The sequence below is a fragment of the Symphalangus syndactylus genome, chromosome 13 (genome assembly GCF_028878055.3).
Source record: "Symphalangus syndactylus isolate Jambi chromosome 13, NHGRI_mSymSyn1-v2.1_pri, whole genome shotgun sequence".
Taxonomy (NCBI): Eukaryota; Metazoa; Chordata; class Mammalia; order Primates; family Hylobatidae; genus Symphalangus; species Symphalangus syndactylus.
Window position 1 is genome coordinate 44,808,404 of NC_072435.2, and position 274,997 is coordinate 45,083,400.

Genomic DNA, 274,997 nt, shown 5'->3' on the forward strand with positions numbered 1-274,997 from the left:
CAGTCTTGAGCCACCGTAACTGGCCTGATTTTGTTTTAGTAAATCAGCTTTAATAAGACATAATTTACATCCAATGGCACATCCATGTTAAATGCCCAGTTCAATGAGTTTTGGCAAATGTAATCCTCGTAAGATACCCCTATAATCAAGATATATACTAGGTATGGTGGCTCACACCTGTAATCCCAGCACTTTGGGAGCCTGAGGTGGGAGAATCACTTGTGGCCTGGAGTTCAAGACCAGCCTGAACAATATAGTGAGACTCTGCCTCTACCAAATTTTTTTTGTTTTTGAGACGGAGTCTCGCTCTGTCACCCAGGCTGGAGTGCAGTGGCGCAATCTCGGCTCACTGCAAGCTCCGCCTCCTGGGTTCATGCCATTCTCCTGCCTCAGCCTCCTGAGTAGCTGGGACTACAGGCGCCCGCCACCACACCCGGCTAATTTTTTGTATTTTTTAGTAGAGACGGGGTTTCACCATGTTAGCCAGGATGGTCTCGATCTCCTGACTTCGTGATCCGCCCGCCTCGGCCTCCCAAAGTGCTGGGATTACAGGCGTGAGCCACCGCGCCCGGCCTCTACCACATTTTTTTTACAAAATTAGCCAGGTGTACTGGCACACACCTGTGGTCCCAGCTACTCTGGAGGCTGAGGTACGAGGCTCATTTGACCCAGGAGGTCGAGGCTGCAGTGAGCTACGATTGTGCCACTGCATTCCAGCCTGGGCGACAGAGCGAGACCTTATCTCTAAAAATATAAATAAATAAATAAAAGGGCCTGGCGTGGTGGCTCATGCTTGTAATCCCAGCACTTTAGGAGGCTGAGGTGGACAGATTGCTTGAGCTCAGAAGCTCAAGACCAGCCTGGGCAACATGGTGAAACCCCAACTCTACAAAAAAAAATACAAAAATTAGCTGGGCATGGTGGTGCATGCCTGTGGTATCAGCTACTCGGGAGACTGAGGTGGGAGGATCACTTGAGCCCAGGAAGTCAAGGCTGCAGTGAACTGAGATTGCACCACTGCACTCTGGGTGACAGAGTGAGACTCTGTCTCAAAAAATATAAATAAATAAAAATAAAATAATAAAATTAGAAAGGCATGGTGGCATGTGCCTTATAGTTCTAGCTACTCAGGAAGCTGAGGAGGGAGCATGGCTTGAGCCCAGGAATTGGAGGTTACAGTCAGCTATGATCGTGCCACTGCACTCCAACCTAGGTGACAGAGCGAGACAAAGACCCTGTCTTTCTTTCTTTTTTTTTTTTTTGAGCCAGAGTTTTGCTTTTGTTGCCCAAGCTGGAGTGCAATGGCATGATCTCGGCTCACCGAAACCTCCGCCTCCTGGGTTCAAGCGATTCTTCTGCCTCAGCCTCCTGAGTAGCTGGGATTACAGGCATGGGCCACCACGCCCAGCTAATTTTGTTTATTTATTTATTTATTTATTTATTTTTTTTTTTGAGACAGAGTCTCACTCTGTCACCCAGGCTGGAGTGCAGTAGCATGATCTCAGCTCACTGCAAGCTCTGCCTCCCAGGTTGACACCATTCTTCTGCCTCAGCCTCCCAAGTAGCTGGGACTACAGGCACCCACCAACACGCCCAGCTAATTTTTTTGTTTTTTGTTTGTTTGTTGTTTTTTTTTTTTTTGAGATGGAGTCTTGCTCTGTTGCCCAGGCTGGGGTGCAGTGGCGCGATCTCAGCTCACTGCAAGCTCCACCTCCCAGGTTCATGCCATTCTCCTGCCTCAGCCTCCCGAGCAGCTGGGACTACAGGCGCCCGCCATCACGCCCAGCTAATTTTTTGTATTTTTAGTAGAGACGGGGTTTCACCATGTTAGCCATGATGGTCTCGATCTCCTGCCCTCGTGATCCGCCCACCTCAGCCTCCCAAAGTGCTGGGATTACAGGCGTGAGCCACCGCACCCAGCCAAGACCCTGTCTTTTAAGAAAATGGATAAATAAAACATAAAAAAAGAAGGTAGCCAGTCGAGGTGGCTCACGCCTGTAATCCCAGCACTTTGGCAGGCCAAAGTGGGCGGATCACCTGAGGTTGGGAGTTTGAGACCAGCCTGGCCAACATGATGAAATGCTGTCTCTACTAAAAATACAAAAATCAGCCAGGCCTGGTGGTGGGCAACTGTAATTCCAGCGACTTGGGAGGGTGAGGCAGGAGAATCGCTTGAACCTGGGAGGTGCAGGTTGCAGTGATATAAGATTGCACCACCGCACTCCAGCCTGGGCGACACAGTGAGACTCTGTCTCAAAACAAAAACAAAAACAAAAACAAAAACAAAAATTTAAATAAATAAATAAAACAAAAAAGAAGGTGGGGCCAGTGCAGACATGACTTTGAGGAGGTGCGGGAGGCTGCTGGCTGGGGTAACAGAGAGAGATCATGGTGTTTGTCAGCAAGCCCCACTCATGATCCTGAAAGGATGTGCCGCCTCCATTAAAAAAAAATTTAGGGCCAGGCACAGTGGCTCACGCCTGTAATCCCAACACTTTGGGAGGCTGAGGCGGGTGAATCGTCTGAGTCAGGAATCCAAGACCAGCCTGGCCAACATGGTGAAACCCCGTCTCTACTAAAAATACAAAAATTAGCCAGGCGTGGTAGTGCATGCCTGTAATCCCGGCTACTTGGGAGGCTGAGGCAGGAGAATTGCTTGAACCTGGGAGGCGGAGGTTGCAGTGAGCCGAGATTGTGCCACTGCACTCCAGCCTGGCGACACAGCGAGACTCCGTCTCAAAAAAAAAAAAAAAAAAGTAAAACACAGAGTTTGTTAGATAGGAGAAAAATCAAACAGAACTGAGGACAGGGAGTTGGCGTCAGGGGACCTTGAGCTTGCCCCAGGACCACTCCGTGGTGACCGCCTGATGGGGTAGACACTGTCCCCAGCCTAAAACCACAGGAACTTGAAGCCTTCCCCCAAGGCTTCACTTTCCTCCTCCATAACACCTGGGGATCGTAAGGGAGGCCTCCAAGCTCTGACCTGGGGGTGTGAGACCTGCAGCTGGTCTGGAGTGGGAGAGCAGGTGGTGCGGCCCCTGCATCTAGGAGAGCCGTGCCAGCTGTGGGCCAGATGGTGGCCAGGCCTGTGGACGCTGCCTGCTGTGTCCCTGCCTGCCGGCTCTGCCAGACCACAGGTCATCATTATCGGATGAGGCGTGTGCAGTCACCGGCGTGGGCCCTCCAGGTCCTCCACTTGTCTCTGCTCCACCCCAGTGATAGTGGCCACTAGAGCTCAGGCCAACAGCTCTGGCAGAGGTCACTGGCCTCACTCTGCCTCACTCGACATCTCATCTGTTCCATCTCTTTTTGGTCCCACCTGCAAAGTGCATCTCAGCTAGGACTACCTCCCACCCCTCCATGTCTACCACCCTGGGATGAGCCCTACCCATTTTTCCCTGGATTATATGCCTCCTAACTCATGTCTCAAATTCAAGATATTGTCCCCCAATTGTCAGACACTGTCGAACAGTCAGACACTGTAACACTGTTAGATTGACACTGTTAAAACCAGTGTCAGCTGGGTGCAGTGGTTCATGCTATAATCCTGGCACTTTGGGAGGCCAAGGCGGGCAGATCACTTGAGGCCAGGAGTACGAGACCAGCTTGGCCAACATGGTGAAACCCCGTCTCTACTAAAAATACAAAAATTAGGCTGGGCGCAGTGGCTCACTCCTGTAATCCCAGCACTTTGGGAGGCCAAGGCAGGTGGATTAGTTGAGGTCAGGAATTCGAGACCAGCCTGTCCAACATGGTGAAACCGTCTCAACTAAAAATACAAAAATTGGCCAGGCGTGGTGGCACATGCCTGTAGTCCCAGCTACTCGGGAGGCTGAGGCAGGAGAATCACTTGAACCTGGGAGGCGAAGGTTGCAGCCAGCTGAGATTGTGCTACAGCACTCCAGCCTGGGCAACAGAGTGAGACTCCATCTCAAAAAAAAAAAAAAAAAAAATTAGCCAGGCGTGGTGGTGCATGCCTATAGTCCCAGCTACTCGGGAGGCTGAGGCAGGAGAATGGCTTGAACCCAGGAGGCGGAGGTTGCAGTGAGCCGAGATCGCACCACTGCACTCCAGGGTGGGCCACAGAGCGAGACTCCGTCTCAAAAACAAAACAAAACAAAACAAAACAAAAACCCAGTGTCAATTACATTGCCACTGCTTACAAGCCCCTTCTCCCTTCTCATTTCATGCAGAGGACCCCAAAAATGATCCCCAAAGCCCTCTGTGACCTGAAGCACCTCCTGTTGCCTCCCACCCATTCTCCTCCCCTCTCCTCTCCCTCTTCCTAATTTTTCTCTGCCAGGCCACTCTCTAGGCACGCTCCTGACCCAGGGACGTTGCACTGGCTGCCCTGTGCTATGTGATCTTGGAGGACAGATCACACAGTGTGTCCAAAGTGCAGTGAGTCTACAGCACACTATGTGTGTGCGCACAGCCAGGAGCCCAGAGAACCTCTTCTTTCTTATCTTCAGCTGTGTGTCTTGTGCGCCTGACATATGGGTCAAATCTGGATGTTTATGAAGTGTGCGTGCATATGGACACCATTGACTTCAGATGTTATTTGTGGCGGGTGTGTCAGCTGTAGGTCGCTGCTGAGTGAGGTTTGATGCCTGCATGTGGTTTGTCTGGAACAAAGACTCCTGCGGCGGTGCTGACTTAGGGCAGGCAAGGGTGTGTGCGTGTGTGTGCAGAGCTTGCCGGAACGTGAGCTGTTCATGCACGTGTGCATTCAACATTTGTGGAGTGCTTACTGTGTATTGGAGATGCCAGCAGTTCCCTTCAGCACTTGGTATCTGTCAACTTGCACAGGGTCATCTGAGAGCATTTTGTGTAACGATTGAGCACCTATTGTTGTATCAGGCCCTCTGTTGGAGATGCTGGTTGAGTGTGGTCCAACTTGCAGGAGTCCACCCAAGCAGGCCCCTTCCTTCCTCCTATGGGTTCTCCAGCCCCATAGCCACCTCCTTCTTCCAGCACTGACGGGAGAGAAGGCTTTGAGCTCCTTCTGGGTCACTGCTCTCTGCCCAAGACTGCACAAGTCAGAGTTTTCTGACTTGGAGGTTAAAAGAATAAATGAGCTCCAGGCTACAGAGGGGATCCTGGGAGCTTGGACCCTACCAGAGGTGGGGGGTGAGGGGTGCCCCCAAAAGGTCTAGATGCTTTATAGACACCTATAGGTGCAGGACTTTGAGCCCTGGCTGAGGGTCAGTGTGTTGGGAGGGCTGGTGCTTGGGGATCTGAGAGTGTTGGGTCCGGTGGAATGGACTTTAGGAGTGTAAGGTTTGAAGGATCTGTGGGCAGGGATCTGGGGGAGTGGGAGATGAGATTTGAGTAGAGGATGGGAGATAATTGGATGTGGGGGGTTTTAGAGTATAAGAAACCAGAATTGGTGTATGAAGCAGATGGCGGGAACCTAAGGGCAGATGATTGGGGTCTCAGGGTGGAGGCTCTGAAGAGGGTATGTCAGGTGAGGTTGGGGAACCATGAGGGGCTGGAAGTCTGAGGCCTGGGCGTGGGTGAGTTTCGCCCCTGAGAGAGGCGTGGGAAGGAGGTAAGACTGGAGTCGGGGTGTGCAGCGTGGGGAGATGGAGGGTGTGGTTCTCAGAGCTCAGAGACCCATTTCTCCATGCTCCATCTCACCCTCCCGCCCACCCTACCTATAGCTCACTTCCCTGTGGCTCCAACGCCTCAAAGTATAACCACGCCCAGCCAACGCCCGGGGCACGCCTGCCAGCGCCCCAGGTCACTCACAGACACTCCTTAACACCTGCATGTGCCCCGCCCCTCCTCAGATCCGCCGCTCACTTAGCCGGGCCCCACCCCCATCAGATGAGGCTCCGCCCCCTCAGGCCCCGCCAATCCCTCGCCCCCTCCACGTACACACCCCTGATCTTCCCCGCCCTCCTTCCAACCAGACTCCACCCCTCGCCCAGGCCCCGCCCTTCCACAGACCAGGCCCTCTCTTCGCTTGACCACACCCATCCCCAGATTCCTCCCCTCTCCTGCACAGAGCCGTCCCATCCTCAGACCCATCCTCTCCTTTGTACCTCCCCGACCACTCCCCCACCGCATTCCTAACCTCCACCTTGTCCCTTCTTACACCTGGTCCCGCCCTTCATCCTGCGCCCCGCCGCCTCCGCTGGCCGGACCCTTGTCCCTCCTCCTCTTGCCCTGGGCCTGCCCCTTCTTCAGACCCCGCCCCACTCCTCAGCCCAGGGACCAACCCCATCCTGCACCTACTTGTCCTGCTCCGCCCCGGCCCCACCTATCCACAGACAGCATGCCCTCTCAGCCCAGAACCGCGTCCATTTCAGACTTGGTTCCGCCCCTCACGCCACGGTCCCGCCCCAATCCCGCACCCCTAGACCAGGCCCCGCCCTGGACCCACCCCTCTGCATAGCAGGCCCCTCCCTTTATCCCAGGCCTGCCCCGGCCCTCCGTAGACCACGCCCCTCCGGTTCCGGGCCCGCCCCAATCCTTGGTTTCTGGTCCCGGCCCCGCCCCCCCGCAGACCTGGCCCCGCCCCGCCCCCCGCGTCTCGGTTTCCCGGGCCTGCGCGCGCGCCTCCCGTCACTCGAACGCGCGACGGCGGGGGGAAGATGGCGGAGTCCGGCGGTAGCAGCAGCGGTGCTGGTGGCGGCGGCGCTTTCGGCGCGGGCCCGGGCCCCGAGCGCCCGAACAGGTGAGACCCGGCCCGCAGGATAGACCTGCACCTGTCTTGGAGACCAGGGCACCTGTGGGCAGTCTTGGGCGTCCTGAGGGGTTGAGGGGAGGCCTGGCACGGCTCGAGGGTCTTTCGCTGAGAATTTGGACTTTACGGGGCCGTGAGGTACTGGAGGAGCCGAGGGCTACTGAGGGGGTAGCTGGAGGGGGGCTGGGTGCCCCAGGACCTCGAGGCGTCTGCAGGCGGCCCTAGGGACCTGAGAATCCTGGGGGTCTGAAGGGAAGCCGAGGGGCTCCTGACTGGTGGGCCGTGGGGCAACTGGGGATGCCAAAGGGCCTGGGCAGCAGAGAGGGCCTGAGCAGGGGCCATGGCCAGTCTGAGGGTGGTGAGGTGTCTTGGGGGCTTTGAGGAAGGGGCTAAGGCCCAAGGCATCCTGGGAGGTGTTGAAGGGCCCCAAGTTGGCTAAAGGTGGTCCTGAGAGCGTGCTGAGGGGCTCTGGGAGGAGTGGAGACTGTGGGAGGCTCTGGGTGGGGGACTCAGGTGAATCTGGGAGCCTGAGATGGGGAGGCTGAGGGGTCCTGGGGTGGGTCTAGGGAACCTGAGGTGGGTGAGAGAACTCCAGGGGGGTTTATAAAGAACATAGAGAGGGTTCTTCTTTGGGGCTCCTCCCTTCCATCCCCATGGGGTCCAAATCCACATCCCCAACAGGCTAAAGGATTTACAGAAAGGTCTTGCCCTCAGACAAGGGGACAGAATTCACCCCTTTGGTCAGAGGGAGGCCCCCTTTCCCCATGGCCCAGTCCTGACATGGATTACTTGAACCTCCAGGTTTGCATGACAATTAGTTATCATCAATAACTAATGATATGTGTGTGCATGCATTGTATTGGATTGTCAGAGGGAAAGAACACCTGCCTTAGGGAGTGTGATCTCCTGTTCTTTTCCTATTGGGCAAAGCCAGACCCTCCCACCCCAGCTCCTCCTCTAGCCTGCCACCCAGGTCAGGCCAAGGAGGAAATTCAGGCTTTTTCTTGCTGGTGAGCTTCCAGGAGCCAATAATTTCAGTCAACATGATAAATGATGAAGTTGTCTGACACTTATGTGCTGTGGAGTTTTGGACCTGTGGGCTAGCGTTGGAGGGAATGGCCTGATGGCCTGGCTGTGTGATTTGGTACTGAATGGAACACGCATGGGATGGGTGGGGAAGGGAGGAGGGATGGCTGGGCCAGGGCACAGAGGAGGCAAAGGCCCTGCCTGTTCCTGAGGATGCTGAGTGGCACCTTGAGACTTAGGTCTGTGGGCATTGAATCTGGTCTGCCAGAGGGGCCGTGGGGAACCCAGGAGGTGTGTGTCCAGAGGGGTGACCAGCCTCCTGGGGTAAGTGTGGGGCAAGATTGTCCCGCAGTAGGGAGCCAGGAGATGTCAGAGGATTTTCAGAGGTATTCAGGGAGTGGCCAGGGCTTGAATATTGGGCATGAGTTGGCAAGTAAGGGACAGGGAAGGGGGACTGTGAACCCCAGGTCCCTGCCTTGGGCACTGGAGTGGGATAACCTGGGGCTAGGGCTTTTTTTATTTTTATTTTTTTGAAACCCCGTCTCACTGTGTCACCCAGGTATCTAGGCTGGATTGCAGTGACACCATCAAGGCTCACTGCAGCCTCAAACTCCTGGACTCAAGTGATCCCCGCACCTCAGCCTCCTGAGTAGCTGGGACTACAGGTGTGCACCACCACACTTGGCTAATTTTTAAATTTTTTGTAAAGACCAGGTCTTGCTCTGTTGCCAGCCTGGTCTCAAACTCCTGGGCTCAAGCAATCTTCTTGCCTCACCCCTCATTAAGTGCTGAGATTACAGATGTGAGCCACCATGCTGGGCATGGCTCTTTTTTATAAACAGCTTTATCGAGATATAATTAATTGCATGGCATACAATTCACTCATTTTGTTTTTATTTATTTATTTATTTTTTGAGACAGAATCTCGCTCTGTCACCTAGGCTGGAGTGCAGTGGCGCGATCTCAGCTCACTGCAACCTCTGCCTTCCAGGTTCAAGGGATTCTCCTGCCTCAGCCTCCTGAGTAGCTGGGACTACAGGTGCCCGCCACCATGCCCGGCTAATTTTTGTATTTTTTAAGTAGAGACAGGGTTTCACTGTTGGCCAGGCTGGTCTGGCACTCCTGACCTCAGGTGATCCGCCCTCCTTGGCCTCCCAAACTGCTGGGATTACAGGCGTGAACTACTGCGCCCAGCCAATTCACTCATTTTAATTTATCATTAAGGTTTTTTTTTTTTTTTTTTTTTGAGACAGAGTGTTACTCTGTTGCCCAGGCTGGAGTGCAGTAGCATGATCTCGGCTCACTGCACCCTCTGCCTCCTGGGTTCAAGCAATTCTCCTGCCTCAGCCTCCCGAGTAGCTGAGACCACAGGTACATGCTACCATGCCTGGCTAATTTTTGTATTTTTAGTAGAGACGTGGTTTTGCCATGTTGGCCAGGCTGATCTTGAACTGCTGACCTCAAGTGATCTGCCCGCTTCAGCCTCCCAAAGTGCTGGGATTACAGGTGTGAACCACTGTGCTCAACCCAGATCATTAAGTTTCAGTACATTTACTGAGTTGTGCATCCTTCACCACAATCCAGTTTTTTGGAATGCTTCCATCACCCCAAAGAGTTCCCCCAAGCTCGTTTGCAATTAACCCTGCTCCCCCAACATCCAGCCCTGGGGACATCCTGATCTGCTTTCACTCTCTGTAGCTTTGTCTTTTCTAGAAATTTCGTAAGAATGGAATCAGACATGTGGCCTTTGCGTCTGGTTTCTTTCCTTAACATAATGTTTTTGAAGTTCATCTGTGTTGTTGTATCAGAAATTTGTTCTTTTTCACTGTGGAGTGAAAATAAACAAACTGTGTCCATCCATACAATCTCGTATGAATGGACACAGTTTGTTTATCCATTAACTGGTTGATGGACTGTTGGGTTGTTTCCATTTTGACAACTGCAAATAAAGTTGCTGTGAACATCTGGGTATGTGTCTCTGTGTGGACGTATACTTTCATCCTCTTGGGTAAATACTTAAGAGTGGAATGACTAGCTCATATGGTAGATGTGTTTAAATTTTTTTTTTTCGAGACAGGGTGTCACTCTGTTGCCCAGGCTGAAGTGCAGTGGTGTAATCACGGCTTACTGCAGCCTCGACCTCCTTGGGCTCAGGTGATCCTCCCACCTCAGCCTTCCAAGTAGCTGGTAGGTACTACAAGGGCGTATGCCACCACACCTAGCTATTTTTTCTGTGCTTTTGTTGAGACAAAGTCTTGCCATGTTGCCTAGACTGGTCTTGAATTCCTGGGCTCAAGCGATCTTCCCATCTCGGCCTCCCAAAGTGCTGGGATTACAGGTGTGAGCCACTACGCCTGGCTATATTTCAATTTTTTTTTTTTTTTTTCTGAGATGGAGTCTCTCTCTGTTGCCCAGAGGTTGCTCACTGCAACCTCTGCCTCCTGGGTTCAAGCGATTCTCCTGCTTCAGCCTCCTGAGTAGCTGGGATTGTAGGGATGCACCACCACACCCAGCTAATTTTTGTATTTTTAGTAGAGACGGGGTTTTGCCATGTTGGCCAGACTGGTCTCGAACTCCTGACCTCAGGGGATCCGCCCACTTCGGCCTCCCAAAGTGCTGGGATTACAGGTGTGAGCCACCGAGCCTGGCCATGTTTTAATTTTTAGGAAACTGCCAAGCTCGTTCCCAAAGTGGCTGTACCATTTTGCATCCCCACCAGCAATGTTCAAGAGTTCCAGCTCCTCCTCATCCTCACTAACACCTGGTATGGCCAGTCCTTAGTTTTAGCCATTCTTACAGGTGTGTGCTGGTGTTTTCATTTGGTGTTTTTGTTTATTTCTTTATTTGTGAGATGAGGTCTCACTCTGTCACCCAGGCTGGAGTGCGATGGTGCGATCCTAGCTCACTGCACCCTGGAACTCCTGGGTTCAAGCAATCTTCTGGCCTCAGCCTCTGGAATAAGTGGGATTACAGGTGTGCACACCACTGTTCCCAGTCTTATTTTGGTTTTAATTTGCGTTTCTGTAATAACTAATGATGTTGGACAGTTTTTCATGAGCTTCTTAGCTATTCACATCTTTGGTAAAGTGTCTTTTCAAATCTTTGGCCCATTTTTAAGTTGGGTTGCCTTTTTTTTTTTTTTTTTTTTTTTTTTTAAAGACTGAGTCTCGCTTTGTTGCCCAGGCTGGAGTGCAGTGGTGCGATCCTAGCTCATTGTAACCTCCACCTCTTGGGTTCAAGCGATTCCCATGTCTCAGCCTCCCGAGTAGCTGGGATTACGGGTGCATGCTACCACACCCGGCTAATTTTTGTATTTTTAGTAGAGACGGGGTTTCACCATGTTGGCTAGACTGGTCTCAAACTCCTGACTTCAGGTGATCTGCCTGCCTCAGCCTCCCAAAGTGCTGGGATTACAGGCATGAGCCACCACACCCGGCCCTTTTTCTTTTTTCGTTTGAGATGGAGGCTTGCCCTGTTGCCCAGGCTGGAGTGCAATGGCATGATCTTGGCTCACTGCAACCTCTGCCTCCCAGGTTCAAGCAATTGTCCTGCCCCAGCCTCCCGAGTAGCTGGGATTACAGGTGTGCGCCACCACACCCGGCTAAATTTTGTACTTTTAGCAGAGATGGGGTTTCTCCGTGTTGGTCAGGCTGGTCTCGATCTCTTGACCTCATGATCTGCCCACCTCAGCCTCCCAAAGTGCTGGGATTACGGCGTGAGCCACCACGCCCGGCCCTCTTTCTTAAAAGACATCGTCATTCTCCCCTATCCTCCATCCTGGTGAAAAATCACTGTTTGGAGCAACTGATAGGGGTGTCTCATGCCTCAGGTGCTAGTGTGGGGAGAACCCCTAATGTGGCAAGATGGAGCATGCAGAAAATGGATCATGTTTTGAGGGAGATTGGTACAAGACATTCTCCCAAAAGTCATTTTGAGACATTGAGTCTTTGTAGCATTGTTCCTCTGTTCTTTCATTTATTGCAAATGAGACAGCCAGGCCTGTTGCACGACCCACCTCCTCGCCTCAACCTGCCCACGCCTCCTTCCTCTTCATCCTTCCACTCTCCAAAGTTCTGGCCCCTCAGAGCCACCTGCCTGACCGTGCAAGCTCAAGTGGTCCCCAGGACACTTTTTCTAGTCACCTAGTTTTGTGTGTGTGTGTGTGTGTGTGTGTGTGTGTGTGTTTGAGATGGAGTTTCGCTTTTGTTGCCCAGGCCGGAGTGCAGTGGCATGATCACTGCAACCTCTACCTCCTGGGGCTCAAGCAACTGATTCTCCTACCTCAGCCTCCCGAGTAGCTGGGATTATGGGCACCTGCCACCAAGCCCGGCTTATTTTGTATTTTTAGTAGAGATGGGGTTTCTCCATGTTGGCCAGGCTGGTCTGGAACTCCTGACCTCAGGCAATCTGCCCGCCTGGGCCTCCCAAAGTGCTGGGATTACAGGCGTGAGCCACTGCGCCCGGCTTGTGGTCTTTTGTTTGTTTGTTTGGTTTAGTTTGAGGCAGAGTCTCACTTTGCCGCCCATGCTGGCATGCAGCGTCATAGCTCCCTGCAGCCTTCTTGACCTCCTGGGCTCAAGCAATCCTGCTTCAGTCTCCTGAGTAGCTGGGACTACAGGCATCTACTACCACACCTAATTTTTTTTTTTTTTTTTTTGAGACATCGTCTCACTCTGTCGCCCAGGCTAGAGTGCAGTGGCACAATCTGGACTCACTGCAACATCCACCTCCTGGGTTTAAGTGATTCTCCTGCCTCAGCCTCCTGAGTAGCTGGGACTACCAGTGCACGCCACCACGCCCGGCTAATTTTTAGTAGAGACGGGGTTTCACTATGTTGGCCAGGATGGTCTTGATCTCCTGACCTCGTGATCCACCTGCCTCGGCCTCCCAAAGTGCTGGGATTACAGGCATGAGCCACCGCGCCCGGCCCACACTGGATTAATTTTTAAAAATTGTTTTGGGCCGGGTGCGGTGGCTCATGCCTGTAATCCCAGGACTTTGGGAGGCCGAGGTGGGCGGATCACTTGAGGTCAGGAGTTTGAGACCAGCCTGGCCAACATGGTGAAACCCCTTCTCTACTAAAAATACAAAAATTAACCAGGATTGGTGGCATGTGCCTGTAATCCCAGCTACTCGGGAGGCTGAGGCAAGAGAATCGCTTGAACCCTGGAGGTGGAGGTTGCAGTGAGCTGAGATCGCTCCACTGCACTCCCATCTGGGTGAGAGAACCAAACTGTCTCAAAAAATATATATATTATTTTATAGAGACGGGCTCTCATTTTTTTTTTTTTTTTGAGACAGTTTTGCTCTTGTTTTCTAGGCTATAGTGCAATGGCATGATCTCAGTTCACCGAAACCTCCGCCTCCCAGGTTCAAGTGATTCTCCTGCCTCAGCCTCCCGAGTAGCTGGGATTACAGGCATGTGCCACCATGCCTGGCTAATTTTGTATTTTTAGTAGAGACGTGGTTTCTCCATGTTGGTCAGGCTGGTCTCGAACTCCTGACCTCAGGTTATCTGCCCACCTTGGCCTCCCAAAGTGCTGGGATTACAGGCGTGAGCCACTGTGTCTGGCCAAGATGGGGTCTCATTATGTTGCCCAGGCTGGTCTTGAACTCCTGGGCTCAAGTGATCTTCCTGCCATAGCCTCCCAAAGTGCTGGGATTACAGGCATGAACCACTGTGCCCAATCTGTATTTTTGTTTTTTGTTTTTGAGGTAAGATATATGTAACACAAAATTCACCCACTTTAAGTGAACAATTCAGTGGCATTTAGTACATTCACAGAATTGTGCAACCATTACTGCTGTCCAGTTCCAAAACATCTTTGTCCCCACAAAAGGTGACCCCATCTTCATTAGCACTAACCCCCTAGTCTCCGTTGCCCAGCCCCTGGCAATCACCAATCTGCAGTCTGTCTCTATCCGTTTTCAAGTTTTATAAGTAGAATCATGCACTATGTGGCCTTTCGAGTCTGGCTTCTTTCGCTCAGCATGATGCTTTGGGGGTCATGCATGTTGTAGCCTAAATCAGCACTTCATTCGTTTTTATGGCTGAGTAATATTCTACTGCGTGGATCCACCACATCATCCATTCATCTGTTGATGGACACTTAGATTGGTTCCACCTTTTGGCTATTATGAATCATGCTGCTATGAACATGATGTACACATTTTTGTCTAAACACTCATATTCAGTCCTTTGGGGTACACATCTAGGAGCGGAATTGCTGGGGTGCATGCTTGTTGTATATTCTTGATCATGCTGGTCACCACCTAACATTATTTGTTGTGTTTATCTGGTACCTTGAGGTTGGAAAGGCTGTCTCTCTTGTGCCCTCTTGTGTGCCTGGAACATGAATGACACAGAAGGAGGAAGTGTCCCAGAGACGTGGCCGAGAGGGAGGAAGGGAGGGATGGGGGTGTGCAAAAGCTTATTGCTCTCTGAGGCTTGCAGTCTGGCAGGTAGGAATTCCCTTCTATGGGATCAGGTTGATCTTTTGCCTTTCCGGGGAGGCTTGTGGGCTGCTGGGGGGCAGTGGGGGCTGGCCTTAGTCTCTGGCTGCCTTTCTAGCCTACCAGGCAATGGCAGCATCTGCCTTTTCATCCCACGAAGGTTTTGTCTTTTGGCCAGGGGCGGGGGCAGTTCCTGTCTTCCCCCTGGCCCTTCCAGAGGTACCACAACTCAAGAAACTGTTCCCAGGAGGGACTGTGCTCCCCCACCCCCGACCGCCCCCAACGTTATATAACTTGTTTGTTCCAACTTCTGTCTTCTGCAACCAAGGGGGAGAAAAGAAAGAGAAAAGCTTATTCTCCTTCCTTCCTATCTCAAGGGATCAACAAAAAACCCGTTGCCTAGTAGAGATGGTCGTTAATGACTGAGCTGAACCTCAGGGATGGACAGAGTGGGGCTGCCCTGGCTGGGGTGTGCGGAGAGGAGGTGGGGTCCTTGCTGCAAGCACAAAGGACACTTGTTCACCAGCTGGCCTCCTCCCAGCTCGGGCCGTGGGGTCTAGACTCCTTGGAGGGAAAGGAGGCTTGGGCCACTTGGGGTGTTGCAAGGGGAGGCAAACCCTCTGGGGAGTCACACCTCCCCAGCTAAAATTCTATCACTGTGAGGTACCTGGCTGGCAGAGTTTTGGAGGAACCTTCTGGCCTTGCAGCCTCTCCGACATGGACCTTTGGCATCCACGATTTTTGGCCCACACTCCCTGGAGACGCTTGGGTAGGGCCCAGGCTCACTGAGTCATGCTGTTCCTGGGGGTGAGGTGGGGGGATCTGGGTGAGGGATGTGCTGGCTTCAGGCATTTGCATAAAAAGTGGTGGCTAGGCTGGATGCTTTGGCTCACTCCTGTAATCCCAGCACTTTGGGAGCGGATTACAAGGTCAGGCGGATTACAAGGTCAGAAGTTTGAGACCAGCCTGGCCAACATAGTGAAACCCCATCTCTACTAAAAATACAAAAATTAGTCAGGTATGGTGGTGGGCGTCTTTAATCTCAGCTACTCGGGAGGCTGAGGCAGGAGAATCGCTTGAACCCGGGAGAAGGAGGTTACAATGAGCCGAGATCGTGCTACTGCACTCCAGCCTGAGCGACAAAGTGAGACTCTGTATCAAAAAAAAAAAAAAAAAAAAAGAAGTGATGGCTGGGACGTTGTGCCCAGGGGCTTTGCTGCCTGCTGAAAGTGTTTGCATGGAAAGTTGTGGCCGAGACGCTGTGCCCGGTGGGTTTGTCACAGTCAGTCTGGCTCGGTGGCCTTTGCCTGTTGAAGCTTTCTCCACAATCTACATCATCTCCACCAAGCCCAGAAGCCTTGGAAGGGTCCAGCCCCCCAGCTCCTGCTAGGAAGACTTGGGGGAAGAGGTGGCTTTCCAAGGAGGTTCTTGCTACTTTGGGGAAGTTCTCATTCCTTTGGCCTCTTGCCCCTTTCTTATTATTATTATTTTTGACGTCACTCTGAGCTCAGACTGGAGTGCAGTGGCACGATTTTGGCTCACTGCAACCTCCGCCTCCCCAGTTCAAGTGATTCTCCTGCCTCAGCCTCCCAAGTAGCTGGGACTACAGGCGCCCACTACCATGCCTGGCTAGTTTTTGTATTTTTAGGAGAGATGGGGTTTCATCATGTTGGCCAGGCTGATCTCGAACTCCTGACCTCAGGTGATCCACCTGCCTTGGCCTCCCAAAGTGCTGGGATTACAGGCATGAGCCAGCGAGCCCGGCCTCATGCCTCTTTCAGAAGGGAGATTTTGACCCTTCCAAGACGTGGACTCAAGTCCTTCTCCTGGAAAATGTGGTCAGATATCGCGGCATGAGGTGTCTCATCATACCCATGGGTGACTGTGGGTCCCTCTTTATGGGGTGTGGCTGTGACAGATTCCTCATCTGGGAAATGGGGCTCCAGGCCCACCAGGTGGGGGGTGTCTGGGAGGAAACGAGCGGGGAGATGTCACACGTGCCTCATCAGTGTTACTGTGGCAGTGCTGACTTCACCCATGATGGGGACACTGCCATCCTTTTGCCCGCCATGCCCACATGGGCCTTGAGGGGATCGTCGATGCCAGCAAGCCTTGATGTGGAGTGCGTGTGTCAGGCAGGGAAAGGAGAGGGTGAGCTTGAGCCATTGGGAAGACGGTAGTGCCATGACTTGGTGGCCATGAGAGGGACAGCAGCAGGGGCAGCGGGAGAGTAGAGCACATCCAGCGTGAGCTAGAGAGGGCAGGTCCAGCCAGGAGCAGGCCTGGGAGCAGGAGCTCGGCGGGGCGGGGGTTGGGGGGTGGCGCGTCTCAGCAGGGATAGGGGCAGGTGGGACTGGGCCAGCCCAAGAAGGGCACTGGCCCACAGGCTGAGCCACATCCAGGCCACTCGATCTGCCCCTCACAGCTGAGCCCCTTCTCTGGGAGGGAGGCCACCCTCTCCTCCCCTCCTTGTCGGCAGGTCCCGAGAGCTCTGGGAGTGGAATTGCTCTGAAAGCATTCACTTCACCCTGAATCATGCAGTGCGATCGTCACAGTTGGACTGTTTCCACCTGGTAGCTGTGACCCCGGGGACGGCCTCCTTGTCATTGTCCATAGTTCCCGGGAAAGAAAGGTTTTATTACCCTCCACCGTAATTGCACCATCTCCAGGGAGCCCCTGCGAATGTCATCCCACCTCCCCAACGGGGATTACTTTTTATCTCACCCATCTCTCCTCAGACACTGTAAAAGTGAGGCTTTCTCCTCGCTCCAGCCCTTTGGTTTTTTCCTTTTTCTGATATTTGTGTGTGTGTGTGTGTGTGTGTGTGTGTGTGTGTCCTACCCTTTGGTTTTAGGGAATGTTTTAGATTTGGTGTTGAGAAGCCCTGGAGGAGGAAGAGAGGAGGAGGAGGAAGAGTGGAGGAAGAGGAAGAGGAGATGAGAGGGAGGAGGAGGAAGAGGAGGAGGAGAAAAAGAGGAGGAGAGAGAGAGGAGAAAGATAGAGAACAGGAGAATGGGGAGGGAGAGAGGAGGATGAGGGGAAGGACACAGATAGAAATAATTCAGCGACTTGGGGCCTTGGATCCTGGAAGAAGGGGGTGGGATCTACTGAAGGCAAGGGGTGACTGGGCAGTATGTGTCCCGGCATCCCCACCTCTGCTCTGTGGACAGGATTTGTTAGACACCTTTCTCTGCCTTTGTGCAGGTGCCACAGTCTCCTGTGTCTACCCCGTGCCTGGTGCTGGATATGCAGGGTCCATGGGACAGATGGACCCTGCCCATGGGGTGCATACATGCCAGCAGGAGCTAGAGAACGTTGTGCGGTCATTTCTGGGCTGGCTGGGCCAGGGGGCCAGGGCAGGGTTTGGGTGAGAGGCATATCAGTCAGCCTCCTGTTTTGAAAGGATCTCTCTGTAGGCCGAGTGTGGTGGCTCACACCTGTATTCCCAGCACATTGAGAGGCCAAGGCAGGTAGATCACTTGAGGTCGGGAGTTCGAGACCAGCCTGGGCAACATAGTGAGATCCAGTCTCTACTAAAAATACACAAAACTAGCTGGGCGCATTGGTGGGTGCTTGTAGTCCCAGCTGCTCTGGAGGCTGAGGCATGAGAGTCGATTGAACCCAGGAGCCGAGATTGCACCACTGCACTCCAGCCTGGGCGACAGAGTGAGACTCTGTCTCAAAAGGATCCCTGTGGCAAGAGATAAGGGAGCCTCAGCCAAGATGGGCCCTGGAGGGATGGAGAGGCACACGCAAGCTTGGGGATGTCTGGAGGTTGAACTTGAGCTGACCGATAGTGTTGGCCAGTTTCTGCCCTCCCCACCGGGCAGGCTGAAGGTCAGTGTTGTCCTTGGTCCCGCGCGGCTGCACTGCCTGCAACAAGCAGCAGACTTGGAGGCGCCACCTGGCCTAGGGGATTCGCAGCCCTGCCTGTGTTCCAGAAAAGCCCTTCATGCCTCTCCTTACTCAGGGTTCGTGCCACTTGGAGTTCCCACAGTCCTTGAGGGCTTCAGGTCTTCCCACCAGCAGGTCCCAGTCCTGGGAATGTCCCCCGTCCTGAGAGAAGGCCTCAGTCTGGCTGCAGCTGCCCGGGAGGTCCCCAGGTAGCATCTCTTGTGGGTTCCACCTTCGAGCCACAGCCTGGCGCCAGCTCCTCCTGCTGCCTCCTCCCCATCCCAGCTCAGAGCCACTACTGGCTCTTCCCCTCCTGGGCATCAACCCCAACTCCAGCCAGCGGGACCCTCCTAAGGCAGGCATCAGACCACCTCACTCCCCTGCCGGACACCTGCCAGTGGCTCCCTCACTCTCAGAACAAAATCTACTTCTTGATGTGACTCGCCAGGCCCCTGAGCTTCCGCAGCTCTGACGGCTCTGCTGGGCCCTGAAGCACGCTCACTGGAATGTCCTGTCCCAGCGATTTGCACGGCTCAAGTGTTGTCTCCTCAGGGCCTGGCCACTGTGTCCACCGTGGCGCCACTGCTCGCCCTGTCGTCATGGTACATTCTCTGCTTGAGGACCCATGTCCCTGTAGAATGTACGTTCCCCAAGGGCAGTGCTTTATCGGTTCTCTTTACAGTGGTGGTCCTGGCGCTGGCACAGCTGCTGGCATGGGATGGATGCTCTTGAGTATAGATCCAGTGAGTACCCCACCCCGCACAGTCTTCGACGCATACCAGAGGGGAAGCCTCCTGGCATAGCTCTGCATGCCCAGGCTGGCCGAGGGTCATCCGCCTCTTCCTCTTCACTTCATTGAACCAGCAGGGTGTGGGCGGAGAAGCAGAAATTCACAGGCATGTTGTCAGTAAACCGGCCCTGTTACAGAGCCCAGGGCACTGTACCGTTTTGCGTGTGCTGTCTTTAGTGAGTGAGCAAAACCTCAGCCCTGCATGTTAAAGCAGAGGCGGCAAACGACAGCCACTCTCTCCCTGTCCAGCTGTCTTAAGTGGAAGTGGGGGCCAAGCCCGCTGGGTTCCCGCTGCCGGCAGCCCCGCCCTCCTCCTCTGGTAGCCGCTTTGCAGCTGTGCGGACCAGCTCTCTTAACACTTGTTAACCCCAGCCTCCAGTCCCTTCCTGCCCCCCACCCCGCCCCTTCCACATGTCTCTCCGGAGAGGGCCGCACAGAATTCACAGGACTCGTCTCCAACGGCCGCGCCAGCAATTCCCTAGCATTCCTCCTCTGCAGAGCGGATTTTGGTGCGTGTCCAGCATGATTTCAGACCCCTCACCGCGCTGCGGAGCGCCTGATCACTTTGTGTGCACCACCACGGTGCACACTGAAAATATTGTGATCCGGGAGGAAGTAACCAGCACCTTGGGGGAATCAAAGACCTTTCCTGCGAGGGCAAGGGCTTCCGGAATTGAACAGGCTGGGCCTGGAGGAGATCTTGAGGGGTGGACCTTCAGGCTTGTAAAGGCCTGGAGGGGGGTCACCCGAGGATCGAGGCCGAAGATGTTTACTGACGCCACAACTGTGAAATTCCACAGGGGTCAAAGACGGACTTGGGCGGGAGCGGTCTGGGCTGGATATCCGGAGAGTTCTGCTCTCCACGGGATGGTAGAATTTGAGGCAGTCTGCCTAAGGAGACAGAGTAGAGTGGCATATGATCACCCAGATCATCTGAGAGCGGGACATTTTCCCGGAGCAGGGTGGAAGGAGTGTCAAGGTGACTGTGAGATGACAGACACGTAGGGGAGCCCCACAGAAGACCCCCAAGACACCCTCTCTGTTGCCATCAGCCTGAGTCATCCTCTCTCTGAAAAACTTCCAGGACTGAAGTTCGAGTTGGAAGCACGCATTCTCCTTGGTGAAGTCCATCCTGTCCCAGGAGGGCTTCTCTAGGTCTCTCCTCTGGCTCCCCCTCCTCGGGTCCTCGTGGCTCTCTGTCATGTGAAGTGGGGGGTCAGGAGCGCACAAATGTTTATACTCCACGTGAGTCACTTGCACAGATGACGGGTGATGTTTTCCTCGCCAAGGCTGATGGCACCGGGCCCCTCTGCCGTTCCAGCCTCAGTCACGCCTCCAGTCTGTTAGCATTTAGAGCCGCTGAACTTTCGCATTGGTCAGGGGCGCGGGCAGCTTGCTGACCTTTTCTGGGAGTCGTGGCGGACGGAGTGGAGCCGTCTGTCTCGTCACAGACAGGCGGGGCTGCGGCTGGGGATGGCCGCCGCCCACTCTCCCTCAGAATGGCCCTCAGTGGGGCTTCCTGACCCCTCAGCCCCGGTAAGAAGCTTGTGTGCACTGCAGGGAGAGGCGGCAGCTGGAAAAGTGTTAAGGCCACAGCGGTTTTTCCAGAGGCTCGTCTGGAATGCTGTGGATGGATCTGAGGCTCCTGACATCCGAGGCCCCTCCTGGTGGGGAGAGCCAGAAACCCAAGACACTGCCGTCAGTTAAAGACTCGAAGTTCACATTTTAAAAAGTGCAAGGAGACACCCGGTTTTAGGTACGTTGGGGTGCAAGGTCTGAAGGCTGGAATCTGTGGCTCCCTTCTTTTAGCTCTGCCATCCCTCTTGTCTGGGTGCTGCCCACCTGGTAGAAAGGGGACCTCACCTTGCCACTCCACTAGCCTGCCAACACCACCGGGAAGGGGACCCTTCATCCTGGTGGCTCCAGTAAAAATCCCAGGGAAGGCTCTGATTGGATCAGAAGGGCCAAGTCCCCATCCCAGGATGAATCCCTATGGCCAGGGGCCCCGGAGCCTCTGTCCAGTCTGTGTCACATCCATATTTTCAGCCCAGCAATGGGGTCTGCCTGATCTCCACCACTGGGGCTGAGAATAGAGAACAGGAGTTTCCCGAGGAAAGCAGGGGGCCCTTATGAGAAGAGGGGAGGAATGGTAAACACCCCAAAAATGAAGATATTCATGACAGACCCCCTCTGATACTGAAATTTGTGTTGTCTTTGGAAGGCGCTGGGCTAAGCTGTGGAGTGCCTGCATCTGGCCTGGCTCTGCTGGGGATGAGCAGTGCCATGTGGCAGCCCCATCCCTTCTGGGGCTTCAACACTTGTCCTGCCAGTGGAGGCAGAGGGGTGGGCTGCGTCGCAGCACGTTGCCGCCCCGAGATGCTAGAATTCAGCAGTGCTGGAATTTCACTGGGTTTCCAAGTGGTGCTCTGGAGCTGTGCAGTCATGTACCTATTTGCCTGAACTGTAGAGTGAATGGATTTGCTCATTCAAGTGGTCCCCGCTGCCGGCCCAATGCAGTGGGACCAAGTCGGGGGATGGGCTGTGGCAGAAGCAGTCTCACCTCAGTGGGAGGGAATGGGAAAGGGAAGCCTCAGGCCGAGACCTGCCCACTCGTCAGCCCTGGATGGGCACCCAGCTGGACCATGAGGGTGAGGAAGGCCATAGCAGATAAGGCTCTGGGGTGGAGGCAGCAGAGGCGCTGAGCACAGAAATGCTGGTGGCTCAGGAGTGTGGTGGAGGGAGAAGGGTCTGAGGGCAAGAGGGCCGGCCACTTAGCACAGAGCACAGCATGAGCAAAGGTCCAGAGACAGGATGTTCAGGAGAGTCCTGCTGAGGGCTTTGCGGTGGATCTGGAAGGATCACATACGCTAGGACTCGGGCCAGGAGGTCTCGTGGAGAGGAACAAGCAGTGAGCTAAGATAAGAGTTGGGCTCCAGCAGGCCAGGTGCGGTGGCTCGCGCCAATAATCCCAGCACTTTGGGAGGCCGAGGCAGGCAGATCACCTGAGGCCGAGAGTTCGAGACCAGCCTGGTCAACGTGATGAAACCTCGTCTCTATTAAAAATACAAAAATTAGCTGGGCGTGGTGGCAGGCGCCTATAGTCCCAGCTACTCGGGAGGCTGAGGCAGGAGAATCACTTGAACCTGGAAGGTGGAGGTTGCAGTGACCTGAGATCGCACCACTGCACTCCAGCCTGAGTGACAGAGCCAGACTCCATCTCAAAAAAAAAAAAAAAGGGCCGGGCGCGGTGGCTCACGCTTGTAATCCCAGCACTTTGGGAGGCCGAGGCGGGCGGATCACGAGGTCAGGAGATCGAGACCACGGTGAAACCCGGTCTCTACTAAAAATACAAAAAATTAGCCGGGCGTGGTGGCGGGCGCCTGTAGTCCCAGCTACTCGGAGAGGCTCAGGCAGGAGAATGGCGTGAACCCGGGAGGCGGAGCTTGCAGTGAGCCGAGATCGCGCCACTGCACTCCAGCCTGGGTGACAGAGCGAGACTCCGTCTCAAAAAAAAAAAAAGAAAAAAAAGAAAAAAAAAAGAGTTGGGCTCCAGCCCAGTACTACCACCTGGGAGCCATCCACCTGCCACCTCACCCGTCCACTCACCCTCAAACCCCACCTCCCTGGCCAGCAGCAAGCTCTCTGCCTCCACAGCACCCCTCCCATCCTGGCTTGTACCTGGACCACAGTGTTGGGGTGTCCCCATCAGAACAGCCCCCACGAACCAAGGGAGCAACCACTTTGTGCAAGGCCATCAACTGGGGTGGTGCAGTTCTGGTTCCTGGCTCCGTTGTCGGCAGGCAGCCTAGAAAAGGGGCACGGCTATCATCCCATTTTACAGATGGGGAAGTTGAGGCACAGAGAGGTTCAGGGGCTTATCCAAGGCCACACAGTAAACAAGAGGCAGAGGGACACTAGGTATGGCCAGCAGAGACCTTTGGCCAGTGCACAGGTGCTTTTTGGCCTTCTCATGGTCCCAAGTGGGAGGGCCCTATGATCATCACCATGATGCAGATGGGGAGACTGAGGCTCAGAGGGCTGAGACTGCTCAGCAAGGCTCTGCCTGAGCCTGGAGAATGGATGTGGAGCTGAACAGCAGGAAGAGCAAGACGGGCTCTTCAGGGCTGGCCCAGCGCAAAGATGTGGATTTATCTGTCCATTTATCCACCCACCCTTCATCCACCATTCATCTATCTGCCACCCACTCACTCCTTCTTACCCACCTGTTCACTCCTATGTCCACCAGTTCACCCACCCACCTGACCATCCATACCTCCACCTGTCCATCCACCCAACCACCCACCCACCCATCCACCCACCTGCCCCCATCCACCCATCTTTTCATCAGTCCACCCTTCCATCCATCCACCCATCCACCTGCCCTTCCATCCGCCCACCTACCCACCCCACCCACCCTTCCATCTACCCACCCACCTGTCCATCCACCCATCCACCCGCCCTTCCATCAGTCTACCCTTCCATCCACCCACCCACCCACCCATCTACCCACCTACCCACCCACCCACCCACCCACCCTTCCATCTATCCACCCACCCATCCATCCGCCCGTCCACCCACCCTTCCATCTACCTACCTGCCCACCCACCCACCTGCTCTTTCATCTACCCACCCACCCATCCATCCACCCATCCACCCACCCTTCCATCAGTCCACCCTTCCATCTACCCACCTACCCACCCACCCACGCCCCCTTCCATCTACCCACTCACCCATCCATCCACCCATCCACCCGCCCTTCCATCAGTCCACCCTTCCATCCACCCACCTGCCCTTCCATCTACCCACCCACCCTTTCATCTACCCACCCACCTATCCATGCACCCATCCACCCACCCTTCCATCAGTCCACCCTTCTATCCACTCATCCATCCACCTGCCCTTCCATCCACCTACCTGTTCACCCACCTACCCATCCATCCACCCATCTACCGGTGCTTCCATCAGTCCACTCTTCCATCCACCCACCCTTGCATCCATCCATCCATCTACCTACCCACCTACCCATCCATCCAGCCATCCACCCGCCCTTTCATCAGGCCACTCTTCTATCCACCCACCCATCCACCTGCCCACTCTTCCATCTATCCACCCACCCATTCATCCATCCACCCACACACCCATCCATCTGCCCGTCTGTCACCCATCCACCTGCCCTTCCATCCACTCATCCGTTAACTCATCTACCTGCCCATCCAGGCACCCTTCCATCTACCCATCCACCTACCTACCACTATCCATCTACCAATCCACCCACCAATCCACTCATCCACCATCTGCCCACCCATCCATCTACCCACCTATCACTATCCATCCACCAACCCACTATCCACCAATCCACTCATCTACCATCTGCCTACCCATCCATCCACCCATCCACCAACCTACGCGCCTGTCTGTCCACCCATCCACCCACCCTTTCATCCATTTATTCACCCATCCATCCATCTACCCACCCATCCGTTCATCGGTCCATCCAGCCATCCATTAACTCACCTATCCATCCACGCGCCCTTTCATCCACCCATCCATCTATCCATCTACCCACCCATCCATCTACCCACCCATCTGTCCACCCATCCATCCACTCATCCATTCACCCCTCCCTCCATCCACTTACCCATCCATTCACCCGCCCATTTGCCCATCCACCCACCGATTCACCCATCTACCCACCCATTCATCTGTCTGTCTACCATTTGCCCATCCACCCAGTCATTTACCCATCCATCTAGCTGTCCATTCACTTGACTGCTCATCCACCCATCCAGTTGACAAGCAAGACTGAGCTCCAACCATATGCTAGGCATGGCGGTGAGCACCAGGACATTGCAGGAGACAGAACCCTGCCTGCCCGGCTTCCATGGGGTTCCCCTTTCAGCCATGGGAGACAATCTGGAAACAGATGATGTGGCAGATGGAGTGAGGAGTAGGGAAGACAAAAACGGCCCAGATGGGGATCAGGGAGGTGGGGTGGCTGATGAGCCATAGACTGAGGCTCTCCCAGCGGGACCTGGCAGGCACCACCCCCTCATCTGCAGAGTGGGATTCCCTCTCTTGCAGGGAGGCTGGAGGACTAGTGGGGTAAATCCACATTCTTGCCTGGGGCCGGCCTTGAAAAGCCCCTGTCTTGCTCTTCCTGCTGTTCAGCTCCATGTCCATCCTTCCAGCTCAGGCAGAGCCTTGGTGAGCTGTCTCAGCCCTCTGAGCCTCAGTCTCCCCATCTGTGTGATGGTCACAATCAGAGGCCCACCCATCTGGGGCTGGGGAGAGGTCGACCAGCACCCGTGTGTTGGCTGAGGAAGGCCTCCTTTGGCCAAGTCTGGTGTCCCCCTGCCTCTGTTTACTGTATAACTTTGGGCCAGTGGTGAACTGCTCTGTGCCTCGATTTCCCCATCTGTAAGATGGGATGGTAGCAGTGCCCCTTCAGAGACTGCCTGCCAAAAGGTGGGCCAGGAGCCAAGACTGCACAGACTGGGTGCTCCCTCGGTCGGTGAAGGCTGTTCTGATGGAGACGCCCCAGCATTGTCATCTGGACATGAGCCAGGATGGGAGGGGTGCTATGGAGGCAGAGAGCTTGCTGCTGGTCAGGGAGGTGGGGTCTGAATACCCCCTTGTCTTCATGCTGTGGAGGCAGAGAGCTTGCCGCTGGTCAGGGAGGTGGGGTCTGAACACTCCCTTGTCTTCTGGGCCTTTGTTTGGATGGCGGGGCTTCCTTCTTGTTGGCCTTGAGAAGTGGCTGGAGTTGGGCAAGTCCGGGATGGGGGCGCTGTGCATAGCGTCTTCCTGTCCATTGGGCACAGTCAGAGCCCTACACATCCTGGACTCCCGGTGGCATTGGTCAGAGGCTGGGATTAGGGCAGGAGATCACAGCCCGGCCTTGAGGGCACTGGGCTTATGGTGACCCCTGAGGAGCAGGTGAGGGGTGGCCACACGCATCCATCATTCACCCACCCATGCCTCCAGCCTCCTTCCTCATCTAGAACACCCCCATGCTCCTGAGATGACAGCTTGCAAACCATTGCACCTCTAACCCCCTGTCTTCTGGAAGGTTTAAGCAAGGCTCAGGAAAGGGGAGCCCACGCAGCTTGCCCTGGCTTCGTGGTGGGGTTGGCGGGGGACCTGCAGGATAGGGGTGGACGGGCCTCAGCTTTCTGCTCCCAGCTCTGTGGGCTTCACCTCTCAACCTGCTGAGCCTGAGAGCAGGGAGTGTCTCCTGCCACCTCACTGGGTCCTTGGGGTCATTGGTGGTGGTCCTTTCCAATTGATCCTCCATTCCGAAACCTGCCTGCCTGCCCTCCCTGAACTCCCGCTGTGACTTGGGCAGCCCACCACCCTCTCTGAGCCTTGGCGTCCCTGGCCGTCACTTGGGGGCTGTCTGGGGGTGCCAGCCCTGGGTACAGTGGCCTCCTGCTAGGCACTCCCAGATGCCCTGTCTCCTGTCATTCTGTCCCCACCCATCAGGCACAGACAGGCTGAAGCCAAGGACAGACAGGCAGGGAATGGCTCCGGATCAGGAGGGTGGGAGGAAGGGGAAGGCCAGGGCGTCCTTCGCAGGGGTCAGAGGGCATCCATGCAGGACGCTGTGTGAGTTGGGCCAACAGGTGCAGCTCATGGCGAGCCCTGTCTGCCTCAGTAGCACGGGGCTCTTGGAGGAGGCTTGAGGGTGGGTGGGTGGGGAGGCTGCGGGGTTAGGGTGGCTCTGACCCTGCCTGGCCTGCCCAGCATGCCTGCCCTCCCAGCACACGGCGGGAGTGGTGGGTTCTTGTTTGAAATGATTCGTGAAGATGTTGGAGAAAATCAGCATGTCAAGCAGGAGGGAGACACAGACAGCTGCACCCTGGTGGCCCCTGAGCTGCAGTCTCTGTCTCCCTGTCTCTGAGTCTCTGTCCCTGTCTCCCTGGGTCTCTGTCTCCCTGTCTCTGGGTCTCTGTCCTTCTGTCTTTGCATCTCTGTCTCTGAGTCTCTGTCCCTCTGTTTCTGCATCTCTGTCCCTCTGTCTCTGGATCTCTGTCTCCCTATCTCTGAGTCTCTGTCCCTTTGTCTCTGGGTCTCTGTCTCCCTGTCTCTGGGTCTCTGTCCCTCTGTCTCTGGATCTCTGTCTCCCTGTCCCTGGATCTCTGTCTCCCTGTCTCTGGGTCTGTGTCTCCCTGTCTCTGTCATGAGACAAGGGTCATGAGAGAAGGTATCAGTGTGGTTGGAGTCTCTGTCTCCCTGTCTCTGGGTCTGTGTCTCCCTATCTCTGAGTCTCTGTGTCTTCATCTCTGGGTCTCTGTCTCCATCTCTGGGTCTCTGTCTCCCTCTCCCTGGGTCTGTGTCTCCCTGTCTCTGAGTCTCTAGGTCTCTGTCTCCCTGTCTCTGAGTCTCTGTGTCTCTGAGTCTCTGTGTCTCCATATCTGGGTCTCTGTCTCCCTGTCTCTGTGTCTCTGTCTCTTTGTCTCTGTCGCCATCTTTGTGTCCCTGTCCCTCTGTTTCTGGGTCTCTGTCTCCCCATCTCTGTCCCTGTGTCCCAGTCTCTGGGTCTGTCAGTGGCTGAGTGTCCTGGCCTGCTGGGACACTGCGGTGGGGCCCTGCACCCGCTCCTGGGCTGTCCCGCTTGTCCATGCAGAAGCCATTATCTTTCCTCCCCTCCCACGGGAGCTGAGGGAGGCAGAGAACAGCAGGTGCCTTGGAAGAGGCGGCCCTTTATCAGGAGGGATAACCCCAGGAAGTAGCCTTGGGCAGTCTGGGGGAGAAGCAGGGTGGCCGGGCCTCAGGGGCCTCTGAGTTGTCCCACGGGAAAGCTTGCTGACGTGAGCATGGGGGCCGGAGCGTTTGAGGGCCAGCATGAGGTGCGGGAACCCAGCCACTCCATCCTGTGGGCTGGGAGCAGTCCCCAGTGCTGTGAAACATTGTGGTCACCATGGCAACAGTACTGGGGGAGCTGCCTTTGTGGAACGGGTGGGACCCTGCCTTTCTGCACCTTTTACCCTCGAGGCACGTGCCCAAGAGCCAGCGAGGACTGCAGCTGCTGGTGGCCAGGGGTGGGGGTGGTGGGGGAGCAGGGGCACCCTGGGCCTCGGTGTTCCCATCTTGGAGAGGGATACTGAGCCTGTGACCTCCCTGGCTGCTGGGGATTTGTGAGGCTGCGTGTGAAGACCTGTGCCTGCTTGGTGAGGTCAGAGTGGGTGGGAAGGGTCATGAGAGAAGGTGTCAGCGTGGTTGGAGAGTAGGGTGGTGGCTGTGAGGCTGAGAGGTTGGTGGTGGGATTCCAGGCCCCCCACAGCTCTGGCACTCGAGCCCCACACCACCTTCCACACCCACACTGCCTGGTCACTGTCACCCCCACCCCTCCCACCATCTCTGTTTCCCCTCCTTTCACTGGCTCTCTGTTCCTCTTTCCCTGTATCTCTCTCCCTGTCTCTCTGGGTCTCTGTCTCTCTCTCCCTGGGTCTCTGTCTCTCTCCCTGTCTCTCTGGGTCTCTGTCTCCCTCTCTCCCTGGGTCTCTGTCTTCCTCTCTCTCTGGGTCTCTTTCTCTCCCTCTTGCTGAAGTCTCTCTTTCCCTCTCCCTCTGGGTCTCTCTCTCCGTCTCCCTCTCTCTGGGTCTCTGTCTCCCTGTCTCTAGGTATCTGTCTTCCTCTCTCTCTGGGTTTTTTTCTCCTCCTCTTGCTGGGCCTCTGTCTCTCCCTCTCCCTTTCTCTGGGTCCCTGTCCCCCTCTCTCTACGTCTCTATCTCCTTTTCTCTGCGTCTCTGTCAACCTTTCTCTGGGTCCCTGTTCCCCTCTGGGTCTCTGTACCCTCTAAGTCTCTGTCCCTTTATCTCTGAATTTGTTTCTCTCTCTCTGGGTATCTGTCCCCTTCTCTCTGGGTCCTGTTTTTCTTTCTCTGGGTCCCGGTTCCCCTCTGGGTCTCTGTCCCCTCTCTCTAAGTCTCTGTCATTCTCTCTCCAAGTCTCTGTTTCCCTCTCTTGCTGGATCTCAGACAAAGCTCTCAGGATGGTCTTGGTCCAGTTGTCAGCCTGGGACTGGCTGGGAGAGACGCTAGGGAGTGGGCAGTGGCTTCTCAGCCGGCCCTGGCGTCCCCTGCTGTCCCCTGAAGTACAGCCTCTTCCCCACCCATGCACCGGGACCCTGGGGCGGCATCGCATCAGCCGGGGTGGGAGCCAACCAGCTGTGCTGCGCTGCTGTGCTCTTTCGAGCCACATGGACAATAAAACCAGAATTGGCTTGGAAAGTGGAAGTGCTCTCCTCTTTGAGGGGAAGTGAGGGACTGTGCGCGTCAGAACCGCCTATGAGGGGCAATGCCGGCAGGCTCCGTTCTGGCCCGAGCGCTGGGCTCCGCGTGGGGGTGGGAAAGGATTTTACAAAACCCCAAAGAAATGTTTCCATGAAATTCTTTCTTGTTCTTGCCCTTTTTTTTTCTTTTTGGACATTCCAATGAAAAGAACTGTTCTAGGGCTTTGGATCACTTCTCGTGGGTTGGGAAGCCGACCATGGAGATGAGGCCAGCCTGGGGCCGGAGGAGGGGTGCCTGCCCTGACAGGTGCGTGCCCCTCACTGTTCTCTCCCTAGGCAGCCCCCACCTCCCCCTGCTCCTGATCCTCCCACGAGGCTTCATCCCTAGGGTGCCTGGCCTCAGCCTCTGCAACTCTGAGCTTCCTGTGACCTCCCCCACGAGGCCATCATGCTTTGGGCTGGGTTCCCCCAGAGCAGACTCTCAGGCGAGGGTTCGAGGGCTGCACGAAGGAACAGCGTGGGGAGGGAAGGAGCCTCCACAGGGTGTTTCAGTAGCGAGCAGGTGGCCCTGGGGCAAGCCTTGGAGATCTCAGGAATCCCATAACAGGCGGTCCACCTGGGGGAGTTTACCCCACCCAGGCTCCCTTGATGTCAGCCCCAGCACATCCCTGCACTGGGACATCTGAGAGGAGCAGGGGTGGTGTCGCCAGGGCAGACCTGGGCATGTCCTCGGGTCCAGCACAGGCCTGGGCCTGGCCAGGGTGCCCGATGACATTGCTGGGGGGATACAGCTGCAAGCGGGTATCAGAATGGCCCCTAGCCCGGGCTAGGCCTGTAGCGGGGGCGTGTGGCCACTCAGAGGCCAGATTCGGGCAGAGGGTGCAGCCAGGGCGGGCAGCAATGGCCTCTTGAGACGGCCCTGGCTGGGGCTGCTGACGCATTGGCTCCGATGACTCACGTGCGGGTGACCGTGACTCGAGTGGCCGTCTGGAGACTCGGACCAGCTCAGGGCCACCGCCTTCCTGGGGGCCTGTGGCCCCGCCGTGCCGGCCGCCCCCTGTCTGGACCGGCCTGAGTAATGGGTCCTTCCCCTCCTCCCAGTGGCCGGCTGGAGAGGACCTTAGTCATCAGCGCTGGCCCCGGCCCTCCCTCCTCCTCCGCCTGCCCACCTCCGCCCAGGCTGTGTCTCGCTTCTCCATCCAGGCTGGGGGACTCCTGCCCCTACTGGCGTCCTCCCTCCCTGAGTTCCCCAAGAGGGGCTGCAGCGGGGTGGGTTTGGTTTCACAGGGGCGGCAGTGAGGATGACGTCAGGGGCCTCAGGGACAGTTGTCCCATCCCTAAGATGAGAGGAAGGAAATAGCCATGTGGAACATGTCAGGCATCACCGGGGCATGAGGAGGAGGCCTGGGGAGGACAAGCTGCTTCCTCCCCTCTTTGGTCCAGCATGGGCCCTGTGCCCTGTAACCAGCAGTGGATGGGCCTCACCCTGCTTTCTGGGCCTGGGGTGTCCTAAATTCCAGATGGGAGCATCCAAATTCTCTGAGTGTGTAGTCGTCACGTGCTAGTGGCAGCCTGGGTCCCAGGGCTCTGCGTTTGCTCATCTCATCCTCCAGCGGCCCCAGGGCTGGGGATCTGGACGATCATTTGCCCCTGCTTTGTAGCTGAGGCCTGGGTGGTTGAGTGACTGCTGAGTTCCCAGCTAAGCAGAGCTGGCTTGGCCCAGGCTGCTGGCCCCGATGTCTCCTCTGAGATGCCCTGCTAGCCAGCTGAACTGATCCTGCCTTCTGGGTTCCGGGCACCCTCTCTGCTTGCTGGGGAACCCAGAGATCCCATGCTTGGAACACTGGCCCACCTCCCTGGTTTCCTATTCCTCAGTCATCAGAATAGCAGGGGGCAGGGCAGCAGCCCCTCTCCTCCCCAGAGGGAGTTCCTCTCTGTCCAACTTCTTAGTTCTCCAGGTATGTTCTGTGCACTCATGGGCAGATGCATGTGTGTGGCACTTTGAGCCCAAATAGCATCCCACTGTGTGCACTCTGCCTCTTCCTTCCTCCTGCAGCCTTGACATCATCCCCTGCATGCAACATCTTCCCCAAGATGTGTCAGCCTCCTCACCAGTCTATAGGGCAGCCCTCACTCAGAAGGTGCTGTGATTCCACGGTTCTCCTCTAAGGGTGGTTAGCTTATTTCTCGTCTGTGGCCCCTAGAGATGGTATTTGGGTAAGTTTCAGAAATAGAGTTGTTGGGTAAAGGACGTGAGTGTTTAGAGTGTTGCTGGGTCTACCCAGCTGCCTTCCTGGGGGTCACCTTGCTTCATAAGCCCCCCCGAGAGTGTGCTTCCCTGACTGCGAGACTGACTCTTACGTCTTTCCAGCCAGCTCTGCTTGCTTTCCTGGGAACCATCAGCCCACATTCTTTGTGCATCTTTCGATCTCGCTCTGTCGCCCAGGCTGGAGTGCAGTGGCACAAACATGGCTCACTGCAGCCTCCACCTCCTGAGCTCAAGTGATCCTCCCACCTCAGCCTCCCAAGTAGCTGGGAACACAGGCTCATGCCAGCATGCCTGGCTAATTTGTATTGATTTCTTGATGCTCTTTATATATGGAAGAGCATGGTAAATATGCTCCTAAGGACTGAGTGGCCCCATGATGAACTTGCCCCAGTGCGACGTGTTTCTTCTGATGAAAATGTACACATGCACACCTGCCTCCAAGGGCTTTACAGGAGGCACAAGAAGTCCTCCCATCCCTCCCCCCAAATCTCCTTGAACTTCTAAGGAAAAGCCAGACCAAAATCAAAATGGCAAAGGCTGGCAAGGCTCATGCATACTTCTGGGAGACAAAGTGTCCACAGAAAGGCCAGCAGGGGTCACCCAGAGCCCAATGGCACAACCCTTGCCACAGCTGCAACACAAAGCTGATTCTGGGTGATCTGACCCCTTTTGGTCCCCATTGCCTGGACCGCGTGCCCATGAGGACAGGGCTTACTTTGTCTCATTTATGCTGCATCCCTGCACGCATGGGCAGGGAAGAGGAGTTTGCAAAGCCAGTGAGGCAAGCTGGGGACAAGGAGAGATGTGGTCACCTTGAGTGTCCTCAGAGGCACATGCAGGATGCAGCTTTGGCCCCAGACAGCCTGGACACCCGTCGCAGAGAGGGCATGGCATTCATGGAAGCAACGAGACCCTGCCCCTGGAGATGTCCAGGCAGGTGCTGGGCCCCTGTTGGGGGCTGGATAGGGGAGGGCGGCCCATGAGCCTGTGACATGCTCCTCACTAGCCTCAGAACTGTGGATCTGTCATGGGTCTAGGGAAAAGAGCCGAGGCTTGGCTCACGGCAGCAGCCTGGTCAAGTGCGATTGGGGCGGATGTGTGGGGAGGGGAGGAAGGGAGGAGTGGAGGTGAGCGTCCCCTCCACTTGGCAGGGGAAAGGCCACAGGGACAAGCCAGAGTCTCAGGGTGCACCTGGACCCCTTTCCTTCCCCACCCTCCTCAGCTTTCAGAAGGCTGCACCCCGACCCTCCCAGGCAAACACCAGGTCCGGGCTCCAGCACCCCCAGCACCACAGCATTGCTGGCCAGCCTAGATGACCGTGGCATTGGGCTCTGAGTAGCATATGTCCTGCCTCCCCAGGGACTCAAAGGCTTTCCACTGAGCACAGGCCCCACACTGGGTCCTTCGTGCTATGTCCCCACCCTCTAGGACATGGAGCGCCTTACAGGCAGGGCTGGGGCTTGGGCAACTTCTCTGCCAGGCAGGGCTGTGGTCAGCTCCTGGCCCTGCAGCCCCTCTCCCCAGCAGTTTGTCTTGATCACTCACCCTTTCCCAAGGGTCTCTGGAAGGGTGGCCGGAGGGGGAGGTCAGGGACCTCCGGTGGCAGCTGCTATGTTGACTGAGTGCCCACTGTGCGCCCTGTGTTTGATGTTGGCTCTTTAATGCCCACTGTGGTTTTGGGGCTGGCTGGCAGTGGAGCCAAGGAGCCTTCCGTCTCCTCCCGCTTTCTTGGAAAGATCAGTGCCCACATTCCTGGCCCTTGCTTACGGGCAGGCGTGGGTCCCAGGAATGGGAGAGCAAATTCCAGAGGGCAGAGGACATCAGGACAGAGCAGGGTGCCTCAGCCCAGTGGGGGTGGCGGTCTTGGAGGGGACTGATCCTGGAGGTGGCACCAGGGTCCACCCTCTGTTGTGTTCTGAGGAAGAAGTGGTGTGTTAATAGCTCCTAGGCTATTCATTCATTGATCCGTTCAACAGTTTCCCCAAATGAAATAGCAAAGGGGTGGTGGGGCTGGAGAAGAGGGGATGAGGGGGCAGTAGGGGCAGTGGGGGCTGGACCACAGAGGGCTCGTATACTCTGGGGTGCGAGGGGCTGTGGCAGGGCTTGCAGGGGACTCGAGAAGGCTCCCATGTGTCCTTTGGTTTTTTTATTGAAGTGAAATTCACGTGACATAAAACTGTCTGAAAGTGGACAATTCAGTGGCATTTAGTAGATTCACAGTGGTGTGCAAACACCACCTCTGTCTAGTTCCAGAACATTCTCATCCCTCCAAAAGGAGACCCCACCCCATCAGCAGTCACTCCCCCCTCCCCCCCCCAGCCCTTGGTGGCACCCATCTGCTTCCTGTCTCTGCGGATTTGCCTGTTCTGGGCATTTCACGTCAGCGGAGTCATACATAGCGCGGCCTTTTGTGTCTGGCTTCTTTTTTTTTTTTTTTTTTGAGACAGAGTCTCGCTCTGTCACCCAGGCTGGAGTGCAGTGGCGCAATCTCGGCTCACTGCAAGCTCCGCCTCCCGGGTTCACGCCATTCTCCTGCCTCAGCCTCTCCGAGCAGCTGGGACTACAGGTGCCCGCCACCACGCCCGGCTAATTTTTTTTTGTATTTTTAGTAGAGACGGGATTTCACTGTGGTCTTGATCTCCTGACCTCGTGATCCACCCGCCTCAGCCTCCCAAAGTTCTGGGATTACAAGCGTGAGCCACCGCACCTGGCCTATGCCTGGCTTCTTGCACTGAGTGTTCTGTTCAAGGTCATAGTGTGTGTGTGAACCTCTGGGCCATGTCCCCACCTCTGCTTTCCCCGCAGCATGGCCGACAAGAACGGGGCCCTCAAGTGCACCTTCTCGGCGCCCAGCCACAGCACCAGCCTCCTGCAGGGCCTGGCCACTCTCCGTGCTCAGGGCCAGCTCCTCGATGTTGTGCTGACTATTAACAGAGAGGCCTTTCCTGCACACAAGGTCGTCCTGGCTGCCTGCAGCGACTACTTCAGGTAAGCGCTGGCCCCGGGCAGCTGGGAGGGGCGGCTGCCTGTGGGGACAGGGACAGGGCAGATGGCACCCACTTTCTAAAGGGGGCTTGTCTCAGTGCTACCCAGGGATGGCTTCGAGGGAGAACAGCTGGTGCTGGCTGCTCTTCTTTTTTTTTTTTTTTTTTTTGAGATGGAGTCTCACGCTGTTGCCCAGGCTGGAGTACAGTGGCACAATCTCGGCTAACTGCAACCTCCGCCTCCTGGGTTCAAGCGATTCTCCTGCCTCAGCCTCCCGAGTAGCTGGGACTACAGGTGCATGCCACCACACCTGGCTAATTTTTTACATTTTTAGTAGAGACGGGGTTTCACCATGTTAGCCAGAATGGTCTTGATCTCCTGACCTCGTGATCCACCTGCTTCGGCCTCCCAAAGTGCTGGGATTATAGGCGTGAGCCACCGCGCCCAGCCCAATCTGTCTTTACTTGATGCCTGCTGTATGCCAGGCACTATTCTAGTCCTTGGGATGCAGCAGGGATGAGAGTGAAACAGTCACAAGCCCCTGCCCTCAGGGCATCCCCTCAGGACACCTGGAGCAGGACAGCTGGGGGACTGGAGGGGCATCGAGGGCCGCAGGGACCCTGTGTCTGCCAACACCATGTCCTGGGCTCAGATGAGCCCAGATGAGTTCTCCTCCCTGTCGCCCTGAGCTGTGGGCGCTTCCCCCATGTGACAGAAGCCATGGCGGGCACTGTCTGTCTGTCCCTGTGCCGTGGCCGGGCCAGAAGTGAGAGCACCACAGAGCAGGGCTGTGGGGTGGGGGGTGCATTCTCCTCGCCAGCTGGGGGCTGTTGCAGGGCTGAGTGGTCTCCCTCCCTGGGTGACCAGCAGGTGAGCCTCCTTCCTGCCAGGCAGTGACCCCGCCAGAGAGAGCTGGGCAGCCCTGGGGAGGTTCCCAGGCCCCAACCCAGGTGTGCCGTTCAGCCACACGTTCCCCGAGGCCCGGGCTGCCTGCCCCGTGGGCTCAATGAGGCTGTTGTGGGGGCCGCCGCAGCCGAGCCAACTGGGGCGCCGCTTCTATTTTTATTCTGGATTTGGGGACGGGTGGGCCAGCCCAGCCAGCAATGCCCTTTAAAGGCTCCCCTGTGCTGGCACTGCAGCCAGCGAGACCTTAAAAGGCAAAGCTCCCTCTTGTCGCCCGCGACCGCCTCTGCCTTCATCGCATCATGCCCGAGGGCCAGCGGGGACCCGTGGGGACAAGCGGGGCAGGGTCTGGGGAGCTGGCAGCGTACTTACTGCTCTTGGACCGCTCAGAGATGCTGAAGAGCGGCTCGTTGGGCAGATGTCAGTGGGCGGCCCCGAAATAGCGCCCTGGCAGCTGTCCTTGCCCCTGTAGCCCTGAGCCTGGCTCACATGAGGTGCAAGACTAGGGGACAGGCCTCTGTGGGTCAAATGCACAAGGGATGTTCCCTCCTCCTCGGACGGCCATCAGGGGAGGTGCACTGGCAGGAGTGCGAGTTACTATGCCATGCCATTGCGCCCCCTGGAAGGAACTACCCATTCCCCTGGAGCTGGGGTGCTCTCCCCTCTTCTGTTGGGGAACACCCTAAATGCTGTAGGGGAACTGTGACCTAGAACCCTGTGCCTCCCCACTGCCCTCCCTCATGGGGGCCTGTGTCCCCTCCCACTCTCATGTGCTGCCTCCCAGAGCACAGCAGTACAAGGGCGGAGCTCGGGTCTCAATGGAGGCTGGGGACATAGCTGTTGGGTGGGAGGCGCTTCCCCAACCACCTGAGCCTGTCTCTGGAGACAGCAGTCACCCCAGCACAGCCTCCTGGTGGGGGCTTCATTCCTGGGGACCCTCATTACCTTCCCCTCTTCACATGATGGTTGTTGAGACTCAGGCTGGGCACGTCAGAGCTGCCTGCTTAGGTCAGTGAACAAGGTGAGGGCTGAACTGTGGTGCACGGCACCTCCAGAGCACTGGCCTTGCAGTTCCTGGGCTCAGGTGTCAAGTGGGGCTGCAGATCTGTCCCCAGAGCCACAGGGTGTGTTCTCATCCTGCACTGCCATACCTGGCCCCTCTAACCGCACCCCCACCAGGCACATTGTGGGTGAGGCTGACCCGGGCCACCGCTCCTGCAGCTCCAACATGATCTAGTCATGAAGGGGCAGGGGCAGGGTCCTCTGCAGAGGGGCCAAGCAGGGAGTTGCTATTTATAGGAAGATGCATGGCTTGGGTGGATTCAAAATCTGTCTTTTTTTTTTGCATGTTTTTTTTGTTTTTTTGTTTGTTTGAGATGGAATCTCACTCTTGTTGTCCAGGCTGCAGTGCAGAGGCATGATCTCGGCTCACTGCAACCTCCAGGCTGGTCTTGAACTCCTGACATCAGGTGATGCACCCACCTCGGCCTCCCAAAGTGCTAGGATTACAGGCATGAGCCACTGCGCCCAGCCTTTGCATGTTTTTTGTGTGTGTGTGCGACCGAGTCTCACTCTGTCGCCCAGGCTGGAGTGCAGTGCTGTGGTCTCAATATCCTGACCTCGTGATCCACCCGCCTTGGCTTCCCAAAGTGCTGGGATTACAGGCATGAGCCACTGCGCCCGGCCCCTTTCCATGTTTTTAATGGGCATTCCGCCTACTTTCCTCTTGCTGGCTGTGCCCTGTGTTCTGTGTCCCCAGGCCACTGTTCCCCAGGCCAGATCATTCCTGGCTGGCCAAAACACCCCTCAGCCACTGCGAGCCACACGTTGTGTTTCTGCCTTTCAGGGCTATGTTCACTGGCGGCATGCGGGAGGCAAGCCAGGACATCATCGAGCTGAAGGGCGTGTCGGCCCGTGGCCTGCGGCACATCATCGACTTCGCCTACAGCGCTGAGGTGACACTGGACCTGGACTGTGTGCAGGACGTGCTGGGCGCGGCTGTGTTCTTGCAGATGCTGCCCGTGGTGGAGCTGTGCGAGGAGTTCCTGAAGGCGGCCATGAGCGTGGAGACCTGCCTCAACATCGGCCAGATGGCCACCACCTTCAGCCTGGCCTCGCTGCGGGAGTCGGTGGATGCCTTCACCTTCCGGCACTTCCTGCAGATCGCTGAGGAGGAGGACTTCCTGCGCCTGCCGCTGGAGCGCCTGGTCTTCTTCCTGCAGAGCAACCGGCTGCAGAGCTGCGCCGAGATCGACCTGTTCCGCGCAGCCGTCCGCTGGCTGCAGCATGACCCGGCCCGGCGGCCGCGCGCCAGCCACGTGCTCTGCCACATTCGCTTCCCGCTCATGCAGTCGTCCGAGCTGGTGGACAGCGTGCAGACGCTGGACATCATGGTGGAGGACGTGCTGTGCCGCCAGTACCTGCTGGAGGCCTTCAACTACCAGGTGCTGCCCTTCCGGCAGCACGAGATGCAGTCTCCGCGCACCGCCGTGCGCTCGGACGTGCCCTCGCTGGTCACCTTCGGCGGCACGCCCTACACCGACAGCGACCGCTTGGTCAGCAGCAAGGTCTACCAGCTGCCCGAGCCGGGCGCCCGCCACTTCCGCGAGCTCACGGAGATGGAGGTAGGCTGCAGCCACACGTGCGTGGCCGTGCTGGACAATTTTGTGTACGTGGCGGGGGGCCAGCACCTGCAGTACCGCAGCGGCGAGGGCGCAGTGGACGCCTGCTACCGCTACGACCCCCACCTGAATCGCTGGCTGCGCCTGCAGGCCATGCAGGAGAGCCGCATCCAGTTCCAGCTGAACGTGCTGTGCGGCATGGTGTATGCCACGGGCGGCCGCAACCGAGCCGGCAGCCTGGCCTCCGTGGAGCGGTACTGCCCCCGGCGCAATGAGTGGGGCTATGCCTGCTCGCTGAAGCGCCGTACCTGGGGCCACGCTGGGGCCGCCTCAGGGGGCCGCCTCTACATCTCGGGTGGCTACGGGATCTCAGTGGAGGACAAGAAGGCCCTGCACTGCTACGACCCCGTGGCCGACCAGTGGGAGTTCAAGGCACCCATGAGCGAACCCCGCGTGCTGCACGCCATGGTGGGCGCCGGCGGCCGCATCTATGCCCTCGGGGGCCGCATGGACCACGTGGACCGCTGCTTCGACGTGCTGGCTGTGGAGTACTATGTGCCCGAGACGGACCAGTGGACCAGCGTGAGCCCCATGCGGGCCGGCCAGTCAGAGGCCGGCTGCTGCCTGCTGGAGAGGAAGATCTACATTGTCGGGGGCTACAACTGGCGGCTCAACAACGTCACGGGCATCGTACAGGTGTACAACACGGACACCGACGAGTGGGAGCGGGACCTGCACTTCCCGGAGTCCTTCGCGGGCATAGCCTGCGCCCCCGTCCTGCTGCCCCGGGCCGGGACCAGGAGGTAGCCCTCAAGACCCCCAGGACCCTGGCCTGACCGAATGTTGTCTCCAAGTGGGGCTTGGCGAGTGCACGTCTGCCTGAGAACCCCAGTGCCCTCCTTCGCCCAGGCTGCCCTTGAGGGGCCTGCCGTGTTGATAAGCCCCCCTCCCAGGGGTCCCTCCCTCCCTCCTTCCCAAAGCAGATCCTGGCTCCGAGTCCATCCAAGGGAGCCTGCCTGCGAAGCGTCTGACGTGGTGGCGGCAAATTCGTCCCTGGGGTGGTTTCCTCGCCTGGCCCCCGAGTCCCCGCGGGCTGGCGGGTGGAATCCCAGGTCTCCAGGCGGTCCCCGTGCAGCTCCATCTCACTTCTTTACCGCCTCCCAGCCCCCACGGTTTCAGGCATTCAGATGTGAGCTCATCAGCATTGAACCCAAAGTCGGTGGTATATGACTCACCCTCCTTCCAAGTCTCCTGTGCGCGTGTTTTTAAAATAAACTCACCCGAAACGTCCATAACACACGGACCTCCAGGAGCAGTGAGAGGTGTCTTAGAAGCCCCTGGTTTGGGGTGGGTGGAGGACGAGGGCACGTGTCTGCCTCCCCTGGGGTGCCCTCCTTCCCCCATCCCAAGCTGCTGAGGGGAGGCCCTGGTCATGTCTCAGTTCCTGTTTTCATCTGCTTTCCGGAGGAAAAACCATATCAACTTCTAGAAACGGTCCTTAGGGGCTTTGGACCTTCCATTTGGCACTGAGCATCTTGTGGGGCCTTAACTGGCTGAGACATCCCGGCCCTCTGCATTTGCCCTGTTGGCCGGGCGGTCCCCTTCCCGCAATTGGAGGGCAACGCTAACTTCAGAATCCCATAGTGTCACTTGCCGCAGATCTGGTGGGGCGTCTTTTTTCTCCTCCCTGCTTTCCACCCCTTTGCACCCCGCCACTCCCTGGCCTGCCCTGTTTTTGGGTCAACATTGCTACGGAGCCAGCAGTGAGGCCTTTCCCTTCAAGGGCTCTGTGGCATCTCTGGCCACATTTGTTTTAATGTCTGAACCTCTAAACCTTTTCTTTTTGATTGGTTTTACTGTGTTTTTTGTTTGTTTGTTTTAAGAAGCCAGCACTGTTGTCTCATAGATGGGATTTGTACTCTTGGGGCAACTTAAAGTGTCTCTCTCGCTGCTAACAGACGATTGATGTCTTGTCTCTGTGACCCACTCACCATGTAAAGAATTAACCTCCTATCTTAGCAGACGTCGTCTCCTAATATTTCCCTTTATTTAATAAAAATGTTATGGTGAAGAGATGGAGCCGGCCCAGCACTGAGCTTGTGCGGCTCGGGTCTGATTGGTCACAGATTCCTCGTGTGTCCTCCGCATGTCTGGGGGCTCCTCTCCCCCGCCTCAGCCTTTTCCAGCCTTTCAGAGGAGTTGGCAGGGGGCTGGGCTTTGGCTCAGGGGTGCAGAGGCAGCAGAAAGTGTGGCCAGGACTTTCACCCTGGCATTTTTTGTTGTTGGTTTTTTTGTTTTTTTGAGACGGAGCCTCGCTCTGTCACCCAGGCTGGAGTGCAGTGGTGTGATCGCGGCTCACTGCAACCTCTGCCTCCTGGGTTCAAGCAATTCATCTGCTTCAGCCTCCCAAGTAGCCAGGATTACAGACACACACCACCACACCCGGCTAATTTTTGTATTTTTAGTAGAGACAGGGTTTCATCATGTTGGCCAGGCTGGCCTTGAACTCTTGACCTCAGGTGATCCACCTGCCTCTGCCTCCCAAAGTGCTGGGATTACAGGTGTGAGCCACCATGCCCGGCCCACCTTGGCACTTTGGAAGAGCCTTCAGCCCCCTACTCTCATCATGGCCGGCCAAACTATGAACTGGGCTGCCCAGAGCAGGCCACTTATCAGTTGCAGGTTAGTGGAGAAAGCCTGATGTTTCCGGATGGCCTTCCTAGAAGGGAGGCCCTGGGATATCACACACACATGGATCTGCGTAAGTTGCTGCGCCTGCATGCCTGGCGCTCCTGTGTGGCAGCCATCGGGGCTGGGGTAACACTAGAGGCTGAGGGGGTGGACAGTGCTAAAATAGGAACATGGTTGGGAACCTAAAAGAAGCTCACACTGTCAGGGGCATTGAAACGAAAGCTGAGTTCCTTGGGGACTTACCAGAACATTCCAGCCTCACCCCCCGACCTGAGATCCCCCAAAGAGAATCCTTCCCCACTGGAGGCATGGCCCCTTCAGAGGGGCAGTGAGAAGCTTTGCCAGCTGCAAGTCCCCCGGATCAGCTCACACCTCAGAACATCTTGTCCCCAACGAGCTGACAGGGGCGCCGGCCCAAGGCGGGGGGCGCTGCTGTATCTAACCGGATCGATTGTGCATAACCGTCTAGGCTGGCTCATGGAATGTTCGTGGGGCCCCCTGCCCCTCCCTCAGCCTCCCCCGCTGCATCCCCCCAAGAAAGGAAAATTATTTTTCGTATTGTAAACTTTAAACACAAAAAAGCTGTTTTTAATTTAGCAGAAACTGGCTTGAATCTTCACTTTGTGAACGTTTGTGTCCTTCAGAGGCAGAATATGCCTGCGCACACTCACTTATGCTCACGTACACACCTGCACATGCATGCCGCAACACGCACATTCACATGGCCGTGCTCATGCATGCCTGCACACGCATGTTTGCCCATACTCACACATTGCAACGCGCTCACATGCTCACCCGCACACGGTGAAACACAAGCTCACACATATGCACACACACACATATCTGTGCATGCACCCCAGGACCAGCATAGCCCACTCTGCCTGGCTGCCCAAAGGGGTCTGGAGCACGGCACCGCCCTGAGCCTGGGGGAAGCCTGTCTACTTCCAGATGCCCTGCCTACTCGCTGAGGCCTGGATGCCGGCTGCAGGAGCCTCCCTCGCACCTGGGCTCGGGCTGTGGGAAAACGCTGTCTCTTGGGACAGTCGGATGCAGGCCCGCAAGAGGGAGGCCAAGTGCGACTTCTGGGGCCTCTCAGCAAGTGAGGGCCAAGGGGGCCTCTGGGGAGCCGTGTGAGGTGGGAATCCGCCCCGGACCTGGCCAGCTTGGAAACCCGCCCCTGGCTCTGTCTCCGAGGAAGCAGCTCCAGCTCCTCCGTTCTCACGGGCCCTGGAGATTCACTTTGCACGGTGCAGCCTCGGGCCCTGCTCTTCCTCGGGGCGCCCAGCCGTGGATCTCAGCGGCCTGGCGCCTAACACAGAGCCTGGCACAGACGGAGCATAGCTCGAATGTTTGCTGCACGAAGGAGAGGTGCTGGGGCGGGAAGGTGAGGGCAGCTTTCTTCACACTAGCGGCCGTGGGCACCTTCTGTGTGCAAACCCCGGGGAAAGGAGGGCACTAAGCCGTGCTCCACCCCCAGCAAGGCCCCTGCTTCATTCTTGTCTTCCTGTTGCCCTCATTCTGGTGGCCAGCCGGGCAGCCATTCCTCCCTCCTCACCATCAGATCCCTGATTTGGTGCCAGCAGCAACATGCCCAGCCTCCGGAGTTAAAATTCAGCTGAACCGTTCTTGGCAATGCCTTTTGTCGTGGTTGTTTGCAATCTGGGCATGTTTCCCAGCTCTGGCCAGCAAGCTTGAAGGGGTCGGGTGTTTCTGGACAAGGGAGAGAGAGGCCTTGTTGCCCCCTTCCCTCCCTTACTGCTTCTTATGAGGACACAATGCCAGGGGCTTCTGCAGCCATCTTGTGGCCAGGAGGAGCAAGTTAAGAGAGCACACTCAGGCTGGGCACAGTGGCTCACGCCTGTAATCCTAGAGCTTTAGGAGGCCGAGGCAGGAGGATCGCTTGAGTCCAAGAGTTCAAGACCAGCCCTGAGTGACATAGTGAGAACTTACATCTACAAAAAAAAAAAAAAAAAAAAAAGCTGGTCAGTGTGGCGCACGCCTGTAGTCCCAGCTACTCGGGGAGGCTGAAGTGGGAGGATCACCTGAGCCCAGGAGTTCTAGGCTGCAAGGAGCTGTGAGTGCACCACTGCACTCCAGCCTGTTTTTCTGAGCCTGGTTTTCCAGCCTTCTCATCACTTCTGTGAGCTACCAAACAACTTTTTTTTTTTTTTTTTTGAGACGGAGTCTACTCTGTGGCCCAGACTGGAGTGTAATGGCGCCATCTCAGTTCACTGCAACCTCTGCCTCCTGGGTTCAAGGGATTCTCTTGCCTCAGCCTCCTGAGTAGCTGGGATTACAGGTGCAGGCCACTACTCCTGGCTAATTTTTGTATTTTTGGTACAGACGAGGTTTTGCCATGTTGGCCAGGCTGGTCTTGAACTCCTGACCTCAAGTGATCTGCCCATCTTGGTCTCTCAAAGTGCTGGGATTACAGGCATGAGCCACCATGCCTGGCTTTTTTTTTTTTTTTTTTTAATAAAGACAGAGTCTCACTATGTTGTCCAGGCTGGTTTTGAACTCCTGGGCTCAAGCAACACTCCTGCCTTGGCCTCCCTAAGTGCCGGGATTATAGGCATGAGCCATCGTACCTAGCCAACCAACCAGTTTTGCAATACACACATTGGCTATTTAAATTGTCCAGGCCAGATGCAGCGGCTCATGCCTGTAATCCCAGCACTTTGGGAGGCTGAGGCAGGCAGATCACTTGGGGTCAGGAGTTCAAGACCAGCCTGGCCAACATGATGAAACCCTGCCTCTACTAAAAATACAAAAATTAGCCAGGTGTGGTGATTCATCCCAGCTACTCGGGAGGCTGAGGCAGGAGAATTGCTTGAACCTGCGAGGTGGAGGTTGCAGTGAGCCAAGATTGTACCACTGCACTCAAGCCCGGGCAAGAGAGCAAGACTCCATCTAAAAAAAAAATTTAAGTAAATAAATTATCTAGAGTCAGTTTCTGTTGCTTACAAGTAAAAACCCTGACATGAGATGGGAATACTCCAGCATCTGCCACATTTACATTATAATTTTGGAACTGTTTGGTGACAATCATATCAGGCCATTAGTGTTTTCTGCAGTGCAGACATTATTTCTCATAACAAGGAGACTGGAGGTCAGAGGTGCCGGGATGTTAGGTGCCGGGATGTTATGACTGGTGGCCCATGATTTCTGGGAGGGGGCACGACTATGCCTCTCTCTTTTTTTCTTTCTTTCTTTCTTTTTTTTTTTTTTTTTTTTTTTTGGTTTAGAGACTGTATTCCTAGCACTTTGGGAGGCTGAGGCAGGCAGATCTCTTGAGCTCAGGAGTTGGAGACCAGCAACACAGCAAAACCCCTTCTCTACAGAAAATAGAACAATTAGCCTGGCATAGTGGCATGCACCTGTAGTCCCAGCTACACAGGAGGGTGAGGTGAGGATAGCTTGAGCCCCGGAGATCAAGGCTGCAGTGAGCTGTGATTGTGCCACTGCACTCCAGCCTGGGTAACAGAGTGAGACCTTGTCTCCAAAAAAAAAAAAAAAGAAAAGAAAAAAAAGAAACAGAAAAAAGTAAACAAGGGAACCAAAGGGGTGAGGCAGCTAGACCTTCAGCTGAAATTATGCCAGAGGACGATCCTGCCACCACTGCAGAATCCAGACGCCTCCGTTGGCACTGCCATCTGCCCTGGGCACTCAGCCACAGCTGCCCCTAGAAAACAGATGGCCCTGCCCTGATGCTGTTTCTCTGTAGCACTTGTGCCTGCATCGAAACATCCCGGAGGCCCAGCCAGTATCCCACGCCATTCCCCAGCTGTCCCAGGAGTGGTGAAAGTGAGTACATTCGTGTGTATTAGTCAGCCACTGCTGTGCAACAAACACCCCCAAGTCTCAATGGCATACAACAATAAGTGTTTGTTTTTCACATGTCTGTGAGTCAGCAGAGGTGGTGTCTGCTCTAGGCTGGCCTTGGCTGGGCAGCTCTGCTTCCAGGTGCAAGGATGCAGAGTGGCCCAGAGGCCCTGCTCCACGGGTTCTTGCCTCCTGCTGGAACAGCAGCTAGCCAGGGCACATTTTCCTCCTGCAGGTGTCTGAGGACAAGTGGAATCACGTGAGGCCTCATAGGGTCTCAATTCGGGACTCACACACTATCACATCTGCCCATGTCTTTTTTTTTTTTTTTTTTTTTGAGATGGAGTCTCGCTCTGTCTCCCAGGCTATAGTACAGTGGCACAATCATGGTTCACTGCAGCCTTGACCTCCTGGGCTCAAGTGATACTCCCACCTTAGCCTCCTGACTAGCTAGAACTATACGCTCATGCCACCAAGAGCAGCTTATTTATTTATTTATTTATTTGAGACTGAGTCTCGCTCTGTCACCCAGGCTGGAGTGCAGTGGCGCAATTTCGGCTCACAGCAACCTCCACCTCCCAGGATCAAGCGATTCTCTTGCCTCAGCCTCTCAAGTAGCTGGGATTATAGGTATGTGCCACCACACCTGGCTAATTTTTGTATTTTTAGTAGAGACGGGGTTTCGCTTTGTTGGCCAGGCTGGTCTCGAACTCCTGGCCTCAAGTGATCCACCTGCCTCGGCCTCCCAAAGTGCTGGGATTACAGGCGTGAGCCACTATGCCTGACCTGCCCATAAGTCTTTGGCCAAGCAAATGACATGGCTGAGCCCCACATCCGGAATGGGGAAGTGTCTTCCACCTGGAAGGAAGAACTGTAGAGGGCAGGGACGCAGGAATAGGTAGGAACCGGGGCTAATAGTTCGATGGGTCACCATTGGCTTGGGGGCCTCTCTTGTTAGCAGGGTGACCAACTTCCCTCTGTGGGGGGACTCCCCAAACTTGGATGGGGACCCTGATGCTGGCAACCAAAAAGAAAAGGCCGTTCTGCATCTCCTTAGCAGCCACTGCCCCCTGGAGGTTGAGGTATCCCTCTCTTTTTTTTGGTTTGTTTCAGGTGAGTGGGGGCTGTGAGTGCCCCAGGCTCTTGGACAGCAGAATGTGGGGAGGTCAGCGGGGCCTTGGCTAAGTTTCAGGGCATGGACACTGTAGGTGTCCCTGGGAGCATGCCCCAGTCTCTCTATGTTGCCCAGGCTGGTTTCAAACTCCTGAGCTCAAGCAGTCCTCCTGCCTCTGCCTCCCAAAGTGCTGAGAATATAGGCACAAGCCAATGCATCCAGCCAACCAACCAGTTTTCCAACACACACTTCAGCTATCTACCCCTCAGCGCAAGTGGCTGGGTCCCTAGACTTGAGCCCTGGGTCCCCCGCCTGCCCAGTTCCAGCCTCTCACTACCCTCCTTGGCGGCCCACCCCGTCCCACCCTCCACCCACCACTCAAGCCTGGGTGGGAGGACGAGGGGCCCGGGTCCTCCTGTAACCTTATCGTAAGGAGGGGCATCGCTGGCTTCTCTTGGGTCCTTTCCCTCTCTCTTCATGATCAGACCCGGCTTTTGTTTTGCCCTTTAAAAACTCTGTGCGATGAGAGCCTCTTTTGGAAGTCAAAGACAGACCAGGATTGTTTTCCTCTTTGCCTCTCAGCTCCAATGGCCCTAATTCACCTCCACACGACGTGGGTACCCCAAATCGACTAAGATCCCATATAAGGAAGAGCTGAGAAGCAAAGCATGAAAACTAACATCGCGAAGTAGCATTTTGCTTTCCTAACAGTTGCTGAGTGCTTGGATGAAGCAGGCACTGAGCTAAGTGCTTTCCATGTGTTATCTGTTTAATCTTTCCAAGAGCCTGCTATGAGGAGCACCACTGTCCACATTTAGCAGACAAGGGCAGTGAGGCTCAGAGAGGTGAAGACAGTTTTCCATTGTCACACAGCTTGACAACTGATAAGTGTTTGACCACACAGAAATGCTCAAGAGTTTCTTGATCTCCCGGGTCAAGCGATTCTCCTTCCTCAGCCTCCCAAGTAGCTGGGTTTACAGGCATGCGCCACCACGCCCAGTTAATGTTTTTTTGCATTTTTAGTAGAGACGGGGTTTCACCATGTTGGCCAGGCTGGTCTCAAACTCCTGACCTCAGGTGATCCGCCCGCCTCAGTCCCCCAAAGTGCTGACATTACAGGTGTGGAGGTGGAGGTTGCAGTGAGCCAAGTTCATGCCACTGCACTCCAGCCTGAGTGACAGAGCAAGACTCTGTCTTAAAAACACACAAACGAATGAACAAAAACACGTAAGAAATCATGTGTGTCTGTGCCCTTTCCACATTCCACAGGCACACAGGGAACTCTGGCCTGGCCCTGGCCTCTTTGGGAAAGATGAACATAATCTCAGCTCAATCTACAAGGGATCAGATGAGACCGCACAAACAGCTGCCTTCAGAGAATGGAATGATTCTGGGTCATGGGAAGAGACACTGGAGGTCCACTTCAGCTAGACCCTTCAGGAGGGTCTCTCAGAGCAGAGGCCTGCAAGTCGAGAAGGAGCCAGCCACGAAAGCATCTTGGAGGAGCGCAATCCAGGCAGAGGGAACAGCGAAGAGGCCCATGTGGCTGGAGCGAGAGCCAAGTTGAGCATAAGCATGTGGAGCCGCCGGGAGGAGGGTATTTTTTTTTTTTTTTTTTTTTGAGATGGAGTCTCAAATAAAGGCTGAAGTGCAATGGTGCGATCTTGGCTCACTGCAACCTCCACCTGCCGGGTTCAAGCGATTCTCCTGCCTCAGCCTCCCGAGTAGCTGGGATTACAGGCACCTGCCATCATGCCCAGCTAATTTTTGTTTTTTTTTTTAAGAGATGGGGTTTCACCATGTTGGCCAGGCTGGTCTTGAACTCCTGACCTCAGGTGACCCACCCACCTCTGCCTCCCAAAGTGCTGGGATTACAGGCATGAGCCACTGTGCCAAGCCTTTAGATTTTTTTTTTTTTTTTAAGTGCAATGGGAGTGTGGGATCTGCCCTGCTTTGCAAAGCCGGCAGGGCTGCTGTGAGGAGCAGTGTTGGACCACACTGGGTGGCAGCAACTTCCTTTGATGAAGGAAGAAAGTTAAAACCTCAGGGTTGGATTCTGCCCGGGTCACTGGACACTGAAGCCTTGCCCTTCTCAGGGCTGGGGGTCAGTGGAGCAAGAAGGGGGGCTTGGGCTGCTGTCTGGCCATTGCACAATGAGCGGGCTGGCTGCTTCCTCTGACTCATCACCAGGGTTTAGGATGGATCAAGTTTCATGCCAGGCGGGCCGCGGGGTGAATGGGGGTGAGTAGGAAGAGCAGCAGACTTACTTCTGCACATGCCCAGGATGGCTCCTTGCTGTAACCCCTGCTAGCCCCCAAAATCTTTTCCGTCTTCCTGTGTCTGGAAACTGGCTTAAGTGCAGATATATGTAAGTGATCAGGGTAAATGGCATTTATGGAGCACCTCTTAGGAGCGAGACACATATTAACATATGTTAACATACCAACATATTAACGTATGTTGACACATATTAATTTCATTTAAAGCCTACAGGGCCAGGTGCGGTGGCTCCTGCCTATAATCCCAGCACTTTGCGAAGCCGAGCCAGGAGGATCACTTGAGGTCAGGAGTTCGAAAGCAACCTGGCCAACATGGCAAAACCCCGTCTCTACTAAAAATACAAAAATTAGCCAGGTGTGGTGGCCTACACCTGTAGTCACAGCTACTCAGGGGGCTGAGGCAGGAAAATCGCTTGAGCCTAGGAGGTGAAGGCTGCAGTGAGCCGAGATCTTGCCACTGCACGCCAGCCTGGGCGACAGAGCGAAACTCCAACTCAAAAAAAAAGAAAAAATTAGTTAGGCGTCGTGGTACACACCTGCAATCTCAGCTACTCCAGAGGCTGAAGTAGGAGAAGAATTGCTTGAACCCGGGAGGCGGAGGTTGCAGTGAGTGGAGATCGCAACACTGCATTCCAGCTTGGGTAACAGAGTGAAACTATGTCTCAAAAAAGAAAAAAAAAAAGATACATGTACTTGATTAGGGTAAGTGGCATCAATTATGGAGCACTTCTTAGAAGTAAGGCAGTTGACACTTATTAACTTCATTTATTTTTATTTATTTATTTTTTTTTGAGATGGAGTTTCACTTTTGTTGCCCAGGCTGGAGTGCAATGGCGCGATCTTGGACATGCCCGGCTAATATTGTACTTTTAGTAGAGACGGGGTTTCTCCATGTTGGTCAGGCTGGTCTCAAACTCCTGACCTCAGGTGAGCTGCCCGCCTCGGCCTCCCAAAGTGCTGGGATTACAGGCGTGAGCCACCACACCCGGCTAACTTCATTTAAAGCCTACAAAACTCAGTGTGTGGAAGCAGCTGAGGTCGGCTGTGAGGCCTGAGTTTTGGTGCATGAGTTGCTAGGGCAGCTGCTGTCCCTGCTCTCTGTCTTTATTTCTTCTCTGACCTCACAGGATGCTGTCAAGAACTAGAAGCCGGTTGGGCGTGGTGGCTCACGCCTATAATCCCAGCACTTTGGGATGCCAAGGCGGGAGTATCATCTGAGGTCAGGAGTTTGAGACCAGCCTGGCCAACATGGTGAAACCCCGTCTCTACTAAAAATACAAAAATTAGCTGGGCATAGTGGCACACGCTTGTAGTCCCAGCTACTCTGGAGGCTGATGCAGGAGAATCACTTGAACCTGGGAGGTGGAAGTTGCAGTGAGCCAAGATCGTACCACTGCACTCTAGCCTGGGAGACCTAGCAAGACTGTTTAAAAAAAAAAAAAAAAAGAACTAGAAGCCACATATGTAGCGGGCCCAGTCTCGCATTGGACTCACAGAAGCTGCAGTCTCGGTCAGAACGAGGAACAGAAAAAGGACTTGAAATAGATTTAGGCAGGCCAGGCACGGTGGTGCACACCTGTAATCTCAGCACTTTGGGAGGCTGAGGGGGCCAGATCACTTGAGCCCAGGAGTTTGAGACCAGCCTGAGCAACAGGATGAATCCTGTCTCTACAAAAATCACAAAACATTAGCCAGGCATGATGGTGCACACCTGTAGTCCCAGCTACCTGGAAGGCTGAGGTGGGGGGATCACCTGAGCCTAAGGGTTGGGGCTTCAGTGAGCATGATCATGCCACTGCACTCCAGCCTGGGCAACGAAGTGAGACCCTGTCTGAAAAAACAAACAAACAAACAAACAAACAAGAAAACAAATAGACAAGCACAAAAGGGAATAAATTTTTGGCCTACATAACTGAAAAGGCAGGTGAGTCCAGCTTCAGGAATGGCTGGATCCAGAAGCTCAGGCTGGAGTACAGTAGTGTGATCTCGGCTCGCTGCAACCTCTGCCTCCTGGGTTCAAGCTGTTCTCCTGCCTCAGCCTCCCAAGTAGCTGGGATTAGAGGCATGTGCCAACATGCCTGGCTAATTTTGTATTTTTAGTAGAGATAGGGTTTCACTATGTTGGTCAGGCTGGTCTCAAGCTCCTGACCTCAAGTGATCCACCCACCTTGGCCTCCCAAAGTGCTGGGATTACAGTTGTGAGCCACCGTGCCAGGCCTGGCTCTGTTTTCCTCTGTGTGGGTCCACTCTTTTGGCCCAGCTGAACAAATCTTTAGTTTTTTTTGAGACAAAGTCTCCCTTTGTTGCCCAGGCTAGAGTGAAGTGGCGCTATGTTGGCTCACTGCAACCTCCACCTCCTGGGTTCAAGTGATTTTCCTGCCTCAGCCTCCGGAGTAGCTGGAATTACAGGCGTGTGCCACCACGTCTGGCTAACTTTTGTTGTATTTTTAGTCGAGACGGGGTTTCATCATGTTGACCAGGCTGGTCTCAAACTCCTGACCTCAGATGATCTGCCTGCCTCTGCCTCCAAAAGTGTAGGGATTACAGTCATGACCCAGTGCCCAGCCTGTTTGTTTTTTTTTGTTTGTTTTTGTTTTTTGTGTTTTTTTTGAGACAGGGTCTTGCTCTGTCACCCAGGCTGGAGTGCAGTGGCATTATCATAGCTCACTGCAGCCTCCATCTCCTAGGCTCAAGCAATCCTCCTGTCTCAGCCTCCTCAGTAGCTGGGATTATAAGCAGGCACCACCATGCCCAGGTAATTTTTTAATTTTTAGTAGAGATTAAATCTCGCTATGTTGCCCAGGCTGGTCTCGAGCTCCTGGGCTCAAATGATCCTCCTGCCTCGGCCTCCCAAGTGCTGGGATTACAGGCATGAGCCACAATACCCAGCCTGGCTTAAACCAATCTTGATGGCCAGCACAATGGGCTATGCTGATTGGCCAAGACTTCCACCTTAGGGAGGGGTGTTTGTGTGGTGGGAGAGTGGTGAGACCAGCCATTCACATCTCACAAACTGAAAGTCAGAACCAGTGTTCCCCAAATAAGGGTTGTTGACACTAAAAAGTTGAGGGAGTGGGGTTGGGGGACGGAATATGCTTGTTAGGCAAAAAGTATAGGAGTTTACCAAAGTGCGCAAAATCATATCAAGAAGGAAGATGGCTGGGCACGGTGGCTCATGTCTGTAATCCCAGCACTTTGGGAGGCCGAGGCAGGAGGATCACCTGAGGTCAGAAGTTCAAGACCAGCCTGGCCGACATGGTGAAACCCTGTCTCTACTAAAAATACAAAAATTAGCCGGGTGTGGTGGTGGGTGCCTGTAATTCCAGCTACTTGGGAGGCTGAGGCAGGAGAATCACTTGAACCCCAGAGGCAGAGGTTGCAGTGAGCTGAGTCTGTGCCACTGCACTCTAGCCTGGGCCACAGAGACTCCGTCTCAAAAAAAAAAATCCCATAAAAATTAGCTGGGCATCATGGTGCACGCCTGTAATCCCAGCTACTTGGGAGGCTGAGGTAGGAGAATCGCTTGAACCTGAGAGGCGGAGATTGCAGTCAGCCAAGGTCGCGCCACTGCACTCCAGCCTGGGCCACAGAGTGAGACTCTGTCTCAAAACAAAGATAAAGTAGGGCAGTGGCAATGTCCAAGGCATTCCAAATGAAAATTAATATATATATATTTAACATGGCCATTTTATTACCTGTTGTAAAGCATGAATCAAAGCATGTTTGGAAGATGTCAGCATCCCCTCCAGCCATCCTCAGTCCAGTAAAAGGTGTGCTTGTTGTGCCATTAGAGCCACCATGAATTCCCCCAGCTGACCTTCCTAGCTTCCACCCAGCCCATGCTCTGAAATCCCTGCAGCCTTCTGAATATAAACTTTCAATATTGGTGGTTGGGGGTCCCTCTCTTGAGGGAGGGAGGGTTAGAGTCCCTCCTGCTTCCCTGGCTTACCACCCTGTCATCAGGGAGTCTCTGCTCCTTCCTTCACTGCTGAGTCTTGATGGGATTTCTGGACCCTTCTGTTAGCACCTTGTTGCAAAATAGAGATCCTTGAACAAGACTGGACTGGACAAGTATGCAGAGGGAAGGCTGAAGCTCTGTAACTCCAGTTCTTTGGGCTCAGGTATCCAGAGAATAGCAATATGCCCATTGCAAGGGAATGGGAAAAAATAGTCGTTGGCTAGACATGGTGGCTCACGCCTGTAATCCCAGCACTTAGGGAGGGCAAGGCGGGTGGATCACCTGAGGTCAGGAGTTCAAGACCAGCCTGGCCAACATGGTCTTTAGTCTCTACTAAAAATACAAAAATTACCTGGACGTGGTGGCGCATGCCCGTAATCCTAGCTACTGGAGAGGCTGAGGCAGGAGAATGGCTTGAACCCGGGAGGAGGAGGTTGCAGTGAGCCGAGATCGCACCACTGCATTCCAGTCTGGGTGACAAGGGCAAAACTCGGTCTCAAGGAAAAAAAAAAAAAGAAAGTCGTTAAGGGCAACAGCTAGGTTTACGGACTGAGGGGTCCGATGGCAGGGTTCAGGTCTTAGCTAACTTTCTGCCTCCCTGTCTGTGGTAGCTGCAGGAGCCTCCCTCCCTAATGTCGTTCTGTGGCTGGCCACTGGTCTTATTTACCGCATCACATTTACCTCCATCTGAAAAGTTCTTGGTTATTTGTGTGCTATGTCTGCCCCTTCTCTGACTGTACACTCCATAAGGGCAGGGATCACCTCTGCTTGTTCACGCCTGTACCCCAGTTTGCCTGGCACATAGTAGGTGCTCAGTAAATATTCCTTGAATGAATGAATGCATGAGTGACCAACGCCCTAGTCTGTTTTCAGAGCTCTTAGTCCAAACCCAGGTTCAACCTTGGGGTGCTACCAATCCTTGGGGGGTGCCTGGCCCCACCCTTGTGAATTGGGAGGATGTGGGTCAGGCCGTCTCCCTCTTGGGGGCTCCAGTGCCCTAGCCGATCCGCGGTCCTTGTCCAACAGCCAGGCGGCCGCTGTCCAGCGTGCCAGAAGGCGGATCACTGCGCCGGCGCTGAAATTTCCACTCGCGCGCCACTGCCCTTCCCGCGGGCCCCGAGCGCGCGCCGGGGCGCGCGCATGCGCCTTCGCCCCCGCGCCGCGCGCCGCTCCCGTGCGCCTGCGCCGCGCTCACGACCGCCGGCGCGCCTGCGCACTGCTTACCGCCCGTGGGCCCAGCCGGCGCTTGCGCAGTGGCACGGGCGAGTGGGGGGGCGAGGAGGTGGAGGAGGAGGAGGAGGAGGAGGTGGCGGCGAGAAGATGGCGACTTCGAACAATCCGCGGAAATTCAGCGAGAAGATCGCGCTGCACAATCAGAAGCAGGCGGAGGAGACGGCGGCCTTCGAGGAGGTCATGAAGGACCTGAGCCTGACGCGGGCCGCGCGGGTAAGGGGGCTGCCCGCGCCGACCCTTCAGGGCCGGCGGAGGGAGGGAGGGGGCGCGTGTCCGGCGCGTGCACGGGGCGGGGTGGGGGGGGGCGCGGCGGGGGCGGGGCGCGCGCGGCGGGGGCGGGGCTTGGCACGGCCCGAGGGGGACAGGTGTCCCCACGCCCCGGCCGTCGTGGGCGGGACAGGTGACCCCACATCATCCATACCTGATGGGGTACAGGTGTCCCCACATCACTGCTCCCCGGAGGAGACAGGGGCCTCTACATCATTACTACTAGGAGGGAACAGGTGCCAGTACCTCGTCGTTACCTGACAGGGGACAGGTGTCCCTACATCATTGTTACCCGAGGGGGACAGGTGCCCCACATTATTACTACCTGGAAAGGATAGGTGCCCCCGCATCATTGCTACCTGGGGGGCAGGATGACACAGATGTATGAACTGGGTGCTGCTTGCAAGCACCATTGGTAGCTGGGGGTGAGGGTGCAAGTGCCCCTGCATCCTTGCCACCTGGGAGGGACAGATGCCCTCCCATTCTTGCTACCTGAGGGGGACCAGTGTCTCTACGTCATGGTTACCTGTGCCTTTACTCCCTGGGTGTTGGGGGAGGAACAGATGTCCCCACTTGCAGAGCTGAGGTGGGACAGGGATCTCTCCCTCTTGGACAGCTGAGGGAATGGTCAGATCCTGTCTCCCAGGGGGTCCAGAGGGGGGCCAAGAAGGCAGATTGTGCTCAGTCTTGGAACTTGGAGTGGAGACAGCTGCCCCTTCTCCATGTAGCCCATATGGTGGGGACCAGGTGATGTTCCTCCTAGTGGAACAGGGGACGCTGACCACAGCCCCTGCCCTCTCAGGACCAGGGCAGAGGGCCAGGTCTGCCTCAGGTGGCTGGGCGCATTTGGTGTGCAGGGGCAGGCCAGGTTCTGCCAGGCTCCTGGCTGGCAGAGCAGATACCCTGCAAATCTTACCTGGGAAGTTGCTGTGGGCTGGGAGCAGGGGCTTGATTGGGGCTGGTGTCTGAGCACGGCAAGGCACCCGAGTTCCTCAGGCCTCAGTTTCTTCCCTTGTCAGGCATTCTAGCAAGACATTCCTCTTGGGTCAGGGTGGTGAGCACACTTTGCAAAGGTGATGCTGAATCTCCACTTTGTTCTTGCAGTGTGATGAGACCTCTCTCCTGCATCCTGGGGCCTTGGGTAGGGTTTGGGTGGGCTTTGCAGATGCTCATATCCCTGGTTTCCGGATTCGGCCACTGATGTGACTGGCTCAGGTGGACTTAACCCTCAGTCTCTGATTCCTCAGGTAGCACTTTCAGGTTGTGTTACTTTGTAACTAGTTGTTTGTTTCTCTGAGAGATTGTGACCTTATAGACTAGGATTTGTGTCTTCATTTCTGTGTTGGTAATGATTGGGAGCTCGCTGTCAGCCAGGTACTGCTTTAGGCATGCTCGGTGAGTGTGCCACATCTGTCCTCCCAGCTCCAAGCAGCTACATTCTTGCTCAGGATGTAGAGAAAGAGATGGCTGGTGAATGAATGAATGAAAAAAAAAATAAGAAAATGGCCAGGCGCAGTGGCTCATGCCTGTAATCCCAGCACTTTGGAAGGCTGAGGCAGCGGATCACCTGAGGTCAGGAGTTCGAGACCAGCCTGGCCAACGTGGTGAAACCCCGTCTCTACTAAAAATATAAAAATTAGCCGGGCGTGATGGTAGGTACCTGTAATCCCAGCTACTGGGGAGGTTGAGACGGGAGAATCACTTGAACCTGGGAGGTGGAGGTTGCAGTGAGCCGAGATCACGCCACTGTACTTCAGCCTGGGTGACAAGAGTGAAACTCCATTTCAAAAAAAGAAAATAAGAAGAAAGTGTGCAACTTGAGCATCCTTCCACATGAGTGTCCCCGACATATCAGGGCTTCTGAGGCAGGAGTGGCCACTTCTTTTTGTCTCCAGCACATGGTGTGTGCTGGCGTGCAGTTGTTGTCAAATGTTTGCAGTGTGACCGGAAGAAAGGGGTCACAGTAGGTTCATGGGTGTCATTCTGATTAGAAGTCCAGTTTCTGCGTGGGATTGGAAATAGATTATTGTTGTTGAAAACATCTCTTTAAAATAATAGCTTTATTGAGATATGATTCACACATCATACAATTTACTTGTTTAAAGTGTACAGTTTGGTGGTTTTTAGTATATTCACAGAGTTGTGCAACCACCCCTACTTTGTAATTCCAGAACATTTTTTATCCACCCAGGAAGAAACCCCGTCCCCATTAACAGTCACTCCCCATTCCCCCTCCCCTACCCCCTGGCAAGCACTAAGCTGTCTTCTGTCTCTGTGGGTTTTCCTATTCTGGGCATTTTATATAAATGGAATCACACAACACGTGGCCTTTTGTGACTGGCATCTTTCACTCAGCATCATATTTTCGAGGTTCATCTCTGTAGTATCATGGATCAGTGCTTTGTTCCTTTTTACGGTCAAGTAATATTCCGTTGTATGGATATGTTGTATTTGTTTATCCATTCATCGATCAATGAATTTAGAAAAATTCTGAGGCCAGGTGCAGTGGCTCACATTGTAATCCCAGCACTTTGGGAGGCTGAGGTGAGTGAATGACCTGAGGTCAGGAGTTGGAGACCAGCCTGGCCAACATGGTGAAACCTGTCTCTACTAAAAATACAAAAATTAGTCGGGTGTGGTGGCTCGTGCCTGTAATCTCAGCTACTCGGGAGGCTTAGACAGAAGAATTGCTTGAATCTGGGAGGTGGAGGTTGCAGTGAGCTGAGATTGTGTCACTGTACTCCAGCCTGGGCAACAGAGTGAGACTCCATCTCAAAAACAAAAACAAAAACAAAAAAGATTCTGAAGATATGCAGGTAGCAGTTATTTCAGCCCTGGAAACCATTTCCCATCTTCTTCATCACCTGGGGTCAGGGGAGCATGGGCTCTGGGCAGAGGTGAGCTCACACTAGATTTTTAGACACAAAGCATTGTTCTCCTTCTGGGGCAGGGGGTGATTCTGCCCCCTAGGGGACACTTGGTGGTGTCTGGAGACATTTTGGGTCATCATGATTAGGGGGTGCTCCTAGCATCTGGTGGGTGGAGGCTGGGATGCTGCCCAACCCCTTACAGTACACAGGATGGCCCCATTGTGTGGAATAATCTGGCCCCAGATGTTGGCAGTGCCAAGACTGAGAAACTTTTTTTTTTTTTTTTTGGAGATAGACTCTTGCTCTGTTGCTCAGGCTGGAGTGCAGTGGCGCAATCTTGGCTCACTGCAACCTCTGCCTCCCGGGTTCAAGTGATTCTCCTGCCTCAGCCTCCTGAGTGGCTGGGATTACAGGCATCTGCCACCATGCCCGGCTAAGTTTTATATTTGTAGCAGAGATGGGGTTTGTAGTAGAGACAGTGTTGGCCAGGCTGGTCTCGAACTCCTGACCTCAGGTGATCCGGCCACCTCAGCCTCCCAAATTGCTGGGATTACAGGCGTGAGCCACTGCGCCCAGCCAAGGCTGAGAAACTTGATTAGAGGTGTAACAGTGAGGTGGGCCAGGGTGTGAGCTTTGCACCTGGTCAGGTAGAGTTCCATCCTTTGCACCCACCTGTATGGCTGTGCCATCTCTGGCAGGCTGCGACGAGGGTGAGCAAGCTTATTCCCAGCTTCACTGGCCACTGCACAGTCCAAGTGGCATGTCCGCCATGCCCAGAGCAGATGAATGAACCTATATGATGCGGGCTTCCCTCCTGCAGCCATGGCGCGCTGCCCCCCATACTGTAGACAGCAGGGGTTTGGCCACACCTGCACCCAGGTGAGGCATGGTCCGGTCGGCACCTGCTCTTCTCCTGTGAATTCCAAAGGACAGCATGTCACTCATGCGTATCTGTTCACAGTTGCCGGTGGTGATGGCACCTGAGGTGTCTTGCTGCTGTGGAAGGCCAGTCAGCAGTTGTTTGGCTAGAAGACAGGGACCTCACCAGGGCACAAGCACCGAAGGGTCGGGGGACAGGGCGTAAAGTCAGGAGGCTGTTTGCAGGTCTTGGGGCGGAAGGGTGGGTGTGTGGGCATTCCCTCCCATTCTTAGGCTTGGGTCAGCGTGACAGGCAGGGAAAACTGTGGCGCTCTGCTGTGTGACACTGGATGGGTTTCTCAACCCCTCTGGGCCGTAGAATCCTGACTTGTAAAGTTGGGGCAGCGCGTTCATTCCATCAAATGACAATTTTCATTGTCTGGCATGTCTCAAGAGACTGTGGGGTGCTGGGGCTCCTGCAGTGTACAGGGCATATGGGGCTGTGTTCTTGGGTAGCCAGCATGGTTTTAGGGGGGACAGGAGAGCATCGATGCGTCCGAATGAAGCAGATGCCCTCAGGAGGTGGCACACGCTGGGAGAGAAGTGGCACAGCCACGTGCTAGGAGTGGCTGGGACAGGGGTGACACAGCATCCCCAGAGAGCAGGGAAGAGCACTTCAGATCGGGGACAGGCACAGTCAGAGCCTTGTGGTGGGAAGGACTTGGTGAGTTTGAGAATGGGAGGAAAGCAGGGAGGAGGGCAGGTGAGGCTGCAGGAAGGAGCTTGGATCTCCCCTGAGGGAGGGGCCTGGGAAGCCTCCCTGCTTGTTTTGTTTGTTTGTTTGTTCGAGAAGGAGCCCCCCCCGGCCCCCCCGTCGCCCAGGCTGGAGTGCAGTGGCGCGATCTTGGCTCACTGCAACCTCTGCCTCCCAGGTTCAAGCGATTCTCCTGCCTCAGCCTCCCGAGTATCTGGGATTACATGCATGCACCACCACGCCCGAGTAATTTTATATTTTTTAGTGGAGATAGGGTTTCTCCATGTTGGTCAGGCTGGTCTCGAACTCCCGACCTCAGGTGATCTGCCCACCTCGGCCTCCCGGAATGCTGGGATTACAGGTATGAGCCACGGCGCCTGGCCCCGCTTGTTTTTGCAACAGCTTTATTGAGATGTCATTTCTATGGCATTCCACCACTCAGTGGCTTTTAGTATATTCACATTTGCACAGCCAACACCAGTCAACTTGAGAACATTTCATACCCCTAGAAGGAGACCCTGTCCCCAACAACAGTTATTTCCGATTCCCCCTTGCCCAGCCCCTGGCAGCCACAAATCTGCTTTGCTTTCTTTCTTTTTTTTTTTTGGAGACAGAGTCTCAACTCTGTCACCCAGTCTGGAGTGTAGTGGCACGATCTCAGCTCATTGCAGTCTCTGCCTCCCGGGTGCGAGTGATTCTCCTGCCTCAGCCTCCTGAGTAGCTGGGATTACAGGCAGGTGCCACCACACCTGGCTAATTTTTGTATTTTTTAGTAGAGACAGGATTTTGCCATGTCGGGCAGGCTGGTCTCGAACTCCTGACCTCAAGTGATTCACCCACCTCGGCCTCCAAAGTGCTGCGATTGCAGGCATGAGCCACCACACCTAGTCTACTAATCTGCTTTCTGTCTCTATGGATTTGCCTGTTCTGGACATTTCATATCAACAGAATCCTACACAATGAGGCGAATCCTACACCACGAAGCCTTTTGTGTCTGCCTTCTTCTACTTAGCATAGTGTCTTCAAGCCTCTAACTTGGATCAGTGCTTCATTTCTTTCTTTCTTTTCTTTTTCTTTCTTTCTTTCTTTTTTTTTTTTTTGAGACAGAGTCTTTCTGTCTCCCAGGCTGGAGTGTAGTAGCACAATCATAGCTCACTGCAACCTCTGCCTTCTGGGTTCAAGCGATTCTCCTGCCTCAGCCTCCTGAGTAGCTGGGATTACAGGTGCCCACGACCACACCCTGCTAAATTTTGTATTTTTAGTACAGACGGGGTTTCTCCTTGTTGGCCAGGCTGGTCTTGAACTCCTGACCTCAGGTGATCTGCCCGCCTTGGCCTCCCAAAATGCTGAGATTACAGGCGTGCTCGGCCTTCATTTATTTCTTAAAATTGGTGGCATGGACAGGCGTAGTGGCTCATGCCTGTAACCCCAGCACTTTGGGAGGCCAAGGAGGTGGGCAGATCACCTGAGGTCGGGAGTTCGAGACCAGCCTAGACAACATGGTGGTCCATCTCTACTAAAAATACAAAAATTAGCTGGGTGTGGTGGCACACACCTGTGATCCTAGCTACTTGGGAGGCTGAGGCGGAGAATTGCTTGATCCCGTTAGGCGGAGGTTGCAGCGAGCCGAGATTATGCCACTGCACTCCAGCCTGGGCGACAGAGTGAGACGCCATCTCAAAAAAAAAAATTGATGGCTACATATATATATATATATATGTAACATAACATTTACCATTTCGACCTTTTTTAAGTATAAAATTCAGTGGCATTAAGTATATTCCCAGAGTGGTGCGCTGTCACCGGCATGGCTCAGTAATAGTTCATGTCACATTCCATGGTGTGGGTCTACCCTGTTTTGTCCATTCATCTGGCCATGAACACGGGTTGTTTCCACCTTTGGCTGTCATGAATCACGCTGCTGTTGGCATCTTTGTCCACGTTTTTGGGTGGATGTATGTCTTCATTTCTCAGAGCGTGTGCTGAGGAGTGGAGTTGCTGGGTCCTCTGGTAACTCTCCATTTATCCATTTGAGGATGCCATGTGTTTTAGGAGGATAGCTGTGGCTGTGAGTGGGATGGGTGTGGTGTGAGCAGCTGCTGCAGGTGTCCAGATCGGGGGAATGATGGCTGGAGCAAGGGGGTGACAGAGCGGGTGGATTTGGTGGCATTTCTGCAGCAGAGCCACCCAGATGTGCTGGAGGATTGGATGTTGGGGGTGAGGAGAAGGGAAGGGGGCGTGTCGCCTGTTTGCCAGGGGTTCGGGACATTGGGGATTCCTCCTATGACTGATTATTGACGACCTGAGACAGCAACACCTGGGCCAGAAAAAGTACCCAGGCAAGACAGTCACGGTGGCACGGCCAGGGCTGAAGGAGGGCACTCTCCTGCTGTTACCTGCTGTGAAGCTGGAGTAAAACGGGCCCCTGGGCTGCAGGCACAGCGCAGTGGTGGCTCAGGTTAGCTGAGTGTGGAGCCCGCCCCCCAGTCCTGGCTTTGGCGCCGTTTGTTTCTGTGCTGGCTGCTTCAGCTGTCTACTGCCATCTGCAGCCTCCGTATACAGGCAGGACTCCCTGAGCTGCTCCCTGAACAGAAGGTGGGGCAAGCCGCCCTCATCCTCATCACTTCCCGGGCCCCTCCAAAAACCTAAGCTGTCTCAGTACTCCCCAGGTTGTGAGCTGCACGCCCTGCAGCAGGCTGAATGGTGGCCCTTAAAAAACATCTGCTCACCTTCTAGCCCTGTAACCTGTGAATTGGACCTTAGTTGGAAAAAGGTTTCTGTAGATGTCATTAAGGTAAAGATCTGGAGATGAGATCATCCTGGGGGGTGGCCCTAAATCTAGTGACTGGTATCCTTATGAAGAGTGGGCCACGGCTGGGCTCAGTGGCTCACCCCTATAATCCCAGCACTTTGGGAGGCTGGGGTGGGCGGATCACGAGGTCAGGAGATCGAGACCATCCTGACTAACATGGTGAAACCCCGTCTCTACTAAAAATACAAAAAAATTAGCTGGGCGTGGTGGCAGGCACCTGTAGTCCCTGCTACTCGGGAGGCTGAGGCAGGAGAATGGCATGAACCTGGGAGGCAGAGTTTGCAGTGAGCCAAGATCATGCCACTGTGCTCGAGCCTGGGTGACAGAGTGAGACTCCGTCTCAAAAAAAAAAAAAAAAAAAAAAGAAGAGTGGGCCAGGAGTGGCAATGCACGCCTTTAATCCCAGAGTTTTCGGAGGCCGAGGCAGGAGGATTGTTTGAGCCCAGGAGTTTGAGGTTACAGTGAATTATGATCACTCCAGCCTGGGTGACAGAGTGAGATCCTGTCTCAAAAAAAAAAAAAAAGATGGAGGGGGACCAGGCACAGTGGCTCATGAGAGGCTGAGATGGGACGATAACTTGAAGCCAGGAGTTTGAGACCAGCCTGGGCCACAAAGTGAGAACTCATCTCTACGAAAAAACATTTTTTTTTAATTAGCCGGGTGTGGTGGCATGCACCTGTAGTCCCAGCTTGGGAGGGTGAAGCGGGAGGATCACTTGAGCCCAAGAGTTAAGGCTGTGGTGAGCCGTGATTGTACCACTGCACTCCAGCTGGGGTGAAAGAGTGAGACCCTAGGCTGGGCACAGTGGCTCACGCCTGCAATCCCAGCACTTTGGGAGGCCGAGGCGGGTGGATCACGAGGTCAGGAGATCGAGACCATCCTGGCTAACATGGTGAAACCCCGTCTCTACTAAAAATACAAAAAAATTAGCCGGGCGTGGTGATGGGTGCCTGTAGTCCCAGCTACTCCGGAGGCTGAGGCAGGAGAATGGCGTGAACCCAGCAGTTGGAGCTTGCAGTGAGTCGAGATCATGCTACTGCACTCCAGCCTGGGCGACAGAGCGAGACTCTGTCTCAAAAAAAAAAAAAAAAAAGAGACCCTTTTGTCCAAAAAAAACAAAAAGAGAGACAAGAAGGGACACAGAGACACAGGGGAGAGGACCATGTGACAATGGAGGCAGAGATTGGAGCAATATGGTCACAAGCCAAGGAATGCCCAGAGCCCCCAGAAGCTGGAAGGGATAGGAAGGGTCTTCCCCTAGAGCCTCTAGAGGAAGCATGGGCCTGCCAGTGCCTTTTTTTTTTTTTTTTGAGATGGAGTCTCACTCTGTCGCCCATGTTGGAGTGCAGTGATGTGATCTCAGCTCACTGCAACCTCCTCCTCCCGTGTTCAAGCGATCCTCCTGCCTCAGCCTCCCGAGTAACTGGGATTACAGGCTCCTGCCACCACGCCTGGGTAATTTTTGTATTTTCAGTAGAGATGGGTTTCATTCTATTGGACAGGCTGATCTTGAACTCCTGGCCTCAAATGATCCACCTGCCTCGGCCTCCCAATGTGCTGGGATTACAGGTGTGAGCCACTGCGCTCATCTTCCCCACCCCACTCTTAGGACACAGTCCAAACCCGAACACTGAGCTCCTACACTCTGACCCCGACCCTGTGGTCCTGATCCTCCACCCCAGGCCCTGCTCCTGCTGTCTCCCTCTGTCTCATCCAGTATAGAGCAAGGGCCCCTGCTCTTAAAAAGGGCTGAATGAAGGGTCCACTTTGGGCCTCGGTGGTAACCCCACACAGAACCTGCAGAGCCAGCTAGAGCCGGCTGGACTTATGCATCTGCAAGTGGCCACAGCCCTGTCCTGATGTGAAGTCCACAAGGTTACCTGGTGCTACAGGCTCTGTCACGCCCGGGGGTCCTTGCCACTGGCTGAAGTCACAAATGACCACAAAGTGAGGGGCTTGAAAAACAGAAATTAATTCCGTCACCGTCATCAATATGATGAAACCCCGTCTCTACTAAAAATACAAAAATTAGCTAGGCATGGTGGCATGTGCCTGTAATCCCAGCTACTCAGGAGGCTGAGACAGGAGAATTGCTTGAACCTGGGAGGTGGAGGTTGCCGTGAGCAGAGATCGTGCCATTGCACTCCAGCCTGGGCAACAAGAGTGAAACTCGTATCAAAAAAAAAAAAAGGAAGAAGTGGTTAGGGTGTGCAGCGACCAGGTCCACCTGCTCTGGGGAATCTGGGAGGGCTTCCTGGACCCTCAGGGTGTGTGAAACCAGGGGCTGCAGGGCTGGGTGAGGAGCAGATGTCCCTGGCTCAGGAACAGGCATGGCACTTGTGGCTCTGCGGTTAGAAATCCATTTTTCTGGGCCGGGCGCAGTGGCTCACGCCTGTAATCCCAGCACTTTGGGAGGCCGAGGTGGGTGGATCACAAGGTCAGGAGATAGAGACCATCCTGGCTAACACGGTGAAACCCTGTCTCTACTAAAAATACAAAAAATTAACCGGGCTTGGTGGCAAGTGCCTGTAGTCCCAGCTACTCAGGAGGCTGAGACAGGAGAATCGCTTGAACCTGGGAGGTGGAGGTTGCAGTGAGCGAAGATGGTGCCACTGCACTCCAGCCTGGGCGGCAGAGCGAGACTCCGTCTCAAAAAAAAAAAGAAATTCATTTTTCGGCCGGGTATGGTAGCTCACGCCTGTAATCCTAGTATTTTGGGAGGCCGAGGTGGGCAGATCACGAGGTCAAGAGATCGAGACCACCGTGGGCAACATAGTGAAACCCTGTCTTTACTAAAAATACAAAAATTAGCCAGGCGTGGTGGTGTGCACCTGTAGTCCCAGCTACTTGGGAGGGTGAGGCAAGAGAATTACTTGAACCAGGGTGGTGGAGGTTGCAGTGAGCCGAGATTGCGCCACTGCATTCCAGCCTGGGTGACAGAGTGAGACTCCGTCTCAAAAAAAAAAAAAAAAAAATTCATTTTTCATGGCTGCCAGCACCTACCACCAAACGTGCAATCAAGACGGGTTTTACCAAGGAGCTTAACTCTTTTTTTTTTTTGAAACAGAGTTTTGCTCTGTCGCCCAGGCTAGAGTGCAGTGGTGCGATCTCGGCTCACTGTAGGCTCTGCTTCCTAGGTTCGTGCCATTCTCCTGCCTCAGCTTCCTGAGTAGCTGGGACTACAGGTGCCCGCCACCACGCCCGGCTACTTTTTTTTGTATTTTTAGTAGAGACGGGGTTTCACCATGTTCGCCAGGATAGTCTTGATCTGATCTTGTGATCTACCCGCCTCGGCCTCCCAAAGTGCTGGGATTACAGGTGTGAGCCACCACACCAGGCCCGCTTAACTCTTACTGTTTGCAGGCACACTGATGTACTCTGTTTTGTTCTAATAAGAAAATTAGCCTGGGCCGGGTGGGCACAGTGGCTCACACCTGTCATCCCAGCGCTTTGGGAGACCAAGGCAGGTGGACCACCTGAGGTCAGGAGTTCGAGCCAGCCTGGCCAACATGGTAAAACCCTGTCTCTACTAAAATACAAAAATTAGCTGGGCATGGTGGCGGGCACCTGTAACCCCAGCTATTCTGGAGGCTGAGGCAGGAGAATCGCTTGAACCTGAAAGGCAGAGGTTGCAGTGAGCTGAGATTGCACCACTGCACTCCCCAGCCTGGGTAACAGAGCAAGACTCCGTCTCAGAAAAAAAAAAAAAAAAAAATTAGACTGGCATGGTGGCTCATGCCTGTGGTCGTGGCTACTTGGGAGGCTGAGGAGAGAGGTTCTCTTGAGCCTAGGAGCTTGAGGCTGCAGTGAACTATGATTGCGCCACTTCACTCCAGCCTGGCCAACAGAGAGACTCCATCTCAAAAAACAAAAAAGAAGAAGAAACAAAGAAGAAAAAAATAAAAAGTACCAGTTGGGACCCACTGAATTGATGACTTACTAATCCAGAGCTCTGTAAGCTACGTCTCTTTATTTTATTAGAACATGGGCACAACCATTTATTCATTTTCTGTGGCTGCTTTTGTGGGACAACAGCATAGTCCCATGCAACAGAGATCAAGAGGTCCACTGTGGCTTTGACCTCCTGGGCTCTAGTGATCCTCCCACCCCAGCCGCCTGAGTAGCTGGGACCACATGTGTTAGCTACCATGCCCGGCTAATTTTTTTATTTTTTGTAGAGACAGGATCTTCTCCCTGTGTTGTCCAGGATGGTCTCAAACTCCTGTGCTCAAGCAATTGTCCCATCTTGGCCTCCCAGAGTGTTGGGATCACAGGTGTGAGTCACTGCGCCAGGCGCATCTGGCCCTTCACAGAAGGGATTGGCTGGCCTCTGGGACTCCCACACAGTTTGAAACCCACTGACCTCAAGTGTTAAGGAAGATCAGCTGCAGGGGCTGGGGGTGGTTAGCAAGGAGAGTGAGGTTGGCGGCAGTTCTCCCACTTTCAGCGACTTCTTTTTTTTTTTTTTTTTTTTTGAGAGAGGGAGTCTTGCTCCTGTAAGATCTTGGCTCACTGCAACCTCTGCCTCCTGGGTTCAAGTGATTCTCCCGCTTCAGCCTCCCAAGTAGCAGAGACTGTAGGCACGCGCCACCACGCCCAGCCAATTTTTGTATTTTTAGTAGAGATGAGGTTTCACCATGTTGGCCAGGCTGCTCTCCAACTCCTGACATCAAGTGATCTGCCCACCTCGGCCTCCTAAAGTGCTGGGATCACAGGCATGAGCCACCGCGCCCAGCTAATTTTTGTATTTTTGGTGGAGATGGGGGTTTCGCCATGTTTGCCAGGCTGGTCTCGAACTCCTGGCCTCGAGATCCGCCCGCCGTGGCCTCCCAAAGTGCTGGGATTACACATGTGAGCCACTGTGCCCGGCCTGGGGATTTCTTTTTTTAATGGGACTCCGTAAAATGCCATATGGACAGCACGAGTGGGGTCTGCCCTGGGGAGAGACTGGCCTGAACCCAGGGTCAGGGAAACATCAAAATCCACAGATTATTCCGTGCAGAGTAGGGGGCTCACTTGGGGCCGATTCTGCCCCCAGGGGCATTTGACAACTTTTGGGGACATTTATGGTTGTCACGACGGGGGATGGGGTGCTACTGGCATCCAGTGGGCAGAGACTGAGGATACTGGTCAACACTACAGTACACACGGCCGGGTGTGGTGGCTCACGCCTGTAATCCCAGCACTTTGGGAGGCTGAGACGGGCGGATCATGAGGTCAGGAGATCGAGCCCATCCTGGCTAACACAGTGAAACCCCATCTCTACTAAAAATACGGAAAATTGGCTGGGCATGGTGGCGGGCGCCTGTGGTCCCAGCTACTCGGGAGGGCGAGGCAGGAGAATGGCGTGAACCCGGGAGGCGGAGCTTGCAGTGAGCTGAGATTGTGTCACTGCACTCCAGCCTGGGCGACAGAGCAAGACTCCATCTCAAAAAAAAACACTACAGTACACAGCACGGCCCCCACCACGGGGAATTATCCAGCCGTAAGTGTCAGCAGTGTCACAGTCCAGAAGCCCTGGTGTCAGGCCCTGTGTGTGCCGGGAGCATGCAGGTGCAGAGGGGTGGGTGGAGGCTGCTGGCTACATGAGATGCAAACCTGGATCCTGCAGTACATGACTGCCCCAGGCAGCTGGTGGCATCCTCCTGGGTTTACAGAGTGGGAGACAGGCCCAGAGAGCGAATGTCATAGAGCGCTAGAGTGGAGAGGCTGCCATCTGACCCAGGTTGGACTAACCCCGCAGCTTGTGTGTTTTTGCCGTGTCACGGAGTTCTGGGAGTTAGCCGGCTGGTCAGGGTGGGGCAGGGCAGTTCAGGCTGCTGGAAGCCTGTGTGCCGAGGAAGTGGCCCTCAGAGCAGGTACAACAGTGGGTGGAGGGCCTGGAGCCAGGCCCTGCCATGTGGAGCCATGGAAGGTTCTAGTGGGATGGCAATGTGAGTGACAGTGGGGGTCCAGGGAGTGGCAGGAACTGGCCTTGCTAGAATCCATGTATTTGTGCACAGTGGATTGTTGCAGTAACTCATGAGAAAGGGCCTGTTGCCTGCTCCCTGGCACAGATGAGAAATTGAGGCACAGGAGATCACATGGCTGAAGGTGGGAGGAGGAGCTGGGACCTGAACCTGTGTCTGACTCCAAGGCCCATGTGGAGGACCTTGTTGTACGCCGAGCCTTAGTTCATGTTCATCTGTTCAGAAGCATAGAGGTCGTCCCTGGTTTTTCTCAACCTAAACATTCCTTGTGTTTGTCCCAGTGCATGTACTGGGAGAGTGGGGGCCTCTCCAAGGTGCCTGCCTGGGAATGGCCCCACCTGTGTGTCCCTGAGCCCCCTGCAGTAGGGAGGAGGGCGAGCAGCTGGAGGTGTGCCACTCACGGAGGAAGACTCGGGGCATTTAGGAGGTGATGGTGACAGGGATTATTGGGAGGGTGGGTGGAGGACTCCCAGGCTGCAGCGTGGGAACCAGAATCACAGGGGAGGGGTGGGGGGTAGGAGAGTCCTGCTTCACCTTGGAGCTCATGGGATAGAACAGACCCCCACTTTATTTCTGGTTGGGGTATGTCTCTGACCTCCAACAGGTCCTGCGTGGCCCCTGGGTGGAGGTGGGTGCCCTGTTCTTCTGGGTGTGGCTGTGGTGCCAGCAGCTGGATGGGGGTCCAGGTGTGTAAATAAGGAAGTGCCACGCGCCTCGAGGGCCAGGGATGCCCGAGAGCCAATGTTTATTATTTGCCAACTGGAAACGAAGCATGGCTGGGGCCTCCTCCTTGGGGTTCTTGCACTTGGTGGGATTCAGAAGCACTTGGCACTGGGGGGAGCAGCCCCATCGGTGCCCAGCCAGGGCCACACAGTCAGCCTCAGCCCCCACTTCACTTCTTTCTGGGCGAATTTAGACCTGGGAGGCCTCTTTTTTTTTTGGAGTGCTGTGGTGCAATCTCGGCTCAGCAACCTCTGCCTCTCGTGTTCAAGCGATTCTCCTGCCTCAGCCTCCTGAATAGCTGGGATTACAAGTGTACACCGCCATACCTGGCTAATTTTTGCATTTTTGGTAGAGATGGGGTTTCACCATGTTGGCCAGGCTGGTCTCCAACTCCTGACCTCAAGTAATTCTCCCTCCTTGGCCTCCCAAAATGCTAGGATTACAGGCATGAGCCAATGCGCTTGGCCCAACCTGGGAGGCCCTGCTGTCTTTGGTGAAGTAGGGGTCACAGTGGTCTCTGCCTCATTGGATCATGGTGAGACGTGAATGCGAAGGCATCTGGTGTATCTGGAATGGGGCCTGGCATAGATGCTCACTGTGTGCTCACTGCTGCCAAGATGCTGGAGGTGTGGCTGCTGTGGACACATGGTGTACCCAGTTGGCACTGGGCAGGCATTTGGCAGGCATCCAACAGGTGCTTGATGGGGACACAGCAGGCCTACAAGAGGCACTTCGTGCCCACACAAGGAAACATTTAGCAGATGTTCAGTAGGTGCTCAGTAGATGCTCAGCAGGCACACAGTGTGTACTCAGCTGGTGTTCAACAGGCTAATGGTATGTACTCAGCTGGTGCTCAGCAGGCTCACAGTGTGTGTTCTGCAGGTGCTTAGCAGGCACACGGTGTGTTCTGCAGTGTGTACTCAGCAGGTGCTCAGCAGGCACACGGTGTATACTCAGCAGGTACTCAGCAGGTGCTCAGCAGGTGCACAGTTTGTGTTCTGCAGGCGCTCAGCAGGCGCAGCATGTACTCAGCAGGCGCCCAGTGGGCACCCAGCAGGCACACAGTGTATACTCAGCAAGTGCTTAGCAGGTGCACAGTGTGTATTCAGCAAGTGCTTAGCAGGTGCACAGTGTATACCCAGCAGGCGCTCAGCAGGCACAGTGTGTACTCAGCAGGTGCTCAGCAGGTGCACAGTGTGTAACCAGCAGGCGCTTGGCAGGCACAGTGTGTACTCAGCAGGTGCTCAGCAGGCGCTCAGTGTGTACTCAGCAGGTGCTTAGCAGGCACATTGTTTGTACTCAGCAGGCACAGTGTGTACTCAGCAGACACTCAGCAGGCACACACACAGTGTATACTCAGCAAGTGCTTAGCAGATGCACAGTGTGTACTCAGCAGGCACTCAGCAGGCACAGTGTGTACTCAGCAGGCGCTCAGCAGGCACACAGTGCATACTCAGCAGGCGCTCAGCAGGCACAGTGTGTGCTCAGCAGGCGCTCAGCAGGTGCACAGTGTGTACTCACCGGGCGCTCAGCAGGCGCAGTGTGTGCTCAGCAGGCGCTCAGCAGGCACAGTGTGTGCTCAGCAGGTGCTCAGCAGGTGCACAGTGTGTACTCACCGGGCGCTCAGCAGGCGCAGTGTGTGCTCAGCAGGCACTCAGCAGGCGCACAGTGTGTACTTACCGGGCGCTCAGCAGGCACAGTGTGTGCTCAGCAGGCGCTCAGCAGGTGTAGTGTGTGCTCATCAGGTGCTCAGCAGATGCACAGTGTGTACTCATCAGGTTCTCAGCACATGCACAGTGTGTACTAAGCAGGTGCTCAGCAAGTGTAGTGTGTACTTAGGCACTTAGCAGGCGCACAGTGTGTATTCCACAGGTGCACAATGTGTATACAGGTGCTCAGCAGGCATACAGTGTTCAGCAGGCACACAGTGTGTATTCAGCAGGTGCACAGTGTGTATTCAGGTGCTGAGCGAGTGCACACTGTGTACTCAATAGGCGCAGTGTGTGCTCTGCAGGCACTCAGCAGGTGCACAGTGTGTATTTAGCAGGCGCTCAGCAGGTGCATAGTGTGTATTTAGCAGGTACTCAGCAGGCATACCGTGTGTGCTCTGCAGGCGCTCAGCAGGTGCACAGTATGTATTTAGCAGGTGCTCAGCTGGCACACAGTGTGTATTTAGCAGGCGCTCAGCAGGCACAGTGTGAACTCAGCAGGTGCTCAGCAGGCAGCAGCAGGCTCTGGAATCTGACCTCCCTGTGGGCAGGCCTGTCTCCAGTTCATTCTGGAATCTCCTAGAAGCAGGTGCTCTCTTGGCCGGGCGCGGTGGCTCACGCTTGTAATCCCAGCACTTTGGGAGGCCGAGGCGGGCGGATCACGAGGTCAGGAGATCGAGACCACGGTGAAACCCCGTCTCTACTGAAAATACAAAAAAATTAGCCGGGCGTGGTGGCGGGCGCCTGTAGTCCCAGCTACTCGGAGAGGCTGAGACAGGAGAATGGCGTGAACCCGGGAGGCGGAGCTTGCAGTGAGCCGAGATTGCGCCACTGCACTCCAGCCTGGGCGACAGAGCAAGACTCCGTCTCAAAAAAAAAAAAAAAGAAGCAGGTGCTCTCTAAGAGGGCCAGTACCACGTCACATGGTCCAATGTCCCCACTTCAGTCCTGGGAGGGGTGTGCGGGGTCTTCTTCTCAATACCTCCATCCAGGAACAGGTACCAGCTGTTGAGGGGCCCTGAAGTGAGAGAGTAGTTTGTGGTCTTCCTGGAGCTCACATTTTTCTAAGCAAATCCTGAGCCTGTATACCCGTATGGAACACAGTGTGTTCCAGAGTCAAATCCTCCGGGTAGGATGGCCCTGGGGCTGCATGGTGGTGCCCACCCAGCCCTCTGAGTGCCTGAACAAGAAGCACCAGGGTGGCCCGGTGAGTTCTCCCCACAGCAGTGAGGGTTTGGATAGGAAAGTCCATTCCTCGAGTCAGTTGGTATTTCCTGAGCATCTCCTGTGAGCTGGCCCTGGAGACGCCTTGGAGAGCAGGTCAGCTGGAGACCCTGCCCTAGGGAGTGACAGGAAGCCACACCTGTGCCAGCTGGCCCTGCCCCTGAGGTTGCGGCTCTGAGCCAAAACGAAGAGCCTGGCCTCACCTGGCTCTGGGGGTGATGCCTCGTGGGCTGGGGTGAGGGGTTGAGATTGGTCCTGGGGTGAGGAGGGTTTTGAGCAGGGCAGTGATGTGGGATTTATGATTTGCAAGGATCCCATTGGCTGCCATGTGGGGACAGGCCTGGGAGGAATGAGTAGGGAGCAGCAGGAGGCCTAGGATGGGCCAGGGCAGGTGTCCCCCCGAGATAGTGGGCGCTGGGGCTCTGTGATGACCTGGGGCTTGGCAAAGGCGGTCTTGTGACAGACTGAGCCTCATCTCGGCAGCTCTCACACCCATGGATCCTGAGCCTGATTCCCCAGGAGAGTTGGCGATGGGAGAGTTATGTTAAGTGACTGAGTCTTCCATCTCAGGGAGCTCCACACCGGGGAAAGTCACCACTATAGCGGCTGAGAGGCTTTGGGTCCTCATTTACTACATAAAATTCCCCCTTCTCTGTACTTGGGTCCTGACACCTCTGCTGGTCCCAGGAGTTTCACTCCGTGGGGTGGGGTTGAAGGGTGGGATGAGGCCCAGAGGGGCTGAGTCTGCTTGGAAGGGTGGGCCTTCTCCCACTGAGGGTGCTAATACCCTGTGCCCATATCCTAGCCACCCTGTCCCTTATCCACATACCCCACTCTGGTATTTGAACAGCCCAGAGACCACCACGGTGCTCGGGGGCTCTCAGCAAGGGGGCGAAGCCTCCCTGAGAACTTCTGCAGGCTGCCCTTCTCTTCCCTTTACTTCCGGGGCTCTTGCTGCAGAGAAGCTCTCTGCCAGAGAGCTTTTTTTTTTTAAATAAAAAAAATGAAAATAAAGAAATCATTTATGTTTCAAAACTTTGATTAAAATTGAAAACAGAAACACCACAGCACTTCCCGTTTCCTCTGCATCTGGCACCACTCACCTGGGTGCAGAGGGTGGGTGGGTGCATGCCAGCTGGTCATTCGCCCGGAAATCTCTGGGAGGAAGTATCAGCACAGCCTAGCAGGGCTCCTGGGACTGGCTCTGCGGGCTGGCCGTCCCTCTGGCTGGGGACACGGGGAGGCCGAACGTGTCCGCAAAGACACGCGAGCTGTCCGCCTTCCTGGGCTGCAGGGGTCTGCGGAACCTCGGAACCTTGGAGGAGCTCTCTGTCTGCTTCAGCGTCTCTTTCTCAAGTGACTGAAGGCAGAGGCTCCCTGCTGCCTTACACCATTGAGTCCTTTCGCATCTGTGCGCATCCCGCTTCCATCGCTGCGGGGATCCCATCGGTCCTCCCAGGCAGGCGGGATTGGTGGCTGTAATTAGGACAGGAGTGGCTCATTATATCATCACAGAATAAATGCACAGACCCCGGGGATGATTTATGGTCCCAACAGCCTATCTTTGCGCCCAGGCGGCCTTGGCCTCTGTTCGGCAAGGAGCCCGCTAATCCCTTCACTGCCGGCTCAGCCAGGGCAGAGGGAGGAGCCCGAAGGTCCACCGTGGGGTGGAGGCTGCCTGCTCGGGGGTCCGCCCCTGGAGCCTGGGGCTCATCACACTGCTCTGTGCACCTCTGTTGGCTCCTGCCAAACAGTCCCTCCCTTCTGTGCCTGTTTCCTGGCTGTAAAAAGGGGGTGCTTACAGAGCCCCCTTGAGGAGTCATCACATGGATTAGATGATGCATCCACGCAAAGTGTCTGGCCCCGTGCCCGGCCAGTGGTGGGTGCACACCTTGAAAGATGCCTGCTTGGTCGAGGCCAGCTGTTGAGCTGCTAGTTGGGGCAACAGTGAGAGCAGGATCGCACCTTGTTCACCTCTGTGCCTTGGCCCAGAATATGACAGCTGCCACTCTGTGGCTTATGGGTCATCTGTTTAGTTTCACCTGGGGGAGTATTCATTGCTGTTAACTGTTTCTTATGAGATAGGATTTTTGTTTTTTGAGACAGAATCTCACTCTGTCACCCAGGCTAGAGTGCAATGGCGCCATCTCAGCTCACTGCAACCTCCACCTCCTGGGTTCAAGCGATTCTCCTACCTCAGCCTCCTGAGTAGCTGGGATTACAGGCATGCGTCACCAGGCCCAGCTAATGTTTTTTTTTTTTTTTTTTTGTATTTTTAGTAGAGATGGGGTTTCACCATGTTGGTCGGGCAGGTCTCCAACTCCTGATCTCAAATGATCCACCCGCCTCGGCCTCCCAAAGTGCTGGGATTATAGGCATGAGCCACCGCGCCCACTGTTTTTTTTTTTTGAGACAGAGTTTCCCTCTTGTCCAGGCTGGAGTACAGTGGCGCAATCTCGGCTCACCACAACCTCCTCCTCCCGAGTTCAAGCCCTTCTCCTGCCTCAGCCTCCCGAGTAGCTGGGATTATAGGCGTGTACCACCACACCCGGCTAATTTTGTATTGTTAATAGAGACGGAGTTTCTCCATGTTGGTCAGGCTGGTCTTGAACTCCCGACCTCAGGTTATTTGCCCGCCTCAGCCTCCCAAAGTGCTGAGATTACAGGCTTGAGCCACCGTGCCCAGCCTTTTTTTTTTTTTTTTTTGAGACAAGGTCTGGCTCTGTCACCCAGGCTGGACTGCAGTGGTGCGATCTTGGCTCACTGTAGCCTCAATTTCCTGGGCTCAGGCAGTCCTCCTGCCTCAGCTGCCTGAGTAGCTGAGACCATAGGCATGTACCACCACACCTGGCTAATTTTTAATACATATTTTTTATATTTTTTGTAGAGACAGGAGTCTCCCTGTGTTGCCTACGCTGGTCTCAAACTCCTGGGCTCAAGTGATCCTTCTCCTGCCTGGGCCTCCCAGAGTGCTGGCTTGAGCCCCATACCTGGCTTCTTAGGGGATAGTCTTTTTTTTTTTTTTTTTGAGATGGATTTTCGCTCTCGTTGCTCAGCCTGGAGTGCAATGGCGCAATCTTGCCTTACCGCAACCTCCACCTCCCAGGTTCAAGCGATTCTCCTACCTCAGCCTCCCAAGTAGCTGGGATTACAGGCATGCGCCACCACACCCGGCTAATTTTGTATTTTTAGTAGAGACAGGGTTTCTCCATGTTGGTCAGGCTGGTCTTGAATTCCCAACCTCAGGTTATCCACCTGCCTTGGCCCCCCAAAGTGCTGGGATTACACAGGAGATAGTCTCTTAGACTTTGATGGCCAGGAGATAGTCTCTTAGACTTTGTGAAAAGTTTTGGAGATAGTGCAGGGAATACCCATAACCCCTCACCTGTTTCCCGCATTGTGAACATCACACATGACCTGGTTGCGACGGCACATGACCTGGTTGCAACCTCCAGTTGTCACAGTTCTTTTTTTTTTTGAGATGGAGTCTCGCTCTCGCTCTGTTGCCTCAATTTCCTGGGCTCAGGCAGTCCTCCTGCCTCAGCCTTCTGAGTAGCTGAGACTCGTCTCACTGTAAGCTCCACCTCCCGGGTTCACGCCATTCTCTTGCCTCAGCCTCCCGAGTAGCTGGGACTACAGGTGCCTGCCACCATGCCCGGCTAATTTTTTTGTGTGTATTTTTAGTAGAGATGGGGTTTCACCGTGTCAGCCAGGATGGTCTCGGTCAGGATAGAGGTGGGGTTTCACTGTGTTAGCCAGGATGGTCTCGATCTCCTGACCTCGTGATCCGCCCACCTTGGCCTCCCAAAGTGCTGGGATTACAAGCGTGAGCCACCACGCCTGGCCCAGTTGTCACAGTTCTATTAACTAGACTCCAGACTGTGTTTAGATTTCCCCGGATTGCTCCTTTAAGCACCTTCTCTGGACTAGGGTTGTGTGTTGCATTTATTTACTTGTGTATTTATTTATGCATTTATTTATTTATTTATGATAGAGTCTTGCTCTGTCTCCCAGGCTGGAGTGCAGTGGCGCGATCTCAGCTCACTGCAACCTCTGCCTCCCAGGTTCAAGCGATTCTGGTGTCTTAGCCTCCCAAGTAGCTGGGATTATAGGCATGCACCACCATGCCTGGCTAATTTTTGCATTTTTAGTAGAGATGGTGTTTCGCCGTGTTGACCAGGCTGGTCTTAAACTGCTGACCTCAGGTGATTCGCTTGCCTTGGCCTCCCAAAGTGCTAGGATTATAGGCTTGAGCCACCGTGCCTGGCTCAGTTTTGCATTTTTAGTAGAGATGGTGTTTCACCATGTTGGCCAGGCTGGTCTCTAACTCCTGAACCCAAGTAATCTGCCTGCCTCGGCCTCCCAAAATGCTGGGATTGCAGGCGTGAGCCACCGCGCCTGGCAACGTGTTGCATTTAGTCAAAGCATCTCCTTTGACTCCTCCAATCTATGACGGTTCCTCAATGTCTCCTCATCATCCATGACCTTCACCCTCTTGAGGAGAGCTGGTCAGGTGTTTTGTGGAATGTCCTTATTGTGGTCTTGTGGAAGTTTTCTGGCAATTGGACTGAGGTTGTGGGATTTTGGTGGGGATCCCACAGAAGTGAAGTGCTCGTTTTCTTTTTATATTTTTTCTTTTTTTATATTTAAAATAGGGATCTCCCTCTGTTGCCCAGGTTGGAGTGCAGTGTTCACTGTAGCCAGGAATTCCTGGGCTCAAGCAATCTTTCCACCTCAGCCTTTCAAGTAGCTGGGACTACACCATCACGCCTGGCTAAGTTTTAAAATCATTTTGTAGAGACGGGGGTCTTGCGATGTTGCCCAGGCTCAAGTGATCCACCCTCCTTGGTCTCCCAAAGTGCTAGGATTACAGGCATGAGTCACCATGCCCGGCCTTTTTCTTTTTTTAAAATTTAGTAAAATACATGTAACATGTGGCCAGATGTGGTAACTCATGCCTGTAAGCCCAGCACTTTGGGAGACTGAAGCAGGTGGATCACCTGAGGTGAGGAGTTTGAGACCAGTCTGGTCAACATGTTGAAACCCCGTCTCTACTAAAAATACAAAAATTAGCTGGGTATGGTGGCGGGCGCCTGTAATCCCAGCTACTCAGGATGCTGAGGCAGGAGAATCGCTTGAACCCTGGAGGCAGAGGTTGCAGTGAGCCATGATCGCACCACTGCACTGCAGCCTGGGTAACAGAACAAGACCCTGTCTCAAAAACAAACCAAAAACAAAACAAATACACATAACGTGTAAGTTACTGTCTTAACCTTAAGTGTGCAGTTCAGTGGCATTTAGTAAGTACCCTCACATTGTTTTGCAATCATCACCACCATCTGTATTCAGAGCTTTTGCATCTTCCCACACAGAAACTCTGACCCCATTAAACACCCACCCACCCCCCACCCCCTACCCCCCACCCCCACCCTCCTACTACCCTCCATCCCCTCCCAGCCCCTGGCAGCCACCATCCTACTTTCCACCTCTATGAGTTTGACGACTCTAGGGACCTCATGTAAGGAGAATCATCCAGGATCTATCATTCTGTGTCTGGCTTATTTCACTGAGCATAATGTCCTCAAGGTTCGTCCACATTGTAACATGTGTCAGAACGTCCTTCCCCTCTAAGGCTGTTATTCCACTGTATGGATGGGACACATTTTGTTTATCTGTTCATCTGTTGATGGACACTTGGTTGGTTTCCACCATTTGGCTATTGTGTATAGTGCTGCTGTGAACATTGGTGTACATCTCTTTGAGTCCCTACTCAGAATTTTTTTGGGTATATTCCCAGACGTGGGATTGCTGGATCACGTGTAATTGTATGTTTAATTTTTTTTGAGACAGAGTTTTGCTCTACCACCCGTGCTGGAGTGCAGTGGCGTGATCTTGGCTCACCACATCCTCTGCCTCCCGGGTTCAAGCGGTTCTGCTTCAGCCTCTCGAGTAGCTGGGATTACAGGCTTGTGCCACCACACCTGGCTAATGTTTGTGTTTTTAATGGAGACGGGGTTTCACCATGTTCGCCAGGCTGGTTTCGAGCTCCTGACCTCAGATGATCTGCCTGCCTTGGCCTCCCAAAGTGCTGGGATTACAGGCGTGAACCACCACGCCCAGCCAGCATGTTTAATTTTTTGAGGAACTGCCACACTGTTCTCTGTAGTGGCTATACCATTTTAGGTTCCTACCAACAGTGCATAAGGATTTCAATTTCTCCGTATCCTCAACAACACTTGTTATTTTCTGATTTTTTGATAGTAGCCATCCTAATGTCTACTAATATTTACTAATCCTAATATCATTTTTTTCTGCAAAAAATGATATTTTGATAGGGATTGTGGTTTTGGTTTGCATTTCCCTAATGATTAGTGCTGTTGAGCATCTTCATGTGCTTGTTGGCCATTTGTCTGTCTTTGGAGAAATGTTTATTCAAGTCCTGTGCCCTTTTCCTTTTCCTCTCTCTCAATCTCTCTTTTTTTTTTTTTTTTTTAGTGCTTTTTAGTGTATTCATACTTTATTTTAAATTGGGTTGTTTTTCTTTTTGCACTTGGAGATCCTGTTTTCCCAGAGCTATTTGTTGAAAAGACCATCCTTTCCCCATTGAGTAGTTTGGCACCCTTGCTGAAAATCACTTGACCATATATGTGACAGTTTATTTCTGGGCTTTCTATTCTGTTCCATTGGTCTTTTTTTTTTTTTTGAGACAGAGTCTTGCTCTGTCTCCCAGGCTGGAGTGCAGTGGTGTAATCTTGGCTTACTGCAACCTCCTCCTCCTGGGTTCAAAGCGATTCTCCTGCCTTAGCCTCCTGAGTAGCTGGGATTACAGGTGCCCATCAACACACCCAGCTAATTTTTGTATTTTTAGTAGAGATGGGGTTTCACCATGTTGGCCAGGCTAGTCTCGAACTCCTGACCTCAGATGATCCCCCCGCCTTGGCCTCCCAAAGTGCTGGGATTATAGGTGTGAGCCACCACATCTGGCCCCATTGGTCTTTATGTTTCTCTTTATGCCAGTATGACACTCTTTTGATTACTATAGCTTTGTAGTTAAGTTTTGAGATCAAGAAGTGTGAGTCTTCCAATTTCGTTCTTCTTTTTCAATACCGTCTTGGTTATTTGAGGTTTTTTGAGATTCTGTGTGGATTTTAGGGTGGATTTTTTTCTATTTCTGCAAAAAAGGATATTTTGATAGGGATTGTGGTTTTGGTTTGCATTTCCCTAATGATTAGTGCTGTTGAGCATCTTTTCATGGGCTTATTGGCCATTTGTCTTTGGAGAAATGTTTATTCAAGTCCTTTGCCCTTGTTTTTTGGCGCTTTTTAGTATATTCACATTTTGACTATTTTTAAATTGGGTTGTTTTTCTTTTTGTTGGTGGGTTGTAAGAGTTCTTTATATAGTCTACATATTGATCCCTTATCATCTATATGATTTGCAAATATTTTCTCTCATTCCGTGGGAATGGGGCCTTTTCACTCTGTTGATTACGTCTTTTGATGCACAAGTGTTTTTAATTTTGGCAGCATCCAATTTATGTATTTTTTCTTTTGTTGCCTGTGCTTTTGGTGTCAGATCCAAGAAATTATTGCCAAATCCAGTGTTATGAAGCTTTTCCTCTGTTTTCTTCCAAGAGTTTTATAGTTTTAGTATATATAGTTTTAGCTTTTATGGTTTTAGTTATAGAGTTACAGTTTTAGTTTTTTACTTTTATAGTTTTAGCTTTAGATCTTTGATCCGTCTTGAGTTAATTTTTGTATATGGTGTTAGATCAGGGCACAGCTTCATTCTTTTGCATATGGAGATCTTGTTTTTCCAGAGCCGTTTTGTTGAGAAGACTGTCCCTTCCCCGTTGAATGGTTTGGCACCCTTGTTGAAAATCACTTGACCATATATGTGAGGGTTTATTTCTGGGCTTTTATTCTATTCCATTGGTCTTGATGTCTGTCTTTATGTCAGTACCACACTGTTTTGATTACTGTAGCTTTGTAGTTAAGTTTTGAAATAACAAAGTGTGAGTCCTCCAATTTTGTTATTTTTCAAGATTGTCTTGTCTATTTCAGATTCCTCGAGATCCCATATGGATTTTAGGGTAGATTTTTTTCTGTTTCTTCAGGAAATGGTATTTTGGTAGGGATTGCATTGAATCTAGACTGCTTTGGGTAGTATTGCCACCTCTAAAATATTAACTTGTGGCCGGGCACAGTGGTTCACGTCTGTAATCCCACCACTTTGGGAGGCCAAGGCAGGAGGATCACTTGAGCCCAGGAGTTCAAGACCAGGGCAACGTAGTCAGATCCTGTCTCTGTTTAAAACAACAACAACAAAAAGAAGTCACGCTCTCCTCCTCCCAGCTATGTGACCCTGGGCAAGCCCATAATTGGCCTCTGCCTCAGTTTCCCCATCTGTAAGATGTACCATGAAGGGGGCTAACTCTGTCAATGCATGAACAGTCCTCAGGACTGTAGCTTGCACAGATAGTGCTCCATGAAGGGAGCCATGTCTCTTGGGAGGGCTGCCTGGAGGAGGAGAGCTCTGCAATGGGACATTAGGGGTGAGGTCCAAATTGCCAGTGCAAGAGATGGGCAGGGAAGGGAAGGGTCTTTCGGTGGAGGAGGAACAGCATATATGGAGGCCCAGAGGCCTAGAGGAGGCAGGGAGGGAGGAAGGAGAGAGGAGACCCAGATCTGGAAGGGCCCAAGAGCCAAGCTGAGGAGCTTGGACGTGATCCCACAGCCAGCTATGGGGTGGGGAGGGGTGACCCAGGATCAGCTTTGAGCTTTAAGAAAGGCTAGAGAGAAGGTGGTGGGGTTGGCGAGGAGAACAGGGGAGGGAGTTGTGGGTCCTGGAGGGGCTCAGGAACTGCAGAGGAGAGGTGACCCCAGGGTGCCTAGGAGAGGAACGGGTCCACCCTGGGTTTCTGGCTTCTATATCAGCATCAGGAAGATCATGGCACTGTCTACCAGGGCCAGGTGAATTGGGCACGTGGGGTGGGGGAATTGGGGCCATGACAAGCCTGGTGAGCGGCTGCTGGGCTGGAGGAGTCTCCTGGGGCATCACAGGGAATGTTCTGGAAGCAGGGCTGGGGCCGCACTTGGGAGTTAGCTGACAGTAAGGAGTGACGTGGGAGGCACAGAGGCCAAGTCCTTGGGGAGCCAAGTTTGAGAGGAAACGGAGCGTGGGGACCGAGGTCAGGGCTCCTGCGGGGCCGGCCCTTCCCTTCCCACCGCTGTTCGGGACCCTGTGGTATCTTCTGTGGGCACTGGCCCTGCCCCTGGCTGAGCGGTGCCCAGAAGCAGGAGGACCCTGGTTTCCTGCCCCTACTCGGCCACCCTGCCCTCATACCAGCATCCCACGCCGTGGGAAGCCCAGAGCTGTGCTCAGTTCAGGCAGCCGTGTGGCCACCCTGGTGACTCCTCCCTGCCACTCCCTGCTGTCCTGTCCTCCGTGGGGTGCTGTCTCTAGGCCCGGGAGGAAGGCTGAGGGGAAGGCCTCATGGGTGCAGAGGGTAAATGTCTGCCCAGTACCTCCTCTGCGCACGCATGGCGCTCGGAGGTGCAGGGTCCCAGGGCTGTTTCTGGAGCAGCAGGTGCCAGGCATGGCATGGGAGGAGCCCTGTGGAGCCCAGAGGCACAGGTGCACCTGGCAGTGGGCACAGCAGCTGCAGAGGCTTGGTGTTGGCAGGGTGTACATGAGGAGGTGGTAGCCAAGGGGACAGGGCCTCCCAGCCTGGTGCCCGCAGCCTCCCTCACACAGGGACCACCTTTCCCCTCACCTGGCCCCTCATCCTCTGTCCTGATGTCCCCTCATGGTGCCTTTTTACGCCCACCTTGTCCCCACACCTAACCCTCAGGCAGCAGGAGAAGGGCTGCAGCAGGGGGGTGTGGCTCCTGGTGTAGGGGACAGGCCAGGTGGTAGGAGCCAGGACAGCTTCAGAGGAAGAAGCCTCCAGGCCCAAATTGGGGCCTGGACAGGAAGGAGGGAGACAGCAGGGTAAGAAGGGCAGTATCTGCATGGGACTGAGAGGGAGCAGAGAGGGCATCTGAGGGTGGCTGGGGGCTGTGTCTGAGCAAGGCCATGGATGGGAGTTGGGATGAGCCGCTGTACCTGCGGACACCCCTCCTGAGGTCCTCTGGGAAGCCGGCAGTGCACCTAGGTCTCCACCTGGGGGAGATGGGTCCCGTCTGCCCTGGGCGGGCTTCCTCATGCTGGGACCCCAGCCTGGAATGTAGCCAGGATCAGGAGCCCTAAAGTTAGGACCTGAGGGCTCCAAGGGCCGAGGCTGGGGACAGCTGCCTGGCATCCCTTGCCGTGGACGGGCTGCTGCTCCCATGTTGCCTGCCCTGCCCTGGCCCCTTGGTCCTGCCTCCTCCAGCAGCGGTGACTCTGCCACAGGGAGGACAGCTCAGGGCACTCCTGGTTAAATCCTTCCAGCGGCTTCTCATCCCACCCAGGGTGGGGTCCCACAAGGCTCAGCTCTCTTGAGGCTCTGAGCCCAGCACCTGCCCCCCACACTTTGCCCACCCTGGCTTCCTTGGCGGGCCCCTGTCATGGTCACTCTGTGACCCCAGGGCCTTTGTGCTCACGGGGCCTCCTGCCTGAAGTGCTCTTCCCAGCTCCAGCGTCACCTCCTTAGCCACCTTCCCCCCACCCCATTTCCAACTTGTTTTTTGCACAGCCCCACTCACTCGAAAGTCCCCCACTTCCTTCCTCCATCTACCTGCCCAGCTGCCCAGCCCATGCCCATCTGAGCCAGCACAGCTTGTCCTGGGCCAACAAGGACTTGTGGCTTCCCCTGCTGTGGACTCCCCGTTCCTTGACGTCCCTCCCTGGCCTCCTGTCCTACTGCCTGGGGGCAGTGTCTGGCCAGCAGATCCTTCTTGAAAGGGACCATCCCTCCGGGTGAGCTGGACATGCAGGGTTTTCTGGGGCTGCTGGAGGAGGTGGGAGCCAGGAGCCAGTGTGAGTGGGCGGCCAGCCGGGCTCCTGGCCGTGTTGAGCTGTTCCCTCCCATGGGGGCTTTGGGTCAGAGGGTGACGAAGGTCACACCCTCAGGCACCCTTGACTGTTTATTTTTTACATTTATTTATTATTTATTATTTATTTATTTTTTGAGACAGAGTCTCAGTCTGTCGCCCAAGCTGGAGTGCAGTGGCTCGATCTCGGCTCACTGCAACCTCCGCCTCCTGGGTTCAAGTGATTCTCCTGCCTCAGCCTCCTCAGTAGCTGGGATTACAGGCACCCACCACTGTGCCCGGCTAATTTTTGTATTTTAGTAGAGATGGGGTTTGGGTTTTGCCATGTTGCCCAGGCTGGTCTCGAACTCCTGACCTCAAGCGATCCACAGCCTTGGCCTCCCAAAGTGCTGGGATTACAGGTGTGAGCCACCTCACCCGGCCTCACCCTTGACTGTTTAGAAAGCCCATGCCCAGGCTCGACCAGTCACCCCTCTTTCTTCACCCTGTCCCACCCCACAGTGCCCCCTCCCCAGGGCTTTATAGGCCTCCAGCTGATGGGGAGTCTACTGTGGCCAGGGCTGCTAACAGTTAACTGCTGGATGAGCTGCAGTAAATTTCCTTGGGGTTTTGGCTCAGGGTGAGACCCGCATTCCCAGCTTTGCTTGGCCACATGCGGCATCCTAGCACTGAACCTTCCCGTCCCAGGTGGCCTGCTTCTCAGGGAGGGGCCTGGGAGGACTTCTTGTTTGGGGGTCGGGGGGGCATCCTTCCCTCCAGGCCTTGGGTCAGCCCACACAGCTGCCGACCCAGAGTGAGGGGCAGTGGGACACGTTGGCCTTGGCTGCCCTGGGGCTGCCTTGGAGGGGAGCATGAGGGCACCGATCCTGTGCCTCCGTGCCTGGGCTGGGCGGGAGCTGGGGATGCATCCATCGCCTGCCAGGAATCGGGGCTCCGAGTTGTCGGCACTTCCAGCATTTCAGGAGAAGCCAAGCAATTCTGATGTTTAAGTTAACTTAAAAGAAAAAAAAAGTAAAAGTTGGCCACCAGTTTGCATTTTTAAAAAAATGCTTCTCAGACCTCAGGAAGGCCACAGCTGCAGCCGGCCACGCTCCTGCTCCTGCCTGCCGGGTTACAGGCTCTGACGTGGGCCCGAGGGCCTCTGGGCTGTAGTAGGTGGGGCGGCCGTGCTGGTCCTGGGGTGGGTGCCGGGCAGTTCCGCCCATTCCCGGCTGCCTTGGGAGGGGGTGTGTGATGGCTAAGAAGCTTGTGGCCAAGGGTCTCGGATCAGCAGCTGACGTCTTCTTCCTTATACACATGTGGGATCATGGTGGCTTCCTGGTTAGATGGCACTAGGGTGGTCTACTTTGGGCCCCTCCACCCACCCCCACACTGCCAGAACCTTGGGTATACTTTTTTTTTTTTGAGACAGAGTCTTGCTCTGTTGCCCAGGCTGGAATGCAGTGGCGTGATCTCAGCTCACTGCAAGCTCCGCCTCCTGGGTTCACGCCATTCTCCTGCCTCAGCCTCCTGAGTAGCTGGGACTACAGGCGCCTGCCACCACGCCCGGCTGATTTTTTTTGTATTTTTTAGTAGAGATGGGATTTCACCGTGTTAGCCAGGATGGTCTTGATCTCCTGAGCTCGTGATCCGCCTGCCTTGGCCTCCAAAAGTGCTGGGATTACAAGTGGGAGCCACCGCGCCCGGCCTATACTTTTTATTTCTCCTTTATACTTTTTTCACTGAGATAAAATACATATAACATTAATAATTAGCCTTTTTAATTTTTTGAGACAGGGTCTTGCTCTGTTGCCCAGGCTGGAGTGCAGTAGTTCCCAGAAGCCTCAACATCCAGGCTCAAGTGATCCTATCACATCAGCCTCCCAAGTAGCTGGGATTACAGGCGTGTGCCACCACGGCCAGCTAATTTGTAAAATTTTTTTGTGGAGATAGGTCTCACTATATTGCCCAGGCTGGTCTGAAACTCCTTCCTGGGCTCAAGCTGTCCTCCTGCCTCAGCCTCCCAAAGTGCTGGAATTACAAGCATGAGCCACTGTGCCTGACCCAATTAGACGTTTGTTTGTTTGTTTGTTTTTGAGACAGGAGCTCACTCTGTCGCCCAGGCTGGAGTTCAGTGGCGTGATGTTGGTTCACTGTAGCCTCCACCTCCCAGGTTTAAGTGATTCTCCCACCTCAGCCTTCCTGCTAGTGAGATTACAGGCGCCCACCACCACACCCAGCTAATTTTTTTGTATTTTTAGTAGAGATAGGGTTTCTCCATGTTGGCCAGGCTGGTCTAGAACTCCTGACCTCAGGTGATCTGCCTGCCGTGGCCTCCCAAAGTGCTGGGATTATAGGCATGAGCCACCATGCCCAGCCCTAATTAGCCATGTTAAAGTGTGCAATTTAGTGGCATTTAGTACCTTCTCAATATTGTGCAGTGATTACCTCTACCTGGCTCCAGAACATTTCATCCCCCCAAAAAGAGACCCCCCCCTTAGCCAGGCGCAGTTGCTCATTCCTATAATCCCAACACTTTGGGAGGCCAAGGCGGGCAGATCACTTGAGCTCAGGAGTTTGAGACCAGCCTGGCCGACATGGCAAAACTCTCTCTACTAAAAATACAAAAATTAGCTGGGCATGGTGGCATATGCCTGTAATCCCAGCTACCTGGGAGGCTGAGGCAGGAGAATGGCTTGAACCTGGGAGGTAGAGGCTGCAGTGAGCTGAGATCGTGACACTGCACTCCAGGCTGGGTGACGGAAAAAGACTCTGTCTCAAAAAAAAAAAAAAAAAGACCCCACCCCCTATCCCCATCAGCAGTTACTCCCCGTTCCCCTCCCCAGCCCCTGGCAGCCAGCAGTCTGCTTCCTGTCTCTATGGATTTGCCTGTTCTGGACATTTCAGATAATGGAATCTCACACTATGTGGCGTTTTGTGTCTGGCCTCTCTCACTCAGCACCATGTCTTCAGGCTTCTTCTACGTCGTAGCGTGGATGAGTGCTTCCTTCCTTTCCATGGCTGAATAGCATTCTGCTGTATGGATGGATCACATCTGGCTGAAGCACATTCTACTGCATGGATGGAACACATTCTGTTCAGCCACTTGTCTGTTGATGGGCATTTGGCCTGTTTCCACTTTTTGGCTGTTATGAACAGAGCTGCATGGCCATGTGTGTTGCAGGGTTTGTGTGGACACTGTCTTCATTTCTCTTGGATCTATACTGAGGACTGGAATTGCGGGATCATGCAGTGACTCTGGGTTTAACTGTTTGAGTAGTGGCCGGGCTGTCTTCCCGGAGTAGACCGGTTTTGTAAGCTCCTTTTCCTTGTTCTCTGCTGTGACCCTTCTGTGGGAGCTGAGGCCCTGCACTCTTAGGCATCCTCCTCATGCCCCTCCTCCCTCCAATGTTACTGGGCCTGTTGTTGGGGTTTGTGGTGTTTCTGTACGGCTCTGCAGAGGCCACGCTCACTGCCGGTTGGCCTTAGCTCAAGGTCCAGGTTCATGTTGGCTGGGATTCCTGCCCAGGTCCATTTGGAATATTCCACTTGCACGTAAAGCAAAGGCCCAAGGATATGAAGTGGCGTGCCCAGGCACAGAGCCCCTTTCTGCACACCCAGCTGCACATGCGGGGAGGAGCTGACATCCCAAAAGGCCATGCAGAGGTGGGAGCTCGAGGACACAGCCCTGCAGTGTCTGCTGGGGTGAGCCCTGCACCACTGGCAGCCCGCTCCCCAGCCTGGTGGGTAGGGCTGTGTTGGGAGGGCCTGCAAGTGTGGAAACCTACGCTAAAAATAGCAGCCACATGCCTCCTGTGGGCGGCCCACGCTCACCTCTCCTGGCACCCTAGTGTGCCCGGAAGCAGCAGGGTGGGAGGGCACACCAGGCCCCACGCAAGCCCGTACTGTCCTCTCACGTATGCGTGAGGCTGGGTGAGCCATGCACACCCAAGGCCACACTCCACAGCCCTGTATCCCAAGCTAGGGTTCGGGGTACCCTAGAAATCAGCAGGAATCAGAATAGCTCCATTTGCAGGAAGACATCACAGCGCACATGCAGCCATGACGCAATATCCCCAGTGGGTCCGGGCAGGCGCACTCCATCCACCTGCTATTCGCTTTGCAACAAAACTAACACTCTTTTTGAAACGGAGTCTTGCTCTGTCACCTAGGCTGGAGTACAGTGGCGCGATCTTGGCTCACTGCAACCTCTGCCTTCTGGGTTCAAGCAATTCTCCTGCCTCAGCCTCCTGAGTAGCTGGGATTACAGGCGTGCGCCACCACGCCTGGCTAATTTTTGTATTTTTAGTATGTTGGCCAGGCTGGTCTCGAACTCCTGACCTTGTGATCCGCCTGCCTTTGCCTCCCAAAGTGCTGGGATTACAGGTGTGAGCCACCACACTCGGCCTAAAACTATGCTCATTAAACAGACAAGGGCAGCTTCCCGTCCACCGGTCAGATGTGGCTACTGGCCCGCTTGTGCTCTGATCCCCAGAAAGGTCTCTCCAGAGCGTTCTCATTTCAGCATGGCAGGTTAGGGATTGAGGTGTTGTTCTCACTCCAAATGTTGATGACCCCCGGAGAACCTTGGGGAACCTCCAACCCTGTGGTCACATCCTGCTGTCTGCACCCTGAATATTGGGGCCTATATGCTCCCTTGCCCTCCCTCAGCCCTTTGGAGGACCTCTCCTGCCCCCACTGGGCTCTGGGGCCTGCAGTTCCCAGCCTGGGCTTCGGGAAGGATTTCCATGCCTATTTAGGGACCTTTCAAGCACAGTTTTTATTATTGTCCTGGGGCTGCCACTACAAATAACCACAAAATCTGGTGGTTTAAGAAACGGAAATGTATACTCTCCCAGTTCTGGAGGCCAGAAGTCCAAGATCAAGGTGTGGGCAAGGTTGACTATCTGTAGAAGGCTCTAGGGGCGGATCCCTCCTGCCTCTGGGGGCTCCTGGTGCTCCTTGGCTTGTGGCCGCATCACTCCAGTCTCTGCCTGTCTTCGCATGGCCTGTGTGTCTGCGTCTCTTTCCCCTTCTCCTCTCTTTTTTTTTTTGTTTGAGACAGAGACTCGCTTTGCCACCCAGGCTGGAGTGCGGTGGTGCGATCTCGGCTCACTGCAACCTCCACCTCCCAGGTTCAAGCAATTCTCCTGCCTTAGTCTCCTGAGTAGCTGGGATTACAGGTGCACACCACCACGCCTGGCTAATACCCCTTCTCTTCTCTTATAAAGGCCCTTGCCATTGGATTAGGGCCCACCCTACTCCAACATGACCTTAACTCAATTACAGCTGCAAATACCTTATTTCCAAGTAAGTTCCCATTCCAGGTGCCGGGGGTCAGGACTTGGACATACTTTTCTGGGAGTACGTCCCACAACAGAAAGTAAGTATTGTGGTGCAGGCCCCATGCCCAGCAGGGAGCTGCAGCCTCCCCTCAGCCACCTGTGGCCCTGGGGATGGGCCTGTCTTCCCCTCTTCCCCTGCTTCTCAGTGTGTGGACATCACGATGCTTTTGCTTTCGTCGTTTGTGTGATCGCATCTTGGAACCAAGTGCTGTTTGCGCGTGCAGGTGAGCTCCCAGGCCGGGGATCTCTCTGAGTTGGCCTGTTTGGAGGTTTGTCCCAGCCAAGGGGCCCGCCTGGCTGAACCCACCCTGCTCAGGGCTGCATCCTGTTTCCCTGTTGACTTTGCTGCAGTCCACGCTCCTTCCTGCCACTGCTTATGGTTGGCTGCTGTTTGGAGCTGTCCCCGGCATTCCTGCACCAAGAGCCTGGGACAGGTGTATGCTTATGTGCTGGCAGTGCGGCGGGCGGGGGGTGTCGCCAAAGAGTGGGGATGCTGAGAATGGGCCTCATGCTGGTCTGCAGGTGGGGAGGGATGCCTCCGAGATTCCCAGAGTTACTGGTGGCATGTGCCCCCCACTGCCCTGCCCAGTGCCCCGCTCTGGGGACCCCATAGTGAGTGCAGCAGCCACAGTCCATCCTTGTTGGGGGGTGTGGTCTTAGGATGGGGACATCAGCCTGAGGGTCATTATTGGAGGTGGGGCCAGAATGTGGCTCCCGCATGACTCTTTTTTTTTTTTTTTGAGATGCAGTCTTGCTCTGTCACCCAGGCTGGAGTGCAGTGGCACGATCTGGGCTCACTGCAGTCTCTACCTCCCAGGTTCAAGCAGTTCTCTGCTTCAGCTTCCCGAGTAGCTGGGATTACAGGCGTCTGCCACCACACCCAGCTAATTTTTGTATTTTTAGTAGAGATGGGGTTTCACCATGTTGGCCAGGCTGGTCTCAAACTCCTGACCTCAAGATTCATCCACCTTGGCCTCCCAAAGTGCTGGGATTACAGGTGTGAGCAACTGTGCCTGGCCGGCTCCTGCATGACTCTTAGCCCAAGCGCAGCCCAGCAAGCATTAGCGTGTGGAGAGCCCAGCGGGCATTAGTGTGTGGAGAGGGCACGGCCAGTATAGGGGCTAGTGAGTAGAGCATGCTGTGGGGTCTTTCCTGTAGAGCTAGAGTGACCTGCTCAGGTGGGAAGTTTGGAGAGACTCCAGCTGAGTGGTTTGGGCGCTGCATGGTTAACTTGAGGCCCCAGTAGGAGGCTTCTGTATTTGTCTAGGCAAGAGAAGATGTGGCTTGGGCCAGAATGAGGACAGAAGAGGCGAGAGGGCAGAAGAGGTGCTGGGACATGGGGGAGCCAGGTGGAGCATGGGGGGTTCCTAAGGAAGGGACAGGTTTGGGCAGTTGTGAATGTGCTCGTGTGCATGCAAGTGAGTGGGAGCTGGCGTGCAGGAGTGCAGGCAGGACAGGAGTGTGAGCATGTATGTGTGCGTATGAGCATATGTGCATGCACGTGCATGAATGTGTTTATGTGACTATGTGCATTGCTGTGAGTGTGCACACATGTGGCTGGGTGCAGGTGTGTGAACACGTGTGATGTCTGTACAGCCTCCCCAGATGGGTGCAGTAATGACCACTGGGTAGTGGCCCTTGGGGTCAAGGGCATTCCTGGAGCCCTTACCATAGATGGTGAGCTGGAGCAGGGCTGCCACCCCATACTGTGCAGGAGCCAGTCCCTCCCCTCTGGAGCTGATCACCCCAAACACTGTCCCTTCAGAAGGGTCGTAGTGCTCACTCACAGGAGCCTGTGTTTCTGCCTGTGTGTGGGGCACTGGGGCCCAGAGAGGCAGACACAGATGCCTGCGGCCACCAGCTTTGATGCAGGACCCCTGGGCTCAAACACTGCCTTCCAGTCTCAGCCTACAGTGAGTAGGGGCAGGGCTGGAGGATGCAGCTCAGAGAGGAGGGTGCAGGGTTCCGGGGTGGGTCGAGTGCTGGGTGGGAGCAGAGCAGGGCCGCAGGGACATGGGAGGGCCTTTCGCAGGACGGTTTTGCATGCCAGCCCTGGTCAAGGCAGCAGTGGTGTCCAGACACGGGGGGTGCGTGTGTGAGGCAGGAACAGTACAAGCAGAGGCCCCCTGGGGAGAGGGCCTAGGACAGCAGGAAGAGGACCTGGCAGTAGGGACAGGAGTGAGGGAGAAGAAAAAGACAGCAGGGCCTGGGCAGCCCCGTCATGGGGCCGGCTTTGAATCTTATTTATTGTTGAGGTGAACACCACATAACATAAGATTCACCATCTGAAAGTGAACAGTTCCATGGCATTTGGCGCATTCACAGTATTGTGCAGGCATCACAGCTATCTAGTTCCAGAACATTCTCTTCATCAAAAGGAGACCTTGTCCCCATTAGCAGTCCCTCCCCTTCTCTCCTCCCCAGCCCCTGGCAGTTACTAATCTGCTTCCTGTCTCTATGGATTTGCCTGTTCTGAGCATTTCAGATCGATGGAATCTCACACTCTGTGGCCTTCTGTACCTGGCTTCTCTCACTCAGCATCACATGTTCAGTTTCATCCACATTGTAGCATGGGTCAGTGCTTCCTTCCTTTTTTGTTGTTCCTCTTGAGACAGGGTCTCACTCTGTCACCCAGGCTGGAGTGCAGTGGTACGATCACGGCTCACTGCAGCCTCCACCTCCGGAGCTCTATCCAGCCTCCCACCTCTGCCTCCCAAATAGCTGAGATTATTGGTGTGCACCACCATGCATGCCTGGCTAATTTTTTTTTTTTTTTTTTTTTAGAAACGGGGTTTCACCATGTTGGCCAGGCTGCTCTCAAACTCCTGACCTCAAGGGATCTTCCCTCCTCCGCCTCCCAAAGTGCTGGGATTACAAGTGTGAGCCACCATGCCCAGCATTCGTTCTTTTTCATGGCTGAATCCTATTCCACTGTATGGACGGACCAGTCTTATTCATTCATCCCTTGGCACACACATGGGTTTTCCTACCTTTTGGCTGTTGTCCGTCGTGCTGGTACACACACTTATGTACGGCTGTCCTCATTTCGTGGGGGCATCCGCCCAGGAGCGAGATTGCTTGGTCATACAGTAGCTCAGCATGTCACTTGTTGAGGAACCGGCACACAGATTGGGGGTTTATTTTAAATAGGATGGAAGCCTACTGGTGTGTTTAAAACAGGAGCATGACACGATTTGAGCTGAATTAAAAAAGAGAAGAAAATGAAGGTGTCTCAGCGGCCACTTGCAGAGGGAGCAGGGAGGCCTGGGAGGAGGTCACGCGGGTGTCTGGGTGTGAGATGACACGGGCTAGTACCAGGGATGGGGCTGACGATGGGCCCTGGAGGTCGAGCTGGGGGGAAGCGATCATGGGAGTGATGAGGCAGGCAGAGGAAAGGGACACCTCCAGCCTCTGTCCCTGCTTCCTCTACCCTGGCGGGTGCAGCCTCCAACTAGTGACCCCTCCTCTGGGCTTGGTCCTTCCCTGCATCGTGTGTGTCTGCTGGGCACCCCAAGTGTGGTGCCCGGCCCCACTAGCCCAGAATGCGGCCTGAAGATGGTGAGACAGGCAAGGGCTGACCCCACCGGGTCCCCAGGGCCTGCAGCAGGTGCCACCTGGGGCCCGGCTAGGAGTTCGGGGGCCTGGGTGAAGCCTTTGGGACGGGGCTGTGAGAGCACTCAAGGGGTACCAGGTGGGCCCTGGCAGGCCCAGGATCTGGCCTCCCAAATCACAAAATGACTTTTGGTATTATGTAACTCCATAGTCAAGCTATGTCTAAAAAATGGAGCATAAAAGCTATTTTGGGCCCATGGTAATGAGGGCATCTCGCCTTTGTCTTAGCCGTCCTGGGGGGAGGCAGCATCGAAAGAGCTGCTCAGAGAGGCGGGTTCAGCCCAGACCCCAAGCAAGCCGTGTGTCAGCAGTCAGATGCCGTTTTCAAAAATCATTTGTTCCGCCTCGACCGGAGATGGCTTCTGGCAGATCGCCCCGTGGTGCTCAGAATCCCAGAGGCCCGCGGGCGGCTGACCCGGGGCGAGTGGGGCCGGGCCTCCTCCGCCGTGTCTGGGATCTGACTTCCCTGAGGTTAGGTCCGGCACCTGTCAGAAACCAGGCCTGACATTTTCAAGACGGGCACAGGCCCGCTCCGGGGAGGCCCCAGGCCCATCCATGTGGGCGGCGTCAGCGTTGGGCTTCTTGCCCGGGACCAAGGGGCCGCTCTTGGGGAGGGAGACCCTGTTTCAAGTGGCCAGCATCCCCCGCCCGTGGTTTGCATTATTCAGTTGGTGATAAGATTTAAAATTAGGCCGGGCGCGGTGGCTCACGCTTGTAATCCCAGCACTTTGGGAGGCCGAGGCGGGTGGATCACGAGGTCAGGAGATCGAGACCACAGTGAAACCCCGTCTCTACTAAAAATACAAAAAATTAGCCGGGCGTGGTGGCGGGCGCCTGTAGTCCCAGCTACTCGGAGAGGCTGAGGCAGGAGAATGGCGTGAACCCGGGAGGCGGAGCTTGCAGTGAGCCGAGATTGCGCCACTGCACTCCAGCCTGGGCGACAGAGCAAGACTCCGTCTCAAGAAAAAAAAAAAAAAAAAAAAAAAAAAAGATTTAAAATTAAACCACAAAGGATCTGTTCCCCCAGCTACAAATAGAGACGTGTGCTTGCACGTTCCAGAAGACAAGTGTGCACCGAGAGATGTGTTTTGAGTCAAGGTAGAAAAAAAGTGAGTTTTTTTGTTTTGTTTTGTTTTTGAGATGGAGCCTCACTGTCTTCCAGGCTGAAGTGTAGTGACACGATCTCGTGCTGGGATTACAGGCGTGAGCCACCACGCCCAGACTAACTTTGGTACTTTCAGTAGAGAAGGGGTTTCACCATGTTGGCCAGGCTGGTCTCGAACTCCTGACCTCAAGAAATCCACCCACCTTGGCCTCCCAAAGTGCTGGGATTACAGGCATGAGCCACCACGCCTGGTCTTTTTTTTTTTTTTTTTTTTAAGACAAGGTCTCGCTCTGTCGCCCAGGCTGGAGTGCAGAGGCACAATCATAGCTCACTGCAACCTCTGCCTCCTGGGGTCAAGGGATCCTCCCACCTCAGCCTCCTGAGTAGCTGGAACTACAGGCGTGATCCACCATGCCCAGCTAATTTTTGTATTTTTAGTAGAGATGGGGTCTTGCTATGTTGCCCAGGCTGGTTTCTAACTCCTGAGCTCAAGCAATCCACCTGCCTCGGTCTCCCAAAGTGTTGGGATTATAGGCGTGAGCCATGCACCTGGCCTCGACCTGCAGACTCTCCAAATATGGTCACATTCACAGATGGGGGGGTTAGGACATGGCTATGTGTTTCCAGGGGACACAGGCAACCCACAGCAGACATTCTGCCAAGTCCATCATCACTGGCCCTTACTGAGGTCCCCCAGCCTCCTCTGGGTCTGTCCAGGAGGTACCGTGACGTACTGCACCCCATGATTCAGCACATGGGAGTGCCTGGGTCACCGTGCAGCCAGGATCTCAGCAGAGGCCGGAGTCTGCCCTGATTCACCAGAGGCTGTGGGTTTTGGGGACATGCACTGGAGACCCCCACACCTATGCATCCACGACTAAGTCCTAGACAAGATTCATCCCAGCCCCGCTGCCATCCTGCCAGGGGGAGCTTGCAGCCCTGAATGGGAGACGAGAAAACATGCCAAGCAGTTATCAACTTGTCTGGGGCCCCTTGGCCGGGGAGAGGAGACCTGGGGTGTGGACGCAGGCTGCAGGTATGCCAGGTGCCTCCCAGCTGGCTTCAGAGATGCTGGGGGAGTGGATTGGAGAGTGTCCCCCAGACATATGCGCCCATGTCCTAAGTCCTGGAACCTGTGACTCTGGCCTTATGTGGAAAAAAGATCTTTGGGGGTGTGATGAAGTGAAAGACCTTGAGATGAGATCATCTTGGATTTAGGATTAGCTCCGAATCCCATGACTGGTGTCCTTATTTAAAGAGGAGAAGACACAGGCACACAGCGAGAAGGCCACGTGATGAAGGAGGCAGAGACCAGAGTGATGCGGCCACAAGCCAAGGAGGCCAAGGACTGCTGACGGCCACCAGTTTTTGAATGGACATGATGTTCACATAACAAAAAATTAAGCATTTTAGAGCATGCTGTGGTGGCATGTAGCACACTCCCAGTGCTGCGCAACCTTCACTTCTGTCTGCACCCAGAACATTTCCATCTCCCCAGAGGGAGACCTCGCCCTGTAGGTAGTCACTCCCCATTTCCGCCCCCAGCCCCTGGCAACCACTAATCTGTCTCTGTGGCATTGCCTGTTCTGGACATTTCATATCAATGGAAATCTCACACCATGTGGCCTTTTGTGTCTGGCTTCTGTCACTCAGCATCGTGTTTTCGAAGTTTGTCCATGCTGTAGCATGGATCAGTGCTACAATCTTTTTTTTTTTTTTTTTTTTTTGAGACGGGGTCTTGCTCTGTTGCCCAGGCTGGAGTGCAGAGGTACGATCTCGGCTCACTGCATCCTCTGCCTCCTGGGTTCAAGCGATTCTTCTGCCTCAGCCTCCCAAGTAGCTGGGATTATAGGCATGGGGCACCACTCCTGGCTAATTTTTGTATTTTTGGTAGAGATGGGGTTTCACCATGTTGGCCAGGCTGGTCTCAAACTCCTGACCTCAAGTGATCCACCTGCCACAGCCTCCCAAAGTGCTGAGATTACAGGCCTGAGCCACTGTAGTTGCCCGGCCTACAATCATATTTTTTTGTACAGATGGACCACATTTTGTTTATCCATTTATTTAGTGGGTTTTGTCTTTCGGGTATTGTTAACTGTCCACCTGCCGTTTGTAAGTTTGTTGACATCTCATCTCCAATCTCCCCATGGGGAGAGACGGAGACCTGTCTCTTCCCATCTGCCTTAGCATCCTTGCTTCTGAAGACAGCTCTCAGGAAGTAGCAGGGTGTGAGGAAGGGATGAAGGGTGGGTGTCTGTGTCACCACAGCCCAGAGGTGCAGAGCCACGTGGCATCTCCATGCTGTGGCTTAAAGTGTTGGAAGTTTGTGGCCAAGGCCAGTTCACCGGGAACCCCAGGTCCAGGATGGGTTTCCTAACGGTGGGCTTGCATCACATTAGATAAAGGACCTCAGAGAGAACTCTGGAGGGCAAGGGGGCATCTGGTTGGTCTTTCTGCCTGATTGCCATTTGTTTGGGGGCTGGAGAGGGAGCCTTAGCTGTGTGTTTCGATGTGGTCAGACGGCCTGTGGGGACACTGGTCCCAGATGGAGTGAGACAGCCTGTGAGTCGACCCACCTTGCTGCCTGTGCCAGCTCCACAGCAGCCTCATCAGTGTGGGGCACATTGCACACGCCACCGTCCTCTCAGTTGTCCCCGTGCGCCTGGAGCCCCCAGGAGGGAGGATGCACGTTGGCGTGTTAATGGCGATGGCATTCCACCGTCACCCCAGGCAGAAGCAGACACTGTGTGCTGCACTTATGAGACATGTGAAACCTCCCCGCACAGAACAGAGCATCCCACATACGTGGTCATGGGAGTTGAGAGAGCGACACCGTGAGCCCAGGGCTTGTCCCCTGGGCTCCAGGCGGGAACCAGAGGGGCGGACGGGCTCCTCAGCAGCATCAACACAGCTCCCTCGTCCCCTCTGCAGATGGCGAGGCCCCAGGAGGGAGCAGTGACAGCTGATCAGTCTGTGGGGTGGGGTGTGTGGGTGCGTGGGGTGTTGTTCTCTGCACTCGCTAGGAGTCAATTTCATTTTCATCTTAAAAGAGAGCGGTAACGGGTTGTTGCTGTGTGTGGGGGGATTCCATGATGAGCTGGCTCTAGGATCAAGGGACCTGGGGTGTTCGGGTTCTCAGCCCTGCCCTGGAAGGGGAGACAGCAGCACCTGTTGGGACTGGGGGGCCATGTGTGAGTTTCTGGTGGCTGCTGTAATATATTAAAGTACTACACCTGGGCTGCTTAGAAGAAGAATGTCTTCTCTCATGGTTCTAGAGCCCGGAAGTCTAAAATCCAGGTGTCAGCAGGGCCGAGCTTCCTCTGGAGGCTCTGGGGAGGAATCTTTCCTGCCTCTTCCAGCTTTCAGTGGCTCCAGCCGTTGCTTGGCTTGTGGCTGCATCGCCCCAATCCCGGCCGTCCCACTCGGCATCTGTGTCTCACCTTCTGTCTCTTAAAAGGGCAGCAGTCACTCGATGTAGGGTCCTCCCGGCTAATCTAGGATGATTTCTTTATCCCAAGATCCTTCCCTTAATTATGTCTGAAAAGACTCTTTTTTCAAATAAGGTCATACTCTCAGGTTCCAGGGATGAGGAGGTGGATATAACCTTTTGGGGACACTGTGAGTTCACTCCCCAGCACCTGAGCTAACCTGCATCGAGCGCTCGGGATCTGCCTCTCACCCTCTTGGTTGCCTTGGCGGTTCCCTAAGGCCTCTGACACTGTCACCCTCTGCCTAGCTTCCCTCAGCACACTGGCCCCACCCAGGAGCGCTCCTGTTGGTCCATCCCTTGGACCTGCCTGGAGCTGGGGGGTGTCCCCTTTGTCCTGAGTACACGTCCAGGAGACCCCTGTATGCTTCACCTTGGGGAGCTCAGTGTCTTTTCTTCATAGCACTCTAGGCCATCGTCCCTGTGTGAGACCCCCTTGCTCACTAGTGCCCCTGCCTGGCCCCTCATGGCAATGCTGAGGGGGAGGCCTCCTGTGACCTCTGACCTCTGCAGGCCTCTGCACCTCCAGCCCCTTCTCTCCCCCAGCTCGGGCCTGAGGCCAGCACCCCTTAGGTGGCTTGATCCATCTCAGTTGTCCCTCCCTGTGGCCTCCAGGGAGCCCCTGTCCAGCTCCCAGAATCCTTGCTCTCTGTCATCGCTTGGTTTCTGGGTTCCTGCCTGTCTCTATCCTGGAGAGGAGGAGCAGGAATCTTTAGTCCCCACCCAGAGCCTAGGAGGCCTCGGCCACCCTCCTGGAGCAGAGGTCGGGGCAGCCTGGCCAGCCGTCCCCACACACGGGCCCCTGGGTCAGCGTTGGAGAAGGCATCAGTGCCAGACCTGTGGCTGCGTGTGCTCACAGGGGCACCAGGCTGCCGGCTGGACCTGGCTTGGCCACTTGCATCCCTGGGGAGGCCTGGCCGTCCTTGGCGCCAGCCCCTCCTCCCTCTTCCTGAGCCTCCCACCTCTCTAGCCTGGGTCAGGGGCTTCTCTCTCCTCTTCTGAGTCTAATTCTCTCTTTCTCGCGTGGCTCAGCTATTCCGCCACCTTCCCCCAACACAGCCTGCGTGTTTCCCTTTCCTGGCTTACGGGGTCCGCCTCGGCCCTCCCGTGTTGTGGAGAATTCCTCTCTCCCCGTGTTTGGCGCTTCTGGGGCTGCCGGTCACCCTGGCTGCTCCTGCTGCCCAGATCTCCTTGGGGACATCCCAGGGACAGGGGCCACCCAGCCTCAGCCCAGGTCCGCCTGTGCCCACGCAGATCCGCAGTAAAGATGTTCTAGAAAGTGCTTCCTCCCGACTCGTGTACCACGCCCTCGATCTTCTCTGGAGTTGAGGCCGGGCCCTGGAACAGGCTCCAGCTCCTTGTTCTCCCAGCTGGTGATGCAGGAACATCTTTTCGCATAAATATGTGTTCTGGACGATTTCCCTCAGGAGAGCTTCCCAGAAGTGGGATTACCGGGTCAGAGGGCAGGAACGTTGCTCAGGCACTCGGTGGACGCTGCCAAATGGCTCAGCCAGCGCTCGCAGCCACCTGCCTCTCAGAGCCCCATGCATTTCCAGCACCACTGACGTGTGCCGGCCTCGCTTCACCCCTCGGTCCCTGGGGGACAGCAGAGGAGGCCCAGGCCCGGGAGGAGAGCTGGCTGCCCCAGAGGAGCCCTCAGGCGGCCAGCTACAGGGATGAGGTGAGAGCCATGGGCATCTCCTTCCTTGGGATGGTTCTTAGCGTGGGCTGGAGGTGACCTGGGGTTTGGTGAGTGTAGAAGGTTGAACAGTGTCCCCTGGAAAGTTCACGTTCATCCAGAACCTGTGAGTGAGCTCATTTGGAAGTAGGGATTTTACAGATGGAATTAAGTCATGATGAGGTCATTATGGAATAGGGTGGGCCCTAAATCTAGTGACTGGTGTCCTTATAAAGAAGACAAAAGCCGGGCGTGGTGGCCCACTCCTGTAATCCCTGTACTTTGGGAGACTGAGGCGGGCAGATCATGAGGTCAGGAGTTTAAGACCAGCCTGGCCAACATGGTGAAACCCTGTCTTTACTAAAAATACAAAAATTAGCCAGGTGTGGTGGTGGGTGCCTGTAATCCCAGCTACTTGGCAGGCCAAGGCAGGAGAATTGCTTGAACCCAGGAGGTGGAGGTTGCAGCGAGCCGAGATCATGCCACTGCATTCCAGCCTAACTGACAGAGAAAGACTCCATCTTGGGGAAAAAAAGAAAAAAAGGCGGCAAAACAGGCCAGGCACGGTGGCCTAGGCCTTTAATCCCAGCACTTTTGAAGGCCAGGGTGGGAGGATCACTTGAGGCCAGGAGTCCAGGTCTAGCCTGGGCAACACAGCCAGACCCTGTCTCTGCAAAAAATTAAAAAATAATTGGCCAGGCTTGGTGGTGTACGCCTGTAGTCCCAACTACTCAGGAGGCTGAGGCAGGAGAATCGCTTGAGCCCAGGAGTTCAAGGCTGCCATGAGCTATGATTGTGCCGCTGCACTCCAGCCTGGGTGACAGAGTGAGACCCTGTCTCAAACAAACAAGGCAAAACAGAGGCACAGGGACAAAAAGGGAAAAGGACAAGGTCAGGCACGGTGGTTCAGGCCTGTAATCCCAGCACTTTGGTAGGCCGAGGCAGGCGGGTCACGAGGTCAGGAGATCAAGACCATCCTGGCTAACACGGTGAAACCCTATCTCTACTAAAAATACAAAAAATTAGTTGGGTATGGTGGCACGCATCGGTAGTCCCAGCTATGTGGGAGGCTGAGGCAGGAGAATCACTTAAACCTGGGAGGTGGAGGTTGCAGTGAGCAGAGATCACGCCACTGCACTCCAGCCTAGGTGACAGAGCAAGACTCTGTCTCAAAAAAAGAAGAAGAAAGGGAAAAGGACACAAGCGGACAGAAGCAAAGAATGAGGCGATCCGTCTACAAGCCAAGAAGCGCTAAGGATGGCCAGCAGCCGCCGCAGCTGGGAGAGAGGCCACGTTGCTTTTATTTTAATTTTTTGAGATAGAGTCTCACTCTGTTGCCCAGGCTAAAGTGCAGTGGCACAGTCTCGGCTTACTGCCACCTCTGCCTCCCAGGTTCAGGAAATTCTCCTGCCTTAACCTCCCAAGTGGCTGGGATTACAGGCGCCCGTCACCATGCCCGGATAATTTTCTTTTGTATTTTTAGTAGAGATGGGGTTTCACCATGTTGGCCAGGCTGATCTCGAACTCATGACCTCAGGTGATCCACCCACCTCAGCCTCCCAAAGTGCTGGGATTACAGGCGTGAGCCACCGTGCCCGGCCTCCACCTTACTTTCAGAACCTCCAGAGCTGTGTGGGAAACATCTCTGTTGTGTCAGCCACCTGGTTTGTGCTCATTTATTACGGCAGCCTCAGGAGACTGATATCATGCCCAAGAGTTGGGGATGGACCAAGGGGGACTCTGGGGTCAGGACAAGTGACCCCTCCCCTGGTGTCTTGGCCCTCCCGGTGAGGTTGCACAGAGGTTGAGGAAGTGTCCCGTCCTAGCCCATCTCTGCCTCCTCTCCCCCCACTCTTTTGTTACTAGGTGAAGAACTGTACATTAGCCTCATTTGAAACTTTATTCCCAGGCCTCTTCAGCTTCAGTTGCTGCCCGGGATGCATTGTGGGTCAGCAAAACCAGGACAATGGGCTTGGGCTTAAAAGTATCAGAAATCCTGATTTCATTCATTCCTGACACCAAGTCACTTGAAAAAGCAGTCGTAACATCACAGAGCAGCTCCAGGGAAGTTCTCCGTGCCTTATCCTCTTTTTTTTTTTTTTTTGAGACGGAGTTTCTCTTTTGTGGCCCAGGCTGGAGTGCAATAGTGCAATCTTGGCTCACTGTAACCTCTGCCTCCTGGTTTCAAGTGATTTTCCTGCCTCAGCCTCCTGAGTAGCTGGGATTACAGGCATGTGCCACCACACCTGACTAATTTTGTATTTTTAATAGAGATGGAGTTTCATCATGTTGGCCAGGCTGGTCTAGAACTCCTGACCTCAAGTGATCTGCCCACCTTGACCTCCCAAAAACCTCCCAAAGTTCTGGGATTACAGGTGTGAGCCACCTCGCCTGGCCTTTTTTTTTTTTTTTTTTTTTTTTTTTTTGAGACAGAGTCTTGCTCTGTCGCCCAGGCTGGAGTGCAGTAGCGTGATCTCAGCTCACTGCAACCTCCACCTCCCGAGTTCAAGTGATTCTCCTGCCTCAGCCTCCCAAGTACCTGGCATTACAGGTGCCTGCCATCATGTCTGGCTAATTTTTTTTTTTTTTTTTTTTTTTTTGAGACGGAGCCTCGCTCTGTCGCCCAGGCTGGAGTGCAGTGGTACAATCTCGGCTCACTGCAACCTCTGCCTCCCGGGTTCAAGCGATTCTCCTGCCTCAGCTTCCCGAGTAGCTGGGATTTTAGGCGCCTGCCACCATGCCCAGCTAATTTTTGTATTTTTAGTAGAGACGGGGTTTCAGCACGCTGGCCAGGCTGGTCTCAAACTCCTGACCTCAGGCGATTCGCCCACCTCAGCCTCTCAAAGTGCTGGGATTACAGGCTTGAGCCACCGCGCCCAGCCAATTTTTGTATTTTTAGTAGAGATGGGGTTCCACCATGTTGGCCAGGCTGGTCTCGAACTCCTGACCTCAGGTGATCTGCCTCCCTTGGCCTCCCAAAGTGCTGGGATTACAGACATGAGCCACCGCACCTGCCCGCCTTATTTTGTTTAGAAGTTGGTTCAGGCTGGCCGGGTGTGGGGGCTCACGCCTGTAATCCCAGCACTTTGGGAGGCCGAGGTGGGCGGATCACGAGGTCAGGAGATCGAGACCATCCTGGCTAACATGGTGAAACCCCGTCTCTATTAAAAATACAAAAAAATTAGCCGGGTGTGGCGGCGGCCACCTGCAGTCCCATCTACTCAGGAGGCTGAGGTGGGAGAATGGCATGAACCTGAGAGACGGAGCTTGCAGTGACCTGAGATCGTGCCACTGCGCTCCAGCCTGGGCAACAGAGCAAGACTCCGTCTCAGAAAAAAAAAAAAAAAAAAAAAGAAGTTGCTTCAGGCTGGGTGTGGTGGCTCATGTCTGTAATCCTAGCACTGTGGGAGGCCGAGGCAGGAGGATCATTGGAGCTCAGGAGTTTGAGACCAGCCTGGGCAACATAGGGAGACCACGTCTCTACTAAAAATAAACAGGCTAAGCGTGTTGGCCTGCCGCTGTAGTTCCAGCTACTGGGGGAGGTTGAGGTGGCAGGATTGCTTGAGCCTGGAAGGTTGAGGCTGCAGTGAGCCATGATTACACCACTGCACTCCAGCCTGGGTGACACAGCAAGACCCCATCTTTAAAATAATAATAATAAGAAGAAGTTGGTTCAGTTTCATTTGCGTGGAAACCCCTTCAGTTCCCAGCCCCGCAGTCCTGTGGCCTTCCCCAGAGGTGGTGTCCACACTCCTTATCCTCGTTCTTGGCCCTGCTGGAGCCTGTGGCAGATTGCCGGGATTGCCAGTGAAGCCAGGAGCTGTGACTCCTACCTGGCCCTCAGTGATTATGGTGGGGTCATGCACTGGGTGCCAGGGTCTGCCACACCCCACCCAGGGGCCACTGCCCAGCAGCAAGTGCACTTAGCCATGCAGCTCCCCACACAGATCGAGGTGGGATGGTGCTGGGTGCCAGCCATCCTGTGCTTATGTCCTGTCCAAGGCCGGCCGCGGCCTCTGCCGGCTTACCCTGGGAAGGTGGCCTGCACCTTCAGCTGGCCTTGCTGGTGGCATTGGTGGGGATGGGCTTTCCTGAGGGCCTCAGCAGCCCTTACGACGTAAGGGCTTTTTGCCCTGTGTGGACCCCACGAAGCACATCACCAGCTCCTCACTCAGGGTCCCTCCTGCCTCCCCTGGATCTGCTGGGGCATGTCCCAGGCAGGGGGCTCCTAGTGAACCCCGAGCCCCTCTGCTTCACGTGCTACCTGGTGCAGCCCCTGGACTTTGGGGTGGAGTTGGGGTCACATCCACAGGGCCTTCCGGGTAGGCGTGTCTTCAGGATGGGCCCTTCTCCCAGTGTACTGGGGCCCCCCTACTCCCCACAGGCCTGCCGTGGAGTCACTGGCTGGGCTTTCGCCGCTCCTTGTGCTGTCCTGGTTTGGGCTTCATCTGCACCCTCCCCGTCCCTCTGCAGTGACTACCATGAGAGCTGGCCTGGCCTGGTCTCTGCTCCCTGTGTCCAGCCTTCACTCCCACCCCTGCAGTTCCTGCTGCCCTACCCACTGCCTACCTCATCTTCACCCTGGACGGTTCCTGTAACCACCCCTCCCAACTCCCCAGTCTCAGGATCCCTGCTCCCTCTGGGCCCTTATTGACCCTACTCTTCAGCCAGTGGTGCCCCCCCTTGGCCCCCCTACTCCTGGGGACCAGCCCAGAGGCCGCCAGTGGCCCCTGTGGCCATCTCCTCCTGGTGTGCCCCGAGTTGTGGCCTTAGTTGAGTCCCATGTCCAGAGGGAGCTTGGAGAGGGAAGGGCTTGTCCCAGGCCCTCCACAGTTCAGGGGCTGAGTATCCCTCCCTTCCTTCCTTCCTTCCTTCCTTCCTTCCTTCCTTCCTTCCTTCCTTCCTTCTTTCCCTCCCTCCCTCCTTCCCGCCTTCCCCCTTCCCCCTTTCTCCCTTCCTTCCTTCCTTCCTTCCTTCCTTCCTTCCTTCCTTCCTTCCTTGCTTCCTCCCTCCCTCCCTCCCTCCCTTCCCTCCTTCCTTCCTTTTTTTTAAGAGACAGTGTCTCGCTGTCACCCAGGTTGGAGTGCAGTAAGTGGTACAGTCTTGGCTCACGGCACCTTCCACCTCCTGGACTCAATCAGTCCTGCCTCTGCCTCCCGTGTTGCTGGGACTACAGGTGTGTGCCAACGTGCTCAGCCTGGGCTAATTTTCTTAGGCTGCCATAGCAAAGCACCACGAATCAGGTGGCTTAAGACAATAGAAATGTGTTGTCTCTCATCTCTGAAGGCCAGAAGTCTAAGATCAAGGAGTCAGCGTGGCTGGTTCCTCCTGAGGCCATGAGGGAGGAGGAAGAGCCAGTCTCAGGCCCCTTTCCAGCTCCTGGTGGCCCAGCGATCCTCGGCAGGCTCTTGACTTGTAGACGCAGCACCCCGATCTCTGCCTTTGTTGCCGCTTGACCCACTTTCCTCAGTGTCTCTGTCCTCCCCTCTCATGGGGGCACCAGTCATTGGATGCAGGGACCTCCTTAATTCCAGGATGATCTCATTTCAAGATCCTGCACTAATTACATCTGCAGAAACTCTCTTTTCAAATAAGATTACATTCCAAGGTTTTGGTGGACATGAGTTTCAGGGGAGCTGAGAGTCCATCTAGCACAGGACCCGATTCATCCTGGGCTGCCTGGCCTTGAACTCTGGGCCGCTCCTGCTACCTTGTGCTGCCTCCAGCTGGACGGCAGGCCCCCCGCTAGCCCGTGAACCCCACCGAGCAGGCACATTGCTTATCTTCGGGAGACTCATTCCAGAAACACCGCCCACAGCTTCCTGCTCGTCACACCTCGGCTGCCTGGCTGCCCCGGGGGGTGGGGGGCAGGCACTGCTGATCACCTTTGTACCACAGACACTTGGCCCTTCAGGGCTAGGGCACACTGGAGCCCAGCCCTGGAACCCCCTCTCCTCACCCACCCTGCACCCCGGGGGCTCCTGCAGGGAGAGTCCTGGGCTCTATGGGCTTCGCCTGGGTTTGGCTGCCTGTGGTTGCCCCCTGATGACTTGGGATGTGGGGCGATTCTGGGCTGCCCAGTTTCAGATACACCTGTCTATGGACAGCTCCTATAATTCCTGGGGGTGGTGCCGGGCCCCCAGGGTCAGGGCATGTTGGCCTGCAGAAAGACACAGGCAGGCGGCTTATTTGTGAGCAGGTGCCACAGACTGAATTGTCTCCCCCAAACTCACACATTGAAGCCTTCACCCCCAGCAAGGCTGTATTTGGAGGTGGGGCTGTTAGGAGGTAGTTAAGGTTAAACCAGGCCATAAGGGGGGGCTCTGATCTCTAGGACTGGAGGCTTCGTAAGAAGAGGAAGAGAGATCTCTAAGCACACACAGCTGGGAGAGGCCATGCGAGGACTCAGAAGGTGGCCCCCCAGGGCCAAGAAAGGCGCTGTACCTGGAACCTGGTCTGGGTACTGCTGGACCCTGATCTTGGACTTCCAGCCTCCAGAAGGAAGGCATTCTGTCCAGAGGAAGACATTTCTGTCATTTAAGCTGCTTGGTCTTTGGTATTTTATTATGGCAGCCTGGGCTGCTAAGACAGAGGATTATTTTGGATGCAGGGGTTGGGTGTCCGGCAGGGCTTCCTGGGGAGGTAGTGCTTGAACTGAGTCCCAGATGATGAATGGGAACCGTTGTGGAAGGTTCCAGACAAGGGCTTGGTGGGTGCAGGGCCCAGCGGCAAAAGGCAGGGGAGGGCCTTGAGTGCCGCCAGTGGGGAGTCGGGGTTTGCCTCTGGGGGAAGGAAAAGAGAGCTTTAAACCTGGGGATACTCCAGAAGCCTTTCAGAACAATGACAGGAGGCCGGGTGTGGTGGCTTATGCCTGTAATTCCAGCACTTTGGGAGGCCAGGCATGAGGATCACTTGAGGCCAGGAGTTCAAGACCAGCCTGGGCAACATAGGAAGACCCCCATCTCTGAAAATAAAAAACTTAGCTGAGCGTGGTGGTGGGCACCTATAGTCCCAACTACTCGGGAGGCTGAGGCAGGAGGATCATTTGAACCCAGAAGGTGGAGGCTGCAGTGAGCCGTGTTCACTCCACTCCACTCCAGCCTGGGCAATAGGGCAAGACCTGTCTCTTAAAAAAAAAAAAAAAAAAAAGATGATAAGAGACAGCCCTTCCAGCTGCGGAAAGAGCCTGGATTGTAACTGAGGCCCCTTCTGTCTTCCCTTAGTGCCTCAATTTACCAGCTTGCAAAATAAGGGTGCAGCTGTGTTTCCCCCACTTAGGACTGCTGCAAGGCCCCACCCAGGGTGGGCGCTTGGCCAGCTGGCAGGGCTGGAGTCTCCTTTGTGGGGAGGGAGGCCCCTGTGAGCCAGCTGTGTGCGCTCAGCCCCCGAGGGACCCTTCACACATCCCAGCCGCCACCTACAAGAGAAACAAAACATGCTCACGGCAGACCCTCTGTTCAGCTGGGTCTGGAAATTTGGCAGCAGCAACCATGCCTGATAAAAGGCATTCCGAGGCGGGCCTGGTGTTTGTGTATGTGGTTCTGTATTTACACGAGTGGAGGGAGCAAGGAGGCAGCAGGGGAGTGTCTCCAGGGCCCAGGAGACTCAGCCTGGAATCCACGTGCCCGTGATCATCATTCCTTATCGCTCCCCAAGCTTGGCAGGTGTTTACTGAGGAACTCTGGTGGACCAGCCAGGCAGCGAGGGTTCAGCTTGGCTCTTCTCACCAGGCCCTCAGTAAACGTGGGGACCCACAGCATGGAGGAACTGAGGCAAAAACAAAGTTGACAGCCAGAATGAACTCAGAATGGACCAAAGACCTAAAAGCAAGAGCTAGAAGTGTAAAACTCCTGTAAGAAAACAGAGGGGCTGGCCGGGCGCGGTGGCTCCTGCCTGTAATCCCAGCACTTTGGGAGGCCAAGGTGAGCGGAGCACTTGAGGTCAAGAGTTCAGGACCAGTCTGGCCAACATGGTGAAACCCCATCTCTACTAAAAATACAAAAATTCACCAGGCATGGTGGTGCGCGCCTGTAATCCCAGCTACTTGGGAGGCTGAAAATCGCTTGACCCCGGGAGGTGGAGGGTGCGGTGAGTCAAGATTATGCCACTCCACAGCAGCCTGGGTGACAAGAGTGAGACTGCGTCTCAAAAAAAAAAAAAAAGTCCAGAACAGATAAATCCACAGAGACAAGAAGCGGATTAGAGGCTGCCAGGGGCTGGGGAAGGGGAATGGGGAGTGACTGCTGATGGGGATGGGGTTTCTTTATGGAATGATTGAAATGTTCTAGAACCAGAGGTGATGGTTGACAGTGTACTAAATGCCTCTGAATCATTCATTTTCAAACAAGATCATGGTAAATTTTTTATGTGGATTTTATTGCAGCTTTTTTGAAAGCATATTTTTCACGTAAAAGATTCAAAAAAAATAAAAAGAAACAGGACACAGAGAGAAACCAACGGTGGGCCAGGCGCACTGGCTTACACCTGTCATCCCAGCACTTTGGGGGCCAAGGCGGGAGGATTGCTTGAGGCCAGCCTAGACAACATAGGGGGACCCTGTCTCTACAGAAAAAAATAAAAATAAAAAATAAAGGCCATGGTGGTGCACACCACTACTCCCAGCTACTTAGAAGGCTGAAGTGGGAGGATTGTTTGAGCACAAGAGGCTGCAGTGAGCCCTGATCGTGCCGCTGCACTCCAGCCTGGGCCACAGACAAAGACCCTGTCGCAAATAAGAGAGAGAGAAAGAAAACAGATGCGGGATGTCAGTCTCAGGCTGTGGCCTCGCTGCTCCGAGCTGTGTTCCCACACACACAGTCTCCAGAGGTGGGCAGTGGCAGCTCCCTGGAGAGGGTCCGTCAGGGCTGGCAGCTCCTGCTACACAGCAGGTGATCCCCTCAGTCACTAGCCTGTCCTGTTCCCCTGGGACCCAGCACCTGGAGGTGGGCAGCAGCTCCCACATTCCCTGTGTACCCTGCAGCCATTACCCAGCCCTGGCCTCCGGGAGAATGAATCGGTCAGGGGATGCCAGGCATGCATCCCTTACCCCTATGGCGAGGTGTCTGGGCAGAAAATCGTCCCCCACAACACGCACAGGTGATGGCAATGGGCATCTGAGCAAAATGTGTGAGATCTGGGGCTCTTTGCTGGGCCCTTGGAGGAGCACAGGAGGAGGCTTGAGGGTCAGACGTGGGAAGTTCTATGTCCACAAGTCAGGGACAGAAGGCTTTGCCGCAGCCTCCAACATCACTCGGAGCTTTGGGGGTGCCTGCCAGAGACTTGGACGCCCTAGGGCTGGGCAGAGGCCTGAGGGCTCTCGTCCCTGTCTCCCTTCTCACACTGGCATCAGCCCCTCCTGGCACTGGGGGTGCCGTCCCTGCTGGCGCGTCTGGTTAAAAGCCGGCCTGGAGGGTGTTCACCTCCTTTGTTCTGCTTGATCCAGGGCAGTGACAAGGGGAGCCCCCGGGGAGCAGGGGATCCTGAGCATGGCACTGGATCGAGGCGTACGCCAGCTCCTGCAGGCCTCGTTTTGAAGCTGAGGTCTCAACTGCAGGGAGCAGATGGCACGTCCCCCGGGAGTGCTGGGGCGGGGGCGGTGACAGGGCTGTGGGGCCGGCTCTGGGCAGCATGGGCAGGTGAGGCCTCACGATAGAGGCCTGGAGCCCTCAGGGGAAGAGTCCTGCTCTGGCTGTTGATGGTAAGTGGCTCCAGAAGCTTCCGTTCCCTCAATGACCATATTTCACCCCTGGTGGCCCATCTCAGACCCTATGAGCTCCCAGTCCTGGGCCTCTGCACCTGCTGTTCCTCCTCCCCTGCAAGGCTCCCCAATGCTGTGTCTCTGCCAGTCCACAGCCGCACAGTGGCTCAGGCTGAAGCTCCCACAGTCACCACTTGCCTGGAGAGCTAATGCTTGCTGCCCGCTCTGGGCTGTGGGCTCGTGTGAGCAGTGCCCATCTGGCTGGCTGGCTGCCACGTCCACCGAACCTAGAACCATGCCCACTACTGGGCAGACTCTTGCCTTGAGTCTGTCAGGGGAGGTGGGGACACTGCCGTGGTGGGGCGGGAGCCGGGCTGGCTGAGCGGGTGGGTGCCTGAGCCTTGGTTGGTTCTCAGCTATTGGCCCAGCTGGGCTTCATGCCAGCAGCAGGGGTTCCAGCCAGTGTGGACATGGGAGGATGAAGGCTCTTGCCCTGTGGGGGTGTCCTTCAAGTCGGCACACATCCCCGCCTGTGGCTGCTGGGACGCTTGGAGATCCCTCCAAGGCCCAGGCCTCCTTCCCCATTCCAGGGTCCCTCTGCCTTCATCAGCCTTCCCAGAACTTCATCTTGGGAAGCCCCGAGTTATGGGGCTACAGGGTCAAGGGGTGCAAATCCCTGGGGTCCTGGTCAGCTCCCAGGATCCAAGATCCAGGTGCATCCTGTGCATTCGCTGAGCTGGAGAGAGTGTTCGCTCCCCACCTTCCTCTTGTAGGGCCATGCCTCAGGCTGAGGTGCATGCTGCCTCTGTACTCAGGCAGTCTCTGTGCTTTCTTGAGCCTCAGTTTCCCCATCTGGACTGTCAGGGGAGGGGCCGTGCAGAGGGCAGCCCCTTGGGAGAGGCTCAGTGCTGGGCAGCGATGGGCCCAGGGGGAAGAGCCTTCTAGTACAGGCAGCACCTGTGCAAAGGCCCGGAGGTAGCGACTGGTGGCTCCGGGAGGAAGCATGTGAGCTGGAGCCTAGTGGTCATGGAGAGTGGGGACTAGACTTTGAAGCCTAGAGGTGGGGAGGGGGGAAACTGAGGCCTGACTGGCACAGACAGCGCCTCCCTCCCTGGCCCCCCACAGGGAGGCCCTGGGTCTGCCACGGCTTTGCAGGGCCGAGCTCAGCCATCAGCCCACCTGCTTCCCTCAATCTCATTAGAAGGTTGGCCAGTTGCCATGGCAATTGCTTCTGGGCCTGACCAAGGCTGGCCAGTCTGCAGAGCGAGCCCCAGGAAGGGCCGGCAGGTGGGGGTGTCGCTGTGCCCTGTGCAGGATTCCTGGGAGACTGAGTGCTGCCCCAACATCTCTCCACATCCTGGAGAAGTAGCCACAGGTTCATTACACTGGGGCCACCTGGCCTCCATTCCCCCACCTCGGGGCCCCTGCTCCATCCAGCCCTGTGGACGCTGCCTGGACAGGGCAGGGGGCATAGACTCAGCAGGAGCGTGGACGTGGGCACAGACAGAGGCAGAGGTGGGTGTTCTCCAGGGCGAGGGTCCTGTCAGCAAGGGGCGGGGGTCAGCGGAGGCCTGAGAAGCCACTTTTAGGTAGGGCTCTATAGAGGGGTCAGGTGGGGAGGTAGGACTTTGTGTGAGGGGGTCCGGCACAGGCTGTATCAGGAGCGGGCATCCCTGCAGTCAGCTTGGTAGTGTCAGAGCTTCTGGGTCCACATCTGCCTCCCACGTGCCTCCATTGATGCTGGCGAGCTCTCATCTGAGATCGGGTGGGTTCAGTAACACTTGTCCCGGGTGAGGCCATGTGACTTCAGTCATGCTGGTCATGCAGGGGCTAAGTTTCAGGCATGTGGGGCCTCAGTTTTCCCATCTGGAGAGTGGCATGTACTGGTACCCCCTCAAAAGCCCTGTAGAGGGGTGAATCGTGTCCCACAAAAAGATATGTCCACACTCTCATTCCTGGAACCTGGGAAGGTGACCTTACAGTTGACTCTTGAATCAATGGTTTTGAGCCACGCATGTCTACTCATATGTGGATTCTCTCCCGCCTCTGTCATGCCTGAGACAGCAAGACCAAGCCGCTGCCCTCCTCCTGCTGCTCCTCCTCCTCCTCCTCCTCCTCCTCTTCCTCCTCCTCCTCAGCCAGCTCTACGTGAAGGACGGTGAGGACAAAGACCTTTGGGATAATCCCCATCCACTTCACAAATAGCAAACATTTTCTCTTCCTTAATGATTTTCTTAGTATCATTTTCTTTTCTTTAGCTTTATTGTAAGAATACAGTATGTAATACGTAGAACATACCAAATCTGTGTTAATTGACTCATATTATCAGTGAGGCTTCCAGTCAACAGTAAGCTATTAGTTAAGTGTTGGAGGAGTCAGAAGTTATACTGGAGTGGGGCACGGTGGCTCATGCCTCTAATGCCAGCACTTTGGGAAGCTGAGGTGGGAGGACTGCTTGAAGCCAGGAGTTGGAGACCAGCTGGTCAACATAGTGAGACCCCATCTCTACAAAAAATTAAAAATTAGCCAGGCATGGTGGTTTGTGCCTGTGGCCCCAGATACTCAGAAGGCCAAAGCAGGAGGATCACCTGATCCTGGGAAGCCAAGGCTGCAGTGAGGTGTGATTGTGCCACTGCCCTCCAGCCTGGGCAACAGAGTGAGAGCCTGTCTCAAAATAAATAAATGAATAAATAAATAGAAGTAAAAAGTATAAAAAGAAAAAAAATTATACTTGGATTTTTGGCTGCATGAGGGTCGGCTCCCCAATCCCTGTGTTGTCTCAGGGTCAACTGTAGTTGGAAATAGGGTCTCCAGATGAGACCATCCTGGATTAGGGAGGGCCTTTCTCTTTAACTGTAAGAGAAAGGAGAACTGAGCCAGGCCCAGTGGCTCACTCCTGTAATCCCAGCACTTTGGGAGGCTGAGGCAGGTGGATCACCTGAGGTCAGGGGTCTGAGACCAGCCTGGCCAACATGGCGAAACCCCATCTCTACTAAAAATACAAAAATTGGCTGAGTGTGGTGGCACGCCTGTAATTCCAGCTACTCAGGAGGCTGAGGCAGGAGAATCACTTGAACCCAGGAGGCGGAGGTTGCAGTGAGCCGAGATCGTGCCACTTCACTCCAGCCTGGGCAACAAGAGGGAGACTCCATCTCAAAACAACAACAACGACAACAACAAAGCCAGAGGCTGGTGCGATTGTGACTTAGGGGGCTGCTTCTGGAGCAGGGGTGTTGGGGATGCCCCTCTAAGGAGGGGCCATCAGGCCTTGCATGGGGGGTCAGCAGGGAAAGGACAAGCTGGGGGCACTTTGGGGCTTGGGTGGCTGGAGGGAGTGAGGCTGGGGAGGCTGGAGGCAAAGCGTGGTTAATGGGACACCCACCCACCCTCAGCAGGGCCCTCCAAATCGCCAGTGGGGTCTACTCTCACGGCCGGGCAGCCAGTACCAGATGCCCATCTATCTGACCCACAGGCCATGAGTGAGGGGCACCCTGGGAGCTGCAGCTTTCCTGACTCCTACCAGACGCCTTCTCCAGGCCTCAGCTGTTTCACCTGTGGCCCCGCTTGTTGACAGCCATGAGGATGGTGTGGAGACGGGACACCTGAGTCCCAGGTCAGCCCCGAGCCTCTGTGTAGGGCAGGCTGGAGCTGCTGTGGCATCCCAGGAGCTCCCTCCAGAGCTAGCCGCTGGCTCCAAGTGAGGGTTACACCTTGAGGTGGCTTGTGTTGCCTGGGCCAGCTAAGGAAGGAGGTGGCCAAGCTGCCCTCTGAGGCCTCCTGGGTTTTAATCTTAAGGCTTGTACAGCCTCCAGACGGGCCTGTCACCTGGCTTGTGAAGTCAGCTGTGGAGGGGGTGCAGCAGCGTTCATTCATTCATTCATTCACCGCCTCACAGCTTTGTTCACTTGTGGATTCCGCCGGCAGGCGCTGCTGAGCAGCGGGCCCTGGGCTGGCTGCTGGGTTCACAGAGCTCGTCCTCAGGGTCTCAGTGGTTTGGGGAGCACAGCGTGGTGAGGGGCAGGGGACTGTGACGTGGCGATGAGAAAAGCTGTGATGTTGCCTGCAGTGCAGTGACATCTGGCAGTTCTTCCAGCTGAGGCCAGAGGTCCGCGGGGGCAGAGCCCAAGCTGGCGTCCCACCACCCTGAGACCCCAGAGAAAGGAGGACCCTGCTCCCAGGGTTTTCAGCCAGGCTGGGGAGGACAGTCAGCTCCTGCAGACTCAGGAGTCTCCGTGCCCACCCTCTGGCTAGAAAATTCACTGGAAGGACTCCCCAGAAGCCGTTTTGTTCATGCTTATGGTTTATTGCAGCGAAAGGACACATTAAAATTACCCAAGGGAGACTGGGTGTGGTGGCTCACACCTGTAATCCCAGCATTTTGGGAGCCTGAGGCAGGCGAATCTCTTGAGGTCAGGGGTTCGAGACCAGCCTGGCCAATGTGGTGAAACTCCGTCTCTACTAAAAATACAAAAATTAGCTGGGTGTGGTGTTGCATACCTATAATCCCAGCTACTCAGGAAGCTGAGGTGAGAGAATCGCTTGAACCCTGGAAGCGGAGGTTGCAGTGAGCCGAGATAGCATCACTGCACGCCAGCCTGGACAACAGAGCTAGACTCCGTCTTAAAAACAAAATCACCCAAGGGAAGAGGCAGATGGGCAGGGTCCAGGAGAAACCAGGCCGGAGCCTCCAGTCAGCCCCTCGTGTGAACAGTGCGTAATTCTCCCAGCATGGAGCACTGCCAGCCGCAGAAGCTCCCCTGGCCTGCATGTCCAGGGTCTGTACTGGGGGCTGGTCCTGTAGACATGGCTGACCACGCTCATGGCCAACCTGTCTCTAGTCTCTGCAGATGTCAAGCTGATGTGCCCAAACCCCCACCCTAAAACCACAGTGTGAGCAGACTCTGCCATAGCCCAAGGCCTCAGGCACACAATGACACTCTTATCAGGCAGGATATTCTCCTGCAGGTCACCTCCCAGGAGCTGGGGACAAAGGCCAGACCTCTCTTGGGGCCGGCTTAACCCTTTACTGTACAACTCCTCATGCAAAACCAAGAATGAGCATGGGGTTCCCCAAAAGAAGAGCAGAGGCCAGGCGCGGTGGCTCATTCCTATAATCCCAACACTTTGGGAGGCCGAGGCGGGTGGATCACTTGAAGTCAGGAATTTGAGACCAGCCTGAGCAACATGGTGAAAAACCCTGTCTCTACTAGAAATACAAAAAAAAAAAAAATTAGCCAGGCATGGTGCCTATAATCTCAGCTAGCTGGGAGGCTGAGGCAGGAGAATCACTTGAGCCTGGGAGGTGGAGGTTGTAGTGAGCCAAGATGGCGCTACTGCACTCCAGCCTGGGCAACAGAGCGAGACTTCATCTCAAAAAACAAACAAACAAACAACAACAACAAAGAAGAGCAGAGTCCCCACTCAGTGTCCACTCCTGGCCTGGGGGCTGTGCTCCGAAGCCTGAGTGCCTCCAGCAAAGTGGACAGGAGCTGGGTATTGTGGGCAAGGTTTGGACAGAGATGGGGCTTGGGAACCATGAGAGTTCTGTGCGTCCCCAGTCCTGTAGATTGTCCCCGCATCCCAGGTTTCCTGTGGCCCGGGGACATAGTGCAAACAAAGCTGCTTCAGGGAGTTCTTGCCCCTGATGTCTGGCCTCCTGGGAGCTGGCGGCTCAGCCCGTGAAGAAAGCACATGTGGCATGAGTACCTGCTGTGTCACACGTCATGTGTCCCTCTCACACCCGCCTGTAGCACTCACTCTAGGTGGGGGACACAGGTCCAGGAGGGGTCACAGCCTTTAGGGCCATACAGTCAGTGAGAGGTGAACGTAGCACAGGTTTCTGTCATGCTACTTGGACACAGAAGAGGGTGGATAAAGTCACAGGAGGCCACAGGCGACCTATGCCCAGGTAGGTGTGGAGTGGGAGCTGTAGGACCCCCACCCTGCACCCCCTCCCCTTGCTGCAGCCTGGAGCTGGCCTGTTTCATCTGGTGTGACTGCTGGGAGGGACACTGTGGATGTTCTGGCCAGCGGCCACCAAGGGCTCCCAGCACAGACCCTGGGCCGGACCCCCAGGCCCTCGAGAGCCACCCAGTAACACACAAGGTTAATCTTACCATCGGCTCCACTTCAGCTCACAGGAAACAGCTGTTTACCTGGGCGAGGTGTTCAGCCGGGCAGGCGGCCAGTTCCCGAGCTTTACTTCCGCCTTCGGTGTCCAGGGCCCCCCAGGAAGCTGGGGTGGTGGGGCAGCCAGCTCTCCACGCACTGCCAGGAGCTGTTTGTAAGGAACGAGTCGGCCTTGTTGTGTACACAGTATCCACCCTAGCAACCGCCCCTGCTGGGCCAGAGTGGACAACCACCCCTCCTTCCTGCCTGCCCAGTGCCGCCTCTCCTCACGGTGGCTGCCTCCCCCAGTTGCATGGCGGGCATCATGGACCAGCATCCCCAAGGGCCTCGGGTCGTGCCACCTGGGTCAGGGGCCTCTGATACTGGCAAATCAGCATCAGCCACGTGAAGGGGAGGAGGCCAGGTTCCAGCCCTGTTCAGAGTCAGCGTGACTGGTCAGGGAGCTCCTGGCCCCTGGTTCTGTGCCCCGATGCCATCAGGGAGTGGGAAGCAGGGATGGAGCCGAGATGAAGGCGCTCAGCTGGGCCCAGCCCCCAAGAGGCTGGGAGGGACCACGAGGAAGGAACATGGGGCTCAGGACCCTCTAGAACTCAAGCTGGGTCTGGGGGACTGACTTGGCTGCTCTGGCTCTGTGTGGGCTGCCATCGGGATCACAAGTCCCATGCTTTGAAGGCTGTCACCACGCTTCTGAGACAGCTTCCTCCGATTCAGGCCAGTGGAAAGCCGCCTGTCCTGCCAAGTCACAGCCTCTGGCCGTGATAAGAAATGGCTCCCCTGGGCTGGTGAGGGGCCTCCTTGGCAGGCTGCAGGCCCGCCAGTGCCTCTCTTGCTCATTCACTGACTGGCCGAGTCAGCAGCAAGGCAGCCAACTCCCCAGGTTCACAGTCATGGGTTTCTGCATGGTGCATTGCCCCGCCTGGGGAGCCGTCCTGGCACCTCGGGTTTCTGATTCTGCCATTTTTGGTGGAGGGACACCTGGTTTCCTTAAGCATCTGGGTCATGAGGTCCTGCAAACTTCTGCACTTAGGCTGTCAATCCCACCACTTGGGTCTTTTTGTGCCTTTGGGGCTGGCACTCTGAGGTGAGCCTGGGAGGTGACCCCTCCCGCAGCTGCTGGCTTCTCTCTCGCAGCTCCAGCTCCAGAAATCCCAGTACCTGCAACTGGGCCCCAGCCGCGGCCAGTACTATGGCGGGTCCCTGCCCAACGTGAACCAGATCGGGAGTGGCACCATGGACCTGCCCTTCCAGGTGAGTGCCCCACCCCCTGGCCCTGCCCCCATTGTGGGGAGCTTCCCCCAGCCTCCCACTGGGGGCCAGACATTGAGGACAGCTTGGGTCATCAGACAGTTGGCGGAGCCCACCCAACCCCTGCCTTCTCCTTGTCTGTCCTGGGAACCAGAGGAAGCAAAGTGGCCCCACCAGGGTGCACCAAGATCCCCTGCAGCCCATTCCCCATCAGCAGACCCCCGAGGCGAGCCCTCCATCTGGCCTCCAGCATTTCGGCAGCCGCTACACCTGTTGGCCGGCTGTGCAGCAGCGGGAACCGCTCGGGGCCACTGGGGCTTGGCTCTGTCCTGCCTCACTAATCCGCAAGCCCAGCAATTCTCAGAAGGAGGCCCGGCGGCCTGACCCCACTTGTCTGCAAACGTTTCTTGGCAGAGGCCCACACAGCGCGGCTCCCGCAGGCCGCACAGCCACCGTGCACAGCCTTATCGTAAACAGGAGATAAGGCCCACAGTGGCCCTCTTCCCTGTCCCTGGTCTGTGGGTGGAAATGGAGATGGGGTGGGGCCGAGGGAGCTGGCTTATGAATCAGGGCCACCCCCAGGACGGTGTCTGGGCTCTGCATGGACAGGTCCCCCTGGGGGGGGTCACACCTACTCTGTGGCTGAGAAAACCACCTCGGACACAGCCATGGCCACTGACAGGCCAGATGGAGCCGGGGCCCCTCCCGAGTCACCCACCAGCTCCACCGCCACCTGCACCGCCGCTGGACAGGGCAGGGATCCTTGGGCTGGCTACCACGGTGCGCCTCCCCGGCATACACTGAGTGCGGGCCGTCACTGATGCTGGGCGTGTTCTTTGTCACAGCCCTTCCCAGCCGGGTTTTCTCCCCTCCTGCCCTTCTCTACCTTTCCTGTTTCTCCTGTCCCCTCTTCCCTGGAGGAGAGTCTCTCTCTGGGCAAGCTCAGCCTGAGTGGGGCTGAGGGGCACAGGACCCTGTTGGGTGTCTGTCACCCGAGGCCCACAGCCTGGGGAGGGGGGTCCCACGCATCCCGCCTTTGGGGCCAGGCAAGGCAGCAGCGTCTCAAAGTCTCGGTTCTTTGCATTTTCAGCCCAGCGGATTTCTGGGGGAGGCCCTGGCAGCGGCTCCTGTCTCTCTGGTAAATGAGCCCCCAGGCTGAGGCCGCGGCGTCCCCGGCGCCAGCCTGCAAGACCCCGACCCGTGTGCGGGCGCTGGGGATCCCTGAGCTCCCCAAGCGGCCGCCCCTGCGGCTCCCAGGGAGGTGGAGGTGTCCCGTCCGCCAAATGGAAATGGATCCACTCCGCACCCCCATCTCGGGAAGTGCGTATGGTCGCGTCGAGAGGCCCTGGGGACTCTTGGGGTCCATCTGGGGCAGATGCCACAGCCGCGCATCCCCATCTGGGGTCCAGCAGAGCAGAATCCAAGCATGTGCCCCAAAGCTGCATGGTCCGTCCCTACACACACACACACACACACACACACACACGTTTACGCATCTCCCAAACACACACACACACACACACACACACACACACACACACACGTTTACGCATCTCCCAAACCAGGCCAGCAGGCAGGACGTGGCGAGCCCGGGTGTGGCCAGCCCCCGCTTCATTCTGCCTCTGACTCAGCTTTGGCTGCCTCAGTTTCCCTCTGGGCTTCAAGGCATCTCTGGAAGGAGATGAATGGCCCCTGCCCTGAGGAGCCTGTGTGCTGGACAGCACAATTCCCACCCTAATTGTCACAGGCCCACGTCTCCCATGCCCACAGCCTTTTGGGGGCAAGAGCCACAGAAAGACCCAAACCAGCAGAGTTCATGCTGGATCGAAGAAAGACTTGGGGGTCCCCAGGGCTGGGGACAGTAGTCAGCCTTGAACTCTGGCCGAGGCTGGGACAAAGCAGCGATCCTAGCCATGGACAGGCTTCTGGAGAAGAGACTCACTTTAGTATCAGAGTCTCATTTTGCCCGGCTGCCCAGAGAAGGCACAAGGGCTCAGGGTCCAGATGGCCAGACCGGGGGACTGGCTGCATCCAAAGCTGGCAGAGCCTGCTGATCTCACCCCGGTCAGATAGCAAGTGGGCAACACAGGGTCAGGGCGGGCTCCTGGCAGCCCCGGGGGCATGAGGCCAGGCATGTAGCAGGGCCTGGGGAGGGCCAGCCTGGTGCCAGCCCCAGGTGCTAGGAGGAAGCCCCGTCCAGCCAAGCAGTGGGCCATGGCTCCGGAAGGCGCCTGTACTTGGCTCCGGTGGTGCCTGGAGTGCCTGGAGGAGGCTGCGGGGGAGGGTGTGTGGGGGCCGCGTCTCAATCAAGAGCAGCCCTGGGCTCCACAAGGAAGCCTCCCAGGAACTCGCGCTTGGCCAGGTGGGCCCCAAAACAGTCCTGGGCTGGAAGCCCCTGGGCCGTCTCTTGGCAGGCCCCTCCAGGGATGACGTAGGTGGGGGTAGGAGGCCGTCCAGGCCCGGAGAGAGAGGGCGGAGGCCTGTCTGCACCTGGTGAGGCTGGGGAGGAGGGCTGCCCAGGCCGGCTACACCCCTGGCACCCGGCGGGCGCTGGCCCCGAGCTTGTGCCGCTCTGCCTGGCCTGTGCATGCCAGCTGCACTGCACGCCCCTGCCACCCTGGCTCCCGGGACCCCAGCTCACACCCCCTCCCTGCCCCCCAGTGCTTGGAGAGCCGGGGAGCTGGGGCTGAAGGAAGAAGCCCATCCCAGGCTGTGGAGCGATGGCCGAGGGTGCTCCGGAGTGGGGGGCCCTGCGATCAGACTCTGGGGCCAGCGCTGGGGCCACAGCTGGTAACCATTGTTTGGGTTTCTCTCTCTGTTTCCATCTCCTCCTCCCCCAGACCCCCTTCCAATCCTCGGGCCTGGACACCAGCCGGACCACCCGACACCATGGGCTGGTGGACAGGGTGTACCGGGAGCGTGGCCGGCTCGGCTCCCCACACCGCCGGCCCCTGTCAGTGGACAAACACGGACGGCAGATATCCTTTTCCCCAGAGGATGAGGGTGGGGGCCAGGCCCTGTCAGTGCCGGCAGGACCCCAAGTTTACCCAGCAGGTTCTGACACGCCTGCCTGCTTCCAGCTCTGGGAAGAATCAGGGCAGCACCATCTGGGAGGCTTGATCTCAGGGCAGCTTGGGGGACTTCCTGGAGGAGGCTGTTCCACAAGCCCTAGAGCCTTTGGCCAGACTTGGGGGCTCAAGGGGCACAGAGAACAGCTTCCAAGGCAGGAGTTGAGGAAGGTGATACCTGACCACAGAGGGCTTAGAGACCTGGCAGGGCAGTGGGGCCAGGAAGGCGGTGAGCAGGGAGCCCACACAGTCAGGGCTGTGAGCTGATGAGGCCTCTCCTATGCGCTGCACGGAGGGCAGCCCAGCCAAGGCAGTGGGGCTAAGGGGGTCTGTGTGAGATCCGGACGCATCCAAGGGAGGCTCCATCTCTGTAAGACAGGAGTAAAATTCGCCTCTCCGACTCGGTCAAGCAGAGATCAGCCAGAGTCCCCCACTCCCCTCCAACTCAGCCGCCCCTTGGTACTCAGCCAGCCGGGCCCCACAACACCAGAGTCTGAGCGGCCTCAGGTTGCTCCCGGGATCCCCCGGCTCTCCAGAACAGAGAAGCTTGTTCTCCGGTTCTCATTTCCGTGGGCTGGGGGAGCTCGACCAGCTGGGCCCCAGACCGAGCCCTTGGGCCCCAGGAGCCACCCCGTCAGCCCAGGATGGAGAGTCCAGACCAGGGTCAGCTGAACTCAGACTCCCCAGCGCCCCCACAGGCCCTACTTTCACAGCCCAGAACCCCCTCCCTTGGAAGAGGTGCAGCCCGCACGTGCGCTCACGGAGCAGAGTGCTGAGTGCTAGGTGGACAGGGCCGTACCCCTGGAGAGCCCCTGGAACGGGGGCTGCTTGTAGCCAGGCAGGAAAGGCCGGCAGGAAACGCCCCCCGTCCTACTGGTCCCAGCTGTTTGCAGGCCCCAGGCCGACCCCAGCCAGCCAGCCGCGGCTTCCTGCCCTGGGCTGAGAGTGTGTTGTTGGAGGCGGGGTCTCAGCCAGTGGCACTGCCCCCTTAACTCACGCTCACGCCGACAGCTGCCCCTATGGCACCGTGTACCTCTCACCACCCGCGGACACCAGCTGGAGAAGGTCAGTGGCTGGAGCCCCCCCGCCTCCTTCTTGTTGGAAACAAAACCAGACTCTCAACATGGTTACATGTGGAAAAGCAGGACACAGTCGCTTAAAAAATGACCGAACTAAGATGCATCCAGAAGTTTCTAGAAATTAGCCTTCACCCTGAAACAGGAGTTCCAGCTTTGGGGGGTCTTCTAACATTTCCCTTCCCTCCGTTTATGACAAAAAAAAAAGTGGGACCAGGAGTGGTGGCTCAGGCCTGTAATCCCAGCACTTCGGGAGGCCGAGGCAGGCGGATCACTTGAGGTCAGGAGTTCGAGACCAGCCTGGCCAACATGGTGAAACCCCGTCTCTACTAAAAATACAAAAATTCACCAGCATGGTGGCACATGCCTATAATCCCAGCTACTCAGGAGGCTGAGGTGGGATAATTGAACACGGGAGGCAGAGGTTGCAGTGAGCTGAGATCGAGCCACTGCACTCCAGCCTGGGTGACAGAGTGAGACTCCATCGGAAGAAAAAGAAAGTGGGAGGAAACCTCATATTCAGCACTGTAGCTTGCTCTTTCCTATTTAATGCTGTATTCAGAGCACGTACCCATGTTACTCAACAGCCATTAAAAATGTGATGATAAAATTATATTAATACATTTAGGATGGAAGATTAGGAAAAATACAGGCCAGGCACGGTGGCTCACGCCTGTAATCCCAGCACTTTTGGAGACCAACGCAGGCGATCACTTGAGCCCAGAAGTTGAAGACCAGCCTGAATAACATAGAAAGATCCCATCTTTACAAAAAATGAGAGAATTAGCCAGATGTAGTAGTGCGCGCCTGTACTCCCAGCTACTCGGGAGGCTGAGGTGGGAGAATTGCTTGAGCCCAGGAGGTCAAGGCTGCAGTGAGCTATGATCATGCCACTACAGTCCAGCCTGGGCCACAGAGTGAGACCCTGTCTCAGGGGCCTAAAATAACAATAATGTAGTTAATATAAAATCATACAATAATATAGATTATGGTTGCACAACAATGTGAATGTACTTAATGTCACAGAACTATACACTTAAAAACAGTTAAAACTATACATGTATACACACATATTTACATACATATGTATACAAACGTGTGTGTATATATATAATTTTTTTTGAGACATGGTCACACTCTGTTACTGAGGCTGGAGTGCAATGGTGCGATCACAGCTCACTGCAGCCTTGACTTCCCAGACTCAATCGTCCCACCTCTGCTTCCAGCTAATTTTTTTTTTTTTTTTTTTTTTGGAGAGACAAGATCTTGCCACGTTACCCAGGCTGGTCTCAAGCTCCTGGGCCTAAGTGAGCTACCCATCTCGGCCTCCCAAAGTGCTGGGATTACAGGACATGAGCCACTATGCCTGGCTGTTATATATATTTTACTACAATAGAAATATATGTAATAGGCACAGTGGCTCACACCTATAATCCCAGCACTTTGGGAGGCCGAGGCGGGTGGATCAGTAGAGCTCGGGAGGTTGAGGATGCAGTGAGCCATGATCGTGCCACTGTACTCCAGCCTGCGGGGCAGAGTGAGACCCTGTCTCAAAAAAAAAAAAAAGAAAAACCATATACATACATACATATGCGCGCACACCACACACATACACACACGTTAGTAAACAGAAGAAAAGTAAGCAAGCTGTTCAAAATATATATGTATACTACAATATTAAATTCTCACCAAGCCCATATCATAGGTCAGGCCCTGTTCCTACCATCACATTCATTAACTTACATAAAATGAATGGAGCTTTATGGAATGGGCAGTGTGTTCATCTCCATTGTAGTCCATTTTAGACATGAGGAAATTGAGCACAGAGAGGTCAGAACACTTGCTCAGAGACACATAGCTGGTGGTGGCTGTACCCATACTTTGCCTCGCAGCCAAGGAGGTTTTCTGGGGACCCACTCTTGAGGCACCTGGAGCCAGGAGCAGATTGGGTGGCCTTGTGCCTTCTCTCCATCAGTTCCCAGAGGGAAATGGGGTCCCTGGAGGCAGAGGGAAGAGCCTCTCCTGGGCTGGTTGAAGCAAGACCTCCTGCCTCAGGTTGGCTTCCCAACCATGGGGGCCTCTAAGTGGCTTCATTCCTTCCGGGGCCTTCTAGCCCCTTCCACCTGTCACACTGGGTTTGTGTGACACTGAGCATCCCAGAGGGCACAGTCACCTGATTGTGTTTGTCACTAAGAGGGGACCTGGTGACAGGCTGGAGGCTCATACCCCAAGGCTGGGCACCTGTGGGGCTCCTTCTTTGGGAGGTTTCAGCAGGAGGGCACCGTCCTTTCCCCAAAGCCAAGAAGCCTTGCTCTATTGCCGAGGTTGGTCTTGAATTCCTGGGCTCAAGTGACCCTCTCACCTCAGCCTCCTGCGTCGCTGGGACCACAGGCGTGCGCCACCTCGCCCGGCTGCTTTTTGTTCTTCACGGGCTTTGCAGATGAACACCACAGTCACTCTGGTGGCTCTTTGTAGAATGAGGTCCTGAGACTTTGCTCAGGTACAGCAGGTCACAAAAATGATCTACAGCTGCCACCCTGTCCATCCAGCATGTCCCAGCTGGGATCAGGACTGTCGCGTTGTCTGCCTTGGGCTCAGGCTCATTGTCTCTTCCTCCCTCCCCACCAGGACCAATTCCGACTCCGCCCTGCACCAGAGCACAATGACGCCCACACAGCCAGAATCCTTTACCAGTGGGTCCCAGGACGTGCACCAGAAAAGAGGTATGGACAGGGGACTCGGGTGTCTCTGCTGAGGTGAGGCAAGTCCAGCAGGTAACCCCTGTTCTCCAGGAGGTCACAAGCTTGTGGGCAGATGGCCCTTCAAAGGAAGATTCAGACCATGCTGAGGGATCGGGGGAGGGGATCGGAAACTTTCAGAGGTGGTGCTACTTAAGTTGGGTTTTGAAGAGTGCATAGGAGTTTTCTAGGCAGATAAAACAACCCTGCAGGCACACGTTGGCTCCCATTCCTGGATTGAGGGCGTGGCCATCAAGTCTGGGTGCTGCACAGATGCTTGTTTCAAATGTAGTGGCAGCAAGCCCATGCAAAGGAGCATTTGTCAGCTCACGACAGAGCAGGCCAGGGGTCGACCTCAAGCCACAGGTTTCAGCTCCTTCCACTGCTTCCCACTGGACTTCCCTGGCTCTGCTGCTGAGAACTCTCCTCGTCTGCAGCCCCTGGGCCCGTCCTAGCTATAGCGAGTGAGAAAGAGGCCATCTCTTCCCAACTCTTGGCCAGAGTGTCGCCTCCAGCTGAGCCATGCACACCCCTGCGGCGGGGGCAGATCTGTACCCAGGTCCTTGGCTCCAATTTGAAGCCAGGTGTGGAGGCGGCATTCTGGGAACCTTCAAGGAGGGCATCTGCTGTCTTAAAAACTGGGGTGGTGCCATCAGAGAAGGGAGCTTGGAGGCTGTGAGGCCAGCCCCAGGGAACCTGGTGTAGCCCAAGGCGCTGAAACCAGGGAGTTGCACGTGCTTAGGGCTCACATACCTATGTTTGTATTGCTGCTGTTCACTGAGTGGGTGATTAACACGCAAGGGAGATTCTGCTGATAGGAGGAGGAAGAGGAGGAGGAGGAGGACTGTTGGCCAGAACCTCACTCCAGGGTTCCGGCTCAGCGTGCAGCAGAGACGGGAGGGAGAATAGAATGTCTCCATAATGAAAATGAGGCTTCTGGAACACCCAGGGGTGCTGAGGACGGCACAGTGCCTGGGGCTCCCCTGCTATTCCTAATGAGCAGGCTGTTCTGAGGCTGCTGCCTGTCCTACTAGGTCCCCACAAACACAGGACGTCTGAGGGGTGGGCACCAGGATATCACCATCCCCTGGGACACTGTAACCCGGGAAAGGAACTGTGACGTGGGACCCCTGGTGGCCTTGGAGTGGGGGCTTGGTGGGGACACGTCATCTATCCCCGCTCTCCTAGGAGGGCCTGAGGTGGTGACAGGGCTGGGGTTGGCCTGGCTGCCTCCTCGCAGCCTGGCTTTCAACAAGGAAGGGTTGGCCTATCTGGCTGTGCTCATCATGGGTCTCCCAGTTACAAGTAAAAAAAATGAAATGTGCAACAGGCATAAAGAAAATGGGGAAATGGGCTGGGTGTGGTGGCTCACGCCTGCAATCCCAGCATTTTGGGAGGCCGAGGTGGGCGGATCACGAGGCCAGGAGTTTGAGACCAGCCTGGGCAACATAGTGAGACTCCGTCTCTACCAAAAATACAAAAAAATTAACTGTGTGTGTTTGCACATGCCTGTGGTTCTAGCTACTTGGGAGGCTGAGGCAGGAGGGGGAATTGTTTGAGCCTGGGAGGTGGAAGTTGCAGTGAGCCAAGATCATGCCACTGCACTCCAGCCTGGGTGACAAAGGGAAACCCTGTCTCAAAAGAAAAAAGAAAATGGGGAAATGTTTACTCTTACCTTGACTGAAAGATCCAAGGAAAGGCACCTTCAGGCCCGGCTGGTTCCAGAGCCTCGACTGATGCCCATCCATCCCGTCACTTGGACTCTCCCTCTCCACTTCTTGCTCTGGGGCTGGCTGACATTGTGGCTGACTCATGGGGCTGCTGCTGCCACGAGTGCACCGGTCCCACCTCCATCAGCATTGAGTGACAGGGTCTGAACCCCTGTGCTTGGTGCTGGGGGCTCAATAAAGGTTCAGCCACTGGGTGCCAGCAGCCCAGAGCAGGAAGCAAGATCAAGTGGTGGATACGGAACAGAACATGCAAGCTAGGGCCAGGCGCGGTGGCTCACACCTGGAATCCCAACACTTTGGGAGGGAGGCTGAGGTGGGCAGATTGCTTGAGGTCAGGAGTTTGAGACCAGCCTGGCCAACATGGAGAAACCTTGTCTCTACTAAAAGTATAAAAATTAGCTGGGCGTGGTGGCACATGCCTGTAATCTGAGGCTGAGGCAGGAGAATCTCTTGAACCCAGTAGGCGCAGGTTGCAGTGAACCAAGGTGCCACTGCACTCCAGCCTGGGTGGGAGAGCAAGACTGTCAAAAAAAAAAAAAAAAAAAAAAAAAAAAAAAAAAGAAAAGAAAGAAGGAAAGAAAAATATACACACAAGCTAGGCAGCTGCTCTTGGGAGAGATTCTTGGCTGTTCTCTGTAGCCTGACGCCTCTGAGGCCCACGCTGGTTCAGCCTCTTCTGTGGGAAGCAGAATTCACACATCCTTAGGCTCCAGAGCTGCTGTTTTATATTATTTTATTTTAGAGACAGGGTCTTGCTCTGTCACACAGGCTGGAGCGCCATGGCATGATCACAACTCACTGCAGCCTCTACCTCTCAGGCTCAAGCGAGCCCTCCACCTCAGCCTCTCGCGTAGCTGGGACTACAGGTGAGCACCACCACACCCGGCCAACTTGCTTATTTTTTGTGGAGGTGAGGTTTTGCCATGTTGCCCAGGGTGGTCTCAAACTCCTGAGCTCAAGTAATCTGCCTGCCTTGGCCTCCCAAAGTGCTATAATTTCAGGTGTGAGCCACTGTGCCCAGCCTTGTTTCTTCCCTCTTTCTTTCTTTCTTTCTTTCTTTCTTTCTTTCTTTCTTTCTTTCTTTCTTTCTTTCTTTCTTTCTTCTTTCTGTCTCTCTCTCTCTCTCTTTCTTTCTTTCTTTTCTTCTTTTTTTTTTTTGAAACAGAGTTTCACTCTGTCACCCAGGCTGGAGTGCAGTGGCGTGATCTCAGCTCACTGCAACCTCTGCCTGCCTGGTTCAAGCAATTCTCCTGCCTCAGCCTCCTGAGTAGCTGGGATTACGAGTCCCGACCACTGTGCCCGGCTAATTTTTGTATTTTTAGTAGAGACGGGGTTTCGCCACGTTGGCCAGGCTGGTCTCAAACTCCTAACCTCGGGGATCTGCCCACCTCAGCCTCCCAAAGTGCTGGGATTACAGGCGTGAGCCACCACGCCCGGCCTATTTTTCCTTAAGTCACAGATTCTCTGACTCATTTAAAGCTGATGGGCCAGGCACGGTGGCTCACGCCTGTAATCCCAGCACTTTGGGAGGCCAAGGCGGGTGGATCACAAGGTCAGGAGATCGAGACCATCCTGGCTAACACAGTGAAACCCCGTCTCTACTGAAAATATCAAAAAAAAAAAAATTAGCCGGGCGTCGTGGCGGGCACCTGTAGTCCCAGCTACTCGGGAGGCTGAGGCAGGAGAATGGCGTGAACCCGGGAGGTGGAGCTTGCAGTGAGCTGAGACTGTGCCACTGCACTCCAGCCTGGGTGACAGAGCGAGACTCCGTCTCAAAATAAATCAATAAATAAACAAACAAATAAATAAATAAAGTTGTTGTTGTTTGTCATGAAGCCCTTTTTTGTGGTTTTAGTACAGTCCACAGAAGTTCCCATTAGGACAGTTGCAGTCTTACCATGGCCGTGACTCCGTGTGTCAGGGACGTGTCCTCCTGGTGCCACCATGCGGCTGCAAAGAAATTTCTTCTCTGATTCTCCTTCTCCCCTTCCCACTTCCCCAGTCTTACTGTTAACAGTCCCAGGAATGGAAGAGACCACATCAGAGGCAGACAAAAACCTTTCCAAGCAAGCATGGGACACCAAGAAGGTAAGAGCCTATGAGCTTTCAAAAACTTTTTTTCTTCTTTCTCTTCTCGAGCATCACCTGGGCAAAGGTGACAAAATGGCAGGTTGGGGTGGCTTCACCTTCCCGAGACAGGGAACCTCACTCTGATTTTTCCGTCTTCAAATTCAGAGAATCTGTTAGGTCTGTTGATCACTAAGATCACTAACAGCAGGCCTTACCCAACAGGCCGGAACTGCACAAAGAATTACAACCCAGGCCAGGCGCGGTGGCTCACACCTGTAATCTCAGTACTTTGGGAGGCCGAGGCAGGCGGATTGCCAGAGGTCAGGAGTTCGAGACCAGCCTGGCCAACATGGTGAAACCCTGTCTCTACTAAAAATACAAAAAATTAGCTGGGTATGGTAGTGCACGCCTGTAATCTCAGCTACTTGGGAGACTGAGGTAGGAGAATCGCTTGAAACCTGGAGGCAGAGGTTGCACTGAGCCGAGATTGTGCCATTGCACTCCCGCCTGGGCAACAGAGCAAGACTCCATCTCAAAAAAAAAAAAAAAAAAAAGAATTAAAGCCTGTTGCTGGTCAAGTTGCAGCAAAAGGGACAGCAATGCAAATTACTCCTCCCCTATGGGAAAGTGAGGCACCAGCCTGTGCCAAAATCCTTTTAAAAGGGTTTGCTCCAGGCTGTGCATGGCTCACGCCTGTCATCCCAGCACTTTGGGAGGCTGAGGTGGGAGGATTACTTGAGCTCAGGAGTTTGGGAGCAGCCTGGTCAACAAAGTGAGACCCTGCCTCTACAAAAAATGAGCCAGGCATGGTGATGTGCACCTGTACTCTGAGCTACCCAGGAAGCTGAGGCGGGAGTATCGCTTGAGCCCAGGAGGTCAAGGCTGCAGTGAGCTATGACTATACCATTGCACTCCACCCTGGACAACAGAGCAAGACCCCTTCTGGTGGGGGGAAAAAAAAGTATTTGCTCCAATAATTTCTTCTTCAGGAATTCAATCATTGAGAGTTGAGGAACAAATAAGGAGGGATGTGTTTTTTAAAGGTATTTTCCAGAGCTTTTGCAATAAACTAGAAATAGCCTGCACATTTCAGGAGTAAGGGATTTGATGAGGAAATAGTCCTCAGTCCCTCGAGGAGATAGGATTTTGAAGAAATTTTAAACTCATGGGAGACACTCCTGATACTATTGTCATGTGGACAGAGTAGGATAAGAATATTGGAAAAGGCATAAAACATGCAGAGATGCAGCTGCACAGATACCAGCAGGCGGACCTGACTGAGGGGCGTCTCACAAGGGTTGTGCGTCTTCTGTCCTGGTGACTGTGAGTGGCGCTGTCAGCCCTTTATATCCATCTGTGTATTTCTTTTTCTTTCGTTTCTTTTATTTTTATTTTTAAATTTTATTGTATTTGTTTTAATTATTTTTATTTTTATTTATTTCTTTTTTTTTGAGAAAGAGTCTTGCTCTGTTGCCCAGGCTGGAGTGCAGTGGCGTGATCTCGGCTCACTGCAACCTCCACCTCCCGAGTTCAAGTGAAGTGATTCTCCTGCCTTAGCCTCCCGAGTAGTTGGGGTCACAGGCGTGTGCCACTGTGCCTGGCTAATTTTTGTATTTTTGGTAGAAACAGGGTTTCACCATGTTGGCCAGGCTGGTCTCAAACTCCTGACCTCAAGTGATCTGCCCTCCTCGGCCTCCCAAAGTGCTGGGATGACAGGCTCTTTTTCTTTTTTTAGAAATAGGGTCTCTCTTATGCCTAGGCAAGAGTGCAGTGGTGCCACCCTAGCTCACTGCAGCCTTGGAGTCCTGGACTCAAACAGTCCTCTGCCTCAGCTTCCAGAGTAGCTGGGACTACAGGTGCATGCCACCATGCCTGACAAATTTTTGTATTTTTTGTTTTTTTGAGGCAGGATCTTGCTCTGTTGCCCATGCTGGAGTGCAATGGCGGGAACACGGTTCACTGCAGCCTCAACCTCCTGGGCTCAGGCGATCCTCCTGCCTCAGCCTGCTGTGATGCTGGGACTATAGGAGCGTGCCACCAAACCTGGCTTTTTTTTTTTTCTTTTTCTGAGATGGAGTTTCACTCTTTCGCCCAGGCTGGAGTGCAGTGGCGCCATCTGTGCTCACTACAACCTCCGCCCCCCAGGTTCAAGGGATTCTTCTGTCTCAGCCTCCTGAGTAGCTAGGATTACAGACGTGAGCTACCGTGCCCAGCCAATTTTTAAATCATTTATAGACACAGGAGCTCACTTTGTTGCCCAGGCTGGTCTCGAACTCCTGGGCTCAAGCAGTCCTCTGCCTCAGCCTCCCAAAGTGCTGAGATCACAGGCATGAGCCACCTCGCCTGGCCTATTTTTTAATTTTTGTGAAAGACGGGGGTCTCACTGTGTTGCCCAAGTTAGTCTCAAACTCCTGGGCTCGGTCTCTGTGTTTCAGTTTGGCACAAGGAGTCACTGAGATTTCCACTCTTGCAGGGAAAAAAACTTTAAAAAAAGAACCCTAGGCCAGGTGCAGTGGCTCACGCCTGTAATCCCAGCACTTTGGGAGGCCGAGGCGGGTGGATCACCTGAGGTCAGGAGTTTGACACCAGCCTGGAGAACATGGTGAAATCCCGTCTGTACTAAATACAAAAAATTAGCCAGGTGTGGTGGCACTTGCCCGTAATCCCAGCTACTTGGGAGGTTGGGACAGGAGAATCGCTTGAACCCGGGAGGCGGAGGTTGCAGTGAGCTGAGACTGCGCCACTACACTCCAGCCTGGGCTGCAAGAGTGAAAACTCCATCTCAAAAAAAAAAAAAAAAAAAAGAACTCTAGGCTGGACGGACACTGTGGCTTATGCCTGTAATCCCAACACTTTGGGAGGCTAAGGTGGGAGGATTGCTTGAGCCCAAGAGTTTGAGACCAGCCTGGGCAACATACTGAGACCTGGTCTCTGCAAAACATTTTAAAACAGTTAGCTAGTGTGATATGTGTGTGTGCCTGCTACTTGGGAGGCAGGAGGATCACTTGAGCCCAGGAGCCCAGGAGTTCAAGTCCAGCCTGGGCAACAGCAAGACCCTGTCTCTAAAAAAAAAAAAAAAATTCTAACAACAACAAACAAAACTAGAAAACAAATGTCCAGCAGCAGGCCACGGTCCACCCACACAGCTGGATGCTCTGCCGTTACTCAAGAAAAGGAAGATGGCGACAGTCACCTTGCAGAGGGAGACACACCCCTGATAGTGGAGTGGGGTGGTGGGTGAATTTTTAATACTGCTCAGAAATCCATTAATGTCTCCATAATGTTGGTGGAATGCTTTTCAAAGTATTCTTGAGAACGTGATCGCCGGCGTGCTTTGCAGAAATCCGGTAATGAAGCGAATGTTTACTCTCAGAATGAAGGAGGCTCTGGCCAAGTAGAAACCCGTTCAGCCGGCATTCCCCGCAGAGGCTTAACGCCCGCCGGTCGCACGCCACCCCTTGGGCACCCCAGTGGCTGCGGGTTGGGCATTGCCCCCTCACGGTGTGTGCATTTTGAGGCCAGCCCCACCCTCTGCCAGTGCGTTCGCCTTTTTCATCTGATGATCCTGAAAGAACTCAGCCAGAAGTGTTTGCCCCGGGGCCCCAGGGGCGGAAACATGTCACACTGGGAGGCCTCATCCATGGCTGGGGTTCTGTCTGGTCATGCCTGCCAAGAGCAGAGGACGGTCCTGCCTTTGTCCTTGAACAGGAGTCTCAGGGGGCCCTACCTGGAGCCTGTAGTTCCCCAGGGCCTGCAGTGATCCCATGTCTTGGCTGGTGTTAGTGCCCCCAACTCACAGGGGAGGAAACATTGGTCCTCCAGGAAGGTTTTCCTGGACACCCCCTCCCCAGGGCCAACTCACCAGACTGTCTGTGAGTGGTGGGGGCTCGGAGGCTGCCCTGCTACCCTACTGTGTCCTCACAGCCAGAGCCAGACCCCACCCTGCCTCAGAAGCCCTCGGAGGTACCTGGCATGTCTTTCTGCTGGGATTATGATTTTCTTTCCCGTTGCTGTGAAAGTCCATACTTCAGTCCGGGTGCCATGGCTCACACCTGTAATCCCAACACTTTGGGAGGCCGAGGCAGCAGGATCGCTGGAGCCCAGGAGTTTGAGGCCAGCCTGGGCAACACGGTGAGCCTCATCTCTTAAAAAAAATTAAAAAACAAAAATTATGCTGGGCGTGGTGGCTCATGCCTGTAATCCCAGCACTTTGGGAGGCTGAGGTGGGCAGATCATGAGGTCAGGAGATCGAGACCATCCTGGCTAACACGGTGAAACCCCGTCTCTACTAAAAATACAAAAAAAATTAGCTGGGCATGGTGGCAGGTGCCTGTAGTCCCAGCTACTCGGGAGGCTGAGGCAGGAGAGAGGCGTGAACCTGGGAGGCGGAGCTTGCAGTGAGCTGAGATTATGCCACTGCACTCCAGCCTGGGCGACAGAGCCAGACTCTGTCTCAAAAAAAAAATAAAAATTAAAAATTAAAATTAAAATTAAACTTTTCTTTTAAAGGCGGAGGAGGCCGGGCATGGTGGCTCACGCCTGTAATCCCAGCACTTTGGGGGCCGAGGTGGGCGGATCACGAGGTCAGGAGATCAAGACCATCCTGGCTAACACGGTGAAACTCCGTCTCTACTAAAAATAGAAAAATTAGCCGGGCTTGGTGGCGGGTGCCTGTAGTCCCAGCTATGCGGGAGACTGAGGCAGGAGAATGGGGTGAACCCGGGAGGCGGAGCTTACAGTGAGCTGAGATCCTGCCACTGCACTCCAGCCTGGGAGACAGATTGAGACTCCGTCCCTAAAAAAAAAAAAAAAAAAAAAAAAAAAAGGCAGAGGAGCCCTTCCCGAGACCTTGAACTTCAAAGGCTCTGTGGGCCACTGTCCAAGAAGAGCCTATTGTGGGCCCTTTCCTTACACCATGTCCACGTCCCGAAAGTGTCCTGAGAGTGCTCCTCAGCCAAGCAGAAAAACCAGTGTCATGCTGAGGGCTACCCAAGCCCTAGTCAGTGGAGGATGAGTATGGCTGCCCACATAGCAGAGGGATGTCTCGGGACTCTCAGGAAGTAGCAGACCCTGAGGGTCCCCGGGGAAGTCACATGTCTAGGTCTCTGCTGCAAAGCTGGTCAGCCCCAAGACAGGGGCAGTGACCTCTGAACTGAATTTAGGGCATCAGGTCCAAGCCTCCTGGGTCTCCCCTGACTCAGTTCTTCCCTCCTTTGGGCCTTGGGCTTGATTCACTCCCTGGAGACTGGTGGCTGCTCACAAACTTGCCCGGTGGGCACTGGACAGAGGCAACTCCTGCCCCCCGAACCCCTACCACCATGATCTGGGAACGGCATGGATGGTTGGGGACAGCTCTAGGGACACTTAGCCTCGGGTACCAGGGCTTAGAGCGGCCGGCTTAGCAGAGGCCCCTCTGCTGTGCTGGCTGCTGACTGCTGTGGTACAGCCTTGGGAGTGTCAAGAGGAGCTTTACACAAAATTTAAAAAGCAGCCAGGCGTAGTGCAGTGACGCGTGCCTATGGTCCCAGCCACTCGGGAGGCTGAGGCGGGAAGATCACTTGAGCTCAGGAGGTTGAGGCTGCGGCGAGCTGTGATCACACCACTGCACTCTAGCCTGGGTGACAAAGTGAGATCCTGTCTCTATGAAATAGAATACAAATTTAAAAAGATCCACATACCACGTTCTCCCCAGACTCCTCTGAAAAGAGACTGCCCACTGAGGGCAGGAGCAGGGGGAGGGGACCCATAGGGAGACCCTCTCTGTGCAACTCTTGGCTTCGCCCTGGGCATGTCTGGGGCCCGCCCCTCCACCCTGGGGGGTGCCCCGTCCTCTATCTGTGGGGCTCTGTGGCCCCAACAAGCTTGGTTCTCATGGTGCATCTCTGGGCTTTGTGGGAAGATCAGCCGTTTCAAGGAGGCGCAGTGCCCAGGAGGAGGGCCCCACAGGGTGTGCCGCAGGGCTCAGGCTCTCCTGTCTTCTCTTTCAGACGGGGTCCAGGCCCAAGTCCTGTGAGGTCCCCGGAATCAAGTAAGTCTCCACGGGGCCAACCCCGCACACCGCAGCTGCTGCGCTGCTCCGTCCACCCCGGGGCATTCTGTCCACTCTCTTGAGGTTGCAAGTCCCTGCAAGAGGGACACCGTGTGACCAGAGGCCAGTGACAGAGCCCCCACATACCCCCCCTCAGGCACCTCGTTCCCAGGGATGATGCCCTCTCAACCTCTCCTGGGTTCAGGGAGGTTGCTGCCCCCGGGTCCCCACCGTCCTCACCGGGTGTTAGGCTGCTTTCCAAGGTCCCAGCCTGGTGCCAGCCGACAGTGGTTTCCCAAGCACACAGCACCTGATGGGGGGTGTCCTTTTGCACCCGCTGATTTTCTCCCGCCAGCCCCCTGTCCCCACCGCCAGCCCCCTATCCCCGCCGCCAGCCCCCTGTCCCCGCCGCCAGCCCCGCCCCGTGAGCTCACATCCTGCCTGCCTCTGGCCTTTTCCCAGCATCTTCCCGTCTGCCGACCAGGAAAACACTACAGCCCTGATCCCCGCCACCCATAACACAGGGGGCTCCCTGCCCGACCTGACCAACATCCACTTCCCCTCCCCGCTCCCGACCCCGCTGGACCCCGAGGAGCCCACCTTCCCCGCACTGAGCAGCTCCAGCAGCACCGGCAACCTCGCGGCCAACCTGACGCACCTGGGCATCGGTGGCGCCGGCCAGGGTAAGGCAGGGACAGTCCGCCCTCGGACAGAGCACTGGCTTGTGGAGGCAACCCGGCCATCTGCAGGATGACTTGGCAGAGTCCCATCCCAAATACCAGGGCATGGGGGACAGGACTAGGGGGCAGCCGAGAGGCTGACCCAGCGGGCACAGGCATCCCAGGCAGGGGTGGGGCCTGGGTGCAGGCCTGGTGGAAAGGAGCGTGTGGTGCCCCCAGACACCAGAGAGTGGGTTTGAGGGTGTGTGATGGTGCTTTGGGGAGTCCAGGAGGGAAGCCCTGGGGGTTTTAACCCAGCTGGGGTGGGCCAGGCCTTCCCTCCGCCCCTCCTCGCCCCCAGCCCCTCACTGGGGGGCAGGACCAGGCCTGACCTGCTTCCTCCACCTGACATCTGACAGCGACCACCTACTTGTCACATCCCAGCACCACCACCCCCCACCCCTGTCTCCAGCTCCACACTCCTTTCTTCCTCAACCACATCCACAGGGACATCGCACAGGCCCCTCGCCCATCCCAATAGCTCCTGGCGCTGCTGCCGCCCTGCTACCCCTGGACCCCCCTCCTGTGGCTGTACTGATTGCAGAGGCGTCCCCCAACTCCTCTGTCCTTTCCCGGACCTGGACCTGACCCATTGTCAGCGTTTCCTGTCAGTTCCGCCCTCAGGACCTGGCCTGACCTGGTCCCTCTCCCCAGGCCCCCAGCCCCCTCCCCACCGAGAACAGCCACCAGCCATGGCTTCCTCCACTTGGGACCTCGCACGGCCCCCAGCTCCCTCTCAGTGAAAGCCTGAGGCCTCCAGGGTCTGGGATGTCCACCCTGGCCCACCCTCCACCCTCTGACCTTAGCCCCAGTCCCATCTCAGGGCCTCTGCACATGTAGTCCTTCCTCTCCAGGAGGCTGCAGGCCTCCCTCCCTCCCCTGCCCTGCCCTGCTCAGAGCTAGTCCCCTTGGCAAGGCCGTCCCGGCCCTGGCCTCTCCTGCCACGTTGCTTTCCTGCATCCCTGCCCTGGCCCACGTTGCTGCTCCGTCCTTAGCTGTTGCCTGCGTCCCCATTGGCTGTGCAGTGTGTGACCTGCATCCCGGGGTGGCAGGCACCTGGCTTCCAAGGAGGAGAAATGGCGTGGCCCCAACTAGGCCTGGGGGGTAGGACAGGCTGGAGGGGCCGTGGGGGATGCATTGGGGGTGGGGGTGACAGACGCCACCTCACTGTGCTCTGTCCTGCCCCAGAGCTGGAGAATGAACCGGCCCCGGCCCAGTCCACCAGCCCATCCTGCCTCTGCCCCAGGCTGGGAAGGCAGCACCAGGCAGGGCTTTCTATGAGACAGTCACATGCTTACATTTGTAACTGGCGGAGTCCCCCTGGCTGCCCTGGAAGAAGGAGCTGTTGGGAGGGGCGGCCGCTGGAGCAGGACAGCACCCCAATCGGGGGGCTCTGCTGGGAGACTCCAGGGTGAAATTGGCCAGCCTGGGAGCGGGGTTGATGCAGGGAGTGAAGGAAAGGGAGGAGCCTGGAGGCGGTCCTGGCTTTGGTGCCAGCAGGGCCAGGGGTAGGCAAGGGGCGTGGAGGGTGGCGTGAATGCCCCTGGGTTTTTTGGAGGAGGGCATGGGGACCAGAACAGTGAAGAGGGGACAGGGCCCCAGCCTGAGTGCATCGAGGCTGCATTCTGACTCCCACACCTGGGCCCTGGGCCCGCAGGGCTCTGCCACTGGACAGAGGGCACCAGAGAAGGCCCAGAAAACACAGCGGATTCGGAGGAGCCCTCTTCATTCATTGTCTCCAGATAGGGCCAGGCAGGCAGCATCCACAGGCACCTGCGCAGAACCAGAAAGCCGAAGGCCAGCGCTGGGGCTGCAGGTACCCCTGCCCTGCATAGAAGCCGCCATCTCCCAGCCCTTGCTTTTCCCCTCACATCTCTTCACGGCCACCAGAGCACATAGCCCCCTTCCCGCTGGAGGGTCCTTGGCAAGTCCCCAGTGCCCGCCCGGGAGCTGCGCACCTCCAGCCGGCGCCTAGTCTAAACAAGCACAAGGAAACACACAACATATGTGGAAGCTGGAGCCGGCGCTGGCCGGAGCGGCCCGGTAATGCCTGACATGTGTTGGGTTGTTTGTGAACCTGCTGCCCAAGCAGCTCGCCTGGCGGGGGCTTTGCTTTCTGGACGCCTTTTAAATCAAGCCAGGCTTTCGGCCCCTGGCACACACAAAGGTGGTTCCCTCCCTCCCCGCAAGCCCACCCGCCAGTCAGAACGTGAGCTCCCTCAGAAGGAAGACAGAGGCCTTTGCAGCCGGGAGACAGTACTCCGCTTGGCTCCATCTACATTTCCCGTATCCCTGGCTGCTTCCCAGAGTGCAGGAGGAGGGCAGGTCCTGGCTCCTCCTTCCTGGCCCAGCTTTGAGGCCGGGCGGGCCCTGACACCTGGCCCGCCCTCCCCTGGCAGCTCTCCCTGCCCGCTCCAGACTTCCCCTCCAGCTGGCTCTGTGCCTGTTCCCGAAGGTGAGCCAGGTTGCCAAAAGGAATTCAACAGCAAGGCGCCCGTCCGCCCTCCTGGGCCAACTGGCCTCTTTAGGGGTGGCCGAGAGCTCACTTTGCAGCCGGTGGAAGATTAAAAACCCCCTTGTGTTCAGGGCAGACGTTAGAGACTGGCAGCCCAAGGGCCAAATCCAGCCCATGGTATGTTTCGTGTGGGCCCACAGTTGTGCATCTGTGATACAGCCACACGCCACATCTTGACATTTCTGACGACAGCAAACCACATATTCCTGCATGGCCCCATCAGAGTATAATGCCTTGTCTTACTGCTCCTTTTGTAGGCTTAGACACACAAGTCCTTGTGCTACAGTTGCCTACTGTTTTTTTGTTTGTTTGTTTTTATTTGTTTTTTTGAGACAAAGTCTCACTCTGTCACCCAGGCTGGAGTGCAGTGGTATGATCTTGGTTCACTGCAACCTTCACCTCCTGGGTCCAAGCGATTCTCCTGCCTCAACCTCCCAAGTAGCTGGGAGTACAGGTGCCCACCACCGCACCTGGCTAATTTTTGTATTTTTAGTAGATACAGGGTTTCACCACATTGGCCAGGCCAATCTCAAACTCCTGCCCTCAGGTGATCCGCCTGTCTCGGCCTCCCAAAGTGCTGGGATTACAGGCGTGAGCCACTGCGCCTGGCTGACGGTATTCAGGACAGTCACCCTGTACAGGTTTGTAGCCTGGGAACAAGAGCCCTACCATCTGGCGGAGGTGTGCAGAGGCTCTGCCATCCAGGTTTGTGTAAGTTGCCCTGTGATCCTCATGCACAGCCATGAAATCGCCGGACAACGCGTTTCTCAGAAGTCACCCCCATTGTTAAGTGATGCGTGACTGTACTTAGAATCAACGTTGAAAAACCAGGGGAATGCCAGTAGAACACCAGATTTCTGGCTTCTCTTGAAGAATCAGACAGCCCAGTGGCCATGGCTGATGTCTTGCACCTCGAGACGGGCCACAGTACTCTGGTTTGCCTCAGGCCCCACCCGCCCCTGTCCCACATCTGTACCCTCACACGCTCCTGACATTTGTCCCTACTTTGTACCAAGCCCGACCTCTGCTTCTGACCTGGCACCGAGCATCTCTTGGCCTGCTGGATGCACGAAGTGGCAGACTCTCAGGAGAAGATGAGGGAGTGGCCCAGGGTCGTGACTCTGAGTGTGCTCTGAGCAGGCTTCCCCCACATCCTCCCGCCCAGGCCTCTGTTGATGCCTCCCTGGATGCCAGGGTCTGCAAAGGGCGCTTGCTGCCTGGGGAGCAGTTGACAGCACCAGGCTTCCTCCCACAGTGTGCAGCCAAGCAGAGCTGCCAGGGCATCCGAGGGGAAGTGCAGGCGTGACCGAGCTCGCCCTGGTGAGCAGCTGCCCTGGGCACGGACAAGGCTGTCTGTCATCTCCCCTCGGCGCTTGTTGGGTGTGTTCCCATGGGCCCACACACCTGCCGTCTCATCTGCCGGAACAAGGTTAATCTGGTGCCCGGATCTCCTGGGGTGAGTCAGGCGGCTTCACCCCCACCTTGACTGCAGGCCAGATGCTCTTTAGAGCCTGCTCCTGACCTCACCAGGGCCTCACTTTGAACCGGAGAGAGCGGCTGTTATCGTCGCCATCTCACCAACCAGGGAACCGAGTCTCCAGAGTGGATGGGGGTCAGGCCAGGCCTGCAGGGCTCCTCCTGCCATCGAGGGGCCTGTTGCCTGCCTGGAATGGTGCCCAAAATAACCCAGCCAGCCCCAGCTACTACCACGTTGAACTTGACCTCACCCAGCTTCATCACTGCAGCAGAATCCAAGGATTTGGTTGCTCAGGGCAAGGGCCTTCGGGGCTGGGGTGAGGGAAGGGGTGATGAGGTGGCCCGTCAGGACCTTTAGCAGGAATGATGTGTCAGACCCCAGGGCAGAGAGGGGGAAGGATGTTGAGGAGTGACATTCTTTACTTCAGACAGCCTGATGGGTGGCACTGCAGCCCGGGGAATGCACCAGGTCTGGGCAGGAGGAAGTGGATGGAGGACAGCAGGTGCTCGGGTCTGGGGGCCAAGAGAAGCAGCTACAGGAATGGGCACATTCACTGAAGGAGGGCAAGATCCACGAGGTGGTGGGCAAAACCACAGCATTGGGCAGGGCCTGCTGGCTTGAAGCTAACCACAACCCAAGCCATTTTCAGCCAAAAAAACCCATTTATTGTCTCCTGAAAGTGGGAAGCAGGCTCAGATGCTGCCTCTCCCCCACAGCCCTTCAGCTGGCTCCTCGCCTTGCCACAGGATGCCCCACATACGGCGTCAGACAGCCCTTCCTGGAATCCCATCCAAAGTCCCTGGGAAGGCTCTCATTGGACCAGCCTGGTCACATGCCCATCTAGGGGCCAATATTATGCTCCAGAGATGGGGACGTGCTGGTTGGCTGGCTGTGAGACACCCCCTTCCTGGAAGGAAGGAGAACAGACTGTGCAGGACTGTGGGATCCTCAGGTCAGGGATCAGGGCCTTCGGGGGGTGCCCAGGTTTGGCAGTTGGGACATGTCCATGGGCTTCTGTCTGAGCAGTTGAGCTATTCCCATGCAGTGTGACTGTGGGTGTGTAAGCAGCCCTTTCTCAGTGATCAGTCTCACACCCACTCTCCCTCCCTCCTACTTCCTTTCCAGGAATGAGCACACCTGGCTCCTCTCCACAGCACCGCCCAGCTGGCGTCAGCCCCCTGTCCTTGAGCACAGAGGCAAGGCGTCAGCAGGCATCGCCCACCCTGTCCCCGCTGTCACCCATCACTCAGGTGCGAGGGCAAGGTGGGGGGCAAGTGGGAGGGGGAAAGGGAAAGGTGGAGGCCTGGCTCTACCTCTTGGAAGGCCTCCTGCTCCTTCCAGGAGGCCACAAAACCTTGAGAATGCTCCCAACATTTTTAGTTTTTATTATCAAATTTTCAAGCCAGGTGCCGTAGCTCATGCCTGTAATCCCAGCACTTTGGGAGGCTGAGGCGGGCGGATCACTTGAGTTCAGGAGTTTGAGACCAGCCTGGCCAACATGGTGAAACCCCATCTCTACAAAAAATACAAAAATTAGCTGGGCGTGGTGATGTGCGCCTGTGGTCCCAGCTACTGGGGAGGCTAAGATGAGAGGATCACTTGAGCCCAGGAGGTGGAGGCTGCAGTGAGCCATGATCACACCACTGCACTCTACCCTGGGAGACAGAGTGAGACTCTGTTTCAAAGAAAAAAGAACAAACTCAAGAGGTTAGCTTTTGATTTTTCAATTTGCTGTATTTGCTTATCTACTTTTTTGGGTAGTTTTTATGTGTCTAGGAATTTGTCCATTTCGTCTTTGCTATCCAACTTGATGGCAGAAAATTTTTCATAATACTCTTTTGTAATCCCCCCGCCTTTTTTTTTTAAGACGAAGTCTTGCTCTGTAGCCCAGGCTGGAGTGCAGTGGCGCGATCTCGGCTCATGGCAACCTTGCTTCCTGGGTTCAAGCCATTCACCTGCCTCAGCCTCCCAAGTAGCTGGGACTACAGGCATGCGTCACTATGCCTGGCTAATTTCTTTTGTTTTTTTTGTATTTTTAGTAGAGATGGGGTTTCACTATGCTGGCCAGGCTTGTCTCGAACTCCTGACTTCAAGTGATCTGCCTCCTTTGGCCTCCAAAAGTGCTAGGATTACAGACGTGAGCCACCGCGCCTGACCGTAATCCCTTTTTTTAAAAAATTTTTGAGACAGAGTCTCGCTCTGTCACCCAGGGTGGAGTGTAGTGGCATGATCTTGGTTCATTGCAACCTCCGCCTCACAATTTCAAGCAATTCTTGTGCCTCAGCCACCTGAGTAGCTGGGATACAGGTGCCTGCCACCACGCCTGGCTAATTAAAAAAAATAATAGAGATGAGGTTTTGCCATGTTGGCCAGGCTGGTCTTGAACTCCTGGCCTCAGGCAATCTGCCCACCTCAGTCTCCCAAAGTGCTGGGACTACAGGCACGAGCCACCGCACCCAGCTTTATAATCCTTTTTATTTACGTAAAGTTGGTAGCAAAGTTCCCATTTTCATTTTCTGATTTTAGTAATTTGAATCTTTCCTCTTTTTTACCTAATCAATGCAGCTTCATAGAATGAGTTAGGAATGTTCACTTCTCTTCTATTTTTTGGAAGTATTTTTAAGTCCTCTTTAAATGTTTGGTAAAATTAGGCAGGTGTAATGGTAAATTCCTGTAGTCCCAGGTACTTGGGAGGCTGAAGTGGGGATTGCTTGAGCCCAGGAGTTTGAGTCCAGCCTGGGGAACATAGTGAGACCCCATGTCTTAAAAAAAGAAAAAAAAAAAAAGAGTTTGGTAAAATTCACCAGTGCAGCCACCTGTGTCTTAGCTCAAATCTGTTGGGAAGTTTCCAATCTCATCTCCTTCTTATAAGGCTATTCAGGTTTTCTGTTTTTTCTTGAGTCAGTTTTGGTCATTTGTGCATTTCTAGAAATTTATCCATTTTGTCTTTTTAAAAACAAAACAAAAAAACCCTAACAGAGAACTTGGACATTTTTAAAAAAAAATTTATTTTAATTTAATTTTATTTTTTTGAGACAGAGTCTCACTCTATCGCCCAGGCTGGAGTGCAGTGGCATGCACTTGGCTCTCCTGCAGCCTCTGCCTCCCAGGTTCAAGCAGTTCTCGTGCCAGCCTCCCAAGTAGCTGGGATTACAGGCATGTGCCTACCACGTCCAGCTACTTTTTGTATTTTTAGTAGAGACAGAGTTTCTCCATGTTGACCAGGCTGGTCTCAAACTCCCGACCTCAAGTGATCATGCCGTCTCAGCTTTCTGAAGTGCTGGGATTGCAGGTGTGAGCCACCGCGCCTGTCACTTGTTTGTTTGTAATGTAACCACAGTGGCATTGTCCACCTACAACAAAGTTAATGGTAGTTCCTTGGTACCTGGCAATGCATTTCTGGTACTGGACTCCATTTCTCCCTGCCCCTCGGCCCCCATGTCTCCTGTCTGCTTACAAAGTTGTCTTATCAGATCAAGATCCAGACAGAACTGTGGGCGCTGGCTCCTGGCAGCTGTGTCTTCAGCCACTTTGTGAGCTAGGCTGTCTTAATCTGACACCTGCCCCTTCCCTCTACCTGGAAACTTCTTTCTCTTCACAAATGACCCACTGGTCCTCAAAGGCCGGGCATCCTGCTAAGTGGTTTTTGTTCCATAGCTCCTGGGCATGCTCAGCCTTTCTTAGAGGGCAGGGACCCCACCTTTCCCAAGGACTGTCAGCCTGGTAGCCCCTGGCTGTGAGTTTCCACACAGACAGCGAACATCACACACTTCCCTTGTATTGATTTTCCTCTTTCCAGCTCTGCGAAGGCCTGAGCCAGCCCTTGGTGAGGGGCCATGCTGGTTATCTCCAGCAACCCCAGCCTCTCCAGCATCCCCAGAGTGGGCAAGGCTTCGGGCAGGGGGGTTTGGGAAGCCGAGGCAAGTGGATCACTTGAGGTTTCCCCGCGGCACCCACAGGAGCTGGGAGCTGGCTGCTCACTGAGCCACCAGGGATGGCCATCCTGGGCTTGCCCTGCAGCTGGTAGACTGGCCTGAGCTGCGCGGCATGTAGTGCGGGTGCAGGCACAACAAGCTGAGGTCAGGTCCTGCCCAGCTCCAGCTGACCCCCTGGGGCCCTGGGTGAGGCCCACCCTCTCTAGCCTGGGCTCCCTCATTGTGAGGAGCACCCAGCCGAGGGGCTGCCTGTGATCACAGGGCCCTTCCACCTCGCCTGCTGAGCATGCCAGGCTGTGGGGGCCTGAGGGGACCAGGCGCTGACAACCAGGGCCCGCCCCGCCTGACACTCTCCTCTCCTGCAGGCCGTAGCCATGGACGCCCTGTCTCTGGAGCAGCAGCTGCCCTACGCCTTCTTCACCCAGGCGGGCTCCCAGCAGCCACCGCCGCAGCCCCAGCCCCCGCCGCCGCCTCCGCCCGCATCCCAGCAGCCACCACCCCCGCCACCCCCACAGGCACCCGTCCGCCTGCCCCCCGGCGGCCCCCTGTTGCCCAGCGCCAGCCTGACTCGTGGGCCACAGCCGCCCCCGCTTGCGGTCACGGTACCGTCCTCTCTCCCCCAGTCCCCCTCAGAGAACCCTGGCCAGCCATCGATGGGGATCGACATCGCCTCGGTAAGCCCAGGGTAGGGTCCCTTGGGGCCTGGCTGGGGGTCTTGTGGAGGACAGCCCGGGGGCTGCAGAACAGTCGGGTTACCTGCTGCATGGGCCAGGGGTCAGGACCCCAGCGAACACTGCCCAGGCCCAGCTCTCCACGGGGCTACCCCTTGGAATCAAACTGAGACTGTCACTCCCCGTAGAGATGGAGAAACTGAGGCATGAGCAGGTGGCTGGCCCCAGACTCCACCCAAGGTGGGCCACCCCATGTTTAACTGCCGAGCACCCCCTCTTGGCCTCTCTGGCCCCTCCCACCTGAAGCCAGGCTTCCTAGGAGGCAAGAAGTGTACAGCGTTCGCAGGGCCAGGGCGCAGGCGGGGGGCCGGGGGTGACATGAGCTTATCAGAGAAGGAAAGACGAGGCCAGCCCGAGAGGCGGCAGCCCGTTGGGCACAGCGCCTGGGGCCCAGGGCTGGGGGCTGCAGCTCAGACCATTGGACTTTCTGCCCAGGGCCAGCTCAGGCAGACAAAGGCTGGGCTTTGACCCCGTACCCACAAACCTTCCTGACTGTCCAGACCACCTGCTTGCTCCAGTGGTGTGGGCTGGGTGGGAAACAGCTGCATTGGGCTACATCCAGGGAAACAGGGACTTGTGTTCGGGGCACAATGAGTCCTCCCACTTGACCCCAGCTGCCAGCCCCAGGCTAAATGTCCTCCAAACATTGTGTGCTCTGCAAAGAACAGCCGCCTGAGCTGGGCGGGACAGGCAGGTGAGCCTGCGGGTAGAGACCCATGTTCCCAAGTTGCTCTGACCTCACGGAGGGGACCACCCACGGCCCCTGGGTGGAAGAGTGCCCAAGTCCTTCCTTTGGTGGAAACAGAGCAGGTCCTGGGGGAGGCTCTCAAGGTGGGGCCTTGCCTTGGAGCTGGGTGGTTCTTGGAGGCACAGAGTGTCTGGGCCAGGTGCAGGGACGGCCCCTCTAGAGCTCTTGGGTCAGGCTGTCCATGCCCAGCACCCCCCCTCCCACAAGAAAGACGGCTTCCTGCCCCCACTTCAAGGACTTCTAGCCTCCTGGGGTTGAGGAGGGACTCTGAGTTTCTGCACAGACTCACCCAAATGAGAATCTCCCTTTGATCCCTTTGTCCTTTCCAACTCCAGGAAGGCCCAAGTCAGTCATCCCTAAGTAACAGTGCTGGCACCTCCGTCACCCACGCAGGCGAGCTCACCGCCATCCCCCGCCCTACCCCACCCCGTCCCACCTGGACTCAAGCCCTACCCCAAACTGCCCAGAAGGCACCACCAAGGACATGGGGGAGACAGCAGTTATAGGCCCTGGACCGGTCAGGCTGGGCCTCATTCAGTGACCGGCTCAGACAGGTCAGGCAAGTTGTCTGCAGGCACACAGCATGGCTGGGCCGTGCTAGGACAAGAGTGTGGTCTGAATCCAGGGCCTGGCCTGGCCCGACCTGCCTCTGAAAGGTCTGGGTCATAGCAGTGAGATACCCCGGCCTTTCGTCCCTTGGTCAGGTGGAGGAAGTGACTGCCCCTTGCAGGTCTCAGATGGCATAACCCAGGCAGGTTTGTCCTGCAGCAGGGCAGGGATACTGACTGCGCCATGCTGGGAGCCTGGGTTACCAGCAAGATGGCCTTCACTCAGTCCCCACCCCCAGAGGCGGGCCAGACCTGCTGGGCTGCAGACTTAGGGGCTTAGAGAGCCAGGGGACCTGCCCAGGGCACACCGTGAGGGAGAGCAGGGAACAGGAGGCAGCCTTGGGTTTTCCCTGCCCATGTGGGGGTGTGTGTGGCTTGTGGGTGTGCACAAGTGGGTGGGTGCAGGTGTATGTGGTGTGCACCTGCATGGGCGTGCATGCATGTGGATGTGTGGACATTTGTGGAGGTGTGGACATTTGTGTGTGGATATGTGTGCGTGTGTGGGTGTGTGCACACGGTGTGTACATTTTGGTGTGTGAATATATGTGCATGTGTGCATGTGGGTGTGTACATGCGTGGGTGTGTGTGCATGTGGGTGTGGGTGTGCATGCGTGGGTGTGTACATTTGTGTGCCTGTGTATTTGTGGGTGTGTACGTTTGTGTGTGGATGTGTGCAGGTGTGTGTGCATTTGTGGGTGTGAGTATGCGTGTGTGTGCATGTGTGGGTGTGCATGCGTGGGTATGTACATTCATGTGTGGATATGTGCACGTGTGTGTGGGTGTCCGTGTGTCTGTGGGTGTGTGTGCATGTGTCTGGGTGTGCATGTGTGGGTATGTGTATTCTAGTGTGGATACATGTACGCGTGGGTGTGTCTCTGTGTGGGTGTGTCTGTGTGGGTGTGTCTCCGTGTGGGTGTGTCTCTGTGGGTGTGTCTCTGTGGGTGTGTCTCTGTGTGGGTGTGTCTCCGTGTGGGTGTGCGTGCATGAGAGTGCACACGTTGCTATCTGGCTCTGAGCTTGCTGAGTCAGGGCCAACCCTCTGATCACCCTCCTGTAGCTCCAAGAAAGAGGGCATTTCTTCACCCTCCCCGCTGTTCCTTCCTGGGTTTGGGGGCAGCTCCCCCGAGAGCTCAGGGACCCACCTTTCCTGCAGGTGTCCAGGCTCCTCTGCCTACCAGTGGGGTGGCGACCATCACCAAGGTGTGAGGGGTGGGGGGACCTGCCTGGGGGCTGATCAGGTTGCTCCCGGGAAGCAGGGACTGGAACCCGGGCTTGGGCGGGTGGGCTGCGGCGTGCTGACCTGTCTGTCATCGCAGGCGCCGGCTCTGCAGCAGTACCGCACTAGCGCCGGCTCCCCGGCCAACCAGTCTCCCACCTCGCCAGTCTCCAATCAAGGCTTCTCCCCGGGGAGCTCCCCGCAAGTAAGGGGCGCCGCCTCCCCCTTGGCCTGTGGGCTCCACACTCGTCTTGTTCATGCCCTGTGTGTTCCCTGCCCATTGTCTGTCCTCTTGCATCGCTCCTCATGCATGTCCTCATACATCCCATCCCGTCCACGCCATCGGACCTGAGCTGTGCACCCACCAGGCTGCACCAGGGCAGGAACCCCACAGGCCCCTTCCCAGGAGCCACCAGAGCCTGCCTCTGCTGAACACTAGGTGGGGGTGTGCGTTAGTGACGTTAGCGATGGCTGTGGCCCTGCGGTGGCCCTGCCTGGATGTCCGCATTGAGTGGCCCAGGGACAATGCCCTCCACACCCAGTGTGCCACCCAGAGCGTGAGCTGGAGCTTTAGGGCCCCCCCCGATTTGGGGGTGCAGCTGAGATGGCTGGCCCGTCCGCAGGGAAGGCGCTGACTCTGCAGCCCTGCTTTCCCCTTCACCCCATAGGCTGCTGTGTTTCTCCAGAACCACTGGCCCAGGAGGCTTCTCTGAGCCGCTCTGCAGTGTCTCAGGGCCCTTGCCCCCATTCCACAGACGGGAGACTGAGTCCAGCCTCAGACCTCACCCATCAGCCCTGGGTTTTCCTGCTGCACCCAGCACCGTAGGACCCTGGCTTGCTGATGCCCTAGCCCCTCCCAGGTTCAGGTTCCTCGGAATGCCCCTTCGTTCTGCCTGGCCGGTGGAAGCAGCCAGCCTGGTTCCCCACTCAGTCTCCTCGTGTTTTACTTGGATATCAGGTGTGGCCAGTAGACCCCACATTCCATCTAGAACATTTGTCCGGGAGAAGGGGTGCCCACAAGGCCAACATCCAGCCCCCAACTTTTTTTACCCTAGCAGCAGAGCCTCCCCAGAACCCCACTATCCTGGGACCATCTCAACCCCGAAATTTCACCAAGCTGAGAAGCCCCTAGCAGCCACTGCTGTGCCCAGGGCCCTGAAGCCATCCTTGTCCCTTGTAGAGAGGATGCTCTCGTCCTACTTCCCAGCTAGATAGAAGAGTCGCCCCTCCAGGGCTGAGGTCGGACTCTTGTCCCAGAGCAAACCGTGAGCGCCACAGACAAGGACAGTGAAGCCCCTCTGCCCCCATCTCCAGCTCTCACACATGTATAGGGACATCTGCCCCATCAGCCAAGGGCCATCTGGGACCACTGCCTGTAGCCCTGTGTTCTGGAGACGAGTTGGTGGGCAGCAGTGGTCTCGGGGAGGCATGGGGGTCAGCCTGGTGTCTGCGCATGCTTGGTCTGCCCACACCGGCTCTCTGAGCTCTCGGGCTCTGGCAGCGTGTCTGGTCTCGTCATGTGGTGCTGTTGGGGTTGGGGCTGGAGGGGCTGGAGAAGCGGCAGGTGAGGCCTGTCCCAGGTGGGCAGCCTAGGTGGGGCTGGTTCCTGAGTGAGGTCCCTCTTGCGTGTGTGACGGGACAGGACAGGAATTAGGGGTCGAGCCAGTTTCTCTCAGGAGAGAGTCGCTGGAATGGTTGGTGAATTTTTGGGCCCCAAGCCAAAGCGGGTTAGTCTGCTGGGCAGCGAGCAGATGGCAGTGTTGTCAAGCCCATGTCTGTGTGTCTGGTGTCCGTCGTGCGCTGATGCGGGAGGCAGGCGGCTCACGGAGGTGTAGGGACATCAGTATGGGGCTCTCGGGCAAATGGTTCTAGGTGGAGCCCAGACCTGCCTTCCCTCTGCACTGGGTCTCCGAGGACTCACCCATCGGTCCCACAGGCCCAGACCACCCCACACCCGCTGTGCCCTGCCTTGAGTAGGCACTGTGTGCACCCCAGCCAGGCCCTGGGCCGCAGGCAGCTACCATTTGGTCCAGTTTGTGACTCTCTCCCGACTTCAAGCTCACCTTTCTGGCAAGCCCTCATGGCAGGCTCACAGGGAAACCTCAGCCTGTGTTCCCCTGTGTATGCCGGGCCTTTTTGAGCCCAAGCCCACAGGGACAGGATCAGGCGCTGTCCTGGAAGCCTGGTCTCACCCCACACCCCGAGCCCCAGGACAGACCCAGCTTGGGACCAGCTCTACGGCAGCCAGGACATTACCTATTTCCTGCCTCCCTCACCTCGGGCAAACCAAGCCGCAAGCTTGCGGTCCTTGTTTCCAAAACCCGAAGCCGTTGATTTTTAGGGCCAAGATAGCATTTTTGCCACACGTGCTGGCCCTTCCTTGGCTCATCTTTTTACCTCTTCTCTGGTGTTTGAGTGGGATGTCCAACCTCACAAGCCCCCTCGCCCCAGGGTGAGCGTGTCTGTCTCTGTTGTCTGCCCACTGACCACCAGGAGCAGCCGGTGGGTTTGTGGCCGGCCCCTCTCTGGGATTGAGGCCGGAGACTCCGGCGTTGGGATCTTCCTGGAACAAAGGGGATCGCTCTAGAACAAAGCTCAGATGGGGAGCTCCAAGGGAGAGGGCCAGGGCCTTGGGTCTGTGGAGACATTCACCTGGATGCCTTACAGGGCACATGCCTTTAGCTATAGCTCTGAGAATGGCTGTGGGGCAGTGGCTTCCTGGGGACACCAGCCAGAGCTCCCAGCCCCCTGGATGCTGCCAGGCCTCCAGCAGCCGCAAGGTCACACTGCAGCTGGGGTTCCCGAGGCCTCGTCCACAGCCACCCTCTCCTCGCCTCCACACCCCAACCAGGCCTCATCCCACCATCTCTTGGGCACGGGCTCCAAGTGTCTCCTTTCTAGCGTCTCCACCACCCATAAGGTCCCCCAGCCCCCTGCTCCTGTCACAGGGACAGCCCCTGTCACCCTGCCTCTGAGAGCCCTGCTGGCCTCAGATAGCAGGAGTAGGGCCCCAGATCCCGCAGGCCGGCAGCCCTGGGCAGGAGCTCTCCCTGTGCTTGTCCTGTGCTCTCTCAGCTGGTGGCTGGCTCTGCGCGCCCATCTTGTCCATGTACGTGGCCTGCGTCGTGTCCTTTGTCTTCTGTCAGGAGTCACCAAGTGCACTTTCTGTCCTGAATGTAACGTCTGGGCACTTCCCGCCTTGGCCCCGGTGACAGGTTCTCCTCTGGGGCCTGTTGGGTGGGGGTTCCTCATCCCTGTGGCCCCCAACTTCCCTGTGATGGAAACGGAGGCTCCCTTACCCAGGCTTGAGGAGAGGAGATGGGGATGGGGCCTTGGGAAGGGGCTTTTGGGTTGCAGAGGCCTCCCAGGGGCAGGTGGTGGAAAAAAGTCATCCAGGATTGGGGGGCACTTCTGGAACCCCAAAATAAGCATCATCATCAGCCTCTTGCCGTCCCAGGCGCCGTCTGGGAGGTTCCAGGGACCTCTTGTCTTCCAGCCGGGCTTGGGAGGTGCCGACTTCCCGCCTGGCCTCGGGCCGTGACCACAGCAGGCCTCTCTTCTGTCTGCAGCACACTTCCACCCTGGGCAGCGTGTTTGGGGACGCGTACTATGAGCAGCAGATGGCAGCCAGGCAGGCCAATGCTCTGTCCCACCAGGTGAGCGGGCGCCCAGGCTGCCAGCCAGCCGGTGCCCAGGACAGATGCTTGCTGGGACCCTCGCTGGGACCCGGGCCTTGCGAGTCAGAGCTGCACGTGCTCGGGGGGCCCCTGCCTGCCCCTCGGCTTTGCCCCTTGGCCCCCGCCCCGTCCCATCTGCGGGCTACAGAGGCTGAGTCCCCGGCAGGGGTGGCCTAGCGCTGCCTCCCCTGGCATCTGTGCCTGCCCACAGAGCGGAGGCCGAGGGCAGAGGGTGAGGAGGGGCAGGCAGCAAACGCCGGGCCAGACAGGGATGGGATCGTGGCTGTGGATGCGGCGCCTCGGCATGGACCGTGCACGCGGGTTTGCCGGGAGGTCGTGCTGGCTTTGCGTGGAGGCCAGGATCGGGGGCATCCAGGGGGCTTGGTGGCAGCCTGGAGCTGCTCACTCATTTGCTCATCCATTCATCCATTCATCCAGCCAGTCTCCAGGGTGGCGGGGAGGCCCCAGGTGGCGGGCGGAGCGGGGTTCGTGCTTGGCAGCCTGGGTGCCGAGCATCCTGCAGGGACAGAGTCCCCAGCTGCCGGCAGGCCAGCCACAGCAGCCAGGGGCCTGGGGTGGCCAGCCGGGCAGGCCCGCGGTGGCCCTCACAGCCCGGTGTGCCTCCCTTCCCAGCTGGAGCAGTTCAACATGATGGAGAACGCCATCAGCTCCAGTAGCCTGTACAGCCCGGGCTCCACACTCAACTACTCGCAGGCGGCCATGATGGGCCTCACGGGCAGCCACGGGAGCCTGCCGGACTCGCAGCAGCTGGGATACGCCAGCCACAGTGGCATCCCCAACATCATCCTCACAGGTGAGGCCACGCCGGGGGGCGCGTGTGCGGTGCCCCAAGGGGCCTCAGCCCGTGTGGAGATAGCCAGTGACTGCTGTCTGCAGCAGGAGGGTTGACAGGGCTGGGGCTGTGACCCAAGCTTGGTGGGGGCCCGAGGAGGCCACACCCCATCTCCCCCGAATTTGACTCACTCCTGGGCTTCGGGCCAGGCCAGGCCAGGGAGATGCCCCTGGACCAGACATCCCGTTCATAGGATAGAGACGGTCACTCTCCCCTCTCGGCGGCCTCCTGTCTGGCTGAGCAGCCCGAGTAAAGGTCAAGTAGCCGGGTACACGGTGCCCACTGCCCAGGCCACTGACCTGTCAGCTGAATGTGCACCAGGCTTAGGGACGGCTGTGGGGTGGGCCCTGTCTGGTGAGCCCAGCCCGGGCAGCCAGCTAACAGGTCAGAGCCGTGATGCACCGTGACAACTGCACCCAAGCAGTCTGAGCATGGCGCCTGGGCTCCTGGGGACAAGCCAGCCCCGTCCTGCATGGCACGTATCAGGAAGACCTGGCTCCATCTAGCACAGAACCCAGACCCTCCCACGGCCACCCAGACCCTGTCTCCCTGATGAAGAAGGCAATTCCCTTATGAGTCAGGGCTGCCGGATTGAGGGTGATGCCCCCCCGGCAGTCCTCACTGGCCTCTTCCAGGCTGGAAGTGTCCGTATTTAGTGCCCCCCACTGTGGCCTGGGCTCTGAGTGCAGAATCCAGCACCTCCTTCCCACCCGACGGGTGTAGGCAGCAGTTGGCCAGAAATTCAAGGGTGGACGCGCCAGCCTCAGACTCAGGAGAAGAATCAGAATCTGACCCCCGCAATGGCCTCAAGAGCCCAGAAAGACAGGGCCTTTCAGACCCATTTCTCAGACCTGGAAACTGAGTGTAGGTGGAAGCCTAGGTTTGAACCCGGGTCTTTGCGGGGAAACTGAGGATTCCCTCCAGCCCTAGCAGCAGCTGGGTCGCCACGGTCACTCCAGCCTGCTTCTCAGTGACTCGTGCTGAGCAGACCTCATGGCAGAGCTGGGGAGGTCCCCGCTCCCGCCAGGTCACGCTGACATGCGTCAGTGACACAGCCCTTGGCCCAAGGCTTCTCCTTGGTGCTTCTGACATCTGGAGCTGACATCTGGGGCCAGACTGGTCTCTGGGGTCCAGGCACTGTAGGGTGCTGAGCAGCAAGATGCTGGCCCCTCCCCAAGTCATGACAGCTGGAATGTCCCCAGACATTGCCAGCAAACCCAGGGGACAGAGTCACCCGGTGGGCCTGCCTGGTCCGACGCATGGATGCGAGCGATGGAGCCAGGGCTAAGCAGTGCCTTTTGTCCCCACCCCATCCCCCAGTGACAGGAGAGTCCCCCCCCAGCCTCTCTAAAGAACTGACCAGCTCTCTGGCTGGGGTCGGCGACGTCAGCTTCGACTCCGACAGCCAGTTTCCCCTGGACGAACTCAAGATCGACCCCCTGACCCTCGACGGACTGCACATGCTCAACGACCCCGACATGGTTCTGGCCGACCCAGCCACCGAGGACACCTTCCGGATGGACCGCCTGTGAGCGGGCACGCCGGCACCCTGCCGCTCAGCCGTCCCGACGGCGCCTCCCCAGCCCGGGGACGGCTGCGCTCCGTCCCTCGCCAACGGCCGAGCTTGTGATTCTGAGCTTGCAATGCCGCCAAGCGCCCCCCGCCAGCCCGCCCCCGGTTGTCCACCTCCCGCGAAGCCCAATCGCGAGGCCGCGAGCAGGGCCGTCCACCCACCCGCCCGCCCAGGGCAGGGCTGGGATCGGAGGCCGTGAGCCCCCCGCCCCTGCAGACCCTCCCTGCACTGGCTCCCTCGCTCCCAGCCCCGGGGCCTGAGCCGTCCCCTGTAAGATGCGGGAAATGTCAGCTCCCGGTGTGGCGGGCAGGCTCAGGGGAGGGGCGCGCATGGTCCGCCAGGGCTGTGGGCCGTGGCGCATTTTCCGACTGTTTGTCCAGCTCTCACTGCCTTCCTTGGTTCCCAGTCCCCCAACCCATCCGCCATCCCCAGCCCGTGGTCAGGTAGAGAGTGAGCCCCACGCCGCCCCAGGGAGGAGGCGCCAGAGCGCGGGGCAGACGCAAAGTGAAATAAACACTATTTTGACGGCTGTCTTTTATATTTCTGAGCACACACAGAGCCCTGGCGTCCACCGGGGCAGGCGCAGAGTGGACAGAGCATGCAGGGCAGTGGACCCCCCACGACCCTTCTCGCCCTGTCTCCATCCCCTCGAAGCCCTGCCTTACCCCAGGCAGGCCCATTGGTGGCCACCTTTGCCGAGAAGTGACCGGAAGGCCCTGTGAGGGGTCGCACGCGGAGGCAGGGGTTACCTCTTGGGGCTTTACAATCCGTGGCCCCTCCTGGCCTGCACTGTGGTCACCGGTCCTGTCATAGATGCTGTTAATTTAAGGTACAGGCAGAGGTGGCCAGGGGAGTTTCATTGTGTTTTTTTTTTCCTTTTAGTTTCTATTTACATTTTGGTTGTAGATGAGTCGCTTAATCTTTTAAACCAACACTTGCCTGAGAGCATGTTTTTATTTCAGAAATCCAACTTCACCTATTTTTTAAGCTAACTGGAAATGGAGGCCATGCGCCCCAAAGCAGCCCGCCACCCACCTGAGTCTAAGCAGTGAGTCTGGCTTTTGGGTTTCACCCCAAGTTATCTCAAAACAAAAGGGCTGGTCAGGCCGGGCAGGGAATTGTCAGGAGCTCACGGTAGGCAGAGGTGCCTCTGCCAGGGCCACAGAACAGACTTCCGGGAAGGGGCCTTGGCTTTTATTGAGGGTCTCTCGAAGACCCAGCCCCGCTGGCCTCTCCCAGAGGTGCCTGCTAGTCCTTAGAGTGTGTGTGCGAAGATGCCATGACCAGTAGCAGCCTGAGACCCCTCTGCCCCAAGAGTGTGGGGGACTGGCAGGGAGCGAGGGTCCCTGAGACGAGGACCATGGTCCTCCCTGAGAACCTGGGTGGAGCTGGCATTTCATCCCCTCTCCACCTGACCCTCTGGCTCCTAGCCCACGCCCCCTCTTTTGGGCAGCGTGGTCTGCTGGCCGCCCCTTCTTGGCAGCTCTGGGTCGTGGCAGGTGGCCTTGGAGACACACAGCAGTGTGCGTTTTAGTGGCAGGTTTCAGGAGCACCTCCAAGACCAGGGTGACAGGGTACTTGGGAGCTGTCCTGGACCCTCCATACCACGGGCCTTGCGAGGGAGGCATCAGGGCTGGCTTTGTTTTCTGCTGTTCTTGGAATAGGAACCGCTGTTCTGATCTCCCCAAAACTGCATTGCGGCTCTCGCTCGCCCCTGCCTGCCTGGCCAGCGCCTTCTGCTGAGTCCGTTTATTTGTGGTGTCATGGCCGCTGCTTTCACTGGGGTCCTGGGCACCCTGGCTTCTGTCCTCAGAGCTGGGTTTGATCCTAGCAACCATCCCTCTTTCTCTTTGCCCGGCAATGCCTGTGGCATGTGTCTGAGCAGCCAAGTGGCCACTCACAGGAGAAGGCTCCCTGGTCACGTTGCTCCTGCTGCCGTCTTGTTCCAAGGTGCGGGGGGGACACTGTCGGTCTGTCCAGGTCAAGGTCCCTTTCTCTTAACCATGACGGAGGCTGGGGGCAGACAGTGGGGACTTTTTTTTTTTTTTTAAGAAAAACTACATGTACATAGGAGAGTTTGATTACCATTAGACTTGTATGTAGGACTTTAAAAAAAAATGGCCTTAATAAAATTACAAGCAACCCCCCTGGATGCGGTTTTCAAAAGAAGGCATTGAGGACCACGCTAGGAAACCTCATTCCCCATCTGTCCAGCCTCCGGCGGGCGCCACTGCTTGTCCCCTGGTCTTCGGTGTAGACAGATAGGAGAGGAGGGATGCCCACCTCGGAGCATCCCAGGCCCGTGGCCCATTTTCAGCATCCTGAATCCAGATTCACAGTGACATTGTGTTAACGTGACGACCTTGGTCCATTATGGAGTTCTTCTTCCAACGAGAACCTGGTGGACCAAGGTCCGAGCTTGCCAGGGAAAGTGGGGCCCACACGAGTCCCTGGGGCCCAGCCAGGAGCCAGCAGCCAGGCGTCCCTGTGTTCCAGAAGGATTCATGCCCCTCCTGGACCTGGGCGGGCCTCCCAGGGTCTGTATCACGGCCTTTTGTGTGTGCGTACGTGTGGTTTTTTTAAATATCACTACTACATATTCTTGAATTGCCAAGACTTTCTGAAACAAGACAGCTTAAGGGAATCAGCCTTTTGCTTTGTGATGTGAAAATACTGTGATTTGACGAGCCGCTTCCTGAGGGGCAGGCCCATGTGGGGAGGCTGCGGCGTGACATAGACCCGCCATCTGTGTCCTTGGTCAGGCCCGGATGCTTGGTCTACGCTGGGTTAGAGGCTGCTCTCCCCACGCACCCATGTGCTCATGGCTTCTGCAGACCCTCTGCTGGGCACACCGGTCCTCTACGGCAAAGTTCAGCCAGGGCTCTCCCTCCTGAGAGCGTGGCATCCCCACCTTCCTGTTTCGCCGACGTCACTCCCCAGGGTGGCAAGTCTTGCAGGCAGAGGGTGTAGCCCAAGTTCAGCCTCTCTCTGTGCCCTCCAGAGAAGAGGGTTCTTTGCCCCTGTCAGGGCCCTGCTTGTGGGTTTTTGGCTCTGGGGAGGAGAGTGTTGGCATCAGTGTGTTTGGCCTGATTTATTCAGGGGGCCAAGCTCCTGGGAGGACCCCTAGCCAGGAGTGCCCCCCATGTTCATCCATCCCTCCTGCTGGGGCTTGGATGTCAGGCTTGGGGGCTGTGAGCTGGGACCTCGCCTGAGCCCGGTCAGGTGGGACAGGAGCCTGCCAGAGGCCCATGGGGGGCCAGGCCGGGTGGCTTCTATTTAATTTTTTAGAGATGGGGTCTCGCTGTGTTGCCCAGGCTGGTCTCGGACTCCTGGGCTCAAGGAGTCCTCCCTCCTTGGCCTCCCAAACTTCTGGGGCTACAGGTGTGAGTCACTTCTGCCCAGCATCCCAGGCCTGACCAGCCTTGGCAGGACCCGTCCCTAGAGGGGGCTCTGGTGCCTCCCTTAGGTGGGCCTTGAGCTGGTTTTTAACCAAACATCCTTGCAAACTCGGGCTGCGACCTGCTTCCTGAGTTTTCTGTATTTCCAAGGAGCCCTCCAACCAGGGAGAGGCTGGTGGAGTAAGGTCCAGCGGTATTCGGGGGTCCTTTGTCACCTCGCCCTGAAAACAGCAGCTCCCATAACCTTCACTGGGTCCCAATGGAGCCGTCTCAGAGGCCGAGGGGCCTTCCGTGTGGGGGTGGGGCGCAGGGGCTCTCAGAGCAAGGGCCACAAAGCCAATGGCACAGATGTGCCCCTGGGCCTGGCCTGTCACCTGCATGTGGTGCTCTGGGCCAGGGTGTGCGGGCACCAGAGCCTTCCCTACACAGCCTAAGAGCAGGGGCAAGACTCGGCCCCTTACTCACCCTGGAAGGCCTGCCTGGGCTACATGGACACCTGGGTTTCTTTCTACCCCCATTCATCATGGGCCAGGGGCCTCCATTTCCTGGGGGGTCTTGCGGCATGTGATTTGGGAGTCCCTGGGACGTTCCCCAGCCAGCTCCACCTGAGCCAAGTGTCCTGTTCCCTGTGGCCCTTGGCCTTCCAGGGTCCTGGCCAGGCAGGGGTCAGGCACCCCATACCCTTCTGCGTGGCACATGTGTCTACCCACCCCCACTGGCCACAGACACCATTCTCCCCCTAGGAGCAGGAGGTGGAGTAAGTTGTACCCCCAGGTCTGGGTGCTGGGGAGTTCCTGAGGGCATGGGTGGGGCAAGAGTGAGTGCCTCGTGATCCCAACCTCAGTTTCTCTCCTGTCACTTCCTCAGACCTGCAGGTCTCAGGGCCCCCGGCTCCTCCTGGGCAGGATGGGGGGCAGGGGCTGGGCCTTGGGGTGGTGCTGGCTCTGACGATTCCAGAGGCTGTATCCACCCTCTGGGCTCCTGGCCAGCATCCCACCCCCAGGAGCCAGGGACAGGTGGCGTGTGTTGGGGTCCGGGGATGGCCCCCATCTCGAAGTGTTCTGGAATTTGGGGGCAACCCTTGCCCAGCCCAGCCATCAAGCACTTCTGACCTCCTGTCCCCCAGGAGGGGACTTAGCCATGGCCTTGGCCAGCAGGCCTGGGGAGGGAGGGCTTTGGTAGCCAAAGTCCACTGGCCCTGCCGTGCCCCGAGTAGGAAACTGTCCCCTAGGGGCTGGGTGGCCCCACTGATATATGCAAACCCGCCGGTCCGAGCCCTGTTCCTGCCTGTGCCCCTCTGTGCCCAGGCGGCTCTCCCCCAACCCCAGCATGTATACTCTGCCACGGACGTCCCGTGGGCCGTGATTGTGGGCGGCCACAGTGGGCGGGGGCAGGCGGCTCAGGGCACACTCGGCCGTCCCTGCCCCATCCTCTGGCGTGGCCGCTTTTGTCTTTGTACCTTTGCATCCTTTGTAATGAAACGTAATAAAAATCCAACGTTTTCGTCACTGGCTCTTCCTCTTTTTTCTGAGCCCCTCCCTCCTCCCTCAGGGATGACACATGGGCGTGGCAGGTGCACTGGCAGGTGCCTTAGCCCTTCCGAACACACACACACACCCACACACCCCAGACCAGGCAAGGGAAGGGATCCACAAAGCTGGGACAACTGCGAACCTGTCCCCCAGAATCCTGGGGCGGACACCGTATCAGGGGTCTCAGCTCTTCCATGGCTGGCATCCAGGCCTGTGACCATGAGGTGTTGGGTCGTGGAGGCGGACCCAGGGGCCTCCCCAAATCCCAAATCACAGTTGGACAGTCCCTGGCAGGCCACTGGCACTCAGCAGCAGCTGCAGCACTGAGGCTTTGGTTTGGTCCCTGGCCCGACCCTCCCTCAGAGGCCCATCCCTACTGTCTCCATGCAGCAACAACCACAGCCGCCACTCCCCGCACACACACTTTATTTTGTCCTCTCTGAGCCCTTCTTGCTTCCCCCTCAGGACGGCCACCCCTTGGGGCTGGGTGCAGAGCCCCCATCCAGCTGCGGTGAGGGTGGCTGTCATCTGGCGGGTCCTCACCCTGGTCCCTAGGCTCGCCGCAGCTGATGGGTCTCATAGTCCTCTGGGATGGTGTCTGCAGGGAGAGGGCGGGTGGGTGAGGGCTGAGAAGGCCGGCAGGGCCTGTATGCAGACTCCCCGCTCACAGCCCGCCGGCCCTCGGCTCACCATTGCAGCGGTAACGTAGGTTGGCCCAGATGATGTTCTCCTGGGAGAAGCAGAAGACCCCCAGGCGGCCACCCCGCATGGTTGTGTCCAAGACCACGTTGCTGTCGGCCACCAGCTCAGGGCCCTCATAGAATCGCACCCTGAGGGTGAGACATGGTGAGGGGTGGGAGACCTGGGCCAGACCCTTCCCTCTCAGTGCTTCAGTGGCCAGCCCTGGAAGATGGGTACCCCTGACTGGGCTGCACTGGGAGCAAGTGAGGCCTCTGCCCTGGGCCTCAGTTTCCTGGTGTGGTGGACATCAAGGGCCCTGGACATAGTTGGTGCTAAACAGAGCACCTGGGCTTGCTAGCAGCATGGAATGGAGACTGAGAAACGGACTGGGTGAGGCCCCATTTCTAGCTGGATACACACTGTGTGCTGTGTACTGGCCAGGGTCTCGCTCTGTCACCCAGGCTGGAGTGCAGTGGTGCAATTACTGCCGCCTTAACTCCCAGACTCAACTGACCTCAGCCTCCCTAGTAGCTGGGACCATGGGCACGTGCCACCATGCCTGGCATTTTTTTTTTTTTTTTTTTTTTTTTTTGAGACGGAGTCTTGCTCTGTTGCCCAGGCTGGAGTGCAGTGGCCCGACCTCAGCTCACTGCAAGCTCCGCCTCCCGGGTTCACGCCATTCTCCTGCCTCAGCCTCCCAAGTAGCTGGGACTACAGGCGCCTGCCACCGCGCCCGGCTAATTTTTTGTATTTTTAGTAGAGACGAGGTTTCACTGTGTTAGCCAGGAGGGTCTCGATCTCCTGACCTTGTGATCCGCCCGTCTCAGCCTCCCAAAGTGCTGGGATTACAGGCGTGAGCCACCGCGCCCGGCCTCATTTTTTTTTTTTTTTTGAGACAGTCTCACTCTTGTCATCCATGCTGGAGTGTAACGGCACAATCTCGGCTCACTGCAACATCTGCCTCCCAGGTTCAAGCAATTCTTCTGCCTCAGCCTCCTGAGTAGCCGGGATGACAGGCCCCCACCACCACACCTGGCTAATTTTTGTATTTTTAGTAGAGACGGAGTTTCAACATATTGGCCAGGCTGGTCTCAAACTCCGGACCTCAGGTGATCCACCCGCCTCGACCTCCCAAAGTACTGGGATTACAGGCATGAGCCACTGCGGCTGGCCTAATGTTTTTCTTTTTTGTAGAGACAGGGTCTTACTATGTTACCCAGGCTGGCCTCGAACTCCTGGGCTCAAGCGATCCTCCCATCTTGGCTTTCCAAAATGATGGGGTTATAGGTGTGAGCCACCACGCCTGGACCAGCATGGTTTCATTCTAACTGCCCTGTATCTTTCCTATTGTATAGATAAGGGGACCAGGGTCACACAGCCCCTGCCTGGCCAGGGCACTCCCACCTGGGCCTACGTGTCCCCAGCCCAGCCCACCGCAGAGGGTGGAGTCCCCACCTGATGTAGCCCACTTGGGGCCGGTGCTGCAGGAACCAACGATAGGACTTCTTGTCCTTCCAACCCACGTTTCGCGGGTCCTTCCACAGCAGCCGCACCTGGGACTCTGTGTCTCCTGTATGCCACAGAGCGTTCCGCAGCTGTTCCCCGGGGCCTGTGGAAGACTTCACAGCCTGCCAATACCCAGGAAAAGTGGTCAGAGACCTCGCGGGCCACCGGAGCCCCCCTAGACACCTTCCTGGAGAGACAGTTGGGAGCAGCAGGTGGTGGGCGCCTGGGGGGGGTCTGGATGAGAGACCCACAAGGAAGCCTTCTTCAGGGGCCAAATGGCAGCTTGTGGATAGGTCATAGGGGGCAGCAGTGGTCTGCAGGTTCATGAGAGGATTTCGGAGTCTGTGGACAGGTTCAGGGTCTGGGAGGATGGGGGACTCTGCAGAAGGACTTGGAAACTAAGGAAAAGTTTAGGGCTCTGCGAGAGGGTTTAGGGTCCATAGGAAGACTGGGGGGCCCTGAGAATGTTTGAGAGCTTGTGCAAGGGACTGGGAGGATTTGGGGACTGCAGGAGCCCAGAGGAGGGCTGGGACAGCTCTGAGGTCCATAGTATGAGGCTGCGGGGCTGGGGGGCTCTAAGGGCTGTAAAGGGTTGTAGGGAGGGGCATGGGAGGGCATGAGGACCACAGAGGTCAGGCACAGACGGCCCTGGCACCTTGAGTTGGATGCCGGGCTCGGCCACAGCACGGAAGGGGTTCGCCTGCCAGTATGTTTGCTCCATCTGCTTCCACATGACCACGTAGAAGCTGGAGCTGTCCTGGTAGCCAAAGATGAAGCCCGCATAGTCGTCATCCGTGACCGTGTTCACATGGAACGTGCCCTCGAAGTCCACGCCATTGAAGGCAGTGTAACCTAGGGATGGGGAGAGAGCAGTGGCCTTTCCGAACGCCAGCCCCAGCCCCGGGAACCTGGCACCCAGAATCCAAACCTGCCCCCTGGGTCCCGATCTCCCTGCAGACCTGCACCATCCCCACTCACGGAGCCCAGACTCAGCCACGCCCCCATCTACCATTGGCCACGCCCCTCCAGAGTCCAGCTCCACTCGGCCCCGCCCTTCCCGAGCCCGCCCCTCCTCTGGCCCCCCGCGCCTTCTCGGCCTGGGCCCGCCCATATAACCCCGCCCCTCTGACCCCGCCCTTCCTGAGCCCGGACCCGCCCCCTTCTGGCCCCCTCCATTCTAAGCCCGAGCCCGCCCCTTCTCTGGCCCCTCTCCCTGAGTCAGCTCCGGGCAGGATTGCGCTGCTCCCCGCTTCTCACCCACAGCCAGGCCTGGGTCGCTGTTCATTGTCTGCACGATCTCTCTTCCCTGATGGGGGTCAAAAAAAGGAGGGCCTCAGGCTGGCCGTGAAAGCCCTAGGCACCCCGTCCTCAGCATAGGCCTCACTGCGGGGGTTCTAGGGTCCCATCACCCCCCACGTGGACCCCACTCCCACCTGGTTGAGCACCACCCAGTTGGGGTCAATCTGCGCGTCACCCTCCGGGTCCAGCACGACGGTCTGGTAGGCCCGGAAGTCGGTGAGGGTGACTTCAGCGTTCTCCGGACACACGTCGATCTTGTCTACCACCTTGTCTGCATCAAAGTCGTCCTGGCACACGTCGCCCACGCCGTCCCCTGAGAGGTGGGAGACCTCCTTGGTGGGCTCAGTTCAGGGCCCGCCCACCGTAGACCCCACCCCAGGAGCCCCCACTGGCCTTGCCCCCACCACAGGCCCTGCCCCCGCCGTACTGTCCGCGTCCTCCTGGCCGGGGTTAGGCACCAGGCGGCAGTTGTCCCGACTGTCAGGGACTCCGTCATTGTCGTCGTCGTCGTCGCAGACATCACCCTGGCCGTCGTGGTCTGAGTCCTGCTGGGCGCTGTTAGGCACCGTGGGACAGTTGTCCCGAGAGTCCTGATGTCCGTCTCCATCCCTAGAGTGGATAGGTGGGATCCAGAGACAATGAGCTCTCCAGAGCGTTTTGTCAAAGGCTACCCGGACGCCCACCCTGGGTGGCCTCCTTACTGGTCTTGATCGCTGTCACAAGCATCTCCCACAAAGTCGTGGTCCACATCCGCCTGCGGGGGGCAGCATGCGGGGGTCCACAATCAGACAGAGGAAATCAGAAAGCCTCCCACCCAACCCAGCCGCACAGCCAAGGTCCTCCTGACCCCAAGGAAACCCCCACCCCAGGCTGCTCAGACTGGGAGGTCATTTCTCTGGCAGTGTGAAATGCTCTAAGCTGGGCTGTGGGCTGGGTAATCCAACTTGCAGTTCACCCAGAGGGCTTACCCAGCTGGAGTCTGGCCTGCCCTCACCTGATCCGGGTTGCTCTTCTGGGGACAGTTGTCACAGGCATCCCCTATACCATCGCCATCACTGTCCTTCTGGTCTGAGTTGGGTACCCTAGGGCAGTTGTCGGCCTGGTTGCGGATCCCTGCAGAAATCCACGGGACCAGAGCCCCAAGATTGGGACCAGGCCAGGATGACTTCATTAGGATGAGACCAGCCTGAGGCTGGCCTGGAACAGAGTCCCAAGTTCATAGAAGCTTTTTTTTTTTTTTTTTGAGACAGTCTCATTGTGTCACCCAGGCTGGAGTGCAGTGGCATGATCTCGGCTCACTGCAACCTCCACCTCCCGGGTTCAAATGATTCTCCTGCCTCAGCCTCCCGAGTAGCTGGGATTACAGGTGTGCGCCACCACGCCCAGCAAATTTTTGTATTTTTAGTAGAGACGGAGTTTCACCACGTTGATCAGGCTGGTCTCGAACTCCTGACCTCATGATCCACCTGCCTCAGCTTCCCAAAGTTCTGGAATTACCGGCATGAGCCACTGCGTCCGGCCCACAGGAACTTTAAGAATGGATGGTCCCATCCAAGGAAAGGCTAGTGAGGGGGACGGGCTCTCACTCCCAGGGTGGCTCAGCTGGGTGCCCGTGTATGCCACCCTGAGCCCCTATGTCCCCATCTGTAAAGTTGTCACCTCCCAGGTCCTAAACCCCAGGCTCGAATCTCTGTCCTCTTAATTCCTGCCTGTGGCATTTGACACAGGGACCACCTTCCCTTCCAAATATTCCTGCCTTTTTCCTGGCCTTGCAGCCTAGCTTGCATTTTTCTGGCGCGCCACCATGGTCTTTGGTCCAGGGCACCCTAGTCCAGCTTACCCTACCCAGCTTCCAAAAGCAGCCAAGCCCGGCCCCGGAGCCGAATCCCGCCCTTCGGTGCCCGCCGCCTCTCCTCGCCCCCCCAACCCCCATCGAGCTCACGGTCGCCGTCGATGTCGTCGTCGCACGCATCGCCCCGGCCGTCCTGGTCTGTGTCCTTTTGGTCGTCGTTCTTCTGGGACCGGCAGTTGTCGCACGCATCGCCCCACTTGTCCTCGTCCGTGTTGCGCTGGTCTGGGTTCCGCACCAGCGGGCAGTTGTCCTGGATGACAGGGTGGGTTAAGGGTGAGATCAGGTCGGGACGGCAAAGGTCACACTCCTCAAATTCCCAAATCTCCGAGGTCCCGTCTCCTCCGCAAGGAACCTTTCGCCCCTCCTAGACCACGGAGGCCACGCCCCTCATCCAAGCCACGCCCCATCCCACTTCCCTAGGCCCCGCTCACAGCTCTGCCTTTTCTTTTTTTTTCTTTTCTTTTTTTTGAGACGGAGTCTTGCTCTGTCTCTAGGCTGGAGTGCAGTGGCGCGATCTCGGCTCACTGCAACCTCCGCCTCCCGCGTTCAAGCGATTCTCCTGCCTCAGCCTCCCGAGTAGCTGGGATTACAGGCGTGCACCACCACGCCCGGCTAATTTTTGTATTTTTAGTAGAGGAGGGGTTTCGCCATGTTGGCCAGGATGGTCTCCATCTCTCGACCTCGTGATCCGTCCGCCTCGGCCTCCCAAAGTGCTGAGCCGTAGATCTACCTTTTCATTGGGGACCCCGTCCCCGTCGGCATCCGGATCGCAGGCGTCTCCGATGCCATCGCGGTCCACATCCTCCTGCCCTGAGTTGGGCACAGTCACGCAGTTGTCCTGGGGGCGGGCACAGAAGGTGTGAGGGGCGTGGTCATGAAGTCCCGCCCTCCCTCCTGCCCGGGCCCGCCCCGCTCCGCCCCCACCCACTTTACGGCATTGGCGCTCCGGGCAGCGCAGCTTCTCGTCCGGGAAGCCGTCCAGGTCAGTGTCGCGACCACAGAGGATCCCGTTGCCGGCCCAGCCGACGGCACACTGCGGGAGAGTGTAAGTGGGTGCCCTGGAGTGGCAGCCCCCCAACCCCACCTCACGCCCAGCCCGCCCGCACTCACCACGCACGACCGCGAGCCATCGCGCTCCAGGACGCAGTCTGCATGCTCATGGCACTCGCTGGGCGAGCCGTCGGGGCAGAAGCGCTGTGCGCGCCGCTGGCAGCCGGACGCCTGGTCGCCCACGAAGCCGGGCTGGCACGGGCCGCACTGGAAGGAGCCCTGCGCCCGAGCCGCCGGATGTCAGCGCAGGCCGCCCGCCGCTTGCCCCACCTCCCGCGATCCTTTCTTCCTCCCCAGCGGGCCTTACCCGGGTGTTGATGCACACGGAGTTGGGGACGCAGTTATGTTGCCCGGTCTCACACTCGTTGATGTCCGTGCAAACCTAGGGAAGGGGAACTCAGAGGTCACCACCCCACGCAGACACCCCCGGACCTCCCACCTCCTCCACACTTCCTCCGCATCCTGCCTCTCCCCTCCATCCTGCCCCAAACCGATCAGCCCTGGCGCAGCGGACCCCTCCTCTCCCCACGCCTTCCGCTGGAAGGAGGCTGGAAGAGGAGTTTACTGGTAAACAAAATGGACGCCCCCTTCCCTTCTGCTGCAAAAATGGGGCCCCCACACCCCTCACCTGCTTGTTGGCCTTGGCGAAAGCCAGCCCCACGCCCTCGTGGGTGGGGCCGCTGTATCCCGGCGGGCAAGCCTCGCAGCGGAACCCCGGGCTGGTGTTGATACAGCGGACTCGGGGGAAGCAGGGGTGGGCGTTGCACTAGGGGAGGAGGGGCCACAGAGGGTCAGAGGGCTTCGAGCTGGGCCCTGGGGGCCGCACCTCGCAGTGTCTCGGATGTGGAAAGTTCAATGGCCATATGCCAGTGCTTGGAGCCGTTCGCCACGTGAGATGGAAGCAATTGTCGCAGGGGTCAGGCACGACTTTGCCTTGATGACGGCAAGGGCGCCACCGGGAGAGGAGAGGAGAGCGCCTCCAGCGGGCTGTTCCCTCATGGGCGAGGCGAGGAAGCATGAGGGCGGGCATCCCCAGCAGAGGGGGGCAGGGGTCGTCGGGGCGTGCGTGCCCGGCGGTGGCGGGGGGGTCTGGGCGTGCGTTCCCTGGCTGTGGAAGGGTCGTTGGGACTGGCGATCCCCTGCGGCGAGGACGGTAGCTGGGGCGGACCACCCCTGGCGGTGAGGGAGTCGTCGGGGCGGGCGTCAGTAGCTATGGAGGGGGTTGTGGGGGCGGGCATCCCGGGTGGTGACGGGCATGGTCCTTGGGTTGGGCGTTCCCCCGCGGTAAGGAGATAGTCTGGCCGTGCGCCCCCAGAGGTGAGAGGCTCGTCGGGGCGAGCACTCCCAGTAGAGGAAGGGGTCTCCCGGGCGGCGAGAGATTGGGGGGCGGTAGAGGAAGTCATCAGGGCGGTGGAGTGTCGGGGCCAGCGCACCTCGTTGACGTCGGTGCAGTGCGAGCCGTTGCCCGTGAAGCCCGCGGGGCAGGGGCCGCAGCGCGCGCCGCTCTCAGTCTGGATGCAGGCCACGCCGGGGAAGCAGAAGCCGGGCGCGCAGTGGAGCAGGGGCCGCACGCTGGGTAGGCCGGTGCGTACTGACTGCTGCATCCCTGCCGGTGGGGAGAGTGGGGGAAGGGGCGGGGCTGATCAGGGGCTCGCCCGGGGGCAGAGCCTATCATGGCCACGCCCCGGGGCTGGAGGCTTCCCCTTCCCCCTCACCCCCAGCCCCGGGGCGGCCCGAAATCCTGCGCTCTCCGCGATCCCGCCCCAGAGGCTGCGCGCTCTGACCGCAGAGTCTCCCCGATCTCTCTCTGAGTCTCTATCCTGCTTTTCTGCCCCGTGGCGTCTCTCACTTCCCCAAAACTCTCGCACCGCCTCTGTCTCTTTTTGTCTCTGTTTCTACCCCCACCATTCCCGTTCGTCTCTCCGCCTCTCCGTCAGCCTCCATCTCCTTCCGTCTGTTTTCCTCCCCAGCTTTCCCTGGCTCACTGTCTCTGTGTCTGTGTCTCTGTCTCCCGTCTCTTCTCTCTCCCGACCGCCCCGCCGCGCTCACCGCACGCGTCACACTCCATCACCGTGTTTTTCAGGAACGTGATCTCCCTGACCTGAAGGGGTGGGGTGGAATCAGCGGGGTCCCAACCTCTCCTCGTCCCTCGGGTCTCCCCTCTCTCTACCCCGAGGTCCCTTTCCACAGCCTCTTTTCGCCGAGGACTCCCTACCCGCCGACCCCCTTCGCTCCCCATCTCCTCTCCACCTTCTCGGGTACTTCCTCTCTCCTCGCTGGGAACTGAGACCCCCTTCCGTTCCCTGGTACTCCCTGCCCCACATCCGGGCCCCGCACCTGCTGCCGCAGCAGCTCCCGCACGTCCTGCAGCGCCGCGTTGGTTTCCTGCAGTTCCCGAAGCATCTGCGGGCCCAAGTCTGAGCCTGCGGCTAGAGGGGACCGGGTGAGGCGTCATGGGGCAGGGGAACCCCACCACCAACTCCCACCGTCGCAGCGAACCCGGACCTCCGACGCCCCACTGCGCTCCTCTAGTCTCGGTCCCGCCACCTGCTTTCTGCGCCCGGCACGTCCCCTACGAACAGTCCGTGAGCCCCAAACAGCCTGGATCCCGGGCCTCTCACGGGTCCTACAGTCCGTTGTGGGGCCGTGGGCACGGCCCGGGTGCTAACGCGGCTTACCCAATGGGATCTGGCTCTGTCCGGATGCGCCGAGGGCAGCCAGGGTGAGCAGAAGAACGCAGGCGGTCCTGGGGGCCATGGCGGTGGCGGGGAGCTGGGTGGCTGCTCACTTTCTACCGCCCACGAGGCCCGTGGGGCCTATTTATCCCCAAGGCACGGCCGGCCCCAGGGACGGCCCACCACAGCCCTGCCCAACGTCCCAGCCTCAAGGTAAACAGATGGCGCTGGCCCCTGCGTTCAAGTCCCCGCCCGGAATGCCCCGCGAAGTCGCCCGCGGCTGAATCCGACATGGTGGGGAAACTGAGTCCCGGGGTCTGTGGAGAGAGCTGGTGGGGCAGGGAGTCAGGGGGTACTGCCCCCACTTTCATTCACTGTGTGTGTGCGTCTGTGTATGTGTGTGTGTGATGGGGTGTGGCTATATCGCATCCTCTTGCTTCAGTCTCCCATGTAGCTGGGACTACAAGCGTGCACCACCAAGCCCAGCTAATTTATTTTTATTTTTATTTTTAGAGACCGGGTCTGGCTATGTCGTGCAGGCTAGTAGTCTCAAACTCCCGGCCTCAAGCTATACTCCCAACATAACTGGGATTACAGGCTCCAGCCATAGCATTCAGCTCATTGATTGATTGATTGATTGAGTGCTTGCTGTATGCCAAACCTGAGTTCCAGTTCCAAACAAGGCAGGCTCCATGGCCATGCCCTCAGCTCACACTTGGGGAAACTGAGTCACCAGTGTCTGAAAAAATAGGCCCACCCACTATGGATCAGACTGACTGGCCCTCCACTCCTCCTGAAGTGCTTCAAAACTGGGTAAATTGCGGGGCGCGGTGGCTCACACCTGTAATCCCAGCACTTTGGGAAGCCAAGGCGGGCAGATCACCTGAGGTCAGGAGTTCGAGACCAGCCTGGCCAACATGGTGAAACCCCATCTCTACTAAAAGTACAAAAATTACCCAGGCGTGGTGGTGGGCGCCTATAATCCCAGCTACTCTGGAAGCTGAGGCAGAGAATCGCCTGAACCTGGGAGTTGGAGGTTGCAGTGAGCCGAGATTGCGCCACTGCACTCCAGTCTCTGCGCGACAAAACCAGACTCCGTCTCAAAAAAAAAAAACAAACAGGCCGGGCGCGGTGGCTCACGCTTGTAATCCCAGCACTTTGGGAGGCCGAGGCGGGCGGATCACGAGGTCAGGAGATCGAGACCACGGTGAAACCCCGTCTCTACTAAAAATACAAAAAAATTAGCCGGGCGTGGTGGCGGGCGCCTGTAGTCCCAGCTACTCGGAGAGGCTGAGGCAGGAGAATGGCGTGAACCCGGGAGGCGGAGCTTGCAGTGAGCCGAGATTGCGCCACTGCACTCCAGCCTGGGCGACAGAGCGAGACTCCGTCTCAAAACAAACAAACAAACAAACTGGGTAAATTATGCCTGTGCCTCAGTTTCCTCCCTTGCACAATGGAGGTAATAAGTTAATAATTATTAATTAATGATTAATAATAATGATGATCATGATGATGAATGGAAAATAGGGGAGGGGCAGTTGAGACCGGGGACTCTCAATTTTCTTGCCTCTGTCCAAGGAGGCTGCTTCTGGCCCCAATGCTGGAGGGCTGCAACTGACTCCCTCCGACCCAACTCATTGCTGATGTTCCCTCCCCTCCCCGTGGTCCCTCCACTGGTGGAGGAGGGGACAGCATTCAGGATCTTGCCCCACCCCCTGTCCAAGGGGACAGGCCCACTTGGTTTTCCAATCTGTGCAATGGGGTGTGAGGCCCCCATCTGGGGGGGAGCAAGTTAAAGCGCTCTAGCAAGGGGAGGTCCGAGGGTGGAGGCCGGGGCTTCTGTTTGTCCAGGCTGTGCCATACCTTCCAAACTCTGCTCCAGCTGCTGTGGGAACAGCCTGTAATAAAAATAAAAGTTACTGCTAACTGCCCAGCCACACTCTGGAGCTACAAAACCCCTTAACCTCCTGGAGTCAGTTAACCCTCTCCACTCCCACCTTCCAGTACTCACAGCCTCTATTCTATAGACAGGGAAACTGAGGCCCAGAGAGACGAAGCGACTGGCCTAAGGCCACTGCCCGAAGGCAGGGGTGAATCTAGACTCAGAGCCAGATATGTTTTCTGGGGAGCCTACAGAGAAGTCACCGAGGGCTTCCTGGAGGAGGTAGCAAGGAGACAGACATAAAAGAAAAGGAGGACTTGGATCAGCAGAGGGAAAAGGTGAGGGCAGTTTTGGTGGAGGGAAGCGTGTGAAGCTTGGAGGTGGGGACATTTCCAGACACATTAATTATTCCACAAACATCAAGGACTGTTGTGTGTCATGTCTCCTGTGCTGGGCAATGGGCACACAGGGTGAAGAAGCCAGACCCTGTCTCTCCTTCAAATGGGGAGCCCAGTGGGCTCATGGCTGTGATAGGAAACACAGACAATGGTAGGAGCCCCCAGGAAATTGATCTGTTTGAAAGGGGATGGGTCAGGGCGGGCTTCTGGAGGAGGAGGGACCGCCAAGCTGAGGACCGGATGATAAGGAGGACACAGCCAGGCAGAGGTAGCAGAAAGGCATTCCAGGTAGAGGAAACAGCATAGGCAAAGGCCCTGAGGCAGGAACCAATCTGGCCCGTTGGATGGACTGACCTCAAAGTGACAAGCTCTTGGGACTCAGTGAGAAGCAGGAGATGAAGCTGTGAAAGGGCAGTGCTGGTGGTGTGGGGCTCCAGCGGTCTCCCAAGGGTAATGGGGAGCCACAGAGGATGAAGAGAGACAGGCCTATAAGTGGAGTGTGGGTGGAAGCAGCCAGTCCCAGCCAGAGCATTTCCAGTGAAGCCTGTCAATAGCGCCTGCCCTGCCTGCTGCCTGCATTGGGGCCATGAGCTCACCTCCTGTTTTCCTTGGCCTTCAGCACACCTGGGGGCCGCTCCCGGCAGTGCTGGAATTCTCGGGAAAACCACAGCTCCAGTGGGGCCTGTGGGCTGGCATATGCTGCACACAGCTAGGACAGGAGCACATGGAAGCCAGGCCCCTGCCACAGGCCGGTCACAGTGCTGGGGCTTGGACACACGTGGCCTTATCCATGGCTGGGCCATGGGGAGTTGAAGGGAAGAGCATTCCAGGTGGAGGGAACTACAAAGGTGGAGTTCCTGAGGGTGTCCCAAGATCGGACAACAGAGGCCCGGATAGGGGCTGTCTGGGGTCACACTCCTGCCTCCTGGATCTCGCCAGCCCTGAAATCCCCCTTCTAGGCAGCAGTCCCCTCCTCCTGTGCACACCACACTTGCCTCACATTACAGCATAACTCGCTCTAGGTGTCCTTCTGGGCCTTTGTACCTGCCGTTCCCACCACCTCGTACAACCTCCTCCATCCTTCAAGGTCCAGCTATAATGCCCCCTCCTCTAGGAAGCCTTCCCTGCTGATATTCTCCGGAAAACCCTCCAGCCTAGCCCTGATCCTGGGGACTGTGAGTGTCTGTGGTTTGCTCTGTCCCTCCGAGCCTGAGGGGTTCCCACCCAGGGGCCTGGACTGGTGTAGAAAGGTTAGGTTGGAGGGTTTGGTGAGCCGGGACAGCATCCCTATGATTCGTGTTCATTACTATTCTTTTTTTTTTTTTTTTTTTTGAGATGGAGTCTCACTTTTGTCGCCCAGCTGGAGTGCGATGGTGCAATCTCAGCTCACTGCAACCTCCGCCTCCTGAGTTCAGGTGATTCCCCTGCTTCAGCTTCCCGAGTAGCTGGGATTACAGGCGCCTGCCACCACGCCCAGCTAATTTTTTTATATTTTTAGTAGAGACAGGGTTTCACCATGTTGGCCAGGTTGGTCTCGAACTCCTGATCTCAGGTGATCCACCCGCCTCGGCCTCCCAAAGTGCTGGGATTACAGGTGTGAGCCACCGCGCCCGGCCATTACTGTTTTTTATAATTAATGTAATGTCATTACTATTTTTTTTCTTTTTTAAAATAGAGATGGGGATCTTACTATGTTGCCCAGGCTGGTCTCGAACTCCTGGGCTCAACGGATCCTCCTTCCTCGGCCTCTCAGAACCCTGGGATTTCAGTCACTGCACCCAGCCAACATTATCATATTAATCCTAGTAACCGCTGCCACCTCTGTACTTGATATGGCAGGGAAGGGGGCCACATAGCCTGGGTTCAAATATTGGTGAGCATGGCCTTACTGTGTGACCTAAGACAAGTCACTTAACCTCTCTGTGCTTCAGTTTTCTCACCCATAAAATGGGGATGATCACTGTTGAGAGGATTGAATGAGCTGACCCATGGAAATCCTTCAGCCCAGCACCCAGCTCCAGCGCTACTAGCGTGCTTATTCCATATGAATTTACACACCGTGGGCCAGTGTGGTGGCTCACACCTATAATCCCAGCACTTTGGGAGGCCACGGCAGGCGGTTCACCTGAAGCCAGGAGTTAGAGACCAGCGTGGCCAATGTGAAACCCCATCTCTGCTAAAAATACAAAAATTATCTGGACGTGGTGGCGCGTGCCTGTAATCCCAGCTAATCGGGAGGCTGAGGCAGGAGAATCACTTGAACCGGGGAGGCAGAGGTTGCAGTTAGCCGAGATCACGTCACTGCACTCCAGCCCGGGCGACAGAGCGAGACCTTGTCTCAAAAAACAAAACAAAACAAAAAAATTTATACCCTGTGCCTGTCGCTTATACTTCAGATCGTTCTTATTTCTATCTTACTCAGAGAGGAGAGGAGACAGTCTGAGGTCACACAGCCAGAATTAGAACTGAGGCATGCAAGACCCTCAAGCCCTTCATACCCGCCCTCTCTGCCCTTGCCACAGAAACAGAATCCAGCATTTCGCTGGCCCGAGCCCCTCATTAGCTGGGATGTCTTCTCGGCCCAGGACCTCCTGGCCGGAGCATCTGGCCAGCACCCCAGCCAGCCCCACACCAGGCCCCGTGGTTCCAGGAGCCCGGCCAGGCTGGGGAAGAGGGACGGGTGCCTGCATGATGGGGCCCCAGGGCCCTTCCTGGCAGACGCCTGCTCAGCCAGGAGACGTGTGGGCGCCCCAGCTCCCTGCCTCCCGCCCCCCCCGTTGCCTGCCTTTGTGAATGCAGAAGGAAAGTATGTTGTGAAGGCAGCCGCCCTGCCCTGGGCGTGCCCGGCTGTAGGCCCCCAGTCTGCGGAATTCATCAGGGCGGCAGGGGAGGGCAGCTTGGCGACCTCTGCATCCTCAGCCTGCCTTGAACTGGGAGAGACATACTGGAGGCATCTCTCTAGAAGGAACAAAAGGCAGGGGTGGGATGGGGGGCTCCTCTGAGCATTGAAGTCCAGGAGACACCCCCCGACTGGCCGTGTGACGTTTGGCAGGTGCCACCTCCTCTCTCATTCTCCTTTTTTTTTTTTTTTGAAACAGGGTCTTGCTGTGTTGCCCAGCCTGAAGTACAGTGACAATCATAGCTCACTCACTGCAGCCTCTAACTTCTGGGCTCAAGTGATCTTCCCACCTCAGCCTCCCAAAGTGCTGGGATCACAGACGTGCACCACTGCGCCCAGCCCCATTCTCCTTTTACTCACTCCCTACCCCCATTGCATCCCAGGCTCTACTGGATGGCAATAAAGGAAGAAGACAACAATAAATATAGTGGCTACAATTTTCTTGAGCAAGTGCCAAATGCTTGAAACCTTGCCACTCAGCCTTTGTGGGTTTTCTCCTTCTGTCATCCCTGAAGTCCCAGAAGACAGGAATTTGTCATCATGGGAGACAGTGGGGCACAGTGATGAAGGTCTCAGTCTCTGGCATCAGAGCCTGAGTTTCATATCCCAATTCTGCTGTGGTACATGAGGCAAGTTGCTTAACCTCTCTGTGCCTCAGTTTCTTCTTTTTTTCCTTTATTCTTTTTTTCTGCCACCTTCAGAAGTTTCTTATAATGTAAAATTTTACTTCTCAGGTTACTATACTGAAGAGTTGCTTCAGGAGAGAAAGAATTTCACAAGAGGCCGGGGCATGGTGGCTCACGTCTGTAATCCCAGCACTTTGGGGGGCCAAGGCGGGCGGATCAGCTGAGGTCAGGAGTTCAAAACCAGCCTGGCCAACATGGTGAAACCCTGTCTCTACAAAAGTACAAAAATTAACCGGGCATGATGACGGGTGTCTGTAATCCCAGCTACTTACTCAGGAGGCTGAGGCAGGAGAAGTGCTTGAACGCAGGAGGCAGAGGTTGCAGTGACCCGAGACTGCGCCATTGCACTCCAGCCTGGGCCACAGAGTAAGACTCTGTCTCAAAAAAAAAAAAAAAAAAAAAAAAAAAAAAGAATTTCACTAGGAACAGATAGGAATTTCACAATATTCAATAGATACTGGTTTCTTTCTTTTCTTTTCCTTCCTTCCTTCCCTCCTTCCTTCCTTCCCTCCTTCCTTCCTCCCTCCCTCCCTTCCTCCCTCCCTCCCCGCCTTCCTTCCTTCTTCCCTCCTCCCTGTCTCTCTCTCTCTTCCTCTCTGTCTCCATTTCTTTCTTGTTTTTGAGATAGGTTCCCGCTCTGCCACCCCAGGTGGAGTGCAGTGGTACAAACACAGCTCACTGTAGCTCAAACTCTTGGGCTCAAGCCGTTCTCACACCTCAGCCTCCTGATTAGCTGGGGCCAAAGGCATGTGCCACCACACCTGGCTAATGTTTTTTATTTTGTAGAGACAGGGTCTTGCTATGTTGCCCAGGCTGCTCTCTAACTCCTGGGCTCCAGTGTCCCTTCCATCTTAGCCTCCAGGGTAGCTGGAATTACAGGCATAACACCTATATTTAATGAAGGTTTTGTGCAGTCAAATGAACTAGTGTCTGTGTTCTGAGGGGAGGAGAGTGCCTTCAGGGCTAACTGTAGAAGCTTTGTTCTCTCCTTCAGTCTCTCTGTCTAATGAAGTAAAAAATGGAAATGTGTAAAGTTTTTCACAAGGTAACGGTAGCAGTAAAAATCAAGGTGAAAATAAGTACAAGAAGAATCCTCACCTCTTAGCGTCAGTGTAAGAATTGAATGAATTAGCGCCTAGAAAGTGCACAGCCCTTACTCGGGAGGCAGAAGTGGGAGGAACGCTTGAACCTAAGAGTTCAAAACCAGCCTGGGCAATATAGCAAGACCCTGTCTCTAAAAAATATATATATATATTTAAAATTAGCCAGGCATGGTGGTATGTGCCTGTAGTCCCAGCTACTCAGGAGGCTAAGGTGGGAGGATGGCTTGAGCCCAGAAGTTTGAAGCTATAATGAGCTATGATTGTACCACTATACCCCAGCCTAGGTAACAGAGTGAGACTCTGTCTCAAAAAAAAAAGAAAGGCCCGGGCGTGGTGGCTCACGCCTGTCATCCCAGCACTTTGGGAGGCCGAGGCAGATGGATCACTTGAGGTCAGGAGTTAGAGACCAGCCTAAGCAACATGGTGAAACCCCATCTCTACTGAAAATACAAAAATTAGCTAGGTATAGTGGTGCAGGCCTATTAATCCCAGCTACTCAGGAAGCTGAAGCACGAGAGTTGCCTGAGCCCAGGAGGCAGAGGCTGCACTGAGCTGAGATCGTGCCACTGCACTCCAGCCTGGGATGATGGAGTGAGACTGTCTCAAAAAAAAAGAAAGAACTGAGCCCTCAATCAATGTCAGCTATTAACATCCCCATTTTACAGGTTGGCAAACTGAGGCTCAGCAAGTCTGTCCTGTCTCCTCAATTTGGTCACTGGATGCTCAGAGAGGGAAGTCACCTCCTACCCCTGCCTAAGGCTCCAGGAGAGGGTCTCCCAACCAGGCTTCTGCAGTTCCCGCTGGAGAAGGTGGGGTGGGCTGCCAGCAGAGAAAGCAGAGAGTGCAGGGACCAGAGTGCTGCTGCAGTTCCTCAGTACTCCTCGTGCCCCTCCCAGCCCCTACCTGGGCTCATTAACAGGAGGCCCTTGTTCAGGGGAGTGGTGGATGGCGTGGGAGGCAGAGGGCGGGATGTGTTTACCCACCGGCGGCTGCAGACAGGAGCCCAGGCCAGGGCTGGGCCAGTGGGGGAGGGAAGCTCCCAGGTAGGGAGGAGCCCAGCCCCAATACTGCTGCACGGAAAGCGGCCAGCTGGGCCCCTTCTGGAAACAGAGGCCAAGGGTCAGGGAGGCCATTCTGCTGGGGAAATTGGTGCCGAGAGTTGAACAAGTGAACAGGTGCCGGCAGAGCAGAGCCCCAGGCAGAGGGCACAGCAGGGGCAAAGGCCCAGAGGTGGGTATGTGCTTGATGTGTTGGAGGTTCTGCGAGGCGACAGGAGTGGCTGCAGCAGGCGGGGAGAGGAAATGGAGGAAATGGAGGAAATCTTCCAGCTTGAGCCATGTTTAGGCTCCGTGGGCATGTCCATTCCTGCATCTTTCTGCACGCCAGGCCCTTACCTGGGCTGTGACTCCTCCCCGGTGCCCTGTCTCCTTTCACATGACTCACTTCTCGCCCCAGCTGGGTTAGAGGCTCCCGCTGGCCTTCACAGGCCCTTGGTGTGCTCCATCAGAGCTGTGACCATGCTGTATGGGCACTGCCAGGTTACATGGGTCATGGGGCTGCCTCCCCCATCAGACTGAGCTCCACCATCTTGTTCCCCTCTGTGTTCCCTGCATATACACATGATGGAATACTCCAATAACAGATGGATGGATGGATGGATGGATGGATGGATGGATGGATGGATGGATGGATAGGTGGATGGATGGATGAGTGGATGGATGGATGGATAAGTGGATGGATGGATGGATGGATGGATGGATATGTGGATGGATGGATGGATGGATGGATGGATGGATGGATGGATAAATGGATGGATGGATGGATGGATAGATGGATGAGTGAATGGATGGATGGATAGGTGGATGGATGGATGGATGGATAAGTGGATGGATGGAGGGAGGGATGGATAAATGGATGGATGGATGAATGGATGGATAAATGAATGGATGGATAGGTGGATGGATGGATAGGCAAATGGATAAATAAGTGAATGGATTGATTAATGGATGGATGGATGATGTATAAGTGGATGGATAGATGGATGGATAAGTGGATGGATGGATAGACGGATGGATAAGTGGATGGGTGGATAGATAATGAATTGATGAATAGATGGATGAATGATGTATAAGTGAATGGATGGATGGATAAGTGGATGGATGGATAAATGAATGGATAGGAGATATATTGTATGGATGAATGAATAAGTGGATAAATAATGGATAAATGGATACATTTATACACGTGGATGGATAATGTATAAATGGATGGATAAACAGATGAATGGATGCATAAGTGGATGGATGGATAAATGAATGAATGAATGGTTGGATGGATAGATAAGTGGGTAGATAGATGAATAGGTGGATGGATGGATGACTAAGTGGATGAATGGATGGATAGGTGGATAGACAGCTGAATGGATGGATGATGTAGAAGTGGATGGATGGATGGATGAATGGATGGATGGATGGATGGATGGACAGATAAGTAGATGGATGGATAAGTGGATGAATGGGTGGATGGATAGATAGATGGATGGATGATGGATCAAAGAAAAGCTACAAGACCACAAAACAAGGATCCACAGGACTAAGAAATGACAGAATCACATCACTAGTTAATGGAGCAACTGAACTGTGGAGTCCTAGGGCCACGGGACAACAGAGTTAGAGATCCACACAGCCCAGTCAACAGAAGCACAGAACCAAAGGGTAGTTGGAAGCTATGGGACCCCAGTGGGGGCAGAGACAAGCCATTGGGGCATCCCACATCCACGGTGCCACCAGGATAGAGTCTCAGAGTTGACCCCAACAGAACCACCCTCTGGCCACACCCTCACCTCTCAGCTCTCCAAGGAGCCTCCCAGGGGCCACTGAAGCCACAGGATGCTTTTTCCCCCAATCTGTGGAGCAGCCTTGGGGGACAGGACCATGCCATCACCAATGCCTGCAGCCAGTCAGCCTCCAAACACTCAGTGAGTCCCGGCACCAGGGCCAAGTGAGGCTGTCCAAGTACCAGGAAACACTGCCAGCCTCTGGCCAGGCTCCCCTGGACGCCGAGTGCTCTGCAGCCAGGGGCAAAGGAATCAATGGGTAACGTTTACAACCATGTCCCTTCCAAAGCCAGCAGCAACGTAGCATGGAGGGGAGGCCGGGCCACGGTGCACTGACTAGCTGCCCGCTTCACCAGGAGTCACAGCTCAGCTCGAATTTCTCGACACATCCATGTATTAATGAGCTCTCCCGAGACAGCACCCGTTTGCCCAGTAGAACTTGCACCCAATGCCCAGAACAACCAACCCATTTGAGATGGGGGAAACTGAGGCCCTTGTCTCAGAGGTGAGCCCAGGAACACATCAGGCTGGAGCTGAGTCTCAATCCCAAACCTTCAGGATGCTAAACCTGAACTTATCGTCACCCAGTTGGGCTGCCTCTCAGGCCCCAGCCCCTTGTCCTGGGACGCCCCCTGTCAGATGTTTGCTTCCAAATGTGGTGCATTGCAGAATGCCAAGAGCATGGGCTGCAGCAGTTTCTTCCCTTCCATGGGCTCAGAATATCTAGCTCACAGGGCTGTGGTGGGGACAAACTGTGGTCATAGCACTGAAAGGGGACCTGATTGCTGGCCTGATAGGAGCCTTGCCCACACCGTTTTCTCCATTTTCTTCTCCTTCTTCCTCTTCTTTTTCTTCTTCTTCTTCTTCTTCTTCTTCTTCTTCTTCTTCTTCTTCTTCTTCTTCTTCTTCTTCTTCTTCTTCCTCTTCTTCTTCTTCTTCTTCTTCTTTTCTTCTTCTTCTTCTTCTTTTTCTTCTTCTTCTTCTTCTTCTTCTTCTTCTTCTTTTCTTCTTTTCTTCTTCTTTCTTCTTCTTCCTCTTCCTCTTCTTCTTTCTTCTTCTTTTCTTCTTCTTCTTCCTTTCTTCTTTCTTCTTCTTCTTTCTCTCCTTCTCCTTCTTCTCCTTCTCCTTCTTCTTCTCTTTTTGAGATGGAGTCTCTCTCTGTTGCCCAGGCTGGAGTGCAGTGGCATGATCTTGGCTCACTGCAACCTCTGCCTCTGGGTTCAAGAGATTCTCCTGCCTCAGCCTCCCAAGTAGCTGGGACTACAGGCATGAGCCACCATGGCCAGCTAATTTGTGTATTTTTAGGAGAGACATGGTTTTGCCATGTTGGCCAGGCTGATCTCGAACTCCTGATCTCAGGTAATCCGCCCACCTCAGCCTCCCAAAATGGTGGGATTACAGGCCTGAGCCACCGCCCCTGGCCTTTTTTTTTTTTTTTCCGCTAGGTTTCGCTTGTGTGATTACCTCATTCCATCTTACATATGAAAAAGTAGAAGGTAAGAGAGTGAGGTTCTAATCCTCCCGATACCCACCCTGGCAGCTTCAGGGAGGGTTTCTCTCATTGGCAGTGTAGTAAAAACATGGCATTGCTGGGCACCGTGGCTCACACCTGTAATCCCAGCACTTTGGGAGGCTGAAGCGGGAGGATCTCTTGAGCCCAGCAGTTCCAGACTGGCCTGGGCAACATATTGAGACCTTATCTCTACAAACAAACAACAACAACAAAAAAGCTGGAGTGCAGTGGCGCAATCTCAGCTCACTGCAACCTCCACCTCCCGGCTCAAGTGATTCACTTGCCTCAGCCTCCCTTGTAGCTGGGATTACAGGTTCTTGCCACCGCAACAGGCTAATTTCTGTATTTTTAGTAGAGATGGGGTTTCACCATGTTGCCCAGGCTGGTTTTGAACTTCAGACCTCAGGTGATCTGCCTGCCTCGGCCTCCCAAAGCGCTCGGATTCCAGGTGTGAGCCACTGCCCGGTCTGCCTGCCCTTTCTGAATAGCAAGGATGGACCCCTGAAGTGCCAGGCTGAAATTCCGCCAGCTCACTGAGTGGGGAAACACCCTCTCCCTGGCGAACTCAGCAAAGATCTCAAGGCTAACTCTCATAGGCTCAGCCCTGAACCAATCACTGTAGTCGATGGGTGGAGGGCTTTGATTGGCTGGGCCAGGAGCCTGGGTCCCCTCTGGGGGTTGCAGGGGCAGGGGCCAAAGGAGGATGGTGTCAGTAACTCATGGTGCAGGCAAACTTGATGGAAACTGAATCCCCACCCAGACTCTTGCCTTAGTGGGTCTCTGGCCCCACGGGCTACTCTGAGTGGCTTTTTCTGGGGGTAGGGGGAGGGACGGAATCTCAATCTGTCGTCCAGGCTGGAGTGCAGTGGCGCAATCTCGGCTCACTGCAACCTCGGCCTCACGGGTTCAAGCATTCTACTGCCTCAGCCTCCCAAGTAGCTGGGATTACAGGCGCCCACTACCACACCCTAATTTTTATATTTTTAGTAGAGATGGGGTTTCACCATGTTGGCCAGGCTGGTCTCAAACTCCCGACTTCAGATGATCCGCCCTCCTCGGCCTCCCAAAATGTTGGGATTACAGGTTTGAGCCACCATGCCCGGCCTGAGTAGCTTTAACGGGGTGACCCTGGCCATGTGCCAAGCCCCATCCTCTGTCTCTACCTCTGGCTGCTGTATTTGAGGCCCCTTCTTACTGCCCTCTGCTTGCAGGAAGGTGGGTTCTTCCTTACTCTGCTGGCCTCCCGACCTCCCCGGGGTACCATGCCACCTTAAGCATCACAAGGAAACAGGCATTACCTGGAAGAGTCCCCACCACCAATTTCTTTCCAAATTGCTGCTGGTGGGCCAAGGTGCGGAGGCTCATGCCTGTAATCCCAGCACTTTGGGATGCCAAGGTGGGTGGATCACCTGAAGTCAGGAGTTCGAGACCAGCCTGGCCAACATGGTGAAACCCCGTCTGTACTAAAACTACAAAAATTAGCCGGGCGTGGTGGCACCTGCCTATAATCCCAGCTACTCAGGAGGCTGAGGTGGGAGGATCACCTGAGCCTGGGGAGGCAGAGGTTGCAGTGAGCTATGATCATGCCACTGTACTCCAGCCTGGGTGGCAGAGTGAGATCCTGTCTCAAAAACAACAACAACAACAACAAAAATTAAGGAAGGGAATTCCAGGCAGAGAGGTGAGCTTGTGCAAAGGCCCTGGGGTAGGAAGTAATTTTCTTGTTGGAGGAGGTGAGGAGGCCGATGTGACTGGAGCAGAGTGAGGGAGGAGGGGGGAGATGGGTTAGAGAGATGGGCCAAGGTGAGATCACATGGGGGCCTTGCAAGCTGCAGCAAGGAGGTGGGTTTTATTCTGAGAGCAGTAGGGAGCCATTGAGAATGTGTGAGCAGGGGAGGAACATGGTTTATGATTTTAAGACATCTCCTGTGGCTGCAATGGGGAAGAGGCCAGGCAATGTCGAGGCAAGAGCTGGTGGGGCCAGGGCCAGGGCACAACCACAGGGTGGGGAGGAGAGGTTAGATTTGTTTGTTTTGAAGCCTGAGAAGACTAGAGCTACTGATGAGCTTGTGAAGGAAGGGAGGGAGGAGTCTCAGACGCCACCCAGATCTTGAACCCATCACCGGGTGGTTGGTAGGGTTGTTGCCCGACACAGGAAGACCTGGTGGAAAACCATGAACCCCACCTTGGCCATGTTGTTGCTGAGGTGTCTGGTCTGGGCTGGCCGGGCTCCAGATGGAACTGTGGACCTTGTGGGCAAAGAGTGGCCTGTGACTTCCAGGCCTGGGCTGTGTCCATTGCAGGGAAGTGGGCAGGGAGCTCTGGCTGTGCCCCTGATCCCCATCCTTTGTGCAAACAGGCGGGGTGGGGCGGGGGGAACCCACGTTTTCCACATCCCGGGTCCTTTTGTTCCAGTTGGAAACGACGACCAATTCGAAAAGTCCAGATGTGGAGTTGGACACAACCCTGGGACCGTGCGGTCTGGGGAGGCCAGTGGCCCAGCATCCAACAGATCAGGCCTCCATGTGGCCTCACTGGCTGTGGCCCAGCTGGGGCTGGGGGGCAGAACGGCTTTGGTTTCGAGTCTCTGGCTGAAACTGCAAAGGTTAAAAAAATAATCACCAGCACCAAGGCGTTGCCCCTTCAAGACGTCAATCCCAGCACCAGGCAGAAAAAACAGGCCCTGGGGCCCCCGCCAGCCCACAGGCCTGAGACCTGCGGAGGGGCCTGATCTGAAGGCCAAAAAGCTGGGTCCCCACATCTCTCTGGGCACAAGGGGAGACTCAGCTTCCCGTCTGGAACACAGGGCATTGCTGTAGAAGCGCATCCACGTTCAAGGTCAAGTGCAGCATCTACCTGCCTGCCAAGCCCTGGCCCAGGCAGTGGGGACCCATGAGGCGAGTCAAGGTTGGCCCCGGTCTGTAGGGTTCCCAGGCCAGAGATGGGGTTTCCCCATGCTGGTCAGGCTAGTCTTGAACTCCTGACCTCAAGTGATCCACCCACCTTGGCCTCCCAAAGTGCTGGGATTATGGGTGTGAGCCATCGTGCCCAGCCCCTTCCTTCATATTTACATAATACCCTTCTGTGACCCAGGACTTGGCTTAAATGTCAACACCTCAGAAGACCTTTCTCAACCCATGAGCAAAAATACCTACACCCAGGTATTTCTTTCAGAAACTTCTCACTCTTGGAAATGATCTTCTCGGCTACATTTTCATGAGGTTGGGAACATGGTTTATCCCCAGTTCGTGCCATTGTACCTGGCATATACTAGGTGAGATTGTCTCCTTGGGGACAAAGGAGGATGCTGGCCATCACAACAAAGTTTCACAAACATATACCCTCTGAGACTCCCAGACCTCCCCCAGCAATGCCCCAAGATTTACAACCAGAACTGTATTTATTTATTTATTTATTTATTTATTTATGAGACGGAGTCTTGCTCTGTCGCCCAGGCTGAAGTGCAGTGGTGCAATCCCGGCTCACTGCAGCCTCAACCCCCTGGGCTCAGGTGATCTTTCCGCCTCAGCCTCTCGAGTAGCTGGGACCACAGGCACACATCGCCCTGTCCAGCTAATTTTTGTATTTTGTAGAGACAAGGTCTTGCTATGTTGCCCAGGCTGGTCTCAAACTCCTGGGCTCAAGTGATCCAACTACCTTGGCCTCTCTAAGTGCTGGGATTACAGGTGTGAGGTACCACACCCGGCCTACAACCCAGAAATTTGCCCTCAATAAATGGCAGCGTGAGGCTGGTCACAGCGGCACAAATCTGTAATCCCAGCACTTTGGGAGGCCATGGTGGGAGGATCGCTTAAGACCAGAAGTTCGAGACCAGCCTGGGCAACATGGTGAAACCCCATCTCTACTAAAATACAAAACAAATTAGCTAGGCATGGCGGTGGGTGCCTGTAGTACCAGCTACTCGGGAGGCTGAGGCAGGAGAATTGCTTGAACCTGGGAGGCAAAGATTGCAGTGAGCTGAGATTGTGCCACTGCACTCCAGCCTGGGCAACAGAGCAAGACTCCTTCTCTTAAAAAAAAAAAAATAGGGTCAGGCGCAGTGGCTCATGCCTGTAATCCCAGCACTTTGGGAGGCCGAGGTGGGCAGATCACAAGGTCAGGAGATCAAGACCATCCTGGCTAACATGGTGAAACTCCGTCTCTACTAAAAATACAAAAGAATTAGCCAGGCGTGGTGGCAGGTGCCTGTAGTCCCAGCTACTTAGGAGGCTGAGGAAGGAGAATGGCGTAAACCCGGGAGGCGGAGCTTGCAGTGAGCCGAGATCGCACCACTGCAGTCCAGCCTGGGCGACAGAGCAAGACTCCATCTCAAAATAAATAAAAATAAATAAATAAATAAATAAATAAATAAATAAATAGGCAGGCACAGTGGCTCATGCCTATAATCCCAGCACTTTGGGAGTGCCATGGTAGGAGGATCACTTGAGACCAGGAGTTCAAGGCCAGCCTGGATAACATTATGAGACCTCACCTGTTATTTATTTATTTATTTTTTTTTTGAGACAAAGTCTCCCTCTGTTGCCCAGGCTGGAGTGCAATGGCGTGATCTTGGCTCACTGCAACCTCTGCCTCCTAGGTTCAAGCAATTCTCCTGCCTCAGCCTCCTGAGTAGCTGGGATTACAGGTGCACGCCATGACGCCCAGGTAACTTTTGTATTTTTAGTAGAGACGGGGTTTCACCATGTTAGTCAGGCTGGTCTCGAACTCCTAACTTCGTGATCTGCCTGCCTTGGACTCCAAAAATGCTGGGATTACAGGCGTGAGCCACAGCACCCAGCCGAGACCTCATCTCTTAAAAAAAAATTAGGCCAGGCGTGGTAGCTCATGCTTGTAATCCCAGCACTTTGGGAGGCTGAGGCGGGGCTAAGGTCAGGAGTTCGAGACCCCCTGGCCAATATGGCGAAATCCCATTTCGGCTGGGCGCGGTGGCTCACGCCTGTAATCCCAGCACTTGGGGAGACCAAGGTGGGTGGATCACAAGGTCAGGAGATGGAGACCATCCTGCCCAACATGGTGAAACCCTGTCTCTACTAAAAATGCAAAAATTAGCTGGGTGTGGTGGCGTGTTCCTGTAATCCCAGCTAATCAGGAGGATGAGGCAGGAGAATTGCTTGAACCCAGCAAGCGGAGGTTGCAGTGAGCTGAGATCGCGCCACTGCACTCCAGCCTGGTGACAGAGCAAGACTCCGTCTAAAAAAAAAAAAAAAAAGAAAAAGAAAGAAACCCTGTTTCTACTAAGAATACAAAAACTAGCTGGATATGGTAGCAGGCACCTGTAATCCCAGCTACTTGGAAGGCTGAGGTAGGAAAATTGCTTGAACTCAGGAGGCAGAGGTTGCAGTGAGCTGAGACTGCACCATTGCACTACAGCCTGGATGACAGAGCAAGACTCCGTCTCAAAAATAAATAAAATTAAAAAACAATAATAAAATAAATAAATGGCAGAGTGGTTTGAGTCATGCTGGAGGCGCACAGGCAGCTATGGAGGGTCAGCAGGAGGTACTGCTATGCTGTGACTGAAGGAGAGATGAGAATTGGCCTGGTAAGAGGCCACAGAGGGTGCTCGGTGGGGGACCAGTGTGTGTAAAGGCTTGGAGGCGACAGAGAACAATGGAGTGTTTCTGGAACTGTGTGTAGAGGGGCCCAACTCACACAGGGTGAGGGGAGAAAGGGCCATACTGCTGAAAGGGCCCACAAGCCCTGGGACGATGGGACTTGGACTCCATCCCAGGGCAATGGGGAGCCATGGGAGGTGTGTGAGCAGCAGGCACATCAGACCTGTACCCCCTCGTCCTGCGCCAGGTACCGAGAGGCTCCCTCCCAGACCTGGGAACCCCGTGGGCTCAACATGTGTGGTAGACACATCTCAAAGCAGTTTTACGTGAATTCCTGAGGAAAGCTTTCTCCAACAGGCCAGGACACCCGCTGTCCTCACCACCACGGGGCTGGGGAGGCCCGTCGTCCACAGGAGCCTCCCAGACCCAGATAATGCACTGACAGCTGCCTGGCCCTGCCTGGGCCTCGAGGCCTCCCCCCAGCATGGCTGGGTTCCCCCGAGGCCCAGGTCTGACTACCCCTTCCTGGCCCTCGGTGGATGCTGCAGACATTTCTTCTTATTCTGCTGGAATTTTCCTCGCGGACCATGCCAGCGCCTCCAGAAACACATGAAAGGAAAATGTTTCCAGTCCGAGCAGGGCTGTTTTATGGCTCTCCGGGCTGGGAGTCTGACCACAGAGTGGAAAGGGCTCGTCATAGCACTGTTCCTCCTGCTGAACGGCTCGGACCCGGCCCGCCCTCCCATGCCCTCCTTGGAGGCCCAGGTTCTGCAGGGTTTTTTTTTTTCTTTCTTTTTTTTTGAGAGAGGGTCTTGCTCTGTCACACAGGCTGAACAGGCTGGAGTGCAGTGGTGCGATCTCAGCTCACTGCAGCCTCCACCTCCTGGGCTCAAGCGACCCTCCTGCCTCAGCCTCCTGAGTAGCAGGGACTACCGTCTCTTGCCACCATGCCCGGCTAACTTTTCAAAACTTTTTGTAGAGATGGGATCTCCCTATGTTGCCCAGTTTGGTCTTGGACTCCTGGGCTCATGTGATCCTCCTGCCTCAGCCTCCCAAAGTGCTAGGATGACAGGCATGAGGCATTGCTCCTGGCCTCTGCAGGGTTTTTCCAGCTAAGGAAAGTTTCCCCTGCCCTTGTCCCCCTGACCAGGGAGCAACTCCCTCAGAAAATAGAGGTTGGGGGCCGGGCACGTTGGCTCATGCCTGTAATGCCAGCACTTTGGGAGGCTGAGGCGAATGGATCACCTAAAGTCAGGAGTTTGAGACCAGGCTGGCCAACATGATGAAACCCCGTCTCTACTAAAAATACAAAAATTAGCCTGGTGTGCTGGCACATGCCTATAATCCCAGCTACTCAGGAGGCTGAGGCACAAGAATCTCTTGAACCTGGGAGGCGGAGGTTACAGTGAGCTGAGATCTCACCACTGCACTCCAGCCTGGGTGACAGAGTAAGACTCTGTCTCAAAAAAGAAAAGAAAGAAAAGAAAAGAGGAAAGGAAAGGAAAGGAAAGGAAAAAGAAAAATAGAGATTGGGAGCTCAACCTTGGAGCTGATGCATTTTTCCATCGTTTATTCATTCAACAAACTACTTTTTTTCCCAGAGTGTTCCCATTTCTGCATCAGGTGCTGGGGCACAAATGGGAACAAGGAGGATCTGTCACTATTCTTTGGGAGCTCGTGGAAAGGTGGAAAGGGGGCTTCATGTGACCCCATTCCCAGAGCTGAACATGGAGGCTTGGGGGGAAGCTGCTTGCCTGAGATGGTGCAAGGGAATAAGTGACAGGGCCAGAACGCAACACACAGAGTGGCTCCAAAACCGGTTTTCTGGTGTGGTGGCCCCCGCACCTGTAATCCCAGCCACTCAGGAGGCTGAGGCAGGAGAACTGCTTGAACCCAGGAGCTTGAACCCAGGAAGCTGCACTCTAGCCTGGGCAACAGAGTGAGACTCAGTCTCAAAAAATATATAAAATAAAATAAAGTGCACAATTCCATGGCATTCAGTACACACACCATGTTGTGCAATCACTACCTCGATCTACTTCCAGACTATTTCGTCACCCGGTAAAGACACTCCGTTCCCATCAGCGGTCACTCCCCCTTCCTCTCCCCAGGCCCTGGCAACCACAAATCTGCTCTCTGTCTCTATGGATTTGCCTGTTCTGGCCATTTCCTACAAATGGGATCACACACTATGTGACATTTCATGTCTGGCGTCTTTCACTTGGCATGTGTCTTTGGGGTTCGTCCACGATGTAGCAGGGAGCAGTGCATCCTTCCTCTTTTGTTTTGTTTTGTTTTGTTTTGTTTTTGTTTTTGTTTTGTACTTCATTCCTTTTTGTGGCTGAATCATATTCCATTGCATAGATGGACCACATTTTGTTTATCCATTCATCTGTTGAGGGACATTTGGATCCTTTCTACTTTTTGGTTATTTAATTTCCTTTTATTTATTTTATTTTATTTTTGAGACAGAGTCTCACTCTGTCGCCCAGGCTGGAGTGCAGTGGCGTGACCTCGGCTCATTGCAACCTCCGCCTCCTGGGTTTCAGAGATTCTCCTGCCTCAGCCTCCTGAGTAGCTGAGACTACAAGTGCAAGCCACCACGCCCCGGTAATTTTTGTATTGTTTTGTTCTGTTTTTTTTCCTTTTTGAGATGGAGTCTCGTGCTGTCACCCAGGCTGGAGTACAGTGGCACAATCTCAGCTCACTGCAACCTCCGCCTCCCAGGTTCCAGCGATTATCCTGCCTCAGCCTCCCGAGTAGCTGGGACTACAGGTGCATGCCACCACGCCCAGTTAATTTTTATATTTTTTAGTAGAGATGGGGTTTCACCATATTGGCCAGGCTGATCTCGATCTCCTGACCTCATGATCCATCAGCCTCAGCCTCCCAAAGTGCTGGAATTACAGGCATGAGCCACCACGTCTGGCCCTAATTTTGTATTTTTAATAGAATAGGGCTTCACCATGTTGGCCAGGCTGGTCTTGAACTCCTGACCTCAAGTGATCTGCCAACCTTGGTCTTCCAAAGTGCTGGGATTACAGGTGTGAGCCACCGAGCCCAGCCTTTTTTGGGGGGCAGCTCTCTGTCACCCAGACTGGAGTGCAGTGGCGTGATCATGGCTCATGGCAGCTTCGACATCCTGAGCTCAAATGATCCTCCTGCCTCGGCCCCCAAAGTAGTTGGGACTACAGGTGCATGCCACTATGCCTGGCTTATTTTCTATTTTTATTTTTATTATTTATTTATGTTTTGAGATGGAGTTTCGCTCTGTCACCCAGGCTGGAGTGCAATGGTGCGATCTCGGCTCACCAAAACCTCCACCTCCTGGGTTCAAGTGATTCTCCTGCCTCAGCCTCCCGAGGAGCTGGGATTACAGGCATGCGCCACCACGCCCAGCTAATTTTGTATTTTTAGTAGAGACGGGGTTTCTCCATGTTGGTCAGGCTGGTCTCAAACTCCCAACCTCAGGTGATCTGCCCCCCTCAGCCTCCCAAAGTGCTGGGATTACAGGCGTGAGCCATCACGCCTACTTCCTTTCTCACAATTTTAAACAGTGCTGTTATTGGCCTGGCACCGTGGCTCATGCCTGTAATCCCAGCACTTTGGGAGGCTGAGATGGGTGTATCTCTTTGAGCTCAGGAGTTTGAGACCAGCCTGGGCAACATGGTGAAACTCTGTTTCTACAAAACATAACAAACAAACAAACAAACAAAATTAGTCTGGCTTGGTGGCTCACGCCTGTAGTCCCAGCTACTCAGGAGGCTAAGGCTGGAGAATTGCTTGAGTCCGGGAAGCAGAGATTGCCGTGAGCCGAGATCGTGCCACTGCACTCCAGCCTGGGTGACAGAGTCCTTGTCTCAAAAGAAACAAACAAACACACAAACAAACAAACAGTACTGCTATGTTTTTTGTTTTTATTTTTGAGACGGAGTCTTGCTCTGTTGCCAAGGTTGGAGCGCAGTGGCATGACCTCGGCTCACTATAACTTCGGCCTCCCGGGTTCAAGCAATTCTCCTGCCTCAGCTTCCTGAGTAGCTGGGACTATAGGCACCGGCCACCTCACTGGGCTAATTTTTGTGTTTTTAGTAGAGGAGGGGTTTCACCATGTTGGCCAGCCTGGTCTCGAACTCCTGACCTCAAATGATCCACCCGCTTTGGCCTCCCAAAGTGCTGGGATTACAGGCGGGAGGCACCATGCCCAGCTTGGAAGCTGTTTTCTGCAACAAAGCTAGGTTCGTTGCAATGAGTTTGGCCAATGGGATACATGGCCCCTCTTTGGACAGCTTGGACAGTAGAAGCTGCCTGGTACCAAGCCCAGGAAATCAGCTGGTGTGCTCAGGTGTGCCCGAGGAAATTGCCTTCACCCTGAGCAGAGATTCCTTCCGAAACCCTCGTGGCACAGGCAGGTTTCAGGCCTTGGTGGTCACCAACCTCTCCCACTGACTGGGGTCTGGGTCCCCTGGGGTCAGTCCAATGTGAGGCCTAGAACAAGACCCTAGTTTGTCTCCAATCTGGACACCACGGGGGTGCTTTCTACATGGGGTTGCTCCTGCAGAGGGCGCTTGGACCTGTGGTTTGTTCATTCCCATCCCCTCCCATGAAGGAGTCACTTTTTTTTTTTTTTTTTTTTTTTTGAGACAGTGTCTCACTCTGCTGCCCAGGCTGGAGTGTAGTGGTGCGATCTCGGCTCACTGCGACCTCTGCCTGCCAGATTCAAGCAATTCTCCTGTCTTCTGCCTCAGCCCCTCAAGTAGCTGGGACTACAGGCGCCCACCACCACGCATGGCTAATTTTGGTATTTTTAGTAGAGACGGGGTTTCACCATGTTGGGCATGGTGGTCTGGAACTCCTGACCTCAGGTGATCCTCCCACCTCAGCCTCCCAAAGTGCTGAGATTAAAGGCGTGAGCCGTCTCACCAGCCTGGGCCTGGTTTTTTTTTTTTTTTTTTTTTGATACGGAGTTTCGCTCTTGTTGCCCAAGCTGGGGTGCAATGGCGCAATCTTGGCTCACTGCAACCTCTGCCCCCCTAGGGTCACGCGATTCTCATGCCTCAGCCTCCCGAGTAGCTGGGATTACAGGCAGCACCACCATGCCAGTAGAGACGGGGTTTCACCATGTTGGTCAGGCTAATCTCTAACTCCCGACCTCAGGCGCACCCGCCTCCACCTCCCAAAGTGTTTGGATTACAGGCGTGAGCCACCGTGCTGGGCTCCAGACCTGATTTTTGTTGTTGTTTTGAAACGGAATCTCGCTCTGTGGCCCAGGCTGGAGTGAAATGGTGTGATCTCAGCTCACCGCAACCTCTGCCTCCCAGGTTCAAGTGATTCTCCTGCCTCAGCCTCCTGAGTAGCTGGGATTACAGGCGCCCACCACCATGCCCAGCTAATTTTTTATATTTTTAGTAGAGACAGCATTTCACCATGTTGGCCAGGTTGATCTCGAACTCCTGACCTCAGGTGATCCACCAGCCTCAGCCTCCCAAAATACTGGGATTACAAGCATGAGCCACTGTGCCTGGCCTAGACCTGATATTTTTAAAAGCAGCTAGTCAGGGTTTTTTAGAGAAACAGAAGCAATAGGATAGGTATGTAATGATAGAAAAAGATTTATTGTGAGGGATTGGCTCACACACTTATGGAGGCTGAGAAGTCCCACGATCTGCTGGCTGCAAACTGTGGACCCAGGAAGCCAGTGACGTCGTTTTTTTTTTGTTTTTGTTTTTCTTTCTTTTTTTTTTTTTTTTGAGACGGAGTCTCGCTCTGGCCCAGGCTGGAGTGCAGTGGCGCAATCTCAGCTCACTGGAACCTCTGCCTCCCGGGTTCAGGTGATTCTCCTGCCTTAGCCTCCTGAGTAGCTGAGATTACAGGTGCACACCAACCACGCTCCGCTAATTTTTGTATTTTTTAGTAGAGATGGGGTTTCACCATATTGGCCAGGCAGGTCTCGAACTCCTGACCTCGTGATACACCTGCCTTGGCCTCCCAAAGTGCTGGGATTACAGGCGTGAGCCACCACGCCTGGCCTCATTGTTGTTTTTCTTGAGACAGAATCTCACTCTGTCACACCGGCTGGAGTATAGTGGCACAATCTCGGCTCACTGCAATTTTCACCTCTCGAGTTCAAGCGATTCTCCTGCCTCAGCCTCCCGAGTAGCTGAGATTACAGGCACACACCACCACATCCCACTAATTTTTGCATTTTCTTGTAGAGATGGGTTTTTGCTATGTTGCCTAGGCAGGTCTTGACCTCTTGGGCTCAAGTGATCCTCCTGCTTCGAACTTGCAAAGAGTTGGGATTACAGGTGAGAGCTAGAACATCTCTTGTTTGATCTTGTCACCTTCTAACACATGACACCAGTTTCTTATTCCTGATGGCTTTGTTACTGTCCTTCTCTCTACTAGAATGTTGGCTACATGAGGCCACATGGTCGTCTGTGAATTGGGGACAGTCACACTCACCTCGATATGTATATAGGGTGGGGGTCCACAGGGCCCACAGGGAAGTGTATTTGGTTTCCCGCCATCACACCTTTCAAAACAGCCTTGGTAGCCGGATGTGGTGGCTCATGCCTGTAATCCCAGCACTTTGGGAGACTGAGGCAGGAGGATTATTTGAGGCCAGAAGTTTGAGACCCGCCTGAACAACATAACAAGACCCCTGTCTCTACAAAAAATTTAAAAATTAGCCACGTGTGGTGGCCCATGCCTGTAGTCTCATCTACTGAGGAGGCTGAGGTGGGAGGATCACTTTAGCTCAGAAAGTCGAGGCTGCGGTGAGCTATGATCGTGCCACTGCACTTCAGCCTGAGTGACAGAGTGAGACCCTGTCTCAAACAAGCAAACCAACGATAATAAAACAGCCACAGTGAACTTCCATCCAAAATATATCCCAGGCTGGGCGCAGTGGCTCATGCCTGTAATCCCAGCACTTTGGGAGGCCAAAGTGGGCTGATCACTTGGGGCCAGGAGTTTGAGACCAGTCTGGTCAACATGGTAAAACCTCTTCTCTATTAAAAATACAAAAAATTAGCTGGGTGTAGTGGTGCACGCCTGTAATCTGAGCTCCTAGAGAGGCTGAGGCAGAAGAATCGCTTGAACCCTGGAGGTGGAGGTTGCAGTGAGCTGAGACCGCACCACTGCACTCCAGCCTGGGAGACAGAGCACAACTCTGTCTCAGAACAAAAACAAAAAAACAAAATATATCCCAGCCTGAAGCCTGGCTAGGGAATTCCAAGGGGTCTGCAGGAGCTACCTTCCTCTCCAGACACTGTCAGCATCCGTTACCACCCTCAATAGCAGCCTTGAGTCTCTGCAGCAACCAAAGCTTTGAGGCCAAGCCAAAACCCACCTCCCTGACACGCTAGCACATCCCCAAAAAAGCAACCTGTGATCGTAGAATCAAGGTGGCTGCCAGCTTGCCCCCACCACCTGAGGTTTACACAGGCCCACCATCCCCTTCAAAGACACTGTTCTAAGCAAGGAGAGCTCTAACACAGGCACACACACACCTATTTTTCTTTTCACTACCAGCATGCCCGGGTGTGCCTGAGGCTTGGCTGTGTATCCAGATCCCACAAGGGGCTCCTTTGAAACAGAAATGGGGCCACAGAGGAGGGGCCCGCAGGAACCCACAAGCGCCCACTGTTCCTAGGGAGGAGTGCCGTACATAGAGGGTCCCGGGTCCACCTGAACTGGCCACACCTCTGCAAGGGCAGCCACCACGAGGGCCACGTCTGTGGAAGCTGGGAGCTCAACAAAAACGGTTTCTTTCTTTCTTTTCTTTTTTTTTTTTTTTCGCTCTGTCACCCAGCCTGGAGTGTAGTGGTACGATCTCGGCTCACTGCAACCTCTGTCTGCCTGGTTCGAGCAGTTCTCCTGCCTCAGCCTCCCGAGTAGCTGGGATTACAGGCACCCAACACCACGCCCGGCTAATTTTTGTATTTTTCAGTAGAGACGGGATTTCACCATGTTGCCCAGACTGGTTTCGAACTCCTGAACTTCAAGTGATCTGCGCGCCTCAGCCTCCCAAAGTGCTGGGATTATAGGCATGAACCACCGTGCCCTGCCAACAAAGTGGGTTTTAAAGAGACCCAAGCCTGGGCTGGGAGAAGCCACTGCAATATCCTAAATATCCTTTTCCCAAAGCCGTGGAATTTCTCTGCAGCGGCCACGGCCAGCGCTTACCCTCGAGGGACCTCTCTTGGTATGAAGGAAAAATTCCGTTTTCCTGGACCTGGGGAAGCTGATGTGGAACTCAAGGAGGGGTCAGGCTACGTTGAGAGCAGACACAGGGTAGGTTATAAATTTAGGACTCCAGGCTCAGGGGCGTGACCAGGCTGATTTAGGTCTCCAAGCAGGACAGTGCTAGGGATGGCCTCACTCAATATTTTTTTCTTTTCTTTTTTTTTTTCTGAGATGGAGTCTTGCTCTGTTGCCCAGGCTGGAGTGCAATGGTGTGATCTCGGCTCACTGTAACCTCTACCTCCCGGGTTCAAGTGATTATCCTACCTCAGCCTCCCGAGTAGCTGGGACTACAGGTGAATGCCACTAGGTCTGGCTAATTTTTTGTATTTTTAATAGAGATGGGGTTTTGCTGGGTTGGCCAGGCTGGTCTTGAACTGAACTCAAGTGATCCGCCCACCTGGGCCTCCCAAAATGCTAGGATTACAGGCATGAGCCACAGTGCCCAGCCTCATTCATTTTTTTTTGAGATGGGATCTTGCTATGTTGCCCAGGCTGGTCTAGAATTCCTGGGCTGAAGGGATCCTTTTGCCTCAGCCTCCTGAGTAGCTGGGAGTACAAGTGCATGCCACCATGCCTGGCAAGGTTGGCCTCATTCTATCTGGAAGGCAGCTATGCTCACCACTATACCACCAACGCCACACGGCCTCATTCTATCTGGAACCCGGCCTAGACTGGGAGAGAGAGACACTTGCGATAAAGACCCATGGAGACTTCAGTGTTGTCTGAAACTTTTAAAAAATTTCAATAATGAGCCGGGTGCAGTGGCTGATGCCTGTAATCCCAGCACTTTGGGAGGCCAAGGCAGGAGGGTCACTTGAACCCAGGAGTTTGAGACCAGCCTGGACAACATGGTGAGACCCTGTCTCTATAAAAAAGTAAAAAATTGGCCAAGCACAGTGGCTCACACCTGTAATCCCAGCACTTTGGGAGGCCGAGATGGGCGGATTACCTGAGGTCGGGAGTTCAAGACCAGCCTGACCAACATGGAGAAACCCCATCTCTACTAAAAATACAAAATTAGCCGGGCGTGGTGGCACATGCCTGTAACCCTAGCTACTCGGGAGGCTGAGGCAGGAGAATCACTTGAACCCAGGAGGAGGAGGTTGCAGTGAGCCGAGATCTCACCACTGCACTCCAGCCTGGACGAGAGCGAAACTCCGTCTCAAAAAAAAAAAAAAAAAAAAGTGAAAAATTTAGCCAGGCACGGTGGCCCGTGTCTGTAGTCCCACCTGCTTGAAAGGCTGAGGCAGGAAGATTGCTTGAACCCAAGAGGTCAAGGCTGCAGTGAGCCATCATGGTGCCACTGCACTCCAGCATGGGCGACAGAGCAAGACCCTGCCTCAAAAAATATATATTCAATAATGAATTGTCACAATGTAGACAAAGAAAAGAGTGCAAGCATTCATAAATAGCTGCTGCTCAGTGGTGGCTGGTCAGATGCCAGGTGCCACCATATGCCCCTCATGTATCACTCTCTGGGGTGTTGGGGGTGTCACTGGAGTTCATTTCTCAGGTGAGACACAGAGAGGCCAAGACATTGGAGAAAGGTCACACAGCAAGCAGATGGCTGGGCAGATATGTGAATTCAGACGTGATGTAGTTGACCCAGACTCACTATCTCCATCCTCTGTGGTTTGAAGACAGTCACGTGTCATGTGTCTGCCAGCACTTTCATCTTGAACTTCCCAGGCTCAAGAACTATGAGCGGCCAGGTGCGGTGGCTCACGCTTATAATCCCAGCACTTTGGGAGGCCGAGGCGGGCGGATCACGAGGTCAGGAGATCGAGACCACGGTGAAACTCCGTCTCTACTAAAAATACAAAAAATTAGCCGGGCGTGGTGGCGGGCGCCTGTAGTCCCAGCTACTCGGAGAGGCTGAGGCAGGAGAATGGCGTGAACCCGGGATGCGGAGCTTGCAGTGAGCCGAGATCGCGCCACTGCACTCCAGCCTGGGCGACAGAGCGAGACTCCGTCTCAAAAAAAAAAAAAAAGACATTTGAGCCAGGTGCGTTGGCTCATGCCTGTAATCCCACGACTTTGGGAGGCCAAGGTGGGCGGATCACAAAGTCAGGAGTTCAAGACCAGCCTAACTAACATGGTGAAACCCCTCTCTACTAAAAATATAAAAATTAGCCAGGCGTGGTAGCAGGTGCCTGTAATCCCTGCTACTCAGGAGCCTGAGGCAGGAGAATCGCTTGAACCCGGGAGGCGGAGGTTGCAGTGAGCTGACATCGTGCCACTGCACTCCAGCCTGGGTGACAGAGCGAGACTCCGTCTCAAAATAACAAACAAACAAACACAACTACAGAATAGAAGGAAACATTTGCAAATCATGTATCTGATAAGAGATTTGTACCCAGAATAGCAAAAGAACTCTTTTTTTTTTTTTTTTTTTGAGACGGAGTCTCGTTCTGTCTCCCAGGCTGGAGTGCAGTGGCGTGATCTCTGCTCACTGCAAGCTCCGCCTCCCGGGTTCACGCCATTCTCCTGCCTCAGCCTCCCGAGTAGCTGGGACTACAGGCGCCCGCCACCATGCCCGGCTAGTTTTTTGTATTTTTACTACAGACGGGGTTTCACCGTGTTAGCCAGTATGGTCTTGATCTCCTGACCTCGTGATCTGCCCGCCTTGGCCTCCCAAAGTGCTGGGATTACAGACGAGAGCCACTGCGCCCGGCTGAAGAAAAACTCATATAAATCAACAATAAAAAGATAAATAACAATGTATTTGTTTGGTTATTTATTTTTCAGAGACAGGGTCTCACTGTGTGGCCCAGACTTGAGTGCAATAGCCCCATTCTAGCTCCTAGCTCACTGCAGCCTTGAATTCCTGGGCTCAAGCGATCCTCCCACCTCAGCCTTCCAAGTATCTAGCACTACAGGTGTGCGCCACCATGCCTGACTAAGTTTTTGCTTTGATTTTTGGTAGGGAGGCATCTTGCTATGTTTCCCAGGCTGATCTCAATCTCCTGGCCTCAAGCAATCCTCCCATCTTGGCCTCTCAAAGCACTAGATGGTGTATTTTCTTACAAGGGCAGTGATCCCATCATAGGGTCCTCCCCTCATGACCTCATCTAACCGTGATCACATCCTAGAGGCCCCATCTTCTTCTTCTTTTTTTTTTTTTTTTTCAGGATGGAGTCTCGCTCTGTCACCCAGGCTGGAGTGCAGTGGCGTGATCTCGGTTCACCGCAAGCTCTGCCTCCCGGGTTCACGCCATTCTCCTGCCTCAGCCTCCCGAGTACCTGGGACTACAGGCGCCCGCCACCACGCCCAGCTAATTTTTTGTATTTTTAGTAGAGATGGGGTTACACCGTGTTAGCCAGGATTGTCCCAATCTCCTGAGCTTATGATCCGCCCACCTCGGCCTCCCAAAGTGCTGGGATTACAGGTGTGAGCCACTGTGCCCGGCTGAGGCCCTATCTTCTAATACCATCACACTGGGGGTTTAAAACTTCACAAGATAGGCCAGGCGCGGTGGCTCACACTTGTAATCCCAGCACTTTGGGAGGCCAAGGTGGGCGGATCACGAGGTCAGGAGATCGAGACCACAGTGAAACCCCGTCTCTACTAAAAATACAAAAAAAATTAGCCGGGTGTGGTGGCGGGCGCCTGTAGTCCCAGCTACTCGGAGAGGCTGAGGCAGCAGAATGGCGTGAACCCGGGAGGCGGAGCTTGCAGTGAGCCGAGATCGCGCCACTGCACTCCAGCTTGGGTGACAGAGCAAGACTCCGTCTCAAAAAAAAAAAAAAAAAAAATACTTCACAAGATGCTTTTTTTTTTTTTTGAGATGGAATCTTGCTCTGTTGCCCAGGCTGGAGTGCAGTGGTGCGGTCTTGGCTCACTGTAGCCTCTGCCTCCCAGGTTCAAGCAATTCTCCTGCCTCAGCCTCCCGAGTAGCTGGGATTATAGGCATGTGCCACCATACCTGGCTAATTTTTGTATTTGTAGTAGCAATGGGGTTTCACCATGTTGGTCAGGCTGGTCTCGAACTCCCAACCTCAGGTGATCTGCCCACCTCCTAAGCCTCCTAAAGTGCTGGGATTACAGGTGTGAACCACCGTGCCCAGCCACCATATGCATTTTATGGAGACAAGAACATTCTGTCCTTAACAGGCACCAAGATCGTTCAACAGGGGATAGAAGGGCATCTTCAGCCAATGGTGCTAGAATGACTTTGCATCCACAGGAAAGGAATGAAGTTGGATCCCTACCTCCCACCATGCTCAAAAATGGGCTCAAAATGGATCAAAGCCCTAAAGGCAATAGCTAAAACCATAAAACTTTTCTGTTGCCCAGGCTAGAGTGCAGTGGCGTGATCTTGGCTCACTGCAACCTCCGCCTCTTGGGTTCAAGCAATCCTCCTGCCTCAGCCTCCTGAGTAGCTGGGATTACAGGCATGCACCACCATACCTGGCTAATTTATGGTTTTCTTTCTTTTTTTTTGTTTTTGATATGGAGTCTTGCTCTGTCGCCCAGGCTGGAGTGCAGTCGCGTGAGCTCCACTCACTGCAAGCTCCACCCCCCAGGTTCATGCCATTCTCCTGCCTCAGCCTCCCAAGTAGCTGGGACTACAAGTGCCCGCCACCACGCCTGGCTAATTTTTTGTATTTTTAGTAGAGATGGGGTTTCACCGTGTTTGCCAGGATGGTCTCAATCTCCTGACCTAGTGATCCGCCCGCCTCGGCCTCCCAAAGTGCTGGGATTACAGGAGTGAGCCACCGCGCCCAGCCTAATTTATGTATGTTTAGTAGAGATAGGGTTTTGCCATATTGGCCAGGCTGGTCTCAAACTCCTGACCTCAGGTGATTTGCCCACCTTGGCCTCCCAAAGTGATGGGATTACAGGCATGAAACACAGCGCCTGGTCTTTTTTAAAAAAATGTTTTGAGGCAGGGTCTGGCTCTGTTGCCCAAGCTGGAGTGCAGTGGCATGATCCCAGCTCCCTGCAACCTCCCCCTCCCGGACTCAAGCGATCATCCCACCTCAGCCTCCCACGTAGCTGAGACTACAAGTGTGCACCACCATGCCCTGCTAATTTTTTTTATTAATTTTTTTTGCATACAAAAACAATAAACATTTTCTAAAAATACATACAAACAAAAAGATGCGTATCAAACATATTAGGAAGGTTGCACATGGGAAGTCGGGGAATAGAAATGGGGGTGGGAGTTAAAATAAATGAGAGAGGGACTTTATATGGATCAGTGGTAATAACTCAATCCTCTATTTGACAAAGAAGAGGGAGAAGGAAGAGGAAGAAAAAGAAAGTGGGATAAAGGATCAGAAAGGGAGGAAAATAGAAAAAATTAGAGTATGACTCCAGGGTAGACCTGTTTTGTTGTCATTGAGTTGGTTGGTTGGTTTGTCTGTTGTATTCTTCATGTTTCGCCAAGTTGGCCAGACTGGTCTCGAACTCCTAGCCCGAAGTGATCAACCCGCCTCGCCCCCCAGAGTGCCGGGACCACAGGCGTGAGCCACCACATCCAGCCCCCACATTGCTTCTGGCCTCCGTGGTAGACCTCCCAGACGGAGCGGCCAGGCAGAGGAGCTCCTCACTTCTACCCAGACACGGGGTGGCCGGGCAGAGGGGCTCCTCACTTCCCAGACGGGGCGGCCAGGCAGAGATGCTCCTCACTTCTTCCCAGATGATAGGTGGCCGGGCAGAGGCGCTCCTCACTTCCCAGACGATGGGTGGTCGGGCAGAGGCGCTCCCCACTTCCCAGACGATGGGTGGCCGGGCAGAGGCGCTCCTCACTTCCCAGACGATGGGCGGCCGGGCAGAGGCGCTCCTCACCTCCCAGACGGGGCGGCCGGGCAGAGGCGCTCCTCACTTCTTCCCGGACGGGGCGGCCGGGCAGAGGCACTCCTCACTTCTTCCCGGACGGGGCGGCCGGGCAGAGGCGCTCCTCACTTCCCAGACGATGGGTGGCCGGGCAGAGGCGCTCCTCACTTCCCAGACGGGGCGGCCGGGCAGAGGCGCTCCTCACTTCCCAGACGATGGGTGGCCGGGCAGAGGCGCTCCTCACTTCCCAGACGGGGCGGCCGGGCAGAGGCGCTCCTCACTTCCCAGACGATGGGTGGCCGGGCAGAGGCGCTCCTCACTTCCCAGACGATGGGTGGCCGGGCAGAGGCGCTCCTCACTTCCCAGACGGGGCGGCCGGGCAGAGGCGCTCCTCACTTCCCAGACGGGGCGGCCGGGCAGAGGCGCTCCTCACTTCCCAGACGGTGGGTGGCCGGGCAGAGGCGCTCCTCACTTCCCAGACGGTGGGTGGCCGGGCAGAGGCGCTCCTCACTTCCCAGACGGGGCGGCCGGGCAGAGGCGCTCCTCACTTCCCAGACGGTGGGTGGCCGGGCAGAGGCGCTCCTCACTTCCCAGACGGTGGGTGGCCGGGCAGAGGCGCTCCTCACTTCTTCCCAGATGGGGCGGCCGGGCAGAGGCGCTCCTCACTTCTTCCCGGACGGGGCGCCTGGGCAGAGGCGCTCCTCACTTCTTCCCGGACGGGGCGGCCGGGCAGAGGCGCTCCTCACTTCTTCCCGGACGGGGCGGCTGGGCAGAGGCGCTCCTCACTTCCCAGACGGGGCGGCCGGGCAGAGGCGCTCCTCACTTCCCAGACGGTGGGTGGCCGGGCAGAGGCGCTCCTCACTTCCCAGACGGGGCGGCCAGGCAGAGGTGCTCCTCACCTCCCAGACGGGGCGGCCGGGCAGAGGCGCTCCCCACCTTCCAGATGGGGTGGCGGCCGGGCAGGGGCTGCAATCCCAGCACCCTGGCAGGCCAAGGCAGGCGGCCGGGGGGTAGAGGCTTCCGCGAGGCCAGACCACGCCACCGCACTCCAGCCCGGGCAACACCGAGCACTGGGTGAGCGAGACTCCGTCTGTAGTCCCAGTACCTCGGGAGGCTGAGGCGGGCAGAGCACTCGGCGTCAGGAGCTGGCGACCAGCGTGGCCAAGATGGCGAACGCGTGCCTGCATCCAAAGGAGAAAAGGCAGGCAGTGGTGGCGCGCGCCGGCAGTCCCAGGCAGTCCGCGGCGCGGGCAGCAGCAAGCCGAGTAGATTGTAGCCTGGGCCAGAGAGGGAAAGGCAGGCAGGCAGGCGGGCAGGCGGGCAGGCGGGCAGGCGGGCGGGCAGGCGGGCGGGCGGGCAGGCAGGCAGGCCCCTGCTAATTTTTATATTTTTAGTAGAGACAGGGTTTCGCCATGTTGCCCAGGCTGGTCTCAAACTCCTGGGCTCAAGCGACCCTTCCAAATTGGCCTCCCAAAGTGTTGGGATTATAGGCGTGAGCCACCGTGCCTGGCCCTTGTGATGGCTAATTTTCTATATCAACTTGACCAAACTAAGGGATGCCCAGATATCTGGTTAAACATGATTTCTGGGTGTGTTTGTGAGGTTGTTTTAGGAAGAGGTTGCATTTGCACCGGTGGGCTGAGCAGGTGGGCCTCCCCAGTGCATATGAGCATCATCCCATCCTGTGAGGGCCTGAAGAGAACAGAAAGGCCCAGGGAAGTTGGATTGACTCATCTTCTGCCCACCACCGTAAGCTGGGGCTTTGATCTCTTCCTGCCCGTGGTGCTCCTGGTTCTCAGGGCTACACACACAGTGGAATCAGCCTTGTCTCTCAGGGTTTCCAACGATACCACAGGACTTTCCTGGGTCTCCAGCTTGCAAATGGCAAGCAGATCATGAGACTTCTCCATGACTGCAAGAGTCAGTTCCTTATAAGAAATCTATTTCTGGCCGGGCGTGGTGTCTCTTGCCTGTAATCCCAGCACTTTGGGAGGCCCAGGCAGGCAGATCACCTGAGATAAGGAGTTTGAGACCAGCCTGGCCAACATGGTGAAACCCCGTCTCTACTAAAAATACAAAAATTAGCTGGGTGTGGTTGTGCACGCCTGTAATCCGAGCTACTTGGGAGGCTGAGGCGGGAGAATCGCTTGAACCTGGGAGGCAGAGTTTGCCATGAGCCAAGATTGCACCACTGCACTCCAGGCTGGGCGACAGAGCAAGATTCCATCTCAAAAAGAAAATAAATCTCTTTCTAGGCTAGGTAGGTAGCTCACGCCTGTAATCCCAGCACTTTTAGAGGCTGAGACAGGAGGATCGCTTGAGGCCAAGAGTTCGAGGCCAGGAGTTCAAGACCAGCCTGGGCAACACAAGGAGACCCCGTCTCTATATTAAAAAAAAAAAAATTTTTTAAGAAAAAAAGTTTAAAAACAAGAAATCTCTCTCTAATCTTTCCATATATCCTATTGTTTCTGTTTCTCTGCAGAATCCTAATGTAGTCTCTATATGCTCAAAGAGTACAAAGATGTTGATGGGTCTTTAAAAAAATTTTTATTTATTTTTTCTGTTTTGAGACAGGGTCTCACTCTGTTGCCCAGGGTGCAGTGCAGTGGCACAATCAAGGCTCACTGCAGCCTCAACCTCCTGTGCTCAAGCAGTCCTCCCACCTGAGCCTCCTGAGTAGCTGGGACTCTAGGCTCATGCCACCATGCCTGGCTAAGTTTTTCATTTTTTGCAGCAACGGGCCCTCAATATGTTGCCCAGGTTGGTGTTGAACTCCTAGGCTCAAGTGATCCTCCTGCCTTGGCCTCTCAAAGTGTTGGGATTTCGGGCGTGAGCCACCAAGCTGGGCCTCGCTGATGGGTCTTGAGTTTGCTGAAAATCTGTGCCAGAAAAGCCTGAGAACAGAAGACTTTGACAACATGTGGCATTTTGTGGCCACCCCTTCAGCCTATAAAGTTAGGGAATGTGGGGAATAGGATTCCTCCTTTGTTCTCCCCAGGCTGTAACGTGGAGTCATGAGTTGTCCATTGGAACATTTATTGAGCATCTACTGTGTGCCCAGCATTGCGGCTGGCTTTGGGTGTGCAACAACAAACAAGATCGACAGGCCCCTCACTCATAGGGCCAGCTTCTACCCTGGCATGGGTTGGGCTCTCCAGTAGCAGAGCCTGAGACAGGGATTCAGCATCATGGGAGTTTGAGAGTGGGTGCTCCTGGGGGAAGCTTCCGAAGAAGTGAGGCGAAGCAGGATAAGATAGGGAAAGAGCTATGTAAGGAGGTGGGCTCAGCTGACCTGGAGCCTCAGCCCATCTCCGGGGCAGCCCTGGAATGTGAATAGCACCAGATAATGCTCCCCACTTTTTTATTCATTTGAGACGGGTCTCGCTTTGTTCTCCAGGCTGGAGAGCAGTGGTGTGATCACAGCTCACTGCAGCCCTGAACTCCTGGGCTCCTGGGCTCAAGAGATTCTCCTGCCTCAGCCTCCCAAAGTGCTAGGGTTACAGATGTGAGCCACCGCACCCAGCCCAAGGGTCAGCTTTAATTACGTGTCTGGCTATTTCTTCAAAAACAAAATGAACAACTATGTGTACTGCTTAAGTGTCTGCCGGCTGGGGGGATTTCCCTTCACCACTGCCCTTCAAGGGTGTCCCACAAAGGGGCTGCAGTGCTGTGGCTGTCCACTTCCAGGTGAAGTGGACCCAGAATCATCTGTAAACCAGGCCAAGCATTTTCTTTATTTTCTTTTTTTTTTTTTTTGGTTTATGATATTCTCCTGCCTCAGCCTCTGGAGTAGCTGGGACTACAGGCGCCTGCCACCATGCCTGGCTAATTTTTTGTATTTTTAGTAGAGACGGAGTTTCACCATGTTAGCTAGGATGGTCTCGATCTCCAGGATGGTCTCGATCTTCTGACCTGATGATCTGCCCACCTTGGCCTCCCAAAGTGCTGGGATTACAAGTGTGAGCCACTGCACCTGGCTTTTTTTTTTTTTTTTTTTTCTGAGATGAAGTCTTGCTCTGTCGCCCAGGCTGGAGCACAGTGGTGCGATCTTGGCACACTGCAACCTCCACCTCCCGAGTTCGAGCGATTCTCCTGCCTCACCCTCCTGAGTAGCTGGGATTACAGGCATGTACCACCATTCCCGGCTAATTTTTGTACTTTCAGTAGAGATGGAGTTTCTCAGTATTGGCCAGGCTGGTCTCAAACTCTTGACCTCAAATGATCCGTCCACCTTGGCCTCCCAAAATGCTGAGATTACAGGCGTGAGCCACTGCGCCCAGGCAATAATTTTTATTTTTAAAATTTGTGGCTAGGCATAGTGGCTCATGCCAAGGTGTGAGGATTGCTTGAGGCCAGGAGTTCTAGACCTAGGCAACATAATGAGACACCAGGCCAGGCGCGGTGGCTCATGCCTGTAATCCCAGCACTTTGGGAGGTTGAGGCGGGTGAATCATGAGGTCAGGAGATTGAGACCATCCTGGCTAACACGGTGAAACCCCATCTCTACTAAAAATACAAAAAATTAGCCAAGCGTGGTGGCGGGCGCCTGTAGTCGCAGCTACTCAGGAGGCTGAGGCAGCAGAATGGCGTGAATCCGGGAGGCAGAGCTTGCAGTGAGCCAAGATCACGCCAATGCACTCCAGCCTGGGCAACAGAGCGAGACTCCACCTCAAAAAAAAAAAAAAAAAAAAAAAACCATAATGAGACACCAACTCTACAAAAATAAATAAATAAATAAAAATTTAAAAAAATTAGCCAGGTATGTAACAAGCATCTGTAGTCCTAGGATGCTGAGGTGGGAGGATGGCTTGAGCCCAGGAGTTGGAGGCTGCAGTGAGCTGTGATCACACCACCGCACTCTAGCCTGGACAACACAGCAAGACCCTGTCTCAAAAAAAAAAAAACAAAAAATTGGTAGAATAAATCAGCAAAACCATCTATTCCTGGGATTCTCTTTGCTGGATTCTTTAATTACTAACTTTACTTGTTGTAGGTCTATGTGGCTTTTGTATTTTTTTTTTCTGAGATAGGGTCCTGCTCTGTGGCCCAGGCTGGAGTGCAGTGGTGTGATCTCAGCTCACTGCAACCTCCATCTCCCAGGCATCCTCAAGCGATCCTCCTGCCTCAGCCTACTGTGAAGCTGAGACTACAGGTATGTGCCACCACACCCAGCTATTTTATGTATTTTTTTGTAGAGATGGGGTCTCACTATGTTACCTAGGCTGGTCTCTAACTCCTGAGCTACAGCAATCTGCCCGCTTCGGCCTCCCAAAGTGCTGGGATTAAGGCATGAGCCAACACACCCAGCAGTTTTGTATTTATTCTTGAGTCAGTTTTAGTAGTTTTTGTGTTTCTAGAAAATTTTCCATTTCATTTAGCTTATTCAGTATGTGGTCACCCAATTGCTCATACTTTTTATTTTATTTTATTTTATTACTTTTATTTTTTTGAGATGGAGTCTCGCTCTGTCGCCAGGCTGGAGTGCAGTGGTGTGATCTCGGCTCTCTGAAACCTCCGTCTCCCGGGTTCAAGCGATTCTCCTGGCTTGGCCTCCCGAGTAGCTGGGAGTGCAGGCACACGCCACCAGGCCCAGCTATTTTTTTTGTATTTTTAGTAGAGACGGGGTTTCACCATGTTGGCCAGGATAGTCTGGATCACTTGACCTCGTGATCCGCCTGCCTCGGCCTCCCAAAGTGCTGGGATTACAAATAAGAGCCACTGTGCCTGGCCCCAATTGCTCATACTTATACTCTTTTCTGTTTCTGTAAAGCCAGTAGTATTGTCTTCTCTTTCATTCCTGATTTTAGTAATCTGAGTCTCTTTCCTATTTTCCTTGGTCAATCTAGCTAAAGTTTCATCAATTTTCTTTTTTTCTTTTTTGAGATGGAGTTTTGCTCCTGGTGACCAGGCTGGAGTGCAGTGGCGCAGTCTCCACTCACTGCAGCCTCCACCTCCCAAGTTCAAGCAATTCTGCCTTAGCCTCCCAAGTAACTGGGATTACAGGCATGCAGCACCATGCCTGGCTAAGTTTTTGTATTTTTAGTAGAGACAGGGTTTCTCCATGTTGGTCAGGCTGGTCTCAAAATCCCGACCTCAGGGGATTCACCCTCCTCAGCCTCCCAAAGAGCTAGGATTACAGGCATGAGCCACTGCGCCTGGCCATCAATTTTCTTTTTTTTTTTGAGACGGAGTCTTACTCTGTCACCCAGCACGATATCGGCTCACCATAACCTCCACCTCCCGGGTTCAAGCGATTCTCCTGCCTCAGCCTCCCGAGTAGCTGGGATTACAGGCGCCCACCACCACACCTGGCTAATTTTTGTATATTCAGTAGAGACGGGGGTTTCACCATTTGGGCCAGGCTGGTCTTGAACTCCTGACCTTGTGATTCACCCGCCTTGGCCTCCCAAAGTGCTGGGATTACAGGCGTGAGCCACCGCGCCTGGCCAATTTTCTTAATCTTTTCAGATAACCAACTTTTAGTTTTGTTCATTTTCTCTATTGCTTTTCTTTTTCTTTTTCTGTTTTTTTTTTTTTTTTTTTTTTTTGAGACAGAGTCTTGCTCTGTCGCCCAGGCTGGAGTGCAGTGGCGCGATCTTGGCTCACTGCAAGCTCCGCCTCCCAGGTTCACGCCATTCTCCTGCCTCGGCCTCCTGAGTAGCTGGGACTACAGGCACCCGCCACCTCGCCCGGCTAATTTTTTTGTATTTTTAGTAGAGATGGAGTTTCACCATGTTAGCCAGGATGGTCTCGATCTCCTGACCTCGTGATCCGCCTGCCTTGGCCTCCCAAAGTGCTGGGATTACAGGCGTGAGCCACCGCGCCCGGTCGGTTTTTTTGTTTGTTTTTTTGAGAGAGGGTCTCACTTCGTCGCACAGGCTGAGGTGCAGTCATAGCTCACTGCAGCCTTGACCTCCTAGGCTCAAGGAATCCTCCTGTCTTGGTCTCCTGAGTGTCTGGAACCACAGGCGCCCACCACCACACCTGAATGATTTATTTTTAGTAGAGACGAGGTCTTGCTATGTTGCCCAGGTTGGTCTTGAACTCCTAAGGTCAAGTGATTCTCCCACTTCAGCCTCCCAAAGTGCCAGTGTCAGGCATCAGCCACTGCGCCCAGCCATGCATTTTATTTCGTTTCTTATTTTTCTCTGTTCTAATCTTTAGTATTTCCTTCCCTCTTTGGGTTTATTTGCTCATCTTCTTCTAGTTTCTTAATGTAGGAAGCTTAAGTTACTGATTTGAGATCCTCCGTGTTTTGTTTGCTTTTTTTTAGACAGAGTCCCATTCTGTGGCCCAGGCTGGAATGCAGTGGCGAGATCTCAGCTCACTAAAACCTCTGCCTCCTGGGTTCAAGTGATTCTCCTGCCTCAGCCTCCCTAGAAGGTGGGATTACAGGTGTGCGCCACTACGCCCAGCTAACTTTTGTATTTTCAGTAGAGATGGGGGTTTCACTATTTGGCCAGGCTGGTCTCGAACTTCTGACCTCAAGTGATCTGCCCGCCTCGGCCTCCCAAATTGCTGGGATTATAGGCATGAGCCACTGTGCCCAGCCGAGAGCCTCTGTTTTGATGTAGACATTTATAGCTATGAATTTCCCTCTGAGCACTGCTTTTGCTCCATCCCATAGTTTTGGTATTTTATATTTGAATTTTTATTCATTTTAAAGTACTTTCTAATTTCCCTTTTAATTTTTTCTTTAACTCCAGAATTTAGAAACATATTTTTAATCAATATGAATCACAAATTCATATTTGTTAATTTTCTAAATCTCCTTCTGTTATTAAATTCTATTTTCATGCCACTGTGGTAAGAAAATATATTTTGTATGATTTCAGTCTTCTTAAATGTATTGATACTTGTGCCCTGATATTTGCTGTATTCAAGAAAATGTTCCATGTGCCTTTGGAAGGAACATGTATTCTGTTGTTGTTGGGCAGAGAATTCTATAAATGTCTGTTAGGTCTAGTTGGATAATTGTTTTGATGAAATTTTGTTTCCTTGATGATCTTCTGTCTAGTTATTCTATCCATTTTTAAAAGTGGGGTGGCTGGGCATGGTGGCTCATACCTGTAATCCTAGCACTTTGGGAGGCCAAGGCGGGTAGATCACTTGAGGTCAGGAGTTCAAGACCAGCTTGGCCAACACGGTGAAACCCTGTCTCTACTAAACATACAGAAAAATTAGCCGGGCATGGTGGTGTGTGCCTGTAATCCCAGCTACTCTGGAGGCTAAGATAGGAGAATTGCTTGAATCTGGGAGGTGGAGGTTGAAGTGAGTTGAGATCACACCACTGCACTCCAGCCTGGGCAACAGAGTGAGACTGTCTCAAAAATAAATAAATAAAAAATAAAAATAAAAGTGGGGTATAGGTCAGGCACAGTGGCTCATGCCTGTAATCCCAGCACTTTGGGAGGCTGAGGTGGGCAGATCACTTGAGCCCAGGAGGTCGAGACCAGCCTGGGCAACATAGCAAGACCCTGTCTCTACAAAAAATAAAAAAAAATTAACCAGGCGTGGTGGCACACACCTGTAGTCTCAGCAACTCTGGAGGCTGAGGCAGGGGGATCACTTGAGCCTGGGAGGTTGAGGTTGCAGTAGGCAGATATTGCAACATTGTGCTCCAGCACCCGCAATAGAGTGAGACCCTGTCTGTGCAAAAAAAAAAAAATTTTTTGAGACAGGATCTCACTCTATTGCCCAGGCTAGTCTCAAACTCCTTTACTCAAACAATCCTCCTCCTACCTTGGCCTCCCAAGCTGCTGGGATTATAGGCATGATCCACAGTGCCCAGCCTTGATTTCTTTTTAAATCCATTCTGACACACTCTGCATTTTAGGTAGAGTTTAATCCATTTACATTTAATGTAATTGCTGATGAGCACTTATTTCTGCCATTTTCCTATTTTCTTTTTCTTTTTTTGAGACGGAGTCTCACTCTGTCACCCAGGCTGGAGTGCAGTGGTGTGATCTCGGCTCACTGCAACCTCTGCTCCCTGGGTTCAAGTGATTCTCATGCCTCAGCCAGGAGGCTGAGTAGCTGGGATTACAGGTGCGTGCTACCATACCTGGCTAATTTTTGTATTTTTAGTAGAGATGGGGTTTCACCATGTTGGCCAGGTTGGTCTCAAACTCCTGACCTCAAGGGATCCTTCTGCCCACCTGCCTCAGCCTCTCAAGGTGCTGGGATTAGAGGTGTGAAGCACTGCACCCGGCCTCCTATTTTTCTATACATCTTATGTCTTTTTTGTTCAATTCCTCCACTACTGACTTCTTTTGTGTTATACATCTTATGTCTTTTTTGTTCAATTCCTCCACTACTGACTTCTTTTGTGTTAAATAGATGTGGTTTTTTTCTATTGGTCTTTTTCTTTAAATAGATGTATTCTAATGTACTATCCCAATGTCACTTTGCAATGGTGAGTGTATACAGGAAATAAGAGGAGATTTTTAGAAATGGAGTAGGTGGGTCAAAGTGGGAGAGGGGCAATTAAAACTCTGAAAGGTGGGCTGGGTGTGGTGGCTCACGCCTGTAATCCCAGGACTTTGGGAGGCTGAGGAGGGAGGATCGTTTGAGCTTAGGAGACGGAGACCAGCCTGAGCAACATAGTGAGACCCCGTCTCTACAAATGAACAATTTAAAAGATAGCTGTGTGTGGTGGTGTGTGCCTGTAGTCCCTGCTACTCATGAGGCTGAGGTGGAAGGATCCCTTGAGCCCAGAAGGTTGAGACTGCAGTGAGCCGGGTCACACCACTGCACCCCAGCCTGGGTGACAGAGCAAGACCTTGTCTAAAAATAAATTTTAAAAACTCTGATAGGTGTTACTAAATTGATCTGAAATTTGTCTACAAATTCCACTGGATGTGTTCCAAAGAGAGCTTTGCATGATATTAAAATTATCTGTTGTTCTGTCAGTATTCCCCCTTAAACTGTGCCTTCTTGGAGAGGGAGACCTACCTTTATTCATTGTTTATATTCCTACAGTTTAGTGCATGCTAGGATCCTCCCCAAAATGTTATTTTTATTTTTTATTTTTTGTAGAGATGGGGGTTTTGCTGTTTCCTAGGCTGGTCTTGTACTCCTGACCTCAAGTAATCGTCCCACCTCAATCTTCCAAAAAGCTGTGATTATAGGTATGAGCCACTATGCCTTGTCCCCGAAAAAGAGTGAAGAAGGCTGTGGCTCACACCTGTAATCCCAGCACTTTGGGAGGCAGAGGCAGGTGGATCACCTGAGGTCAGGAGTTTGAGACTGGCCAACATGGTGAAACTCCGTCTCTACTAAAAATACAAAAAAATTAGCTGGGCGTGGTGGCAGGCACCTGTAATCCCAGCTACTTGGGAGGCTGAGACAGAAGAATTGCTTGAACCCAGGAGGTGGAGGTTGCAGTGAGCCAAGATCATGCCATTATACTCCAGCCTGGGCGACTGAGTGAAACTCTGTCTCAGGAAAAAAAAAAAAAATGTGAAGAAGGAAAACAGAACCTCCGTTCCTGTGATGATAAACAGGCAAATTGGAAAATAAGGAACCATGGCAAATTGGGAACTTTTAGCTCAGCTGTGCAAGCTAGTAGCTCTTTCAGCTGACTTATTTAAAGAGCAGCAGAATCTTGGGACAGAAAGGGAAATGGGGGTGTTTTCCAAGATACTTCACCAGACAGGAAGCGGACGCCTGGGGTTAGGAAATTAAGGCCCATAAACCAGTAGCTTACCTTGGATTTAAAGTGTCAGAAAACTTTTTATTGAGCACCTACTGTATGAGGCATCATTCTCTCCGTGGGGAAGATCATAATGAACAAGGCCAACCCCCTGTCCTTATGGAACTACATATTAAGAGAGTGACTGGTAGCTCATTTATTCCTCTCATATATATATATATATATATATATATATATATAAACACAGAGAGAGAGATAGAGTGTATATATATATACACACACACTCCCTATCTATATATAATAGAGTGACTAGTAGCTCATTTATTCTTATATATACAGTGTGTATATATATGTATATACACGCACTCTATATATATAATAAAATGACTAGTAGCTCATTTATTCCTCTCATATATACAGTGAGATATATAATATACATCATATATATATATATATATACTTTTTTTTTTTTTTTTGAGACGGAGTCTCGTTCTGTCGCCCAGGCTGGAGTGCAGTGGCGCGATCTCGGCTCACTGCAAGCTCCGCCTCCCGGGTTCACGCCATTCTCCTGCCTCAGCCTCCCAAGTAGCTGGGATTACAGGCACACACCATGCCTGGCTAATTTTTGTATGTTTAGTAGAGACGGGGTTTCACCATGTTGGCCAGGCTGGTCTTGAACTCCTGACCTCAAGTAATCCACCTGCCTCGGCCTCCGAAAGTGCTGGGATTACAGGCGTGAGACACCGCACCAGGTTCCATCATATATGTATATCAGCAGCAACCATATATCATATGAGAGGAATAAATGAGCTACTAGTCACTGTATTAATATATATTAACATATATAAATATATATTAATACACACACACACACACATAGGATCTCTGTCACCCAGGCTGGAGTGCAGTGGCACAATCACAGCTCACTGCAGCCTCAAACTCCTGGGCTCAAGTGATTCTCCTGCCTCTACCTCCTAAACTGCTGGGATTTCGGGAAAGAGCCACCTTGCCCAGGCTTCCTATCCCACCTTAATGGCAACAGAAACCCTAGGCTCAGAGAGGTTAAGTCACTTGTATAATTTCACACAGCTGATAAGTGGTCAGGTCTGTGGCACAGGTCACAGACCATGTGCTTCCAGTTGTTTTGCTGTATATGTCCACTAAATAATAAACATAGCAAAAATAGTAATAGTATAATAACAGCGTCAGAGGCATCAGGAACAGCAGCAACCATCATTTCCAAGTGCCAGGCCCAGTAGGTAAGACTATCCCCATTCATTGATTTTTACTTATTTTTGAGACAGGGTCTCGCTCTGTCACCCAGGCTGGAGTGCAGTGGTGCAATCTCGGCTTACTGCAGCCTCAACTTCCCAGGGTCAAGCGATCCTCCCACCTCAGCCTCCCTAGTAGCTGGGACTACAGGTGCGAACCACCAGGCTTAGCTAATTTTTTTTTTTTGAGACAGAGTCTCACTCTGTTGCCCAGGCTGGTGTGCAGTGGCGCAATCTTGGCTCACTGCAACCTCCGCCTCCTGGGTTCAAGCGATTTTCCTGCCTCAGCCTCCCGAGTAGCTGGGACTACAGGCTCGTGCCACCACGCCTGGCTAATTGTATTTTTAGTCGAGACGGAGTTTCACCATGTTAGCCAGGATGGTCTCGATCTCCTGACCTCATGATCCACCCGCCTCGGCCTCCCAAAGTGTTGGGATTACAGGCGTGAGCCACCGCGCCCGGCCTAATTTTTGTATTTTTTGTAGAGATGGAGTCTCACTCTGTCTCCCAGGCTGGTCTCGAACTCCTGGGTTCAAGCAGTTCTCCCGCCTCAGCCTCTTGAGTGTTGGGATTACAGGTGTGACCACCGCGCCAAGCCCCACTCCCGTATTAAACCAATGCACAGGGAGCATCTACTATGTGCGAGGCACCCTCCATTTTACAGATGGGGAAACTGAGTTCAAAGCAGCTTTTGCCAGGAGTGGGAGCGCACCGTCCCTGCCCAGCCTCTCCAGTTGGGCGTTCCGAGACCATCTATGTAGGGTATTCGGCTAGAGCTCAATTAAACCGAAACACTGTCGCAGCGACCACAGGTGCAGACTACCATGTCCACACCGCCCGCCACCCGGGCGTCCCCGATTAGCAGTTGGGGCGGGACCAAGTCCTCGAGCTGCAACCGCGACGGCCGTTGAAAACCCCACCCCCTGCGCGTGCGCGGTGCGCGTCCCGTCCTAACGCTGGGCATCCGGCGTCCGCGAAGAGCGCGCGCGCTTCCGCCGGCGTCAGGCTCGCGCACGCGCACGCGCACGGCGACGGCGGCGGTGGCGGCAGTTCCTGCCCTAGGCTGCGAGCGGCGGGCGGCTTCGAGGGGAGCTGAGGCGCGGAGGGGCTCGGCGGCAGCGGCGGCGGCTCGGCACCGTTACCTCTTGGTCCAGCTGGCGCCGGGGCGGGCGGTTCGGTCCTTTACGGGCCCGCGGGGGCGACAGCGGCAGCGACCCGAGGCCTGCGGCCTAGGCCTCAGCGCGGCGGCGGGCTCGAGTGCAGCGCGGAACCGGCCCGAGGGCCCTACCCGGCGGCACCATGAGCGTGGAGGCGTACGGGCCCAGCTCGCAGACTCTCACTTTCCTGGACACGGAGGAGGCCGAGCTGCTTGGCGCCGACACACAGGGCTCCGAGTTCGAGTTCACCGACTTTACTCTTCCTAGCCAGACGCAGACGCCCCCCGGCGGCCCCGGCGGCCCGGGCGGTGGCGGCGCGGGAGGCCCGGGCGGCGCGGGCGCTGGCGCTGCGGTGGGACAGCTCGACGCGCAGGTGAGGGCACATGGCGGCGCCGGAAGCCCGGGCCCGGCCTCGGCGCTTGAGACTTGCCCCGAACCCGCCTCGGGCCCGGCCTGGGTTTGCCCGGAGTCCCCCATCGCGGCCGGGCCTGGGGCGACCTGCCCCGGGTCCCCTTCTCTGGCTGGGCCTGAGCTTACCTGCCCCAGGTCCTTCACTCTGCCCGGGCCTGGCCTGATCTTCCCCGGGTCCCCCGCTCCAACCGGGACCTGGCTGAGTTCCTTCGGCCCCCAACTCCTGGGCCGGGCTGACTTGCCTCGAGTCCTCCACTTCGTTCGGGTCCGAGCTAACCTGACCCTGTTCCTTTACCCCGGCTGGGTTTGCTCCCCCGCCTGGTCCCGGGCTGACCTCCCTTGTGTCCCACAACCAGTCTGGCCTGGAGTAACCTGCCCCCTGACTTCTCTGAGTTCTTCCATTCCATCCGGGCTAGGGTGACCTGCCCTGGTCCCTCTTTCGCAGGTCTCGGTATTCTGCCTCGAGTTCCCCTACGACCTGGGCCGGGTCTTGGCTCAGGCCGGATCTTGAGTGACTTCCCTCAGTCCCCTTCCGGGAGTTTCCAGGGTGACCTGCCCTAATCCTGTCTCTGGCCTGCTCCGGGGGTCCCGCCCCGTTTCCTCACTGGTGGGTCCGGCCGCCTGTCCCACCTCCCATCTGTGGTCGCAGCCATCTGGGCACCCCCCCCCCCTTTCACAGTCACGGAGCGTAGGTTCGACTTTCTCCAGGCATAGGGGCGCTGGCCGGCGGAAGGTTGAGGCAGAGAAGAATTTTTGCCTCCCATGGAGGAGCACATATTGGCTGGCTATTAAGATCATTCAGGAAGCAGGTTGTATTTTGTTTTTTCTTGCATCGCCTGTTGCTGAAACCGACCTGTTACATAACTCCACAACTCTTGCCTTGGAAAAGTTGGGTTTGAGTTTTGTTCTTCTAATAAGACAGCAATAATGGGTTTACATAAACGAGTCTGCCACGTTGGAAACTTTTATTTTTAATGATGTGGATGTTTAGAGAAGGTTACTTAGGTATTTTAAATGGGGGCTTGGGTTGGGAGAAGTATCGGGCATGCATTTCCTGGTCCTGGATGCTGCCTGCCTGGGGTGGGAGAGGGGCTGGTGGGACGCGTGTTGCACCGGGGTCCTGGGGAATGTACTCATCACCCTCTGGATTTCAGGTTGCTTTCATCTTAGGCTTGCTTTGTGCCTGACCTCTCGCTCAGGTTTATTTTCCTGAATGCTCCGACAGGGTGAATCTCCGAGGCTCACCTTGGCACAGGTGTCCCTTGGCATATGCTGGTGTTTCAGAGCTGGGGGAACCACTCCTTGCTCATCCAGAGTGAGCTCAGACCCTGTCCTTGCATGGGGGGCTTACGTGGTAGTCGATTGAGTCACTCCCGTGGGTAGACCACCCACTTGGGCTTTCTTTTAGCCCCTAATGGAAGCAAAAAACATTTGACTCATTCTAACCCCATATTCCTTAAAATAGAAGGTGGGGTGTGAGGAGAACAGGTGTGCACATATGGGTGTTTTTCAGTTTTGTTTATATTTTGTGAAGGGAGGGAGGGAGAGAGGAGAGTTCTCCTGAAGAAGGGAGCCTGAGCTGCGGAGGCCCCACCTCCTTGTAGTTTTCATGCCCTGTAGACCTTTCTGCTTCCGCAGCTGTGAAATGGGGGGTAGCAGTTAGATTTTTATTCCTTTTAAACATAAAGGAAACCTAGATCCATGTTTGAGTCGACTGTATAGGCTGTCTGTAATCTGACGTCCAGCCTGTCGGGGAGACTCGGTAAAGATCTCTGGAGCAGTGAGCCATGAGCGTGACAGCGCGGATGGGGGAGTTGGTTGGGTGTGAAAGGTAATCATTTTCATGTGAATCCTTTTAACTGTAGCCAGCATAAAACAGCAAACCTGGGGCAGCCTTTAGTTCTGCTTTTGTTTCTGGCATTCCGTTTGGGATTAATTGTGGGGCATGTTCTTCTCTTTCAGTTGAAACAGTTGATTTTTTTTCCTGCACCTGAACACACTGGGCTGTACAAAAGGAGAGCATTAAAACGCTCCCCTGGAGGTAAACATTGCAGTTGAGCTCACTAGAATTCTGACGACATCAGAGGGTTTGTCCCGTGCTACTTGTAATTGACCCAGATGCCCCACCCACCTGTTACCTGTAATTTGGATTTGTTTGTGAGGAATGGGAGTGGCATCCTTTGCATCACAAGGGGAAGACCAGAATTTGGGGGCGAGGAAGTCTATGAATATCATTCAAGGGAAAGCGGAAGAAAGTTATCTCTTGTGTGGATTGATGGCAGTGTCTGCTAAGACATTTGGGAAGACTTTCCCTGTTTGTCCTCAGGAGTTGGCCGTGTAACCAGCTGTTAAGTTGGGGGCTCCTGGAAGGACTCAGAAAGCCTCTCATTATGCTTTTTTAATTTTTATATTACTGGGCAAGTGGCTGTCAGCTGTCAAGTGCCCTGCAGTCACTTTTGCTTAACGGCTTTATTGAAATAGAATTCACTTGCCACAACATACAGTTTACCCATTTGAAGTGTACAGTTCGGCGGCTTTTATTTAGTATATTCAGAGTTGTGCGGCCATTACCACAGTAAACTTTAGAACATTTTTGTCACCCCAGAAATAAGCCCTGCACCCCTTAGCCCATCCATCCTACCTCCCCAGCCCGTGGCAACCACTCAGCTGCTTTCTATCTCAAGATGTGCCTGTTCTGGGCATTTCACATGAACGGAATCATATCATATGTGGTGTTTTGTGTCTGGCTCCTTTCACCCTGCGTGATATGTGAGAAGTAGCTACAAGGTGAGCCTGGTAGCTGTTCCCTGGCTGAGCATTCAGGAAAATGAACCTGATCGAGGTTCATCCACGCTGTGGCATGTGTCAGCATTTCATTCCTTTTTTTTTTTTTTTTTTTTTTTTGAGATAGAGTCTCGCTCTGTTGCCTAGGCTGGAGTGCAGTGGCGCGATCTCGGCTCACTGCAACCTGCGCCTCCTGGGTTCAAGCGATTCTCCTGCCTCGGCCTCCCCAGTAGCTGGGATTTCAGGTACGCACCACCACGCCCGGCTAATTGTTGTATTTTTAGTAGAGACGGGGTTTCACCATGTTGGCCAGATGGTCTCGATTTCTTGACCTTGTGGTCCGCCCGCCTCGGCCTCCCAAAGTGCTGGGATTACAAGCGTGAGCCACCGTGCCTGGCCAGCGTTTGATTCCTTTTTAAGGCTGAGTAATATTCCATCGGTGGAATGGTCCAGATGGATGGACCATGTTTTGTTTATCTCATCATGTGTTGATGGACATTTGGGTTGTTTCCACCTCTTGGCTTTTGTGAATAGCGCTGCTGTGGCCATACGTGTACGGGTTTCTGCGTGGATGTGTTTATAGACGTGCTGGGCTGCGTAGTAACTCTGGGTTTAATGGTTTCAGCAACTGCAAGACTGTTTTCCAGTGTGTAGCCACTTTCCATTCCAACCCTACTTGAACTGGTTTTGTGCAGTTGGTTTTCCCTTAATGTCTTGAAAGACAGAGAGTGTGTCCCCACCGGGATGGGAAAGTGGCAGCAGGGGTGACTCCCTGCACTCAGGGCTGGTTCAGATAACACTCCTTTTCTTGTTTATGAAATGAAACTGATACTTATCAAAGCCCTTGAGATCCTGGGATGAAAAGCACTGGCACAGTATTGCCAAGTGTCCTTAAGATAAAGGGACCGTTTTCGAGCATCTGGCCCTTTCCTGGGTCCTTCTCTGCCGCCACTTCTCCTGCTCCCAGGACAGTGAAGGTAATTTCAGAAGTCCTTTGCGTGATAGCTGGTGTTACAAGCCTTTTGGTCTGCCTGGTTGGAATATTTCCTCTTGACTGTAGCTTCTGCCCTGCATCCTCCAAACAGGAATTAGAGTGAAACTCTTAAGAGTTGGAAATACTGCTCAGTATTAAGAAGGAACAAACTGTTGATACCTGCAACAACATAGATGTGTCTCATAATAATTACTTTTTTGAATGTGTCATTCATCATATGATTTAATTCATAAAAAAATTCTAGAAAGTGCCAGCTAGCCTACAGCAATAGAAAGCAGACCAGTGGTGGCTGGACAGAAAGGTGGGGAAGGGGAGGCAGGTGACAAAGGGCACAGGAAACTTGGGGGTGATGGATGTTTTTATTATCGTGATTATAGTGATAGTTTTATGGGTGTTTAAGTACATTGACGTATGTCAGTTTCTAAAATGGCACACTAAACATTTGCAGCTTATGGTATGTCAGTTGTGCCTCAGTGAAACTGGAAAGAAAAGTCAGGGAGATACCACTATCCACCCATGTGTTGTTTTGTTTTGTTTTGTTTTGTTTTTGTTTTTGTGTTTTGAGACGGAGTCTCGCTCTGTTGCCTAGGCTGGAGTGCAGTGGCACAATCTTGGCTCACTGCAACCTCCACCTCCTGGGTTCAGGCGATTCTCCTGCCTTAGCCTCTCGAGTAGCTGGGACTACAGGTGTGTGCTACCATGCCCGGCTAATTTTTTGTATTTTTATAGAGGCAGGGTTTCACCTTGTTAGTCAGGACGGTCTTGATCTCCTGACCTCGTGTTCCGCCCTCCTCTACCTCCTAAAGTGCTGGGATTACAGGCGTGAGCCACTGCGCCCGGCCTGGCGCACTTTTTTTTAAAGGCTGAAAGTGCTACTTGGGTTTTTTGTTTTTGTTTTAAGGCAAAGTCTCACTCTTATCGCCCAGGCTGTAGTGCAGTGGCGTGATCATGGCTCACTGCAGCCTCGACCTCCTGGGCTCAAGCGATCCTCCACCTCAGCCTCCCAAGTAGCTGGGACTACAGGTGTGTGCCACCACGTCTGGCTGATTTTTCTTTTTTTGTAGAGATGGGGTTTTGCCATGTTACCCAGGCTGGTCTTGAACTCCTGGGCTCAAGAGATCCTCTCACCTCAGGCCTCCCAAGTGTTGGGATTACAGAGTGAGCCATTGAGCCTGGCGAAAGTGCTGCCTGGAACTCTCATGCCATACACCTACCTGTGACCTAGCAGAGATGAAGGTGTGCGTACGTAGGTCCGTGCCAAATGCTGACAGCATCTCTATTCATGAGAACCCCAAACCGGAAGCAGCCCCAGTGGCCATCAGCAGATGAATGGGTAAACAAAGCAGTGTGTACATTCAGTGGGAAAAATGCGTGCCTATTGGTTTGACTTGCTTTTCTTAGCTCACCTGAAAGTATGAGGCCTGTGGGTAGGTACAGACCTTTTAGGCAGCAACACGCATGTTTTTGTGCAGGTGCTCTGGGTGACCTTGTAGAGAGATGCTGCTTGGTACTGGTCCCACTTTGTTCCTTCATCCTCAGGTCAGGTCTGCACTGCCTGTTCCCTCTCCACTTCTGGTAGCCTGTGGGAGTCACAGCTGAATAGTCATCTCGTACTGGGACTTTACTCTGAGTGCATGAGTTGTTTCCCCAGGAAAAACATGCCGTCTTCTGGATCGTAAGGGACAACTAGCTAAAGCTCCTAGCGGACCTATCGTCCAGCCCTCACTCTCCTCCTGCCAGACTTCTCTGTATTGCCTCCCCTTCTCTTGAGTGTGTAAACCTGGGCTCACTTTTCCTCTTGAAATGGTAAAATACTCAGGATAGAAAGTTGCTACTTTGTCTTCAAAGCCATTGTCCTGAGTGCAGTCAGAATTCCTGGAAGGATGGCTGTCCTGACCCATCCTTGACTGTCCAGGTGAACACACCATCTTCTGCTGAGCCCTGAGATTATGACCAAGGCGGGGTGAGTTCCATACAGTCTTGGGTTCCTAAAAGTGGTGAGTTTAAAATTTGCACATGTGTCTGGGCACAATGGCCCATGCCTGTAAACCCAGTACTTTGGGAGGCTGAGGCAGGCAGATCATTTGAGCTCAGGAGTTTGAGACCAGCCTGGGCAAAATGGTGAAACCCTATCTGTACAGAAAAAAAATAGAAAAATTAGCTGGGCCTGGTGGCGCCCGCGCCTGTGCCCTCAGCTACTCAGGAGGCTGAGGTGGGAGGATCACTTGAGCCTGGGAGGCAGAGGTTGCAGTGATCCATGATCGCACCACTGCACTCCAGCCTGGGTGACAGAATGAGACCTTGTCTTAATAAAAAGAAGAAAATCCAGGCCAGGCTTGGTGGCTCACACCTGTAATCTCAACACTTTGAGAGGCCGAGGCAGGCGAATCACCGGAGGTCAGGAGTTCAAGACCAGCTTGACCAACATGGAGAAATCCCGTCTCTACTAAAAATACAAAATTAGCTGGGTGTGGTGGCGCGTGCCTGTAATCCCAGTTACTCGGGAGGCTGAGGCAGGAGAATCGCTTGAACCCGGGAGGTGGAGGTTGCGGTGAGGTGAGATCATGCCATTGCACTCCAGCCTGGGCAACAAGAGCAAAACTCCATCTAAAAAAAAAAAAATGCTCATTACCTCATTTTGGCTTTTTGAATCCTCAGGTAGCCCAGGTGTGGTTTTAGGGTGCCAGAACATTGGAGATAAGATGCCATTTACCTGGAGGAGTGTTGGCAAGTGTTTGGTCAGCACTTACCCCTTAGTAGACTTACCAAGTGTGTTTTCAAATTGTTAGGAGTCTCCCAGCGATTATGTGAAAGTGACCTGAGCTGACACTTTACAGTTAGTGGTGAATACATGAAACGATTTCTATTTTTATCACAATTAATTACCCGGATTCAGGATGACGGGGTGGGGAGTTATGACTAATACTATACCAGGACTAACTAAAAAAAGAGTTCCCTCTCAGTCTAGCTACCACCACCACAAAAGCTTACCACCATCAGCTACCACCACATTTCTCTCATTGCTTGATTGAAGTCTGATGACCTACCAGGGAACCCCCTTCTTTTCTTTTTAGACGGAGTCTCGCACTGTCGCCCAGGCTGGAGTGCAGTGGCGCGATCTTGGCTCACTACAACCTCTGCCTCCTGGGTTTAAGCGATTTTCCTGCCTCAGCCTCCCGAGTAGCTGGGATTACAGGTGCGCACCACCACACCCAACTAATTTTTTTGTATTTTTAGTAGAGATGGGGTTTCACCATGTTGGCCAGGCTGGTCTGGAGCTCCTGACTTCAGGTGATCTGCACACCTTGGCCTTCCAAGGTACTGAGATTACAGGCATGAGCCACCACACCTGGCCCCTTTAAGTGTAGAACTTAGTGCTGTTTTAGTAAATTTACGGAATTGGGCAGCCACCACAGCAGTGCCTTGTTGTGTCTGATTTCTCTGATTTCTCTTTCACTCCTTTCTGCTCCCTCCCCACTACCCCTTGTCAGACCCTGTGCTCATGCCCAAGGTCACCTATTAGGGAGGTGTGTCCACTGCCTCAGGCTGAGCCCTGCCCTGGGGAGATCAGAAACATGGCCAAGCCCTGGCCCCATGCTCCCGCCTTTGAGCGCTGTGTCTGTTAACTTTTGCACCCTCTGCGAGCTGCCGGGCAACCTCTTCAGCCTGGCCCTGGACTCCAGCCATCCCCTGCTGTTTTCTTACTTCCTGGCCTTGCTGTGCTTGTGGGACTGAGGGCAGTGATGCCAGCAGAGGGATAGTGAAACCTTTGACCCCCATGGTTGCACTGTTAGAAGACAGCACATGCCGCCTGGCCAGGGTGCTGTGAGGGCCCCAGGAGTAGGAGTGGGCTTTCCTGCTAAGGGAAAGCCTGTGGGAATGGTGCCTCTGGAGTTGTTCAGAAGCTGTACCCGCCAGGCAGAGGGGTGGGCACAGCACTTTGCCTAGAAGGAGGGAGGGTGGATGTGGGGCCAGGGCAGGGGCCGGGCTGTGTCCTGGAGCCTTTAGGAGCTGCTGGGGTGCCTTGACCAAGGCTGGGAGGAGGGCTCTGAGATGGCAGTGGTGGGGGTCAGGGGAGGGGCTGTGGTGTTGGAGGTTGGGCAGTGTGGCCCAGGTTGGACCCCGAACGGATGGAGGGGCCACGGGGCAGCGGAGACGGAGGACACCAGGGTTAGGGCTATGTGTGTATGTGTGTGTATGCATGAGTAAGTGTGTAAGTGTGTGTGCCTGTGGGAACTGCCAGGCTCCCGGGTGCCCCCTCCCAGTCCTCACAAGGAGCCACAGACTTAAGCAGCTCCAGCTCCTGCCTGTGGTCTCATCAGGGACTATAATTCCCCAGGCTGAGCCAGGGCGCTCTCCACTGGGGAGGCACCGTCCTGAGGGCCTTGTGAGAGGGAGAGGCCTCCCCATAGCGGCTGCAAGGAAGCTAAAGGGCATATGCTGGGCAGCAGCTCACAACTGAGGGGCAGTTTGTGCTTGTCATGGTGGTGAGAGTGCTTTCATGGTGGTCGGGATGGTCTAGCTTGGCAGAGAAGGGCCGTGACACCCAGCTATACTCTGTGGCATTCAGAGCTGAGGGGCCTGGCTGAGGGGCTGGTGGGAGGGGTGGGTCCGGGCCCTGGCACCAGTGCTGTTCAGGGCTCCGCTGTCACGGAGGGTTCATGGCCTTGAACTCTCCTTGCTGGAGCACGTACCTATGAGAGCAAAGTTCTGCTTTCTCTGATACATGGAGGGCTGCTGGGTCCTGGGGTCCCGTGGCTGGCAGCAGGTCCTCGTGCCTTTTTCTGTGTTGGTCGAATAGCAGCTTAAGAGCCGGGTAACCCAGCCAGGCTTCTCAGGTCTCGTGGGCCTTTGCCAGGGTGGTGTCTAGATGTGTAAGGGTGGCTCGTTGGGCTCTGGAGAGCCCTTGCGACAGTGAGCATGGCACCTTCCTGAAGCATCAGCTCCTTGCAGGGCGAGTGCAGGCTCCTGGCGGCCCTGGGAGAGGGGGCTGTAGATCCCAGGCAGAGGTGTTTGGTCAGAGCCGTGCTGCCTGCACCGTCCTCACCTCTTTTTCAGTACGGGGATCCATGGCGCATAGCCTGCAGCCTCGCTGCATCCTCCGTGTAGAAACGTCCACGATGAAGTCTCTAACATACAAGAGCTGGTGAGCCCTGTGCCTCCGTCTCCCTGATGTGACAGTTGTGAAGGTTTTCTTCTCCCTGTTTTCTTTTTTTTTCTTCACTGGTGTGTGTTTTTAAAGCAAGTCTTTTGTGTCATTTCACCTTTGCGTCTGAGGTGGAGCCCTGTGAATTGGCGATACTCAGCCATTTTGACCTGCAATATGTAGTATGCATTTCTAGAAGCAAAAAAGGGCGCCTATCCTGAATAGCTGCAGCGCCATTATCAGACAAGCAGCGTCAACAATGGCTTTTCACGATTGTCCGATATGTAGGGACAGTTGGCTTCTCTCCACAGTCAGATTCTTTCCTGGGATCCCGGAGGTCCGCTATTGAGATGATGTCTGTCTCTGGGCCCTGCTTTCCGAGCGGCCTCTCCCGCTGCTTTTCATCCCGCTAAGCTGCAGTCTGGTCTGGGTTGTTGTCCTGTGAGGCGTGCACCTTCTGGACTGAACCCCTCATTGTCACACTTCGGCTTCTTGCTGCAGGTGTGGAGTGGATTTCATCTCAGGCTGTGGGCTCCTGGGAGAGTGGCTGATTCCCAGGCTGGGAAGGCAGGGGCGGCCTGAGGTGAGCTGGGGATGCCTTGCACACTCGGCCCGTCGAACCTCACGCGCACTCTAGCACACCTGGCTGGAACAAGGGTCTGCCAGTCCACACAGGTGCCATTGGTGAGAGGGGAGGCGAGAGGCACTTCCTCTTTGGGAAGAACGAATGTGAGCCTAGGCAACATATTGAAAAACTTAAAAACTTTCCAGGCGTCGTGCACACCTGTAGTCCCAGCTACTCGGGACGCTGAGGCAAGAGGATGTCTTAAGTTCAGGAGTTTGAGGATGCAGTGAACTATGATTCTACCACTGCACTCCAGCCTGGGTGGCAGAGCAAGACCCTGTCTCAAAAAAATAAAGGAACGGAGAGCCTGGGGACCGCTGTGTCGGGTGGTGGGACTATGTGAAAGATGGTCAACTCCTAGCAGTTTCACGTGGTTCAAACTAATAGATTAAAGGAGGCTAAAGAGACATCACAAATCACGTGCAGTCATTAACTGGGACTTGGATTTTTAAAAACCTATAAAAGACGTTATGAAGACATTGGAGTGATGGGTGAATGTGTATTAGCCAACAGTGTGGCAGGCTGGGTGCACTCATGAGCCAGCTGTTTTGTGGGGATGTGGAGAAAGCCCTCCCTCTGGGGCCCGCCACTCTGAAATGGGTCAGGAAAAGATAAGTGTGTGAGAGCAAGAGGGGGAGTCGGAGTGTGGGGGGATGTGATGGAGAGTTTCTAGCTGGAGGGGTGTGGGGGTCCGATTTCTGTAGCTTTGGAATTTTTCAAAATAAGTTAGAGGAAATATCAGGGCAGAATCCTTCCAGTTTGGGGGCCAGACCTCCTGGCAACCCTCTGCCTTGAGAGGGCTCAGAGGCCCTGCAGCTTCTTGGCAGTCATCACTCTGAGGGTGTGGTGAACTTCCTATTCCCTCCCCTTTTTTTCTTTTACAATTTTTTTTAATTAAAAAAAATTTGGGGGGGTGCTGGGTGCGGTGGCTCACACCTGTAATCCCAGCATTTTGGGAGGCCGAGGCGGGTGGATCACCTGAGGTTGGGAGTTTGAGACCAGCCAGACGAACAGGGAGAAACCCTGTCTCTACTAAAAATAAGCGTGGTGGCTCATGCCTATAATCCCAGCTACTTGGGAGGCTGAGGCAGGAGAATCGCTTGAACCCGGGAGGCAGAGGTTGCGGTGAGCCGAGATTGCGCCATTGCACTCCAGCCTAGGCAACAAGAGCGAAACTCTGTCTCAAAAAAAAAAATTTTTTTCAAATAGAGATGAGGCCTCACTGTGTTGCCCAGGCTATTCTCGAACCCTGGGCTTAAGATCCTCCTGCCTTGGCCTCCCAGAGTGCTGGGATTACAAGTATGAGCCACCACGCCTGGCCTCCTGCCCTCTCTTTTATTTAAGCCTTGGAATTAGAGAATCAGGAATGAGCTGCTTTGCCTTTTGAGCTTGGCCTTTAGCCAACAATGTTGAGGGCCTCCTGGGGTGCAGGCTCCATCTAGGTGCTGGGTTCATGGCAGGGAGCAGGACAGACAATGCCCCATGGGGGCCCTGAGGTGGGGTCAGAGGATGCCTGCCTGAGAGGCACCCTGTGGACCTCACCCTGAGGCTGAGGGAACAGCAGGTGCAAGGCCTGGGCGCTGGCAAATGCAGACAGTGATGCAAAGGTTGGAGTAGATGTCTGTAGCCTGAGAGTTTATGATGGCATATTTGGGGGGATTTTTGGAGTTTTTGAATGAATTTCTGTGGTTTTCGTCTGTAGGAATGAAGTGACTTTCTTTTTTTTTTTTTTTTTTTTTTGAGACAGAGTCTTGCTCTCTCACTCAGGCTGGAGTGCAGTGGTGTGATCTCGGCTCACTGCAACCTCCGCCTCCTGGGTTCAAGCAGTTCTCCTGCGTGGGGATTACAGGTGCACATCACCATGCCCAGCTAATATTTTGTATTTTTAGTAGAGAAGGGGTTTTGCCATGTTGGCCAGGCTGTGTGTGTGTGTGTGTGTGTGTGTGTGTGTGTGTTGTTAAGAAAGACAGGGTCTTGGTCTGTTGCTCAGGCTAAAGTGCATCATAGCTCACAGCAGCCTTGACCTGCTGGGGTCAAGCAATCCTCCGGCCTCAACCTCCTGATTAGCTGGGACTACAAGTGCGCACCACCACACCTGGCTCATTTGCGTATTTTTTTGTAGAGACAGGATCTTGGCTGTGTTGCCCAGGCTGGTCTCGAGAACTCCTGGGCTCAAGCGATCCTCCCAAAGGTTGGGATGACAGGTGTGAGCCACCATTCCTAGCCTTGAAGTGACCTACTGTTGTGTTGCCCTGATGCACCATCTGAGTTCTGGAGCATGTCTGGGCAGAAAGCCCCTGTACAGCTCTTAGATGGGCTTCCAGGATGTGGTTTTAGTCGTAGCTAGGTTCACATCCAGAACTAAAGGAGTTAGAGACCCCAGCTCTGGGGCCTCTTGCATGGCTAGGAAGTGGGAATTCTAGGATATGTCTTTAAATACTGTGTCCAGAGCAGAGGTGATGGGAGGGGCTGCTTTTTTTTTTTGTTTTTTTTTTTGTTTGTTTGTTTTTTTTTTTTTGAGATGGAGTTTCGCTCTTGTTGCCCAAGGTGGAGTGCAGTGGCACGGTCTCAGCTCACTGCAACCTCTGCCTTCTGGGTTCAATTGATTCTCCTGTCTCAGCCTCCTGAGTAGCTGAGATTACAGGCACAAGCCACCACATCCGGCTAATTTTTTTTTTTTTTTTCGTATTTTTAGTAAAAACTGGGTTTCACCGTGTTGGCCAGGCTGGTCTCGAACTCCTGACCTCAGGTGATCCGTCCTGCCGAGGAGCTGCTTCTTGGGCTTCCCCAGCCCAGTGGTGAATGCTTGAGATGGGTACAGGGAGGCCTTGCCCCTCCAGAGCCTCCCTGGTGAGGGGATAAGTTGACAGCCTCAAAGGACTTTATTGGAGTGGCAGCTCTGTGCCAGCTGAAGATGATGACCCTCTTGTCCTTCACCCATCATGTCCCCTGGCATGGGCTGTGGAACTTCTCTGTGCCAGGCACTGTCACCTACTGCTGTTTTAGCTCATTTCATGATAGTTCCTAGGGTCAAATGTATTTTTGAAATTAATGTTGTATCTTGAAACTTTTCAGAGAGTGAAGGGAGAAGTTAACCCAGAAGTCAGCTCATGTTGTGACCAGATCACTGCAGGGCAGCAGTGGGCCCAGTGTACATCTGCGCGTGCAGGTAGCACGTGCCCACACGCCCCAGCCAGGCGGGCTGTAGGGGCCTCTGTGGGGTGCTGCTCCCCATGAGCACCTGTCCCTAGGCTCGCACAGGTGCTGCATCACACAGCAAGGGCATTAGGCCGAGGGGCTGCCTGGGGTGCCGGGACTGGCAGTGAGGAGATTTGGTGCCATCCTTGGGGGAGCTCCCATCACTCCTCCCTGGCCCTTAATTTTGTGCCACCCTGTGTTCCATGACACAGTGCTCCCGCTGCCTGACCCCGTGGTGGGGTTAGGTTGCCTATGGGGGCCATGCCAGGGACTGTTGGCCATGTCATTTGAGATGCTGGTTCTTGGGAGCGGCATGAGGAGCCCCAGTGGCTGTGTGGTCTCCTTGCAGGTGTCCTGTGCAGTTGTGGCCTGATGATTTAGAGCCATGTGCTGTCTGCCTTTGCTGAACATGGAAGAGGCGCCTTCAGTGAGGGTGTGGCCTGGGTTGCCAAGCGTATCTCCGTGTTCAGTTTCTACTTCATCCTCAGGAAAGGGCTGCCTGAAGGGATGGGGGAGGGTGAGGTGGTGGTGGATGTGGCCGGTGACATTTCCACATCCGCATGGGTGGCAGCCTTGTAGTGTTTGATGAGCCTTACACCGTGGTGGGTCTGGCATCATGGAGCTGTCCTCAGGGCACACTGCTGTCTGTAAAAGTCACCCTGCTCCTTGTGGTCCTCAGTCATGGGAAAGAAGCTTCTTCCTAGGTATCCTGGTTGTGGGCATGGACGTGGCTCTGTGGCTAGGCGGGAGTTAGACCAGCTGTGTGGGGGACCAGGGGGTGCAGGAGGCCACCAGTGGCCCTTTTTTGGCCAGATAGGTTTGCTAGAGAAGAGTGAAATCCAGTCAGAACAAGGGAAACTGTCTCAAAGCAGAGATGAGGCCAGGGTGTCACACCAGAGTCATCGAGGCTGGTTCTTCTGTACTGAGTCCTGGAAGCTGCAGCCTCGCTCGGGTGACACTGTGTTCTGCTGCAGGTTGGGCCCGAAGGCATCCTGCAGAACGGGGCTGTGGATGACAGTGTAGCCAAGACCAGCCAGTTGTTGGCTGAGTTGAACTTCGAGGAAGATGAAGAAGACACCTATTACACGAAGGACCTCCCCATACACGCCTGCAGGTGAGCTGGGCTCAGCTGGGCCTGGGCATGTGCTGGACAGGTGGGTGCCTCTGGCACGGGCCTGGGACACTCACCTCCCAGGTACAGGGTGGCGCCCTTGTGCTGTGTGACTCTGGGTGGCGGTGTCCTCGGGAGTAAGGAAGTTGCTCAGGCCATGTGCACAGCCAAGGCCTGTTACTGGTCAGGAGGTGGGCTCAACAACCTTCGACACCCTGAATTCACCAGTTGGTGGGAAAAGTTTTCCTTCCTTTGGCCTCCTCAGACCCTGGGGGCATTGCCTGGTACCTGCGCACACACTCATAGAAAGAATTTGTCATGGCATTGGGTGAGCATCTGGGGTGGGAGGGTGAGTGGAGCAGCTGAGATACCCTCACAAAGCGGTTGCTGCAGGGTTCTGGGGCATCCCTGCCTCCCGCTGCCTTGGCTGTGCCTGGAGAATTGGACGTGAAGACAGTGGTTAGTGGATAGACCTGCATGTTGACAAATTTAGAATTCTCATCTCGAGTGGGATCGTCCCTTGTTGAGGCTAATTTCTGTATTTTTGTGACACACAAGTGAGGAAATGTAGATTAGAAGAGGGGAGAAGGTTTTGGCTGGGCACGGTGGCTCACGCCTGTAATCCCAGCACTTTGGGAGGCCGAGGTGGGCAGATCACAAGGTCACGAGGTCGAGACCATCCTGGTTAACACGGTGAAACCCTGTCTCTACTAAAAATACAAAAAATTAGCCAGGCACGGTGGCGGGCGCCTGTAGTCCCAGCTAGCTACTTGGGAGGCTGAGGCAGGAGAATGACATGAACCTGGGAGGCGGAGGTTGCAGTGAGCCAAGATCGCACCACTGCACTCCAGCCTGAGCGACAGGGCAGGTTTGGGCCTGAGCCCTGCCTCTCTCTGTGGGCGCCCACCTGGGGCCCACCCTGCAGCTCCTCGCCTGCGTGCTGCCCAGCGCTTCGGGAGTGAGGCTGCTCTTCCCTAGGCTTGGTGGGCAGGCGCTCTTTCCTGCATCTCAGCTCTTCACTCGTTCTCATTTACAGATGTTTTCATGTAATTGTGTTCTCCTAACACACAGAGATGGCCATAAGTCCTGGTGCAGCTCTGGGGAGCTAGCATTTTTGGGTTTGGTTTGTGGATTTTCAGAAAACCGCAGCCAGTGGTGGGGTAAGGCTCTCCCGAGACTCCTCGCTTGGGCTTCGGGGCGTGAGTTTCAGGGCGCTGCCGCTGCAGGGTCTGTGCCCAGCTCCCCGGGAGCACAGTGCCCTCTGCTGGAGCCCAGAGCTCACCATGACCACTGGATCTGAGGCTGGATTGCTGAATTTCAGGCCAAAGAACGGGGACTAGAATGGCCCTGGAGGAGTGAGGCCTCCCTCCGGCAGGACTCTCCTTGGAGGTGGCTTTGCTTCTCATCCCCTCGGAGCTTCTGCCACATACCCAACCCCTTCCCTGCATTCTTGGATTTGGGAAGCCCTAGTTTAACTAGTTTGATTTGGTTACTGGGATTGTTGGGGTTGAGTATGTGTTTAATGAAGAACTTAAAAATGTTGTCAGAGGAAAGAATTTTACATCTTGCCAAATGAAAACCAGAGAGCAAGCTTCCAGCTGTAACTGTCGCTGTTTTGATTTTTTAGTTACTGTGGAATACACGATCCTGCCTGCGTGGTTTACTGTAATACCAGCAAGAAGTGGTTCTGCAACGGACGTGGAAATACTTCTGGCAGGTAGATAATCAAACCATGCATGTGTCTTTAATCAGTGCTGTGCTCAGATTTGTGTGTAAATTATGGAAATGTTGAAGCAAAGCGCAATATAAAATCACGCTAACAAACCTGGTTTTTTTCCTCCTCTGTGACTGGTTTAACTTGAAACAGATGGTGGTGTGTGAATGCCTTAATGTATTTACCCTTGATTTATTCTCTGTGGCTCTTTTTATTATGCAAGTAGGGTTGGCTTAATTTTCCTTCCCAGTTTTTATTTCGATTTTTCTGCAAGATGAGCTCTTGGCACACCCGCTGATCTTCATTAATGGGAGGATGTTCCCAAGGCAGTAACGGGCATCCAGGGGCCCTGGTTCCTGAGCGGGCTCGCTCTGGCCTGAGCTCATCGGAGCTGTCCGGAGGCTAATTCAGGCCAGATCCTGAATCATCGGCTTCAATTAAGTTCACTTGACTGTCGGCGCTGGGCTTGCCTTCCTGATGTTGATCAGCTGCAGCTGGACTGGGTCGCATGTTCTGTGTTTAGGACAGGACAGTGTGCTCCCGGTGCCCAGATTCCAGGGGGGGAGTTCGATGGTCTTGCCCGAGTGGTGGGACTCTCGTCCTGGTGGGTCCCGTGCCAGCAGCTCCCCTTCCCCTCCAGGTTGCTGTGTACAGGTCACTCCACTGCTGGAGAGGATGGAGCAGAGCCTGGGAGGCAGAGCTCTGAGGTGCTAGCAAGGAAGTGGGGTCTTTTTCTGAGGTTCACATTCTGGAGAAAGAAAATGACCAAAGCCCGGAGGCAGGCTTACTTGTGCTGACACCAGCCCCTCCTGTGCCTTTGGCAGCTGTGGGTCTCGGAGGGTTACAGATGGAGCAGTCAGATCTCGTGGCATCTCTGAGTTAGTAACTTGAAATATGGTGTTATGAGCAAGGCGAGAAAGGGGCTGCTGTTTTTAAAAGATTTTTAAAGAAGAGTGTCTTCTGGATAACCGAAAGACATTCTTGTCCCCTTTTCAGAATCTTCTGGGTACTTTAAGTGTTGCTATGTTTGCATTTAGTTCCTCTTGTGCAGGAAAAGCAACTAAATAAAACTTCTCTTAGCTGGCAACCCCAGCTTCCGGTCAGCATAGCCAAGAACAGGGAAGTGAGCAAAAGGGCCCCTGAGAAACAACAGGCTCGAGCCAAGCACCACTGAGCGTTCTGTGTGAGGCCCAGGGGAAGGTGAGGAAGCAGCCGCCGGCCCTCAGGGAGCTTGGCTGTGACAGGGTGAGGATGCGTGGGAAGACACAGAGACAGCTGATTCTGCCCATGTGGCCGGCAGGGCTCCAGAGTGGAGTCGGGCTTTGGAGATGCCCAGAGTGGCCATGGCTGGTTAGAGAATCCTGGGCCTCGTGGCAGGGAGAAGGGTTAGAAGATTAGCTGAGCTGAAGCTTTTGGCAGGAATGGTTTTCCAGAGGGGAAGAGAGAGGGCGCAGTGAGGAAGGCTGGGAGGCCCTGCGGGCGTTTTCAGAGCTGCTGGAGACACTGGAAGAGCCCAAAGGCAGAGCAGCTGGGCATCCTTGTTAGATACGGCAGATAGGTGCTGGAGGGTGGCTGGCTTGGCGCAGGGCAGGGTTCAGCCCAGACCGCGGTTTAGGTGAGCAGTGTCCTGGCCACGTCGCAGCAAAGAAGGAGCTGAGCCAGCCAGGGCTTCAGACATAGCCCTGGGCTTCTGCAGAACAGCCCCCGCCTCTGCTCAGCCCTTTTACTGCTTTTTACGGGGGTTTCCAGTCGCCTGCTTATCAGATTGCCCGGCCTGTAGCAAAGCAGGAGGGACTTGCTCCTGGAAGTAGGCACAGGGCCTCTGAGGAGTGATTTCAGAAGAAGCCACAGAAGATGGCGGCGGGGGGTGACCTTGGAAAGAAGGGGCCGGGACCTTGTGGGAAATGTCTCTGGCCCCACAGCAGCCCTGGGCCAACAGTGGGTTAAATTAGGCCTGATAAGTTGGATTTAAGAAAGCAGGATTTTTAAAAAAGGCAGAAACTATGTGAACCGTGTTAAGGAAGTTTTCCTTAAAAGCGGTTCAAGTTGGGATTGATTTTTGTGCTCAGTGGGGAGCTAGTTTGGGGGAGGGCTGGTCCCCAGAGATGCCAGATGGATGAGGTGTGACTGCCTCTGCTAATGGACCGTGAATGGTACCGGAACTTTTAACAGGGGCCTGAAAATTGGAAGTGGTGAAAAGCCAAACTTTGGGTGTTAACCGTTTATCATTTCCTGGTTTCAGCCACATTGTAAATCACCTTGTGAGGGCAAAATGCAAAGAGGTGACCCTGCACAAGGACGGGCCCCTGGGGGAGACAGTCCTGGAGTGCTACAACTGCGGCTGTCGCAACGTCTTCCTCCTCGGCTTCATCCCGGCCAAAGCTGACTCAGTGGTGGTGCTGCTGTGCAGGTGAGTGATCCCCAGATGTCTCCTGGGGGTGACCTTTAAGCTCCAGCCGTCTCCTCACAAGCCTTGGCCCAGCCCAGCCTAGCCATGGCTCTAACTCCAGGGAGTTGTCCTCCAAAGATGGTTTTTGCTGAAGGGTGAGGCATGAGAGCATTTAGGGGCTGAGGCTTGTTAAGGAGTCGGCAGTGCCGTGTAACTCTTTTGGGGCGTTCTGGCTAAGTCATAAAAACAATTCTGTAAAAACAAAGTCTGTTCTGAGTTTTAAGAGTTCAGAGCTCAAGTGCACGGGGAGATGCGATTTATTACTAACAGTTTGAAGGTAATGTGATCACATAATAAAACACAGGGCACGCCCCTTTGGGTGAAAGGTCAGCATGGGAGGGGGCCCTCCCTGCTCCGGGGTTTCAGGGAGGGGAGCTGGTCCTCACGGACCCCTCCCGCTCCGCAGGCAGCCCTGTGCCAGCCAGAGCAGCCTCAAGGACATCAACTGGGACAGCTCGCAGTGGCAGCCGCTGATCCAGGACCGCTGCTTCCTGTCCTGGCTGGTCAAGATCCCCTCTGAGCAGGAGCAGCTGCGGGCGCGCCAGATCACGGCACAGCAGATCAACAAGCTGGAGGAGCTGTGGAAGGTGAGGCTGCCCAGCGGGCCGACCCGTGCCTTTGTGTGGTTTCTGGTTGCGGGGAGGGGAGTGTCTTCAGAGACGGCTTGACCCAGTGAGACCACTGGAGATTCTCTGGAAGGAACTCAGGCAGGCCTCTGCCACCTCTACGTGGAATGACCTCAGGGCACCTTGGTCACCTTCCATCCAGGCAGCCTTACCTGACCGAGAAGAGCCTGGCCTTGGGGAAAGGAAAGCTCTGGCTGCTGCAATTTTTCTTGTCTTGCCGGGATGAGGATGGGTGGTGGGAGGGGAAGGATGGGGCTGGCTGTGGGCAGACTTGTCTGGCAGAGCCTGGACCTGCACAGACAGGTGGGCTGCGAGAGTGTCCTGGGGAAAGGGGTCGGCACAGTCAGCTGAGGCAGAGGGGAGAGGAGAGGGTGCCAGGTCAAGTAGTGGGTGCCTGGCCCTCCTTCAACAGACAGCCCTCACTTTTCCCCACGGAAGTCTTTCTCTGCTTCCAGCTGTTTAGGATTTTGTGATAAAGTAGTTCTAATAACTAGGCTAGAACTTTTCATTTGCCTCCCATTCAGTCAGAAATCTCACATAGGAACTGAAGTGCAAGTTAAAATATTTTTTTAAGCATTGTTCAGCCGGGTACCTTTCCACTTGGATTTTCGGGTTGCCAGATGATTTCATGATTCCTGTTTATATCTGAACAGCCCAGAAAATGTCCTGTCCCCACCAGCGTGGCACTCACTGAGGGAGCTGGCCCCCAGGGGAAGAGCTGCGGGCCCATGTTGGTCTGGCTCAGGGTTAGCAGACGTGGGAGACAGGCCTCCTGGGCTGTGGACACATCGAGAGAAACCGGTGGTCTTTGTGGCAGCCTGCGAGGAGGGTTAGCTGCTCTCATTCGCAAGCTGGGCATGCTTGGAGGAAGCAGCCGGCTCTGAAGGTGCCCTCTGCTGTGGACAGTGTGTCAGGCTGGCGCCTGGGGCTTTGTAGGCAGGTTCACCCAAGTACCGGAACCCCGCTGGGGTGAGGAGCAGCAGCTGAGGCCCAGACATGGGCCAGGCCGGTGTGCAGCTCCCTGTGTGGCATGGAGTTCCCGTTCCCAGGGTTCTCCTTGCAGGTGGGGCCGCGCCAGAACCCCTCCTTGCCACCTACCGTGGCCCATTCTGAGAAGCGGCATGTGTGCTCCATCCCTCTGGTGCCTCTGCGCCCTCGTTCATTTGCATGTAGGGAAAAACAGGACGAGTGTGGCGCGGTGTTGTTGTCTTCTAGGAAAACCCTTCTGCCACGCTGGAGGACCTGGAGAAGCCCGGGGTGGACGAGGAGCCGCAGCATGTCCTCCTGCGGTACGAGGACGCCTACCAGTACCAGAACATATTCGGGCCCCTGGTCAAGCTGGAGGCCGACTACGACAAGAAGCTGAAGGAGTCCCAGGTGATGTGTGCAAGAGGGCTTGGCCTGGGCTGGGCTCTGGCTCTCACAGCTCTCTCCTCAGGCTTCCAGAGGGAGATTTTCTCTCCAGGCTGTGGGAGCTGATGTGGGCTGCAGCCGCGACACCTGAGAGCTGGAGCTTGCGGATCCAGGCCTGGCAGCCCGGTGGTCGGGGCCCCCGCCCTCAGATCTGACATCAGCGTCAGCGTTTTCTGTTTAAATCCAACACATCTTTCCCAGTGGGGTCCACAGCTTTGCCCACAGTTTCGAGTTAGAATCGGGCGTGATCCCTGTGAAGACCACATTTAGGCAACGGGAGCCCTGGAGCGCTGACCTCCCCTCCCTCCCTCCCCTCCTCTCTCTGCCCCTCCCTCCCCTCCTCTCTCTCTTCCTCCCTCCCACAGCAGCTGCTCCCTGGCCACGGAGGCCTCTGGTGTACAGTGAAGCCTCCAGACAGGATCGGCCCGTGTGTGTTCTGGGGACTCCTAATGGCTTCTCTTTCAGATGTGCCCTTGGTGGCATTTGGGGCTGTCAGGTGCCACTCACGGCGCCTGCTTTCATGGCAGAGGCTTACTGTAGGGCCCGTCTCGTGGGGCCCGGGCCTGTGCTGGAGGCTAACCGGGGCTCTTGTTTTTCATGTGCTCAGACTCAAGATAACATCACGGTCAGGTGGGACCTGGGCCTTAACAAGAAGAGAATCGCCTACTTCACTTTGCCCAAGACTGACTCTGGTAATGAGGATTTAGTCATAATTTGGTTAAGAGGTGATTTTAAGTTTTAAAATATTTGTGACCATAAGTAGCATAAAATTCCTAGTTCCACCCTTGTAAAGTGCCCCTTAATTTGAACTCACCCTGGTGGAAGCAACGGCGTGGGTTAAAATGGCCACCTCTCTCACTTTTTTACCGCAAGACATGCGGCTCATGCAGGGGGATGAGATATGCCTGCGGTACAAAGGGGACCTTGCGCCCCTGTGGAAAGGGATCGGCCACGTCATCAAGGTCCCTGATAGTATCCTTCATGTGAAGAGGGTGGGGCCGGCTGGTGGGAGAGGAAAGTGGGGGCATCAGGTGGAGGCCACCGTGGATTTGATGCTCACTGCTGGGCCAGCATCTCATGCTCTGTGGTGAGTGCTGGTTGGCACCGCCCTCCACTGCTCTTAGGAGAATCGCAGGGCCTTCACCTTCAGGGGACAGCTGGTTGTATGGTTGCTTCCCCTCTGCCCAAATGGTGATGTTGGTGATGCCGCTTGTGTGCCGTGTCCCTGGGCTGACTCTGGAAGTTAATGTATGCCGCTTGTGTGGCGCGTCCCTGGACTGACTCTGGAGGTTAATGTGGCTGCAGGAGCGCCTTACCTGGACGCTGACTGCACACGGAGATTCCAGAAGCCAGTGGTCACATGCAGACCCTCTGAGCACACACTTGCTCCCAGGCCACATTTGGGAATGTGCAGTGACCTCATGGTGACGCAGCCTGCCGGCCAGAGTGGGGCAGCTGTAAAGCACAGGTGCAGTCAGAGGCCTGGGGCAGGGAGGGGTCCTGGGAGAAGACATTGCGGGTTGGACTCAGGCTGCCTCTTGGTGACTGGCCAATGCTGCTGGGGCCTGACCATTCAGCGGTGGCCTCCACAAGGGTAGGGAGAGTTGTCTTCCACACCCACCCTGGGCCTGACAAGCTCATCCTGAACACGTGAGACTGGTTTTGGGGCTCGGGGTCGAGGGAAGAGTGTTGCCTACCAGCCACAGCCTCCTGGAGGGCAGGTTGCACGTGTATGTGGAGCCCTGTGCTTGGGCGTACTGGGAGGGGCGTTGTTTCCGTGGAACTGTGAGAAGAGCTGCTGTGGCCAAAGCTGGGTTCCCCAATCTCTGCCTGCCCCTACTGGCCACATGTGCAGGAGCTCCTGGCGAGGTCCTGGGGCCCGGGATGTGGCTGCTCACTGCTGGTGAGCGCTGCTGGCTTCGCTGCTGCCCTCTGCGTCTCTGAAAGGGGCCTAGATGGGTGGCTGGGAGTGGCAAGGAGGAACTCCGGGCTGGCTGGGGGTGGGACACCGGCTCATGGTGAGGTAGAGTCTTTCCTCAAGGATGCTGTCTGTCCTTCTGGTCTCTGGTGTGGTGTTGGCTGCACGTTTTTAGCATTTGGTGCAGAGCCAGTGGTGTCTTAAGTAACTAAATTTTAAAAACACCATTTAAAGAGCGTGTACCAAGGGCAGCCCAGAAAGGTCAGCCCGGCTTTTGACAAAGATGCAAACTTAACTCAGCACACAGATTATGGCGATGAGATCGCCATTGAGCTACGGAGCAGCGTGGGTGCACCTGTGGAGGTGACTCACAACTTCCAGGTGGATTTTGTGTGGAAGTCGACCTCCTTTGACAGGTACGTCTTCTCCCATCGCTGCCCTCTGTTCCCTGGTTGCCACCCGTGGCATCTTTATGAGCCCTCCCCATCACTGTGGAGTGGGGTTCCCCACCCAGCTCTGCAAACTCAGGATACTGGTGAGGCGGCCACGGCTGTGCGTGTCGCCAACCCCAAACCCCCCTCACAGGATGCAGAGCGCATTGAAAACGTTTGCCGTGGATGAGACCTCGGTGTCTGGTTACATCTACCACAAGCTGCTGGGCCACGAGGTGGAGGACGTAATCATCAAGTGCCAGCTGCCCAAGCGCTTCACGGCGCAGGGCCTCCCCGACCTCAACCACTCCCAGGTGCGCGCCGTCCTCAGCGTGCGGGGCCTCGCCCACGGGCCGGGACACAAGCGGAGGCTGCCCCTAACGGCCGCTTGTATTGAAGGTTTATGCTGTGAAGACTGTGCTGCAAAGACCGCTGAGCCTGATCCAGGGCCCGCCAGGCACGGGGAAGACGGTGACGTCGGCCACCATCGTCTACCACCTGGCCCGACAAGGCAACGGGTAGGGCTGACACGGCCCCTGCGGGCAAGACCCGGGAGGGCTTTGGGGTGGCCGGATGGAAGGCCTGCTGCCGGGAGCCTCGGGCTCTGTCACACCGAAGAGAGCACGTGGCGGCTAGTGTCGCTGTGGCACCTACCGCTCTCTATGTGACATTATTCGTGTAAGCTCCAGCCTTGGGATTGGATCTTAGTAACCAAGTCTGCTACTGGTCTAGAAAACTGGGGGCAGGAGGGGCAGGAGGGGCATGGCTGCAGCAGCGTGAGTTCCATGTGTGGCACTTTATAGCCTGGCGGGAGGGTGCAAGTTCCAGCCTTGGCATTGCTTGCGGTGGGTAGAGCTGTGAAGGCTGGGCTGTCTGGATCTGAGCTCCTTCAGCATCGTGTCATTACTGCCTGTTAAAAATGACAGGAGCTTAAGGCCAGCCTGAACAGGGTGAGACATCTCTACAAAAAAAAAATTGAGAAATTAGCTGGGGATACTGGCGTGCACCTGTGGTCCCAGCTACTCAGGAGGCTGAGGTGGGAGGATCGCTTGAGCCCAGGATGTTGAGGCTGCAATTAGCTGAGATCACACCACTGCACTCCAGCCTGGGCAACAGAGCAAGACCCTGTCTCAAAAAACAGTCTTGGCTTATTACGTTCACCAAGCTTCCTCTGGGTAAGCACTGAGCCGCCCTAATGGTGTTGCAGGCCGGTGCTGGTGTGTGCTCCGAGCAACATCGCTGTGGACCAGCTAACGGAGAAGATCCACCAGACGGGGCTAAAGGTCGTGCGCCTGTGTGCCAAGAGCCGTGAGGCCATCGACTCCCCGGTGTCTTTCCTGGCCCTGCACAACCAGATCAGGAACATGGACAGGTGTGTGTCGAGTCCATCCCTCCCAGTTGGTCCCTGAGCTTCTGCGGGTGACGTATACAGAGCTCAGGCACCCTGCTGACCTGCATGTGCTTCCAGCATGCCTGAGCTGCAGAAGCTGCAGCAGCTGAAAGACGAGACTGGGGAGCTGTCGTCTGCCGATGAGAAGCGGTACCGGGCCTTGAAGCGCACCGCAGAGAGAGAGCTGCTGATGGTGAGTGTCCCTCCTGCCTGCAAAAGGGCCTGTGGGCTGGAGGCCTGATGGTTTTTGTTTGGGCCAAAGCACCTATTTGAATTGTTGCTTCGCTTCCGGAAAGAGAACTCAGATGCTCTCTACTTGGCCTCTCTGCGCTCAGTTGTACAGTAAATTAGGGACATCTCGCTGCCTGGAACATGGTCTTCTAGGGAGTCTCCACTCCCTGCCAGCCTCCACTGGGATCCGGCAGTGGATCTAGAACACTCCTGCTCTTTCATAACCAACCAGCCTGAACTGGAATCAGCCTGAGTGCAGGTTCCAGCAGCTCAGCACTGCCCCCTGGAGGCTGTTGTGAGGCGCAGAGCTCTTGGTGTGGAGAGGTTGCTTTCCGTGAAACATGACTGTTTAAGGACCTTAAAAGTTTGTAATCACCACAGCCTGGACCATGTATCTTGTCGGGGAGGGACAGCTTGTTTTTTATAGTGTCAGGGAGGGTGAGAAACAGGAGAGCTTCTGTGTCCTGTCCCACCTGCCCTCTGGGGTCTGGTGGCGTTTACAATGCAGGTTCCCTGATGCCTCTGCATCCTTCCCCAGAACGCAGATGTCATCTGCTGCACGTGTGTGGGCGCCGGTGACCCGAGGCTGGCCAAGATGCAGTTCCGCTCCATTTTAATCGACGAAAGCACCCAGGCCACCGAGCCGGAGTGCATGGTTCCCGTGGTCCTCGGGGCCAAGCAGGTGGGCTGCCTCCCCTGCCCTCTCCTGTGTGAAAACTCGTGTGTGTGATTCTTGGTGTTTGTCTTTTAAAACACCCTGTATTGAGGTAGGATGCCCAGCAGAGTGCGCGCACACAGGGTTTTATAGAGGGTGGGCTCTGCCAGCTGCACATCCAGTGTGTGTGGTGAGCAATGCCCCTGTGGCCAGGTGGTGTCCTGTGCACCCTGGGGCCCCTACTTCCTTGCTAGTGTGTGTTGAGGCCGATTCACATCTGAGCTTCTTGACTTATGGGGGCCCCTGTCCCTACAGCTGATCCTTGTAGGTGACCACTGCCAGCTGGGCCCAGTGGTGATGTGCAAGAAGGCGGCCAAGGCCGGGCTGTCACAGTCGCTCTTCGAGCGCCTGGTGGTGCTGGGCATCCGGCCCATTCGCCTGCAGGTCCAGTACCGGATGCACCCTGCACTCAGCGCCTTCCCGTCCAACATCTTCTACGAGGGCTCCCTCCAGAATGGTGTCACTGCAGGTAACGGGGCTCTGCACAGGGCAGGGGCGTCTACGGAGAAGCAGCATCAAGGGAATGTGGACTGGGGAGAAGGAACAGGCCCATCAGTTTCCCCTGAGTGGCTTCACATAGCCACTGCTTGAGTTAAGGGCACTTTGTGCCCAAGGTCTTGGTGGTATGGTCTTGGATCAAGTGGTGTCTCTGGGGCATGTGGGGAGCCTGTGTCCTCTAAAACTCAGTCATTGCCTGAGAATTCATCTAAGCCTCATGTGGCAGCATGCACAGCAGCCAGGATAGGCTATTAGGGGAGCTGAGCCCAGGCCTTAACGTGGGCTGTGCATTCAGTGCTTCATGAACAGCCGTTCTCAGGGCCTGGGCCCCGGGGGTCCGCAAGACGGTGTCCGGCTTCCCTGAATAACACAGAGGCCTCACCTGCCCTTTTTCACTCTGCCGATGCTCGCACTGCTGGTGACCCACTGGTGCTTCTGCAGGAGTCAGCCCAGAGCGGCCAGACTGTGCCCAGATCACAGTAAGAAACGCCCCGGATGAGGAAGTGAACAGTACATCTTACTAAGCCTCGAGTGTTTCACTGTGACCGGATAAAATTTCTCGTGACACCTTCGGGTATGCCGGTGCTTGAAGGAAGGCCTTGTGGACACACCCTGGGTATTCACCCCAAGGTGTTGGGCAGACTTTTTCCAAAAATGATCGAACCTGTCGCTTCATGGAGAATAAGTGGCAACATCTGTTACAGTAGTAAAATTCAAGTGAAAACCAGAATTTTGGAAAACTTAACGTCGCTTGCCATGAGCTTGGTATCTTCCCAACACTTAGAGACTTTTCTGGTGAGGTCTTTGGGGGTGACAGATGGAATGTTTCCACCATTGCCGGTGAAATGTGTCAGCCTTTGGCAGACCTACTTGACTCGGTGGGAGATCCTTCCTGAATGACCAACGCAGAGTGTCACGAAGTCACATGGGGATGGAGTGGCAAAGAGTTGTCATAGGCCTGTGGAAACCCACCTCTGCCCAGCTTGATGTGGCCTCAGGGCTGGAGACTCCCAGCCATGCAGAAAGGCTGTAAAAACAAACCCATCTCCCTTTCCAGCCACAGGCATCCATGAGGCCCGGCTTCCCCACAGCATCCCCGGAGCCCAGGAGGGTGGACTGAGCAGAGGCAGACCCCAGGGCCCAGCTGCCTCCGATTCAGCCAGATAGATTTGCAGAAATGAGAGACAGGACCACTCTTCTTACTTAGCTTATTTTTGGAGAAATAACTAACATGTAATGGGTTATTTTTTTTTTTTTTTTAATTTTTATTTTTTTTTTTATTTTTTTTTTTTATTTTTTTTTCGAGACGGAGTCTCGCTCTGTCACCCAGGCTGGAGTGCAGTGGCGCGATCTCGGCTCACTGCAAGCTCTGCCTCCCGGGTTCACGCCATTCTCCTGCCTCAGCCTCTCCGAGTAGCTGGGACTACAGGCACCCGTCACCACGCCCGGCTAATTTTTTAGTATTTTTAGTAGAGACGGGGTTTCAGCGTGGTCTCGATCTCCTGACCTCGTGATCCGCCCACCTCGGCCTCCCAAAGTGCTGTGATTACAAGCGTGAGCCACCGCGCCCGGCTGTAATGGGTTATTTTTAAATGAATTAATATATTCTTTAAATTTCCAAGTTTAGAGAATACAGTTATCCAATAAACAAAAGCTGTTTGGACTCCCTAACTTTTGAGAGTGTAAAGGCTCCTGAAAGCTGCTGACACAGCACCTTGTGAACTCCAAACCTGTGAGGTTGGTATTGTCAGGCCTAGTTACAGGAGAAAGTGAGGCTCAGAGCCCACCCCCCAGGTTGGGCCACACCACTCTTTGCTGAGCGGTAGGTCGTGGGAATTGATGCCACTACTGACATCGCAGGGACACCGCTGTTCCCAGCTCATGGCAAGGCTGAAAACACAAGGCTGCAGAGACCTCACTTGTGCTCTGGGGTGTCTGAGCACTGGCTGGGAAAGGCATGGCTCGGCGCAGGCTCAGACCCCTCATGGTCCCCAGGGCATCAGCCTAGAGGGCAGACGCTGGTGCACACTGCTCTCTAATTGATGTACAGCACGTAGTTCACACCCAGTAAGTACATTTTAGGAAATTCTCTATTGAAGTGTAAACATGTGGCCACATTACAAGTGTCTGGCTCAATGAGTGGTTACTAAGTGAGCATATTTGGATAGCCAGCACCTGAACCCAGAACCACTTGACCAGCTGTGAGAAGCCGCCTCATCCCTGCAGGTGGCCACCATCCAGGGGTGCGCATCCACAGCAGCCCCTGGGCTGAGGGACTTCTGAGCTCATCCGGTGGCCCCTGTGCTCGCTGTAACAACAGTGATGCACTTGGCCTCGTTTTCAGCTCGACGTGGGATCATACGGTGTGTCCTGGCGTGTCTAGCTTCCTCTGTCCGTGTCAGGCTGGTGCTGTGCAAAAACACCAGTTTCTCACACTGATCGAAGCTCCCAGTAGAGTGAGGAGGGCACCTGTGAATTGAGAAACTGGTTTTACAGTTTTAAGGAAACGCAACAGGGCCCAGAAAAGCCAAGATGAGTGCGAAGAGCCCAAAGAAAGTGGCTGCTCACACGGCAGGACGCCCCGGCCCCCCAGTTGCAGTGTTGGGCCCCAGCCCAGGAGGGAGCCCAGAGGCAGAGCCACCGGTCCACAGGCCCTCAGCAGGAACGGACAAGGCTGCAGGGCAGGGGGACACAGTTGGCTCAACAGTGTCACCCACAAGTCAGTTGTAGGGGCTGTGGCGCCTTTAAGGCAAGCTTCTGGAAGGAAGCAAGAGAATAGCCTGTATCCTGGGGTTGGCAGAGATCCAGGCTACAGGAAAGCCCTGGCTGAGACCCTGTTCCCTGTTCAGGGGCTGAGCCAGCTCTGTGCTGGCCATGGTGCTCTTGGTGGCCTCTCCTCAGCCTTGCCCAATCCTGGGCATCTCTGGCCAGGGGACCGGCTCAGGTGACCTCACCAGGGCCTCACAGATCGAGGTCTCCTGCCCAGGGCCTGCGGCGCTGTAGTGTAGCATCTACGTTGTGCTGTGTCTGAACTCAGTTGAGGCAGGCTAGGGCTTTTGAAGTGTTAACACCTCTTTCCCTCCCCTCAAAGCGGATCGTGTGAAGAAGGGATTTGACTTCCAGTGGCCCCAACCCGATAAACCGATGTTCTTCTATGTGACCCAGGGCCAAGAGGAGATTGCCAGCTCGGGCACCTCCTACCTGAACAGGTGAGCAGGGACAGGCCCACCGGCGTCTGCAGGCCTTGGGGACAGCTTGAGAGGTTGCTGACCCATTCTACTTATTTTGTTTTTAACATGGGACTGAAACTTTTTGCCTTCATCCCCTGTTTAGACTCTAAACCGTGTTGTTTCTGCCTCCTTTTCTATTGTACTTGTTTTATATTGGGCAGATACTTGCTAATCCCACATGGCAGCCTTTTCTGCCCCTCAAGACTCCCCTGGTGAAGGCTGGGGAAGCTCAGCCGTGCAAACGCCAGTGATGGCAGCTGCCTTCCCGCAGGGTGTCATGTGTCTGCACCCCTCACCGCCTCCAGCCTCAGGGCTCGGGATCCCACAGGTGGAGCCCAGCACTGAGAGCCTGGGTTTCTTAGGACCGAGGCTGCGAATGTGGAGAAGATCACCACGAAGTTGCTGAAGGCGGGCGCCAAGCCGGACCAGATTGGCATCATCACGCCCTACGAGGGCCAGCGCTCCTACCTGGTGCAGTACATGCAGTTCAGCGGCTCCCTGCACACCAAGCTCTACCAGGTACACCGTGCCCTCGGGCACACTTGGTCTCCTGGGCCATGCAGGGGTATTGACCCTTGACCTTTAAGTTACCCCCCAAGAGGTGCCTGTCCTGGCTGGAGCTCAGAGTGGCCCAGGAAGCACCAGCTGGCCCACCCTCTGGGGAGGGCACAGACAGCACATCCCCACAGACCCTGCGAAATTCCACATGGTCAGGACAGAGACTTTGAGAAATATGTCACAGGGATCAGAAACATGGGCTGAGATTGGCACATCAGGGTGTTTTCTTGGGACGGTTGAAACAAGTCCAAGGTGGAACGGCAGTGGTCTGTGTGTGCCACGCAGTGGATGTTGTGCTGTGGAGACCGTGGTGTTCACACCTTTATTGACACCCAGATGAAACACCCGCTGCGGGTGTGTGGGGAGGAGGCACAGCTTTGCCTCCACGGGGAAATGAGCCCAAGTGCTGAGTCTGAGTGGCCACGTGGCAGTGGTTTCTGTTCTGTTTTTGAGCACGGCTCAGGTTCTGTGGGATGAGCATGTGTGCTCTTAGTGCTGAGAAACAAATCCCCGTGGCTAAGAGAACAGGCTGGGTGTCATGGCCACACCTGGAGTCCCAGCACTTTGGGAGGCTGAGGCGGGGGAGTCGCTTGAGCCTAGGAGTTCCAGACCAACCTGGGCAACGTAGGGAGACCCTGCCTCCACCAAAAAAAAAAAAAAATAACTAGGTATGGTGGCATGTGCCTATGGTCCCAGCTACTCAGGAGACTGAGGTAGGATCAGCTGAGCCTGGGAGGTCAAGGCTGCAGCGAGCTGAGATTGTACCACTGTACTCTAGCCTGGGTGACAGAGCAAGATTCTGTCTCTAAAAAAAAGAAAATAAAATGGCAGCAGAGCCAGGACAGCCCTTAGGTGCGGCGAGCAGGCGCCAGGCCCCAAGCTCCCGGGTGGGATTTGAGGGTGGGTCTTGGTGTGTTTCCTGCATTTTGGGGGGACTGGGAAGGCAGCCTGCTGGCTGATAGTGACCACAAAGCTCCCTTCCAGGAGGTGGAGATCGCCAGTGTGGATGCCTTTCAGGGACGTGAGAAGGACTTCATCATCCTGTCCTGTGTGCGGGCCAACGAGCACCAAGGCATTGGGTTTTTAAATGACCCCAGGCGTCTGAACGTGGCCCTGACCAGAGCAAGGTAGGGAGGCTGCCTGCTGCGTGCTGCCCAGCCGCTCTCATCAGTCCTCAGTTCCCAGGGAATTTGGGGCTAGGGTTGGAGGTTACCAGGGCCAGAGGTCAGAGGACTCTGAGCAGCAGTTGAGAAACGATGTCTCACTGGAGAGATCTTTGTTTCCATGTCCTGAGGGTTTGCTGTGGCCCCTGTGCCTCAGCCCAGCAGGACGTTTCTTTCCAGGCCCTTCTGGTCTGATTCAAATGAAATCTTGTGTGTGTCTGTCAAGTTGTTTAATCTGAGAGCCTGTAAGTTTTGGTCCTGTCCACTATTTTTGGTTCTAAAATACGACTTTTGTGAACTGATGATAGCAGAAGGGACCCCGAGAACAAGGTGTCCATTCTGTCATCCCACATAAAAACTAGACATCAGGCCAGGCGTGGTGTCTCACACCTGTAATCCCAGCACTTTGGGAGGCCGAGGCCGGTGGATCACCTGAGATCAGGAGTTCTCGACCAGCCTAACATGGTGAAACCTCGTCTCTATTAAATACAAAAAAATTAGCTGGGCGTGGTGGCACATGCCTGTAATCTGAGCTACTTGGGAGGCTGAAACAGGAGAATCGCTTGTACCTGGGAGGCGGAGGTTGTGGTGAGCCGAGATTGTGCCATTACACTCCAGCCACTGGGCAACAAGAGCAAAACTCTGTCTCCAAAGAAAAAAAACAAACACTAGACAGCAAGGACCCATTCACCAGCTGGAAGGGGTAACCTGGCCCGTGGCTCCACCCAGCACAGGGAGAGAGCCTGGTGCTCCTTCCGGCTCACATGCGCGGTGGTTCTCCTCTAGGTCACCATGGCTTTGTCATTGGTTATTCCCTCTTTCTAAGGCGCCCTCTTGTTTGGTGGGCAGTATTGGGTGGATCCCCTCACAGCTGCGTGAGATGGGCTAGAGGAGCTGGGCATCGGATCAGTGCCCCAGCCTGCTGGGGGCCCTGTGGGGCCGCCAGTGCCCCGGTGCCTGGAAGGCCAACTCTCTTGACAGCAGGTCTTCTCTCCAAATGTATCCACCCAGCCAGGTGTCTGCCAGGGGGCTGCTTAGAGTCGGCCACAAAATCAACCCATGTGCAGGGTCAGTGGTTTGGCATTGGGCTCTGGGGCCCGTCCCTGTGGCTGGCAGCCTGCCTGCTGCCTAGTCCACGCCTCTGTTGCCTTGGATTTGGGTTCTGAGTGAATGCAGCCTTGCCTCATGGACCATTCTGTGAGACGGGCAGCTCTCCACCTGCGTCCTCAGCACTGCGCCCTTGTTGCAGATATGGCGTCATCATTGTGGGCAACCCGAAGGCATTGTCGAAGCAGCCACTCTGGAACCACCTGCTGAACTACTACAAGGAGCAGAAGGTGCTGGTGGAGGGGCCACTCAACAACCTGCGTGAGAGCCTCATGCAGTTCAGCAAGCCGCGCAAGCTGGTCAACACCATCAACCCGGTGAGCGCCTGCGCAGGACAGCAGGGCAGCACGGAGAAACCTGGGCCCGAAACACTGCTGGGAACGTGCCAGCTTGGCCCATGTGCCTGTGAGCTGAGGGAGGGCTCTCCTAGGGGAGGGTGGGCCAGCCCACTTCCTGTCTCCCAAGCCGTGTGTGGCATTTTTGGCTTGGGGCCACTAAGTCCTGGGTGGTCTCTGGGAATTGGGCTCAGGGCTGCTGTGCTGCATGCAGCAGCCTGGGACCTTGGACACGGGCAGTTGGAAGCTTTGCAAGCCTGGGGTGCCCTGGTAGTGAGGGGGTGTGAAGCTTCCTGAGCTGAGGCCCAAGGGTCAGCATCAGAGCCCAGGTCTGCTGAGGAGGGCAGGCGAGACCCAGAGGCCATGAGACAGCAGCTCCCTCCTGTCTCCAGGGAGAGCCCCTGGCGCAGTGTCAACACCCCACAGCTGCGTACCTGCCACCTCCCAGGCCACCGGGCCCGTGGGAAATTGTCCCTTCTGTTGAGATGACAAATTCCTCACCTATCTAAACCTTCGCAGGGAGCCCGCTTCATGACCACAGCCATGTATGATGCCCGGGAGGCCATCATCCCAGGCTCCGTCTATGATCGGAGCAGCCAAGGTGAGTCACCCAGCAGGGGACCTGGCCGGCCCCTTGTCCTCACATGGGGATGCTGGCCGTTCCCACGGCTACAGCTTTAGGTGCCCCCATCTCTCCTCCCCCTCAAGGGTGGTGCCTGGCTCCCTTGGCCTCCCCGCCCCTAGGGCATCTCTAGCCCCGGAGCACCCCTGGGGTGTTTGTCTTTAGCCAGAGTTTATTCGTTTGTGTTTCCTGGTGATCAAGCTAGTTAGCTTTTTCTTGCCTTTTTACCAAAAGGGCAGGGACTGCATGTAGTACAAATAGAACATTTTCATAAAAAGGATTTTTTTTTTTCCTTTGGTAAGGGTGATTTTCATTTATTTTGTTTTTTTTTTTTTGTTTAGAGACAGAGTCTCGCTATGTTGTCCAGGCTGGTCTCGAACTCCTGCCTCAAGCAGTCCTCCCACTCAGCCTCCCAAAGTGCTGGGATTACAGGTGTGAGTCGCTGCACCTGGCCAATTTGCAGGTTCTTTTTTTTTTTGGAGACCGAGTCTTGCTCTGTCGCCCAGGCTGGAGTAGAGTGGTGTGATCTTGGCTCACTGCAACCTCCCCCTCTGGGTTCAAGCGATTCTCCTGCCTTGGCCTCCCGAGTAGCTGGGATTACAAGCACCCACCACCATGCCCAGCTAATTTTTGTGTTTTTAGTAGAGACGAGTTTTTGCCATGTTGGCCTGGCTGGTCTCAAACTCCTGATCTCAGGTGGTCCACCCACCTTGGCTTCCCAAAGTGCTGGGATTATAGGCTTAAGCCAACACTCCTGGCCCCAATTTTCAGTTTTTAAGATCTCTGTAGGCCAATGATTCCCAGTAGACTGTCCTGGGGGAGGGTGCCTGCCCAAGCACCCAGCCCCAGGCAGGCTGCTGTAGTCAACATGGAGTCCTGCGAATCCGAATCTTCAGGCTGGGCAGAGCCGGGACAGATGTGCAGCTCCAGCTGACTGGCTGGCGGGGTGGGTGGGGCATCGCTGGGGTTTGACCGAGGCAGGTGATACCTGCCGTGTTCCACTGTGATTTGCAGGCCGGCCTTCTAGCATGTACTTCCAGACCCACGACCAGATTGGCATGATCAGCGCCGGCCCTAGCCACGTGGCTGCCATGAACATTCCCATCCCCTTCAACCTGGTCATGCCACCCATGCCACCGCCTGGCTATTTTGGACAAGCCAACGGGCCCGCTGCAGGTGAGCATCCGTGGCTGTGGCTGGGTGTGGCTCTCCCGAGAGCTCTTGAGAGTGTGCTTGTCGGCGAGGCCCCGGCCTCCTTCGGATCACGCTGGACTGCTGTCTTTCAGGGCGAGGCACCCCAAAAGGCAAGACTGGTCGTGGGGGACGCCAGAAGAACCGCTTTGGGCTTCCTGGGCCCAGCCAGACCAACCTCCCCAACAGCCAAGCCAGCCAGGATGTGGCGTCACAGCCCTTCTCTCAGGGCGCCCTGACGCAGGGCTACATCTCCATGAGCCAGCCCTCCCAGATGAGCCAGCCCGGCCTCTCCCAGCCGGAGCTGTCCCAGGTGAGCTCACCCCATGCACAGAGCCCTCTCAGAGCCCTGGGATGGGACTTACCTGAGTGAGGGTGGGGCTGTGCACCTGAAACATTCCCTCTGAAGAGCCCCAGAGAGCTGGCCTGGCCCATGTCCACTGTCTGAATTACCTGTCCCTGGGCTGGGGTCATCAGAGTGGGTCTCCTGGGTCTTAGTTTGGGAACGGGTTTTCCATTCTTTTCTCTGGGGCTTCTGAGGGCTGGGTGGATGTGAGCACCCTTGGCCTGTGGCTTGCTTACCTCCCGACCTTGTCTTTCAGGACAGTTACCTTGGTGACGAGTTTAAATCACAAATCGATGTGGCGCTCTCGCAGGACTCCACGTACCAGGGAGAGCGGGCGTACCAGCATGGCGGGGTGACGGGGCTGTCCCAGTATTAAAAGGCAAGCCCCCCTGGAGCAGGCCTGGCCCCACCCCAGCCTCAAGGAGAAGGATGGGAGGGGGCTCTCCCCAGGGAGCTGCACTGGGGGGGTGGTATCTGGAAATGTGTGCTGTGCCTGGTGGGGGTCACAGGCCCCCAGGGCCAGCTTGGCCTGTGCCCTTCACTGCTAGTCAGGGTGACTCCCCACCCCACCCTACCCCATCCTCTCTGCTCTGGGGACCACCGCGGGACCTCAGTTTCCTCATCAGAGTGGGGGAGGGCAGCTTGGGCTCTCCCTCAATGTCCTGTGTGCTGGGTACCTGTGGGGCTCAGGTTGCAGCCTCTCACCGCCTCCTGCCCTTCTCCCTCCTGACAGGTGGCGGCGGAAGAGCTAAGCAGCGTGGCTTAGTCCATCAGCATCTTATTCTGGGTAATAAAAAATAAAAATAAACGGATACCTGTTTTCCACTGCTAAAACTGAAGCACCACTGTGTGAGCGACAGGAAGGGAGAGCGCACGAGGGAGAGGAGCCGAGGCCGAGCGCCCCCTGCTGGCCCGCGGCGGCGAGGAGCAGAGGGAGCGGAGGAGGGGCCGGCCCGCGGGAGCCGCGGCCACCAGGAGGCCCCGCTCCGTCCCACCGGGGCTGCGGCCAGGGCGGAGGGAGGAAGACCCTCATCTCAGAGTAGCCCTTTCCTCTGTTCTTTTATTTCTTTTTCTCTTTGATTGAAAGGGGACTACGTCTTAGCAGGAAAAAAACTTCGCATTTCTGTGCCCGAGCAGGCTCCTTGCAAAGACAGCAGCGTGCGGGGCAGAGCCCCGGGAGGGCGCGTCTGTCCACGCCTACCGGACGCGCCGAAGTTGCACTGCCTGTGTTCTCTGAGGGCCTTCATTTAAAGAAAATAAGGGTGTTTGGGGTTTTTCTGTTTTTTTCGAGATTCTTTTAAAGGAGTACTGAAGAATACTTTCCTAAGTTTGTCTCTAAAATCTTAGCGGTGGACCTGGGAGATGTGAGAAGCTTCCAGAAACAGTTTAAAACAAGCCAGCGCCACTGGAGAAGAGGAGCAACACCTGTGCCGCGGCCGGAGGAGGATTTTTGTTGTTGGTTTTAGCTTCCAGTGGCTTCTTGGCTGCGGGGCATCAGGCCGCTGGGGTAGCCGCCCGCCGAGCCTGGAAGCTGCTCGTTCTCCGCTGGACTCAGAAGCCAAGCTGCTTCCCGCCTGGACTCGGCGCAGGGCCGCGCACCGGTGAGGAAGGTGCTTTTGGCCCCATTGCGAGGGGCCTTGGCCAGAACTGGCCCTGTGGCCAGGAGGCGAGAAGGTGGTGGTTCCCGGATTGACGGCTTTTTCCCGGGGGCCTTTAGAAGATTTGGTGGAAGGACAAGAGGGCCTGTCCCTATCCCCGTCCCCAGGAGGTACCGACAGTTCCTGTGCTGGTTAAGACACACAGAGCGCTGGACACCGAAAGCCCAAATTGGGAGCTCTGCCTGCCGGCAACTTTGCTGATGGGGTGATTGCTGCTTCTGGGGGGTAAGGAAACAAGTTACAGAAATTACCGCGTTCTGTGTGAAGGGGCTGGGGGTGTGGTGTCACTGGCAGAGGGTCATTTTAGGAGAGGTGCCCCAGCCCCTCGAACGCCTGGCTTGGGGTGTCATTCCACCTGGTGGCCAGGCCTCCAGCCTCCCCTGGCCCGGGCCTGGGGCCGTCACTGGCCTTGATCCGAACACCTCCAGATTCCGGCTTCTACATGGGACAGACGGGGACGCACAGGCCACCTTCCTTCTGGCAGGGACTCTTATTTATTCCCATTGCTCTAGGGCTTTCGGTTTCCCCTTCCGGTAGGCCGCGTAGAGGCATGCACCGGGTAGGTTTCCGCGGTGACCCCGCGGCAGCCTGAGGGACGCTCCCTGCCCCATCCCGGCTGTTGGGCTGGGCCGCTTTGCCTCTGCTTCGCCCTGTGCTGTGTTCTCCAGCTTTGTAGCGGCAGCCCTGACAAACCCAGGCGCACTGTACCAAGGCAATGTAACTTTTGATTTTCGGTCAATTTAAGTTCTTTTGTCACCAATAAAATATTAATAAACAGTTTTGGCTTCACACCAAGGTTGGATAAACTGCAGGGGGTGGAGGGTGCTGGGGTTGGTGCCCTGGCTGAGTGAGGGGTTGGGGTGTGAAGGAGGCCAGGGGGAGACAGGCAAAGCCCAGCAGGGACAGGTCTGCTTGCAGGACTGAAGAAGAGCGATGCGTGCCCCTAGACCCCTCCCGTAGGCAGCACCTGGGCCCGTCGGGGCGGCTCCCCGGAGTGGCGCGTTAGGCCTCTTGCAGGGTGGCCTGGAGGTGGAAAGACCTATCTGATCACCAAGGCTGGGGGCGCCCTCCCCACCCCCAGGCAAGGAGTCCAAGGAGACCAGCGGAGCAGACCACGCGGCATTTATTGTTGGGCCCGCGTCCCCGCCCGCCCCGGGTTAGCGGCAGCCGCACTCGTCCACCACCATGTCCTCATACTGCCGCAGCACCACGTTGTCGCTGTTGTCAAAGAAGAGCACGGAGATGGGCGACAGGCGCGCAGGCACGCAGCAGGGCAAGTCGGCGGCTCCCGGGGCGGCCGCGTGCATGAGCGCGCGAAGCACAGCGTGGTTGAGCGCCGGCGGCCCCCCGGACCCCGACAACGCGACGGGCAGCGCGCACTGACCCTGGCAGTAGTTGGCTAGGAAGCCGCGCGGCGCGATGACCCAGCGGTGCCAGCCCACCTCGCGGAAGCTCACGTACAGCCGCCGCGCGCGACAAGCGCCCCCGGGGCCGCCGCCCAACACGGGTTCGGCGTCGCGCCGCGGCCGGGCCAGGGGGTGGCACAGGCGCGGGTCGAGGGTCACCAGCAGCAGCGAGGCCTCGGCCAGGCGCGCGCAGGCGGCAGGGGTCCGGGGGCGCAGCGCCAGCGCCAGGCGGAGGCTGCGCGGCCATGAGGCGTTTCGAGCCCAAGCGGCGCCCAGCAGCTCCGCGCGCACTGGCGGCCCCAGGGCGGGCACCAACTGGCGGAGCAGCACCGGCCCGGGGTCCGCGCCCGCGCCCTGGACCGCCTGCGCCACGCTCAGCTCCCAGCCGCCTTCCGGGGCCGCCGCCGCCGCCGCCGCGAAATGCAGCTCCAGGCGGGCCCGGCTCGGGCGCTCAGCGGGTTCCACAGCCGACAGGTCGAAGACGACTGTCCACCCAGGGCAATGCCCCGCGGCCGAGGCAAGCTCCGAGGCCCGGGTGGGCGCACCTGGGGAGGTAGGGAGAGGACTCGGCTCGCGCTGCGTCCCCGTCCCCGGCCTGCCCATGGGGTCTCGGTTAGGGACAGGGAGGAAGGTGAACACTGGGGCTCGGGGCGCACCTTCTGTGAGAAGGGTGTGAAGCGGCGGGGTGGGCTGACGGAGTGGGGGCAGGGCATGAGTTCCAAGGAAGGCGCCCTGCGGGGTGCGGCGGGGGGGTGGCCTGCCCTCGGCGGGAGGCATAGGAGGAGGGGTGGCGGAAGTGGGAGACATGAGCCAGAACCTGGGCCCCTGGGGAAGCCATGCTAGGGTGTGGGGGTGGCATCTGCAGGAAGGCATTAGTGTCAAGAGGTGGGGGTGGGGATGGGGTGGGGACAGGGCTTCAGCATCAAACAGAAGCACTGGTCTTGGGAACCCCCTGACATGTGTCCCCGGCGTGCAGCAGAGGACGAGGAAAGGGTGGGGTGCGGTGGCCGAAGTTGCTAGTAGCCTGGACAGGGCGGGTGGGGACCCTCGGAGCCTCTCGGGCATCCCCTGGCCACTCTCGAGTCTCGCCCTGCGAGGTCTGGCCTCCAGGACCAGTGCCCCCAGCGAAAGCCCCACTCACCGCGGTCCGGGATGTGGCGCACGATGTTTCCGGCGACCCCCAGCTCCTCCATGTGGCACGGTTGCAGGGTGACCCCTGGGGACGTCCGCCGCGAACCAGACCTGGTCTCCTGGGGGTCCCGGCGTCGAAACAGGCGCCACATGACCGGGGGAACCGGCCGGAGCCTGGGGGCACCCTGGGGCGCATCGCGCAGCCCGAGAGCCTGGAGCAGGGCGGTGGCTGGGCCTGGGGGCACGGGGGCGCGGGTCGGGGGCAGCGAGGGCAGCAGCAGGGCCAGGAGGAGGAGGAGGAGGAGGTGGTGGCCGCAGTGACCTTGCCGCGGCGGTGGCATCTTCCTCCCAGGCGATGACCAGAGTGCGCAGGGTCAGCCGCGGCCCGGGACCAGTGGGCTGAGGGCGGGGCCGGTGTCCCCGGAGGGGCAGGGGTCCTGGGGGGCGTGGCCGGGAAATGGAGGCAGGATGAGGGGGCGGGGGTCCCAGGGGAGGTGGCGGCGGCCCTAGAGGAGCGAAGTTGGAGGGTGTGGAGGGGCGTCAGGGACAGGGGGCGTGGCCGGGGTATTCGGGGTGGAGCCGGGTCCACGGGGGCGGGGCCGAGGGGTTCAGAAGCGCTTGTCCTTCACCAGGCCGTTCCTCAGTGGCTTCCTGGGGGGTCAGAACCAGCGCAGGTTAGCCTGGGAGCCCCACGCGGCCGCCTGGCCCTCTTTCCCGCTTCTTCTCTGGCCGTTTCACACCCTCTGGCTCCTTTTACCTGGCCAGGCCCGGGCCTTGCCTTGTGGCTTCCTCCTTGCCTTCACCCTGCCCCTCCAACCTGCCCCGTAGGCACGTATGTCCCTCCTGGCACCCTGGCACTTCCTCCTTGCTACCCCCTCTGCAATTAAATCTTTCTCTTCCCCTCCTCCCTGCCTCTCCAGGCCGCTGGAGGGCAAAAGCCACGTACCAGCCTGGGCCTGACAACTCCACCGCCTCCACAGTGGGACCCTGCACATCCTCCTCTCCTCTGCCACCCACCCCACGAAGGCTAGTCCTTGACTCCAGTGGCCCTGGCTGGCATCTGCTGTCCCCCCCTACTTCCCTTCCAAGTTCTTTTCTTTTCCTTTTTTTTTTTGGAGACAGGGTCTTACTCTGTGGTCCAGGCTGGAGCTGTGGCACAACCTCCAAGGCTCAATGGATCCTCCTACCTCAGCCTCCAGAGTAGCTGGGATTACAGGGGCACGCCACCACTCCCAGCTTTTTTTTTTTTTTTTTTTTTTGAGACGGAATCTTGCTCTGTTGCCCAGTCTGGAGTGTGGTGGCACAATCTCAGCTCACTGGAACCTCTGCCTACTGAGTTCAAGCGATTCTCCTGCCTCAGCCTCCCGAGTAGTGTGGTGGCATCTGCCACCACACCCAGCTAATTTTTGCATTTTTAGTAGAGACAGGGTTTCACCATATCACCCAAGCTGGTCTTGAACTCCTGACCTCAGGTGATCCGCCCACCTTGGCCTCCCAAAGTGCTGGGATTACACGCGTGAGCCACCGTGCCTGGCCCCAGCTAACTTTTTCATTGTTTGTTGAGATTAGATCGCTATGTTGTAGAGGTGAGGTCGCTATGTTGCCCAGGTTGGTCTCAAACTCCTCGGCTCAAGCAGTCAGCCCTCCTCCGCCTCCCAAAGGGCTTCTGTCACTTTAATTCGCTCTTCTCTTAGGCTGAAGCTCAGCTTCTCTGTATGCATTTCACAGCCAACTGGCTGTCCCCATCCAAGGACTGTTGGTCTTTATCTGAGAGGAGATAAGCCTTGCTTGGACCTCCCACGTGTCACTTGTCTTCTGATTTTGCCTGCGATCCTTGAGACCGTGAGTGGTGTTTCTTCATCCACCCTTGTGGCTTCTCGATTCTTCCCATAAACAAACGTCCGTGACACACTCTCCCCTTTTGGCTCTGGGATGACTCCAGGGATTCCATTTCTGCATCGACACCTTTGGTATAAGGTGGGGGTTTGCCGTAAGGCTTACAGGAAACAAAGACACACCCTCACTGTGTTTTCCAGAGGGTCCCCGTGCTTTCCATTCCTGCCCTCCAGGATGGTCTTTAGTATTTGCTAAATAAAGGTTTTAAGGGCTTAGGTCAGCTTCTCCACTCAGTTCCCACAAAGAGTATAGATTCCTCTAATGGTAAAGTTTAGCATCCTCGCCCTGTGGCTTTTTATCAGAGCTTTCCTGCCGATTCTTGTTTGTTTTTTCTGCAAGAGCTTCAAAGTGTTCTCTACCCACTCAGAAACAGCTGTCAGTATTTGCCTTTTGGGGTGTGGGTGGGGGTGTACCCACCTTGGGGGAGATAGCTTTTCTCTGTTATTTTTTTTTTCTTTCTTGTTTTGTTTTTTTTTTGAGATGGAGTCTCGCTCTGTCGCCCAGGCTGGAGTGCAGTGGCACAATCTTAGCTCACTGCAACCTCTGCCTCCCAGGTTCACCGGATTCTCCTGCCTCAGCCTCCCGAGTAGCTGGGATTACAGGCATGCACCACGATGCCCAGGGTAATTTTTTTTTTTTTTTTTTTTTGAGACAAAGTCTCGCTCTTGTCCCTCAGGCTGGAATGCGGTGGCACGATCTTGGCTCACTGCAACCTCTGCATCCTGGGTTCAAGCGATTCTCCTGCCTCAGCCCCCCAAGTAGCTGGGATTACAGGCGCCTGCCACCACGCCCAGCTAATTTTTGTATTTTTAATAGAGATGGGGTTTTACCATGTTGGCCAGGCTGGTCTAGAACTCCTGACCTCAGGTGATCCATCCGCCTTGGCCTCCCAAAGTGCTGGGATTACAGGCGTGAGCACCGCACCCGGCCAATTTTTATATTTTTAGTAGAGACGGGATTTCACCATGTTGGCCAGGCTGGTCTCGAACTCCTGACCTCAGGTGATCCATCCGCCTCAGCCTCTCAAAGTGCTGGGATTTATCGGCGTGAGCCACCGTGCCGGGCCGAGATGTCCTTACTCTGATTGACACCTTTCGGCTTCTATCCACCACTGTGGTGAAAAGAGTCAGAGCGAGGGTGCAGAGAGAGAAGGATGATGCAGGCATTTTCTAGATGTTTCTTCATAGATGAGGAGGAGAGGGAGACAGAGGAGACAGGGCCCCCTGGGGTCTTGCAAGGGTTTTGCCCCAAACTGTTGTCGACACTGATAGACTAGTGTTGACACTAGTCTATGACTAGAGAGGGAGTCTGGGGTGAAATTGGGGGCTGATTTGAGATATTTTAGAAGATGCTGGAAATGTCAAACATGGGAGATGGAGAATGGCACTCAGGGGAGCTTCGTGGCTAGGAGAGAAATGTGGGAGTCGGTGTGGATTAAGTGTGGGCAGAGAAAGGGCCCCAGAAGAGGAGGAGGCCAGCCAGGAGGCCAGAGAGACAGAGCAGGAGTGCAGAGTAAATAAAGGGCTTCAAGGGCCAGGCGCAGTGGCTCACGCCTGTAATCCCAGCACTTTGGGAGGCCGAGCCAGGCGGATCACCTGACCCTAGGAGTTCAAGATCAGCCTGGGCAACACAGTGAGACCCCATCTCTACAAAAATTTTAAAAATTAGTCAGGGCCAAGCATGGTGGCTCATACCTGTAATCCTAGCACTTTGGGAGGCCAAGACGGGTGGCTTACCTGAGGTCAGGTGTTCAAGACCAGCCTGGGCCAACATTGTGAAACCTCATCTCTACTAAAAAAAATACAACAATAGCCAGGTGTGGTGCACACGTCTGTAATCCCAGCTACTCGGGAGGCTGAGGCAGGAGAATCGCTTGAACCTGGAAGGTGGAGGTTGCAGTGAGCTGAGATCTCACCACTGTACTCCAGCCTGGGTGACAGAGCAAGACTCTGTCTCAAAAAAAATAAATAATAATAAGAAGGGGAGGGGACTCTCTGGGGTTAGCACCAAGAGAGCTACATGGGAGCTGGACAGGAGTGGTCTTCGGGATGGGGAGAGGAAGACTGGGCACAGCTGGGTTTGAGGAGGATCTAGGAATTCTGCTACAAGGGAGGGAAACAGGCTGATGAGGCCAGTGGTGGAGAAGAGCAGAGAGCACGTTCTCTCCTGGGTTGAAATGTCCTTGAACAGGCAAGCTGGGTGAACATCCGTAGCCTCAGAGAGAGAGGGACTGTTGTCCACTGTAGCAGCAGGTGGACATCCTCACCCGGCCACTCCTGCTTTCTTGAGGACATGTTGGCCAGATTATCAGTGCAGGAGATGATGATGATGGGGACAGCTGGTGCCCAGGAACCCTCAGGAGGGAAGATGCTCCTACATGGGCCAGACATAGGGGCTGAAGTTCACAGTTTTCTATTTTTATTTTTTGAGACAGGGTCTTGCTCTGTTACCGCAGCTGGGGTGCAGTGGTGCAGTCGTGGCTCACTGCAGCCTTGACCTCCTGGGCTCAAACCATCCTCCAGCCTCGGCCTCCCAAAGTGCTGGGATTACAGATGTGAGTCACCATGCCCAACCCAGTTCTTTAGACACTGCAGGGGCGGTGGCAGGTGCAGCAGAGGTGAAAATGGGATTTACGGAGCACTGGGTGCAGGTCACCAGAGCCAGAGAGAGGTGAGAGTGTCTCAATGGATGGCCGGTCCCGGCAACCCCTGAGAGGGCAATGGGGACTTTGGATGGAGGGGCTGGGTCATGACAAGGACATGGGAGTGACCACAAGGAAGCTACGGGCGTCAGTGTACGAGAGAAGGGTACTGGCTACCCACATCACTAGGGGTCCCATGAGGGCCATGAGGAGGACACGGAATTCAGGGGAAGGAATACAGATGAGGGGACCCTGGAGATGAGGCTGCTCAAGCAGCAGCAATGGGGTGAGATGGGGTGAGGAAGAGATCAAGCCAATTAATTGCGCTCTGATTTGCTTCATGCCTCCTGAGTTATATAAAAGTGGTTCTCAGTCTTGGTTTTCTGAAGTGTTCCAATCCTGATTGAATTTTCGGAATCAGGCAAAGTGGCTCATGCCTGTAATGCCAGCACTTTGGGAGGCTGAGGTGGGAGGATTACTTGAGGCCAGGAGTTTGAGACCAGACTGGGTAATATAGTGAGATCTCATCTCTACAAAAACACTTTAAAATTAGCTGGATATGACAGTGGGTGCCTGTGGTTCCAGCTACTTGGGATGCTGAGGCGGGAGGATCACTTAAGCCCAGGAGGTTGAGGCTGCAGTGAACTATGATTGAGACAGTGCACTCCAGCGTGGGTGACAGAGTGGGACCCTCTCTCTAAAAAAAAAAAAAAGAAAGAAAGAAAGAAAGAAAGAAAGAAAGAAACAGGCTGGGCCGGGCGCGGTGGCTCATGCCTGTAATCCCAGCACTTTGGGAGGCCAAGGCAGGCGGATCACGAGGTCAGGAGATCGAGACCATCCTGGCTAACACGGTGAAACCCCGTCTCTACAGAAATACAAAAAATTAGCCGGGCGTGGTGGTGGGCGCCTGTAGTCCCAGCTACTCGGGAGGCTGAGGCAGGAGAATGGCGTGAACCCCGGGGGGCGGAGCCTGCAGTGAGCCGAGATCGCGCCACTGCACTCCAACCTGGGCGACAGCAAGACTCTGTCTCAAAAAAAAAAAAAAAAAAAGAAACAGGCTGGGCACGGTGGCTCACGCCTATAATCCCAACACTTTGGGAGGCTGAGGCAGGAGGAACACTTGAGGTCAGGAGTTCAAGACCAGCCTGGCCAACATGGTGAAACCCCATTTGTAAAAATACAAAAATTAGCTGGGTCTGGTGACACACGCCTGTATTCCCAGCTACTCAGGAGGCTGAGGCAGGAGAATTGCTTGAACTCGGGAGGTGGAGGTTGCAGTGAGCTGAGATCACACCACTGCGCTCCAGCCTGGGCGACATAGTGAGACACTATCTCAAAAAAAAAAAAAAAAAAAAAAAGAAGCTTTTGGATTCAACTGTTAAAACGGCAATCCACCTGGAGTCCTCTCTCTGCTGGGGAGAGCTTTCTTTTATTAAACTTTTGCTCCAACCTCGACCTTTGTGTCTACGTGCCTTAATTTTCTTGGTCGTGAGACCACAAGCTCAGACAACACCTTAGACAACAAGACCAGTGACCCTGACCTGTTTCACCATGACAAGTGTCCTTATAAGAGAGAAGAGAGATGGAAGAGAAGAAGAGAAAGCCCTGGGAAGACAGAGACCGAGACTGGAGCGATGCAGCCACAAAACAAGAAATGCCTGGAGCCACCAGAAGCCCAAGAGGCAAGGAGGGATCCTCGCCTAGAGTTCCACAGGGAGCACCGCCCAGCTGACCTTGATTTTGAACATCTGTCATCCAGAAATATTAGAGAATAAGTTCCTGTGGTTGTAAGTCACAAGTTTGTGTTACTTTTGTTATACAGTCCCTGGGAAAGTAACATTCAATGCCTTTTTTTCACTGCAACCTCTGCCTCCCGGGTTCAAGCGATTCTCCTGCCTCAGCCTCCTGAGTAGCTGGGATTGCGGGAGTGTGTCATCATGCCCAGATAAGTTTTTGTATTTTTAGTAGAGACGGGGTTTCACCATGTTAGCCACCTCCTGACTTCAAATGATCCACCTGCCTTGGCCTCCCAAAGTGTTGGGATTACAGGCGTGAGCCACCGCGCCTGGCCTTCAATGCCATTTTTGATGGTCTCTCATACCTGTTTTTAAAATAAACTTTTTGGTTTGTTTTGGTTTGGTTTTTTTCTTTGTTTTGAGACAGGGTCTTGCTCTGTTGCTCTGGAGTATAGTGGTGTGATCACGGCTCACTGCAGCTCCCTGGCTTAAGCGATCATCCCACCTCAGCCTCCTGAGTAGCTGGGACTATAGGAGTGTGCCACAACACATGGCTATTTTGTTTGTTTTGTTTTGTTTTTTTGGGTTGTGTGTGTGTGTGTGTGTGTGTGTGTTTAGAGACTGGATATCCCTATATTGCCCAGGCTGGTCTTGAACACCTGGCCTCAAGCCATCCTCCTGCCTTGGCCTCCCAAAGTGCTGGGATTACAGACGTGAGCCACCACGTGTGGCCAAACTTTTTTATTTTAGAATAATTTTAGATTTACAGAGATGCTACAAAGGGAGTACAGGGAGCTCCTGTCACCTCCATCCAGCTTCCCTGACATTACAGCTTACATTTCCATGGCACATGGGTCGCAGCTAAAGAAACCAACATTGGTGCTTTGCAATTAACTAAACTCGACATGATTTGAATTCACCAGCTTCTTGGTGAAGGTCCCTTTCCTGGTCCAGGAGCCCATGCTGCAGGTGGCATCTGTCTCCTTGGTCTCCTCTGACCCTCGATTGTTCCTCAGTCTTTCCCTGTTTCCCATGATCTTGACAGTTTCTGGGCATCCTGACAGGCTCTTTTGGAAGACGTCTCTCAGCCTGACCGCCTTCATCCCATCCTGTTTTATACCCAACTGCACTAACTCCAGCTGTCCTTAGAGAATCGAACTCTGCTGGTGGTGCCTATGGGATCAATCATCGCAGGGTGTTCCCTGGTACACTCTGGCATTTCTGTGCAGAGTCCATGCTTTGCCGTCCTAGAGGACATGCCAGCTCTTACCCTGTGTTCTGATGAGACATCCTCAGCGGGGACAGAGCCAGACACTGGTGGGGCTGGGAGGTCTGGCTTCCTCTTGTCCTGGGTTCTGCACCTCCAAGGATGTCCCCACCATGAGCTCACTGTTCTACAGCAAGAGGACCTTCCTGGTGTCTAGATGTTGCCAAACTGGTGCCCCCTTTAGCCATCGCCACCTTTGGAAGACTCCTTGGGGAGACCTAGCTGATCTCTGGAGAATTCCCGACTGAGGCTGACTGCAGTGGCTCATGCCTGTAATCCCAGCAGCTTTGGGAGGCTAAGGCATGTGGATCACTTGAGCCCAGGTGTTTGAGACCAGCCTGAGCAACATGAGGAAACCCCAGCTCTACAAAAAATACAAAAGTTAGCACAGCATGGTGGTGCATGCCTGTGGTCCCAGCTAGTTGGGAGGCTGAGGCAGGAGGATCACTTCCTGGGCCTGGGAAGTGGAGGTTGCAGCGAGCCAAGATCGTGCCACCGCACACTCCAGCCTGGACGACAGAGTGAGACCCTGTCTCAAAAAAAAAAAAAAAAAAAAAAAATTATTGACTCATGCTCAAAGGACAGTGCAATCTAACACCCTCAAAAGGAGGCTCCTAACGCCACATCTGCCAGAACCCATGCGACCCTGCCCCAATCCCATCTCAGTCAATACCAGCTTGAGCCAAAAGTCTTGAGTCGTCTTTGATTCTTTTATTTCTGTTTCATCTACACCCAAGGCGAATCTGATGGGTTCTCCCTTCCAAACAGGGTAGGGGGTCTGATGCTCCTCTGCCTGGCTACAGCCCCGGATGTGTTAAATGTCTGCATCTCGCACCTCCCGTTCCAAAAAACGTCATGGAGCTCTGAGCCACTGCTTCCCTGAAACCATCGTTCCCAGGTCACTGATGGCCCCCACTGGCCAAATCAGAGGGCCTGGCTGGTCAGCACGTTCCAGGGCCTTCCACAACCTCCTGCCCCTGCTCCTGCTCAAACACTCCTCACGTTGCCTATGAGACACTGCACACCCCGACTCTGCTTGTTACCCAATTCGGCCTCCGTTCATCCCTGGCCCAGGCACTCCCTGCCCGCCCAAGGCCTGGGGCTTCGGACACCATCTGGCTGTCACCCAGGGCTGGTGAGGCTCGTGGGCTGTCTCCTTCCCCAGGACTCCCTCCTGGGCTGGACTGAGTCTGAGCTCCCAGCCCCAGCTCCTGTTTGGTCGGGCAGTGGGCTCCCCTGTCAGACTCGGAGGCCAGGATGTCTTGGCCCAGATGGAGCCTGGGCTCTCTCTGCAGCCCTTGGCGTTCCTTCCTCCCCAGCCCCACTGCCACCAGCTCCAGTGGCAGCATGGGTCAGAGGTCGTCATCCAGCCTGGCCAACAACTACTCCTCACCACCCATGGGGCCTCGGCTCGCCAGTCCAGCCACGCCAGCCACTAGGCCTGGCCCTCAGTGTCCCCACTGCCGAGACCCTGCCTGTCGCCCTGCGTGCCCCTCCCCAGCCTCTCCCTCCCCTTCCTCACTGTCCTGTCCTTCAGGGTACTGGCCACATCGTCCACGCCTTTATTGCAGTCTCTGTTTTGGAGTAGGCTTGGGGGGCAGCATCCGCGTCGGCCTCATCTGCTGCTGGGTCTTGGGGGCCTGCCCACGAGCACGCTCAGGCGGGTGACACTAAAGGAGGGAACGCGGGGCGCGGGCCCCTCCACACTCACTCGGCTTTGATGGGCTTCAGGCTCTGGGCCTCGGCTGTGTCGTACTCCCGCAGGTCCTTCAGCTCGCGCACCTGGCCTGTCAACACCTTGGCTGCAAACGCCACGATGTACTGCGAGAGGGGAGGGGAGGTGCCGGTGAGAAGAAAGCCCCCCACGCCACTGCCCTGCTGACAGCCGTGTGCTCCTGTCCCAGGCCCTCCACACAGGCTGTCTGCCACCTAACGTGCCCCTCCCCGGGACTGCCTGAGGAGGGGACAGGGATTGGGATGAGGACGGGACCGCCACTGTGGAGGAGAGCCGGGGCCGACTCACCAGGAACCAGTAGAGGTTCATAAGGGTGAGCAGCAGCAGGAGCGCATTGAAGAAGAAGTAGAAGGGGATGTCAGGCACCGCGCGCAGACTGCAGTGAGTGGTGGCATACAGGACCTTGAGCGGGAACCAGTAGAGGCGGAACCAGAACCTGTGGTGGGAGGAGTCAGGAGGCCATGGGTGGAGGGGGACAGTGCCCTACCCAGTCCCTGTCCTATCCCATCCTAGACCCACCCTTGCCCCCTTCTCCCATCCTTGCCCACCTCTGCCCACCTGTTTCTACTACTGCTCTGTCCTTCCCCTCCCCTGCCATGCCCCGCCTACCTCGCCAAGGCCCCACCTCCTTCCCTGCCCAGCCCCCTCTTCCCTGCCAGGCCTCACCCACCTTGCCAAGGCCCCACTTCCTCCCCTTCCCAGTCCCTCCCCTTCTCTGCTAGGCCCCACCTACCTCACCAAACCCCACCTCCTTCCCTGACCAGTCCCTCTCCTTCCCTGTCAGGCCCCGCCCACCTCACCATGGCCCCACCTCCTTCCCTGACCAGCCCCTCCCCTTCCCTGCCAGGCCCCACCCACCTCACCATGGCCCCACCTCCTTCCCTGCCCAGCCCCTCCTCTTCCCTGCCAGGCCCCACCCACCTCACGAGGCCATACCTCTTTCCCTGCCCAGTCCCGCCCCTTTCCTGCCAGGCCCCACCCACCTCACCAAGGCCCTACCTCCTTCCCTGCCCAGTCCCTCCCCTTCTCTGCCAGGCCCCGCCCACCTCACCAAGCCCCCACCTCCTTCCCTGCACAGCGCCTCCCTTTCTCTGCCAGGTCTTCCCCACCACACCAAAGCCCTACCTCTTTCTCTGCCCAGCCCTACACCAACCCTGCTTGGCCCCACCCCTGGCTTGCTCTGCATTAGTCTAGCTTCTCCCCTTCCATGCCTGGCCCAACCCATCTCATCAGGCCCCTCCCCTTCCTGGATCCACCCACCTCACCTGGTTTATCCTTTTCTGCCCAGCCCCACTCCTAGCTCCGTTGGCCCCACCCTTGTCCTACTCCTTTCCTGTATAGCCCCGCCCCTTCACAGTCCCATCCAAATAAGGCCCCTCCCTTGTCATGCCACACCCACCTCACTGGGCCACGCCCCCTTTCTGGCCACACCCACCTCACCAGGCCACACCTCCCTCCCTGCCCAGCACTCGCTACCACTCACCAGCTGAAGCCGAAGCTGAGGCAGCCCAGGTCTGCTGCCAAGGCATGCAGCCGATGGTAGGAGCCGCCGCGGGACTTGAAGTAAATGTTGAGCTTGGTGAACTCAAGCTGCACATCACTGATATCGTGCAGGAAGAGCACAAGGATGCCCACATTGTGGTACCTGGGGGAGGAGCAGGCAGAGAGGAGAGGGCAGCTCACATTGGGGGACCTCCACGCTGCACTAAGGCCACCAGCAGAGAGTCTCTGGGCTACACCTCAGGCTCCTGGTGGGCCTCTTCAAAGCCACCCTTCCTGGCTCGCCTGCCCTGCCCATCTCCACTTCCCAGGATGCCCTTTCCTCACTGTCCCCCACTTAGCCATGCACCCCCAACCAGACCCTCATCTTCCCTGCCTCAGTGTCCCCGTGTGGCCCAGGGGGCTCCCTGGAAGTTTATTTTTCTTTTGAGACAGGGTCTTGCTCTGTGGCCCAGGCTGGGGTGCAGTGGTGTGATCGGGCCCACTGCAGCCTCCAACTCCCAGGCTCAAGTGATCCTCCCACCTCAGCCCCCAGAGGAGCTGGGACTACAGGAAAGCAACACCACACCCGGCTAATTTTTTTAATTTTTAGTAGAGACTGGGTCTCGCTATGTTGCCCAGAATGGCCTCAAACTCCTGGGCTCAACTGATCTTCTTACCTTGGCCTCCCAAAGTGCTGGGATTACAGGCGTGAGCCACTGTGCCCGGTCTTGGAGTTCCTTGCTGGCCCCTCCTCATCTTGGTGACCTCTGACCCTCTATGACCCCCGACTCTCACAGGCCTGGGCCACTCTGTATCCAGATCCTCCATGAACTTGTCCCTCACTTTGGACCCCACCACCATGGTGAGACTTCCAGGTCTGTGCGTGCAGCCTGGCCATCGCTGCAGGAAAGGCCTCTGCCGCAGCCCATTAGGATGCTTTTTTTTTTTAATTTTTTTTTTTGAGACAGAGTCTTGCTCTTGTTGCCCAGGCTGGAGTGCAATGGTGCGATCTCAGCTCACCACAACCTCCACCTCCCGGGTTCAAGCAATTCTCCTGCCTCAGCCTTCCCAAGTAGCTGGCATTACAGGTATGCGCCACCACGCCCAGTTAATTTTGTATTTTTAGTAGAGACGGGGTTTCACCATGTTGGTCAGGCTGATCTCGAACTCCCAACCTCACGTGACCCACCCACCTTGGCCTCCCAAAGTGCTGGGATTACAGGTGTGAGCCACCATGCCCGGCCCCATTAGGATCTTAATAAGCCCGAAGGCCATCCCTCATCCTTCCGCAGAGTCTCCACCTGACAGATGCGCTGCCCGAGGGGCCTGGATTCACCCTGGACGTGGGGAAGTGTCTCTCACCAAGTCCCTGTTCCTTGCTCTGTCTCCTGACAGCTCCTGGGCTCCTGCCACAGGTCCTTTGCACATGCTGTCCCCATGACCCAGCATGCCAGTGCCTGGCTGAATGCACCTCCCTTCACTCCTTTCAGTCTCTGCTCATCTGCTCATCTGTCACCCCCAGACCAACGCACCTACACTTAACACCTGCAGCCACAATTTTTTTTTTTGGAGACACAGCCTCGCTCTGTTGCCCAGGCTGGAATGCAGTGGCGAGATCTCAGCTCACTGCCACCTCTGCCTCCTGGGTTCAAGCGATTCTCCCACCTCAGCCTCTTGAGTAGCTTGCACTACAGGCACTCATCACCATGCCCAGCTAATTTTTTTATTTTTAGCAGACACAGGGTTTCACCATGTTGGCCAGGCTGTTCTCGAACTCCTGACCTCAGGTGATCCGCCCACCTCGGCCTCCCAAAGTGCTGGGATTACAGGCATGAGCCACTGCACCTGGCCTTTTCTCCATAATTCTTATCACCTTCAAATGAACTGTTCCTTCCTTCCTTTTTGGTTCTATCATCTGATTCTGCCCTCTAGAGAGCCTTGTCTGATAGAAATTTCTAGAACTATGGGAATGTTCTAAACCTGTGTTGTCCAACATGGAAGCCACCAGCCACTTGTGGCCACTGAGCCCTTGAACTGTGGCTTGTGTGGCTGAGGAATGGAATGGGGGCTTTTTAAAATTATTTTTTAAACTAACCAGACGTGGTGGCTCACGCCTGTAATCCCAGCACTTTGGGAGGCTGAGGCAGGTGGATCACTTGAGGTCAGGAGTTCGAGTCCAGCCTGGCCAACATGGTGAAACCCCATCTCTACTAAAAATATAATAATTAGCCGGTGTGATAGCATACCCCTGTAATCCCAGCTACTTGGGAGGCTGAGGTGAGGCGGGAGGATTGCTTGAACCTGGGAGCCAGAGGTTGCAGTGAGCCAACATCACGGCACTGCACTCCAGCCTGGGTGACAGAGCGAGACCCTGTCTCAAAAAAATAAATAAGTAAATAAATAAATAAGATAAAGTAATTTTAAAAATGTATTTATGTATGTGTTTATTTATTTTTGAGATGGAGTCTCGCTCTGTCACCCAGGCTGGAGTGCAGTGGCATGATCTTGGCTCACTGCAACCTCCGCCTCCTGGGTTCACGCCATTCTCCTGTCTCAGCCTCCCGAGTAGCTGGGACTACAGGCACCCACCACCACGTCCAGCTAATTTTTTCTATTTTTAGTAGAGACAGGGTTTCACTGTGTTAGCCAGGATGGTCTCGATCTCCTGACCTCGTGATCCGCTTGCCTCGGCCTTGCAAAAGTGCTGGGATTACAGGCGTGAGCCACCGTGCTCAGCCTAAAAATGTATTTATTAGAGACAGGGTCTCCCTATGTTGCCCAGGTTGAACTCAAACTCCTGGGTTCAAGCGATCCTCCTGCCTCAGCCTCCTAAGTAGCTGGAGGACTACAGGCATGAGCTACTGCTCCTGGAGTTTTAAGTCTAATTAAAGCTGAAAGGGCCACCTCTTTGTTGCTCTATATTTGTGGGCCGTGGCTACTCTATTATTGCAGCTAGAGCGGCTAGTCCCGTAGGAATAGTATATGAGCAGTGTATTTCATTTTAAAGTTTCTATCAGCCACATTTAACAAGAAAGAGAAAAGAACAGGTAAGATTAATTTTAATAATGCATTCTAATTAATTCAGTATATCCAAAATATTGTCATTTCAATACGGAGTCGAGATAACAAGGCCAGGCGTGGTGGCACACGCCTGTAATACCCACACTTCGGGGAGCTGAGGTGGGAGGATCACTTGAGCCCAGGAGGTCCAGGCTGCAGTGAGCTATGGTCATGCCACTGCACTCCAGCCTGGGTGACAGAGCGAGACCTTGTCTCAAAAAAAAAAAAAAAAAAAAGAGAGAGAGAAATAAAAGGGTGGATAAGATATTTTCACTCATTTGTATATGAAGGCTTTGAAGCCGGGGTGGGTTTTATACACATGGCACGGTGAGGCTCGGACAGACTCCATCTGAAAGGCTCAGTGACGGCCGTGGTTGGCTCTAGAACATCAGGGTGTGTCAGCTGCGTTCACGGTCATGCCCCCATTGCTTGGGCATGGCAGGTGCTCAGGAACTCCTGGGTGTGTGACCTGGCTGGTCAAGGGTAGCATCTGAGGAGCTGGGTGGGTGAGTGAGGTGGGGTGGCTATGGCTCTCCGGGCCTGTTTCACCCCATCCCTGCGGAATCTCCCTCAGGAATCTCCAGGCCCACATCCCCTCCTCGGCCTTCCTCCCTCTGGCCTGTCCCCTCGTCGGACCCCTGAGCACTCCGAGATGATGTGATCCCCTCCACGGCCTCCTCTGTGCCCCGCCGCAACATCATCAGCCTCTGCACTCTGTGTGGGCTGTGCCTCGGCCCCCTGCCACCCGATCCTGTCCTTACCTGAAGGCGTAGGAGGAGATGATGAGGATGAGAGTGACCACATGGTGGAGCAGCATGACCACCGAGTCCTTGCGCCAGGTGTCCATGTAGAGCGTAGCGTAGATGGAGTGGCCGTAGAAGCTTCCCTGGAGCAGGTAGGCGGCTGCAATGTCCCGTGGCACCGCCATGCCCGGTGTCCAGTCTGGGGGGAGCCAAATCTCACAGTCAGGGCCCTGCGAAGCCTCTAGACAACCGCCTCCAGGATCCGGTGACACCCTCCAAGCCACACGTGTCCTCCCAGTACCCGGGTAACCATGCGTGTCTGATTGCTGGCTTTCCATTCCCAATTATATTTTTCTTTTTTATTTTTGAGATGCAGTCTCCCTCTGTCGCCCAGGCTGGAGTGCAGTGGCGTGATCTCAGCTCACTGCAACCTCCACATCCTGGGTTCAAATGATTCTCCTGCCTCAGCCTCCTGAGTAGCTGGGACTACAGGCACATGCCACCAAGCCCGGCTAATTTTTTGTATTTTTAGTAGAGATGGGGTTTCACCGTGTTAGCCAGGATGGTCTCCATCTCCTGACCTCAAGATTCACTTGCCTCGGCCTCCCAAAGTGCTGGAATTACAGGCGTCAGCCACCTCGCCCAGGTGTCTTTTTTTTTTTTTTTTTTTTTTTTTGAGACAGTCTCGCTCTGTCACCAGACTGGAGTGCAGTGATCTCAGCTCACTGCAACCTCCAACTCCCAGGTTCAAGTGATTCTCCTGCCTCAGCCTCCAGAGTAGCTGGGATTACAGGCGCCAGACACCACGCCCGGCTAATTTTTTTGTATTTTTAGTAGAGATGGGCTTTTGCCATGTTGGACAGACTGGACTCGAACTCCTGACCTCAGGTGATCCACCCACATCGGCCTCCCAAAGTGCTGGGATTACAGGCGTGAGCCAACGTGCCTGGCCAGGAAGGATTTTTATTTTAGGAAGAGTTTTGGGTTTCTAAAAAAATTAAGCAGATAGGACAGAAAGTTCCTTTCTCTCTTCTACCCCAACACACCCACAGATTTCCATTTCCCTGGCTTTAAGTGGCATATTTGCTACAAATGCTGAACTAATATAGACACATTATTATCATTATATACATTTTAAATTTTTTTATATATAAAGAGATGTTCTTGCTCTGTAGCCCATGCTGGAGTGCAGTGGTGTGATCATAGCTCACTGCAGCCTCGACCTCCTGGGCTCAAGTGATCCTCCCACCTCAGCCTCCTGAGTAGCTGGGACCACAGGCACCCATCACCATGCCTGCATAATTTCTTTCTTTTTTAATTTTTGTGTTGCCATGTTGCCCAGGCTGGTCTCGAACTCCTGGGCTCAAGCAATCCTCCTAGCTTGGCCTCCCAAAGTGCTGGGATTACAGGCATGAGCCACCTCACCCAGCCCAGCGCCCCTTCTCGTTTTTATCTTTTCTTTTTTTTTTTGAGATGGAGTCTTGCTCTGTACAGGCTGGAGTGAAGTGGTGGGATCTCGGCTCACTCCAACCTCCATATCCCGGGTTCAAGTGATTCTTCTGCCTCAGCATCCCGAGTAGCTGGGATTATAGGCACCCACCACCATGCCCAGCTTTTTTTTTTTTTTTTTCCAGTAGAGACAGGTTTCATTGTGTTGGCCAAGCTGGTCTTGAACTCCTGATCTCAGATGATCTGCCCACCTCGGCCTCCCAAAGTGCTGGGATTACGGGCATGAGCCACTGTGCCGGCCCCCTTCCTGTCTTTATCTTAACAGGTCCCTACCTTGTGGGTGTCCTGGGCCCACTCCCTGCAAATCCCTGGCCCTGACAGAGGTGGCTGCCCATGGAGTCTTGCCATGCCTAGGCACACCATGCCACCAAGCGCAGGGTCTCCCACCAAGCGGGTCCTGCCCCACCTTCCCCTCCTCCTGCCTCCTGGTGCACCTGACCACCACGCTCAGGTGATAGGTGACACACCAGCCCGCCCCACCATGTCCACCTCCTCCTCTCCTCAGCCACAACCCCAGAGGCTGCCAGACACCAAAGTCAAGGGCTATGCTCTGGACGCGCATGGTGGCTCACGCCTGTAATCCCAGCACTTTGACAGGCCGAGGCAGGAGAGTTGCTTGAGTCCAGGAGTTCGAGACCAGCCTGGACAACATGGTGAGACGCTGTCTCTGCCAAAAAAAATATAAAAATTAGCCGAGGCCGGGCGCGGTGGCTCACGCCTGTAATCCCAGCACTTTGGGAGGCCAAGGCAGGCGGATCACAAGGTCAGGAGATCAAGACCATCTTGGCTAGCTAGCACAGTGAAACCCCGTCTCTAATAAAAATACAAAAAATTAGCCGGGTGTGGTGGCGGGCACCTGTGGTCCCACCTACTTGGGAGGCTGAGCCAGGAGAAAGGGGTGAACCCGGGAGGCGGAGCTTGCAGTGAGCCGAGATCGCGCCACTGCACTCCAGCCTGGGTGACACAGTGAGACTCCGTCTCAAAAAAAAAAAAAAATTAGCCGGGTGAGGTGTTGTACGCCTGTAGTCCCAGCTACTCAGGAGCCTGAGGTGGAAGGATCACTTGAGTCCTGGAGGGAGGCAGAGGTGGTGGCACGAGCTGAAATGTTGCCACTGCACTCCAGCCTGGGAGACACAGCCAGACCCTGTCTCAGAACAAAACAAAACAAAACAAACAAACAAACAAACAAAAAACAAAAAAAGGTGGGAAGCCATGCTGTGCTCTGCCCACACAACCTGGAACTCTCTGGGTTACTCCCTGTTCTCTGGCCACTCCTTCTCTGCAGACCCCCAAGACAGACCCTCCAGCCTCCATCTGTGGCTTCCTGGCCCCTGCCTTGGTAACCTGCCCTGCAGCCCAGCTGCCTCCAGATGCCCCATGAACCGCCTCTGCGACAACTTTCATCTGGGCCTGGCCCCTTCTGCAGCCAAGTTACACTAGAACCCCCATCCAGGGTCCCCTCTTTGGCCCATGCCACCCCCACCCCAGTCCAGGCGCTGTTGTCTCCTGCCCACATCTCTCCAGCGATCCCTGGCCCCCACGACTGTTTGTCCACTGTCCTCACTCAGCCCTGATGTCCATGTACACACAAACGTTCACCATGACCCAGCAAGTCCACTAGGGTGTGTGCCTGACAATGGACAACAGGGACTCAAAGAGATACTCATGTATCCCTGTCCATAGCAGCACACAACCAAAAGGCAGACACAACCCAAATGTGCATCAGTGGATGAATGAAGGATAGGTAGGTTACCTCCACACAGTGGAATACTACGCAGCCATGAAAAAGAATGAAGCATGGATCCATGCTACAATGTGGGTGAACCCCAACAACATGATGCCAAACACAAAAGGTCAAACAGTGTGAGACTCCAGTGATCTGAAATGCCTAGAACAGGCAAATCTACAGAGACAGGAAGCAGACTGGTGGCTGCCAGGGGCTGGGGGAGAGGACTGGTAAGTGACTGTTAATAGGGACGGGGTTTCCTTTTGTGGGGGATGATAATGTTCCAGAACTAGACAGAGGGGGTGGTTGAACAACACTGTGAATGGACTAAAAGCTGATGAACTGTTCACTTTAAAATGGTTAATCTTTGGCCAGGAGGTGGAGGCAGGTGGATCACCTGAGGTCAGGAGTTGGAGACCTGGCCAACATGGCGAAACCCCGTCTGTACTAAAAATACAAAAATTAGCTGGGCATGGTGGCACATGCCTGTAATCCCAGCTACTTGGAAGGCTGAGGCAGGAGAATCGCTTACACCGGGAGGTGGAGGTTGCGGTGAGCCAAGATCACACCATTGCACTCCAGCCTGGGCAACAAGAGTGAAACTCTGTCTCAAAAAAAAAAAAAAAAAAAAAAAACTGTGGTAAGATTTATATGGCAAAAATTTACCATCTAAGCCATTTGTTTTTTTTTTTTTTTTTTTTTTTTTTGAAACGGAGTCTTGCTCTGTTGCCCAGGCTGGAGTGCAGTGGCACAATCTCGGCTCACTGCAAGCTCCGCCTCCCGGGTTCACGCCATTTTCCTGCCTCAGCCTCTCCGAGTAGCTGGGACTGCAGGCGCCCACCACCACGCCCGGCTAATTTTTTTTTGTATTTTTAGTAGAGACGGGGTTTCACCGTGGTCTCGATCTCCTGACCTCTTGATCCGCCCGCCTCGGCCTCCCAAAGTGCTGGGATTACAAGCGTGAGCCACCGCGCCCGGCCAGCCATTTGTTAAGTACACATTGTTGTGCAACCATCACCAGCAGCCATCTCCAGAACATTCTCCTCTTCCCCAACGGAACAGTCCTCTGTCCCTATTAAACAGTCTTTCCCCATTCCCCTCCCCTAGCCCCTGGCACCCCTCCATCCCACTTTCTGTCTGTATGAGTGGGATGACTATAGGAACCTCATATAAGTGGAATCACATAGTATTTGTCTTTTTGTGATTGGCTAAAATGCCTAATTTCAAGTTACATAAATTTTACCTTAATAAAAAGTGGAGGCCAACTGAGGTGGCTCACGCCTGTAATCCCAGCACTTGGGGAGGCCAAGGTGCGTGGATCACTTGCGGTCAGAAATTCAAGACCAGCCTGGCCAACATGGTGAAACCCCAGCTCTACTAAAAATAGAAAAAATTAGCTGGGCGTGGTGATGCCCACCTGTAGTCCCAGCTACTCGGGAGGCTGAGGCAGGAGAATCGCTTGAACCTGGGAGGCGGAGATTGTAGGGAGTTGAGAGGGTGCCACTGCACTCCAGCCTGGGTGACAGAGCAAGACTCCATCTCAAAAAAAGAAATTAGCCGGGTGTGGTGGCTCGTGCCTGTAATCCCAGCTACTGGCGAGGCTGAGACAGGAGGATCCCTTGAACCCAGGAGGCAAAGGTTCCAGTGAGCTGAGATCACACCACTGCACTCCAGCCTGGGCGATGGAGTGAGACCCTGTCTCTTAAAAAAAAAAAAAAAAAAAAAAAAAACAAAACAGGCTAGGTGCAGTGGCTCACGCCTGTAATCCCAGCACTTTGGGAGGCCGAGGCAGGCAGATCACCTGAAGTCGGGAGTTCGAGACTAGCCTGACCAACACGGTGAAACCCTGTCTCTACTAAAAATACGAAATTAGCTGGGCGTGGTGGTGCATGCCTGTAATCCCACTACTCCGGAGGCTGAGGCAGGAGAATTGCTTGAACCCAGGAGGCAGAGGCTGTGGTGAGCCCAGATCATGCCACTGTACTCCAGCCTGGGCAACAAGAGCGAAACTCCGTCTCAAAAAAACAAACAACAAACAAACAAACAAACAAAAAACCCTCCCCTATTCCACACCCTATTCCAGAATTTTTTTTTTTTTTTTTGAGACAGAGTCTTGCTCTGTCGCCTAGGCTGGAGTGCAGTAGCGTGATCTCGACTCACTGCAACCTCCACCTCCCGGGTTCAAGCGATTCTCTTGCCTCAGCCTCCCGAGTAACTGGGATTACAGGCATGCATCCCCATGCCTGGCTAATTTTTGTATTTTTAGTAGAGATGGGGTTTCACCACGTTGGCCAGGAGGGTCTCGAACTCCCGGCCTCAAGTGATCCGCCCACCTCAGCCTCCCAAAGTGCTAGGATTACAGGTGTGAGCCACTGCGTCCGGCCCTCTTTGGCCCTCTTCCAGAATTTCAGTGAAAATTGTGTGAAACTCTGAAATGCCCTGATCCTCTCCATCCTGACTCTCCAGAAACATGTGAGCCCAAGCTTTTGCCCAGGGTCACCTTGCTGGATCTGTTGCCCACCTTTCCAACAGGGCCCCTCCCCCAACCCTCCTATAGCTTTACCTCCCCACAGGATAGGGGGGAAGTCCTGGCTTAGTTCAGGGGTCTCAAATCTCCTCTCCCTCCTTTTGTTTTTTGAGCTCTGTCACCCTGGCTGGAATGTAGTGGCGCAATCTTGGCTCACTGTAGCCTCAACCTCCCGGGCTCAAGCAATCCTCCTGCCTCAGCCTCCCCAGGAACTGGGACCACAGGCACGCGCCACCATATCCAGCTAATTTTATTTTTTTATTTTTTGTAGAGATAGCGTCTCACTATATTCCCAAGGTTGGTCTCGAACTCCTGGGCTCAAGTGATCCTCCCACCTTGGCCTCCCAAAGTACTGAGATTCCAGGAGTGAGCCACCGTGCCTGGCCTGTCCCACCTCTTCATACTCATGTCCCACCTCCTGTTGGGACACTCAATGCCATCCCTGCCTTGTCTCTATCCCTGAATCCAGAATCTTGGTCTCCCTGACCAGCCCCCATCTCACAAGACCCTAGCATCATCCTCACCCTCTTCCTTTCACACCACCTCTAGGGTGGCAGCAAATACTATCAGCTCTGCCTTCTAAACATTTCTAAAATTGGCCACTTTGCTCCCATCCTCTCCCCTCAGCTCAGTCCTGGTGGGAGTCCCTTCGGGCTCCAGCTCCTGCTGTCAGCCCCCTCCTGGAGCCCTGGGGTAGATGCCCAACCCAGGGTGACAACACTCCTCTGCTTCCAGCCCACAGATAAGTAACAAATCCGGATCGTGGCCTCCGAGGCCTGGAAGGCATGGCCCCCACTCGCTTGGACAGCAGTCCCTGCCTCTCCTGCCTGCCCCAGGCACCTCCAGGCCCTCACTCAGTCCCCTTCAGTGGGGCCACCCCTGTCCCTGCTAAAAACTGCCCCTCCCCACCTCCCCAACACAGCACACTGCCTCTTCTCTCCACACGTTTTCTCATCCACACTTACTGCTGTTGATAGACTGCGTACTGCACTGTCTGTCACCCCTGCCACACGGCCAGCTTCATGAGGGCACAGGGCTTTCTCTGACCCGTTCCTAGCTGTGTCTCAGCTGTGGTATACAGTAGGCGCTCAATAAATGCACATGGAAATAATCAGCTAACTTGTGAGTGTCATTTACAAAAAGCAACTAAGGCTGGGCGAGGTGGTTCACACCTGTAATCCCACCACTTTGGGAAGCTGAGGTGGGAGGACTGCTTGAGGCCAAGAGTTCAAGACCAGCCTGGCCAACATAGTGAGACCCCCATCTCTACCAAAAAATACCAAAAAATTCGCTGGGGGTGGTGGCACACACCTGTGGTCCCAGCTACTCAGAAGGCTGAGGTGGGATGATTGCTTGAGCCCAGGAGGTCGAGGCTGCAGTGAGCCGTGATCACGCCACTGTACTCCAGCCTGAGCAACAGAGTAAGACCCCATCTCAAACAACAACAACAAAAAAAGAAGCTAAAGGCAACTCCACGCCCAAAATGTTAAGAGAGGCCGGGCACGGTGGCTCATGCCTGTAATCCTGACACTTTGGGAGGCCGAGGCAGGCGCATCACCTGAGGTCAGGAGTTTGAGACCAGCCTGACCAACATGGTGAAACCTCGTCTCTACTAAAAATACAAAAATTAGCCGAGTGTGGTGGCACGTGCCTGTAATCCCAGCTACTCAGGAGGCTGAGGCAGGAGAATCACTTGAACCTGGGAGGTGGAGATTGTAGTGAGCCGAGATCGTGCCATTGCACGCCAGACTGGGTGACAGAGTGAGACCGTCTCAAAAAAAAAAAAAAAAAGTTATGAGAGTTCAATCATGGGTCATCCGTCTAGAAGGAAAACTGAGCAACAACTAACACCTCCCCTCTAGGGGATCAAGGTGTGTTACATGGGAGAAGTGGCCCCATGGGTGCCACATCCACTGTACACTCTGGGCTCCATGCCACAAGGAGCCCTCTAGGCAGTTCCCATCACATGGCAGGAAACAGCTATCATGTGTCTCCCTGGCCCACAGCCCTGGTGGTCCTCGCAGGGCAGAGAAGCCGCAGCCCCCACTGCTCCATTGCAGATGGGGTTTCCTACATCAGCCTGCCCAGTGGCGATGCTGGCCCTGCCCTGCATTCTCTGCCAGGACAGGTCACACAGAGCGTGCTGCAGTCACCTCCCTGCCCAGCCCACCCAGAGCTCAGGCCACATCCACTCCAATCAACTGGACACAGCCACTTCTTATCATCTTCCCCCCACCACCCCCACCCCCAGACAGGGTCTCACTCTGTTGCCCAGGCTGGAGTGCAGTGGCATGACCTCAGCTCACTGCAACCTCCACCTACCAGGTTCAAGCAATTCTCCCACCTCAGCCTCCCAAGTAGCTGGTGCTACAGACGTGCCCCACCATACCAGGCTAATTTTATATAGAGATGGAGGTCTCACCATGTTGCCCCAGCTGCTCTTGAACTCCTGTGCTCAAGTAATCCTCCCACCTCCGCCTCCCAAAGTGTTGGGATTACAGGTGTGAGCCAGTGAGCCACCACGACCAGCTCACTTCTCATACTCATCATCTTTTTTTTTTTTTGGAAATGAAGTCTTGCTCTGTCACCCAGGCTGGAGTGCAGTGGCACCATTTCAGCTCACTGCAACCTCCGCCTCCTGGGTTCAAGTGATTCTCCTGTCTCAGCCTCCCAAGTAGCTGGGATTACAGGCACGTAACACCATGCCTGGCTAATTTTTGTATTTTTAGTAGAGATAGGGTTTCACCATGTTGGCCACGCTGGTCTTGAACTCCTGACCTCAAGTGATCCACCTGCCTCAGCCTCCCAAAGTGCTGGGATTACAGGTATGAGCCATCACACCAGGTCTCATCATGTTTATCTCCTCACCAAGATGGTGCAAGCCAAGGGGACCCTCTTACCTCCACAGGGCAGCCAGAGGAAGCATTTTGTCATCCACAAAACCCAATCCTCTCCATACTGTGCTTAAAAACATCACAGTCAGGCCAGGCACGGTGGCTCACACCTGTAATCCCAGCACTTTGGGAGGCCGAGGCAGGCAGATCATGAGGTCAGGAGATTTAAGACCATTCTGGCTAACACAGTGAAACCCCGTCTCTACTAAAAATACAAAAAATTAGCCGGGAGTGGTGGCGGGCGCCTGTAGCCCCAGCTACTCAGGAGGCTGAGGCAGGAGAATGGTGTGTACCCGGAAGCGGAGCTCGCAATGAGCCGAGATCGCGCCACTGCACTCCGGCTTGGGCGACAGAGCGAGACTCTGTCTCAAAAAAAAAAAAAAACACACATTCAGAACGGAATTCAAACTGCTGCCTCAGCTCTCTGCAGCGACCCTCCTCCTGTCCCCATGCAACGTGAGTGCCTCTGGGCCTCTGCACATGCTGTTACTGACACCTGGAATGCCTGCCTGGACCCACACAGGGGTCCCTCCAGGATGTCTTCCCTGAGCTCCAACGCGGCCAGATACCCCCTTTCCTGTCCCCAGGGATCACCTTTGTCTTGGGGCTGGCTTAACTTCTGAGACACCCATAGGAGCTCTGATTCTGATAAGCGTCCCCTTACACTGTTTTTTTTTTTTCTTCTCTTTTTTTTTTTTTTTTTAATACAGAGTCTTGCTCTGTTTGCCCAGGCTGGAGTGCAGTGGCGCAATCTCGGCTCACTGCAACCTCTGCCTCCCAGGTTCAAGCGATTCTCCTGCCTCAGCCTCCCAAGTAGCTGGGATTACAGGCGCCCATCACACCCGGGTAATTTTTTGTATTTTTAGTAGAGACGGGGTTTCACCGTGTTAGCCAGGATGGTCTCGATCTCCTGACGTCGTGATCCACCCACCTTGACCTCCCAAAGTGCTGGGATTACAGGCGTGAGCCACTGCACCTGGCCCTCTTTTTTGATACCAGATGGGGTCTCAGTCTGACGCCCAGGCTGGAGTGCAGTGGCGTGCTCACAGCTCCCCTTGGCCTCCAACTCCTGGGCTCCAGCGATCCTCCTGCTTCTGCCTCATGATTAGCTGGGACCACAAGCCTGGCGTCTTTGTGTTTTAAGAGAGCCCTCCCAGCCATCCCCTCAGGGCCCCTACCGTAGAAGACAGATGGTGGGTCATGGAAGAAGGGGTAGTCGGTGCCAAACAGCAGGTAGGCACTGTAGCTCCAGCTGCCCAGGTAGAAGAGAAACTTCCAAGCACTCTCGGGCATCTTGGCGGCATCTCTGGGCTGGAGGCGGCACTGCTTCGCCAGGGGCTATGGGGGAGAAGACGGGCAGGCAGCCATTGGTGCTGAAGGCCAGAGACTGCTCCTCCAGAGTGGGGAAACTGAGGCCCAGGGACTCCCCAGGCCGGGCAGCACTGGGAAGGCCTGTCTCCCATGCCCACAGCCACCTGGAGCATAAACAGAGCCCACAGGCGCCTGCCAAGGCTAAACTTAGTGCCCAGCTGTCCGGCCGCGGCGGTGCTGGGAGGGGAGTGAGGGGGGAGGCCCCGAGGGGAGAGGAGGGGAGCAGGAGGGCTCTGGAGGCCGGGAGGGGGACACTTGGGCTTACAGTGAGGGAGACAGATGGATGCGTCAGCCCAAGGGAGTTGGGCTGGTGGCGGTGACCCTTGAAGGGAACATGGAGGGGTTATATGGGGGCATCGGGAAACACAGAGAGCCCCATGGGACCGACACAGAGGGGAGAGGAAGAACTTGTGAGGAAGCCGCCCCTTCAGTGGGGGAATTTGGAGAGGCCAGAGACTAGAGGGCTGGGAGAGACTGGGGGGAAAGTGTGGCGGGGACATGGGAACTTGGGGGCGATGAAAGGGGAGGAGGGACTGGAGGGAGAAAAAGGGGACAGGACGCGGAAAAGGTGTCACAGGCGAGCTGAGACCCTGAGGGGGCATTGGGAGTGCAGAGCAAGCTGCTGGCTCCAAGGCAGGGGTTGGGGAGTGCGGTGGGTGGGTGGGGGGGGCTCAAGCTCCCTGGGGGCGGGGCTCCAGAGCTGCCCGGCCAAGCCCCGCCCCTGGACAAGTCCCACCCCCTTCCCGGAGGCTGAGGGGGCCGGAGCCCAGAGCACCCAGCAGTTGTCATGGAGACAGCTGGAGCCGGCTCCGGTAACCCCTGGCAACCAGGCTGCTGCCAAGAAGATGAGCTTTGGAACACCCAGCAGCCCCTCCACCCATTTCTGAGGAAGGGCGAGTCTCGACATGGGGCGAGCACCCCACCCAAGGGGCTGGGGAGGGCCCCCCGGGCTCCGCCCTGGTAGCCTACCAGCCGCCACATCCTCCTGTCCCGCGGGGGTGGGGGGCCACTTGCCCTCCTGGGTGTCGGGCTTCCCAGCTGGAAATTGGGAAGAAGGCAGGGGCAACAAGCAGGATAAAGACCACTGCGGACCCAGGGAGGGGCCCTGGACAGCCCTGTCTCCCCCTCCCACAGCAGGGCTGTGGCTGGGGTCTCTCCCCCATGTGGGTGATATGGGGACGGGAGTGGGGAGAGTGGCAGTCAGACAACAGCCCATCATCGACCTCACAAGGGCCAGCCTCTTCCCGGCCAGCAGAGAAAGGCCCCTTTGTTGGTGCTGGGCACACTGTCCCTGCACCCTCCAGCCAGACGGGCGGGGTGACACCAGCTGGTCCACGGGGGTGTCCAGGCCAAGCTAAAGGCCCAAACACCTTCCAACCAGCTCCTGCCACAGCGACCCTTCCCCAGGGAAGTGAGTGGGGTCAGGCGCCAATGTCACCATCATGGTCACTCTCTCGCAGGGGCGATGGTCTCAGCAGAAACTGGGGAATTCTGCTGTCGCCTCTTGGAGGCAGCACAGTCCAACCCTGAAGCCCCGGGCCATGTCACCTCCAAGGGAGCGACCACTGGCGTGGCCAGAGCACCCAGGCCCTTGCCATCCCTGGTCGGAGGGTGGCGCTGACCCCAGACAGGCACAAGGCAGCGACCGGGCAGCTCCTGCCTCTTCCCCCTTGCAGCGGGCAAGCCGGCCCCGCCGCCGCACGGACCCCGCAGAAAACGGGCAGCGGACCTCGCTCCGGCCCACATGGCAGGGAGGCGCATGGCGCAGGCCGCGGGGCGCCAAGCCCTCCCGTTCCCGGTCCTGGGCTTCTCAGTGTCTGGCTTGGCCCTGCCGGAAAGAGCGCGCGGAGGCCGGAGCCATCCACCGCGCGGGGCCCCCTGGTCCCAAACTGACCGGAAAGGGCCGTGCCTCGGTCCCCCACGTCTCAAACATCCCACCTGTCTCGGGCCCCCCATGTCCCAGACTCACCCCAGCCCAGCCACACCCCCGCATCCACCCGGTTCCCCCACGCCGCACTGTCTGAAGGGGGCGCGCAGCGGCCCGAGAGACCTTATCCTGGGGCTCCAACGTCCTGGGCCTCTCCAGCCCGAGGCCCCCACCCACGTTCCGGCGACCCTTCCATCCGCAGCAACCAGCACTGGAAGAAAGGAACGCGCCGGCGGCCCCAGGTCCCCGGTCCCGACTTCCCCCAGTACGGCGTGCCCTCGTCCCAGCCCCCCGCCACACTGACCCGAAAGAGGCGCGCAGTGGCGGCGGAGCGCAGCGCGGTCCAGCCCAGCGCGCCGAGCGCCAGCAGCAGCAGCTCGGGAGGCGCCAGGTGCGCGTGCTCAGCCAGGCCGCGACGCGCCAGCCCCCAGCCGCAGTCCGTGCAGCCCCGCGCCGCCGCCAGCGCGCTGCCCCAGCCGCGCTGCACTAGCTGCGCGTAGCTCGGCATGGGCTCGGGCCCCGTCGGCCCCGCCGCGGGCCCCGCCGCCGCCATACCGCCCGCTCGCCCGCCGTGCCCGTCGCCTGCGCCCGCCCGCGGTAGCCGACGGAGCCGCGCGCCCCGCGTCACGCGCCGCAGCTGGGCCGGGGGCGCGCGGGCGGGAGAGCGGAGGGCGGAGGGGCGGGACCGGCGCAAGCTCCGCCCCGCCGGGGGCGCGGCTGGGGGGCGGCCAGAGGGAACGCGGGGCTCCCTGGAGGCGGGCCCGCACCCCTGCCCGTTTCCCAGCAGAGAAACCCAGGCGCGGAGAGGCGGGGGCTGGATCTAGGGGCCCGTTGGACCTGGACCCCTAGAGACCCCGCGCACCGCCGTATAGCGCCCCTATGCCTGCCCCGCGCGCCCCCCGCTCCCCCACCCCACCGCGCCGTGCCCGTGACGAGGGGCACGGGGGACGCTAGCAGGCAGTCCCCTCGACTGGCGACCCCCGCTCCTCCTGGCCCTCCAGCACGCCACGCCGCTCCAGCTCCATCGACCCGGCCCGCTCCGACCTCACCGTTCTTGGAGCCCTCGCTCCTCCTCAAGGACCCGAGGCCTGGCACGCCTTGGCACAGTCCTGGGACCATCCCGTGGCCTTCCCGCATTCAGGAGGCGTAGGCTCAATGAAACATTCTCATTCTTCTTTTTTTTTTTTTTTTTTTTTGAGACGGAGTCTCGCTCTGTCGCCCAGGCTGGAGTGCAGTGGCGCGATCTCGGCTCACTGCAAGCTCCGCCTCCCGGGTTCACGCCATTCTCCTGCCTCAGCCTCTCCGAGTAGCTGGGACTACAGGCGCCCGCCACCACGCCCGGCTAATTTTTTTTTTGTATTTTTAGTAGAGACGGGGTTTCACCGTGGTCTCGATCTCCTGACCTCGTGATCCGCCCGCCTCGGCCTCCCAAAGTGCTGGGATTACAAGCGTGAGCCACCGCGCCCGGCCCGAAACATTCTCATTCTTCAAAAGGACACGGCCCACGCCAGGGCGTTGGGAGGCGCACCTAGTGGAGACGCAGCTCTCTGCCCTACACCAGGAGCTTGGCAATGGGGTTCCAGCCTGGACGTGGGGACCCTGAGCACTTCCCAGGCATCTTCTTCTGCAGGTCTGCAGAGCGGGCTACTGGGACAAAGGTGTGATGGGGGCTGCTGAGATTAGGGGGTTCTCTGAGGGTCACTTGCTGCTCTCTGTGACCCTGGGGAACCCGGGGGGGCTCCCCAACATCAGGTTAATACAGGAGTTGCAGAGAGGCTGCAGGAGTGGGTGCCAACGTGGGAGGGACTCCCAATCTGGATCGACTGTGACATCATTGGGACCACCATAAGTGACTTTCCAATGCACTGTTCATTGACAAGGCCCAAGGCCCTGTGCCCAAAGCCACTGAAGGCCATCAAGGAAGACACTGGTCACCTCTGTTAGGACCGCCATCTCCCCAGGCACTGCTGCACCCTCCCCCATCCTAGCCCCCAGGATGTCCCCACACCTGGCCTTCAAGGTGCAGAATGCAGGGATGAGTCCTGCAGCAGCCACGCTGGCTCCCACACACCTGCACCTGACCTTCAGGGGCACAGGTGAACACACCTTCCCCTTGCCCCACACGCATCCCCCACAACACATCCAGGGGCCCTGCATCTGGCCACTTCTCTGCATCTGCACAGCCTTGCCCCTCACCACCACCACCACTACCGTCTGGGGTTCTGTCTGGTATCCTGGCTTCCTCCTCACCCCACAGAGGCGAGAAGGTGGCTGCGACACTGTTGGCCTGTTCCTCCTCTGCTTGCAGCCCTCCATAGCTCCCGTCCCACTCAGGGAAAGCCCAAGTCCTCACTGGCCGCCCTCACAGCGCCGTTTCCCCCCACCTGTGGGCTTTCCTGCTATTCTTCCAACATGCCAAGCTCTGTCCTGCCTCAGGGCCTTTGCACTAGCTGTCCCCCTCTCCTGAAATGCTGTTCCCCTAGGTACCTGCATGGCTCTTCTGCCACCTGCTCAGGCTGCCCCCGACTCTGAAGTCCCACACACCCCTCATGTCTTCATGTCTGCTTGGCACTTGCCACCATCGGCCCCTACATACATACAGCTCATTTTTTTTTTTTTTTTTTTTGAGTTGGAGTCTCGCTCTGTTGCACAGACTGGAGTGCAATGGCGCAATCTCAGCTGACTGCAACCTCCGCCTCCCAGGTTCAAGGGATTCTCCTGCCTCAGTCTCCCGAGTAGCTGGGATTACAGGCGCCTGCTCCCACATCCAGCTAATTTTTGTATTTTCAGTAGAGACAGGGTTTCACCATATTGGCCGGGCTGGTCTCAAACTCCTGACCTCAAGTGATCTGCCCGCCTTGGCCTCCCAAAGTGCTGGGATTACAGGCACGAGCCACCGTGCCTGGCCCCACTCTTTATTCTTGAACGTGGACTCTATATGGACTAGGGGCCTAGTGTAGGGGCGGGGCACAAGGCCTGGCCTGGCCAATAGTTCAGGTCCAGCCAGAGGCCAGAGATGTGACTAACGCCACAACCTGCCTGGCAAGCAGAGGGGGATGAGGGGGATATGCTCTCGAAGGTACAGCAAGGCCTGTGGGGCAGCCGTGGACAGTCCTAGCCACCTCCCTCCAACCTCTCGGCCAGCACTATCTGGTCACCATGGCGCCCATCGGTCATGGGAGAGGCGCCACCCGCCCACCCACTGGCCCCAGCTCAGCCTCGAATTTCTTTTTGGCGGGTCCAGCCAGGAGGCTGCCAACGGGTGGGTGCAGGGCAGGAATGGAAGGCGGCTCTACTGGCAGCTGGGGACCAGGCACCCAAGGCTGGGTGGAGGTCAGTCTTGAGGCCGGTGTCCCCCCACCCACCCCAAGGTTTCCTCCCTCCAGGAAGCTCGGCCTGGACCCCTCCTAATGTCCCTGCCCAGGGAGTCCTCTTTTGCCACTTCCCTCCCCTACCAGGCTGGGGGTGGGGGGCACTTGCTGTCCTGCCCTGGCAACCAGAGACAGGGTCTGCTTTCAAATGAATAGGCCTGGGTGGGGCTTGGGGAAACCCAGCATCTTATCTTTTCCCTGGGACATAAGCCCAGGCCAGGCTCAGAGGTCAAGGGGCACGCATCCCCATCCAGCACCCCTTGACCTCACAGCCCTGTGCCACTGAGGGACCTCTGCACCAGTCATGCCCACTGCCGGGGTGCCTGTCCCCCTAGAACCTAGCCTGGCAACTCCTTTTTGTTGTTCGGGTGGGCACAGCTCAATGGTGACCTCATCTGGGAGGCTCCGGCCAGCCCCGCTGCCACCCACCCACCTCCCTCCCTATGGTGCAGCCACCTTTCATCGCGGCTGGGTGCTTGGCCCCAGGACCCCGGCCACAGCAGGACTCTGCCTTGGAGGAGGGTTTGCGGGGCGGCAGAAGCAGCACCTGGG

The 274,997-nt window shown here is 55.3% G+C and overlaps 6 protein-coding genes across 19 annotated transcripts; 3 read left to right on the forward strand and 3 right to left on the reverse strand.

The window, feature by feature from the left end:
• The first annotated feature begins 6,515 nt into the window (after positions 1-6,515).
• On the forward strand, positions 6,516-39,940 carry KLHL26 (kelch like family member 26). Of its 5 annotated transcripts, none has more exons than XM_055236461.1 (4): positions 6,573-6,682; positions 34,162-34,344; positions 37,091-37,229; positions 38,669-39,940. In XM_055236461.1, the coding sequence occupies exons 1-4, from the start codon at positions 6,600-6,602 to the stop codon at positions 38,699-38,701; spliced, it is 438 nt and encodes a 145-aa protein (XP_055092436.1). In that variant the 5' UTR covers positions 6,573-6,599; the 3' UTR covers positions 38,702-39,940. The 5 variants fall into 5 exon arrangements, with proteins under 5 accessions (XP_055092434.1, XP_063472423.1, XP_055092436.1 ...); XM_055236460.2 differs by lacking the exon at positions 6,573-6,682 and adding exons at positions 19,746-20,610; positions 29,297-29,394 and having other exon boundaries at positions 37,091-39,940; XM_055236459.2 differs by having other exon boundaries at positions 6,516-6,682; positions 37,091-39,940.
• Positions 39,941-52,989: 13,049 nt separating this feature from the next.
• On the forward strand, positions 52,990-153,069 carry CRTC1 (CREB regulated transcription coactivator 1). Of its 3 annotated transcripts, XM_055236455.2 has the most exons (15): positions 53,012-53,175; positions 113,288-113,404; positions 114,492-114,539; positions 116,242-116,379; positions 117,473-117,534; positions 120,174-120,268; positions 124,016-124,101; positions 130,071-130,111; positions 130,574-130,794; positions 135,948-136,072; positions 139,123-139,431; positions 142,161-142,265; positions 145,630-145,716; positions 146,371-146,551; positions 147,911-153,069. In XM_055236455.2, exons 1-15 carry the CDS (start codon positions 53,050-53,052, stop codon positions 148,120-148,122), a joined length of 1,953 nt encoding a protein of 650 aa, XP_055092430.1. In that variant the 5' UTR covers positions 53,012-53,049; the 3' UTR covers positions 148,123-153,069. The 3 variants fall into 3 exon arrangements, with proteins under 3 accessions (XP_055092431.1, XP_055092430.1, XP_055092432.1); XM_055236456.2 differs by lacking the exon at positions 114,492-114,539 and having other exon boundaries at positions 52,990-53,175; XM_055236457.2 differs by lacking the exon at positions 145,630-145,716 and having other exon boundaries at positions 53,025-53,175.
• A 433-nt stretch (positions 153,070-153,502) lies between these two features.
• COMP (cartilage oligomeric matrix protein) lies at positions 153,503-162,348 on the reverse strand. Of its 2 annotated transcripts, none has more exons than XM_055238124.2 (19): positions 162,160-162,348; positions 161,819-161,904; positions 161,531-161,582; positions 160,915-161,087; positions 160,110-160,247; positions 159,789-159,863; positions 159,542-159,700; positions 159,360-159,464; positions 159,162-159,269; positions 158,522-158,681; positions 157,574-157,692; positions 157,281-157,333; positions 157,007-157,188; positions 156,714-156,892; positions 156,538-156,586; positions 155,936-156,132; positions 155,230-155,402; positions 153,784-153,923; positions 153,503-153,691 (listed from the first exon to the last, which is right to left on the reverse strand). In XM_055238124.2, the coding sequence occupies exons 1-19, from the start codon at positions 162,236-162,238 to the stop codon at positions 153,645-153,647; spliced, it is 2,274 nt and encodes a 757-aa protein (XP_055094099.1). In that variant the 5' UTR covers positions 162,239-162,348; the 3' UTR covers positions 153,503-153,644. The 2 variants fall into 2 exon arrangements, with proteins under 2 accessions (XP_055094099.1, XP_055094100.1); XM_055238125.2 differs by lacking the exon at positions 162,160-162,348 and adding an exon at positions 161,987-162,091.
• A 43,692-nt stretch (positions 162,349-206,040) lies between these two features.
• On the forward strand, positions 206,041-242,812 carry UPF1 (UPF1 RNA helicase and ATPase). 2 transcript variants are annotated; one of them, XM_055235683.2, is made up of 24 exons: positions 206,041-206,532; positions 220,292-220,431; positions 222,056-222,145; positions 224,385-224,552; positions 224,998-225,178; positions 226,433-226,594; positions 227,238-227,355; positions 227,504-227,602; positions 228,856-228,964; positions 229,134-229,293; positions 229,379-229,497; positions 230,187-230,351; positions 230,448-230,562; positions 231,139-231,282; positions 231,571-231,784; positions 234,905-235,022; positions 235,406-235,562; positions 236,586-236,728; positions 238,014-238,188; positions 238,726-238,807; positions 239,843-240,004; positions 240,115-240,332; positions 240,622-240,744; positions 241,099-242,812. In XM_055235683.2, the coding sequence occupies exons 1-23, from the start codon at positions 206,302-206,304 to the stop codon at positions 240,739-240,741; spliced, it is 3,390 nt and encodes a 1,129-aa protein (XP_055091658.1). In that variant the 5' UTR covers positions 206,041-206,301; the 3' UTR covers positions 240,742-240,744; positions 241,099-242,812. The 2 variants fall into 2 exon arrangements, with proteins under 2 accessions (XP_055091658.1, XP_055091660.1); XM_055235685.2 differs by having other exon boundaries at positions 206,042-206,532; positions 227,238-227,322.
• Positions 242,813-243,128: 316 nt separating this feature from the next.
• GDF1 (growth differentiation factor 1) lies at positions 243,129-244,901 on the reverse strand. Its single transcript, XM_055235686.1, has 2 exons — positions 244,571-244,901; positions 243,129-243,974 (listed from the first exon to the last, which is right to left on the reverse strand). Exons 1-2 carry the CDS (start codon positions 244,899-244,901, stop codon positions 243,181-243,183), a joined length of 1,125 nt encoding a protein of 374 aa, XP_055091661.1. The 3' UTR covers positions 243,129-243,180.
• A 172-nt stretch (positions 244,902-245,073) lies between these two features.
• CERS1 (ceramide synthase 1) lies at positions 245,074-272,230 on the reverse strand. 6 transcript variants are annotated; one of them, XM_055235688.2, is made up of 7 exons: positions 271,379-271,732; positions 268,955-269,114; positions 259,139-259,319; positions 255,319-255,480; positions 254,124-254,271; positions 253,812-253,921; positions 245,074-245,211 (listed from the first exon to the last, which is right to left on the reverse strand). In XM_055235688.2, the coding sequence occupies exons 1-7, from the start codon at positions 271,625-271,627 to the stop codon at positions 245,169-245,171; spliced, it is 1,053 nt and encodes a 350-aa protein (XP_055091663.1). In that variant the 5' UTR covers positions 271,628-271,732; the 3' UTR covers positions 245,074-245,168. The 6 variants fall into 6 exon arrangements, with proteins under 6 accessions (XP_055091663.1, XP_055091662.1, XP_055091666.1 ...); XM_055235687.2 differs by lacking the exon at positions 245,074-245,211 and adding an exon at positions 246,919-252,979 and having other exon boundaries at positions 271,379-271,736; XM_055235691.2 differs by lacking the exons at positions 245,074-245,211; positions 271,379-271,732 and adding exons at positions 251,548-252,979; positions 272,124-272,230.
• Positions 272,231-274,997: the final 2,767 nt, after the last annotated feature.

Bases quoted from the DNA above. Each gene is read 5' to 3' on its own strand.
- GDF1 (XM_055235686.1), bottom strand. From the start codon at position 244,901: ATGCCACCGCCGCGGCAAGGTCACTGCGGCCACCACCTCCTCCTCCTC. The intron at 243,975-244,570 runs GTGAGTGGGGCT...CTACCTCCCCAG, and splicing joins GCGCCACATCCCGGACCGCG to GTGCGCCCACCCGGGCCTCG.
- KLHL26 (XM_055236458.1), top strand. From the start codon at position 6,600: ATGGCGGAGTCCGGCGGTAGCAGCAGCGGTGCTGGTGGCGGCGGCGCT. The intron at 6,683-34,161 runs GTGAGACCCGGC...CTTTCCCCGCAG, and splicing joins GGCCCCGAGCGCCCGAACAG to CATGGCCGACAAGAACGGGG. The intron at 34,345-37,003 runs GTAAGCGCTGGC...CTGTGTCCCCAG, and splicing joins GCCTGCAGCGACTACTTCAG to GCCACTGTTCCCCAGGCCAG.
- COMP (XM_055238124.2), bottom strand. From the start codon at position 162,238: ATGGCCCCCAGGACCGCCTGCGTTCTTCTGCTCACCCTGGCTGCCCTC. The intron at 159,864-160,109 runs GTGAGGGGTGTG...CCCCTTCCCTAG, and splicing joins TCGCCAAGGCCAACAAGCAG to GTTTGCACGGACATCAACGA. The intron at 157,189-157,280 runs GTAAGGAGGCCA...TATCCACTCTAG, and splicing joins TGTGACAGCGATCAAGACCA to GGATGGAGACGGACATCAGG.
- CERS1 (XM_055235687.2), bottom strand. From the start codon at position 271,627: ATGGCGGCGGCGGGGCCCGCGGCGGGGCCGACGGGGCCCGAGCCCATG. The intron at 255,481-259,138 runs GTAAGGACAGGA...CTCCTCCCCCAG, and splicing joins ATCTCCTCCTACGCCTTCAG to GTACCACAATGTGGGCATCC. The intron at 253,922-254,123 runs GTGAGTCGGCCC...CCCCTCTCGCAG, and splicing joins TGAACCTCTACTGGTTCCTG to TACATCGTGGCGTTTGCAGC.
- UPF1 (XM_055235683.2), top strand. From the start codon at position 206,302: ATGAGCGTGGAGGCGTACGGGCCCAGCTCGCAGACTCTCACTTTCCTG. The intron at 231,785-234,904 runs GTAACGGGGCTC...CTCCCCTCAAAG, and splicing joins CCAGAATGGTGTCACTGCAG to CGGATCGTGTGAAGAAGGGA. The intron at 238,808-239,842 runs GTGAGTCACCCA...TGTGATTTGCAG, and splicing joins CTATGATCGGAGCAGCCAAG to GCCGGCCTTCTAGCATGTAC.
- CRTC1 (XM_055236455.2), top strand. From the start codon at position 53,050: ATGGCGACTTCGAACAATCCGCGGAAATTCAGCGAGAAGATCGCGCTG. The intron at 136,073-139,122 runs GTGCGAGGGCAA...CCTCTCCTGCAG, and splicing joins CGCTGTCACCCATCACTCAG to GCCGTAGCCATGGACGCCCT. The intron at 139,432-142,160 runs GTAAGCCCAGGG...CTGTCATCGCAG, and splicing joins TGGGGATCGACATCGCCTCG to GCGCCGGCTCTGCAGCAGTA.